General features: G+C 45.5%; 1 protein-coding gene and 1 long non-coding RNA gene across 2 annotated transcripts; both read right to left on the reverse strand.

Moving 5' to 3' along the window:
• Positions 1-64066: 64066 nt before the first annotated feature.
• Positions 64067-225276, reverse strand: RBMX2 (RNA binding motif protein X-linked 2). Its single transcript, XM_078688357.1, has 6 exons — positions 225153-225276; positions 191251-191366; positions 168658-168709; positions 136821-136950; positions 78525-78702; positions 64067-65575 (listed from the first exon to the last, which is right to left on the reverse strand). The coding sequence occupies exons 1-6, from the start codon at positions 225155-225157 to the stop codon at positions 64818-64820; spliced, it is 1239 nt and encodes a 412-aa protein (XP_078544483.1). The 5' UTR covers positions 225158-225276; the 3' UTR covers positions 64067-64817.
• Positions 203648-221716, reverse strand: LOC144829320 (uncharacterized). The gene is made up of 4 exons (XR_013610633.1): positions 221585-221716; positions 204110-204206; positions 203942-204009; positions 203648-203853 (listed from the first exon to the last, which is right to left on the reverse strand). It is a non-coding gene; the product is annotated as an uncharacterized LOC144829320 (long non-coding RNA).
• Positions 225277-288358: the final 63082 nt, after the last annotated feature.

Raw genomic sequence — 288358 nt, forward strand, 5'->3', positions numbered from 1 at the left:
CTTTGTATAAAACCTATGCTGAGACAAGGGGTAGTGCTGCTACAATGGGGGATGCTTCAATGTAAGTATCTCATGTGCTTGACTCAATTGTGCGATGGGGGGGATGTTGCTCTGTTTACTTTGATGATTTCCATGTTGGACGGAGAGACTGCTCCGGACAGTCACGTCAGGGGGGAGGAGGGATAAGTCTTGTTCTATGTTCAGATGCCAAGTAACACTCAAGATATGATATCTCCTGGTGATGTAACTAAATGTTATATATTTAATACGTACATTTGTCATTGCTCTACTACAAGATACAGTCTCTTGCTTTGTACTACGTGCAAAATTCAATAAAGTTATTAAAACATTTTTTTAAAGATTTCTCCTTCTATGTCTTCTAGCTGTTTCCGCTTTTCTTTTTTATGGCCAGCAATCAAAGAAACCCCTTGGCCTCTAACTACCATATTGACGGCATCCCATAAGACCTGGGCCAATTCTACTGATCTCTCGTTTTCTTCAAAATAACAGGTTGTCGCCTTTTGCAGACCAGCTCTGATTAGCGGTACTTTCAGGTACCATGTATTTAGTGATACCAAAGGGGATGATGGACGGAGCGCTGGAGCAAATCAAACACTCACCCCCAATCAACTGATCTGGGTTTAATCCATCATCATTCTTTAGTTCACTTCACCCCGCCAGTTCAGACATGGCCATATGCAAATCAGTCTGACCCTGTGCCTCATGGGAACAGTCCAGCCCGAACAGCAAACCCATGTCTTCCCTGGACCGGAAACAAGCATCCTGGGACCAGTTTGTGGGTAGTCAGCCGTCATCAGCCAGGCTAGCTTGAATCCAGTGGCAAAGTGAGCAAGGGACCCACGTCTGGGCATACCCTGCCAACTTAGTGCGAACAAAGCAATACCAAAGGGGATGATGGACGGAGCGCTGGAGCTAATCAAACACTCACCCCCAGTCAACAGATCTGGGTTTAATCCATCACCATTCTTTAGCTCACTCCACCACGCCAGTTCAGACATGGCCATATGCAAATCAGTCTGACCCTGTGCCTCGTGGGAACAGTCCAGCCCGAACTGCCAAGCCATGTCTCCCCTCGACCGGAACCAAGCATCCTGGGACCGGTTTCTGGCTAATCAGCCGCATCGGCCCGGCTAGCTTGAATCCAGTGGTAAAGTGAGCAAGGGACCCAAGGATGTTTGTTTCTGATTAATATGCAGTCCCATAGAAACGTATTTATCCAACATAACATTTGCCTCTTTCCCCTCCCTGCCTCCATGCATCGTGGACTTAAAACTGCCCACCCCCCCAACTTGCAGAGCGCCTGTGTACCCTACCCCTCACCTCCTAGTGTCAGGGAGCGTGTCTCAACCAGCCAACCACCCATTGCGCCCCACCCCTGTACCTGTAAAAACATTTTACCACACAGCAACATTTAAATTAGGATCCAGTAGGCCCTCCCATTAGTTCTTCACAGAGTCAACCACTCTGTGTCTTGAAGCACAATAGCCGGGCTTCTCCATTTTTGAGAGTGTTGTGACGTATGCAGATAATAAGCCACAATAGGGTCTAACCTTCGCACTTCCATCCAAGGCATTGTCCAACATCACATGAGGCACTCAGACCCCAGTTCTTGGCAAGTTTCAACTGATGTAAATGAAAGTCTTACGGCGGCAGGGAGTCTGGGGATCCCTCTGCAGCAGAAGCTTCCTCCCGACTCTGTTGCAGTTCCTGGTATCGCTTCTCCCTATTTCATCTCTGTTGGCCTGCATCTATTCCCAGGTTGTCGCCAGCAATCCAGCCATTCCCAGGTTTCCGCAGGGAAGTCAAAGAACCACTACTTTCCCTCTGCTATGACACGCAGTCTGGCCGGACACAGCATTGCGTATTTTAGTTCTTTTTCATGGAGTACCCTCTTAACCTCAAGAAAGGAGCAACAGAGCATTTGGACCTTGATTGTAAAGTCCGGGTAGAATGTGACTGTGGCATTGTCATATTTTAATGGGGAGTTGGAGGGGTGGAGCGGGCAGTTTGTAATATTACTTCTCTGTCTCTATAGTTGAAAATCCTTGGCAACATTTTACATGGGGGCAACCCCGGCCACGGTGGGCCCGTTCCACCGAGAAGTAGTTGGAAAGACTGCAGGGCTGTAAATGTTTCATGATGAGGTCCTCAACAAACAGGTCCATGGCTGGGCCTTCCGCCTGCTCCGGAACCCCCAAGATTCTAACGTTATTGTTGCATGCACGCCCTTAGAAATCTTCCAGTTTAGCCTCCGTGGTTGTGGATGTGGTCTGGAGTTCTTTCACGTGAGTTTCAAGTGCCCTGGTAGAGGATTGGAGGATAGTATGGAGTCTTCGGTGGCTTTTACACGGTCACCCTAGTTACGAATGTCTGTGTGCATTAATGCCACTTCCGAAGCGACTGTGTCAATCATGTTTTCCAAAGCAAACCTGACTCCTTGAATGGCCTCCATTATGTCTTATAGCGTGAGGGCCCCCTCCTCTGCCATTGATTTTTGCCGCAGATTGCCTCCCCCCTCTGTTTTTTTGATGCATCACTGTGGGCCCCTTGTGACTTGACATCGCGGTTGATCATATCTTACCTGTCTCCAATAATATGTGTTCTAGGACCCCCGTACACTATTACTGATTTCATGGTCCCCTAGGGCCTTTGTCTCTGGAGCGTTTTGTCTAACCCCAACGTTAGTGTGCACATGTGAAAGCTAGCCTAAGCAATTGGTAAACAGGCATCCTTATACGGTGTCCATGACTTGGGGCCTGCTTATTGTATAGCTGAGAAAAAGGATGTCTTCCCTTTCCTAGATGTCAAAGTTCCAGGCTGGAGTGCTTTTGTAGAACCTCATACGGAAAGGAAAGGGTCAGGGGAGATTCCCTCTCCCCTCACCATATTGGGGTTTTATCCCTCTCTGGTCACCACGATCGTGGCCTCACCTCCTCTTTTCCCCCTGTGGTCTGGCTGCTGGCTCCTTGCTTCCGTGTCCATCATGCGCCGCTGTGGTCCGCAGCGCTGCCCTACGGCTATGTCGGCCGCACCCACCACCAGCATCTCCGTGCTGCTCACTTTTCGATTGCGGACGGAATCAGCTGCAATTTTCAGCACATAGGCTGCCGCCCACCACGTCTCAGAGGGTCGGGCCGCCGTCTTCCTTGACTACATTTGGGATCCTAAGTCCGGAGCCCCGTGCCGACTGCCACCGCAGCAGTCACCTTGGTGCTACGATGTGCAGGGTAGCTTCTCGCAGTTCTGGTCAGGCACCCATGGGATCACCGTAGGGCCCACCTCTTCTTGCCAGGCTGCGCTTCCACCGTCACAGGCCGTCTCTTAGAAGCAGACTGATGCAGGAGTCAGGAACGCCGCCAAACTGCTCAGTTTGGCTAAGGGGCTCCCCAGCACTCCTTATTGTGTGGCATTCAGAGGATGAAGTTGATATATGGCGGTTTATGACAGGTGTCTGCCGGAGCTCGTTCAAGGTGCAGCCAACTTGATCTGCTGCAGGACACGCTCCCAACCACTGCAAGGTTTTAATTTTGTTTGATAAAAGGGAACCATCACCTATTTTCACCCTTTTTTTTTTTTAAGTTTGAGTTTATTGAAGATTAAAGAAAAAACATGAACAGAAGCAAGAGTGAAAAAACAGACAAATGATAACTCATTAAAACTGTACAATAATAATAAAGAATAATAAAGTTGTATATGTTAAATAGAAGAAAGAAAATAATGAATATGTCAAAATTATGAACATGAAATGACAAAGCAAGCATAATAAATTACAAAAAAAAGAAGCATAGCATATGAAATCAATACATGGTAAAAATATCCATAAAGGAAACATTAGCAATTAATAGTGAGAAAAAGGCAATGGGAGAATTAAGGCGGTTTACGTACTTCAACAGAATGGACATCATGAGTGTTGGCCGATGGGGCAGATGAGGAGAGATAAGTTACTAGAGGGAGCCAGAGAAGATCCCTTTTAATCGCTAGGGAAACGGGAGATACATAATTAGTGTTGAGTCGGTGATGAAAACATACCGCATTCCACCAAGAACGAAAAGAAACATTAGTGGCTTTTTTCCAATTGGAGGTAATGTGGTGAAAAGCAATAGCTATTAAAAGATCAATGAGAGGGTAATGTTGGGGAGATTGGGGAAGAGCAGGAGATAAAGAGCCTAAACAGATGTGTGTGAAAGAAAAAGGAATCTGAAATTGGAACATTCTCCGGATTTGAAACCAGACTAGTTTCCAAAATCGGAGAATAGGAGGACATTCAAAAAGCATATGCTTCAAGTCAGCACATGGACAGGGATACGACCAGCATGTAGAAGGGGTATCAGGGGAAAAGGCTGACAAAACAGAAGGAGTAAAGAGAGTACGATTATAAATAAAATATAAAGTTTGGGTTGTATTGGCAGCTCTAGAGGTTTTATGAATTTTAGACCAAATTCTTTCCCATAAAACAATTGACCATTCTATTGAGAAATCATGTTCCCAAGCTAATTCAGTTTTAGATTTAGATCTGTCAATAGATAATTGAGTAGAATTATAAAGAAATGATGCGGAAGGAGAAGAATCAAGTGCCAGAGAGATGGGGAGACAGGCGTTTGGAATAGGGTTAGAGGCCGGTAAGGATTTAAGATGGGACGTAAGAATAGGAAGAAGCGTGTTATATTGTGTGTGGGAACTGGGTGGTAAGGAGAAAAGAGATTGAAGAATTGGAAAAGAAAGGGGAAGATCATGAGAGAGAAGTTGAGAGATCCAATGCCAACCGTGGGAATGCCAAGTTTTCCAAAAGAAGGAGCGGTTACGGATTTTGAGCTGTTTATTATACCAAATTGGTTGTTCATGTGTAGAAGAGATAGAGGGATAAGAAGAAGATAAATAAGGAAGAAGAAGGTTACGCGAATGAGAAATGATAGGATTGCGAAAACGGGTCAGGGAAGATGTAAAAGCTATAATTTCATGGAAGTCAAAAGGAGAGATAAAGGAGGATTCGATCTTTATCCAAAGAGGGGGATAGAAAGGAAGATCAGAGGAAAGCCAGCGTGCTGATTGTTTGAGAGAAAAAGCACGGTGATATGCCTTGAAGTCAGGAAAGCGAACTCCAGATTGAGATTTATCCTTCCTTAAAGAAGCGAGGGCGATGCGAGAATGCCTGCCATTCCACAGGAACTTTAGTAAAATGGAGTCAATCCACTTAAAATAATAATCAGGGATGTGGATAGGAATCATAGAAATAGTGTATAATAGGAGAGGAGAGAGCATCATTTTGATAGAATTTAAACGACCCCACCAGGAGAGAAAAAGTGTATTCCAACAGGTGATGGCATTGTCCAGTTTCTTGGAAATATAATCAAAGTTTATTTTCAAAGTGTCAGATAAAAGAGGGGCAAACCATACTCCCAAATATTTAATTTTGGACGGCTGCCACGAGAAACCAGAATGATCAAAAAGATGTTTTTGGCATATTGGATTTAAAGGGAGAATTTCACACTTATCTACATTAAGGCGATAGCCTGATACAGCGGAGAAAGAGGAAACTTGTTGAAGAAAAGAAGGAAGAGAAGAGATTGGATCTGAACAATAAAAAAGAATGTCATCGGCGTAAACCGAAAGTTTAACTTGTTGGGAATTGAAGTGGAAACCAGAAATAGAGTTATCCTGACGAATTTTAGTAAGAAAAGGCTCCAGGGCTAGAACAAATAATAGAGGGAAAGAGGGCAACCTTGTCGGACACCTCTTTGAAGGTTGAAATAATCTGAAACTGTACCATTAACAAAAATCGATGCTTGAGGGCCAGAATAGAGTAAACAGATAAAAGAGAGAAATTTGGGCGGAAATCCTGCCCAAGAGAGAGCCTGAAACATAAAATCCCAACTAATCCTGTCAAAAGCTTTTTCAGCGTCTAAAGATATAGCAGCTAAGGAAAGATCTAGAGAGGGGGCCTTACTAAGAATGTCAAAAAAGACTCAGGAGTTATCAGAGGATAAGCGGCCCTTAACAAAACCAGATTGTTCAGGGCCAAGTAAGTCAGGCAGTAGAGGATCCATGCGAAGTGCCAGAATCTTTGCCAAGATTTTGTAATCGGTATTAACCAAAGAGATGGGTCGATAATGTTTACAGAGAGAGTGATCCTTGTCATCCTTGGGAATCAAGCAAATTAAGGCTTGCTGAAAGGAACCGCTCGAAAGACCAGAGTCAAGAAATGATTGAAACAGTAGTAAAAGTTTTGGTAGAAGAAGAGAGGCGAAATGGTTGTAGAATTCAATAGTAAACCCATCTGGGCCAGGGGCTTTACCATGACGCAGTTTCGAGACGGCCTGAGAAATCTCTGACAACGAGATATCGGCGTTCAAAGAATCAAAATCTACATGAGGTGAAGGAGGAGGAGGAATAGAATGGAAGTAGGAAAGAAGATCAGTTGAGGTAGGGACTGATTCCGGAGTGTAGAGATTTTTGTAAAAAGTCACAAATTCATTAAGAATATCATTATCTTTAAATAAAGAATCACCAGTCGAGGATTTAATCAGTTCAATTTTTGTTCTTTCCAAATTTTTAAATAATTAGCAAGCAACTTCCCCATTTTATTTTGACCGCCATAATAACGTGAATTACATTCCAAAAGTAAATTTGAAGCAGCATCAGTGGTGAATTTATTAAAAGAAATTTTGGCATCAATAAGATCTTTAAGGGAGGATTCGGTATTCGAGGAATGGAAGGCAAGTTCCAATTGTTTGATTTGAGTGAGTAATTGAGCAGATTTAGCTTCATTACGTTTTTTCTTTTGCGAGACAAAGTTAATGATAAAACCTCTAGAAGCCGCCTTGAATGAGTCCCAAATCATGACATAAGAGGAATCAGGAGTGTGATTAAGTAAAAAGAATTCAGATGCAAACTTAGTAAATTCTGTGCAGAAAATGGGGTCAAGGAGCAAAGAAGTATTGAACCTCCATCTACCAGAGTGAGGAGAAAAGGGAATGAGGTCAATATCAACAAGTAAAGGAGCGTGATCTTAAATCAAGATGGAACCAATGTTAGAGTGAATGGCGTGTTGAGTCAAGGATTTGCTAAGGAACAAGTAATCAATGCGGGATTGGGAGTTATGAGAGGGGGAATAAAACTGTACTCTCTAGGTCAGGGTTACATAATCTCCATATATCTACTAATGCATTGTTGTGAATAGTTTTGGAAAATTGGGAGTGCATCTTAGAAGGTGAGAATTTAACTTTGGAGTTACGGTCAAGGACAGAGTCAATGATTTGATTGCAATCACACCAAAAATATTATAATCATCTGTTAGAGTAGTCAATTTATCTGACATAGAAGGCCAAAAAAGCTTATCAACACCCGTAGGAGCATAGACATTAAAAATCACAATAGGTATTTTATCAATAAGTAACTTAACAATTATCCAACGGCCAGTAGTATCACATTCTTGAGAAATTACAGAACGTTTAACTTTTTGTGAAACAAAATCAAAACACCATTTTTTTTATCATCAGTGTGAGAAAAAAAAACATGGCCCACCCAACAACGTTTAACTTTTAAAGCATCAGCCTCTGAGAGGTGAGATTCCTGAATAAGGGCAACATCAGTCTTAAGTCTGGCAAGATGTGACAATACCCGTTGCCTCTTAATTGGGTTATTTAATCCTTTAACATTCCAGGTAGTAACACGGAATTAAAAACTGCGAGAAAATATGAAACAATAACATGCTTACTGAGTCTAACTGAGAGGAAATGTAAAGCGATAACTTGTTTACTGAATGTATAGAGAAAGAGATAAGAAAGAATAAAAAATAGAAGTAGAGAGAGGAGTCAAGAGCAATATAGGCGAAGAAAAGGGAGAAAGAAAGAAAAGAAGGAAAGGTCAATGATGAAATAGAAAAATAATAGAAAGAGATAGAGAACATAAAGACAGTACAAGTCCAAAACAGACGACTGAAAAACATACTTACGGGTACAAACGTGGAAACAGGGGTGATGGCGCCAAAAGACGACGGCGACAACAGCGAGAGCAGCAACCAAACCGAGTAGTAGAAAAGACAGTATAGAGGACCGATGGGACAACATCAGGGTAGGATGATGTAGGGGAAATCTGTAAAAAGGGGGTAGAAAAATATAATATAAGAACATACAATGAAGAAAGAGCAATAAATTAAGGCATGACTGAACACAGGATAATAAGAAAGGGTAAGACAACAATCAAAAGGGAAGACAACAAAAATGAGTCAGGGTAAACATGACTAGAGTGTCGTCAAGTCCAATCAGGTGACTCTGGAAGTGTCCATGACGTCTGCTCCATGGCGACGAAGGAATTCTTGCAGAATAGCAGGATCTTCATATGTAGTGGTTTACTCCTTGTAGGTAACTTTGAAAAGACACGGGTGAAGGAGACCGTATCTAGCGTTTAGAGCTCTCAATTGTGGACGCAAATCAAGGAATTTCTTCTGACGGTCGGCAGTGGTCTTAGCAACATCTTGAGACAAATAAAGACGATGACCCTCCCAGATAATTTGTTTCTTGAGCTTAGCGGCGGAGAGAACCTGTAGGAGATCTGTGTATTGTAGAAACAGCATGATGACCCCACGAGGTTTAGAGGACACTTTAGGACCAAGACGGTGGGCTCTCTGTATGTTGATAGAGATAAGGCAGGTGCATCCAAAATTTTTGGGAGGAAAGACTGAAAAAAGGCAGTAGGATTAGAACCCTCTGAAAGTTCAAGAAGGCCGTAAAGGCGTAGGTTATTCCTACGATTTCTGTTTTCCAAATCCTCCGTTTGCTTTTTAAGTTGAAGAATTTCAGTTTCCATGGATGATATACGAGAACATGAAGTTTGTACGGATTCAGATGATTGTTCAAGTATTAGGACATGAGAGTCCAAAGATGACCATTTATCATGCATAGCTTGTAAGGTTTTAGTCGTTGTTTCCATAAACGGTTTGAGAGCTCGTAACTCCTCTAAGATAAGTGTCATAGAAGAGGAGGATGAGGTATTGTCTGGGGAGGGAGGATCCTTCTTGAGGCGTTTAGAAGATGCTGAAGTTGTCGGTAGTTTACTACCATTGTGAGATTTAGAAATTGCGCCTGGATGCATCTCAATCTTGGACCCCACGCCTTCCTCCATATCCTGTGAGGGAGAGTCAGAGTCTGAGCAAGTAGGTGTCTTGGTAACAGTAGAGAGTTTTAAATTACGAAGTTTCCCCATGTATGATTGCATAGAATCGAGGGTAAGCAAAGCGTTGGTCACCAAAAATCAAAAATTGAGAGAAAAGATAGTTAAACCTGCAGAGAAAATGGAAAAGCCACCAAAATGATGGAAAAATTGGATGTGGCTATGTGATGTATTCCTATAGGTTCTGTATCGATCCCCCTATTCCTGACCCTATTCTGGTTAACAAACTAACAAGTTAACTAGCAGCCATCCCATGAGGCAGAAAACCCCCATGATGCAGGAACCGTTATCTGATAAAGCCACACTACGGCACAGGAGCGTGTTATCTGATTAGGTCATAACGCTTGCCATCTAATTAGACAAGCGATATTCCTCCAGCCCCTGATAAGGCATACGGAGTTCTCAAAACAAATCAAACCTATGACACCTTGGGAAAAACCCTGCGGCCATTGTTTTGATTTCACCGAGAACTTCAGCAAAAGAATGTGCTAACGACCTGGTCGTATGACATCCTTATTGACGTATCTATGTCCATCCTTACGTCAATCTCGGCACCTTAAAGGTATAAATATTACCGATATTGCCATATGCAAAGACACGCGGTGGTGACGAGGACGGAGCAGCCAGACTTGCCGAAGCCCAGAGCAGAGCAGACCCCGCTGGCGCAGACCCGCCTTCCTGACGCGCTGAGAACGAGAAGCCGTTTTTCTCCTGCCGAGAAATCCAGCTCCGGCGCTTCCGGGTAGCCCTCGCAGGCAACCTGGAATATCGAGACCAGAGACGAGAGATACCATCCCTCATCCATCCTAGATTCCAGGTACAGAACTGAATAACCCCTCGCAGAGAATTCTTTAGTCATTCACTTGGCAAAACAAACTTAACTTAAACTGTAACTTTCTATTCCCGCCCACGCATTAGACTTAGGTCAGGTACACGGGGTAGGCGTAGTTAGAAACACCAGTTGAGTACAATTAGTCAAATGTATATGTGTATGTAATATATCTTATTCATTTTAAACCTTCATATGGCCTAGAAACCATATCAATGTTTTTACAGTATTATTTTATACTTCTGCTTTTAATGTATGCACTTTACTTAACCATAAGTATTGCAATAATATCGATCCATTTCTCTTGTACGAGAAAAGAGACTGATCAATAAATAACATCTTTTATTGAACACGCCCGTCCCTTCCTTTTCTCTACAATCTGATGAGACTAAGAATGCACGTACTGACTGAGTAAAATAAATTGCCTTTTGTTTTCACACGACTCTCGAGATACACTCTTGATTAGGGGAGAGCAAAGTTGTCATGTTCTATGGTTGTCAGAAACTAAATCCCTTCTTGTCTATCCAGGGAGGTTCAACTCCTCCTTGCCTACTCGAGAAAGTTTCTAGTGAACTCTGAGCTAGCTGGCAAACCCAAAACTTTAAGTCTAATATCGACAGTAGTAGACCTAGTTAACGTCTGGTCTAAGCCTATACTATTGAAGGTATTATTCCAATGCGCAGAGCCTATTGGGATAATAGGAACTACACTACATGGCGCCCAACGCGTTTGGAAGGGCGATAAAATTAACGTAAGACATTTAGAGTAACTCAGTCGTGCTTTCTCACTCAGACCCCTTTTCCCATAATACTCCAAAGACGTCTGGAGTGAGTGAAAGGTAATATCCGCCAAACCTCGCAGGAGGAAACTCCTATGTATGGTACTTGGTCTAGTCAACGTTGAAGGATAAACCGTTCCAAAATATTGTGCATCTAATCTTTGTTTCCATAAGAAACCTGATCTGCAAACAAACAAAATAACCTTCTGGACAGTACAATGTCAGACAGTGAAGGAGAAAGAGAGGCAGTTAGATTAGCAACTGAACTCGCAGCAGCTGATGCTGCACTGCTAGACGCAGACCAGGATATAATACTCATCCCGGTCATTAAGAGGAAATCTATAACTTTAAAACTTATAGAAAATGGACTGACACCTAGAGGTGGTACAGTCATATTCGTAATTGAGGCACACGAATATCGGCAGACAGAGGTATGCTATTCATGGATACATTTTCCAGCAGCAAATGCTGTAACAAAGTACTTCCACTATTACAAAGTAGAGGAACCTCCTGGAGAGTACACTCCTTTCGAGGAGGTGGAAGTACCACTTAAATTTCAAGAGCATTTGCTCTTATTTAATGGCGCCCTAAAACACAATAATCACATCACCAGGCTCGGTCCTTTAGGTAGACCAGGAGCAACGTGGCCGGTCCTAGCCGGATACACACCACATCCAGACATCAATGGGATGTCTGCAGCAGAGCTGTTAACACAGTTGAAACAATTAATAAAATTACATAGACAATTAGTCCAATATGTGATGCGGACTTCAACAATTCAACCAGCAATTAAAATTCCACAGCTGACCCCTCACCAGGGGAACACAAATAAAATTACACCACAGAACATACAATCCTGCCTAGGTAAAGTACCAGCTAAACGGGAACAAATACCATTCTGGTTAGCACAAAAAATCACCCAAATAGAGGCGGTGTTTCCAGACACCACCCCGTTAGAAAAACACAGGATTCTGACTATCTGTCTTCCAATGGGAATCGCACCACACATTGAGGACTGTGACACTTGGGGTACAGTCTTTGCTTCCATCTACACAAAAACGCACGGTGTTCCATCCATTTCGGTAATACCAGATGTGCTAAAACAAATTCAAGACGAATATGGTCCAGAGCCCGCTTTAACTCTTGGTATGAAATTACTAAAAGACTTCAAGCAGGTCTCGGCTATATTATTAGCCAACATAAAGGGAGAAGCAGCAAACGTGGCGATCCGCCAGAGGTTAAAGGAGACAGATATAGCAGACCAACCAGCTGAAATAGCCAGAATCATAGAAAAATCCTATGAGGAACTAGGTAGAGATAGTTTAGGTGGAATACCAGTAAAACCACAACTGATTGAAAGTCCTGAAAAAATATTTTTTAATAATAATTCAACATCACAAAAAAAGAGCTGGGATGGAAACAAACAATCCAATCCTAAAGAAAAGAAATTCCAGTCCAGAGGAAGGTCTCCTCGGCGGAGAGAAAAATCTCCGAACCAAAGACACAGGTCACCCCAAAGTGACCCCTCTGGGAAAAGATATAACCTTAGAAATAGGGATAATATAAAGAAGCCTGATAGATATCAAGACATTGATACACGTCCCTCTCAATCTTTTCAGACTTCCTCGCAGAAATCGGAAAGAAGAGGACGATCAGAACAAAGAGAAGAGCACACCAAGTCCAAAGACAAGGAACCTGCTCAGCTAAAAAAGAAATTACAATTTCCAAAAAAGAAGGTAGCTAGTATCAAGGTAGTCAACAGTGCCGAGAATACTGAGGACACAACTGAAAAACGGAGAATGGGCTCAGACAATGCTAGACAGCGCAGCAGAAGTGAGCATAGCTCGCAAAGTCCTTATGAATCATCTGGAGACAGTGGACACGAATGAATATCTTCAAGTGGAAACTGCAGACACAAGAGTTAGCAAACCTTACAAAATATATGAAATAACTTTACGTATAGAGGGGGATAAGACTAGAAAAATAAGGGGACTATTTTGGGATAATCTCTCCAAGGGCTATGACATCCTTCTAGCTGAAAAAGACTGGCCACCAGAGTTTGTCAGGGAGTGCCCTCATGGCGAAGAAATAATTATGCCTGCCTTCTCAAATCACATCCCAATTCATAAAAAATACACACTTGCTAGAAAGTGGGCAGTAGCCCTAGCTCCTGCTTTATATAAAAATCACGTAGGATGGGATGAGGACTCTCCTCCTCACAAAATCCAGTTAAAATCACAACCTACTGCACAGAGGCAGTACCCAATTAAGCAAGAAGCTAAAAAACAGGTAAAAGAAATCCTAGATCAGCTAGAATACCAGGGGGTGATTGAAACTTGCACCTCACAAATGAACAACCCTTAGTTTCCGGTCTCCAAACCAGATAATTCATATCGTCTAGTTTTGGATTACCGACACCTTAACTCATGTTGCAAAACGTTTGCAGTACAAAACTCGCATAGTGCTGCACTAATGAATAACATAGTGCGCAAAAAATACAAAACAACATTAGACATCTCTAATGGATTCTTTTGTCAAAACATAGCACCAGAGAGCAGATATTTGTCTGCATTCTCAATAAATGGCACTCAAAAACAATTCTGTCGGTTAGCCCAGGGGTACAAGAACAGCCCGGGAGTATTCTCAGCGAGAGTAACAGAATTACTACAAACATATGACGACGAAGCATTATCATATGTCGACGACATATACTTAACAGATGATGACTTGGAGACTCACTTGAAGAGAGTGAACACCATAATACTTGGGTTCGCAGCAGAGGGTTACAAATTCAACTTTAAAAAATCCAGAATTGCCCATCTGACAGTCCTGTTCTTAGGATATGAATTATCAAGTGAAGGCAAAAGCCTGGCTGACAATTTCCTAGAGAAATGTGCCGTACTCCAAGCACCTAGAACACTAAAAAACCTACAGTCAATTCTAGGCTTCCTAAATTTCGGAAGAACATACATTGCAAATTACGCAGAAAGGGTCAAACCCCTTTATGATCTAATAAAACCAGATTTTAAAAGAACCAATTGGACTCAAATACACACAGAAATTCTGAGATCCTTACAAACAGACATGTTAATTAAAACAAAATTAGAAACACGTGATAACACACGCAATCTTGTGATTCGAGTCATCCCAGGAAGATGCGGATTCACATACCTGACCTCTAATGAGGGAGAAAAGGTACCAATTGCATTCAAATCACACTTGTACACAGAAGCTGAACAGAAATTCAGCATTAAGGAAAACATTGTTCATGCAGTTCAAACCGCAATGGCTAGAGAAAAAGATCAAGCGGACGGTAGACATATCACAGTCAGAACAGCAGAATCGGCCTTTGAGGCATTAACAACCCCGGGTAATTTACCAACAACAACATTGAATCCGGAATGGATACAATGGGTGAATTCAATTACAACGGACAAAGTATACTACTACTTTGATCCAGAACTAAAGGAATTGAAAAATCTAGAATATGAAAGAACATTCCCTCTGCCTATCGACATTCTGCCCTTACGACAATACGCTTGTGTAATCTATACAGACGGACATGCTCAACCCTCCGTTTGGGGAGAACAAGCATACAACCCCACATGTGAGATTACAAAAGAAGTGTGGCGCGGAGGTAAACTAAGACCTCTATTAACAAAAACACACTCAGTAGAAACTAATTCAGAACAACAGACTGAAATAATAGCATTGAAAATGGCGCTAGATAATGCGGATCGCGAATTCCCGACACTTATAGTGTCCGATTCGTATTACTGCGTCAAATCATATAACAAGGATTTGCAGACATGGATTCAAAACGGTTACAAAGATGACACAGATGCAACAATAAAGCAGAAACTGCTCTGGGAACAAATAGCTCTTTTACAAAAAGAACTACCAAAGACTCACGTGACACACTCACTGAGTCATCAGCGTGATGGCGTTCACGTTGCAGGGAATTCATTGGCTGAAACAGCCACAGCGGAAGCATCTAAATCGGCTTCCGTAGCTCGAAAAAAGCGTACAGTGAAGTATATTGACGGTGAAACAGTGCTGGCAGTGAAAACGTCATCAAAAGGCGACTCCTCAGCGCTACCGATCAACTATCCACTCAATTATACATACATAATCGATGCAAACTCCGTCCCTTTTGCTCGAATCCCTGGAGTGGGGGATAGAGTGATTCCAAACATGGACAGGAGAAACTTGTTAATCGCAGACGCACATATGGGCGAGGGTCTCAGACACCTCAAACTAAAAGATTCTCTGGAAGAATTACAATCAAGGTACTGGTGGCCAGGCATGAGCCTGCATCACACCATGTTTGTAAAAAAGTGCCCCAACTGCAACAGGAATCGCAGTGGTGAGAGAAACGGTGTAATACCGTGTCGTGTCACTCCAGAAAAAATCAACAGTAAAAAGCAAGGCTTGCGATTAACATATACAGGCTAGTTTCCACTTATAATGTAGATCACCAGCACTCGGCTGACGTCTGGACTGTTATACAAAGATTTGCGAGTCTAAATGGCATATACGCTAAGAGCATGCTACGTTTGACCATTGTTTCACTCTAGCCCTCCAGCCTGAGGGGAAACATGGCCAAATGAGCATAGCACAGCGGGAATCTTCTCACTTCCTTCCTGAGGGATACGGGATGGTGTAAAGAAAAAACCAAGGCATAAAGCAATCTATAACGGAAAGGATATTAGGTTTGGGAGCTGGGTGGGTCAAACATCTAATAAGTGTCCAACGTAGTCTAAATAACCTGCCAAGAAATTCTCTGAAGGGATTCAGTCCGTACGAATTATTATTTGGAACTAGGATGTTAATCTCTGACCTTGACAGTCAGACTTCAGTGGTAAAGGAAAAAAGCTTTGATATCAAAGATCGTTTGGCTATTTTACAGGACTTAAACGAAACAAGAAAAGACCTGAGCAACATAAAGTTGAAACAAAAGCCAACAACCACTGAAGAACCACCACCTGTCCCAGCAAGACCTGTCTGGATTCCAAAAGTCGGGGATCTAGTCAGAGAAAAGATCGCGGTAAAGAAGGAATTTGGGCCTTCTTACAGAAAAGCAGTTCCTGTCTTGTCTATCAACGGGACAAGATCAGTTGTACTACCGCCGCTTGCTGGTAAAAAGGAGAACCGAGTTGTATCCATCGACCTGGTAAAACCACAATCATGTGGCCGATAACAAACAGTAGGCCAAGTGGACTCCCCATGAGTAGCAGAACACCAAGGTTTGCTACCAGTACAGAGGTCCTAACAAAGAGGCTAATCACATTCGAAACGCCTACAGAAGAACAACAAGGACTATGCAACAATGCAATGGAACTTAGACCTCTGAACACCCAAATAAAAACATTTAGCAGAGACACACCAACCTATAATGAAGTAACAAATGATTATGCAAGAAACAGTAATCCTGAAACAATTGGAACAATAGACAGAACTGCATCCGGCTACTTCATAAACTTCGATGATTCCTCTGAAGGCTTCACTGAATCAAAAACACAGCCATCATCAAAAACCTTTATAGATAAAGCTAAAGAACTTTTGAAACAACTGAAAGAAACATATCTGATTTCTCCATGGATTGAATTTTGGGTGGGTTTTGGTGCATTTATCCTCATACTGTGGCTCATCATGATACTAACATTGGGACGCTTCATTGAGGGAAAATATGCTAAAATGGACACAGCAAGTCAGAAAATCAACTTGATCCTCAAACCACACACATCTTCACACGTCGAGAAAAGAGAACTTTCTTCAGTCAACTTCACAGCCAATCCTATACCGGGTGGGGTAGCATGGGACAACACTGACTACGAAATCTATGGTCCGGTTGAAATCCTGAAATATCCACACCAAATTAAAATCTCATTGAGTGACTTCGTAAAACCAAGCACATTTGCTGATGATTGGGACTTTGAAAGTATAAACAATATGATGTCTGACTTAGTGATGTCTGCTAAATTTACCAAACATGATTATTTGCAGGGTTCGACAAATTATGATAGTATGTACTGTTATAACCACTATGGTAACCATTTTCTACATAGATCTGCACAACCTAGAAATGTTTTAAATTATAATCAATGGGAACATTGTGCAACCCCTCCAAAAGGAAGCTCAAGAACCGTTTACGACAAATATTCATACTTTTCAGGGTTTAACATAAGTAATGCTGAAACATTTTATTTCAAATTGTCAAATAAGACAGGGACAAAGACCATGATAACCAACACAAAATTGATATATTCAGACTCTTTCTTTGAACAAATGAATACTTTTGGTTTTGATTATTGGGACAAAAATGTTGAATTGAAAAGTGTTTGGGGCACAAAAGAATGGCAAGTACAGGGTATAGAATCTTTGTTTAGAGCCTGCATGATCCCAGAACAAATTATATTTTTAAATGACACTGTTCAACAAACTACCTGTCTTGGCTTGGCCAAAATCAAAGATTTAAACAAACCGTCTATTCCAAAACCAACATTGAACATCAATAGCTCCACAGACGAAGAGATAGACGTAAATTATGTATTAAACCAAAACAGAACACATCCTGATTGGAAACAGTGGTTGATCTGGCCCACAGATACTAATAACTGTCAAGACAGATTCCTGAACAAAACACAGGGGTTCAAAATGACCAGGCCAGACCCTAGATATTCCCAAAGACAACACCCAGGAATAATAACCACCTACAGTGTGGGCAAATTATGCCTTCAATGGCTACAGACTTCCACACTGGCAGAAATTAAGCAACACCTAACTTTACTTACTGATGGTGCTGACTTGCGTGATTTCATTATCGGACCGCGCAAACAGCGTCAGAAACGTTTCATAGCAGCCTCTGTATATGCAGCATACAACGAGGCCTGGAAGGTTACTCAAATTGAGACAGCAGAAAGAATACGGGAAATTGACCGTATTAATTTGGAAAAATCACTTTCTGTAGTGGACAATGGGTTAATGACTCTGTCCTCCAGAATTTTTTCTCTGGACAGCATTGTGTCTTCAGCAATCGACATAATATCGCAAGACTTACTGTTGTTACAACACGGTCAATCTCAATTGCGTTCTATAGTACAGCTTGGCTGGACGTTACAAAATCTGCGTTCAGGCTATGTGCCTTGGCGTTTAATCAACACAACGTCACTTTTCAATATCTTTAACCTTACTGATAAACAAATCAGTATGGCCCAGAAGGGTGCTGATTATACAATCCTGAGCATTGAAAAACTCGAAAGATTACCAGTGACAATGTCAGAACGACCTGTCAGTGAATGGATAATACATGGGATAATTAATATTCCAATCTCAACCTTCAGGTTTCAATACTGCCAGAAATATATACAGGCTGGCATGTACGAAAAATTGGGAAAAGGGTACATTAAAACAACATGGAACCTGCCCTATTCACATGCATGTGTCAGTAATAAAGGACAGAAAGTGTTTCTTAGTGGCGATAATTGTGCGATGTCACTAAGCGGTACACTTCTGTGTAACGGAATTAGTTTGCATGGAGCCTGTGAAGGGAACTCAAATAACCTTTCATGTCACCAGCTAGCACACCTGCTACAGAGATAGAACCATTCTTTCAAAGACTCTATAATGGGAGTTACATTCTAATTGTAGACCGCAGATGCTGTAGTCTTATGCCCGGGACTCCTTATCTCGTAACTACGACTGCGAAGGTCAAGTGCTGTGGACGCTTATTGTTCCCCAGCTCCTTTCCAGACAGGAAGGCAAGGGCATGGCCCAACTTGAAAATTACTTATATTCGAATAGATACTTTAAGCAGAATGAAAACAGTGCTTCTTCAGACGCCGACAAGGCTCAGGTCATCAAAAGAAACGTATGATCTCCTAGTCGCAAGGACGACTGCAGAGATACATTCATTGTTATCGACTAATTCCCCCATACATTTCGCAGAAATCCTGAATGAAATCTTAAATATTTCTGATACCAGTGGAGTCTCAAAAGTATTTAAGACAGTATTTTCGATGGCATTAACACCATTCAAAGCCATACTGGGTATTTTTCCAGATTTCGTCCATTCGATTTTTGGCGGATTTCCCCTCATTTTAGGACTAATTGCAGGAATCCTATTCTTAGTCCTTATATTTCGTTATGGCAAACCATGTCACAGACAAAACACCTGCGACAAGGGAAGAAACAATCCTAGCCATTGGATACCGGGACCGGATATCAAAAATCCTGGGACTATCCCGGCTTAGAGACCTGAACATGACTTGGTTTCTATCATTTCGACCAATGTGGCAACGATGTGTTTTACCTGTATTAAGGTGCCTGCTATGCGGAGAAGAATGCGTGTTAGACACCTGTCTGACGCTACAATCGGATGCGCCAATGGATGCAGAAACATTGTTGAGTCCAACAAAGGCTCATGCTTTGTGCTGCCCTCAACGGCTACCAATCCTGATGACGGCATTCGTGGAAGCTTCACCACTACGATTAAGGGGTATTGAGGTTCAAAATGAAAGCAGCATCGATCAGGTACGACCTTCTGTCAGCAATCCAAATCGGAATGTCAACGGAGACAATCATGCGCACGAATGCATGGTTACACCTATTTCCGAGTTAGTGGAACTCTCCCAGGAAGCTGTTGACAACTTTTTCGAGAGTCTAAATGATATGATGTTCTCACCAGAGCAGAAATAGAGACTTTTGAGCAAGCTCGTACACGGCGTTCCCTGAATTTGACCTTCAACTAGAAAAGCAAAATACCATGAAAAATTTTCCCTCCAGTTCACGGACAGCAATTTTTTTCAACAGCCCCAAAATATTTTTGCATATTTTTCGGGACACTATCTTCTGCTTAAAGTAAGAACTATTCTTAGAGAACTAAGATTTCTACTTTTAGATAGCTTATAGACATTAGCTGCCCGCTGGTATGTTCATAATTATTTTATTCTGTGATGGAATGGTCTCGAAACTTTTTTTCTGTATTAAGAGCCATTTCATGTGTAAATTCTCATATACCATTTAGCAATAATGTATACAAATGCGTGATTACTTTAGCATTATTTCACAGCTTGAGTGCATACAATACATGTAAATGCTTTTTTTTTCCGTATATTTGATAATTTCAAAATGCATTTATGTATTTTGGGGTGGTACGGTATACACGATACTCTACAGTATGTTTTACTATGCATAGATTAGTAAATATGTCCATAGTTAGCGTGGAGTGGGTGTGATGTATTCCTATAGGTTCTGTATCGATCCCCCTATTCCTGACCCTATTCTGGTTAACAAACTAACAAGTTAACTAGCAGCCATCCCATGAGGCAGAAAACCCCCATGATGCAGGAACCGTTATCTGATAAAGCCACACTACGGCACAGGAGCGTGTTATCTGATTAGGTCATAACGCTTGCCATCTAATTAGACAAGCGATATTCCTCCAGCCCCTGATAAGGCATACGGAGTTCTCAAAACAAATCAAACCTATGACACCTTGGGAAAAACCCTGCGGCCATTGTTTTGATTTCACCAAGAACTTCAGCAAAAGAATGTGCTAACGACCTGGTCGTATGACATCCTTATTGACGTATCTATGTCCATCCTTACGTCAATCTCGGCACCTTAAAGGTATAAATATTACCGATATTGCCCTATGCAAAGACACGCGGTGGTGACGAGGACGGAGCAGCCAGACTTGCCGAAGCCCAGAGCAGAGCAGACCCCGCTGGCGCAGCCCCGCCTTCCTGACGCGCTGAGAACGAGAAGCCGTTTTTCTCCTGCCGAGAAATCCAGCTCCGGCGCTTCCGGGTAGCCCTCGCAGGCAACCTGGAATATCGAGACCAGAGACGAGAGATACCATCCCTCATCCATCCTAGATTCCAGGTACAGAACTGAATAACCCCTCGCAGAGAATTCTTTAGTCATTCACTTGGCAAAACAAACTTAACTTAAACTGTAACTTTCTATTCCCGCCCACCCATTAGACTTAGGTCAGGTACACGGGGTAGGCGTAGTTAGAAACACCAGTTGAGTACGATTAGTCAAATGTATATGTGTATGTAATATATCTTATTCATTTTAAACCTTCATATGGCCTAGAAACCATATCAATGTTTTTACAGTATTATTTTATACTTCTGCTTTTAATGTATGCACTTTACTTAACCATAAGTATTGCAATATCGATCCATTTCTCTTGTACGAGAAAAGAGACTGATCAATAAATAACATCTTTTATTGAACACGCCCGTCTCTTCCTTTTCTCTACAATCTGATGAGACTAAGAATGCACGTACTGACTGAGTAAAATAAATTGCCTTTTGTTTTCACACGACTCTCGAGATACACTCTTGATTAGGGGAGAGCAAAGTTGTCATGTTCTATGGTTGTCAGAAACTAAATCCCTTCTTGTCTATCCAGGGAGGTTCAACTCCTCCTTGCCTACTCGAGAAAGTTTCTAGTGAACTCTGAGCTAGCTGGCAAACCCAAAACTTTAAGTCTAATATCGACAGTAGTAGACCTAGTTAACGTCTGGTCTAGGCCTATACTATTGAAGGTATTATTCCAATGCGCAGAGCCTATTGGGATAATAGGAACTACACTACAGCTAAAAAGTCATTGAAGTGAAATAGAGAGGTTAGAGTTAACATCCACATTGCAGGAGAGAAACAGGAGAGTAGATATGGCATCGTAGTGCGTTAATAAAGAAAAGTGCGCAAACTCCAGGAGACAAAATGGCGGCTGGAATGCAAAAGGCCGGGGCACAGTTGTAAAAAACAACAGAAATGCTGGAAAAACTATAATAAATTAGGGCGCTGGGCTCACCTCATCTTAAATAGGTAAATTGGGCAAATCCGTGATGCAGAATGCGCATGATAACTGGAGACAACGCTTCACTGGCAGAGTTGCGCTACCACTTAAACAAAATGGCGGTCGGAATGTAAAAAGACCGAGGCACAACCATGGAAGCAACAGAAATGCTGGGAAACTGCAAAAAATGAGGGTGCTGGGCTCACCTCATCTTAAATGTAGAAGTCAGGCAGTTCAGTAGCGTAGAAAGCGCAGGAGAGCTGGAAATAGCGCTTCATGTGGAGAATCACGCTGCCTCTTAATCAAAATGGCGGCTGGAATGCAAAAATCAGAGGCGCAGCCATGAAAGCAACAGAAAAGCTGAAAAAACTGCAATGAAAAAGGGCTTGGGCTCACCTCAACTTAAATACAGAAAATGGCCAGTTCTGTGATGCTGAGTGCAAGCGGAGACCGGAGGTAGCGCTTAATAGGCAGAGTCGCATACTTCTTGACCAAGATGGCGGCCGGGACTCAGGAGGCCGAGTCGCGGCCGAGCAGATGCTGAGGAAGCAGCAAAACTGAAGTATAGAGAGAGCGCTGGGCTCACCTCAACCTGAAAGACATTAGGCAGCGTTTCCTGCTCGAAAGCTGCCAGTGGAGCCTCTAAAAGCCAACGGGAGACGGAGGTCGGCGCCGGAGCCTCGCCGTCACGCTGCCATCTCAGGCGATGCCTAAGCCACGACCCCCTATTTTCACCCTTACCCACGTATCAGAGTATAACATCTGGAGACAAGAAGGAATGCTTAGTTTAGCCAGCTTTTGCCAAAGAAGATAGCGCTGAATGCAAGATCAAAGGAAATTTTGGAACTGGGTTAACAAGGCCAGCAAAACCACCAAACCGCCTACCGCAACTAACATCTCCCCCGCGGACTGGGAAATCTATGTTAAAAAGCTCTACACAGTACCACACGACCAAACCATTAACAGCCCGGCCTTTCTTGACCATCCAGTCAATCATGACGAAGCCACCATCCCCGTCAATACACTAACGGACGATATAACTGGAATAATAAAGAAAATGCGCTCGGGTGGTGCCCCTGGTCCCAACGGAATTCCGACCCAAGTATTTAAGACCTCTGCTGGAAAATGGGCCCGGATTCTGACACCCCTCTTCAAGGCTGGAATACTGGGTGGCCCCATCCCGATGTCTTGGCAAGGATCGCTTCTTGTTCCCTTTCATAAGAAAGGATCACGTTCTGACCCCGATAACTATCGGATGATAGCTCTTCTAGACGTGGACGGGAAGGCATATGCCAGCACTCTCTTAACTGCACTCACTACGTGGGTGGAAACCAACAACCTAGTTCCTTTTACTCAAACCGGTTTCCAAAGAGGCTGCCACATTGAAGGCAACCTGATATGTCTTGCTCATCTGATGGAATCCACCCTAGCCGTAAAAGATAAAACCTTACATCTTGGTTTTATCGACTTTCGAAAAGCCTTTGACAGCGTAAGTCGGCCAAAACTATGGGCAAAACTAGCAAGATGGGGTATTCCATAATCGCTACTGAAAGCATAAATCGCTTTACATACTGACACCTGGGTCAAAGTGCGAGTTACATCGAGCTGGTCGACCTCCAATAAAATATATACCACCAGAGGTTTAAAGCAAGGGTGTACCCTTGCACCAATGCTTTTCAACCTGTACCTCGCGGACCTCCCTGAATGGCTGTCATGCACTCGTTCTTTCCCTCCACGAATAGAGTCAAGAAAGATCCAAACTCTTCAATATGCAGATGACACCATCCTGTTAGATCAAACTCAGATTGGTCTTCAGAGACTGTTCGACTCCCTCGCTCAGTACTGCAAAATGAACACGCTTGAGATAAACGTGACGAAAACTAAAGCAATGATAATATCATCTGGAAAACCCAAAAAGTCTACGTGGTTCATCGAAGGGAAAAGACTGGAATCTGTCACCGCCTATAAGTATCTGGGGGTGTGGATTGACCACAAAGGGAGACCCTCAGTGCATACTACCGAAATGCAGGCCATTGCCCGAAGCCTGGAATGGGCCTTTATAAGAACAAAAAGTGCTCTTCACTCCCAAAATCTAGTACCATTAATAAAACTGATTGCCGCAAAACTACTCCCCACTATCTCGTTTGGTGCAATAATATTCAAGGACAAAATGAATAATTGGTTGGACAGAGCACGATCTTCCTGTTACCGTAGGGTTTTCCGGTTGCCAAATTCTACTGCCCATGCCCAAATCCGGAAAGAATTTTCATTGTTTTCCCAGAGGTGGATAATGAGTGCACGCTAGCCCTCACTCTCTAAAGAGCTGTCATGACGTCATGTCTAGAATCCCTCCAAGCAAAGGACATATGGTCATCCCCGTTGCCCATTGCAGCGAAAACAAAACTTCTAACCAAACAAGCAAAAAGTCTTTCAAGCGCCTTCGACGAGCAACGAGTCGCCCAGCTCTTTCATGGCCCCTGGGTCTCTAAATTATACACCCCGAAAATTCTCCCGTCGTATCTGGCAGCTTCTACGAAAGTGCATATAAAACTTCAATTGATGCGATTTCGTTTTGGTTTAATCCCGCTGATGGCATACAAGTTTGGCCAGGGGTACAGGAAAGGGGCATCATCTCAATGCCGCTTTTGCAAACAGGAAGAGGAAAACCTTATCCACATACTGTGCATTTGCCAAAAACGTCGAGCCCAAAGAAACTTCTGGTTGCGTCCCCTTTGGCTTCTTCTCAACATCAGGACCTGCCAGGAAGCTCTAGAGGCCTGCATGAGAGGAGACTCTCCGCAGTTGGCGGCTCGTTTTGTTAAGTTTATTGTAGAAATTAATTCCCCAAAACTTGCTTTAGACCCAGCATGAGTTCCTTTCCTGGTGACATTACTGCACGTTTTTCTTTTTTTTTATATTTACATATTTTTTTTATTGTTTTGTGCACCCTTTTACTCTTAATGTGTAACGTCTATTTCAGTGCATGTACATTGCAATGATTTTAATTAATTGTGCAATAAAAACTTTTACTTTTACTAGCGCTGAATGCAATTGAATGCAGATTTAAAGTCTATGAAACAAAAGTAGATTGGTTGCATTACTGAAAGTGCTAAGATGTTAGTTGAAGTGCATGACCCTTGGACAAACCTGGATTAGTTGAAGGAACAATCTGCGTCTCCTTTGCCCATTGTAATAATTCATTCAAAAGGATCCTTGCAAAAAGTTTTGCCTCAGTATCTTGTAGCGTGATAAGGCTATAATTTTCCGGTTGCTACCAATCTCCTCCTTTAAAAATAGATGTTATTATAGAACCTTTACAGAAGTCAGATAGAGTCTCTGACTGAAGAATGTTGTTAAAACGTTCAATAGGTACCCAGCCCACAAAAATGAATCGGCCTTATGGGATTCCATTTGGGGCAGGTGCCCCTTCTTGTCTACTGTTTTTAATAAGATTGCATACTTGCACTTCCGAAATTTTAATCCTGTGGTCACCTGTATCTATCTGATCCATTAAGGTGTTACCTCCTATCCTAGACAGATTCTGTTAAAGTTGAAGTTTCCACTGGGGTCCAGTCAAACAATTAATCTTTCTCCAAAAAGCCCTTGAGTTTTTTCCTTTACTGATGTACAGAAATTTTGGCCCAAAGGGTTTGCTTTGTTTTTGACTTTTCTTCCCAAAGTATCCTCCATTAATCTTTATTTATCATCTCCGCTTTAGTTTAAAGTTCTGTTGCGATTCCTCTTCAAAATACGACATGATGCTGATGTTTTAATCCAATTTAGATTCTGTAACTGAGCTTTAAATTGCTGGTCAGTGGATTTAGTTTTTGAGGCGTAGACATTTAATAATTGTTCTGTAAATTTAGTCCACTGCACCGCCGGTGACCAAGACTCAACTGAAAAACAGTTTTTAATGAATGAATGAGGCCATAAGATTGATGGAATCTTTTGTTCCTTCCAACCAGCACAATCTCGCCCAAAAAGCGCTTCAACACCCCATAAGGGGAAACAAGCGCTATATAAATGCAAACCTTTTTTCCCCTCTTCTATCCCTCTGCTGTCCTTCTGATTCAAAATTACTGACTAACCTATCCACCACTCAAATTACTTTCATATTTCACTATATTAATTAAACACTAATCCTTTATGGGTTCCAGAGTAGCGTGCTACTCGCTAAAAAAGCACTTTGACGCCTTGTCAGGGGTGCTAAGCGTGATCTAAATGCTATTACAATATTACAATACAATACAATACAATTCGTTGTTTCTATCTTTCCCAGGAAGGATGCTACCTTTTGATGGTACTCATGCTGGACATGGATCTCAATAATTTGTTGATCGTGGTCACTCTAACCTGTTTTTATTAATCACAAATGAGGTTATTAATTGAAATAAAGGTAAAGTTACTGCTGTAAAGTCATTTCTTGAATGCAAACCATCAGCCTGATAGGTCCATGCAGGTGGATTGTCTTTTTTGTACCTTCCGTTCAAAACCCTTAGGCCAATGAATTCAAGATCTTTTGCTAAATCCACTCCGCGTGGCTCATTACTTTCAAGAATACTACATTGATTAGGGATTGCCCATACGTAATCTTATTGTATTCTGTTTTCCTCTCAGTTAAATGGCCACAGAAAATTCATATTAAAATCCCCCGATTATCATAATTTCCAAAGATGATCCCTCTTGAATTAGTTCTGATAGAATAGTTGTTAGTTTAAGGGACATAGACTTCCTTGCGTTTGAGCCCGGATGTATATAAATATTAATTAGAATAAGTGAACTACTGGTATTTTAATGCCAAATCCTCAATTTAATTATTAGGATGCTAATGTCTTCTGTGACTACCTGTTCACTTTCAAGCTTTAGTCCAATTGCTATAATGGTCACCATGCCCTCCCTTGGGCGGCCATATCTCATTGCTTTAATAGTTGGTTTAAAGTAGCCAGTGAATCCTTCCATCATGAATGGCTGGGTTGCCCATGTTTCTTGTAATAATATAATATAGAAATTTCTAAAGAAGGTATTCATATTTGTGTTAACTTTAAGGTTTCCTGTAGGTGATCTACAGTTTATTTCTGACGATTCTGTGATTTATTCCGTCAGGGACAAGAGTCATTGCGTAAGGTGCTGTTAACCAGCCTAAATTAGGTTACTAACTGGGGATGCACAGCTGGAATTCTCTCTTCATGGGGTTGGGATTTCTTTCTACAGCAAACCTCAGTTCCTCTCTCTACCTTTGATGCAGAGTTCCGAGTGATTCATCTTGACCCATCAGAACTGCCCGAATGGACAAGTGCCCACCTTAGAGATATAGCTAAGCTGTTAGGAAACTAGTGTGCAAACACGTTTTTAACCTGTGAGAAATCTCAGTGGGCATAAAGTAATTGAGAAATGTATATGTAACTGTGTTTTGTGTAAAATGGCAGTCACAGGTCCACACAAATTTCAGAAGTTTTATTCTGGCGACTGCTATGATCAGTGCACTAGCTCTACAGCACATGTGCCATTAAAGAAATATAGCTCAGTGGGTTAAGGCGTCTGCCATAGAGATCATCTGTAATCCACGGGACACAATATCCAGTCCTTAAAGTGCCGTCCGCTGTAACTTTGAATTTGCAAGTGACACAGTCTAATATTACAGCGGCAAATAACTTTGGGGCGCATATGCTACATAAACAGTTACCACTCACATGGCCCTCCTGGGGAAAGATCATATTACTTGGAAGTGTCCTCTGCTCCAGGCTTTCTACACCACAAGCAATGTCTGTCCTTCATTCAGAACTCGATGTTCAGCACCGATCTTAAGTTCACAGCCCCACAAAAGACTGTTATTTGCTGAGAAAAACAAGCAATAACTAGTCTAAACCTAAGTCAGCGGCATGACCCATGACTAATTCAGACCCCAGCGTTCATACAGCACCAAATTTCTTGGATTCACCCTGGGAAATCAACCTCAGTTTCAAGGACACTGACAAGGAATTAAGGACAGCCTACTACCATCAGACTGTAGGCAATAATGTGCAAAAAAGAAAAATGGCAGACGCAGGCCTTCTCTATCAATGCACCTGTGATCTGCAACAACATTCTTGTGTCTATCAGGGCCTCACAAACCTTGCTCAGAAATGAGCTAAAGACATACCTCTTCAGAGAGCACTACATCAATATGCAGTAGCAGTTCACTTCGCTGAGAACCCCATGTCCATCCAATCAGTCGTTGACACTGCTTGGGCTCCACAGTCGATATGATAGGATTACATTTATGATTATAATACCTTTATTGGCTTCATCCCAATGGTTTTCAGGGAGAAAAATTGATGTACTTCCGAGGCCAGGCTTACATCCCCCCCCACCACCTGACAAAAAAAAGTAGCATAACGGGGAGTCGCAGCCAATAGGTCATAGGAGCTATGGGTCGAAAAAGCTTGTGAACCACTGACATAAGGGTAAAATAGAAAAAGAACTACAGTACCCATAAATACATTGGAAATGAATCACATGTCCAGTGAGTGCTAAAGTCCATACATCAATCATGTTCATGGGAACCGTATCAACAATAGCAGTGCGGGTGATAGAGACCCTGCAATTATGACACCCCAAAATTGACCACAATCAGGACTCCCACAATTCAATCAATCAGAGACAGTATTAAACCTTAATTTCATGAGGCCATGTACCCCCAAGGTAAGGCACCTCAAAACCAGAAAATACATTCATGTAAGTAAAAGGGCCCACTCAATAACTGAGTTCTATTACCAAATTCAGAAAATTACAGTGATACAGAGTCAATACCATAAAGTCTCTTGGCAAAAGGGGTAATGCAGAGAGATACAGAATAAAAAATTAGTCTAAGTCCAAAGTGGGCAAGAAAACCAAGAGGAAAACGAACAGCACCCCTCACAGCATCCAAATCTTCCATAAAATCTTCTGGCTCACCCACAGAATTGAGGGTCTTTATACATTATTTTTGCATATTAATGTCGCTTGGATATGAATTTACCTTAAAAAATGAGAAGACAGGCGTCGATGGACAAAACAGTAACAAGTTGGTTTAATAAAATGCAGCAGCTGGGAGAGTATCGACAGAGTCGCGTCTGAGGAAAATCTCTCAATGTACAGAAGGTTTGACCAACAATATATACAGTTTGTGAGGTACAATAAACCGATCTTACATTCTTAGAAAAGCATCTTAGTCATAAACAACAAGTAGAGCCATCTGAAAAATGCAACATAGGTGACTCTCGACCTCAGGGAGACCTAGTGTGGGCCAGTATGTATGTGCCCAAATGTCCAGCGTGGGGAGCGTGTGATCTCTACATCTGGTGTGCATGCTCTATCCTGATTGACTGAGTGTTCCTAGCTTAATGTGGCATCTGACTTTGCTATATTTTGGGAACATGTGCCTTTGGCTGAACAAGTTTTATTGGGGCCAATTTCCTCTGACCTGTTTGTGGTGTAAGTGCCTATCTCTGGGATTGATCAGAGTTTTCGCTGAGTGCGCGTTTGACTTTGGGCTATGTGTAATCCCACCTGTGACCTGTCAAACGGTAGGCTTGTGTTTGGGTTGCAGGGCCTGTCTGACCACGTATCTCTGACTTGGGGTTGATGGGGAGGTCACCTCGGGTGAATCCAACATAAATGACACAAGTCCGTTATAACGGATCCAACTAATATGGTAGTCATTGATATCATTTTTACCGACATCCTCAGTATTGTGCGTACAGTTGTCATAGTGTATATAGATAATGTCTTTACTGATATTGCCATTGTTATGCATGCAGTTAGTGGCACACATTGACATTGTTTCAACTGGTATTGACATTGTTATTTGTTCACAGTTTATGGCATACATTGACATTGTTTCTACTGGTATTGACATTGTTATGCGGGTCCAGTTTCTGGCATACATTGACATTATTTCTACTGGTATGGACATTGTTATGTGGGCACACTTTATGGCCTACAGTGACATTATTTCTTCTGGTATGGACATTGTTATGCGGGCACAGTTTATAGTGTACATCGAAATTGCATTTATTGGTATTGCCGTTGTCAGGCCTGCATATATCATGGTGTGTAACATTGTAGTGCCCAACTGGCTCAGTGATTTGCTTCCACCTCCTCAGTCTCTCAGGCATTCGGGCCCTCCACACACCAGGCCAGGACCAAGTAAAACGTGTCCGGCACTGCAGGAGAGAAGTGGCCTCTTTGTAGTGCCCGACTGCCACTGAGATTCCCCCACCGCCTCCTCAGTGCCTCAGGCACTCTGGGGCTCGTAGTCCGGCCCTTCACACACCAGGACAATGGCAGGAAAAACTTGTCCATGATGTCATAAATTATATCATAGAATAGGTCATGAGTGATGCCATTTGTATTGTATTGTAGTTAACATTGCATTTATATAGGGCTTACTACCCCTGACGAGGCATTGAATAATTCTTTTTGGCCAGTAGCATGCTACTCTGGTACCCAAGAAGGATTAGTGTTGAATTAGTATAGTGAAGTATGAAAGTAATTTGAGTGGTGGATAGGTTAGTCAGTTATTTGGATTCAGAAGGATAGAAGAGGAGAAAAGGTCTGTACTTATATAGCGCTTGTTACCCCTGATAGGGTGTTGAAGCGTTTTAAAAAAAATAATAATTACAAGTAGCACACTACTCTGGAACTATAAAGGACTAGTGGTGCATTCGTATAGTGAAATATGAAAGTAATTTAAGTGGTGGATATTAGTCAGTTATTTGGATTGAGAAGGTTAGCAGAGGGGAAAAAGGTTTGCATTTATATGGCGCTTGTGACCCCTAATGGGGTGTTAAAGCACTTTCTTGGTGAGTAGCACGCTACTCCGGAACCCATAAGGATTAGTGGTGAATTAGTATAGTAAAACATGAAAGTAATTTTAGGTGGTGGATATTAATCAGTTATTTGGATTGAGAAGGATAGCAGAGGGATAGAGAAGTGAAAAAGTTTTGCATTTATATAGCGCTTGTTACCCTTGTTGGGGTGTTAAAGTGCTTTTTTGGCAAGTAGCAGGCTACTCCGGAACCCATTAAAGGATCACTGTTGAATTAGTATAGTGAAATATGAAAGTAATTTGAGTGGTGGATGATATCTCAGTTGGTTATTTGGATTGAGAAGGGTAGCAGAATGGTAGAAGAGGGAAAAAGGTTTGTGTATATATATATATATATAGCTAGATCGCTTAAGGATATGCTAGTGAAGAGTCATCTTGATGTTACACAGCAAAGATCTAATACGTTGAGAGAGATGAAGGGTTTTTTCCGCGCAGTAGATGCAAGGCTTGCACACAGAGTAAAAGGGTCCTAAACTATATTGTACCAGACACAGGCATGATGAAGGTTATCTCTAAATTTTTAACATGCAGCACAACATACGCGGTATAATGCCTAGTTTGTCCATGCGGCCTAAAATACATTGGCAGCACGATTCATCAATTAAAGATTAGAATTTTAGAACATCAGAGGGCAATAGAAAAGGCAGATCCCGCATACCCTGTGGAACGCCACTTTCCAGAGTTTCATTGCAAGGACAGAACCAAACTACAATATTTTGGCTTGGATTCGGTTCCAGTGAACCGACGTGGAGAAGATAGACTTCGCACTCTTAGACGCCTTGAGTCGAGGTACATTATTGATCTCTCAACGAAGCATCCCAGAGGACTGAACTGTGGGGAGGAATTAGGGGTGCATCTAGGTAAATGATGATAACAACAGGATAAGAAAAGTAGTATGTGATGAAATCTTAACTAAATGAATTGTGAAGATTAGGAAAAGCAGATCACTGCTGCTAACTCAAACCTTTGCCATTTTTGGAAAATTGACTTTGCACTTTATAATTATCATTTTTGAATGACTATGCTTGTTTATTAACATTGAAAGATATAGTGTTGACTAAGTGTATTTTCAAGTGACTATCATGATCTTTATTTATTTAATTTGTAGTTTCGCTAAAGAGTTGTAAATAGCATGAATTTCAAATATATAGTGGCAGTCTGTAATGACATCTAGGAAAGGGGACATCTGCCGATACACGGCTAGATGTGGTTGTGCCTGTGGACCGCAACATGACTAAATTTATGCAAACATTATGCGGAATACTTAAGCGCATCTAAGGACTGGGATTGGGACTCGCAGCTACAGAGAGCTCATAGGCTTCCTTTCTTTCAAAGAGAAAAGACCAACAAGTTTCCACGTCCTCTTCTGATCTATTTTGGGAACTATCTACTGAGGCAGGCGGTCTCACTAAAAGCGGGACCAAATACCCGGGTCACAGTTGAAAACATCACCTTTTTTGTTAGATCTGATCTAAGCAAAAATACGATGGATAGAAGGTGGAAGCTCCGCGAGATGATTGACTCTTTTAAATCTATCGGTTGTGAGGTCTACTTACAAGAGCCTGCTCGTCTCAAAGTTATTAAGGCCGGCCGATCTTACTTCTTTACTGATTTAAAAGAAGCAGAGACTACACTCTCTAAGTTTAGCCTATGATTAAGCCTATGACTAAGTAATATACATAAAAAGAGAGAGGGAAGGGAAAGAGGGTGAGGAATAATGTCTAGGTATATTGGATATAGCAGAGGGCACTGAAGTGGACCCTACTAGATACATCGAATATCAGCTGAACTATGATACAAGTTAGGTCTCTACTATATCACCGGTTCCTAATAGCGGTATTCTGATAATTTTTTTTTCTATCATTGTTCCTCATTCTTTTTTTTTTTTCTTCCTCTTTTTGCTCTCTCCTTTATTCTCTTCTTCTTTTTTCTTTCTCGTGGCAGGGGTTTCGGTCGAAGCCTTTCCGCTGCTGCTCTTAAGAGTTGCCTTTTCTAGCGGCAGTAAGGTTAGTGGGGTGTTCTCCCCAATTGTACTAGGGAGGGTGGGTGGGGAATTGGTTTGAGTGGAGTTAAAAAAGAGGGAAAAAATAATCATTGCTCGAGACTTAATTTGGAAGCAAAGACAAAATACAATCACTACTTTATATAATGATTTAAAAACAGAGGGATATAAATCACTGTGCTATTGTTTTTTTTCAGAAAATGTTTTTCTTTAGATGTTTAAGTTGGAAGGTAGCCGGCCTTAATAGTAAAAATAAACGTAGATTGGTTCAGGAAGAGCTTAATTTGTATAAACCCCATCTTGCGTTGCTTACAGAACCTCATATTGGTGTAAAAGATAAAAAACTGCTTGGTCAATTGGGGTATGATCTTATCACTTGTTCAACTTTGGGCGCTTCCATACGGGGGGTCGCTATAATGAAGTGTAAACATTTGAATTTAGAAATTACACGGACAACGGCTGACTCAAAGGGAAGATGGGCTATCATTCAAGCCGAACTGGAGCATTCTAAATATGTATTTTGTGTGGTTTACGGCCCTAATATTGATGATCCAACTATGTATGATAGATTAACCATGGAGTTATTAGATTGGGAAGGCGAACTACTCATTATGGGCAATTTTAATTGTGTGATGAACTATCATTTAGATACTACCCGACGTCATGCACTAACACGGATGTGTAAAGTTAGAGCAGCGATACTAGAACTAAGTCGCATACATAATCTGAAAGATGTTTGGCGTACTATACACCCTAATGTAGCCGGCTTTACATATTATTCAGCAGCTTATAAATTATGTTCCCGAATTGATATGGCTTGGGCTGCAGAGAGAATCACGAATAATTGTACAATAGAGCTATGTCCCAGAGTGACGTCTGATCATAACCCTATACTGATCGAAATCAATATACCGACTAAAAAACAAGAGCTCAGACAATTCACTTTCCCGAGATACCTCTTTTCAGATACAATTTTAACTGCCCAGCTTAAGCAACACATTACTGAATTTGTACTGATTAATTTAAACTCTGTGGCAGTAATACACGTTTGGGATGCTTGTAAAGCTAGCATTAGGGGCTTCGTACAACAATACGTCTTACGGATAAACTCAGAAAGGCGGAAAGAGATTAAAACATTGACTTCTAATCTTATATCTTTGGAAAACCAGCTAATACAAGCTTTGCAGCAAGAAACGCCTAATGCCGATCAGATAAAGATGGATTTGATCAATTTGAAGCTTGTTACTAAAAAGATTTTGATTGAAAGACAGTCAGAAACTGCATCAGTATCATCTTTCACAGTACGAAAGTGGGGACAAAATAGGAAAATTATTAGCATATAAAGTTGCTGACAAGAAAGCGAAGACTATGATCAAAGCTATAAAAGATGACAATGCGGTCTGTCACACTCAATCCAATGATATATTAAATCAGTTTGTTAACTATTACACTAGGCTCAAAACACCTGAGAACTCCCCTTCTAGCGATCTTATTTTATCTTACATTAATAAAAATCTGGCCAATCAAAATGACGGTGAAAGGTTCAATCAATTGGAGGACGATATCTCTATTATGGAGATAAGATCAGCAATAGCTTCTCTTCTGTCCGGTTAAGCAGCCGGGGAAGACCTAATCCCAATCGAACTATATAAAATATGTTCACAGGAATTAGCTTCCCTTTTTAGTTTAGTTATCAAATCCATTAGGGAAACAGGGAAAGCGCCAGCTTCATGGAATAAGGCTAAAATAGTATTTTTTCTAAAAAAACAGAAACCAGCCAACGATTGTGGGTCCTATAGGCCCATTTCTTTGATAAACACTGATGCTAAGGCTTTTGCCAAAATATTGGCCACTCGGCTAGCCCCCCACATGCCAGAGCTGGTTAACATCCAACAGCATGGGTTTGTCACAGGGAGAGACACAACGGCCCACGTCAATATGGCTATCACAGCCTTCGATGTAGCTTCTACAGAGCTCTCCCCACTCGGTATGGTAATGCTCGACGCGGAAAAAGCGTTCGACCGAGTGGGGTAGGATTATCTGTGGGCCGTTCTTAGGGCATTCGGTTTTCAAAGTAACTACATTGGCTGGATCAGATCCCCGTACGACCAACCTACAGCTAAGATAAGTTATGCAGGGATGGACTCTACCAAATTTCAGATAGCAAGAGGAACCCGGCAGGGGTGTCCTCTTTCACCCCTGCTGTTCGCTCTTTCTTTAGAACCATTTTAAAATGCACTTTTGACTCAAACGAACATTAGTCCTTTTCAATTTGGCAGACATGCTCTAAAAATAACCGCATACGCGGATGATATAGCCATCTTCACAACTGATGTAGTTAAATCACTACCCCTGATCATTAGAAACTCGGAAGAATTTGGGAATGTCTTGGGGTATAAATTAAATTTAAACAAGACGCAAATTATAGCCAACTATAAAACATTGACCCCAGTCCCTGGCATCTGTACCAACGCTACGTACCTTGGAATAAAAATGTCAGCTTATCTTGGAGACTTAATTGCTCTTAACTACAGTCCACTTCTGAAAGAAGTGGCACTGTCTTTTAAAAAGTGGCACAAGATCCCACTGAGCCTTGTCGGCCGGATTAATTTAATTAAAATGAAAATTGTCCCCAAATTTCTTTACTTATTTAGATGCATTCCCCTTCGACTTAGCAGTGTTTTTTTCAAAAGACTTGATGGGTTATGTAGCAGCTACATATGGGGCTATAAGAAAGCCCGCAGATCTATCCAATCATTGAAACTCTCCACTGAAGCTCCCTGACTTTAAATTATATTTTTTCGCTACTTTTTTTTCTCGTCTCCGAAGCTTGCTCACCACTAAACTACCTCAACCTTTTTTCTATGAGTTCATGTTAGGCTCTGATAGCAGCCATTTTCTATTAAGGGTCCATGATCCCAATTTTTTCAAACGTGTTAAATTTAAGACCGCTAGAGTAATTATCGCCATTTGGAACACCATTATGAATTATGGGAAATTTTCTTTCTTTCATTCAGACTTACCTTTATGGGACAACCCAGGCCTCCCCAGAATTTTCTCAGATGGGGCAGGTACTTCCTGGGCTAGATGTGGGGTTCGTACATTAGGAGACCTTTTCGGACACGAGGGCTTTTTAGATTTTACGTCATTAAAAACTATATATAAATTGGATGATGCCATGTACTTTAAATACATACAAATGAAAGACTTTCTAGTGAGAAAAATGAAAATTAAAGAAGCTAGCCAATCAGAAATTTTAAATTGTTTGTATTCTAACAAAACTAAATCAATTATTAGCGAGGGGTACGCATGTCTAATAAATTTAAAAATGGACGACTGTAGCAAACTCGCTATTAAATGGACCAATAGGATGGGTATAAACATAACACCAAACCAAATTTCGGGTTCACTACATCAAATCAATCAGGTGGTCCAGTCCTCTAGCTTAAGACTACAGCACTATAGAACTATTTGCCAACTTTACTATACGCCGCAGAGAAAATCTAACTGGGCAGGCAACAATGATGTCAGCAGCCATACGAAGTGTCCTAAATGTGACTTACACGCTGCCGATTTAGTGCATATGTTTTTTTCATGCCCGTCTTTGACTGAATTTTGGGAAAAAATAGAAGACATACTCTCCCATAAAGAAATAACTAGTCCGAAATTCACTGCACAGCTGGCTTTACTCGATTTGCAGGATACAAGTAACATATTCAAAGACCTCATTACTATCTTAATTGCCTGTGCACGACTGGTTATAGTTAGGGCATGGATCTCTCCTCATCCCCCGCACATTTCGGAATGGTGGGCTTTAAGCAAGGAGATACAGTTGATGGAACTTTCACTAGCAAAACTAAGGGGACCTCAATCTTTAAGGAAAAGAGAGAAAATAACGAGACCTTTCGTGTAACATTATTGTTTGGGTAATGCTGGCTACAATCATTATTTATTCTTTTTTTTTTTTCTCGAAAAAATCATTTGTTTTTTCAAGTGTTCCTCTGTATCATTGACTATTGTATAAGATTTTAACGCTTTATGAATTTCTTGTCTTTTTTCTTATTTTTCTTATGTATGTCTCTCTTGCAATGATCAATACAAATATTCAATAAAAAAAGTAATTTAAAAAATACAATAGCTAGAAATAATTATTATGAAAAATGTAGTAAATTAGTATAAAAAAATAAATATAACAATTAATACATCTAAAAATTGACATTTACAAAACCTATGAAATTCACTGAAAAAAACATAGGTTTTAGGCATGTTATAGTTAGGAATTAGCATTTAAAAAACTTTGCAAATTCACTGAAAAAAACATAGGTTTCACACGTTATAGTTAGGAATTAGCATTTAAAAAACCTTAGAAATTCACTGAAAAAACCATTGGTTTCACAAATGTTATAGTTAGGAATTAGCATTTAAAAAACCTCAGACATTCACTGAAAAAACCATAGGTTTCACACATGTTATAGTTAGCTGGACATTTCACTCATACAAAACCATGAAATTCCCCCATTATAGTTAGTTCAGCTAACTATAACTCGCGCGCCCCCAATCCACTGCTGATGACGTCACATATTACATCACTCATGACATGGTCAGTGACATCACTCATGACATCACTGATGACATCTCAAATGACATCATCCTTGTGAAAGAGTGGCAGACCTCCTCTCACCCTAATATAACCTTTGATACACACATTGAAAAATAGAAATTACAATTTTCAAAACAATGCACATACCAATACCATACAATATAGTGCTTGTTACCCCTGATGGGGTGTTGAAGCGCTTTTTCGGCGAGTAGCATGCTACTCCGGAACGCATATAGGATTAGTAGTGAATTAGTATGGTGAAATATGAAAGTAATTTGAGTGGTGGATATTAGTCCGTTATTTGGATTGAGAAGAATAGGGGGGTTAGAAGAGGGAAAAGGGGTTGCATTTATATAGTACTTGTTACCCCTGATGGGGGTGTTGAAGCGCTTTTTCAGCGAGTAGTACGCTACTCGGAACCCATAAAGGATTAGTGGTGAATTAGTATAGTGAAATATGAAATTTGATAAGTGGACATGTTAGACTGTTACTTGATTGAAAATGATAGTGTAGGGATAGAAGAGTGAAGTATTTAGAGATTTTTTTCTTTTGGACGTCATAGCAATAGTGGGAGGCTTAGGATGAGTAAAAAGGGATGTGGAGGGAAAGAGTCAGAGGAAGAGTTTAGAAAGGTTTGTTTTGGAAGATCAGTATAGTAAAAAAGGTGTCAGAAGGTGCAAGGAGGGGTAGAGTAGGGGAGATTCTAGAAAGGGCTATATTGGGGGTCATAAGTGGTATGGGGTTTGAGATGAATGAGAGAGTGGATGTAGAGTATATATTGATAGAGGTATTGGGTGAGGAATAGGGTAGTGCATTGGAAAGAGTAGTAGAAAGAGGTTGGAGATGAGTCACAGAGTTGAGGTAGAAGATACATTGAGAGAGATATAGGGTGAGAAATAGGGTAGTGCATTGGATATGCTGAATTAGAAGAAATTAATAAATATATAGATCAATAAGTTAATGGAAAGTTTATAGGTGCATAAAGGAAGTAAGTATATGTAGATTAAAGATATTGATAGAGATATAGGGTGGAAAATAGGGCAGTGCATTTTTAGGAATGTAATAAATACATAGATCCAGGTACATGGAAGGTATATAGATGTATAAAGGAAGTAAGTATAAGTAGATTGAAGATGCATTCAATACATTCTGTTTTTCAAATGTATTTATGTATTCCTTTTTTTCTTAAACATAATTATTCGGCATGTTTATACAAAGCAATACACATTTATATGTACATATCAATAGCACAAATAAATGCTTATATACAGAGGGATATGGTGTATATTTCTGTTTGCGTTTGGTGCTTATGGGGGGGAAGAGCCAATTCTTGAGTAGTTTTCTGAAGATAATGTGGTTATCGGTGAATCTTATGTTGGGGGAAAGAGTTCCATATTTTGGCTGCTTGAACAGAGAAGGATGTGCCACCCATGGTTTTTTTCTTGTATCTTGGGATTTTGAGGTGAGGTGCCACTCTAGAGTGGAGGTTCATATGATGAATGTGTTTGGTGATGATTTTATTCCTGATAAAGAGTGGTCCCATTCCATGCATCGCTTTGTGGGTGATAGAAAGCACCTTGAACGTGGATCTTCTGGCAACCCATAACCAATGCAGGGCTTTTAAGGTAGGGGAGATGTGGTCTCCCGGTTTGATATGTAAGAGCAATCTGGCAACTGAGTTCTGAATCCGTTGTAGTCTTTTCATACTCATTAAAGTGAACCGTGGTAGAGGCTATTGGCGTAATTGAGTTAACAGAGAAAGGGAGATGGTAGCTTGGACCGTGTGTGGAAATCCCAAATGGGGGAAGATTTGTTGCAGAGTTTTTATAGTAAGAAAGCTCGATCTTGTAAGTTTGTCCACTTGGGCATTCATCAACAGCTTGGAGTCCATGGTCATTCTGAGGTTTCTTACAAGGTGACCAAGCATATGCACTAGTCAAATGGGCAAGGGGTACTACATCCCTACTAACATATTTATACAGCTTAGGAAGAAGTACTAACCTTCCCCCGGCGACACACACGCGGTCCTAAATTCTGGCATTTAACACTTCACCGGATGAAATGGGGGGGCAAATTGACAGAACAGACCCCACTCTTTAGTATGGAACCCTGCTGTTACAGGTTGCCTCGCTATTGGCATTCCAGAAATTGGATCTCATCGGAATGTCCATTCTACGGGATGTCATGCAAGGCATGGTTCTTTTCAAGATCTCCAGAGGGAATTCCAACAGCATTGCAACCAATTCTACAGGCATCTTCAGCTCCACCATGCATTGAGCCCTTACATAATATTGGACCGCCTTGAACTTAATACATTAGAGGGCAAACTTGGCATAGGGGACATGGAGGACCACAAAGTTGCAAAAATCTACCTGCCACTCATATCTAACCAACCAGACAAGTTCGGTACCCTTCACACAGCTTGGGAAGCTGATGCGGGGGGGTTGGAAAACGAGGACCGGACAGTGATTTTAGGCTCCCCACGAGCTGCGGCTATTGCAGCCCAGCTTAGTTTGATTCAGTTCAAATACAATCACAGGGTCTACCTCATGGGTCATCATCTCTGGCATATGGAAATGATCACTTCTGTGATGTGTCTCTGCTGTAATGCAGGCAAAAGCACGTTGATTCATACTGTAGGTAGTTGTTTATCGCTAGACAAATTTTGGCAGGGGGGGGGTTCACGTAGCTTGTTGCTGTCTTGCCCTGGCAGATCCCACAAAATCCAAGGCTGGTCCTTATCCTCCTTACTGAGGATGTGGGCGGAAATAGATATAAATTGTCCCTACTCTGCTTGGACCAGACACTATCCAAACACGATATTGCTAGATGATGGAAGGGATGTGACCACCCCTGAGCGTCTCCTCGCCCTGAGCCCCCCTACTCCTCAATCACTGATGGGATGGAAAAAGGACATAGAGTTTTGCCTGGGTCTGAAAATAGTGTATGAGGCAAGGGCCTGCCCCCCAAAAAACCCCATCATATGGCAGAAATGGGCGACTTACAGAGCCGCCACCGGTCCATCAGATACATCAATTTCCAAACCAATTTTGTTTTACTCTGCATCACAGATGTGGGATGCAGGGGGAGCGGGTTGGGCTTAACCTTTATTTTTCCCTCTTCTGTTTATTATTGTGCTCCCTATATTATTTGCTTACTGTATTTTTTTGTACAAGTATTTATCACTTAGGCCATGTTGGCAGTGTTGAAATTCTCGTCTGCAAACAAATAAAACATGTTTTAAAAAAAAAGATGCTGCAGCACACTGAATATCTGGAAGATGTTGGAATTGCTCTTTATGGTGTCTGGTATAACATACACAGGTATTTATGAGTAGATCAGGCTGAGGTTATAAGCAGTGCACGGTGGAGTGCAAGTTATAGTTAGCTCTGCTTACTATAACTGATTAATTTCTGTGTTTTTTGTTTTAGTTCAAACGGTAATGCTGTCATTAACAAATTCAGCTTCCTCTGAACATTACTTTAACCTTTGCTCTGTTCAGAAAACATGCACATGCACACACACACACACACACGTATTATTAAGGTAAGAACTATTTATATTTATTTAAAAAAGTGAGGCACACTATTAGTCACTCCTCTATTATCAATCAAAAATAATTAAGTCTTTATTGTTACATTTTAGTTCAATCCAGTTACAGCTAGCAATTAATAAATAGCAACACTGCGTCATGCATCAATTTATCCATTATTTTCATGCTTATTAATTTTCATCAAACAAAAATTCACATATGTAAAGGTTAGAAGATTACAAATCTTTCGTAGTTCTAGCATATTTCAAAATCAAAACACAGTATACTTTTGCGGTGTATGGTAGGAGGATTATTTACCAGATCACATACTTTGCCCCTAAATGTCATCCATATTTATTCAATTCTTTCCTTGATTGTTATTGTCCTTTTTTGTATCAACAAGGTTTGTCCTGGATTAATTATAAGGCCTCTTCAGGACATAAACAGACCTCAATGAAAATGTAAAGTTAAATTAAGGGTCAATGAGACTTTATATCTGCTTAGCTGGGTGTTTTTAGCATGTAGTGCTGTCAAAATTATCTCCGGCATTTTGGAGATTATCAGTGTAGTGAGGCCAAAAGATTGAATCCCCACATAGGACAGTAACATTATATTTAAGAGTTTGTATTTTTCTATTACGCATTTGCCGTTCTCGAGGCTTGCGGTTTTTCTTATTTATCCTTTTTAGGGCTCGCCTGGCGTTGCAGCGCGAAGCGCTGCCGCCAGCGAGCCTTATTGTCGTTGTGAAGGCCTCCCCAAGTGGTACAGACCGGTGCACGACCAGACACCGGTCTGTGAACGCGTGAGCTGCAGGGAACGCCAATGTGCACGCTCACGGCGTCACGCTCTTGCCCTCCCGCGTCTCTTGCAAGGCGCGCTCCAGGCCGACTTGTCTATTCCTTGAGGGTGTAATGCAGAGTGGGTCTGCCTACATAATATTGCAGCCTTCACGCAGCCCCATGCAAACTCCTAAGTAACGATAAAGGTATCTTACTTATAGGTATACTTCTCATAGGTTCTTCCTGGGTGTCCCTCGTTTTATGGCTCCCTGTATCCTTGGTGTTGGGCGGGGTTGACGCCCGCAGTCTTCGGACCGGTATCTGTGCTAGTAGTACCAATCTCTACATAAAGTGCATCCTGCTATAGACACTGCTGCTCTCCCCAGGTGTTCTCTCCTTCACTGTTCGGACCCCGTCGGGCAACCAGGGGCAGTGCCCCACTAACCAGCACCAAAACCCCTCTCTCCTCTTAACGTGAATTTAGTCCTACTTCCTGCAAAAAAGCTGAACCTGTCGTCCCACCCTGGTCTTGCTCGGTATCTGCTACAGCTCTCTGACCCCCCAGAAGCTTACTTCCGCAGCTGCCGGGCACCTCGGGATGCGATCCTACTGCTGTCAATGGCTACGACATCTACACTGGCATCCCTTCGGTAATTTCCGTAGAACGACGGCGATGAAGACGGAAGAGCCTTTGGGAATCTCCGGATATTTTATGCGAGATACGCAGCGGCCACCTTAGAATGGGAACGAGTGTTGTCACTACTACAACATGAGACGGGTCAACCTTCCGATCTTGTGACACACCTTCGATGAGGGGGAACGATATTCGTTGGTGCATCAAGTCAGTGTCAATCTACAAAGGACATCCCATAGCACCTGGAAATCGCATTTTAGTTGAATCATTCTACAGAGCACGCTGCTGCGTTTTACCGGCACTTCAGTCAAAAACAACTGAAAGATACACAAAGCTATTTACTTGTACTATCTTTAGAGTTCCACGGGAAAATTATGGGGCGGGGAGTGAATATGTGGCACTGCGGTCCTGCTCAAATACAGATCTAAACCATAACACCAGTACTGAAGCAGATTCTATTTTATTTAGCGCACTGCACCTCACATGTAGCACATAACGGGACCAATGCACATCTAAAGATTAACTACGTGTTTCATCAGTTACAAATATGCAATTGAGTCTTGTCACCATTTGGAAAACATATTTTTACTTACGACTGTCGCTGTGCTCTCTCTAGCTCGTGATAAGATCATGTAAAGAGGTGACATTCCGCTATGGCCGCCACTGTAACTATGCGAAACCGAGGCTGCCTGCAACCAACATTCCCGGAAGTGCGCGTTACCATGACTACAGTGGACGCCGAGAGATGGCGTTAGTGGTGGAATGCAGGGCTCCGGATTGTCTCCGATGGAGTTGCGAGGATGTGGCGGCCTGGATCGAGCGTTGTGGTTTCCCACAGTATCAGGTAAAGGGGCGGAAGCGTAGCACCGACAGGGTTCACATTAGCGACTTTGATTATAGTCAAATCAAATCTTTATTTCCTCAGATAGTTAAAACCATTACAATTATAAAATTCAAGAACAAGCATGTACAATGCAATAGGTCTCGCATTATTAAAGTTTGAGCTATTGGCCTTGTAAATGACAATGCCTTTTATTCCTTTGTATCGGTGCGTAAACAAGCACTTTGTACTTATAGTCCATGCTTTTGAGAAGCAAGTCTGGCAGTCTCTTTTACTGCCAGCCTTGCTCATCATAAGCAAGGACTATACGTTCAAAGTGCGTGTTGATGCACCGATTGCAAGTTTTAAAAACAAATGAATAAAAGGCATTGTCATTTACAATGCCAATAGCTCAAACCTTAATAATGCGAGAACTATTGCACTGTAAATGCGTGTTATATTTAGAATGAATACACTTGACTAACCTTTTCAGTGCATTTGTAGAATTAGACTGATTGGATGAGAATGGATATGCTTGCCAGTAATACATTAACATCCTCTTTGGGATAGCTCTCTGTGCCAGGTCAGCTAATGAATCCAGTTCACTTAGAATAACAGTTTTTTGAATGTTTATTGGGCTAAGGTGCAATCAATCAGTGACAATGTGGTCAAGATCTGAGTTTATATAAGGGTTGGTTCTATGTAGCAATTACTACTCGAAAACGCTGATGGCAGGGTGAACCTTTTATCTTGACAGAGACAGCTAGATACTATGATGCGAAGGTGGAAAGGATAGACGCTGGGAAATTACATAGTCTTTAGAGGGTAGCGCATCACCTTTATCAGATAAACCATATGGACATGAAATATTCCGAAAGGCTAAAACATGATTAGTGTGACTATTAGATGATTATATGAAAAGCCCGTTCTGGAGAAGTCTCTGGGAACATAGTATTTGGAAATTCAACCCATGAACTTTGGTGCTTGTAGTAATAAGGAAATGATGACTGACAATTCATCACCGTACTAGTTCGAGAAGAGAGATATTTATTATAAGCGCAGAAAAAGCGGCTTAGTTCACCGCGAAACACGTGTTGGCTGAAGTTTGCTATGGCTGGAGTTAGCTATGGATGGAGCTATCTAGAAGGGTAGTCCATGGAATAATTGTGTTGTAACAGATTAGTGTGTTATTTGCGTGCCTTCATATGTTAATTGTATATGGCTACAAAACGGATTCTAATAAAATTAACTATAAAAGACAATTCAACTACATAAGTATACTATTGAGTTTTTATGTAATTGAGCGCCACCTATCAAACATTAATATTGATCTTGAGTATATGGGCCAGCTGGCATTTGCATGTTGCTGCTTCCGCAGGGCCATGCCATCTTATTGCCTAAATATACTAACTTGTATTAGGAACATATCTTCATGCTGCTCAATCCTTTGGGGCAACACTCTGGAGGTAAAGTCAATTTCCTGGTCCTCTTCAGTTGCATAGCAACACCAGGCAAGTGCAGGTTCAGCAGCAGTCCCTAGAGAACACCAAAAGCATCAGGCAGATTATGGGCACCTGAGCGATTTCCCCAGCCTTCCCACACAACCTCGGCTTGAACCCACTGCACTCCCAGTTTCAAGTGAAGCTTGAACATACTGCACAAAGGAAAAAGTATAAAGTTTCGAACAACAGAAGATGGCATTAATTCCTTAAAATTCACTAGTGAAGATATTGTAGTGAGTGAAAATCCATGTCACCCTTGAAGGGTTACTGAAGCACACAGACCCGAGAACAGAGGTTCTTTTGAAATATCAATATCCAAGTGAAATTAATATATCTGTATTTGGGATTAGAACAGTGTCTTTTCTACAACTGGCCTGAACTAGGAGAATCAGAGGAAACAAACATCTGGAAACCATTTAGATCACATGCTCCAGGAAGCAAGGCGAAACAATTAGTGATACACATAAATCCGGAAAACAAGATCTACCAACCTTCACAGAACTATCAAATACGAAACCTGGCAAATGTTCGATTTGGACACTATCAGCATTAGGTACTAGCAGCCTGCAGGTTATAAAGTCTTGATGCCCTCCAATACATCTCGAGGTGCACAAAGGCAAGCAGCTCAACAGTGATGCAAATTCTTTAGCTAGGAATAGCCAGAGCCTGAAGCAAGATGCAAATCCTCAAAATCTACCAAGCATTTGCTGTCAGTTATCTCTTCTGAGGCACCAGAAAGATTCAGAGTGGCTGTTTGTGCATGCCATATTTGTTAAAGTCACAATGTATCTGTCTGAACCCTGCGGGCATGGCCCTCGAGGCAATCATGGCAGACACACAATAACTGGCCTTCCTTCCCAGAGCTCTCGTAATCTGGCTTAATCTGTCGCATCCACCTAAAACTGCATTGCGGGAGAGGCAGAATGCGTCAGAGGACTCCTGAAATGGTTGGCGAGCCCAGGCAGGAATTGAGCATCAGCAGGACAGCGGTCCCTAATGGGAAGGTTCAGTGCCCAGGGTGCTGTGTTGCGGAGGCTTGCACAAGCCAAGTGAGGGAGCTGGCACCGCCAGTGGGAACTCTGCTGCTTGCTTGTCAAGTCAGCAAGGGTGGCCGCAGTGTGCATGCCTGGTGACCTGGAAGTGCAGCCAGAGAGAGGACTATGACAGCAATTGGAGCTCTGCAGGCGAGGCAGTGGCTGGGTGGCGGCCTCGGCCCTGTTTACCTACGGAGTTACCCTGGAGTGTCTGGGCTGTGCATCAATGTACTGATGACCTCAGGGGGGCTGTGAGAGGAGGACCTGGGAGGACAAGCCGGGAGAATTCTGACCTCCGTAGCAGACCTTTGGCCGCCATTAGGTCTCTTGTGATTGCTGGGAGTATTGGAACCAGCCAAGGATGGCCTTGTGTTCCACTCGTTGGAACCCCTCTGACATTGGATTTACCAGCAGTGAGAGAGGGATGAGGCACTAAATGGAACCCAAATCGACTACAGGCTAACCTCCATTCAACATCTAAGTATCACAGCTGGAGATTCTTGACCAATGAGCCCCTTCCCCTCTTTGACAAAGCACCCCACACAGGACCCCCTCTTCCTTGACCCCCAGCACCTCCTGGGTATGTGCACAGGCTTTGCCTCAAGATTGACATCGCAACTTGATCGGGATGGAGGTCTGAGGTCGCTACAACAAGTCTCCTGATTATCTATGTAGGGAGATATCTGATCATAATTCACAGATGTCCCGCCTAGATTTGGTGACTTCAGGCATTTGAGCTGGAGTATCCAGCTTTTCGAGACACCTTTGCATGCCAAATACAGCACTGGTTTATGAACGATGATGGTACAACATCCTCCCCAACAGTTGAATGGGAGGTGTTCAAAGTAGTTGTCCAAAGCCACCGTATACGCAATAGTGAGCAGGCACAAAACTCTAGGAAGCGACTTGCCCAGGTGAAAAAGTCTTGTATTAGGATCCAAAGGCAACTAGTGGACAATTCAGACCTGAGTAAAGTACATGAAGAAGCTGCCCTCATAGAAAAATGTACATGCATGAACTATGTTGCCTACAATGCTTGCACTCACTCAGAAGGCTGTAGATCTGGTAGTCTGTTGGCGTGGATAGTAAATAATGAACCCAGCCATGCACCCATAACATCCCTTGTATTTTTCCAACAAGATATTCATGAGATATTTTAGGAATTCCATCGCAGGCTCTATGAGGTAATTGCCCGAGTTGTCGAGAGGTAATTTATTCAAAGATCTGGTCCTGCCTAGAATGTCCCCAGAACTAAGAGACAAAGTAGATGGCCCCATAACAGGCCAAGACATACAGAAAGTTTTGAGGAAGTTGACATCTTGCAAAACCCTGGGCAAAGAGGGCTTCTAATAGAATTTTATAAGATTTTCGTGGTCACTCTGGCACCCAAAATCACTGTCATAGAAGAGGCGGCAATGGCATGATGGAAGGTTGCCCCCATCCCATCGGAAGCGTCATTGGTTTTGATACCTAAACCAGAGCTTCCACCCACAGCCCCGATCTCATGCAAGCCAATTACTACATTGAACTCTAACTACCAGATCCTTAGTTCTGGCTGGCTGCATGCATCATGCACTCCCGCTCTTCCTTCATGCGGACAAAAATGGTTTTGTCCCAGGGAGAAACACTTCCCAAAATATAAGGAAATTGTAAAAAATTATGGAGACAGCCCTGTAAATGTGTCCTCGCATCGCCAACCTGGGCCTCAAACCAGCTAAGGCTTTTGATTTCCTGGCATGAGACTACCACTTCAAGATGCTGGCCAATTCAGGTTTGGGAACGCACCTTGTGGTTTATCAGACTACTCTACACAGACCTCACACCTAGGAACTGGTAGAGCAAGCTCATTTCATCCTCCTTGAAGGTGAGCATGAGGACCAGACAAGGTTGCCCCCCTCTACTCCGGACGATCGGGACTGGAGTAGGGATATTGGGGTTAAATCCAGGTGTGATGCGATCACTCTTGCATAGTACACACAGCAATTTGCTAAATATTTAACAGGTGGACCCCCTATCCTCCACAGTACCCTTACTCAGCCTCCCCAAACAGCAGGGATGCTGTACCATGAAGAACCTACTCCATGGGAGCCGGCCTGCATTAAAACTATAGATAACCTCTTCCAAGACGGCCAACTCTTTATCCTTTCATATGCTCAGGGATCAATTTGTTCTTCAAGGAAAACACTTCCTCATACAAGGTTTTCTGCTCCACATCTTTCGGGCCAAATGGTCCGCTGTGAATACAGAGTCGGGCACAAGCCCTCTTATCCAAAACTTATATGTGACGAGATTGTGGTAAGAAATACAATAGTTGATTATACCAATCCCTTCAGGGCTGCACTCAAGTTTTGTTACAGCCCTTATGAGACTCATGGGAATCAGAAATGCCCATGATAAAAAAAATAGGCCAGATCACTAAAATACCAGCGCATTGTCTTGGGTATGGGCAAATTTAAATCAATACAGTTTAATATTTTGCACATACCTCTCCCATGCAAATCCTATCCAGCTCTAATGTCTGACGCACACACTGTGGTGCCCAGTTGGGGGGGATTGCCCATTCCTGGCAACATATTGCTCAGAAGTAACAGAACAGCTGGCTGACATCATTGAATTGCCTGCCCTAAGCTCATGGATGCTTGCGCTTTGAAAATATATAGGAGGACTAAGAAGCACAAGTGCTCCGTTTCCTAGCTTGCACTATTACGGGCGGTCACCATGAGATAGAGGTTAACTCTCCCCCTTCATTGATGGCCTGGCGCCAGGACACAATGAAATGGGCGTAATCAGAGAGGAAAAGGCCAAAGGCCTGCTTGTATGTCCAATTGCTTAGGTGCCCAGGGTCGACAATCTGCTGCCAAAGGCCTCACCTGAGTACCTGATCAGCAGCATGGACACAGTTGGTTTGCTTGTCTAGAGGATCATGAATGATTCAGAAAAGGGGGTGGTGATCAACAGAGTGTCTGAATTAAGCAGACCACTCTTACCCAGTCCAAAGATCAGGGCTTGATCCATCACCGTTATTTAGCTCACTGCCCCATCCCAGCTCAGAACCTGGCTATATGCAAATTAGTCTGTCCCTGGCCCAGTGCATCATGGGAACAGGGCAGACCAAACTACCAAGCCAATTCTTCACCAGAAAGGAGACAAGCTTCCGGGGACCGGTTTCTGGCATTTCAGCCGTCGTCGGCCCGGCTTGCTTGAATCCTGATGGAGCAGTGAGCAAGGGACTCATGTCTGAGTATACCCTGCCACACCTATAGTGGCCAAAAACGATTCAGAAAAGGGGGTTGTGATGAACAGAGTGTCTGAATTAAGCAGACCACTCTTACCCAGTCCAAAGATCAGGGCTTGATCCATCACCGTTATTTAGCTCACTGCCCCATCCCAGCTCAGAACCTGGCTATATGCAAATTAGTCTGTCCCTGGCCCAGTGCATCATGGGAACAGGGCAGACCAAACTACCAAGCCAATTCTTCACCAGAAAGGAGACAAGCTTCCGGGGACCGGTTTCTGGCATTTCAGCCGTCGTCGGCCCGGCTTGCTTGAATCCTGATGGAGCAGTGAGCAAGGGACTCATGTCTGAGTATACCCTGCCACACCTATAGTGGCCAAAAACGATTCAGAAAAGGGGGTGGTGATGAACAGAGTGTCTGAATTAAGCAGACCACTCTTACCCAGTCCAAAGATCAGGGCTTGATCCATCACCGTTATTTAGCTCACTGCCCCATCCCAGCTCAGAACCTGGCTATATGCAAATGAGTCTGTCCCTGGCCCAGTGCATCATGGGAACAGGGCAGACCAAACTACCAAGCCAATTCTTCACCAGAAAGGAGACAAGCTTCCGGGGACCGGTTTAGAGGATCATGAATGGCAGAGGAGCTGTTGTCTCTGCTCTCAAGTTTGTGAGGCCCCCTTTCTCCATTGCGTTGACAGTCCTTACATCCTCTCTCTTTATTTTTAAATGATCCCCTGGGAGAACCCTATGAATCTTAGATCCCTGACTTTACATGCGACAGAAACGCTTCACAACTCCCATACTACTGGCTCTCCTCATAGGGCATGATTTATTATTTCACCTACCTCTGGCTCCATTAATTTGTTGTATATTCTTTGGTCCAAGTAGGTCCGTTGACTTAAAAAGGGCATTCTTTCGCCTCTAATGTTCATAGCCAATCTAGATCGAGGCTATTAATTAACATTTATCACTTGCCTAGAATCATTCTAAGACACAAAAAGCCAAGAGAGGAAATGTTATATGTAAATGTCCTACCTTGTATTTTCATGAAAGTTGTTTAACAAAAATTACAATAAAAAAGTTTTTTAAAAACCAAAAAATAATTCGTGGTTGGTGGTCAAAGAATTGCAGCTTTCTGCTTAATCCCACCTCACGAAATGTAAAATGAAAGCCATTTTGTTGTAGCTGGAAATTAGAAGCATAGATCATGGCTCTTTGAAAAATGCAAAAAAGGGCATTTTTTCAAATATATCGCAAATTACCACCAACTTGAAGTTGGTGGTAATTTGCGGTTCCTTATGGCCAAATTGCACTATTTCTGGGCCTCTTACATTGCATTTATGGAATCACAATTTGCGATTCCTTATTTTGCGAGGCTGTTTTCCATTCATACATCTTCTTCCTCTCCTGAACTGTAGCGCACACCAATGTTGCCATCACTCTTCTGACCGGTACCCAGCGGGAATCATCTCGAGGGGGGGGGGGGGGGGGAGTGTGGGAGGGCTCAATTTTTGCCCAGTCCATACTCAAGGTTCCTTTCAAAATAGGTCTTCAGCAACTTTCGCATCGACTCTCTTCTCAGTGAGGCAAATAACAGTCCGGTCTCCAGAGGGACGCTTCACGCAGTCAGTTAAAATCACTCTCAATTAGTTGAACTTTTACCGCGTTTGAATTTTCTTTAACCGGCGCATGCATGCTTTTGTTGTCAGCTGTTGCAATTAATGACCAATGCTACTTGAAAAATCTAAGAAGCTCCCACCTTACTCTTCCCTAAAAAGCTGCAGAGCGCACTGGTGGCTCCGGTGTGTGGCCTGTTGTGTCGAAGAGGTCCCACTCCCGCAGGGTACAGAAGCATGCAAGGGCAAGATGACGTTCATACTGACAACATTAGCATAACAACTATTATTTGAACTGCACACTAAAGCATCATAGAAACAGATAACGAAACTGAAGACCGTGGAAAGGAAAGATGGGCACATTCCTATTTTTGGCCAGAGCACAAATGGTGCCCCTTAGGGTCGGCGCCTGGTGCGACAGCACCGGTCGCACCGCCCTAAAGCCGGCTCTGCTGGCTCTCATTCTTGTAACATATGTATCACCATCCTCATTTGCGATTCTCAAATAGCGATTTTTTAGAAATTGCTATTTGAGAATTGCAAAAAGGGATGTATGTAAAAAAAAAATTTTTTTTTTTAGCGATTTCTTTATATTCCCTAATTGCGATTAGCAAATTGCTAATCGCAATTAAGGAATACTTTCCCATTCATTATTCTCAATTTGCGAGTCGCAATTTGAGAATAACTTCAAGGGTGCAAGGGTGTCATAAAGACACCCTGATGCACCCCTAAAACTTACATGTGTGCGCATATGGCGGCACCTTTACAAATGACAAAAAGTGCATTTGTGAAAGAAATCGCAATCGGTGGTAATTTGCGATTTCTTAATGAGAAATCGCACAACTTAGGTGCTTCATACAATTTGCGATTCCTTAAATGCTGACGCAAAATTAAGGAATCGCAAATTGTGCGATTCTTTAATTTTGCGATGCGATTTTAATCATACATCGCATTTTCCGAATTTTTAGTCGCACTGCTGCTTTTTTGCGAATCGCAGCGTTTGCGACTAAAAAAACGGATGATACATATGCCCCCAAGTACCCATTTTTTAGCACCAGGCAGAGCCGTCCACAGCTTACTCAGGGGAGGTGCTGTGGGCTACAGACCTGGTAACACAATAAACAACACTTAAAACATTACTGTCCGGTCAGTGCTTTTTTCCTAGAAAGGAAAATTACTTTATTGCACACAGACACTACTAAATACTACACATAAATTTACAAGTATACAGAATCACAGGTGAGTCTCGAAACCAATGGGGATGCACACTAAAGAAAGGTCCCGCAGATCATGTAAAATACCTCAATGTACCACACACCCCCTTGGCTGGAGGCACCTCTAATGATGTGCACACCAACAATCTCAAAAGTTAACCACAATAACTCTCTTATGAGCTTAACCCGGTATAGTGGGTGCAGTTAATAAGGCTTATTTGCTTTGTCAGGGTGTTACCACAATCATTAAAGGCGGAATGATAAGGTCAATCGTCAATGCAATCAATATTAAATCATTTTCAGATACTATCTGCTTTCAATTGCATTTAATAGTATGTGCAACAATTCACTGTTAATACTGTTGTTGTCAACAAGGACATCAGTGTTCAATACTGTGCAGCGTGGGAGTGCTTCTATGTGCAGAGCAACCACAGGACCTAAAACCAAGATTCTTGCCCCCCACAGGCATAAGACTAAAGGTTACACCTCCAGCAGTGCTTGAAATCCCAAGACACCTGCCCCCATGTCATGAATTCAAAGAACCTGGGAACTCCAGTTGGGGTCTGACGCACTCCTGGAAGGCCGCCAAGAGCCAAATTACCTCTTCTAGAGGTATCCCTGCCTCCTAAAGCACCACGCAAATAGTGCCTTTTTGGGGTGTGACTTTACATCAGTTGAGCCAGGAGCAGCCATCGCTTCTCGGCTTTTACTTTACTTTTTATCAAAGCACTCTGGAACAGCTTATATATATTTTTTAAACACGGGTGCACCAACCCCAAGCAGATCACCACTACCTTCACATTGAGGACTGCGAGGGGGCCCCATAGGCCATGCGGACCTAGCTGCTCCCCATGCTTAGTACAGCTCCTGTTTTAACCAGCACCGCAGCTGGCCTTCTCGCTTCTCTACTGCCTGCGTCACTCCACTTTTGACCTATCCCTCCCACACAGCATCTTAGGCCCACATTAACTTCTGCTTTATGATATTTTGTGCAGGAGAATATGACAACGAGTTCTAGCTTTTTAAACAAGATGGAACATTTTCTAATTTGGAATTTTTGACCAAGCTATCTTACAGGAGGAATGTGATGTTCGTCAAATGTTATTCTAATGCATCCAGTATAAATTTTGAGCATTCCAATTTCTGTCTAGGAGAGTAAACCTTTGAGCACATAGAAGGAAAGGGCAGTGAATCCGCCACAGTATTCATAAAAAGAATGTCACTGACAGTTCTACTGAAAACGAAAATACTCAGGTACCAAACTTTCAAAGGAGAAAAACATTCACTTTTCTTTCCTAAAGGTGTAAATAGCATCGGAGGGAAAATAGGAACTTTTATGCCACTTTCTTAGAATGTGAAGGAGGTAATCCAGTCTTTTCACATGGCAGGCTGCAGAGTTTATGTGGGTTAATGTGGCTGATAAGCCTAATCTTACTTTAACAGCTATCAGACTATCCAGTGCTCCATCTTTTATTTCAGTTACAGAAAAATGCTCATTGGTAATAAACAAGGTTACTGGAAAGCAAATCATTATGTGAGCCACTTGATTTCACTGTTTTAACCACTTTTTCCCCAACATCCATCCCTACAGGAAGTAACACTACTGTATTTCCCATCTGAGCGTCAAGATACCCGTAGGGTGAAAGGTTTGCGCTATATAAGAAATGAATACATACATACATAAATCTGCACAGAAAGTGACATCACTAGTCTTCCCATCTGCCCAGGAAGTGACCACTGGTTTCCCGCCAAAACTGTCTTTAAAAGAAGACGCCAATCGGGAGGGCTTAATTTGCCATCATCGATCAGCACAGGAAGTCACACCATAACATTTCCCATTATCCATCTGCACAGGTAGTGACATCACTGTATTTAACCATCATCCATCTGCACTGGAAGTGAAATTACTTCCTGTTTTCTACCTAAATCAATCATTTATTCAGAACATTCCATCCCATGGGTGTCCCCTGTAAAGGGCGGACACTGACAAGGGCATCACCTTTTTGGGCCCATTAGGGCCAGACCCCAGTTCCACTGAAACTTACAAGGTAAAATATAATAATGTGCTGCACCTAGCACAAAATACTGGCAATCTCCACAATCATAGCTAGATGTACGCGACCCAGATACTTACACACCCTCAAACTACAAAACATTCTAATTCATGATCAAGGCCCGCTCTGCGGCACTCCATGCACCAGACATCACAAGCTTGGCGCCCTCTTCATCACAGAAACAGGGGTCGCACATACTAGATGTCCTTGTTCCCACAAGCTACAGCATCTACCATGTGGAATGCACACATAAGAAAGAAGGAAGGCTCACTGTTATTCAGAAAGCCCCTTGGTCTTGCATCCTACGCAAGCACGTATCACTCAATTCCATGGAGATGCTGACAAGCCATTTCCCTCTCTCACTTCAATCTCATCTACTGGCCTTCCAGACGGAACAAGGACTTCATTAATGAACTCTCAGATCTCCTCACCACCTCGTCCATTCGACATGCCCATACCTCCAACTTAGGCGACTTGAACCTCCCAGACAATATAAACTTTAAAAGAAACAGAACTCCAGGGGACCTCTTGATACTAAAGTCCCTCCTCCATTCAGCATACAGACATCTCATCACATCAGTCAAAGCAAAAATGTATACCAAAATCATCAACAAAGCAACCAGCTGAAGCAGAACGCTACTCAAAACAATCAAGCATTGTATCAATCCCCTGCCGGACCCACCTATTACTAGGGTGACCAGGCGTCCCCGTTTTGCCAGGACGGTCCCCATTTTTAACCAGCTGTCCCAGTATATTTCAAGAAATGTAGCTCATGTCCCCGTTTTTCAAGAGGGTCGACTGAAAACGGTGGGAGGTGTTTTTTATGGTGTACAAAGCAGGGATAGTTAGCAATTGTTTCAAGAAAGCAATTTAAATTTACAGGCAAGCTACTGGGTTTAATGCATGTTCTTACTGCCTGTTCTGTAAAAGTGTAGTCCTTCTTCTATTTTTGTGAAATGTCCAGTTTTTTGGCTTTAAAATTCTGGTCACTCTACCTATTACTTCACACAAACGTGTACTGCCAGCAACCTCTTCTTCTGTGAAAAAATACAGATGGTCTGACAGTACATAGACGAAAATAAGACTGCTTCAATTTTTATGCCAACCCCTACCAGTACAAATAAGCGGTGTTCAGCCTTCAGAACCCGATCTCTCCCAGATCTCGCTGTCATAACAACTCCCTCAAAGCAAGTTCTTATGAAGATGATGTCGTACCATTGTCCTCTGTCGAAGCTCTCTCTGGATATGCTCTATTAGCCCTCTTTTCCATTGTCAATGACTTAAGGCTTCTTCCCAGACGCTCTCAAGACAGGCCAGATTCGCCCACTCTTAAAGAAACTAACACTAGATTCTGATGACCTCACCAACTACTTGCACATCACTCGCTGTAGTGAGGGCTGGGCCTTGTTACTCACATTGCTATATTAGCATAGTCTTATTAGAAGTTTAAACGCCATTTTTCCTTTTTGCTGCTTTTGCACGTGACACTGCATACAACTGTTGTTCTAAGTTATGCTGCGTGAAATGTTTCACATGAGAATGGCTTGTTTTCAGCATCCCTACACTTACATCGTGTCTCTAGTCTGCACACTGAGTGCTAAAGCCTCCAACGTTATCATAACAAGGTAGCTGTTGTTCAGACTGATCGGCTCACGTTTTAGCCATAACATATATGAAGCTGCAAGCCAACGTGATTCAGGCACCTTTAATAATGCACTGTAAGCATGATTTCAGACACTTGGAAGAAGCCAGTTTTTCCAGAGAGACAGAGAGCTTTTGCAGATCCTGATGTGATTCACACCTTCTGATCTTAGAGGCATGGGGTCCCCCAAACAAGCCTAATAGACCTGCTATATTTTATATAACATAGTTCCTAGCTATTTTGTTTTATGAAATTGTAACAATGCTGATCATATTATTTCTAATCACATGTCTGCTTATGTTAGCAAAAATACTGCATCTTAGAGCACGTCGTTAAAATAAATATTTTAACCTTTACGTGTCTCTTTTTACTCCTGTTGTGGACTGGTATGAGAGTATAACGAAAGAGTGTTCTTGCTTCCCACCATTCCGGAGTATAACTGTTGGAAGTAAGAGCTTACTGAAGAACCAGGACACGAATGGAAGAAGTACTCTTTATTGGTCATCCAACTCTCCTCACTGAAGAGCACCTCAACATTCCACAGTAAGCTTCACAGTGGGAGGACCCACACGGGTCAGTGAGAAGGGGTGTACGGAACATACCAACTAGGTTCTAACACATCTCCCTTCCTCATATTGAGTTTCCACTATGCATGCCAAAGAGATAAGACTTTACAAAGACTAGTAGGTTCCCCAGGGGGAACAACAGGAAACATGTACAGAAAAGGTTATGGCAGCACTTTAACAATATTGTCACAACTCCACCATTGACCATTTTCAAACTGAACAACATTTTTTAACACTTTGACAATCTTGCTGGGGGCATGGAACTTGCTGTCGTCAGTTCCCAACTTGGTGTTCTTTCTGGCCTGCGCCATGTCCCCCACTTCCCACCTTTGCAACTTCACACCATGTTTCTTGTCATACCATTGTTTGTATTCAGATTGATGTTGTATGACCTTCTCTCCTGCTTCCTCCCTGTCCACATTCCTGATTTCCCCCCCATTCAACCAACAGGGGTTAAACTTGGTACTTGGCTCCCTCCCGCGTAAAGACACAAAAGGAGAGATCCCAGTAATTCTATTGGGCGAGGTGTGGTAAGCCCACAAACATTCCCTCAAACAATCCTCAACGTCACTACCATTTATGGTGGCCAGCCGGATATTTTCCTTGATAACCCTATTTGCCCTCTCCACCATGCCATTGGCCTTAGGGCAATAGAGCGCTGTGGTCTCATGTTTGATGCCGGACATTTCCAGAAATTTCTGCATTTCCTCGGAAGTGAATTGTACCCCATTGTCAGTAACTAAAGTGGAGGGGATACCCTCTACACAAAACACCTCCTTTAGGAATTGAATCACTGCTTTGGTGTTAATAGTATGTACAAATTTTTGCTTCACCCAGTGGGAGGTATAATCTATCAGAACCAACATGAATCTCTTTTGCACCCCAAGGTTTTGCATGGGTCCGATGATGTCTAATGCTAGTTTATTCCATGGCTTGGTTGGAACCTCCACTGGAGACAAAGGCGACTTGTGTACTACTTTTGTCTTGTCGCTTCTGGCACATGCTCCACACTCTTTTACAGTTTCTTCCGTCATGTTGTCCATTTTAGGAAACCAAAAGTTCGTTCTCAATCTTCCTTTCGTGGCACTGCGCCCAAGGTGACCTTCGTGCGCCAGGTCTATCACTCTTTTCCGTAATCCCTTTGGTGGAATTACCCTGTTGTTGCGGTAAACCTTCCCATTGATGACGCTCAATTCATTCCGTACTTCCCAGAATCCTTCCAGTTCTGCTTCAACATCTCTCTTGTTTATGGGCCATCCTTTTTTTAACCGCTCCACTAGAACTTTAAGTTCACTGTCTTCCTTCATATTCTCTTCCCACTCTTTCTCCGTGATGGCAGGAAAATCCATCATCATTATGGGGCTGTCCAAAACTTCCTCAGGTCCTTCCTCCTCCGGTAGTGGTGACCTCGACAGGAAGTCGGCAATTACGTTTTCCTTGCCCGGTACATGCTCAATTCTGAAGTTATAATGTTCAAGTCCCAAGATCCACCTGCTAATGCGTGGGGTGCAATTCTCTAAACCCATCACAGAGAACACATACATGAGGGGCTTGTGATCCGTCTGTATCGTAAACCTTATTCCCCATAGAAAGAACTTGAAGTGCCGGACCGCCCAAAAACACGCCAGGGCTTCTCTTTCTATTACAGAGTAATTTTTCTCTGGTGGGGTAAGGCTCCTGGACGCATAGGCAATTACTTTTTCTTCCCCTCCATCCTTCTGGATTAGGGTGGCCCCCAAACCGTAGTTCGATGCATCCGTTGCCAGGATGGTCCTCTTGGTTGGATCAAACGTTCCTAGTGCAGGTGAGTTGATTAGATCTTTTTTTAGAGTGTTAGCAACAGCTTCCAGCTCCTCACTCCACACAAATTCTTTGTCCTTTTTTAACATCTCTCTCATGGGCTCACACTTGGTTGCAAAATTTCCCACATACTTTGACATGTACTCCATGAGTCCCAAAAAGGATTTGAGTTCTTCTTTGTTGCGCGGACCAGGCGCTTCCTTCACTGCGCGGATCAAACTCCCTTTTGGCCTGAATCCCTGTTCTGTGATGGAATGGCCCAAGTACTCAACTTGCTTCACCTTGATTCTGCACTTTTCCTTTTTTACCGTTAGGCCTGCATCCATGAGTCTTCCGAAGACCTTCCTGAGTACCTTGTCATGACTTTCTGAGTCTTTTCCGTACACCAAAATGTCATCTTGGAAGCACATGGTGCATTCCACTCCCTCGAGGATCTTCTGCATGACTCTCTGAAAAATGGCCGCCGCAGACGCAAGGCCAAACGGCATTCTTTTGAACATAAAGCCTCTAAAAGGCGTAATAAACGCAGTGAGGGGCCTTGAGTCTGGGTGCAATTCGATCTGGTGGTACGCCATGGATAGATCTATTACGCTAAAATTTTTTGCGGGACCCATCGTGCTCAGCATCTCGTTTATGACTGGCAAAGGGTGTCTCTCCACCCAGATGCAGTCGTTTAAACTGCGCAAATCCACACAGAGGCGGATGCCATCACCACTGGACTTGGCCGCGAGAACAATTGGGGCCACCCACTCAGAGCATTCGACCGGTTGTATAATGTCCAAATCACACAACTTGCGCAGTTCATTTTCTAAAGGCTCCTTCAGTTTGAGGGGCACTGTGCGCAGCCCGTGCACTATTGGTTTGGCATTTTGTTTTAGCTTGATCCTATGTTGGAAATTGTGCAAGCATCCTAGTTCTTCTTTGAACAGCTGGTTGAATTCCTCACAGATTTTATTACTCCCCAGGAACTTCTCCGTAAGCAACACCTGTTCTGCACTATTGGGATCCAGTATAATCCCCAACTCCTTTTGATTGACCCATCCCAAAAGATTTGAACCAGACTTGTCCACATAAATAGTTCCATGTGTTTTCCTATCTTTGAATTGTAACTGCACCACCTTCATCCCCAGTAGGGGTATACTGCCCCTATTGTATCCTGCAGGAGAGATATCAGGATTCTTTAGATCGCTAATCTTATTTTCCCCCATGGACTCATAGTCATCTTTATTTATCAAGGTGAACGGAGAACAAGAATCAGCAAACATTTCAATGCGCTCATCGTCAATTAGTACTTCACATTTTGGATATATGGAATTTACAGTGTCATCAACATCTTTAACCTGTAAAATAAGCTTTTCCATTTTTTGTTCAATGCATTTCACTTCTCTATTGACACCTCTTTCAGTTCCTCTTTCATTCTCCCTAGGATGTAATTCGCCATCGCGGCACACCCTGGCAAAATGCCCCCTTCTATTACATTTCTTGCAGGTGACATATCTGGCTGGGCATTGGAAAAAGGTGGCAAAATGGTTGTTACTGCCACAACGGTAGCACTTCGGACCTTTCTCTCTGTGCTCTACTTTGGTACTAGCATTTTCCCTAAATTTCATCTTGTATACCTCTACTCTCTCTTCTGCATCATATATGGAGGCTACTAACTCTCCCTCAGGTTTCATTTCTTTGACACATCTTGCGGTATGTTCCACTGACTTCGCTATCTCAACAGCTTCTTTTAGCCCTGGATTCTTGGCTAACAGTTTCTCCTGAATACGTGGATTATTTGTACATCTTACCAATTGGTCTCGTATTAAGGAGTCAGTGAGGTCCCCAAATTCGCAAAGCTGAGTCAAACCCCACAGTACTGCAATATAATTTTGTACAGACTCCTGCTTCCCCTGACATCTCTTAAAGAACTTATGGCGCTCCAGGACCACATTTATTCTGTCCCCAAAATGCTTCTCTAACTTTTCCATGGTCTGCACAAATACATCCACCTCCCCCACAGCATTCTCATCACGCTCTGGTACAGGTAAATTCTCATATACGCCCTTGCACACCCAAATTGTGTAACAAAATGTGCTGTTTCCTTATGGAATTAAACCTCTGTCCCCCAATCGCTATTAGATAGGACTCAAAAAGCTTCACCCATTCCTTCCAAGTTATTTCAGGTTCCCCAATGTCATTTAGGAAGGGCGGGGGTTGGTTCATGCTTGCTGCTGCCATCGTGGATTGCAATGGAGGGAAAAATGTACCTAGGAAATAAAATAACCCCAGAATGCACAAAACTTGACACAAGCACACTTCACCTTCCTCAAAATTCACTGTCCCTCATAGAATATGGCCACACAATAACAATTAACCGCTGCGGTAGAAAAGCAAGGTAGTATGTTTGGGCGAATACACCAACCGATATAGTACAAGAACAGAGTCCCCTTTGTTGTAAATGGCACCCAAACAGTCAAACAATGAGCATCGTAGTGTGGAGTACCAACAGTCAGACGCCTCACACACAGTGCGCAGCTCTTACTACTGTTCTTTTCCTTTGATGACCCCTTTCACCGCCGGCTATGTGGAGATCCTTGACGAAATATTTCCTAGTGACCAACTGCTTCGCATAAATTATAAAGATGAAACTGGATCTGGTAGCAGACGCTGGTTTCCGGCCCTTTGCTCCTGTAGCGCCGGCACTGTTTTCCCCGGCGGAACCAGGCACACGGACAACCCCTCAGAACACTATCTGAGGAAAACACGCATGCGCCGGTAGGAGACTCTGCCAGGCCACCGGATGAAATCTGCCTCAGGGACGCTGACAAGGGAGGCGGGCTAAACTACTGAGGCACCGCCGTGCACAGACACTGCTCTTCAAGCACGATCCCTCACACACGATACGGAATCGGCCACAGGGAAACCGACGGAAAATGCCGGCACCAGCATGCGAGGCGCTGCTCAGTCAAACACCGCTATCTGGCACAGTTCCTCTCAGAGTAAACACGGACTGAGATGCAAGTCTAGAGAGCGACCAAGTCAAGAATGGATTACTTCAGCGTGAACCCCTGCAACAGCGCCGTACCAGTCACCACAGATAGACTACCGCTGACAGTTTGCCTACAGAAAGGTACGTGAAATTTCCAGGGGATGACCCGCAAAGGTGCACACTGGAGTGGGAAGGCTTCTTAAAAGGCACAACAATCCGCTCTTTAGAGTCTCTCCTTCACTTAAACTGCACCTTAGGGTAAACACCAAACTGCTCTTTAGTCTCTCCTTTTCCCTCAGAACTTTCTCGTGAAGGTCAGCTTACTTTTAGTCAGGTCCAAAAACGATCCTTACACTTGCTCATCCTTGAACGCCCGACTCGAAATGGTCCTTACACCAAAATCCTATTAATCTTCTTTGTGTGTAGAGAGAGCACGCAAAGGGGAGATGACCATAAACTGCCCCCTGCGCAGTTCCGTCGCCAGTGTTGGAAGTAAGAGCTTACTGAAGAACCAGGACACGAATGGAAGAAGTACTCTTTATTGGTCATCTAACTCTCCTCACTGAAGAGCACCTCAACATTCCACAGTAAGCTTCACAGTGGGAGGACCCACACGGGTCAGTGAGAAGGGGTGTACGGAACATACCAACTAGGTTCTAACAATAACCTAAGTAGCATGTTCTGGGTTGTCTAATCATTGGTTCCTTTGCTATAGGACGAAGGGCTATTGTGACACTGATGCTAGCTGGTTAGGGTTTCTAGGCACTAAGGTGAGTTTTTTGGTACACCACAATTCACTGAGGTCCTGGGTCTCTGTGCACAGTTCTGTGTGGGAGCAGAATCCCTACGACATCGCCTACCATTAATTTGCAAGATCATTGAAAAAGCAGTCTATCTTCAGCTCTAAGGCTACATCAGTGCTAAGCATCTTCTGTGTGTCTACCAGTCTGGCTTCAGATCATGCTGCAGCACGGAAACCGGTAACGTACACATTATAGATGATACCCTTTTAACCACAGTTGAAGATGACCCCTGCCTCCTGATATTGCTAGACATCTCAGCTGACTTCAACAGTCAACCAACCCACTCTCATACGTGCCCTTGAGTCTCGAATGGGATTCAGTGCCAATGTCCTTCGCTGGTTCTCCTCCTCCCTTTCCAACTGACACCAGTTTGTTCAGATGAGCATGTACAGTTCACAAAAGATCCCCATCTCCTGTGGAGTCTCCCAGGGATCCATAACGTCTCTGGGGCTCTACTCGCAGATAACAGCATCAAGATTCATCAATATGCCGATGATTTACAACTCTACCTGAAAGTCTCCTCCTCTTCACACATCCAATGCCTCAAAAACTGTTTGTACATCATCCAGACCTGGATGTCCAGCACCTACCTGAACCTCGACCCAACCAAGACAGAATTCCTTTTATTTTTCAAGAACAATAAACAAGATATAGTACAAACCTTGCTCAATGACATGAACCGTGACAGCCTTGTGCCCCAACCATCACCGAATGCCAACTCACTTGGATTCACCATAGACCACTACCTACCCCTCAAGGAGTACATTGCCGAAAAAAACAAGGACGGCTTCCTATCTGCTTTGAAAGTCAAACCATTTCTTCCAGTAAGCAACTTCAGAACTGCTGTATGGATGTTGGTAATGCTTTACTCCATGGCCTACCAGAGGTGTAACTGGCACCTTGTAGGGGCATCATACATGCTGCAGCACCTCTCATCCACGGCCTTATGAAATAATATACCAGCACCTCCATCCTTCTCCATTGGCTCTCTTTGCTGCCCTGCACCATCTTTAAAATCAGCGGCATCATTTACAAAGCTATTGCGACCAGCATTCCCGCTTATATTACAGATAAGCTCCCCAAGCTCTCAGGTAGATCTCAGAACAACCGCAGCCAGGACACAAAATGACTGTAGAATAAGAAGTGTAAAAAAATAAAGAAAGATGGTAGGCCTTTTTGTGCACACGGGATCTGGAACAACATCCCAGTATCTATAATAGACCTCCTCAGCTGCTCTAATGTGGGAAAGAGGTAAAGATTCACCTTTTTAAAGAACACTATCCTAAACCCAGATACATGACCTCTTACTCGTTGACTTTATGCTTATCTTTCACCATGTACAGCTCTCAACTGCCTCTTGGCTAGTTGCTCCCTATAGATGTACCATATAAATGCATATATACATACACATTGTGCTTATGCACATACTTTCAGACATGTATGCTTACCACACCATTTATCATTGTGCGGTATCAAAAAATACTGGTTAAATGAGGCAAAACAGTCATGCTCAATCAACAATTGCCAAAGGGATGGAGCATCTAGTCAGATGTTCTCACTGTTAAAGTCAGTTAGAGTCTGGTACAGTGAACATACATATGTGATTAATGAAATTACAGAATGAATTTAAAGAAATGAATAAATAAATTTAAAAAACAGACTTACACCAAGTGGTTTATTTATGAATTAATAAGATTTCCAAGAAAAACAAACTCTTAAATTAATATTCCCTGTGTGAAATATATCTATCAGTGATCTCAATGGATTTGAAATGTGCATGCCCTAGAATGTTTTTCCCGCATATCTCAGTTTTGTGGGTTTAATGTGAAAGGGTGGGAGATTAAAAGGGCTTTGTGTTTATTAAGTGGCTATTATTGTTAATTATAATGAAAAAACAATGCTGAACAAACTTTCAGTTACAAACAAGACTTAGTGGGTTTTTTGCCGCTTCCCACTCGTTCTAAGAATTGTACTGCACCAAAAATTAAATGTACAACATTTGACCATTTTTTTTTAATTGAATAAGAGCTTTTGTATGCAGAATTATATGACATGCCTTCTAGTTATCTTCACTGGTGAATGTCAACGGTTGAGTGTTGTGCAGGGCATATTCACGGAAGGCAAATGTAGGAGTGCATTTTAATTAAGGAATATTTTTCCAGAATAAAAAAAAATGTTCATATACCGGTTATACTTTGAAAGAAATGCCAAAGCAATTAAAGTGTAAAAAAGGTTAATGGAACCGTGGAGATCTACATTTACTACTAAGAGAATGTAAAACCCTAAAGAGTAAACACAGGTTGGATGCATTATTTTGTTTCAAAGGGAGAGCTCCATCACTCAAGTAAGAGTATCTGTGACCAGGTATTATAAATAGATTTCTCAATAACAACTAGCAAAAGTTGTTAGACAAGCAACCCTTTTGTACCAGATATGGCTGATCACGAGTGGTTAATAGCTGTCCTCTTCACTTTTTGTCACTTAACTGCAAATAATATTAGACAACAACTAGCACCAATGCAGAGTGAAATGAAAGCAGAATGATCATGCCGTGTTATGTGTATTTCTAGAGTGGATTTCTACAATTTGTAAGATTCTGTAGAGCCTTAGGAAGCTGAGTGCGTCAAGGATTATTGTACCAAAAGAGTACCCTAAAAGGGTAATTTCGTGATTTAGGGCAATACGAGAATCAACAATGGAACAAAACAACTCGATGTGAGCTCTGAATATCAATTTTTTTCCAGGAGTGCCAAATTCTATAAGCATTAACTATTGAGAAAAGACACCTAGAACAACTGGGCATAAAAAAATATTTTTTTAATAGTTCAAAAACAAGTTGTAAGACATTACATCTTCAAATGTACTCCTCGAGCTATGGACACAAAGGGAATTCCCACCAATAGCAGAAAGCATCTCGGTTCATCATCAATGGTTTTGTAACAACCCATGCCAGGAAGAGAAATATCCTAACAGCCCAAAGTTAGGGGGATACACGTGCTATCACAGTGTCATTCAGGTAAAGCTGTTACGGAGGTGTGGGTGCTGGGTCTGGCACTTCCAAACACCTTGGTCAGAACGTAAGATAACATTTGTCCTTAGAAACAAGAACATGAGTCTGCATTCTATATGTCCAAACAGTAATTCTTCAGTGTTCGTTGTAGCCATATTTAATCAATCATCAGGTGTCTATCGGTATTGGATTGAGATGATTTCATCAAACCGCATTGGTCATCCTTCTAGAAACAGCAAATAATGCTCTAAAGGTTCCTGCAGTGAGACAAAGCTTTTCCAAAATGTAATTGACCGAAACGAGTAAAAATAGATGTTATTTAGAATCATAAAATTTCCTAGCAAGTCAACCCAAAACACAGTTGAATGCTGGGGAAACTCTCTCGACTGTATACACCATATCATTGCACAACATAGCTACCTACCACTTTGACTGTAATATTCAGGTATGATGGTCAAGTATCTCACATTCTTGGAAACAGCGAATCTACTTGGAAACATTAATGAGCTCCTGATGATCAGCATCTTTTGATTGCACTAACTCAATGTCCTTTGCTGCTGCTATGCCGATCCCAACCCCTATTCTCAGATCGCTCTCTGTGTTGGTTATATGCAGAACTCTCTGAATAGGAGCCAGGGCCATCTCGACGGTTGGTATGTGACTCATATTGACTCTCGTATCGTTTAGAGCTCTCCCTATAGGAGTCTTTGGACTTGCCAGGCCTGGAGCCTTTGTCATCCTGTCTGTCCTCTCTCCTACTTCGGTCATCCTGTCTGTCCTCTCTCCTACTTCGGTCATCCTGTCTGTCGTCTCTCCTACTTCGGTCATCCTGTCTGTCCTCTCTCCTACTTCGGTCATCCTGTCTATCATCTCTCCGCTCTCTTTCACTCTGTCTCTCATCCCACCTGTAAGTGTCCGCATTCATTTCATTTTTTTCTGTCCTGTAATCATAACGATTTTTATCACCTCTCTGGTCCTTTAACCTGTCATCCTTCGGGTGCTCTCTGCTGGAGTCCCTGTCATGACTTCTTTCATTTCCTCTGAAGGTGCCTCGGAACTCCTGAGCCTCCCCTGAGAGTTTCTTGACATCTTTGCTTCCCTTTGCTTCTTCCCTGTGGGGGAGTGACTCCTGAGATGCAGCGGCGTATTTACTGTATCCTGGATCTTCTTTTTCCTTTTTAATTTTAGCCTCTGGAGGAGAGATTCTCTCTCTCAAATGAGTTTGCTTCCCATCTAAAGCTGTTTTTTCTCGCTTCAGTTTCTTTTTTTCTTTCTTCTTCTTACGCTTTTCCTTCTTATCTATAACACAAACATAATGTGGAATATTATTAAACTGTATCAGTCATTGCAGTTTCAGCTCAAAAGCATAACATTTCTTAATAATGAACAGGTATGGATAAATATCACCAATCTTGAGCCACAATTATAGGTCAACTAATTCCCTTTCTTTTGTGCATTCAAGTACTATTAATTCTCAAGTAAACTCACTGACGACATGAAAAGCTTCCGGACTGGGCAGGCTTCACAAAATTGTAGACATTGTACAGTACATTAATGACTGGAAAACAGTCGAATTTAGGTTCAGAGCTCTTAATTGATAATGTACAAAATCAGAATTTGAATAACTGTTTGACCCTGTATACCAATATATGATCAATGAAAATCATCATCCAAATGTGGTGTATTTCCCTTGCTGTAAGTACATACTTGAGGGAAGAAATGTGAATATTTCAAGGAAAGGGGCAGGGGATGTCCATCAGGAATGTGGTTAATGAACATACCGTCTTAACTTTGTGGGTATTCGCAAACATTCTTGGTGGCTTTTCACATCCAGTATGTCATGCAACTTTTTTTTTTTACAACAAATTTTATTGAATTTTGACATTCAATGGGGTGTGCGCCCCCCAACAAGCAATATGCAAACAGCAATGATCATAGGTATACAAGTCGCTGCCGAGGGTATCCTTTGAGGATTTATAAAACATACAAACCAACAACTACCGCCCCCGCCAACCCCCACCCCTGCACCGCCCTACCTGCTTGAAACACTAAACAGGCATATACACATATGATCGCATCTCTGCGCCGGCTAATCCGCAAATTAGAGTGGAAAGTCATGTTATGGTGAGTCTGTCTATGAGATCTTGATTCGTGGATGTGGGAAAGATAGAAAGGTCAATGCCCCGGTACTTGGCCCATGCAGCCCAGATCTTTCTGTGTTTCTGCGGGCAACCCCTGGCCTGAAACACTGCCACTTCGGCAGACATACATTTATCCAATGCGGATTTCCTGACCGTCAAACCGGGGAGGAGAACAGGACTTCCATTGTTGGGCTATGTCGCGCTTGGCCAGTGTGAGTCTCAGAAAAAGTAGGTGTCTTTTGTATATGTTCCCCCTATGTCATCAGTACTGTGAAGGAGGGTTAGGCGAGGATCAGCTGGGAGGTCCCACCCCAGTACCCGCCCCAGGCAGGACAGTACTCCTGACCAAAAATGTTGTAACGCCGTGCAGCCCCAGACCGTGTGTAAAAAGGATCCGTCATCTGACTGCCATCTGAGGCATGTGGGGGATGGAATAGCCCCCATCTTCCAGAGACGGAGGCGGGTGTAGTACACCCGATGCAGGTATTTGAACTGGATCAGTCTATATCTAGATGACACTGCTGAACCCCTAGGACTGGCAAGAGCCTCGGTCCAGTCGTTATCAGAAAGGGTCCGTACATCCTCCTCCCACGCTGCTGTCATGCAACTTTAGGGCTGTATAGTCTTCCCAAATCAGTGACTGACCAAAATGCAAAAAAGGCACGCAGACGTTGACTGTGCAAACACCAAACAGTAGAACAAACTTGGAGAAATAGTCCCAAATTGACTTGGTTGACAAAGCACAGAGAAACATGGCAGCAATGGGGAAATTATACTTGAATTCATTGTAATAAGTTACACAGTGGTGACTGAAACAGCAACATTACAAGCAAGGAGAGAAGGCTGGTAGAATGCTGGTATTCCAACAGAGAAGCCAGCTGACCATTTCAGCGATCCCCGATACACAGGACCATCTTCTTACCTACCCTGAAGTTATCACAGAAGTCTCTGTATCACTTTTAGAAGACTCTGTTTATCCTGACCCCAAGGGATGTGTCCACACTCAGAAAGATTTTGGAGGCAATAACACACCTGCACTAAATGAGGAAGGATGAGTCTTGTTGGGTGGTGAAATCGCACTTGAAGAAACCAATAAGGGCACTTCAGAATTTCCCACTTGCAAATGTCCTAGAGAGATTAGTTTTCTAGGTGAATGCTACAAATCATGTAAAACCCAGATTGCTGTATGCTGCCTTTAAGGAGACGGATGGTACTGGAATGTTAGGACCCATTTCCATCAAGGCCGTAATAATACTCATTCCCAAGGCGGGAAAAGATCTTCTGGATTCCAGAAGCTACAGACCTATCCCACTCAATAAAAAAATTTTTAACACCTTGACAAACATACTGGCATCCAGGGTTAGAAAGGGCATTCACTATCTTCTTCTGAGCGATTGTCCAGAAACCATTTAATGTCTCCAGCATACTTACTATGGGATACCAGAGACCTTCAAGAAATATATTCAACAATCACCTTTTATCTAGACACAGAAAAAGCATCTGATAGAGTAGAGTCAGGATACCCATTTCATATTATGGATAGATATGCTTAGGCCATGCTTTTATTTACAAGGTCAAGTAGCTAATCCACTCACCATAAGCTCTGATAAATTGTAGATGGTTTCTGATCTGCCTTATACAACTCAAATGTTTTAAAAGGAGCTCTCCTCCCTCCTATTTCATTTAGCTTTAGAGCCCTTAGCAATAGCCATCTCGAGCCTTGGGACCAACTAAGGGAGCCCTCTATTAATAGGTCCTCATTAAGTCTTTTTGCATTAAGAGGACATCCATATGACATTGTTCAACCTAAGTACAACCCCTCATGCACTAATTTAATATCATTACTGCCTTCTTTATCCCAATTGCCAGTGTGCAAAATAAATTGGTAAAATGCAAAGCTATGCCTCTAGCATTCTAATAATACCACCAGAGTCAGTACTGCCAAATTTTCAATGAAATAGGTACACAAGGCTTACGATATTGGGTATATTATTCAATAGAGATCTTTAGGGCATGGCAGAGGACAATATCCTCCAACTAGAGATTAAGACACAGACTTTGAGAAATGGTCTCAACGTAAGCTTTTCTTTATGGAGCACAGTGCAACCGTAAACATGTGAGTGGTCCCTAGATTAAACTACATACTAGGAATGGTACCCATGACCTTCTGCCTTGGGTATCAACAGAATTCATACTGGACACAGAATGCAATCTGGATGCACTCTAATCGTTGGCCACCTACGTCTCTGACCATCAATATAATAGTGTTCTGTATGCTACAGACATGTATACACACTGCATAAAGTACTTACAGCAGGCCCATGAATTCATATATCAACCCTCTTGTGGTATAAGGTATAAGTGAATGTGAGAGCCCCCCTCCCCCCCCCAATAAATTGGTAAACATGGAAGTCAACCATCAGGACCTGGTTAGGTCTTGCTACAGAAGGGACTCCTTAACGTCTTTTGTTGGATTGGAGACTCATTTTATTTTTAGTCTAAGAAAAGTTTAGAAATACTGTCAATACTGCTTAAGAAAATGATATGACAGCGTCCCTGAAAACATGCACCTAACTCCAGTGAGAAACTGCATAGAGAAAAGGCGAAATACAAATGGGTAATATCAAGCCTGTAAGGTCTGTTGACTTATCATCTCTACTCCACCCACAAAATGCCAAGCTCTAAAGTCTTCAGGAAAGATACATTACAACCTAAATTAGTGACCCGAGGACTGGAGACTACTGCTAGCCTCACACAATAAACGGCTGTGTGATCAAGACTGGAATTGCCTTATTTTAAAATATTTTATAATTAGTATCTGACCCCCATATGTTTAGACATATATGCAGTCATATTAGACCTTTCTGAACTGAGATATGGACAAACATGTTAGCCACTGTCGGTGTCACATTGGATCCCTTTGAATTGTTTGGCAATATTGTATGATATTGCTGAATGTATAATACCCACTAATCACAGATAAGGATGAGTGGCTGCCTTACTAACTAGAACAAAATGTTGCATATTGCAACACTGGAGGAACCCCACAGTGCAAACACATAAGTGGATGAAAGAACGAGCAATGGTCGCAGACAGTGAACACATGATATGCAAAATGAATGACCAGAAATCCTTCTTTGAACTCACATTTAAGACCTTAATCTAAATTGCTTCTAGCACACGCACACACAAACACATGTCTGGATTTGGCACTGGAATGCAATGGGACTACAATATGATATTATTTGAATACTAAATATGAAGGAATAAAACTTGATGAGCGGACACTGTATTTTAGAAAGTTATGGTGTATCATTTAATGTATACAATCTAGGGGTCATAATAGTACAAGTAACTGAGAATGTGTGCCGCATTCTGAAATGGACAAAACTGTGAGATTAAGATGTGGAAGAATGTAGTTGGAAGAGAAAATGTAATTTATGCCTTATATCTGCTGAACATTTAGCTCTGCTTATCGCACGTTTACCTTCGATTTGTTGAAAAAGCAATAAAAGATAACTGCAAAAAAAAAAAAAAAGTTATTCAGTGACATAATAGAAGCTGGCTCCACACGACACACATTAAGTGAGCTGAAAACAGGAACCCAAACATTCCACTCAGATTCAGGAAGACACACTCCGAGTCGGCCATAGGGCAGGCTGATTTCATATACAGGGTGATCTCAAGTATCATATATTTAACAAAGCTGGCTTATCCAAACGTGAAGCACAGAGGTCTTTGATACTTGGACAAGCAAGATGAGCAAAAGCCTTTGAACGTGGACACCATGCCTGCTTCTGTTTTAGGGAAGATGGAGCCTTGATGCCCTTGGGCTAAGTTGCGCGGTATAAGATTCCCTTCATTCATTCATTCATTCATTCATTCAGCCATGGGATTTGATGGTTACCAGACATACATTCATGGTATTAGTTGCCAATTCCCTATGCCGAAGGAAGCCCATTTGGTCAAACTGGAGGCTGAGGTGGGCTTCAGGGATTACACAAAAGTAGTCTCCCTATATAATGAAGGCACAAAAGATGTAGGAAGCCTAATTACCAGCAAGACAGCAGAAGGGGTATTAAATGCTTGAGCCACTTCCACATGTTCTCTTAGACTACATTATTCTCCCTTTGAATTTCAGAGGCAGCTGCTATTTGTTTAGGTAGTTGTGGGAGCCTTAAAGTCTGGTCAGCCATGTCTGAAATTGCCATGGACACCCTGATGATTTTCGACAGATAATTCAGTAAAGCACAACACTGTGGAAACAGCTACAGAGTTATATCTATTAGAGTGGATACTGCTGCATACCAGTGCCAGCTGGACCTTCCAGAACAATAGTTAGAAATTGTGAAACACCAACTGAAAGTGGGACAAAAATTCTGGAATGCTTAGCAGAAACCAGGGTATCCAGAAGACAGGGCAGGGAGAACAAAATGTGCTGTACAAAGCCCCCAAAAAACCTTGAATATTCAGTCTTGAAGTTTTTGGAAGCATTTAAACTGGAGGTATTACAACCAGACTTCTCCCCGCCCTCGGAATGGCAGCTGGGCCACACGTCTGATCCAGACGTCTTAAAATGTATGGCATGCCGAGACCAATCACTGTCTTCTTTGTCCGAAACCAACAATCATCTTGTTGGTAAAAAAGCACAATGGTCCTTTTCTGCAAAATTTGTGTAGACGTCTCACAAGGAACTAACGTAAATGTAAGAAGTTATTCGCTCTCTAGGCTACAGAGGGGAGATGGCAGGTATGACTTGCCGGAGCCAGCCACAATGCTGCTCACGAGCAATGGCACGAACAAAGAATTCCTCACTCCAAAGGATGTCAGGAGGTTTCTAAATTTCTTGATGATTTAGCCATGGATACTTCTGGTCTGCTGTTGGCCAATAATGGATTCATATGAAGCATCTGGCATTGACCAGCCAGAGACACAATCAGGTGGATTAACTGGGAAGAGAAAGACATCAATCCGTCACAAGAAGATAGGCGAATAGAGAGAGAGGCTGATGCCTCTGCACCGAGAAAGAGACAAATTCAGGCTGCTCCTTAAACCCTGACACTGGTGGCTTTGTACCGTAATGCAAAGCTTCACATTATATCTCCTGCCTTCAAACGCAAACGTACTGGTGGCTGCAGATTTGCGGTTCTTGCATCTCCCCTTTGGAACACCTTCCCCATTGAGATCAGATTATGCCCAGACCTCTTGTCTTTTAGGAAAGCCATGAAAACATGGCTTTTTAAACAAGCTTATCACTGATGGACTTCCCCTCCCGCCATCAGGATTTGTTCTCTGTCTACTCTAGCGCCAGGAAACCAACCGGTGGCAGTGCGCTCAATAAATACTTTTAACATAACATAAACATAACATATAACAAGCATTTGCAATGCAATAGGTCTCGCATTAGGAAAGTTTGAGCTATTGGTATTGTAACTGACAATTTTTTTATTTATGTTTTGTTTTTGAAAATAGCGAAATTAATAGCTTTGTCATTTACAATGCCAATAGGTATAACTTTCGCAAATGTGACACCTATAGCATTTGTAATGCAATATGTGTTGTATTTACGTGACTTACATGTATTGATAATACAAATAACAATGGCTTTTAATTTTTTTAAAATAATTAATACTTAAATAAAAGTTATTGTAATTTATAATGGCAATAGCTTAAAGTTTTGTAAATAACGTTTGTGAAGATTATGTTCAGTGTATTTTATTGTGACGAAAATCCAAGAACAGCTATGCTATGCTATGTTTTGTTGTGTTTTGCTATGCTATGCTATGTTTTGCTAGGCTTTGCAATGCTATGTTTTGTTATGTATGTTATGTTTTGTTGTGTTTTGTTATGCTATGCTATGTTTTGTTCTACTATGCTATGTTTTGTTATGCTATGCTTTAGTTTATGTTTTGTTATGTTATGTTTAGGTCTGCTATCTTTTGTTCTGCTTTGTTATGCTATGCTATCTTTTGTTCTACTATTCTATGTTTTGCTATGCTTTGTTATGCTATGCTTTGTTTTGTTATGCTATGTTTTGTTATGCTATGCTAGGCTTTGTTGTGTTTTGCTATGCTATGTTTTGTTTTGTTATGCTATGTTTTGTTTTGTTATGCTATGTTTTGTTTTGCTATCCTATCCTATGCTTTGTTTTGTTATGCTATGCTATGTTTTGTTTATGCTATGTGTGTGTGTGTGTGTGTGAGTGAGGGGGGTGAGGGTGGGTGAGGGTGTGTGAGGGCGGGTGAGGGTGTGTGAGGGTGAGGGGGTGTAAGGGTGAGGGGGTGTGAGGCTTCTGAGGGTGAGGGGGTGTGAGGGTGAGAGGGGGTGAGGGTGAGGGGGTGTGAGGGTGAGGAGGTGTGAGGGTGAGTGAGGGTGTGTGAGGGTGGGTGTGTGGGTGTGTGAGGGTGAGAGGGTGGGTGAGGGTGTGTGAGGGTGAGGGTGTGTGAGGGGGTGAGGGTGTGGGAGGCTGAGGGGGTGTGAGGGTGCGTGAGAGTGAGGGTGCGTGAGGGTGAGGGTGTGTGAGGGTGTGGGTGTGTGAGGGTGTGTGGGTGTGAGAGGGTGTGTGGGGGTGTGAGGGTGAGGGGGTGTGAGGGTGAGGGGGTGTGAGGGTGAGGGGGTGTGAGGGTGAGGGGGTCTGAGGGGGTGTGTGAGGGTGTGTGGGGGTGAGGGGGGTGTGGGTGGGTGTGAGGGTGAGAGTGGGTGAGAGGGTGAGTGAGGGTGAGAGGGTGAGTGAGGGTGAAAGGGTGTGTGAGGGTGAAAGGGTGTGTGAGGGTGAGAGGGTGGGTGAGGGTGGGTGAGAGGGTGGGTGAGGGTGGGGAAGAGGGTGAGTGAGGGTGAGGGGGTGTGCGGGTGTGTGAAGGTGAGGGGTGTGAGGGTGAGGGTGTGAGGGAGGGTGAGGGGATGTGAGGGTGAGGGGGTGTGAGGGTGGGAGGGGGTGGGAGGCTGAGGGGGTGTGAGGGTGCGTGAGAGTGAGGGTGCGTGAGGGTGAGGGTGTGTGAGGGTGTGGGTGTGTGAGGGTGTGTGGGTGTGAGAGGGTGTGTGGGGGTGTGAGGGTGAGGGGGTGTGAGGGTGAGGGGGTGTGAGGGTGAGGGGGTGTGAGGGTGAGGGGGTCTGAGGGGGTGTGTGAGGGTGTGTGGGGGTGAGGGGGGTGTGGGTGGGTGTGAGGGTGAGAGTGGGTGAGAGGGTGAGTGAGGGTGAGAGGGTGAGTGAGGGTGAAAGGGTGTGTGAGGGTGAAAGGGTGTGTGAGGGTGAGAGGGTGGGTGAGGGTGGGTGAGAGGGTGGGTGAGGGTGGGGAAGAGGGTGAGTGAGGGTGAGGGGGTGTGCGGGTGTGTGAAGGTGAGGGGTGTGAGGGTGAGGGTGTGAGGGAGGGTGAGGGGATGTGAGGGTGAGGGGGTGTGAGGGTGGGAGGGGGTGTGAGGGTGGGAGGGGGTGAGAGGGTGGGAGGGGGTGAGAGGGTGGGAGGGGGTGAGAGGGTGTGCGAGGGTGAGAGGGTGTGCGAGGGTGAGAGGGTGTGTGAGGGTGAGAGGGTGGGTGAGGTTGAGAGGGTGAGTGAGGGTGTGTGAGGGTGAGGATGAGGGGGTGTGAGGGTGATGGGGTGTGAGGGTGAGGAGGTGTGTGATGGTGAGGAGGTGGGTGAGGGGGTGTGAGGGTGTGTGGGGGTGCGGTGAGTGAGGGTAAGAGGGTTGTGGGGGTGAGAGGGTGTGTGAGGGTGTGTGAGGGTGAGGAGGTGGGTGAGGGTGAGGGGGTGTGAGGGTGTGTGGGGGTGCGGGTGAGTGAGGGTAAGAGGGTTGTGGGGGTGAGAGGGTGTGTGAGGGTGAGTGAGGGTGTGTGAGGGTGTGAGGGTGTGTGAGGAGGTGTGAGGGTCCGAAGTAAATGGTGGCAGGGCAGACATCATAAGAAGAGACTGCATGGTGATTGCGTTGGTCAGTTTCAGAATCAGGAGGGGCAGAGTCAGCACAGTCTGCGAGGGATCAACGTGTCTAGAGGCAAAGCATAGCGGAAGTAGCATTGCAGCTAGCAAGTCAAGTGTTTTCAAGCTGAGTGTTCCTAGAGAGATGGCAACACAGCAACAGCATTTGAGGAGCAAGGCTACTGTAAACAAGCACGGTAGGCTTTCACTTTCATCCAGAAAAGAAAACGAGAAAGGTGCAGAAAACGCCGAACAAAACACGGCTTCCCCGCGAAATGGATGAAAAAAAAACCAAGCTCTCGGCATTGCTGTGGCGGGGGAGCGAGAGCGCATTCCTTTTGAAGTTTGATGCCAAGGCTCAGACAAATGGTGGTGTGCGATGTGCACGCGGGGGGGAGGGGGTTGTGGGCGGGGGAGCGGCAGCCTTTGAAGTCTGATGCCGAGGCACAGACAAATGGTGGTGTGACTCGTGGCTGGCTCTGTGCACGCGCTTAGCTCACATGAACTGTACGCGATCCGCAGTTTGGTAGACTTTTTGAACCGCTTACTATAAATCTCGCCGATTTCTCCCTGCGGGATATAATACGCGAGACCTAACCGATTTATCCCTGCGGAATATAATAGGGGAATAGGCGAGAACGAAAAAGTAAAAGACTTACATATTTAGCACTGGAACAACAATATTGCACTGCAACAAGAAACTCAACTGATCATTGTAAAATCTGGCAATATGAGAAAGGGCTTGATTGGGAAGTTAGTTTTCACCTGTAACACATCAGCTATAATTTCTCCGGATCTAGACACACCACCACCTACCAAGGGGGGTGAGTTTGCTATCCACATTTTTTATAAAATCCATCCCCTTACATACTCGTAGAAACTGAGAGACTTGTGGATTGTTTATTTTATCTAAATCAAGGACAAAGCTGGAAGGTGGGGAGTGTATATTTATCAAACAGTAGCATAGTGGAGTTCTTGACCTGCTTGTCGACAGTCTCATCAACTTTGGAAAATCTAAGGTCCTGGGGAAACCAGAATATCACAGTAGCTCTTGTGTTGGAGAGGTCAAGCAGACCTAATTTTAGTAATACAGGGATAGAGGGGTTCTTCGGAATGTGATGCTGGCCCATGCCATGATAGAAACTTGAGCATACTTTAGCACCAAGAGAGGGACTACACTTTCATCTCTTGTATCTGAAGCATGTGCATAGTTTCCCACACCACTTTGTCCAATGTCCTCTTTTGTGCCATTTTGCAGAGCGGTGTCCCTGATCATGCTTCGTTACACTGGATTGTGGACTCTTAGTTCTTCCAAGAAGCTGTGGAATTAATGTTTGAAAGCACAGGCAACCTGAAGGGAAGCAGGGCTTGTAATTGCACCTAAGCTGACTTTTGTCTGCCAATGGTCAGTGGACATAGTACAAGTTTTATAGGAAGCAGAGCAGGTGGCGATACATTGGGAGATAATGAAGGATTCTGCTATATGGAGCAAGCAGAGTAGGGATCAGAAAGTGGCCCTGGAAGCAAGGGTGAGAAAATCCACAACTGGGTATAACTTCGTCGGTGCCCATTCTGAAGGAACTGCTTAGTGCAAGATATTACCTTAATGCCTTTTTCAAGACACAAGTTGAGAATGTGGTAACGAAGATCAGATAGGGGATTAGTAATATGGGGTGTTGGAACTGTAACTGTGCCAGAGGGTGGCTTCCAATGATTTACCCACAATTTGGGGTGTGAATGATACATTACTCTCTCACCCGTGGATATCACTAAAGATTTTGCATAACACTTTGCCCATCTCTATGACTCGGCTCACACAAACACTGGGGGTGCGTAAATTAGATTTTTGAAGAGGGTCACTCCGTCCACTGTTGATGTTGGCACGAGGAATGTCTTGCAGTCAGGTATCACAGAGAAGGAAACTCAAATAGTCAACAAAGATTTGTCTGCTGGGAAATATCCAGGTGCGGACTGGTTCTTCAGTATATTTTATAAAATCAACTAACATAAAATTGCTTAAGTGTTATCTGGGTGTTTAAAGATGTGGAATCCAAAGGGTGACCACACCCTCAATTCAACAGAGCTATTATACATTGCTGCTTAAATCTAAGAACAATGTTGCTATTGAATGTAAGTGTCAGAATTCTGGGCAAAAAATTGGCAGACAGGAAATCCTTATGATCTTATTGGAGTCTTTCGGGGATTCTAGGATGCAGAAGGGTGCTGTGCCGATGGGACGCATGCGTTTTTTCCCCAGAGGTATTTCTGTCTTTCTTTAGGACAGGTTTGGAGGGGTATGGGCATGTCCTACGGTGTGAGGAGTGTTGTTTTCATTGATGCTCGTGTTCTTAGCCTTTTAAAACGTTTCCTTCCCTGTTTAGAACACTTTAAGATCTAAATCTATATTTATATTTCTGGATGGGGACTATGATATGAATATTGGTTTTCTTCATTGTACATTACAGGTATCATGAATGCCTGAATACTTATTTCTGAGTTCTGTGCGTTAACAGTAATTATGACTCCATTATAACAATTTGTTTAAAAAAAACATATCCAAAGTCCGGTTTGACAGTATCGGACCTAGTCTACTAGGCTGTGGTGGCACCTCAGATCAACAACAGTGAACTGCTTGCAAAGTATGTGGTTTACTGAATACAGCAGCACGTTCCTGGGCAACGGTATGCGTAGTAAGAACACATCACAAGGAGGTCCTAGAAAATAACTATAATCACCTTCTGCTTCAGTTCCAAGAAGTATTGGAAATCCTGGGGTTCAAAGGTTAGGAAAATATTAGTTTATCTATGTATCAAAGTGAACTATTGTATATACAAGCAGAAATGGAACACATGGGAAAACTGCAAGTTAAATTTATGAGGGATAGATCTGACAAATGTTCTGACAGGATTCACATTCCTTGGAACACTTCCCCTGCTTAAGAGGTCGCTATTATGTTCCTTACATTTTATCCCTGGTGTTTCTTTATTACTTCCTCATACCTCTAATGTGCAACCCAACTTTTTGATGATGAATGTGTCCTCAATGATTCACATCTGGACTGTAGTTTTTAGATCTCACGTACCAGAAAGCGTTTAGCTCTTTATAGACAAAAGTCTCTTTTGGATCTTTCTAAAAACATACAGTGGGCTTAGCTAATTGCTTACCACTAGTTTATTTAATCGTCATTCATATGCTAGATTCGTTTTCGGTGGCTTACATTCCTCCTGTGTTTTTCCCGTCCTCTTTACCATGCTTTTGAACGGCTGACTTGTGTCCTTCCACTGCTCACATTTAGGGAACAATTTTTGTTAATCACTGCATGAGATTGCACATGTTTTCTTATTCTCTTGTTTGCTGCCCCTCCACCCCCAAATACCTGCCCCCCAACTGCTTTCCTTTCACCAGCTCTTCCTCTGCACCTCTACCCCTTGCGGTCCTTGAAACAAATACTTTTTTCCCCCCCAAGGGCCCAGCAACAGCAATTTGCTGCTGGGTCTCAGCAAGAGCTTTTGCACATCTCTGTTGCTCCGGCTCTACTATGCTTACCCCAAATCTGGGCTTCCATTGTTTACCCAGCCCCTCGCAGTCATTTAATTTTTATTTTAGATAGTCTGGAGGTCCAGAGAGCTGCAAATTGCTGCTGAGTGCTCAACTAGGCGAAAATCACTTTTGCATACATAACATTTCATTTTTCTTACCAATATAAGTGGATTCTGCTATGTTAGATCAGTAAATTTGAAAAAGGAAATCCCCCCCCCATCATTCTGTAGACGTGTGCTCCCGCGGTGACGCATCTGCGTGCAGTTGACATAATGCAGGAGTGTGCCTAAAGAATGACATGACTAGCAACAGTGGTCGTCATCGCATCTCTGTTTGCCAATGCTGCACAACAGCTGCAAAAACATTGTGATGTAAAACACCAGCAAACACCACTGACCTAGGCAAAACGTTAACAAGATGAGACTTATTGGCTTTGCCAGGATGTTTATTTGCTTCAATTACCTAATGCGTTTCATATCTATAATTTTAAAGGGAAAGTCCAGGTTTGGATACATCCTGCTATGAAAATGGAACTCGTTTGTGACTTTATCAAAGGTCAATTGCTAAAACAATTATATGTGCAGTTAAACCATCAGTGACAACTGTGGAGCTCCATCAACAGGTCTTAGTTTGAATGAGCTAAGACTGTCACACTAACCTTTATGTTTCTTCGCTGGAGCCTCATCCTCAGATGGTGATTCTGAAGAGGAAGGTGGTGGAGTTTTTAAACCACAACCTTGCTCTCTCAGTGTCTTTGTCACATCATCAATGTCGTCTGTGTCCTTTGGGGGCCGATAATTTGCCACATGGTCCACACGAATTGTCCTTCCTTTTATCTGTCAGAAGAGATTTTTAGATTATTACACAACACCAAAAAAGATTAATAATCAGCCTCTAACTTGGGTAGACTTTATAGATGGTACTTGCAACGGTCAACTCGTGTTACAAAAACAAACGTGGTTCTTCTTGTAATCCGTACACAGGGTCAATTTTTTAAGTAAGCAACAACAAAAAATGATAAACTTTATTAAAAACTCATTGAACAAATACTGCATTATTATGTTCAACATTTAAACTGAACCAATTGTTTACTGGTTTTTAATTTCAGTTAGTGGCATTTCTATTATGTGTGTTTTTTATCAGGGTGTTTGCACAGTGGAAGTAGCATGGGTGCGTTGTTACACCACAAAGCAACAGGATAATCCTATAACATCTAAAGCGTGAATAACAGCCATAGCCCCAATTGCCCATCCCCACATTCAGACCATAAGCTCGAGCAACTACCATAGACGCACAGCCGAAACAGATGCATGATCTGAAGGCCAGCTTTGTGCCATGCCCCTACACACTATCAGGTTTACTGCTCTGGCATTCTCTACAATTCACAACCCATGGCTTCCACCCATTCAAAAACAAACATTGGCAAAAGCCAATAGATCTCTCTTTTGCAAGAGTTAGAGTTACTAGCGTTGTAAATAGACAATGTCTTTTACCCATGTGTTATGGAGTGGATGTAAGTCGTGTGGAGTGGAATTATGTGGGTTGGATTGCAATTGTTAGTTGTGGAATTGTGTGGTGTGGAGTGGATTTACTGAGTGGCATTATGTGGCATGGTGTGCATTGGAATTATGTGGATAATAATTAGGTAGTATTGAGTGTAATGGGACTGTGTGTCATGGAGTGGAATTGTGTGGAATGGTATTGTGTTTTGATGTATGGTATTTAGTGGAGTTTAAGTGTGTGGTGTGCTGTTGAATGTTATAGGATGATGTGGATTCATGTGATGTGGATTGGCTGTATGTGGTGTACTGTGTAAGTGCTTTGAGGTGAATGAATTATGTGGTGTGGAATGAAAAATTTGTGGAGTTGAAAAATTTGTGGAGTTGAATCGTATGGCATAAAACTGTGGCATTGAGTGGAATAAGGCTGATTAGAATTATATGGCATGGTCTGCAGTGTGTCTCTGTGGATTGTTGCTATGTGACAGTGGTTTTATGTGGGGTGTATTTATGTGGTATTGAGTAGAGAGTAATTATGTGGAGTTGAATCATGTTGCGTGTAGTGGTATTATGTGGAGTGTAATTATGCTGAGTGGTGTTGAATTGTGTGGCGGTGAATTGTGTGATGTGGAATTGTGTGTTGTAGCGTGTCACACTAAACATCCAGGTATGCTACACTGAATTGGAAGCTTTGGATCAATCTAGAGAAAAATAGATAATAAGCAATCTCTAAGAATTAAAAAAAAAAAAAAAGATCTGTCTGTTCTCTAAAACAAACAGGTTAGCTTTCCCATGGCATCAAGGCTCGTGAGATATGGTGTATTTATTTGGAACTCCTAATCTTTTATTATCAAAAATATTTAGGTAAACAAGGCATTTTCCAATATTAATTATTCCTTCATAAAATGAGATTTCTTTTTTGCTTGTTCTTTATAATGAAACATAAACATCATTCCCAAATAATGAGTATATATAATTTTATGTTGTTGGGCGAGCTGAACATTGGGCGTTTTTCGGTTAAATGATGTCCTCCGCCAGTCTTAAATAACAGTTGTTTGGGAGAAAGAATCAAGTATTCAGAGCGGCTGACTTTGAAACTAGGGAACTGGGTTCAAGTCTCAGCATGCTCTCCCCGTGCCAACACACCCTAGAAAATAGGCAGAAACATGCCGATTTTAAAAATGTAAATACCTAATATTACTACAGCAATACTTGCTAAATTACATTTGGCTAAAAGTAAGACTTCGATTGTTTTGAAAACTAATAGGAAAGTACTTTTTAAATTACAAATTCAAATCTCTGTATGTTGGAATGGACACGTGGCCTGGTGCAGGCGTGTCACAAGACAGTGTACTTCAAACTGCAGCACCCCTCCCAGGCTGTACACTCCTGATCACACCAGCATTCCAGAAGAGTGCGACGTATTCAAGTCCTGATTACATTGGCATATTATAGGTGTGTCCTCCACTTATGACAGGAAACATTTATCGTATCCTTCAGAGATACTCACAACCTGCGAACAGATCTGAAAACAGCCACATGACAGTCACAAAATATGAAGCTAGCCAACTTCGAAAAACAACCCATCATCAACGCGTGCAAGGGACCATGTACAGAAGAAAATGTTTACAGGAGTCCAGGTGTGCAAAAAAGAATCCATGTGACCTGGAAATTGGACAGCAACATCATCCAAATTTGGCCCAGGTAGGCTGGGTTCACACCAGACTTTCAGGATAACCACCAAAGACGTAAATAACAGGCATTAAGATTCAGTGCATGTGCAGCTATGTTAATTTTACGTTCCTAAAATCTGGCATGGAGGTGGCCTTCTTGGACCTACGTTGGTCACCCCGCTTTGTAAGAAATCATTACCAACTTGACATCAGAACATGCTGATGCACTTTAGATGGTATGAAAATCATATAAATTAAACAAAGCCCAATGTGCGCATACAGTTCCAGTTAAAACGGAACAAAAGCGAACATTACGTAAACACGGTCTGGGCTGAAAACAACTAAAAAAAGTGTGTGCACGGAGTCCCAGTTAAAATGGATCAAAAGCAAAGATTCCCAAAACAATGGCTAGGCTGAAAGCAACAAAAATAGTAACACACTAAACATATGTGAACATACCGTTGGATGAATCACGTTTACATCAACAGAGGCAAAAATACCATTGGATTAAGTGTGGTTGTTTCACCTCCCCTTAAACACAACATTCCAAAAAGCTGAAGCAAGGCAAACTAAAAAATAGTCCAGCGAAAGTAAGTTGAATGCCCAGAGGAGGAATAAGACATGCAACGGGGAAGGTCGCCATGGGTGTGAACAAAACAACAAAAAGAGGGATAAAATTGACCGATTCACCACAGAAAAGAACAGGATTTAGAAAGACACAAGAAGGAACAAATGAAAAGCGATGGGCATGCCAAAAGCCTATACAGTAGATACAGCAAGTCTCGAAGACAGCACATTCGCTGCCTAGGCGAGACCTAAAAAAAGAAACAGATCCTACGAACGATGTCTCCACAGACTATGGCAGGCAAAGGAACAGTTACACAAATATTGATTGTTTACTACAGTTTGGCAGTAACTGATTGGCTGTCTAAGTTAGGTGTGGGCATGTTCACAGAGGGTTAGAGGCTTCACATTGATCCCACAATGATTATTATGAAGGAAGATGAAGCCACGAATACATATTTATACAAGCACAGGAGAAGTTAAACAAATGAATATTAATATTACACACCTTGATAGCCGAAATGCAGATGTAAGAAGCTAATTATATAATGACTATCAGCATCATAAAACCATGGCTTCTTTATTTGACTTTCTTCTACTTAAAACTTTGATGAACAGATTTGGGAAAAAGTACCCTGAAAATATAAAACACAAGGAACCTAGTTTCTGATTCAAGACAGCAGCTGAGTTGTGCAGTCCTTCATGATCACCAAACGTTACTTTTTTAACTCTCTGTGACAGCACGAACGTCTTACTGTCTTGAAGAGCTTTTCAGCTCAAATTGTCATGAGTGGCAGATGCACGTGACGAATTCAGAAAGGTCTACAGAGTTAATAACTCTAAAAAATATTTTTTTGTTCTATTGAATATATCAAAAACGTGTTTTTCTTTTTATTTACTTTAACAAACAATGTATATATCTTAGATCAACCATCAATCATGGACCAATACACTATATGGCAGAACAGGCAGTTTTACACATGTCAACGGGGGCAGGCGCACAGCAGCAACTCACAAGTTAGTGCTGAACAATCAAATGATTTAGCAATATTTTACATGAGTTTTCAATCTGGCGTTTCTAACAAGCTATTACCTTGTGGTATAATGTGCCCACTAGCCCTAATGATACATAAGTCATATGTATCGATATTATGAACTCAAGTCCAACTACTCCCAGGTCGTATTTAGCATTCAGACTCTTTGAAAAGCTATGTCAAAATACATCTAATGATACACACAGAGTAAGGTAAATGAATGGTATCTCTCATACATTGTATTATATTGTATTGTAATTGCATTTGTATAGCGCTTACTACCCCTGACGAAGCATCAAAGCGCTTTTTCGGCGAGTAGCACCCTACTCCGGGACCCATAGAGGATTAGTGTTGAATTAATATAGTGAAACATGCACGTAAATTTAACATGGTGGATAGGTTAGTCAGTTATTTGGATTTGGAAAGATAGCAGAAGGATAGAAAAGGAAAACAAAAGGTTTGTATTTATATAGCACTTGATACCCCTGATGGGGTGTTGAAGAACGCTACTCCGGAAACCCATAAAGGATTAGTGCTGAATTAGTATGTTGAAATATGAAAGTAATTTGAGTGGTGGATATTAGTCAGTTATTTGGAGTGAGCAGGGTAGCGGAGGGATAAAAGGGAAGAAAGGTTTGCATTCATGTAGCACCTGTTACCCCTGATGGGTGTTGAAGAGCTTTTCTGGCGAGTAGGACGCTACTCTGGAACCCATAAAGGATTAGTGTTGAAAATTAGTACAGTGAAGTATGGAGTCATTTCAATGGTGGATATGTTATTCAGTTGTTTGGATAGAGAAGGGTAGGTTGCGGGATAGAAGAGGGAAAGAGGTTTGTATTTATATAGCGCTTGCTATCCTTTGATGGGGTTTTGAGGCACTTCATTGGCGAGTAGCACACTACTCTGGAACCCATAAAGGATTCGTGGTGAATTAGTATAATGGAATATGGAAATTGAGAAGTGAACATGTTAGTCTGTAATTTGATTGAAAAGGATATTGGAGGGACATAAGAGTGAGATTTTTTTCTTTTTTAGGTCATAGCAGTAGGAGGAAGTTCTTGGATATGTAAAAAGGGGTTTTTGAGGGGAAGAGTCAGAGTGGAAGAGTTTATAAAGGTTTGTTTTAGGGGTTCGGTATAGTAAAAGAGGTGTTAGATGATGCAAGGAGGGGTAGAGGAAGATAGAGTCTAGAAAGAGTTATATTGGGGATCAAAGTAGTAGTATGGGGTTTGGGATAAATGAGAGAGTGGATGTAGAGGATATATTGATAGATGTATAGGGTGACCGATAGGGTAGTACATTGGAAAGAGTAGTAGAAAGAAGTTTGAGATGAGTCAGAAGGTTGGGCCAGAGGATATATTGAGAGAAGTATAGACTGAGAAATAGGGTAGGGCATTTGAAATGCTAAGTTAGAAGAAAGTGATACATATATAGATCCATAAGTACATTGAAAGTATATAGATGCATAGAGGAGTTAAGTATACATAGATTCAAGATATTGATAGAAGTACAGGATGAGAAATAGGGTAGTGCATTGGATATGTTTATTCAAGAGAAAGGTAACAGACACACAGATCCAAGTACATGGAAGGTACATAGATGCACAATGGAAGTAAGTATACATGCAGACCAAAGATGATTTTTATTTATTTATTTACAACATAATTATTCCACATGTTTATACAAAGCAATACCAAAGATAGGTACATATCTATAGTGAAAATAAATGCTTATATATAGAGGAATATGCTGCAAATTTCTGTTTGCTTATGGTGCTTATGTGGGGAAGAGACAATTCTTGAGTAGTTTCCTGAAGATAAGGTGGTTGTCGGTGGATCTTATGTTGGGGGTAAAGATTTCCATAGTTTGGCTGCTTGAACAGAGAAGGATGTGTCACCCATGTTTTTTCTTGTATTTTTGGATTTTGAGGCGAGATGCCCCTTTAGAGCATACGTTCCTTTGTTGAATGTGTTTGGTGATTTTATTCCTGATGAATAGTGGTCCCATTTCATGTATTGCTCTGTGGGTGATCCAAAATAGCTTGAATGTGGATCTTCTGGCAACCAGTACCCAAAGCAGGGCTTTCAAGGCAGGTGAGATGTGGTCTCGCGGTTTGATATGCAAGAGTAGTCTGGCAGCCGAGTTCAGAATCCGTTGTAGTCTTTTCCAATACCTCCTGGTCTAGCCAGCGCTATATAAAACTCTTTAAATAATTAAATAAATAAATAAATAAATGGTTGTTAAAAGTGATCAGTGGTAGAGGCTATTGGTGTAATTGAGTTTGGACAGAACAAGGGAGGTGGTAGCTTGGACCTTGTGTGGAAATCCCAAATGAGGGAAAATTTGTTGCAGCGTTTTTATAGTGACAAAGCTTGATCTTGCTAGTTTTCCCACTTGGGCATTCATCAACATCTTGGAGTCCATGGTCATTCCGAGGTTTCTTACTTTCTTCGATACTTTAGGTGGGGATCTTAGTTCATCAGGCCAGGCGGCAAGCGGGTCGTAATGTTTCCAATCGCCACACATGAGTATTTCCGTTTTTGAAGCATGCAATTTGAGATGGCTCCAAGTCATCCACTGATCCACGGCTTTGAGACAACGGAAAATTGGGGATTTTCCAATGTCTTTGGGGCAATCCAGTTGAAGGAGTATTTGCGTGTCATCTGCATAGTTATAGCATGTGAGGTGAAATTGATTGATCAGTACCAGTAATGACTTCATGTAGATGTTGAAAAGCATGGGCGAGATGATAGACCTTGAGGGACCGCTGCTTTTGTGGAGTATGGTTTTGACGAGAAAGTTGGGGTATGGATGACATTAGTTCTGTTTATGGCTTAAGGGTGAATAAGGATATTGGGTGATAAGGGTATTTTTAGGGGTCTGGGGTGGATAGGGGCATATTGGGCCGGTAAAGGTATTTTTTATGGTTTAGGGTAAGCAGGGGCATAGGGTGATAAGGGAAAATAGTAAAAGGAGTTTTGCGTTGGTTTCCCCCAATAAAAAAATATATTTATTTTAAAAAACTCAGCTGAAGCTGCAGAAAAAAATAAATATAATATATATATCTCTCCAGACCCGTTACACTGCAGCACAAATTGATCAGAGACCACAGCTTGCGCGGTACGTACTCAATATCTTTTTATTTCAGTCTTCTATCCGTCACCAGTTGGATGTTTCAACAATGAATAATATTTCAAGATTGCAAAATTTGAACAGCGAACTAAGGGCCAGATGTAGGTAATTCTATTTTACCGATTCATAAATACCGAATTTTACCGATTCGGTATTTATGAATCGGTAAAATAGAAGGAGGAAGATTTAGGTAAAATCGGTAATTGAATTACCAATTCTGTAAAAATTCGGTATTGCCCATTGACTCCTATGGGCCTTGAAGCCCATAGGAATCAATGCGCAATACCGAATCGGTATTTACCGATTCGGTAAATACCGAATCCAGCAAGGGTGCAGGGGGTGTCACTTTGACACCCTCTAGCACCCCGAATACAGGCATGTGTGCCATGTGGCACACAGACATGCCCTAAGGGCATGTCTGTCTGTCACATGGCATAGGTGTGCATGCACACCTGGATTCGGTATTTTACCACCCAATTGGATTGGGTGGTAAAATACTGAATCTGAAAGGCCTTTGGGACTCAGAAGAGTCCCACCTACATCTGCAAGTTACCGAATCGGTAAAAATGGCCCCCTACATGCCAATTCCTAAATACCGGTCGGTAACGGCCGAAATCGGCCATTACCGACCGGTATTTGGGCTCCTACATCTGGCCCTAACTCCCCAAGCTGAGGGAATTAGCGCACAATCAATCAATCAATCATGACATTTGTATAGCGCACTACTCACCTGGAAGGGTCTCAAGGTGCTTGGGGGAAGGGGTCCGCTACTGCTCGAACAGCCAGGTCTTGAGTTGTCTCCTGAAGGCGAGATGGTCCTGGGTCAGCCGAAGGTGGATGGGGAGGGAGTTCCATGTCTTGGCCGCCAGGTAGGAGAAGGATCTGCCTCCGGCGGTGGCTCTTTGGATGCGTGGTACGGCGGCGAGGTCGAGGCTAGTAGATCGTAGCTGGCGGGTGGGTGTGTAGAAGGTCAGGCGGTCGTTGAGGTACTTGGGGCCCAGGTCGTGGAGAGACTTGTGTGCGTGGGTGAGGAGCCTGAACGTGATCCTCTTGCTGACGGGGAGCCAGTGTAGGTCCCTCAGGTGGCCGGAGATGTGGCTGCGTCGGGGGATGTCCAGGATGATTCGGGCGGAGGCGTTCTGGATGCGTTGGAGTCTTTTCTGTAGCTTGGCTGTGGTTCTGGCGTAGAGGGTGTTTCCGTCGAGTGCCTGAGTGACCGTCTTCCTGGTTTCGGTCGGGATCCATCGGAAGATCTTGCGGAGCATGCGAAGGGTGTGAAAGCATGATGAGGAGACGGCGTGGACTTGTCTGGTCATCGAGAGGGAGGAGTCCAGGGTGAAGCCCAGGTTGCGTGCGTGGTCTGTTGGTTTGGGAGTGGTGCCCAGGGCGGGAGGCCACCAGGAGTCGTCCCAGGCGGAGGGCGATGGTCCCAGGATGAGGACTTCCGTCTTGTCTGAGTTCAGTTTCAGGCGGCTGTTCTTCATCCATTCGGCGACGTCTTTCATACCTTCGTGTAGGCTAGTTCTGGCGGTGTCGGGGTCTCTGGTGAGGGAGAGGATCAGCTGGGTGTCGTCGGCGTAGGAGATGATGTTGAGGTTGTGTTGGCGTGCGATGGCTGCAAGAGGTCTCATGTAGACGTTGAAGATGGTGGGGCTGAGTGATGATCCTTGCGGAACGCCGCAGATGACTTCGGTGGCCTCGGAACGAAACGGGGGGAGGCGGACTCTCTGTGTTCTTCCGGCGAGGAACGAGATGATCCACTCCAGTGCCTTCTCTTGGATGCCGATGTTGCTGAGGCGTTGTACTAGGGTGCGGTGGCAGACAGTGTCGAACGCTGCAGAGAGTTCCAGGAGGATGAGTGCCGCTGTTTCCCTGTTGTCGAGCAGGGCTCGGATGTCGTCGGTGGTTGCGATGAGGGCGGTCTCGGTGCTGTGGTTGGCTCTGAAACCGGACTGCGAGGGGTCAAGGGATCCGTTCGTCTCGACACACACACCTACACACAAACCCACACCCCCACACAAACCCACACCCCCACACAAACCCACACACACACACACACCACACACACACCACACACACACACCACACACACAGACACCTCTTTACTTACTGGTGTGGTAAAGGCATGTGTTGTAATGCTGTACTTTCATATGGGCATCATGCCTTCAGTCCACCTTTCATATCCTACTACTGGCTACCTCTCTGGTATTCTTCATAATCATGTCAGTTGAGAAGTCACCCCGGATTTAGCAGAGAAGACTGTTCCTAGGTCTGGTGAGTGGTAATGTCTTTCTACCATGAAAAGTATCAGTTAATAAGGAGAATGCAGCTATGTCCTAGTAAGTGAGTTGGCAATGTTGTTTCAAAGGATGCTAGGGTCATGTTCTTGTGTACAACTCGTTCCTGTGGTGATGCCAAGCATTGCTCCGCTTAATTGACCTTCTTTGTGGTGAGAAAAGATGAACCAACTTACTATGTTGAATTCTGCTTCAGAACGAAGGAGAACAGTTATTTAATTTTGGTCCTGCAGAAGCGGATTGTTTGCGGCCCGTTTGTGTTCGAAAGCACTGAGATTCCCATCACCACGGTTTCCTCAGAGTATGGCTGATGCCCAATTACACTCTTTGAATGGATGGTGATCAAATTGGACAATGAAAAAAGAAGAGGTGCAAAATGCCTCACTTAGGGCTTCGCCCTCTTATTCAAATCCTACTTTAGAAACACAATAAATGAGTACCAGGATCCAACACATTCTCCCATGGGTGCTGCAGTTTTGAATTCTTTCATGAAAAATTATATTACAAAGTGTAGACTGAAAACAAGCATCTATGAAAACGTTAGAGCCAAAATGTAGGCGTATTTAAAGTAAAGCCTGGTGGTATGAAATAATTTTAAGGTTCTGAATCTGTGAAAAATCTTTGCTAACAATCCTGTGTACATATTCAGTAATACAATGATGGAAAGACAGTAGATTTTAATTTTAAACATTGTGATCTGAAATCAAAATATTTGGCTATACTGTGAGCAGGTGCTTGAGACAAATTATGAAATTGAGAAAATGTGTGCGGTCAAGATAGAACGACGAGACGCTCTTTTTAGGTCCAGACAGTGGAGTTTCTCCTCTTCCTTAGATGGGTGTGGAGATGCGTAGAAGGTGGGCAAGGTGAAATATTGGCACACATGAATTGGTGTTACCACTTTCAGCAGGAGAGGCGCCCTAGTGCAAAGCACCAGTTTGTCCCAGATAAACTGAAAATAATGGATGCTTGAAAGATAAAGCATGAAGCTCGCTCACCATCCAGACAGATGTGATTGCCACGAGGAAGGCTGCTTTAATTGTGAGCAGCTGGAGAGAACAATTGTAAAGAAGCTTGAAAGGAGCACATATCAAGAACGTGAGGACCAAATAATGGTCACACTGAGGAATAATGAAAGGAGAAAGGGTAAGCATACGTACAACGCCCTTAAAAAATCTATTTACAATAGGGGACTTAAATAAAGAGGGCAGTTAGGCATCTGCAAGAAGGCAGACAGAGCAGAAAGATAACCCTTCTAAGTGCCCAAAGCAGAGCCCTGCTGGGAAAGGGTAAGGATAAAAAGTAAAATATCAGCAAGGGAGGCAAAAAGTGGGTCAATAGACTGTACTGTACAATATGATGCAAATCGCTGCCAATGGCTGGCATATAAAGTCTTGGTGGAGGGACACCTGGCTGCCAGAATAACATTGCAGACTTCTGGAGGAAGGTCGAAAGCTATCAACTGCCGCCGGTCAATCTCCATTCAAGGAGGACATTTGACCAGTTAGGTTGGAAGACCCTCCCTGGCTGCTGCGACAGAAGATCCTCCATAAGGGGCAGCCTGATCAGAGGATGGACACATGTTCAGAAGCGCGGGATACCAGACTCTCGGTGCCCAGTCTGAAACCATAAGGATAACTTGGACCCGGTCATTCCTGATCTTCTTGAGAACCATCAACCTGCACTGTCACTTGCACCGTGACCTGTCAGAAACGCCACAGCACCGCCTTACTGCGCACCGCAGCCCTGATCTCACCGACACCACTGGATGACCATCACGAGCCGCTACTAAGAAGGGGGACCTCCGGCTTAATAGAGGCAGGTTTACAGGGGAACAACAGAAGCATCAAGAGCAAAAAAACTACCTGCCCCAACTCATGACACTAGGCCCCAGAGCGGGTTCCTTAAATACACACACTGTCGCCGGAGCAAATCAAGTGCAGAGAGAGTCAGTCACACCAATTTATACAAAAACATAATTATTTTATTATTTTTTAACACATATTTCAAAAAAGTTGTATGCTTGGCATAATACTAAACAATGCATCAGACATAAATAACAAAATACTCCAATATATCAAGTCCCACACTCCTGTTTCATACTGCACATTCAATCCTTCACATATTCCCAAGGCTCGTCACACATACCCATACCTCAATCACACAATTCACAACAACTTCAGAGATAAAAGAAATGAAGAAACGCCACAAGATGGTCCTGAGACAGAATGGTACAAATCATCATGGTTATTGGGAAAGGGATTGATATAGTCCAGCTACCCCCTCACGAACAACGCCAACACGCTTTTCTGTGTGTTGCCCTAGCCGGAGCTACACCTTCATCAGGGTGAAAAAGGAACAAAAAATGGAGGGAGGGACAAGATACCTGTATACATGAACAAGAGAAAATAAATACACATTTTCACGGTAATGACTAGACTTTTTTCAAGTAATGAGAAATATACTTCATGATAAGATGCATACTGAATATGCTCTGGGAACACCATAATATAATAAATAACAATAGAAATCACAACTGGAATAGCACATTACACATGGCTCATAGTCAGTAACATAAGGCAACACATTTTACACAAAAATCAGTCACATCTACACTTGCGTTCAACACAGTAACAAGAAAGATATCTACAACACCAGCGAGGGAAAAAATGGGTAAGAAACCAGGAGCAAGAAGGGTAGCCCAAGTGTCATGATTCAGAAACAGGACTAAAGAACTGAGAAGCACAAGGCAAATGACAATCCATCACCAGTCCACTATGTGAAACAGAAGAGGGGGCTTAGTGGAACGAAGTTTCAAATCGCCTACCAATCCAATGTAATCCACCAATGCCGGATGCAAGGTAGAAGGCACTGGACAGTGGGCTTCAATGGCTTTGAAACGATCGCTCCGTTCTAAGGCACAAGAATACATTTAAAGAAAAAATAACTAGGAATTACCGTCAGGGACAGCCCCAGATGTATATCCAGACAAGACCTCATCAGTACTGGAAAACATAAAAGGCATCCCGATCTTTAACCTCTCCAAAACCAACATGGACCCCAGAACGGTGGGATTATTATCTCGAGGTTTATCCTTTGTCCCCTCTACCAATGTTGATAAATTTGAGTTTCTGAAAGATTTACATCTTTTCTTCCGTAAAATCAGATTAAAAAAGGTTTTTCTGTACTAGGCCTTCTTTGGAAATCCTAGATAATGGCTCAGGCCTGAAGCCCCCATCTGATTTTACTCCCACTTTAGATGCTGTCGGACCTGAGGTGGGCATGTTCGAAAAAGCAGTCACCCTGAAAGTTGAAAAGATCATCAAATATGTGCCGATACCTCGGGGGAATCTACCTAAAGATGTCAGCGAGATAGTCAGACGGCTGTCACTACCGGCCCGCACAGACGCGTTCTGCCAGAACCAAAGTTACTGTTTACAGTCTGCTGACAATAATGCCAGTACGCATCGACGTGGCCGGCAGGCCGGAACTGTTGGATTCTGCTGTTTTCAGCACTGTTGTAGCATTGGACGGAGCTACCGACTTCAAGTAACTGCATTTTTAAAGTTATACTTGCAAAGTGCCTATTTTTGATTACTGTATGTTGGTCTTTTATCGTTTTGGTTTTGTTTGCAAAGATAAATATTGGTTATTTTTCTAAAACTGGTGAGGTGTCCTTTTGTAGTGTTTTCACTGTATTACTGTTGGTTATGTGCAAATGCTTCACACAATGCCTCTGAGATAAGCCTGACTGCTCGTGCCAAGCTTCCAAGCGGGTGAGCAGGGGTTATTTCAGTAGTGTATCCCCCTTATCCTGACTAGAAGGAAGGGTCCCTATTTCGACAAAGGTGCAAACCTTTGCCAACTAGAGACCCCTATTTCTAACAATGACCAATAATGGAATTTACTTCTTAATCTTGAATCCGTAGCTTGAATGAAGACTTGAAAACCTATTTTTTTTACTTCTTTGTTGTTTTTACCTCATTAGGCATAAGCTAAATTTTATCATCAGAATGATGTCTGAAAAAAACAGCCCAGAGTCTGAGTGTTTGGCGTTTTGTTGGAGAGGGAGAGTATGAGCTGTGTGTCGATGGCATATGATAGGACATTGCCGGCGTGGATGAAACTGGCAAGAATGGTCATGAATGCATTAAACTTGGGGAGGGGCGGGTGTCTAAATAATGATCATTGTGGGACTCCACTGAGGAGTTTGGGGGCGTCCTAGCAGAAGGGGGCCAGAGCAAAGTTTGTCAGGAAGGAGCAGATCCAAAGAGATGCAGGTCCTTGGATGTCAGCTTCGTGTAGTTGTTGGTTAAGGAGGGGGTGGGAGACCGAGTCAAAGCTGCGGAGAGATCCCGTAGCATAAGGGCCACAATGTCACCTCTGTCCATAATCATGCAGATGACGTCTGCTGCACTGCAGCGATGAGGGCCATTTCTCTGCTGTGGTTGGGGATGAATTTGGATTGAGTGGTGTCAAGGAGGTGGGTGGGAAGGCGGTGAGTGGCTAGACGTTTGTTGATTATCTTGTGCAAGACCTTAGCTAAGTGAGATGGCAGGGAGATGTACTGAAAGTTAGCATTTTTGGGCCTTCTAAGGGTTTCTTGAGAAAGGGGAGCACTGTGGAATGTTTCCAGGCATCTGGGTAGGTGGCTGTAGAGGTAGAGTCGTTCTGGATCGGGGTGAGTGCAGCACTAAATTGGGGTCAAGTCATTTGATTAAGACATTGTGATGGCAGGGGTCAAAGGAGACTTTGGAGTGGATATACTGTGGAAAAGTAAATTTTGCCATGTTGTATGTTCCTACGTGTTCCCCATATTATGCTATATGTGCATGATCGATATGCATGTATCCCCCTATGATCGATTAAAGACGCAATCATAGTTGTGTCCAACTCTAGTATGCCAGTTTCCAGTTCTCGTGAGAGCAACGAGTATTAGGCCTATGTTGCCACGTTTTACAGTGTGCACGTTAATTCAGTAAAATGTCCCCGTTTCTAGGCCTCAAAAGGGCCCGGACACCAGATTCAAGCTCCTGTTTTCTGAACCCTCTCCGAGGAGCGATGCAGCCCCCACCTGCATCCCTGACCTTTCGCTTACTTCCTGCCGCACAGTGCCCGGCCTGGCTCTGCCTGCCTGTCTGCCAAGAGTATGTTATGCTTCTAGTTATCAGTCCAGCCCTCCTTTTTTGCATTCCTAAGCTACTGAATCGTATCAATAGTTTCAGCCAGAGTCTAGCCTTTCTGTCTCCATGTAAGAGAAATACTGTATTAATATTCATAGAATATTCCTAGCACACGCAATACATGTAGAATAATGCATGCTCCAGTCTTAGTGTCAAGTAGCCTTTACCCTGATAACTTTTGGATTCTATCAACATGTACTCCAAACACCAGATACCAGATATGATATAGGTACATGTCGTCCTGACACCGCAGACTTTAGTCTCCTCTTCTAGTGCAGAAGTCATAGCCCCCAGTTCTCCCTGGTAACACGTCATTGCCCGTTTGCGCGCACCACTAGGTTAAAGGTCCCAGCTGCTCGAGTAGCTCCCTCCATGTTTCCGCCCCATTCATGACACTTCTGTGACGTTCACACCACATGTCTATGTATACGCCCTGTACACGCCTTCTTCCTCCACCCATTTCACTCTTATCTTTCTCGACTGCTACGAGTTACGCCTACTGCTACGCCTACTGTATTGAATGTAATGTAATTGTTTTGGTATATATATTGTATACTGTTAATGTGATGAATCCCATTCCCATTGTCCAATTGCTCATGCCATCCCTGCCATTTTCCCTGCCCCCGGCAGCTGCCTTCTTGTCTTCCTTCCTATTTTATTTCAGGCTGTCCCGTTCCAGTCCCTTCCTTTTTGCCTGAATAAAATCCTTCTGACTCGGATACATCGGATCCTGCCTCTTATTTATTGAGCTATCTGTTCTAGTTATATCTTGTCAAAAATAGTACCGGTAATTAATTATTTATTTACCACATAATGGCGCCCGAATAGGGACTTGCCCTTTCCCCACGCGCCGGCGAAGCCACGCAGGCCCCCTGACCCTCTGCAGCCGTGACGGAACCATACCGTGCACGTGCAGATATTTCTGCTTCAAGTATCCCTCAGGCCCACGGAGGAGACGGAGGTTGCGGTCCAGCATCCAGACGAGGCGGTGAGGAATGCGGCGAGTCCCGACCAGAGCCCAAGCCGAGAGTGCAAGGTCCGAAGTATCTGGAGGCCCACCTGTAACCGAAGTTTCCGAAGTTTCCGAAGTTCGTAGTCCGACGCCGTAGTGGTCCAGTCCAGTCCGAGGCCTTCCAGTTTCTGCTTTCCCGGTGAGTACCGTCACAGGGGGGTATCTAGACAGGAGCATTAATTTGCTCCTGGTCCGATGGGTTTGGGTACACAGATCCAGCACGAAGTATCCACCTAGGTGGGTACGGGTCTAGACGTGTCTCTTTATGAGACGGGTATGTTCTGTACTGTTTTAGCAGTGCATCCAGTATTTCTAGTAAGTCCAGTTTTCAAGAAATTCATGTGTTCTGTTTTCAGTGTATCAGGTAGTATTTCTGTTCGAACTGTTATTCATATATTTTTATGTCGTGGTATGAAAGTTTTGTTTGCTGTGTTACTACTGTGATTATTGTGTATTGTATTTCAAGTGTATTCCCGTAATGCCTCTGTTTTCCAAGTTACGTCAGTTAAAAACCAGAAAAGGGTTGCTTGAAGAAGCAGTCCCTGTCCCTCCTAGGGACAGTCCAGGACATTTTATGTATCACAAGCATGGCTTAGATGCCATAATATATCTAGACTTATGGTCTGATTACACCAAAGATCTCGAAGAGAAATATAGATGGCCTGTATCAGGTACATGGGATGCCGAGTGCATCATGCGAGTAGAAGAAGCATTATGGAAAAAGAAAGCCAGACAGTCCCAGAAAGATGCCATCGAGTTATGGCGCAAAGAATCTCATAAAAAAAACGAAAAAGAATTCCGAAAAACAGAATTAAGTAGAGAATCCGCAGAGAAAGCCCAAGAAAGGGAATTAATCGAAGAAGGTAAACGAGTTAGAGCAGAACAGTCCGACAGACAGAGAAATGCCCTTATTAAGGGTATGTATCCTCTTCTTGCTGAGGGCTTGCCAAAAGCAACCCCGGAAGCATCCTGTAATTTTCCACCGCCATTAGTCCCGATTAAGCTACGTCATAAACCGACCGCAGCTGATATTTTTCTTTCGTCCTATTTGGACGACACAGTCCCAGAATATGCAAATCCTGTCCCGCCTGCTCCCGTAAATAATGTAATTCCTGTTCCTCCAGCCGCTGGTCCCGTGGGTCCAGATAATGTTACAGCACCCCCGGCCCAGCCCATAGTACATGTACCCGCTTTGCCAGTCACTCTACCAGCCCGTACAGTATTCCCAGACGATTCTAGTTTAGGAGCCGCGGGGGGAGGTTCTCCTCGTACCCCGCCTCAACCAAGACGTATGACGCTACATGAACTAGCGTTACAGCGTACGCCAAAAGTGACTACATACGCAGATCTCAAGCGAAACCTTACCGAATGTCGATATGATCCAGTTCCAGGCGATGATCACATGGTCATATATTCATTACGTTTAAGACGGGTTGCCAGCTATTTGGACACCCTGCCCGATATGAAAGAACATCTAGACAGAATATATCGTTTTATCCGTACAGGAGTGAATCCAGAAAGCATTCACGAAGCCATGGTTCAAAGAAAAGTCGAGACTCAGCTCATGATTTTAAAGTTTCTGATTAACTGTTTAATAAGAGAACAAGATTATCCTGATAAAGACAAGGAAGAAATGAAGGTCCTGACCAGGTGGAGTGACAATATAGCAGAGGGAAAACACAAGACACAAAATAGTATAGAGAGTATGTACAGGAAAATATGTAAAGAAATTGTAAGTATACATGAGAAAGAGAGAGTAAGTAGAGCAACCGAGAAAGAGAATGACTCTTCCAGTGAAGAGGTAGACAGCGAGAATCCCGACAGAATAGCGTATGTAGGTAGAACTAGACTTTCCGACCGATATTCATGCCTAGACTACAAGAAAGTTTTTCCCTCTCCAGCACCAGAACAGTGTTCTCTGGAACAAGTATTCCAGGCTACCGATCATATTCTGAAATCTCGAATAGGTTATAGCGAGCTCAGTACCATGCATGAACAAGAATTAGCCCGATCAGCAGTCCGGTGGACTACTGATTCTACCACTTTTCCTGACGAAATAGTGGCTCAAACGTTTCTGAAACTGCCCCCAGCCGAACAGCGACTGGTGGGTATGTATATGATCCAGCACCTCATCACACTGTATGAGGATCAGCATTCCGATCCAGGTCCTCTACATGATGTATTAAACGAGTTACTCCAGTACAGATGGAAAGGTCTAGGTACCGATTTAATTAGTGTCATTCTAGAACAGCGCCACAAATACCGAACGTTCCTGAATCCACATTTTGTTCACGTCTCACCCCCAGAAAGTAAATCATTCTACATAGACAGACAGAATCCGTTACGAGAAGTACATCCAGTCAAGAAAGAAGGTGGTGGTCTAGAACGAGTATTTGTTTACACCCCCATCACGAAAATGGAACTCTTAGAGATGAAGAAACTAATTCCCTGTCATGATAAAGATCCAGCAGGGTTCCACCGTGAATTAAAAGACATGCTCCGTATGGGAGAATACACGTATCCAGATATCATTAAAATGTTAAAGGTCCTGTTGCCTGCGGGCATATATGAAAAACTCAAAGAAAAAGAATGGGAGGTGGGAGAGAAAAAGATAGATTGGACAGCTCTAGAAGCTGAAGATAATACACGAGTACCAGGTACCGGTCTTGGGGATAAAGCTAAAGAATTGCCCGAGTTATTAATACAAGTTTTGCCAAGATTACTAGCCACGAAAAAGGAAGACTGGGATGCCATCTCAGCCTGTAAACAGAAACAAGACGAAGATACTAGTGATTTCTATTCTAGATTTGAGAAATGTTTTATTATTAATAGTGGTCTGAAAACAAGTAGTGAATCATACCCTCATCTTTTTGTCACGAAACTAGTAGAGAATTCAAGTCCACAAGTTAAAAATCGAGTACTGAAAGTCGAAAGTACCTGGCAAGCTAATACTCCGTCACAGATGTTACAAATGCTCCAGTACCACCAGAACAGAATCAGGGAAGAACAAGAACACGAAAGGAGACGTATGAAAGACACGAAAATGAAAGTATTAGTTGCACAATCTGTTCCCCAAGACAGTCAGAAGAGGGGTACGAATCAAGCCAGTCATCCTGCAGTTCCCGTTAAAGGGACCTGCAATTATTGTAAACAGCCAGGTCATTTCATAAGTGAGTGTGCAGTTCTGAAACACAACATAGCTACTGGTAAGACTAAAGAAAGACCACGTCCGCCTAGACAAGAACAAGTTTCACAGACTTCCCAGCCACCACAGAATGCACAACAGACAGTTACAGTACCGCAGCCTATAGCTGCAACACAACACGTTACACAGCAGATGTATCAGTATGCACAGTCCGAGTATCCAGATTATCAGCCGTATTCATGAAACAGCCTAGAGAGGGAGGTAGGCTTGCCTCTCATCGAGATACCTGTAGATCAAGAGGGTCCCTATGTACACAGTCAAGTATTGGGGAAAGACAGAAAGTTTCTGATTGATACAGGGGCAAGTAGGACTACTATCAGTCATGACGAGGTTCCAGGGGCTCCGCTCTCAGGCTCTAGAAATGTATCCCTTGGATTTTCAGGAAAGCCTATTGTTAATGAAATATCGAAACCAGTTACTCTAGAAGTTGGTCCATTGTCCCGAACTACAGATTTGTTACTAACGAAATCTTGTCCAGAAAATTTGTTAGGCATTAAAACATTAAAGGAATTAGGAGCAGTAATTTGTTGTTCCCCAGAGGGGGTTCGTCTGTTTTTGAGAGACTTTAAGGGTCATTATGTATTACGTGATTTTGATCCAAGATTATTGAATGTACCACAGCATTTATGGGCGCAAGGTCCAACTGATGTAGGTTGTATGCATATCACACCCCATCGTGTGACTCTGAAACAAGGTGTGGTATTACCACGAATCCGACAGTACAAATTGCCACCTGAGGCTGTAGCAGCCTTATCTAAAATTATTGACGAGCTTATTGCTCAAGGAGTGGTTGTAGAAACTGACTCCAATGTATGTAATTCTCCTATCATTCCAATTCTGAAACGTACTGATCCAAACGCACCTCCAGTTTATCGATTAGTGATTGACCTTCGAGAACTTAATAAATGTATCATACCCCAGTACCCAGTGGTTCCCGATATTTCTTCCCTATTGACAGCCATTGATTCTGAAGCCACATTCTTTACAGTTATCGATCTCAAGAACGCATTTTCCAGTGTCCCCATTCATCCAGACAGCCAGTACCTTTTCGTTTTTTGTTTAAATGGAAGGAGCTATAAATTTACACGAGCTCCTCAAGGTTTCACAGAAAGTCCTAGTATTTACAGTCAAGCACTTAAGAGACAACTAGACAATATTCACATGCCAGCTGACACTGCCCTGCTCCAGTATGTTGATGATCTACTGATCACAGCCCGTTCTGAACGTGACTGCGAACGTGCGTCACTTACAGTCCTGTATTTTCTGGCCGAGATGGGGCACAAGGTGTCCCCTTCCAAATTACAATTCTGTGTCCAGCAAGTGGTCTACTTGGGACACTTACTGTCCAAGAGGGGTAGGCAGTTGACACCTGACCGTATCCAGTTAATAGCATGTCTTCCACAGCCCAAGACTCAGAAGGAGGTACGAGCTTTTATCGGCCTCACTTCTTATTGCAGACAATGGATTCCTCAGTATGCATTTCTAGCCAAGCCATTGATACAGTTAACGACACAGGAGGCAGCCGTATCGTCTGTCCTCCCTTGGACCCAGGAACATACACTTGTCTTTAATGAATTAAAGAAAGCTTTATGTCAAGCACCTGTTCTAGCAACACCGAACTATAGTAAGCCTTTTACACTTTTTGTTACTGAACGTGATGGTACTGCATTATCTGTTCTCACACAAGATCAAGCAGGACAATACAAGCCCTGTGCTTATTTTTCTAGCACATTAGATCCAGTGGCCCAGGCTCTCCCTGCGTGCCTCAAGTTAGTTGCAGCCACAGCACTAGCTATCAGACAGAGTGATTCCATAGTATTAGGACACTCCCTGACAGTACAAGTCCCACACTCGTGGAAGTTCTTTTAAACCGAACCCAGATTCAGCACTTGACGATTGCACGTTTAACAGGTTATGAACTGACACTGTTCCAGCCACACATAGAAATCAGACGCTGCAACATTTTAAATCCAGCTACACTGTTACCGTCAGTTACTTCAAATCCTGCCACACATGACTGTGTGGAAGTTGTTAACACTATGACAAAGCCAAGACAAGATTTGACAGATATTGCATTACCTGATCCCGACCTGACACTTTATGTGGATGGTTCGTGTATGAGAACAAGTACAGGAGAACTAGTAGCCGCGTATGCAGTGACTACTGACACCGAAGTTATAGAAACACACCGTATTGACACCCTGTCCGCTCAAGCAGCAGAGCTAGTCGCTCTGACCCAAGCCTGCATACGTGCCAAGAACCTGAAAGTAAATATATACACAGATTCACGTTACGCATTCGGAGTCGTACACGACTTTGGAGTGCTCTGGCAAGAGAGAGGTTTCATGACTTCTCATGGAACCAAGATCCAGCATGGTCTCCTCATTCAAGCCCTGTTAGATGCAATACATTTACCGACAGCTATCGCTATCATGAAGTGCAAAGCACATACGAAAGTCACTGACATCATTTCCCAAGGTAACGATCTAGCAGATCGAACAGCCAAGCTTACAGCTCAGATTCCAGACATTCCAGTTAACACAACACTGACACACATTCCAGAACAGACTACTTGTATGACAGTTAAGGACCCTACACAAGATGTCATAGATATACAGTCACATGCTACTCCCGATGAAATCAAGAAATGGTCCGAACAAGGAGGGGTCCAGACAGATCAAGGATGGTTGACAAAGGGAAAAGCCACATGGTTTCTCCCTGACTCTATGGTTCAAGTCATTATTAATACCGCACATAGTCCAGCACATTTAGGAGAAAAAGCTATGTTAGACAGCATCCAGAACCTTTGGTTCAACAAGCATTTACGAGCAGCAGCCAAGCAGAAAGTCCGTACCTGTATGATATGTTGTCAGTTCAATCCAGGTAAAAGTGTCCCGGTGGAACAAGGTGGATTCCAACCTCCTGACCACCCTTTTGAAGTCCTCCAAATGGATTATATTCAGATGGAGCGATGTCGAGGTTTCAAGTATGTCCTTGTAGTTGTATGTGCTTTGTCCAGGTGGACAGAAGCATATCCAGTCCCAGATTACACAGCTACGACCACTGCCAGGCAGTTGGTTCGTGAGTATTTTCCCCGCTACGGATTACCTAGGGTCGTGTATTCAGATAACGGCCAGCCATTCTCATCCGAGCTCATGAAACAAGTTTCCCTTCTGTTAGGGTACCAGTGGAAGTTCCATTGTGTACGCCATCCTGAAGCAGCCGGTCTCGTAGAGAGACATAATCAGACTCTGAAAATCCGAATTGCTAAAGTATGTAGAGAAAAAGGTGTAGACTGGCTAGTAGCTCTGCCAGTTGCTCTGTTTTACATGAGAATGGTTGCACATTCCAGATCAGGTCTGTCCCCGTACGAGGTCGTATTCGGCCGCCCTCCAAATATGTGGGGTAGACCTATGCCCCGAAAGATTACAGATGTTTCCAGTAATATGCTGACAGATTACCTAGCTTCCTTGATGTCTGCACTACAATCTTGTCGTTCACAGGTTGCCGCTACATTCCCAGACAACACTGAGGTGAAACCGCATGAGGTCGTTCCAGGTGATATGGTCTTCGTAAGGAACTTTGATTGTTCAAGTCCGCTGGAGCCCCGATGGAAGGAGCCCCGTCTTGTCCTCCTCACCACCAGGACCGCCGTCAAGCTCAAGGGCCGGAAGGGGTGGGTCCACACCAGCCATATTAAGAAGTTTCATGGACTTAAGCCAAGGACATTTTTCAAAGACTGCCCTATTCTTAAGGACTGCCTAAAAACAGACTCTGAACCGAAACTTCCTCTGTTAGAGAAAACTCCGCAGCAGGAGTATAAACAAAAACTGAGGTCTAGTAAGATAAGTCAGCCAGTTTAATTGTCTAAGTCCCTCTCGGGTGAAACGGTTAGACAGGTTCCTGACATGTATGAGACAGACCCACACAGTGAGAGAGTTAGTCAAAACTCTAAAAGATGTATTATCATTCTATTCTTTTTATTGTTTCTAAGTCTAATGATTACATGCACAAGTTATGCTTTACATTTATGTTTTCCGATGTCACATGTACATATGTTTTCTAATGCTACAGTAGAGCACACATTTAGTGATCTGCCTCCTCACGAGTTATCCTATCGTCTTGCTATGCGTAACAATACCTTTACCCGAATGTTGCATTATTCACACCAGACCAGCAATGCCACTAATTGTTGGGTGTGTGGTCGACTCCCCCCTTTCCAGACACCGAAGGGAGTTCTGCCACTCTTTCCCTATCCGTTTTCACATAATGGTTCGTGTGGAGCATGGTCCACGTTAACGTCATCCTCAACTGATATGTCCCTTCTTAATCGAACATGTTTCCCAGACAAGCAAGGTCTTTCCCCTAGAACAGGGTTAGATCTAGAAAATGAAGTGTACGATTTAGGTAATTATTCCTCGAATTTCATGGTTCTGAATGTTCAGTCCGATACTACTCCAGATTTGCCTGCTATTTCAGTACTACCAGTCAAAGGCGAATTATGTGTCAGAAAGAATGGTTCCGCACATGTAGGACATAGTGATTGTACTACTATGGTCGAGTATAGTGACAGTGGGAAATCTATTTTCAAAGCCTCACGTCATTCTTATTTTGTTTGTGGTCAGACCGCATATGTTCGTCTGCCCCTCGATTGGGATGGAACATGTTACATTGCCTTCCTACTGCCACCAGTTTTTCTAGCCCCATCCGATTATCACAGAAACACACATCTAGTACACATTAGACATAAAAGGGAGATCGAGTCCCCAATTGTCGATCAAACTGAAACTGCTTTAGAACAGTACACAGACTTCAATAGAGGTTTCTTTTTCTTCATTGGACCTATCCAGAATAGTAAGTTAATACGTAGGTTAACCAGAACCCTTGAAGCAGTAGTGAATGAGACTACTTCCGCTCTAGGTAACTTAACAGAAGAACAATCTGCTATGAGATTTGTCGTGCTCCAAAATCGTCTCGTTCTTGACGTCATACTGGCCGATAGAGGAGGAGCATGTAGAGTAATCGGATCTAGTTGCTGCATTTTCATTCCTAATAACGCGCCGTCTGTTTATTCAGCTATAACCAGACTTCATAAAATTGCCCATCAGTTACACCAGAATCCAGGCACCTGGACATGGTCCGGTTGGCTCTGGAGTATCATACCTGCCTGGGGATGGAAAGTATTGTCATTCCTAGGTATAGCAGTAATGATCATATTCAGTTGCTGCCTCTGTTTACAATGTGGCCCTGCGATTTGCGGCATGTGTGCTACCTCTTGTATTCCTAGTCCTAGGTCCCGTTCCAAGACAATTCGAGACGAGCAAATGATGCTATATGAAATGATAGATGGTATCATGAATATTGATGTTTCCTGATGGAAACGTAGGGCACAAGGAGGGAATGTGGAAAAGTAAATTTTGCCATGTTGTATGTGCCTACGTGTTCCCCATATTATGCTATATGTGCATGATCGATATGCATGTATCCCCCTATGATCGATTAAAGACGCAATCATAGTTGTGTCCAACTCTAGTATGCCAGTTTCCAGTTCTCGTGAGAGCAACGAGTATTAGGCCTATGTTGCCACGTTTTACAGTGTGCACGTTAATTCAGTAAAATGTCCCCGTTTCTAGGCCTCAAAAGGGCCCGGACACCAGATTCAAGCTCCTGTTTTCTGAACCCTCTCCGAGGAGCGATGCAGCCCCCACCTGCATCCCTGACCTTTCACTTACTTCCTGCTGCACAGTGCCCGGCCTGGCTCTGCCTGCCTGTCTGCCAAGAGTATGTTATGCTTCTAGTTATCAGTCCAGCCCTCCTTTTTTGCATTCCTAAGCTACTGAATCGTATCAATAGTTTCAGCCAGGGTCTAGCCTTTCTGTCTCCATGTAAGAGAAATACTGTATTAATATTCATAGAATATTCCTAGCACACGCAATACATGTAGAATAATGCATGCTCCAGTCTTAGTGTCAAGTAGCCTTTACCCTGATAACTTTTGGATTCTATCAACATGTACTCCAAACACCAGATACCAGATATGATATAGGTACATGTCGTCCTGACACCGCAGACTTTAGTCTCCTCTTCTAGTGCAGAAGTCATAGCCCCCAGTTCTCCCTGGTAACACGTCATTGCCCGTTTGCGCGCACCACTAGGTTAAAGGTCCCAGCTGCTCGAGTAGCCCCCTCCATGTTTCCGCCCCATTCATGACACTTCTGTGACGTTCACACCACATGTCTATGTATACGCCCTGTACACGCCTTCTTCCTCCACCCATTTCACTCTTATCTTTCTCGACTGCTACGAGTTACGCCTACTGCTACGCCTACTGTATTGAATGTAATGTAATTGTTTTGGTATATATATTGTATACTGTTAATGTGATGAATCCCATTCCCATTGTCCAATTGCTCATGCCATCCCTGCCATTTTCCCTGCCCCCGGCAGCTGCCTTCTTGTCTTCCTTCCTATTTTATTTCAGGCTGTCCCGTTCCAGTCCCTTCCTTTTTGCCTGAATAAAATCCTTCTGACTCGGATACATCGGATCCTGCCTCTTATTTATTGAGCTATCTGTTCTAGTTATATCTTGTCAAAAATAGTACCGGTAATTAATTATTTATTTACCACAATACTGCAAGGTTAAAGAGGTTTCCTCCACAGTGAAGGTGGGTCAGGCAGTGAGTGTGGTCCCCTGGGTGTAGGGGGGTGGGCAACAGAGTTGCCAGGGTCCTGTTGGGCCTCAAAGTTGCTGTAGATGCTGGTGATTTTGAGGCTGAATAATATGGACAGCTTGTTGCAGAGGTCTGGGAAGTGGGTGCTGGGGAGGTGAAAGTTTTCATGATAGCAACTATTTAATTTGTGCTGTTGGTGCTACTTTCAATGCTGAGCATTTGTTGGCTCTGATTTGCTTAAGGTAGCATCTGAGGGTGGATTTGTATGTGTTGTTGTGGCTTTATGTCTATCTTTGCACAAGTTACTTGCAGTTGGCCTTCTGATCTCTTCTGTGTACCAGCTGGGGTGCAGTATGCTTCTTGTGGCTTTTCGGAATTGAGAGGAGTGAAGGTGTCTGCACAGTTGGCGATCTAAGTGTTGAAGTTGGAGATTAAGTTTGGGAGGCCCATTGATGTGTCAAGGCTGGTGGTAAAGGAGTTCAGCAGGCTAGGTAGCTTCTAGGCTCTTGTTCCAGTCTTGCCGTGAGGTTCTGATGGAGGTGATTCTGTGGCACTGTGGGATGAATAGGCCAAAGTTGACGAGGGCATGGTCATACCATGTTGGATTGGTGTGGGCTTGTCTACAGTAATTCCACTAAAACTTGTTAAGACGGGGTACAGTAGGTGTTCCGTTGGCATGAATGGGGCTGTGGTTGGACAATTCCTCAAAGAGGGAGGTCGGATTGGGATCTGTGAGGTCTTCCATGTGGAAGTTCAGATAGCTGAGGAAGGCAATGGAGTTGAGGAGCAGTAAGGTGACGAAATCTATCAAAATTGGTGTGTGGCCCTGGGGACAATGGATGAGAGTATCACTTAGGGTGTAGTTGGTGCTGATGAGAAGTTTAACGATCAGTTGGCTCCATGCTGCAGGAGGTGCTTTCTAAGGTGTTCAAGCAATGGATGGCTTATTTGTAGGTGATGGCAATATTATGTTTGAGTCTATGTGCTTTGTCCGGTCTGGTGATCTTGTGTTCAGGGGTGATTACTACAGTGATGCCGAGCACCAACAAGGGGGACAGCCAGGTTTCGGTCAGGTAGAGCACATCCAGTAAGTGGTCGTGTAGCAGGTCCCTAATCTCAGTGGTGTGTATGGTGAGGGATCAGGTATTGAGGAGTATGCAGGATAGTGAGGGTGCAAGTAAACTGGCGGATGGTGCAGGAAAATGCACCTTCCATGCTGTGTGGTGTGGCAGCAGCACTAGCAGAGGCGTCCTAAACTGGCGGATGGTGCAGGAAAATGCACCTTCCATGCTAGCAGAGGCGTCCTGGGTTCACAGCATGGAGGGTCGCAGTGGGGTATTAGTGGGTGGGAGGAGACAGAGGGGTTATGGTTCTGGGCACAGGTGAAGTGCAGACGGGCTTACCTTTGGTGCGCCTTTGCCGTGCTAGTGGTGTGCCTGCTGTGCATCTGCTTTGCAACCACCGATAAGTAGAGGTGGGGGGAGAAGAGCAGTGGGCAGTCTGGAAGAGGGGTCGGGCAGTGGGAGGCAGGAGAGCATGTCGGGCAAAGAGGGGAAGGCTGCAGAGGCGAGAGTGCCAGAAGAGGTAAGGAGCAAGGGGGAGTAGACAAAAGAGGAGGAAAAGCAGGTATGTAGAAAAGGGGAAGAAACAGAGGAACAGGATCGAAGAAAGCAAGAGACTGTAAGAATGGAAAACAGTGGCAAAAAGAGTGTAATAAGCAGAAACAAGTAGTGGCAAAATAGAGAATAAACTCCACAAATTAAATCAAAAGAAAGCAAACTGAAGCAGAAAGAGCACAACCAGCAGAAAAAAACTGTGGCAAAAGAGCGATAAATGCCACAAGCAAAAGAAAGCAAACAGAGGCAAAAAGGTAAACCGGTTAAAGAGAGTGGAAGCAAGTGAAAAGGTGAAGCATTAGCAAGAGGGTGCAGAGAAAAAAAGAGATAAAGACAGCAGGAGAACAGGGATGGGAGCCTCTGACTGCACCAGAGCACGGTTCACAAGGGGCAAACCTGGCAAGAGACCAAATGCTGAAACCCTCCCAAAAAACACTGAAATACGTCAGTCATAGTTTGGTCATCTAACTTTAACTTCATACTACATCTCTCATGACATATTACCCAACCCAGCATGTACACTCATTCCCCACCCACCATTCCCCTTTTTTAGGTCTCGCCCTGGAACCGGGACGGAGACTTATAGTCGGCTGATGCCGGGGAATGAGGGACACAAAACTGGCACGATTTTTAGCAGTCGGATTTGGCTGCGCGAACGCGCACGTTCCGTCCTGCGCCGCCCTCCCAACCTACTGCGCATGCGCCGCCCTCCCAGCCTACCGCGCATGCATGCATGCACACAGACACAGACACACACACACACACACACACGTCGCAGACAGACACTCGCTCACACACACACCCCCTCCCCCACAGTCACACACACGCACTCCAAGACACATACACACACGCACGCACACACATACACACACATACACAGGCCGCCCCCCCCCCCCGCGCCTACATGCTCCTCTCCCTCCGCCCGCCCGCCGCTCAGCAACGCACTCACCGGCTTCCTCTCCTCAGCTGCAAGGCCCGGCAGCAGGACTCTTCTTCCCTCCTTCGGCACCGGGGCGCAGGGTAGGCTCCTGCCTGCTCCGGTGCTCCCTGCTCCCAACACGGCTCCAATCGCGGCTCTTCCGTGGGAGGCGGGGTAGGCTCCCGCCCTCCTACTTCCTGTTTCCGGGTGTCGCGCCGGCCTGCCTGACTTCCTGGTCGCAGGCCGGCAGAGTAACGAGGATGTTTTGCGGTATGTATTTATTTATTTAATTATGCATTTTTATATAGCGCAGACTTTACCCGAAGGCGGTATTTATTTATTTATGTATTTATGCATTTTTATATAGCGTGGACTTTACCCGAAGGCGGTATTTCTTTATTCATGTATTTATGCATTTTTATATAGCGCGGACTTTACCCGAAGGCGGTAATGCTTGCCTTAGCGTAATGGTGTTCCTTCTTAATTTATTGGTGGTGTCCCTGTTAGAATTATTCCCACTTTTAGTCTAGCAATGCTTGGCATGATGTTGGCATCTTTGGCATTATTGAGCCCATCCCTGGTATAATGGGACCACAACGTATTGTGGGCATTCTTGACCCAATTGTGCTTCTCTTCACCAGCGGTGATGGTCATCCCTGGCATGCGATGGGTGTTCATGGAATTGGATGTTGATATGTAGACATGTAAAGCCAGACTCTGTCCATGGGGCAGTAATATTCATGAGTACTTGATGACATGGAGATCAAAGATACAACTAAAACTGAAAAGCCATTATTTTGAGAGACTGTCATATTTGTTTTTGGGAATCAGAAATATTTATTAAAATGAAATGCTTGTAATAACAAGCCAATGCATGATTACCAGCTGTGATCGTGTTTTCAAAATGTTTGTAAAGTTGATATTAAAGTGATAATTCATGCTAATTTCTGTAGTCTTATTTACATCTTGTTTACAATTATACTATACTACTAATGTATGTTTACTAGCCATAACTGTACTGTTATATGTTACATTTTAATTACAGTGTTTGCCTTTTACAATCATTTTCTTACAAACTACCTCGTAAAACAAAAATATTTATGGCTAAAATATTTTGCACGGTTTGCACAATATATTTTTCTTACATTTGTTTTGGGGTGGAAGGGGGCACAGTGCTCATTTGTAACTTGAAAAGGAAAATGCTACTTACCAGTATGCATCTGTTCTTGGCATGTAGGGCTGCTGACATTCATATCTTAGCATAGATCGCCGCCTAGTGTTGGGTCCGGATGTTTGCACCTTGTTGTCTTGGAAGAGTCTTCGAAGTATCACGAGATAGGTGACTCCTCCCCTGGACCACAGTGCGCATGGGCATCTTCTCCATCCTCAGCTTGTTTTTCGCCATTGTGGCAAAGATGGAGTGTAGAAAAGTAAAAGATGACCATGTAGATGTATATTAAGAATGTTGGAGAAGTGTGGCTCAATGGTTAGAGCGGCGGACCCTGATGCAGAGGTCTGGCCCGGGACCAGGGCTCAATTCCCGCCTCGGCGGGTCTTGGGCTCAATTTCCTCGGACCTGCTAATTCTCGCCTCATGCCTATTCTAATCATGGGTCCCACTCTGCAACTCTGGGCAATAGCTTGCTTAATCTCCACAACGGCCCCAACAGCGCTGGGATGCCTGGCTTCACCTTGGGGGTGCCCAGGAGTGGGCATTTCACAGGGAAAAGCGAAGAAGGGTCCCACAGCGGTATGCGTACAGCGGCAAGACGCCTCAGGGTATAAGTGCGCTATACAAGTACGAATTCATTTCATTTCATTTCATTTCAAGAATGTAACCGTGCAGCTGTGACAGGCACCGGGGAGGAGGGTTGGTGATATGAATGTCAGCAGCCCTACATGCCAAGAACATATGCATACTGGTAAGTAGCATTTTCCGTTCGAGGCATGTGGGCTGCTGAATTCATTATTATTATTATTAGGGAGTTTTATAAAGCGCCTGGTTTACGCCCAAGGCGTGTCCCCGCGCTGTGGTAAGTAGGGTGACCGTGTAACAACCCAACAGTAGTTAGCGTCTGAACAGATGGGTCTTAAGTTTTCGCCTAAACAGGGTTTCCGAGAACTCCATGCGTAGTCCTATCGGCAGGTCATTCCACCGCTTAGCGGCCAGGCATCTGAATGATCTACCCCCCATGCGTGTTTTCTTTATTTTGGGGATTTTCAGAAGACCTGTACATGACGATCGCAAGCTCCTGGTGGGCTCATACCAGGTAACCAGACTTTGTAATGGGGCAGGGGCTTTTCCTCTCAGAATACGGTGGCATGTGGTCAAAGCCTTGAATTCCACCCTGCTTCTAACCGGAAGCCAGTGCAACTCCTGGAGCGCTGCCCTGGAGGGAGATCTTCTAGGAAGCCTCAAAACAAGGCGAGCGGTAGCATTCTGCAACACCTGGAGGCGGTTTAGAACCTTTTCCGTTGCCCCCAGATACAACAGATTGCTGTAGTCCATGCGAGATGTGACTAACGCATGCACCAGCGTCCGGCGAGCAGTAGTGGGTAGGAACTCCAAGATCTTCCTCATGGTTTTTAAAATGCCGAAGCATGTCCCCACCACTCGACTGACCTGGGAGTCAAAAGCAAGATCATCATCTAGCCACACACCCAGGTCCTTTGCTTCGTGACATGGGACAGGTACCTCTCCCAGGCAGGATGGCCACCATGCTGACGACCAGACAGGTGGACCCCCCCCCCACCACGAGCACCTCGGTCTTGCTGCCATTGAGTTTTAGGCAGTTGGCGGACATCCAGGCTGCCAGTTCTTGCATGCAGACTCTGAACTTGTCCGCCATTAGACCAGGTGCACGTGAGAGGGATACCACCAGCTGAGTGTCGTCAGCATAGGACACAAGACGTAGTCCGTGGCCTTCAACAATGGTCGCCAGCGGGGAGACAAAGATTGAACAGGGTAGGGCTCAGGGACGAGCCCTGCGGCACGCCCTGGCCCAACCCGATCTCCCTGGAGTAACACTCTCCCTGGCGAACTTGGAAACACCTGCCTGTCAAGAAGGACCGGATCCATCTAAGCGCAGTTCCTGAGACCCCTCCATCATTCAGACACTGTAGCAAGGTGGAATGAGCTACAGTGTCGAATGCTGCGCTTAGGTCCAAGAGGATCAGGGCCATGGTTTGGCCCTCATCCACTCCCTGCCGCAGAGCCTCTACTGCCATGAGCAATGCTGACTCCGTCGAATGTCGGGGACGGAAGCCAAATTGCGAATCATGGAGTAGAGAAGCTTCCTCTACAAAACCCATCAGCTGGAGGTTTACAATTTTTTCGGCAATCTTCGCCATATATGGTAAGAGGGAGATAGGGCGAAGATTGTCTAGCCTATCATAGCTAACATTGGGCTTCTTTCTAAGGGGGAGAACCACCGCTCGTTTCCAGGCATCCGGGACAGTGTAAGTCTCGAACGAGAGGTCCATAAGACGGCGGATATGAGGCTCCAAGACATGCAGACTGCCCATCAGGCGTCCAGGAGTAGTAGGATCACGGGGAGAGCCTGATTTAATTGACCCACAGATCTGAACGAGTTTTTCAGTGGGTGGGGTTACGAATGTCGCTAGCACCCGTCGTTCACCTCTTGCCTTGGGTGCCTCTACCACCTCGGGGTCCATGTCAGCCCTACTGGGGAAGGTTGAATATATAGTGGCGACTTTATTGGCAAAGAACTCCGCTACTCGGTTGCAATGGTCAACTGTGCAGAGTTCCTCTGGGACTGCTGCAGGCTTTCCCACTGAGAGGGATTTGTATATTAAAAACAATTCTTTCGAGGAATTTTCTGCTTCCCCGATCCTAGTGCCATAATAAATTTTTTTGGCCTTTTTGATTAGACCATGGTAATTTCGCCTACTAGAAACATAGTCCAATCTGGCTTGTGTGGCGAAATCTATTCTCCAGCGCCTTTCTGCCCGCTTGCACTTAGATTTGGCCATACGGACTTCTTCATTAAACCAAGGTGCATTTTTCAATGCGCGTCCCCCTGTTTTAATCTGGGCAAGCGGGGCTACTTGGTCCAGGGCGACTAAAATGCGTTGGTCTAAACTATTATTAACAGTTTCCACATCCGTTCCCCCTAATTCATCCCCCACCGTAAGAGCATCATTGAACCTGGCAAGTGAAAAATTGGCCCATCTCCGTCCAGGACGGTGAAGTGCTACCTTTTCTGAAACTTTAGCTCCCGGAATAGAGATCGAAAAGGGCGTCAGGTGGTGATCAGACCATGGGATGGGTACGGCGGCTAGAGCTTTCACTTGCCCCCAGTTGGCGAAAATAGGGTCCAGCAGGTGGCCCCGCTGATGGGTAGGGGATTCACCAACCAGCTCAAGCTGAAGGGCCCTCAGCTCCTTGCGAAGGTCCCCTGCCCCCTTATCCGTGGGATCATCCAAGTGTATATTGAGGTCACCCAGCACCAAAAACTTATCTGAGCGTAAGGCTGCCTCTGTAGCACTTTCGATCAGAATTTGTGTAAATCTGGTTGAGGGGCCCGGTGGCCTATATATCAAGAGGCCCTTAACAGTGTATCCCCCGTTGACTTGGATGGAGAACGCGCCCGCCTCACTATCTATAATCTCAATCTGCTCCAGAAGGCAACATAAGCCCTCCCTTACAACAATGGCTATTCCTCCACCTCTGCCTTTGGGTCTATCTAGCCGTACTAGGGTATAGCCCTCCGGGATGGCTTCCAGGACCTCTGGGGCGGAGTCGCAGTCCAGCCATGTCTCGGTGAGAAAGACTAGGTCCCATTGTTGTTCTCTAAGGAGATCAAAGATATCTAGGCGATGCTTACGTAACGACCGAACATTCAACAAACCGCAGATCAATTTGCGGTGTTCTCTAATAGTGTGTATGGACAGGTCGAACTTGAACTGGCAGTGGCTACACCCCGTGTTCTTTTCCACACTCATGCCATGTAGACACAAATTACTGGCACACATCTTGCGGTAGGATAGCAAGTCCGCTCTACTCCAATGAATGTGTCCTGTAGGAAGGGCAGGGAGCATGGCCCTGGACCGAGTCCGGCCGCGGACGGGCGCAGACGGGCTTGACTTGAGCGCGACTTCGGCGCGCCTACGTCGCGCCCGCTGCGCTCGTCCGCTGCGCTGCCGAGGGTGCATCCGCCTTTTATGCCCCCCAGCGAGTGCCTCAGGAGCACTAGACCGCTGACCGGTCTCCCCGCTCACCGGAAGTAGCCGTCTCGACCTTCCTCGCCCTCCGCACAATCAGTGTTAATCACCGCGTCGGACCGAGGCGGGAAGGAGGGGAGAGATCAGCCCAGGTGTCGGTTTCTGCAGGTAGGCCAGCAACTAACGTGGCACAGAGTTAAAACTTAAGTCCGGGAAGCCTAGATCGCTATCCCGTCAAGCAAGTGCAATTTGCAGTTTCCAAAGATTAAAAGCGCATTAAAAGCTGCCTCAGCGCCGAGCACAGTGGCTGCAGACACTGCCACTGCCTACTCACCACCACGCCACCACCAATTCATATCTTAGCATTGACTGTATAGCAGTTTCTCCTCTAGCGGTGGTCACCTGTACCAGCTGCAGTGGTTTCAAAAAGAGTTTTAAGGACAGCCTGGCCTACAGCAGCTTGTTGCTTAGCTTGCACGTCAACACAGTAGTGTTTAGTGAAAGTGTGTATGGTAGACCATGTAGCTACCCTACATATGTCTTCTAAGGGAATATTTCCTAGGAAAGCCATGGATGCCCCCATTTTGCGCATTGAGTGAGCTCTTAGGGGAACTGTTAAAGTACGCTTTGCTTTTTGATAGCATATTTAAATGCATTTAACGATCCATCTGGCTATTCCTGTCTTGGAAATGGGATTACCTTTATGTTGTGGTGAAAAGGCAACAAATAGTTGCTTTGTCTTTCTGAATGATTTTGTTCTGTCAACGTAATATAGCAGTGCTCTTTTAACGTCTAGTGTGTGTAGAGCTCTTTCAGCTACTGATTGCAGGTTTTGAAAGAAAACTGGCAATTCTATGGACTGATTGATGTGAAAAGTGGAGATAACCTTTGGCATAAATTTAGGGTTTGTACGGAGTACTACCTTATTGTGGTGTATTTGCATGAAAGGTTCTTGAATGGTTAGCGCCTGTAACTCGCTCACTCGCCTGAGGGAGGTGATGGCAATTAAAAAAGCCACCTTTCATGTTAAGAATTGCAATTCACATGAATGAAGTGGTTCGAAGGGAGGTCCCATGAGTCTGGTAAGTACTATGTTGAGGTTCCAGACTGGAGAAGGTGGATGCTTTGGAGGGATAATTATTTTAAGTCCTTCCATAAACGCTTTGATAGGTGGTATTCTAAACAGGGAGACATGTTGTCTGTTTTGAAGATATGCTGCTATAGCAGCAAGATTTAGCCTTATGGATGAGTATGCTAGGTTACATCTCAGAAGGTGTAGCAGATAACAAATTAAGTTTTGGATAGAGGCATCTAATGGATTGATTTGATTATTATTACAATAAATTACAAATATTTTCCATTTAGCTGTGTAGCATGCCCTGGTAGTGGGATGCCTTGCTTCCTTGATAATGTTCACGTAGTCGGGAGGCAAGTTAAGATATCCGAATTCTAGGACTTCAGGAGCCAGATCGCTAGGTTCATCTGATTGGGATCTGGGTGTTTGATTTCTCCATGGTTCTGTGTTAGTAATTGTGGCGAAAGGCGCAGCTTTTGGTGGGGGACTACAGAGAGTTCCAGCAGTGTCGTGTACCATGGCTGTCTTGCCCATATGGGAGCAACCAGGATCATTGTGAGTGACTGTTGCCTTAGTTTGCGTGCCACTAATAGAATCAGTGGGTTGGTGGAAAAGCGTACGCAATTCTGCCTGATCAGTTCATCCATATCGCATTGCCTTGTGACAACGGATGTGGGAACCTGGCGGCAAAGGACGGGCATTTTGAGTTTTCGTTTGTGGCAAACAGATCTATTTCTGGATGTCCCCACTCTTGGAAGAATGGTTGAAGAACTTGAGGGTGAATCTCCCATTCGTGTACTTGTTGACTGTGTCTGCTCAGTAGATCTGCTATCTGATTGTCTATTCCTGGGAGGTGTTCTGCCAGGAGATAAATGTTTTGTGGAATAGCCCACTTCCATATGCTCTGTGCTAGGTGAGATAGCTGCAGAGTGTGTCCCCCCTGTTTTTGGATGTAGTACATGGCTGTCATGTTATCCGTCCGGATTAAAACAGCCTTGTTGTACAAGTATTTCTGAAAGGCTTTCATTGCTAGAAATACTGCTAGTAGATCTAAGTGGTTGATATGTAGTGTCTTTTGTTTGACTGTCCAGAGACCTTGGACTGTGTATTGAAGGAGATGGGCTCCCCAACCTATTAGTGATGCGTCCGCTGTTAATACTACTTGTGGAACTGGCTCTTGGAACAGTCGCCCCTTGGAAAGGTTTTGTGGATTCCACCACTGCAGAGAGCTGTAAGTGCGACTGTCTACCAACACTAGGTCTTTTAGTTGTCCTTGGGCCTGATTCCACTGCCGGGCTAGGCATTCTTGTAGGGGACGCATGCGAAGGCGAGAATGAGGGACGATGAATATGCAGGAGGCCATCATGCCTATAAGCTGCATGAACACTCGAGCTGGCAGGAAGTGTTGTGGCTGAAATTTTTGAATGAGAGATTGTATGTTGGCTATCCTGGCTGGATTTGGATATGCTTTCCCCACTGAGGTATCTACTGTCGCTCCCAGATATTGTTGTATGTGGGAGGGTTGCAGATGTGATTTTAGGTAATTTATGGAAAACCCTAGACTGTGCAGTAGCTGGATTGTCTGTGAGGTATGGCTTGGCACACTATGCGTATGAGTTGGCTTTTATGAGCCAATCGTCGAGGTAGGGGAACACATGGATGTGTTGCCGTCTGAGGTGTGCTGCTACTACTGCTAGGCATTTTGTGAAAACCCTTGGTGCTGTAGTTACCCCGAAGGGGAGAACTTTGAATTGATAGTGTTGACCCTCTATTGTGAACCTGAGGTATCTCCTGTCAGCTGGATTTATGGGGATGTGAAAGTAAGCATCCTTTAAATCTAGTGTGGCGAAGAAGTCGTCTTGCTGGAGCAGTGGGAGCACTTGTTGTAAAGTGATCATATGGAAGTGCTCTGAGAGTATGTATTGGTTCAGAGGTCTTAGGTCCAATATTGGTCTGAGGGATCCGTCTTTCTTGGGGATGAGAAAGTATAGAGAATATACTCCTGTCCCTTGATGTTGAAGTGGGACTGGCTCTATGGCACCCTTTTCTAGCATGGAGAGCACCTTTTGTTGTAACAGCATGGTGTGTTCTTTGGACATTGGACGGTGTTTGGACGGTATGTTGGGTGGAGTAGAAATGAGTTCCAGGCAGTAACCATACTGGATAATTTGTCTCACCCACCTGTCTGTGGGGATAGAGTTCCACATTGGTAGGAATTGTGTTATTCTACCTCCGACTGGTGTTAAATGGTATGGAGGGAGTGTGAACAAGTCACTGTTTAGTGGCGGTGGAGGCTCTGGTGTTGTTACCACCACGTCCCTCTGCCCTTGTTATTGTTCCCTCTATAACCTCCTCTATTGGAGCCTTTATTAAAGGTGCCTTGTGTGGTGCTTTTGAATGATGAGGAAGTTTGGGATGTGTTACCTCTGCCTGATCCTCGAAAGGAGGAGCGACGAAAGGAGCCCCTAGATTGTTGGAACTGAAGTGCACCCATGGACTTAGCAGTTTCAGTATCTTTTTTCAGCTTCTCTAAGATGGTATCTACCGCAGGGCCAAACAAGAAATCTTGGTTAATGGGTTGATTAAGTATTGTTGATTGCACTTCATTCTTAAAACCCGAAATGCGGAGCCAGGCATGCCGGCGTAGTAATACGCTATTATTGTCGGATCTAGCGGCTGTATCAGCTGCATCTAGGGCACATTTTATGGATGGATTAGTGATAAATTTCCCTTCCTGTATTAGGTCATTTGCTTTTGCCTTATACGGTTCTGGTAGGTGTTGTAATAATCCCTCCAGTTGGTCGTAGTGCGCTCTGTCGTAACGTGCTAGGAGTGCTTGGGTATTGGCACTTCTCCAGGTATTTGCTGCCTGGGAGGCCACTCTTTTACCTGAGGCTTCTAAGATTTTTGACTCCTTGTCAGGAGGGGGAGCATCACCCATTGTTTGTGAATTCGCCCGTTTCCTAGCATTAGAGACGACTAGTGAGTCTAATGGTAGCTGAGACCTAATGTAAGAAGGGTCTGCAGGGGCTGGTTTATATATTTTTTCAATCCTTGGATTGAGGACATGCGCTCTGGCTGGGTCTTTAAATATGTCTGGCGCGTGTTTTAGTACTCCTTTTAGCATAGGGAGTATACGTACACTCTTCTCTGATGTTGGGAAGGTGTCAAATAGGAAATCTTCCTCTATAGGGTCAGTGTGCATGTGTACGCCATGATACTGAGCTGCCTGTCCACTAGCTGGTTAAAGACGGCAGTGTCGTCAGTAGGGGATGGCTTTGTGGGGTATGGAGCGGAATCAGGTATGGGTGTTGGATCATATGGGTCATTGTGGTCACTCCATGTGTCATCCTGGTTTCCCTGATCGTCAGGTTGTATAAAGTCATCCTGAGGATCTTCCCCCATGTCTTCTATTTCATCATAATCTAGGGGTGTAGGAGAATATGGAACATAAGGCATGTTAGGTGTGAAAGGAGGAGGTGTAAAAAGGTCTTGAAGGAGATGTTCCAAAGTTCTTTTTCTTAGGAGGAACAGGAGAAGGGGTTTCAGTGTCCAATCTTCTTTTGTTCTTATTGTAAACTGGTATATGTCCTGTATAAGGGTCTATATACAGTCTGTGTTGTTGTGGGCTCACTGGATCTGGATGAAAAAGTTCTTCCTCAACTGTCCGTGGCTTTGGCGCCGAGGTTTTGTGATCGGTCGCTTGTTTGTGTTTATTCTTTGATTTGTGGTGAGTCTCGGGCTCGAGGACTCTTTGGTGTGGAGCTTTCTTCGGCTCGACGGGCTTTGTCGGCTCGACTGCTCTTTTCGACTCGACAGACTTTTTTGGCTCGAGGACTTTCTTTGGTTCGACAGCCTTTTTTCGCGGCTTTGCAGCGTCTTTAGGGTCGACGACCTTTTTCGGCTCGGCGACCTTCTTCGGGACGACGGCTTTCTTTGGTTCGCCGGTCTTTTTCGGCTCAAGGACCTTTTCCGGTTAGATGGGCTTTTTCAGCTTGACCGTAGTCTTGGGCTCGGCGGCCTTGTTCGGCTCGACAGGCTTTGTCGGCACAATGGCTTTTTTCGGCTCAATGGCAGTTTTTGGGTCGACTGCCTTCTTCTGGTCGACGCCCTTTTTGGGATCGACGACCTTTTTCGGGTCGACGGTCTTCTTCGGATTGATTACTTTTTTGGGGAAATGTCTTCCTCGGTCCCGGAAGGCTTGGGTGTGGTCTTCGGAGCCGAGCCGGAAGGCAGGGCTTCTGAAGCAGTATGTCTGTCTCGGCTAAGGTTTTTAGGCGATGCTTTGACCGGAGCCTTGTCTGGAGGTGTAAGCAGAGGAGGGGTTTTGGTACTCACGGCTTGATCTGGTCATCGGAGTCCGACTGGTCCTCCACGGTGACTATCTCGAGGTAGGAGTCCGCCGCTTCTGGGAGTTCATGTTTGTCATCGAAGATGTTTTCCGGTTCAGGTGCCTGTCGCTGCATCTCTTGTTGAGCAGCTCTTCGGTTCCGGATAGTTTGCTTCGATGGAAACTGAGCACAAGCTGGATAGTTTTCCTCGTTGCGCTCCGGAGATAGGCACCTGTTGCATACTGTATGCTTATCGCTATGTGGAAATTTGGATCCACATTGTGTGCATCTTTTGAACGAGGTCCTTTCCATCGGCAGGAGGCCCAAGTGACGTAGAAAAGGCCCAATGGCCCGCGTCGACGACCGGAGAGAGATGGAAAGTGTTGTTGAGTCGAGGGATACCGAGCGGAAACAATACCGATGAAAGTAGAAGGTTTTTGGCCTTAGAAAGTTGGAAAACTTCGGTCTCGAAGTTGGAGTTGTCGAAGTGCATCCGAACCCAATGGCGGAGAAAAACAATCTGAGGATGGAGAAGATGCCCATGCGCACTGTAGTCCAGGGGAGGAGTCACCTATCTCGTGATACTTCAAAGACTCTTCCAAGACAACAAGGTGCAAACATCCGGACCCAACACTAGGCGATCTATGCTAAGATATGAATTCAGCAGCCCACATGCCTCGAACATGTTGTTCTTTAAATTTAAAGAATGACTTCATCAAAGTAATTCAGGTGTGCCTTGTGCTGGACCTTTAGAAGGTCTTTGACACCCTGGCATGTCAATACCTGTTCGCGGTTCTGCGGCGGGTGGGGGTTACCCCCCACCTCGTGTCACTCATCAAACTACTGTACACAGGCCTCGTAACCAGGTAGACATAGGTTGACATATATTGACCCCCCTCCAAGTGACCCGCGTGATGCACCAGGGATATCCATAGTCCCCCCTCCTATTTGCTCTCGCACTGGGACTGCTAGCAATTAGACTACGAGAGGGAGGCGAACACTTGGGGATACCACTGCAGAGTCGTACTCACAGTGTATCACTGTATGGAGACTACCTTCTTATCTATGTTCGAGACATCACTATGGACCTTACTCCACTCTGGGCCGTGCTGGATAAGTTCGGGAGGGCAACGGGACTAAACGTGAACTGGGAAAAGTCGACTATATCACACCTGAGTGATCTCCTGGAGGGTAACCATTACAGAGCCCTCAGAGTCATTAAAGCCCAGATTAACTTCTGGCGTACACTCCCTCTAACCCCCATAGGGAAAGTAGCCATATCGAAGATGGTGGTGATACCTCGCCTCCTTTACTACTTTACGAATGTCCCGGTGATCCCCCAGCAAGTTTTCTTCCAGGAATTAAACTCCCTGCTGCTGGCACTGATCTTGAGGAGAGGACGCCGCAGGGTAGCCCTGGCGACTCAGCAACTCCTGCGTGATAGGCTTCGAAGGACGGGGCGCCCAAACCGGTCTATTTACTCACAGCGCAATTACAATGGCTATCTCGCTGGACAGCGGGACGTCAATTAGAAGAGACAGACACGCAGTTAGGACCCCTAACGATCTCTATGATACACAGACTTCTGCTCCTGGGCACTAAACCGAATCCAGCCCATCCCATCAAGGTGAGAGTAGCGAGATCCTGCATGCTTCGACTGAACCGCCTCTCCCGTACCACGCCATTATACTCCCCACTATTACCCCTGGCAGGTCTCCCCAATAGATGCGACCATTACACTTCCCGGGACGTACAGGTTTGGACAGAATATGCACTAACTAACAGAAGTAGAGTAATTGTTCACAGAGGGCCAACTAGCCTCCTTTGAGAGTCCCCCAGGACAATTCCTCCTACACTGGCAGCTCATCTCCGACTGTAGGAAAACATGGACCCTGACAGACGGAGAACCACAGATACACCCCACTCTACACACAATAATAAACATAGGCGCGGGACTGCACCTAATTACATGAATATACAAATCCATCATAACACTCACGGCGAACACAGCTAACGAGGCTCCGAGAAATGGGAAGATTAATTTGGCTGCGTCCTCCATGACAAAGAATGGCTCACAGCCCTAAAACTTATTTGGAAAACGGTCTTGCACTGGGCATAGTGCTAAATACTCAGTTGTGCAGCAGCCATACCATAGATTTCTAGATACTCATATACTCAATACTACTGTATTTACAAAAATATATATTTTTTATTTCTTTTTCATTTTACTTTTTAAGACTAATGTCAGATATGATAAAAAACACATACATACATATAATCAATGATCATTTACTTAAAAAATCCATCATAAATCTTTTTCTATATACATATAACCACGGAAATGACAGTGAGGCGTGGCCTACTTGTAAGGTAACAATAGCTTAAATTCAGACAAATAGATAATCACAGTTGTTTCCACCACTGCACCCAGCAGATGCCTCGCCGCAGCTCAGGCAAGATCACCGAGGACCAGCTAACCGGCGCCCTCATCCAGAACCCACCCGCAGACCCAACCGACCCAGACGCCGCAGCCCCAGAAAATGGATCAACGACTGTGCCAACACTCTTGCCCCGCTCAAGAAACCCCCGAACACCCACACCAGCAAGAGAGCCAGCTGGTTCACCAAAGACCTCCAGGCCTCCAAGCGAACCTGCAGAAAACTAGAAAAAAAACTGGACCCGCGACAGAACACCGGAAAGCTACACAGCCCACAGGAACGCCACCCGCCTACACCACCAACTCATCAGATCTGCCAAAACGACCGCCTTCAGAGACCACCTAGACAACAACGCACACAACAGCAAAGAGCTCTTCAGCATCGTGAAGGAACTCTCCAACCCCAGCTCCACCACCAACGACATCCCACCGTCACAAGACCTGTGCGACTCACTGGCCACCTTCTTCCATCGCAAGATCACAGACATCCACGACACCTTCGACGCCGTCACCACCCCGACAACAGCCCACACCTCCGTTCCACGACCACCACCCGCACCAACCGCCTGCGTGCCTGGACCAACACCATCTAGATCATGAACACCGTCCACTCCGGATCCCCGGAAGACCCCTGCCCACACTACATCTACAACAAAGCCAGCAGCACCATAGCACCCCACCTCCGGAAATCCATCAACATCTCCTTCGAGACAGCGACCTTCCCGGAGAGCTGGAAGCACGCAGAGATCCAACGCCTTACAAAAGAAACCCAAGGCGGATCCCAAGGACCTCAAGAACTTCCGACCCATCTCCCTGCTCCCGTTACCGGCGAAGGTCATCGAAAAGGCTGTCAACATACAACTGACCAGCTTCCTCGAAGAGAACATCATCCTGGACCCATCACAGTCAGGGTTCCGCAGCAACCACAGCACCGAAACTGCCCTCATTGCTGCCACCGACTACATCAGGAACATGCTCGACAACGGAGAAACCGCGGCCCTCATCCTCCTAGACCTGTCAGCCGCTTTCAACACAGTCTGCCACCGCACACTAAGAGCACGCCTCCACAATGCAGGAATCCAAGAGAAGGCCCTGGACTGGACCACCTCCTTCCTCTCTGGGAGAACCCAGAGCGTCCGCCTCCCCCCCTTCTGCTCCGAAGCCACCAAGATCATCTGCGGCGTACCCCAAGGCTCATCTCTCAGCCCAACGTTGTTCAACATCTAAATGGCACCACTCGTCCATGTCGCCCAACAGCACGACCTAAACATCATCTCCTACGCCAACGACACCAAGCTGATCCTCTCGCTCACCAAGGACCCCCACACTGCCAAAACCAATCTCCACGAAGGAATGAAGGCCATCGCAGACTGGATGAGGAACAGCCGACTGAAGCTGAACCCGGACAAGACGGAGGTCCTCATCCTCGGCTCCACCCCCTCGACCTGGGACGACTCCTGGTGGCCGACGGCACTAGGAGCACCCCCTACACCCACCAACCATGCACGAAACCTAGGAGTCATCCTCGACTCCACACTCTCCTTGACAAAGCAGGTCAATGCCGTCTCCTCCTCCTGCTTCAACACCCTCCACATGCTTCGCAGGTTCTTCAAGTGGATCCCCACCGAAACGAGAAGGACGGTCACCCAGGCCCTCGTCAGCAGCAGACTGGACTACGGCAACGCACTCTACGCAGGAGCCTCGGCCAAACTCCTGAAACGACTCCAACGCATGCAGAACGCCTCAGCACGCCTGATCCTCGACATCTCCCGCTGCAGCCACATCACACCCCACCTGAAAGACCTGCACTGGCTCCCCATCAACAAGAGGATTACCTTCAAGCTCCTCACCCACGCACACAAGGCACTCCACAACACCGGACCAGCGTACCTCAACAGACGACTCAGCCTCTACACCCCCGCCCGCCAGCTCTGCTCCGCCGACCACGCCCTCGCCACCGTCCCCCGCATCCGACGAATGACCGGCGGCAGCTGATCATTCCCCCACCTCGCCGCCAAGACGTGGAACACCCTCCCCATCCGCCTATGGCAGACTGAAGACCTTCTAACGTTCAGGAGACACCTCAAGACCTGGCTCTTCGAACAGTAGCAGCACCCCCCCCCCCCAGCGCCTTGAGACCCTCACGGGTAAGCAGCGCACTTTAAAAATGCAATGATTGATTGATTGATATCTATAAATAATATTCAATATAATTCAATCAATTGGTGATTGTCGCACATCTTGTCTGCACTTATTATATAAAAAACAACACTGGTTACAGATCGTTATTGCCACCAACGCGTTTTGGGTTTAAACCTTCCTCTGGGCGTTCACACCAGTGGTATACAGAATGGTATAGTTTATCTTTTCTTTTCTCTATGGATCTTCTATCTGTTTAGTTAAAGCACTCGACTTGATCAGGGCACTTGACGTCCATACATATGTATAGTTATTTAAAAAAGCTGAATAATATCAAAAATTGCGATATAGATGTCTAAATTCCAGCACCATGGTTCTTATAAGACTGGGATTAAAGGTTCATTGATGCGAATCATATGTCACGTAGCTTATCGATATGTCCAAGTCCGTTTACACTTAAGAAAGATTACTCCATGGCGGTTCGAATAACTATTTTCACTAATGAATTGCTGGGTGTAATATAGAGACTCTTTGTACTACTAAGCTTGATACAATCAATGGCAGGATATAATGAAGCCTTACTGCTTTAACATGATGTCGTGCAGCCTCCCAACCACATATCGGAGCGGACTAAAACACCATAAGAAAGTATCGCGCAACCAGCGCTTCAAAAATATGCAATTTAACATACTGCATCGGGCGTATCTCACCCCTGCGCGGCTTCAGCATTTTTACCCTGCAGTGCAATTTGAGTGCCACCGCTGGGCCGGCCCAGCGCTATACTCGTTCATATGCTCTGGGCATGTCCCACGTTGCAGCCCTACTGGTCAAAAGTACACACCACGATTCAAACCATCACCGGCCTAACACACCTAAATACATAGGAGGCTTGCGCTCTGGGAATATTTAAACGTCAGAAAAAGAAAAAGATAAAAACACGATTCGCATTGCTGGCCATGCTTTTAGCGAAACGCAGCATCACAATGGACTGGCAATTTCCTACAGGCCCCCCGTTCAAAGCATGGTGAGGAGCGATCATAAAATGGGGCGCGGCAGAAGAAGAAGCGATCAGACTAGAGGAGACGAGGGGAACACGCCGCAACCCTATCTCCAAGGAATGGGCAGCTCTCCTAATTGAATTCAAAGAGGTACATAGGAAACCCACGATAGCCCCGACAGCCACCCAGACGTCACAGAGTCCCGCAACTCCCCACACCCCAAGCACAAATGCTGGAGAAGGGACGTCCCTCCCCTCACCCGCACACAGCACACACACGCCTCGTTGAAGGAGCGACCCCTGATGGCGCCTAGACTGCTAAAGAACACTAGAAGTCGCAGCCCTGCACCCCATCCCTGATCCTACCCCCCAAGTTAACACCTCCCCGAGTTGGTTCTATAAAAATAACACTTGCACTCTACCCCCAACTGCAGCGGAGTTTCTCTGATGAGATCCTAACAATCAAGAGCACCACAACAGATTCAATACATATAAATACACTTATGCCACGTTTGGCAGGCAGCACACAACCAAACACTCAATACACCCAATTGATCACCATACTGGAAGTGTAATGTAATTGATGGTTGGACGGAAAACTGCAAATGTTGTTGTCAATGCATGTATACTCTGTCTGCATCAGAAAAACTCAATAAAAAGGTTTACAAACAAATCAATGAGGTCATTCAGCATGTCACGTACAATTAACTCACACAGCAGTTTTAAGTATCTATAGATGGCAATGAGATACATTTTGGTAGGTACTGAGTTATGGACACAGAAAATGATTAACTACTGGGTGTTAGACCTGTCAGCCCTTTGGGTGGTCCCTCCCTATTTTTCTTCCTTTTTGCCTTCTATTTTTGTGTACACTACGTTTTCTTTGGTGTTGACCATAGGTCTCTGGGCGCCCCATTGTTACTAATTAATATTGAGGCGCAGGTGCTCCTTTAAAATAGAGGAAGAGTAGGAGCTCCTTTACAAAATGGTGGCGTGCCAACTGTCAAGATTTACCTCACAGCTTGGGGCCGTAGGGTGACATGAGGGGTTCCAGAACCTTCTGGTCCACTCTAGACACTCTGGGCCCAGGCTATATAAGATAGAAAGTTGGGCGGCCATTTTGAGGAGTTAGGTGTTGTTGAAGAAAGAGGTCAGCTGGAGTCCAGGCTGTGGAGTGAGGAGGTTGGCACGCTGTGGGAGGGGTTGCCTGCTTTCAGAGGCTGCTACTCCTCTTTGTGATGCTACCCCTAGCCCATTGATCTGACCCCGCAAGGACTTTGTCATTTGAAGCCACGATACCACCAATACCCCAAGTGTGGACTGAGGGAACTGGACCAGGCTGGTGAGGGTGAGTGTCGCTGCCTTCCGTAAGGGGCTGTAACCGTGGTGAAAAAGACCCTTATGATAATTGTCACCCCACGCCCAGCACGACCCGTCACTTAGCTACCTTGCGGTGACCCGCCTGAGCCTGTCATATTGTGCCTCCGGACTAACCTGTATTCCCCGCAGTATTGTGGCTTCGCCGCCGTAGTACTAGCGGATCTCCTGTGGTGGGAGCGTGGATCTAGCGGATTGGTGCCGGCAGCGTCCCTGACAACTGGTTCCGCATGATCTAGCGGAAGGGTCAGAGGGGAGCCCGGGGCCTTGAGGAACGTTATCTTCCCCGCCGAGGAGACTGTGGGAGAGGTCCAGCGCTGACAGGGTGTGCGCGGCATTGTTGAGGCAGTTGCCAGGCAGCGGAGGCCGGAATAAAGTCCTGCCCTGAAGTTGACAGGAAGGAGCGGGCGGGATTGAAGGAGGCGCGCCCTGCCTTGAGGGAGGAGCCGCGGCAGAGGCGCAGCTGGTCTCCGGCGAGAAACTTCACTTCCGTGAGGGCTCCGAGGGAGTTGCACAGATATAGGAGGAAGAATTGTCGTGGGGGCGCGCCCTGTCTCAGGTGAAGATTTCGACACCGGGGGCTTGCTCCTAGTGATTGTGAGGGGGCCAAACTGGTGAAGCCTTGACCCCCTTCCCTTGGCCATCGATCGGACAGTGCACAAGAACTTGCCAGGCACAAGTAAGCAGAGAGCTAAGCCAGGGGAAAAGGGAGGGGGAAAGAGCGATTCCAAAGTTAATTGCTGACCCACATGAGAGGTGTATCTTTCCCATGAGAACTGCGGCTAACCAGGAATCCGAGCCTTGTCGCGAAATCTTCAGGTGATGTACTTATCCCATGAGAACTGTGGCTGTCCAGGAATCAGAGCATTGCCGAGTAATTGTCCAGTGGCAGGGTTACTTTCCAAACTTAATGTGTACTCATGCTTGATTTAATGCAGGAATCCTATTGCTCTGCTAAAGCTAAAGTATGCTCTGACTGTATTAAATGAAACCCTTTCGTATTGATTCTATGCATGAATAGCTTAATGTAAACTATTGCCTTGTCCATTTGTAGGAACTGATCTGCATGACAATTGATATAACTAAAGGATTGAATCAAACTAAAGAGGCGTCTTGCTGATTTGCCTCTAGGCCTTCCTCTAAACACTTCCAGTAATTAAATGAGTGTTGGCCTGAAATGAATACACATTTTAAACTGCTGTCAGTGATGTAAATGAGTAAGTTGCACTAGTGTGACAGGAACTAATGCAATAACCTGTATTTCAGGAGACAGGAAATCTAATGATGAAACATTTAAAATGATGATATGTTATTGCTGTCACAACTGAAGTCAAATTTAGAGGAAAGATAAAGCTTTTCTATTTTTTTTTAAAGACGGTGTGGTGACATTTTTAAGTAGAGGTGCGCTGAGTTGCTGTGGTGAGTGTGACGCAAGTACAACACGATTGCCTTGGAGTTAGGCCTTCCCACTTTGTGCCAGGCTACCCTAGGTGGACCGGTATTCCCGGGTCCAACACTGGGAAACTCAGCTAAGTGCAGCAAAAGGATAATGCCACTTACCCAGTAAGCATCTGTTCTTGGCATGTAGAGCATTAGATTCACATGCTTTACGTACTCCTGCCATCTAGTGTTGGGTCTGGATGTTTTCAAGTTGATTTTGTTTGAAGAAGTCTTTCCAGCCACGAGGTAGGGGACTCCTCCTTTCGGCGACAGTGCGCATGGGCATCAACTCCACAGCTTGATTGTTTTCCCGCAGAGATTGAGAATGGAGTTAGTATTGGTATAATTGAGATGTCCATGCATATGAATGTGAATTAAGAACTACAACAACTACAGGAGACCAGGGAGGGGGTGGGTGCATGGGAATCTACAGCTCTACATGCCAAGAACAGATGCTTACTGGGTAAGTAACATTATCCATTCAAGGCATGTGAGCTGTATATCACATGCTTTGAATAGACTCTATAGCAGTAAACTCCCAAAGCTGTGTCTGATCTGTAACAGTTGTAGTTATTTGAAATAGAGTTTTAAGCACTACTTTTGCCTGTTGTCCTGCTAACACATCTACACAATAGCGTTTGGTGAATGTGGGCGGTTTAGATCATGTTGCTGCCTTACAAATATCAGCTAAGGGAATATTTCCCAAGAAGGCCATATTTTCCAAGAAGGCTATATTGCTAGTAGAGTGTGCTCTAGGGGTTACTAACAAAGTTCTCTTAGATTTAACATTACATGTTTTGATACATTTTACAATCCATATTGCAATACCAGACTTAGATATAGGATTGCCCTTGTTTGGTGGGGAAAAGGAACAAATAGTCGCTTTGTTTTCCTAAAATCTTTGTTACTTGCTATGTAGTAAAGTATAGCACGTCTAACATCAACTGATTGATATGAAAAGCAGAAACTACTTGTAGGGAGAAATTTAGGATTGGTGCGAAGAACCACTCTATCTTTGTGAAGTTGAAAGAAAGACGCTTATATAGTTAATGCTTGAAGTTCACCAACTCTCCTTAGTGAGGTTATCGCTATGAGGAAAGCAACTTTCCATGATAGGAATTGTAACTGACATTTGTGCACTGGTTCAAAAGGTGGACCCATTAGCTTTGTAAGGACTATGTTTAAGTTTCACTCTGGAGCAGGGGAATTCTTGGTGATATCACCCTTTTTAAGCCTTCCATGAAGGCTTTAATCACTGGTACTTTGAACAGAGATAAGTGTTGTCTATTTTGCAAGTATGCAGCTACGGCTGCTAGATGTAAACAAATGGATGTGTAAGCTAGTCCACATTGCTGTAAATGCAACAGATACCAATGAAGTTCTGTACAGAAACATCGAGGGGATTGTTACAATAGACAACAAACTGTTTCCATTTTTGCTGCATAACAAGCTCTAGTAGTAGGTTTTCTAACTTCTTTGAGAATATTCATAGAGTCTGGTGGCAGTTATAAATAACTAAACTCTATGACGCCAGGAGCCAAGTCACTAGGTTGAGTTCTCTGGGATTTGGATGTCTGAAATCTCAATGGCTATGAGTGAGGAGACAGGGTGCGAGAAGTAGCTTTTGATGTGGAATCACTGAGAGTTCTAACAGGGTGGTGTACCAAGGTTGACAAGCAAATGTGGGGGCTACTAAGATAAGTGTCAGGGACATTTCTCTGAGCTTCCGAACCAGTAATGGAATTAATGGGAGAGGCGGAAAAGCATAAGCAAATATCCCTGACCAATTAATCGATACAGCACTGCCCTTGGATGCTGGGTGTGGATGCAAAGCTTGGGCATTTTGCGTTGTGTACTGTGGCAAACAGATCTATCTGTGGAAAACCTCATTTTTGAAAGTAGGGAAGAAGAACTTGGGGGTAAAGTTCTCACTCGTGTACTTGCTGCCTGTGTCTGCTGAGCAGATCTGCAATCTGTTTGTCTGCTCCTGGAAGGTGTTCTGCTAGGAGATAGATTTCGTGGTGAATCACCCAATTCCAAATGCTTTGTGCAAGGCGCGACAGTTGGAGAGAGTGAGTCACTCCCTGTTTCTGTAGGTAGTACATTGCTGTCATGTTGTCTGAGTGAACTACGACAGTCTTACCTACAAGTTGGGTGAGAAAAGCTTTGAGTGCTAGGAACACTGCTAGAAGTTCCAGGTAGTTGATGTGGAAACTTTTGGGATTGTCCAACCACAGTCCCTGTTCTGTATAATGTTGAAGATGGGCACCCCAACCTGTTAACAATGCGTTTGTTGTCAGTATAGTCTGTGGAATCGGGTCTATGAAAGGCAGCCCTTTTGCTAAGTTTTTTTTTTAAACTCTTTTTATTGATAAAGCTCAAGGTCTCCTACAATGTACAGCAGTGATCAGTAGCAATATATAAAAACATCAGTACATATATCTGGAATAGACACCCTTTTGCTAAGTTTTGAGAGTGCCATCAATGCAGAGAGCGATGAGTGTCACTCTCTACCAACACTAGTTCGGTTAATAGTCCCTGTGACTGATTCCACTAAATGCACTAGACATTCTTGCAGAGGACGCATGTGAAGCCTTGCATGAGGTACAATTGCAATGCAGGATGCCATAATTCTCAGCAGTTGCATGAAGACTCTGGCGGGTAATGATTGGTTGCAACTGTAATAGTGTGGCCTGAATATTGTGAGTTCTGGCTACATTGGGAGAGGCTAAAGCTTTGAGGGAAGCTCCCAGATAAGACTGCACTTGCGCCGGACACAGGTGAGACTTTTGTGCATTTATTGTAAAACCTAACTGGTGAAGTAGGTGTACTGTTGTCTGAATGTGTAGTATACAGTTCTGGTAAGTGCCCGCTTTGACAAGATAGTCGTCCAGGTAAGGGAAGACATGTATAAATTGTCATCTGAGATGAGCAGCTACTACGGCAAGACATTTGTTGAACACTCTGGGGGATGTGGTGACTGTTGTAAAATAACTACAAATATCCATACAAATTCATGATTAGATATTTCACATGAGGCCTGGAGCTCAAAAGGGCTTCCTATCTGACCTTGACTGGACAAGCTTCAACAAGCTATTCTGTACCCCCTTACAGGTCACCTTGCTTGTCTTGACTACATGATATGCAAGTGTTACACAGTGCAGAGCCTGCCTTTCTGGTCTGCCCATATCTGGATGTTTTGCATGGTTCAGATATTGCACATCCATGTCAGCCATATTTGGCTTGGTGCCGTGTTCTAGTTCCGCTGACATGGCATTACTTTAGGTATACAGCACCTAGAAACGTGTCACTCTGGGAAGAAGCGGTCTGAGAGCCCCTAAGGTGGCAGATCTGACTTCTTCCTGGCTAATTAGCAATGATTCAAACTGCCTTTCCATCTCTGTTTGCAGACTGATAGACACTGATTACAGAGCAGGGTATGCTATAGCAATAGCTGAAGTGCAGCTCTGCCACTTGGAACATCTACCCAATAAGCTGAGCTGTATGCTGTGACAAATGCATGAATACTAGTCAAGGGTAAACTGTTAACATTTAAACTGACTCACATTATGCTTTGCAGTTCTTATTTGTGGCCAGCTGTGGAAGAACCACGGATGCATAACAGAAGCAGGGCGCCTTATTAAAAATGTTCCTTTAGTAAGGATCTTATTTACAGCAATACTATTATACAAAACAATAGCGGTAATAAAATGTGAAGCCTACACAGGAGCTGATACTAAGTTAGCCAAAGGTGATGCCATTGTGGACACAGCATTAAATGAAAGCATGTTACAGCCAGTGCAGATGGGACTAATGAATAAAGCATTCCAAAAATACAGCTTATTCAGAGACAATTGTTGTAAGCTAATGTAAAGGAAGCACAATGGTCTCCAACAACAGATGAACATAGAGGGAGGATTGATGATGGATGTGAGCTGAATAATGAAGAGAGTATGGGCCTACCAGGATGAGATTCCTGTGTCCCCACGCAGTATGTTCCTTTCCCTTACAAGACTGGAGCAGGGACCGTCTGATATTGCACAATGGATTTAAATATTTGCTGGTGTGGGTGGATATGTCTTCAAAATGAAAGGAGGTGTATCCACAGGGAAGAATAATGCAGCAACTGAGGCGCAGTACTTCAGTAAAGCCATCTCACCAAGGCTAGGGACCCACCAGGGCATAAATAGCGATAAAAGGAGATCACTTAGTGACTACGTTTATGCTGAAGAGGTTGTTTTGTGAATAAAGTATAACATGCATATCCCATACCACCCTCCAACTTGAGGCCAGAAGGAGTAAATGAGCGCCAAAATCAAAATAAATAATAGATTATTAGTAAAAGCAACTGATGGAACAGGCCATTTATGTACTGCCTGCAATGTGGCAAAGACTTCTAAAGTGATTATGGATACACGGTCATTGATATAAAAATAAAAGCTGTTTCTTTTAGTTCTAGGTGGACTGGACCACAGACGGTGAACCATAGCCATGAATGGATTGAAGGCAGAAGATACAAGGCAGCGCCCCAATGCCTGAGAGGACAGTACTAGAAAGTGATAACCATCTGTCAACAGAGGACCTGAGCAACACAGCAGTCAAGAAGAGGACAGACCAGACCATTTCCACGATCCATGAGGGCCCATCATTAAGTGTCAGAGGGACACAACATAGAAATCTACTGATGCTGTTGAGTGAAGTACACATAATGGTCTGCACCTGCACCTGCAGAAATATAGACTGAAGAGGACAACGCAGGGCAGGTCCGTGAAACTGCCCCTGAACAAGACTGCTGCGGACCAGGAGGAGAAGCAGATGACCGCTCACTGCGTGCCATTAAATTACTGACACTTGCTGAAAGTGCCCAGGAACTGAGTGACTAAAGATACACAATAGCACTATGCATTGCACAGAGAAAAATATTTGTTGGACACTTACTGCCAGTATCACAACAGCCTGCTGATATAATATTGATCTCATCAAGATGTATCAATGTGACAATACATGCATTGTATGCAAACACTGAGTGATGCCATGCAAAGATAGCATATGTAACTAACGTTTCCTTCATATATACATATATATATTTTGGTTTTACACTAATGTTGGATAGGTCTATCCAAAAGGAATGATTGTTATAAAATGTATATAAATATCCATACAAATTCATGTGTACGCACTTTAAAAGCTATCATGATTAGATATTTCACATGAGGCCTGGAGCTCAAAAGGGCTTCCTATCTGACCTTGACTGGACAAGCTTAAACAAGCTATTCTGTACCCCCTTACAGGTCACCTTGCTTGTCTGGACTACATGATATGCAAGCGTTACACAGTGCAGAGCCTGCCCTTCTGGTCTGCCCATATCTGGCTGTTTTGTATGGTGCAGACATTGCACATCCATGTCAGCCATATTTGGCTTGGTGCCTTATTCTAGTTCCGCTGACATGGCATTACTTTAGGTATATGGCACCTAGAAACTTGTCACTCTGGGAAGAAGCGGTCTGAGAGCCCCTAAGGTGTCAGATCTGACTTCTTCCTTGCTAATTAGCAATGATGCATACTTTTTATACCATTAAATACATTTCCTGCTATGTCTGGTGAGTTTCCTTCATTTGCTTCTGGGAGGGTGCCAGTATTTCCCCATCTGGGGTATTCGCGATGTGCGGGATGAATTAGAATATGAAAGAAGGCGTCCTTTAGATCTAGAGTAGACAAAGTCGCCCTGCCTCAAGAGATGAAGTACTTTTTGAAGAGTTACCATGTGAAAGTGCTCCGACAATATTTGTTTAACTCTCTGAGATCTAGAATAGGTCTCAAGGAACCGTCCTTTTTGGGAATGAGGAAGTAAAGGGAATAAACCTCTGACCCTTGGTACTGAAGTGGGACTGATTCTATAGCCCCTGTGAGTAATAAAGATTGCACTTCTTGTTGAAGCAAGTCCTGGTGGTCTGGTGATATTTTGTGAGATTGAGGAGGATTGTTGATAAGCTCCAGGCCCTACTCATATTGGATAATTCCAAGAACCCATTTGTCTGTTGTTATTGATTCCCAAATGGGGAGAAAGTCTTCAAGTCTTCCTCCCACAGGTCTGGTGTAGTTGGAGGGAAGTGTAGGGAATTCATTTTTTGCTTGAGGAAGGGGCAGTGCGAGGTGTGTTGTTTTTACCTCTACCCCTGGAGACGTTTCCCCTATAACATCCTCTGTAAAATCCTCTTGTAAAAGAGGATTGGGAATGGCCTTTGTGAAAGAAAGTGTCCTGGTCAGTGCCTGTGTACTTGGACCCTCCCCTATAAAAAGAGCACCGAAAGGAACCTCTATTTGAGGGAGACTGAAGCGCTCCCATCAATTTTGCTACATTGGTATCCTTTTTCAGTTTTTCTAGCCACTTCAGGGCCAAAAAGATGTTTTTATCAAAGGGTATAACCAGGATGGATTGTTGGACTTCAGGTTTGAACCCTGATATGCTCAACCATGTTTGTCATCGTAGTAAGATGCTAGCATTTACTTCTCTAGCTGCGGTGTCAGCTGCATTTATAGCGCATCTGATAGAGGCATTCGAAATTAGTTTGCCATCATGGACTAAATTCTGAGCCTTTACCTTATGTTCCTCTGGAAGAAACTGAAGTAATTGTTCCATTTCGTCCCAGTGGGCTCTATCGTATCTTGCTAGCAAGCCCTGCATTTTAGCTATACTCCATTGGTTAGCTTCTTGCGCAACCACCCGTTTACCCGAAGGATCGATCAGCTTAGATTCTTTATCTGGGGGAGGGGCATCCCCAGATGCTTGAGAGTTAGTCCTCTTTCTCGCATTTTCTACCACTAAAGAGTCAAGCAGTAAATGACCCTTAATAAATATAGGATCTGTAGGGACACATATATATTTTGTATCTACTCTAGGAGTAAGGATTCTGGCACAGACAGGATCTTTGAAAATATCATCTGTGTGCCTTAACATACACTTGAGCATAGGTAGTGTCTGACTGGACTTATGGGATCTTAGTGTGTCAAAGAGAAAATCTTCCTCTGAAGACTCTTTATGTAGCTCAACCCCAAGGTATTCCTCTGCTCTAGCAATAAGCTGTTGGTAAGACTGATAGTCATCAGGTGGAGATGGCTTGGCAGGATAAAGATCTGGGTCTGTGTCCTGTGGGGGATCAGTCGTGTAGTCTGTCCAAGGATCTGGTAATTGTACATCGTCAGTGTCACCTGTGTGAAAATGAGGTAGAGGAGACTGACTCAGTGTAATTTGTAATGGATCAAGCTGTGGTGGAGAGGGAAGAGGAGGAGGAGAAGGAAGTGTGTGGAAAAGATTAGTCCCCACACGTTTTTTCTTGAGAGGAATTGTGCATGGGCTATAGTCATCAGAAAGCTTGTGCTCAGGGTAAATATATAACTTTTTCTGTTTTGGATCCAGTTTAGGAGTTATGTTTGGATCCGGTTGGGTTGTAGGCAAGTCTTTGCTTTTTGGCACCGAAGCTTTAGGAGTTGAGCTGGAATGTCCTTTCGGTGCTGAGGGTTTCAACTCAGACGGATGTTTCTTGATTTTCGGTGTCAAAGTTTTCGGTTTGGAACCCATCTTGGATTTCAAGCTGGCAGATTTTGGCTCGGAAATGGGCTTTGGCTGACTCGGTACTGAGCCGGGAGGCTTTTCAGAGAGTTTTGGTGCCGAGCCATGAGGCGGATCGTTGGAAACCTCTTCTCAGTGCCGAACTTGGCTTTGAGGCAGAAGTGGTGCCAAAGCCTTAGATTTCGCAGGGATGGTGGGAGGGGGGGAGAAGGTGTCTTCGGTACTCACGTCCCCTTGTCCCTGCGGCACATCATCGTCCTCAAGGTCGATCTGTAAGTCTGATCTGAAGTCCGACACAGCTGAAGCCATCTTCTCCTCTGCCGCTGATACCTCTTCTTGTTCGGAGTCTTCGCCGAAAAGGTCCGGTGTGACATCCAACCATTGTCGCTGCATCTCTCGACGTCGAGCCCGACGATCACGGAGAGTTTTCTTTGACCTAAAGGATCAGCATGTGTTGCAGTCTTGCTCTTTGTGCTTGGTGGACAAGCACAAAGACACACTGGATGAGAGTCTGTGAGTGGATATTTCGCGTGGCAAAGGGGACAGAATTTAAATGGAGTCCGTTCCATCGACGAGTAGCCGAACGGACGCGGATGGGCCTGAAGGCCGCTAGGAGATCTTCCGGTCGAAATGTCAAAGTTTCTTGCAATTCGAATTGAGCCACGGAAAGAGAAAATGCGTTTGAAAACAATAACGTTGAGGTAGGGAAAGGACGCACCGAGGGGGAACCCAAGGATTGATTCCAAAGCGGAGCGAAACAATACCTGTCCGAACCTGATGGCGGGAAAAAACAATCTAACAATGGAGTAGATGCTCATGAGCACTATCACCGAAAGCAGGAGTCATCTACCTTGTAACTAGAAAGACTTCTTCAAACAAAAACAACTTGCAAACATCCAGACCCAACACTAGATGGCAGGAGTATGATCTACAGCTCACATGCTTCGAACAGAAAGGAATAAAAAAATATGTTTTTTCGGGGACCCCAGAAGGATGGAGAGTCAACTAGTGATCACAATAAGTTCATCTTTTATGTGGTAAAGATGGCATTCAAAGGATGCACGGGTTGTGGATTTCCACTATTACATTCAAAGGGTACAAATGGCTGAAAGATTTAGAAAAAGGGAGATTCTCACTTAGAATGGAGTATAATAAAGGTAAGCATGTCACTCAATGGGCTTTTTAATAAATGATCAATTTGAGAATTTTTACTTATCATATCATTTTAATAAATAAAGGAAAATAAGGAGTCTGGTGATCTCTTAAGCCAGAACGGATCTTGACAGTTTTGAAACCTTCTGGAGTGAACAGCAAATAAGCTAATAATTGTTGTGTACGGTTAAAAAATGCCCTGGTTGCATTCAATTGATAAGACACAAATCAGGAAAACTAAGGAAATGTTGAGGACTGCATTAATTTGCTTTCCAAGGACCCACAGTGCCTCCAATCTCTAATGGCTCCTTATCAAGTAAGTAAGGGTTTTTTCTTGGTTGTCTGTTTTTTGTATGCATTGTCAGTTACTGAACTCACACTTTGCTTCATCTTTATAGGTCTAACACAGACTGCTTTAGATGTCCCTTAGAGATGATCGAATTCATAATACAAATGAGCCCCTCTCCTCAGCTATTTGTTGATGTGACATTCCATTTTGATCAGCTTACATTCATCCACCACTGGTTTACTGTAACAAGTAGAATTGAAGTCTGCCGTAGTTTATGTGCACCAGGATACAACAATGTCAATGGTAGACTAGGTGTTTGAGTCCATATACGGCAGAAGATGCGTTTGCTTCCTTTATACTATGTAGATGGGGTGATTACTGGTGCAGAATTTCCATGCAGAGTCCATTCTTTGAGTCACCTGATACCCTATATATAGTGATTAGATTCTTCACATTCCATGGTGCAGCAAGTCTGATGATCCAACATTGGTGGAGTCAGTCCATTCATTATCAGGTGCTCTAGATGTAGGATGTATACATGTTGAAGGAAAATGGTGGGGGCAGCAAAGAAGGTGGCTGGCTACATTCTCCATACACTTTTTGGGGGCTGTCTGGGTAGGGAGCTAATGTGCACAAGCAGCAACATGACGGGAGGACTATACGAATGCAATGGCCTGCTGCAGGCATCTAAGCAGCACAACAGGGAGTAGCACTCCCAACACCAAGCTTCCCCGATGGGGCCCTCCACCAGAGGAGTACTTATTCTAGAAGGACATGCTATCTTTGCAGCAGAGCCTGCCAAAGAGTGGGTACATGTGTAAAAGCAGAAAGACACACAAAATGGAACAGCTGAATGTTGCTTGAAGGATGGAAGTGTATCTATCTCCTGGATAACCTTTCACATTGAGCTGCTCACAGACAGGCAGCATTAAGCAGCTAACAGGCTGTCATGGGAAGCTTCTAGCTGTGGGAGGTCGCCTGGCAATACCAGGCAATAACAATAAATCAGTGGAGTCATCCTTCCTTAGCATAGCTATTTCACTCTTTGTTTTCCAAGTGTCCCAATTTCAGATCCGAAGAGGCACAACATAAATAACAATGCCTGGCATAAAGGGATTAACAAAGGTATAGAAGACAATGTGGTTTGCACAGAAAAATATAATATGGCAAATTGGGGGGAAGTCTGAGTCTCCACGCTAAGCTACTTAATCACTATACAGATCACCCTCCTCACTTGTATGGTAGAGGTTTTTCCACTGCAAGCACTATACGTGTGTGTTTGTGTGGTGGTGAAAGATAGGCTGCTGATGCGTTTCCTTTGGGTATGGGTTCATGTATATAGTGGTGGGAGCTAAGTAGGAATGCTTGCAAGATGTGTTTTGCAGTGCTGGTGTACTTATGCCTATTTGTGGATAGGGTGTGTCATTGTTAGATACATGCCCTACTGTACTTTGGGTGCAGGTCCATGTGTGGGAGGAACTGTGGTTAAATGAAGAGTCGGCAAGTGAATGAGGATAATAGCTAAGTGTGTCAATTTGTCTACTCATCCAACAACACACACGGACATTCACACGCCCATCTATACTCTTATCTTTCAGACTGTTCGTCTACTCACCTACTGATATATCTATCCACTCGCCTATCTAACAATCCACTCCATGCATGCATGCATGCATGCACCTACTCATCTACCTATTCATACCATTCAAACATCTAAATACAATCACACACACACAACTTGCACACCAATAAACAAATATACACTATAATTTAGACAGTAGGCCAATTAACATATCAAACAAGAATACAGCCAATTCATGTAACAGTGAATGAAAATTATAAAGAAAAAATATGAGCTGAGGGTCTGTCAAATTGAGTATTAGGACCCAGTTATAGGAACACATTTGTGGTAGCATTGCTGGCTTCACTGTTTATTCTTGGAATGAAAACGGTATGCAAACAAAGCAGTTGGTACCACAACTCGCACCTTCCAACCACAATGGCATTTTCTCAAGATTCGAAAAGGTTGTGGAACGTGGTACCCCTTAGACAGAAAAGCCAAAAATCAATAAACAAATCCCATCAAATCATACAAGTCGATGTGAGAACACCAGATTGACTGAAAATGCAATATGTTACATTACTCGTGCCGTACCCACCTTTATCCCATTAAAATTGTCCACAGCAAGAATAGTACTCCTTTGATCTTCATAGCAAATGAAGCAAAATCCTTTGGATTTCCCAGTCTTCTGATCGCGCACAAGATTAATGTTTACTATTTCTCCATACCTAATTAAAAAAAAAAAAAAAGAAAAACAATGTATTTAAACTTGGATGCTAAGGCACTCTTAGACTTTTACTCTAATTTCTATTGAAATCAATGGAAACTCCATGACGAGTTACCTTTGTCATTAGCATCCAAGTGGTTAATGTTCACACTGATCATCTGCAGAGGTATCATATCCAATGCTAAGCAGACAATCTAGATTTCATCAATTTACTGGACCTTTTCATCTAATTTTAGTGTCACAAAACACCCCAATTTAACCTTCGTGTAATACAAGAGTCAGAGTGTCAATTAATGTATGCGAGTTTGGGAAAAATTACTAACTACACTAAAAAAGAAAATAATAGTATAGAAATGAAACCACCATTCTAGGTCATACTTTAGCAACCTACTATAGAGGTTGTACTTGATTAATATGTATGCCTGAACAAAGTACAAAGTGCTTTAAGATTCAACAACCAAAGCTCTTAACCCCTACACAAGTTGCATGAAAGAGGATTTAAAAAATAATTGCATGCTTTGAAACGTTTGAGCTTACCTAGTAAGCATCCAAGATTAAAGAGTCCTATAGACCAGAGCAATCAACCTTCCATCCCTGTACTTCAGCAAATTATTTTTGGCATGGTACACTTTTCCTTTGTAAACCAATATATTTCTTGTGTTGTGGCTTTGTTACCTATACCTTCAACATTATTTGGCTGATTATTAGAGTCCCTGGTCTTGTGCCATTTTACCTTGGGAAGGGATCTGAACGTTTCTGTGAATAAACAGAAGTTAGAGTTGCGAAAAACAGAATTAAATGTGCTAAATTCTATGATTATCGCTGCTAACTGGGATGTCTGACTTGCTTCTTAACATCCAAAAACATAATTCATGGAAAATCCAGGAAGATAAAAATTTGAGAACATTCATGAAGCAGAACAATGAGGATGGGCGGTTGGAAGTTTCACAATGAAACAGAGGGGATAGGTAGAAAGCTTACCACTAGAAATCGCTCAATCAGCATTCCAGTCAATAATATTTTTGTATAAGTCTTTTTTACTGATTTTAAACAAAGCCATAAACAATACAAGGCAACGTAATAGCAAGGGACAAGCACAGATATCGTAACTAAATTTGAGGTATGGATCCCTCACCACCACAGTCCAAGTGAAGAGAATCACAACAGGAAATAAGCTGTACACAGGCAATATGAGGTCCATTCCCCCATGTTTTCGTATTCTTTTTTACACAACCTCTCCATTTGAATATCTCCTTTTCGGAGTTGCAACAGAAGTTCATGTTTCTCTGCCAGGTAGGCGGTTGGCGACTGCCAGAGCTGAGCAATGTCCCATTTGGCCACGAGGTATCCAATACCGGCAAATAACCTATGGCATGTAGTGTCAAGCCAGCCAGCCATTATCCCAAGAAGTGCCACTCTAGGGACCAACTCTGCCACTACCTGCACCGTGCACGTGATCTGCACATGAACTGAGATCCAATAGGCCTGTATGGTCGGGCAAGACAATATAGCGTGATAGAAGGACCCAGCAGAGTCGCTGCAGCGTGTGCAGGCAGGTGAGCTTGAGCACCCCATCTTCCAGAGCCAGTACTGTAGTATATACTGAGTAAAAATAGGAGAACTGGATGAGCGGGAAATTAGCGGGTATGGTGAACATGTGCTAGCCATCTTTGCGTCACACCAATCATCATCATCCAGTCCATCATTTTTGCATACAACTTTCCATACAAAGTTCAGCTTCATGCCTAAGACTTAATCTTGAACCAATAGGAACATTTCATCCCCAGCTCGACAGCTCTCGCTACAAAGAAAAATAAGCAACTCCAGGCCAATTCTGGAATTGTTGGGCCTCATCACTGAGATGCAGATTGAGTATGGTGTCTGAGGACAGCTCAGGACCTTAATTCAGATTGGCATCTCTGGTAATAACCTATGGTTCAGAGAGGTGGGGTAGATAAACACACCTACACAGCTTTGCACGCTAAGTGGAAAATATGTAAATTTTTGAATGTGCACTTAACTACCTCTAAACATATAGTAGAATGCTTGTCTGTAACTGTTATTAAAAGACCTACCACAGTGCTTACTTCAACTCCTCGCTAAATGAGCAACATACGTTTATTTACTGTTATTTTTGCACATTTGTTTATTCAAAACATTATTGCTTCCATTGTTGAAGCTACGACTAAATAAATAAAAACTAAATCATTACTACCCCTGATGATGGAAGGCATCTAATCACTGTGAAAATATCTGTAAATTTGAGGCAGACTGCAGATTATGGCTTATAATTCTCTAAGCAGGTAGACAAATGTCTTAAGAGGGTCTGGTACAACACTTAGAGGGAGAGGAGTGGGTGAAATTAGGAAAAAATAGGACCCACCCGACTCTCAAACGAAAATCATTTTGATCCCACTGCCACAGTAGAGGATAATTACAAAACATATTATAAATCACATAACTGACATCGTGGACCAGCTAATCCCGGTAAAAAAGCTTAAAAATAGGAGTAAAAATACAGCCCCCTGGTACAACGAAGAACTGAAACAACTATGTTTGATTTGTAAAAAAACTGAGAAGAAATGGAGGAAGAAGTACCTAGAGTCAGATAAGAAAGAACTGAGACTAGCGCAGGTTAAGTATAAGGAGCTTATCCTCAAGTCCAAAGCAGAATTCTATGCTAACTCCATTATACAAGCGCCCAATAGTACTAAGGCTCTTTTTAAGATCGTTAAGGACCTCTCTACTCCGACGTGTATGAGTGACAAAGTGGTGGCATCACAGAAACTTTGCGATGAGATCTTATCTTATTTTAAAGACAAAATTGTCAGTGATCTCCATCCCTACACTATTGGTGATCAGGATATTCGCGTACAGAGGGTGGATGAGGATTTGCGGCTGACCACCTCTCTGGATGGTTTTCAAATCCTTACCGATACCTCTTTTAAACAACTTGGCTCACAGTGTGTCCTCGGGCTCTCCTCTTGATCCTCTTCCACACAAAATCTGGAAGACATTCGGTCAAGACACCTTGCCTTGTCTGCGACAGATCTGTAATCAATCTTTGGAAGAAGGCATGATCCCGGAGTGCTGGAAGCAAGCTACGGTGACACCTTTGATTAAGAAGCCCTCACTGGACCCGACAACTCCAGCAAGCTTTAGACCTATTTCCCTCCTGCCATATCCAAATAAAATCTTGGAAAAGGCAGTAGGCAGGACTTTATCTTGCTATTTAGAGGATAATCAACTGCTGCACAGGGACCAATTCGGGTTCCGCCATGCCACGGGACCGAGACGGCGTTGGCAACTATACTGGACAATCTACGCATGTGAGCCGACAACGGGTATGCTACTGTTTTAGTGCTTCTCGACATGTCGGCTGCATTAGACACGGTTAACCATTCAATACTGGTGGAGAGACTGGGGAAGACGAGGTGAAGGGACGGGCTCTGCAGTGGCTACAGTCCTATCTATCGGGGAGACAGCAGGTGGTAACCATGGCACCGTTCACCTCCAGCAAATCCCTGGTAATTTATGGGGTACCACAGGGATCTGCGATTAGCCCTATTCTTTTTAATATCTATCTGCAGCCCCTGTTCCCCATCATTAAATCATTTGGAGTTGACCTAGTCAACTACGCTGACGATACTCAACTGGCGTTTTCCTTGGAAGGAAACACGCAGTATCCATGGACACGTTCCAGGAGTGTATGCGTCAGACTGCTGGCTGGCTGGGGAGAAACTCTCTGCAATTTAATGGTGGGAAAACTGAGGTGGGGTATTGCTCTTCTGTTAAGATGTCTAAGCATATACCACTGGAGTTTAGGCTCACCCCTGAAGAAGAACCTTTGGCCCCTGTCAACACGGTGCATAATCTGGGGTTTTAATGGACGATAATCTCCAAATGGAGTCGCAGGCAAATAAAACTGCCAGCGTGTGCTTCTCCTTGATATTTCCACTGTTACCAAAGCACTCACGCTCCCTTGTAGTGAGAAGCACAGTGCTAAGCAGGCTGGATTACTGCAACTCCCTGTACTTGGGAGCACCTCAATACATCTTTCAGGGGTTGCAGAGAGTCCAGTCTGCAGCAGCGAAGCTGGTGCTAAATAGGCAACACAGGTCCTCCACTACCGTGGCCTTGAGAGACCTACATTGGCTGCCGATCAAGAAAACGGTCCACTTTAAATCGCTCTGTATGGTGCACAGAGCGGTACATGATCGGGGCCCAGTTCCACTGCAGGAAAAATGTACTTGGCACCTCCCCAAGAGGCAGCTCCGCTCCTCTGGTGCATATTTGATGATGATTCCTAGATCCAAGCGTTCTAGGATGGGGTGGGGAGGGCCTTTAGTGTGGCTGCTGCACACCTATGGAACGAACTACCACAGAGTGTCAGACAAAGTGACTCTCTGACTGAGTTCAGAAAGAGTCTGAAAACTTGGCTCTTTCCCAAGGACTGATGTCTCTTTTTCCTGATACTTTGGCCCGCTTGCATGGTGGTTATTTTTTTAACGAAGCGCCAGGATACCCGTAGGGTGGCAGTTTGCGCTATATAAGAAATTATTACAATTACAATTACTTGAGATTAAGGTAGACCAATGGGGCCACCTGTACGCCTACTGCAATTTTCTTCTTAACCTGCAGTCATCCTTTGGGAGATTTCAAAGGATTCTCCAGAGGAGTGAAAAGATAGTATTGTACTGTAACTAAGATCTGGGAAGGGAAAAGACCCTTTCAACATCTATGTGGAAGACAGGTTCACATAAAGGAACAATGTAATGGATAATTAAAATGCTGTGGGATTGAAGGACTCCACAAGCGTGCTTGGAATCCTCCTCTGTTTTGGAAAGAGAACCCCATGCCTGTTTCTACTTTTATTATCATCTCAGTGAATCAGGAGGATGTTCAGGTGAGTCTCGGACTGTTTGGCCTGGGGGAAGAGGGCACTGGAAGGAGGGAACCATAGTTCCTTCCATGAAACATCCACCCATCTTGAGATGCTCCTTCAGAGCCTAGGTAATACTATAGGAAACAATACAACAAATGAGAGAAGGTGCTTTGAGCGGCAGAAACAACTTTCAGTCTGTCTCTGATCAAGTCACTGAGTTGAGCCGCAAACAAAGTAGTTCCAGTAAAAGTAAACTATGTCAGAAAACCAAATGTTTTCTGACAGAAGTTTTCCCTCCTAAAACAGATTCAACCACAGAAATTCAGAGACCATTGAAGGATACACCCAACAAAAGTCTTCTTGTAGTTCACAAGTCTCGGAGAAGACATACAGCATTAGGTATAAAAAAAAGCACTATGTTAGAAAACTCTAAAACCACGTATTTGGTCTCATTTCCCTTGTGAGAATTACTCGCCTGGGGCACAAGGATGTGTTTTTGTGGGTAGGATGCCATCAGCAATAGAGGTCCGCCGCAAGTGATCGTCTATGATGAGCTTGTGTATCCAAGTGCATCTTACTGTGACATTTTGAGCAAAGCAGCTTTTCAAAGCAGTCATGGTTTTGAGGCTGGAAGACAGCGAAGACCAAGGTCGAAACTGCTGAATTGCATCACAGGTTGCAAGCAGAAACGCCCAGGAACCCTGCATCTCTTTACCTACTGAGAGAAAACTGGTTATGGTCTCTTGGGTTTGGAGGATGAAAGTACACTTTGCTACTGGTAATATGGTTTCCTAGTTCAGTGTAATTTCTGAGAACTGTAATAAAGTTGGTTATAAAGAAATAGTGGAAGCAAATGGGAGAACAGACAGATGACGCTGAACACGTATAACTCCAGCAACCCTCTGGCAGACTTGCATTACTATGTCCTAGTTAAAAGGTGGTGGTGGTTGAAAATTAAAGCAATAGGAGTTGGGTTACAAGTTCTCATTACTCTCCCACTTGTCAACTGTTATGCAGCAGGTGCTTGAATGAAGTCAGCAAAGTACTTGAAGGTTAATAAGGTAAAGGAGTCAACAAAACCAGCACCATGGTCCCCAGATTCCGGCCCATTGAATCCACTTTGTGTAGTAGGAGAGGGAGTAAGTGCAGAGAAGACCAATGCTAAAACGCGCCCTAGAAAACAGAGGCAGTAGCTACATCTACCAATCTACTCAAAGTTCTCCGCGAATTTGAGGACGAACTCCCTGGTCAATGTTTAAGAATGGGACAATCTGTTGCCACTTATATATCATATTCAGCGATGCATCACACAAAAGTCAGAGTCATTTGGAAGAGCCACGAGATACTTGTGAACCCATGATTAATCCATGGAAGATCGCTGCTGCATTAGTCCTCTCAGCTATAGAATGGACCCTCCTAGGCAAGAGCCTGGAGAAACCAACTCATACAAAGAAAGACCTCAAAGGATGAGCCTGCAATGCGGGTGGAAGAGAAAAAAGCATCTTGTACAAAGCCTTTTGAGGAAGAGAAACTAAATCAGGTGGGTTGCTGATCTAACAGCTAGCCCTACCTACCTTGGGCTCCTTTACAGATGAGGAAAGTGAAATAACTGTAGAAACACATTCCCATTAATGTGGAACGTATGCAATACCCAGACAAGTTTAAGTCTCAGTCCTCATTTGACACTGTCTACCTTCTGATCGCTGTATTTGCCATAGGGCTTCAAATGTACTTCAATGATGAGGCCCAACAAGGCTGAAAGCAGTCCGAGGTTGATTTTGTTCCCTTTCAGAGGGAATTGTCCTTGCATTTCGGACTGGAGTGTTTCTACAATGGCAGGACAAAGGCTGATTTAAATTAGGCTGACTCCTTTATGTCGTGGCACAGTGATCAAAAGCATGATGGATTGGAAGACAAACAGAGTGGTTACTAGTGATGGTAATTAATCAAAGACTCAACTCATCTTTTTTCTGTGTTTTTTAAGTACTATGACTTGAACAACTACAAAGGCCATTATGAATTGAGGCTTAAGTGGATGGGCTGTTACAGCCAAGGGTAGGATGCAGATGTGATATAGCAGATTAACTGTAAATATAGGACTACAGATTTCACAGGTTATGGAAGACCAAAAAGAGAAGACGAGAAATACACTCGAAGGATACTGAGGCTGGTCTGATGGAGCGCAACAACATTATGTGGGTTGACCAATAGTATTAGTGGGCTTGGAACAAATGTAGTAAATGAAAGTTCCCCCTGGGAAATACAGCTCAGTAACAATCAACAACATCAGAACTCTGAGAAAATACGGTCTGCTTCAAGTTTCTTTACTAGGATTTGTCACTGTGCATTTAACTAACAGGGAACACAAATCATTTAACCATATATTTTTCTATACCTTGGGAAGGAGGCAACAAGAGTTCATGTTTCAGGACCAGTGTACACAGTCCTACGCCAGAAGTGGCGGAAATATTTGTTCATCATTTAAGACATAAGAACCACTAATAAGTCTACAAAGTCTTGGAAGTCAGTCTCATTGCGCTGTACAATGCCACTGCGACATCTGATAGTAGACAAGATGCTCTGGACTGTCTCTTGCTGATTTACAAATTAGTGCCAATGAACAACTGTGTGGCAACAGATAGGAAATGTGAACTGACTAGAGGATGTTCAACAGACAGGGCTTGCTAGGGTGTAGGGACAATGGTGATTTCTTACCTAATATGCATGAGGGGATTTGACATGAGACAGGAGGATCGAAGTTCGGATTGGCTGGCTGCCTGGAAATTCTGGCCCAGTCTTCCAGACTGCAAATTCTTATCTCAAATGGGATGTTAATTTTTGGGCAACTCCTTCACATTATCAGTGCTTATTGGCAGACGCTGGCGAAACGATTGGTTAAGCTGCTATAACATAACAATCCATGTAACTTTTGTGACACCTCATGAAGGAAGGATCATATATTTGCACTTAATCTCTTTATGGCTTTGTTTGACTGCTAAATTCATGGATTCATTTATGGAGCATACAATTAATTGAAAGCTGATAAAACACATTAGGAGCACTCAAGGTGTACATTACATTGCGGTTTAGCCATATTTTGGACCCTATTGTCATGTTTTATGGATATTTTATTACTATAAAGATACCTAAGGGTCTATTGGTCTGTTTGGGATTACACAAAACACTATCAGACGCAGTGTAAACCAATGAGACCACTTAAAAACATTTAATAGATGGCGAGATACCAGGGAAATAGTATATAGTAGTACCGATACACAAAAAAAGGCTACAACCCGAGGAAATGACAACAAGTAAGGGGGCTGAATTCCCTTTTAACACCAAAATTGGCTATCCTTCACAACACAACTAGAATTAAAGGTCTCATTAAATACTGGAGAGGGTAGCTAGTCATGGCCGGATCAGTCGCAAAACTGTGCATACTATGACGATAGAAGTCTAATCGCTCCCCAGACAAAAAGTACTGGAACAAAGAGAGTGGGCGTCATGCCAGACAAGCAGAAACATATATACACGTAGGAAGCAATTAACAAAGGTCAAGTTACATGTGAGAAAATCCATGCAAGTAAATGTATTTTTACACTTTGTAGAAAATATACTACTTTTGGATATTCACAATTTACAAGTGACAATTTATTACAGAGCGCAGACTTACATGACCCCTCCCCCTAAAACCAGGGGGTGGAAGCTAAGGTATGAGTGAAAAGTTACTACCAGCAACTTTTCACACGTAGATGGTGCTCTACTTAGTAGAAGAAGAGATCTCCTTACAGTAAAGTAAATGGAAAAGTAAAAAGATTTATTGAATTAAAAAAAAATATAAAAAATAATTTATATTAAATTATAGATTTAAATTAATCTATATATTTATTTTAAAAAGAGAACTAAAAAAACACTAACGCATAAACCTAATTTTGAAAGATTTAAATATATTACATTATTTGAAAGATTTATTTTGAAAAAAGAGACAATGTAACTTTCTTATATTTGTTATGTATCGAAAATAATAAACTATATGTATATAATTAATTTACATCAACAAAAAAATAGCTACATGTATTTTAAAATTAAAATAGTTATTAAAAAATAGTTTACAAAATATAATTTATAATTATATCTTATAACATTAAATAAAATATGAATTTTTAAAAAGTAGAAATCAATTAATATATTTACAATGATTTTCTATGGGATTATATCTTAAATCCCAACCTTAATCATTTTCCATGGGAGGGTCTTGCAGTACTGGTGGCTGACCATGTGTGGTACTGGACTCATTTCACGTCTGAGATGGAGTGCATTTACGAATGTATTTGGTCTGTTTTGCCTGACGTATCTTTAGAAGTGCCATTTGTGAATAGGAATAGGCTTACTCTTTTGTGGGTGGGTGCACGACCTAAACCCATGCCTAGCTCTCCCTTAACCCTTCCTTACTCTTCCCAATCTCCTCATATTTATTAGTAATTTTGCCCCATTTTCCATTTGCCATTTGACTACAAAAACGTATCTGAATGAAAATTCTGCACTCTAGGCAGAGATCTTCACACAGAAAAGATGGGGGGTGGAGGTTGCCGCATACAGGTTAGTGAGAAGCATTTGCAGTCCATCAGCATCAGTATCAATTTACATCAGTAGTACAGCAAAACTTATTACAGAATGGAGTTTGTAATTAGGCCCCTTAATGACCAAATTAGATAGTAGGTGGACGTGGGAATCAGTAATACTGGGAAGGTAATACTCAAAGAGCACACAGAAGACAAAGCCAGACATAAGCAAGATCGATAGTTGATGTAAATGGTAGGAGAAGGAGGCTCATGATATGTGAACTATATATTATGGAAGTATTACGAGGTACCTCGATGTGTAATTTAGAAAGGGAAATCCTACATATGCTCTTTTGATGGTCTATGTAATCATAGATATGAATAGGATACCACATATGTAATAATGCAATGGAATAGAGTTATAAAACATGTAATAAACATTTCTGAGAAAACATAATAATTTGCTATGTTAGAAAATAAATACATGAAGTTGAAATAGGGTCCAGGAATGGCTATAGGTGATTCTACCAGCAACAATACAGGGACAACTGCATCAGGGTGTGGTAGATTCCGGGCTAGGCTTGGGGGTCCATCAGGACAAAAGAGATCATTAACCTGAGGAACTGTGGCTGGTGGCCTCTGTTTTGAGATTGATGGATTCTGTCATAAGATGAAGAGACCTGCTTCGCTTCAACCGTGTCCTCAAATGCCTACTAGTTTCTGGATTAGAACCAAATGTATTTTTTTTATGGTTACTGGGCAGATATTTATAGAATTAACAGTATAGAAATACTTCCCTACATTCATAGTAAATCACATCTGTCCCATAGTTGCTATCTTCAAGCGTTAATTTAAAAGGATGAGATAGTGTCTAGAATGAAAAATGTCCTAGCTAACTTAACAGAAAGTTTCAATTCTATTAAGGTCCCGGAGGCGAGGATTATGCCTTCTTTCTTCACTTTATTCCATTAGCAGCAAGAAGGTAAACAAAGACTACGTTTCCCATGAACCATAGGGAAAAAGTAGGCAAAACCAACAACTAATCAAAACAGAGTCCATGTCCAATCAGGGGCAACCAGCCCTATATAGTCCTCTGTCAGTAACCATTCCTCCTCTTTCTGAGCGGGACAACAGCTGTCCCACACTCTTCAGACATCTTGCTTCTGGGCATCCGAGCCTGAAACAACAGGGCTGCATTACACTTTGCACCGGAAAGAAATGCAGAACTGCAAGCAAGGTACAGCATATCATCAAAACATCAAGAACATGAAAACACACTACTTACTTCAATACGGGGAGGGGTCTCCTCCAGGAGCAATGGGCGGGATAATCCTCGCCTCCGAGTCCTTAATAGAATTGAAACTTTCCGTTACGTTAGCTAGGAAAATGTGCATTCTATGTCAGGACTGGAGGCCAGGATTATGCTTGTTTAAAGCTTGCCCACAACCAGTTGAGCCATATTAAGAACTGGTTTGAAATAGAACCTCTTAAAGGTAGAGTCCGAAGACCAATCTGCCGCATTAAGGATATCCTCCAGGCGGGCACCCAAGCCAAAGGCTTTCGACGCCATTGCCCCGCGGGCGGAATGAGCGCCAAACAGTTGCAAATTGATACCAGCCTCCTGCATCACCCACCGAACCCATCTGGCAATGGTGGGCGAGGAAACCGCTTTAAAGGTCTTCCTTAGGGAAATCAGAAGCTGACGTTCCCCAGGAGGACGGAAGTCTTCCGTCATCTCTTCATAGGCCTTAAGGCATCTGACCACGCACAACTTAGGAGAGTCAGGAAAAGCTGGGTAAGAAATAACCCTGGTATGGCATTTATTGCGTCGTTGAAGAGTAAAGGTAACACCCTCAGGGGAGAAAATCCGTCCCGAAATGTCCAAAGCCCGGACATCCGAGACACGTCTACACGACACCATACAAAGCAGCATGGCTAACTTCGCAGACAACTCTTTCCGCGACAGGAACCGGTTAGGTTGCCATGAAAGAAAAAGGTTCAGGACCTGATTAACGTCCCAGAGGGCGGATTAACGAGGCTCCGGGGGTAAAGACAATCGTATGCCACGTAACAGCTTACACACCAGGGGATGTTCCCCCACCGGAGTACCACTCACAGGGACGTGACCAGACGAAATCACTGATCGAAAGGAATTTATAGAGCGGTAAGGCAGGCCATCAGAGGCCAGTTGCGCCAAAAAATTCACCACGGCAACCATGTCGGCGACCAGGGGATCGTAACCCCGTCGCATACACTAACGGGACCATCTGCCCCATGCGGACCGGTATCGCTTAACCGTACTGTCCGCCCAAGCCTTGGAGATGCGTTCCTTAGCCTCTCTCGAAAGGCCCGGGGTTTCCCATCTACCCCGGAAATCCGCCACGCCATGAGAAACAGAGACCCCGCTAATATCAGCGGGTGAGGGTCCCCCTCGGGATTCGAGAGGAGTGGGAAACTGGGGGAGTAGGATTGGAAAATCCCAGGAAAGTTCCAGCAGAACTGGAAACCACACTTGCGACCTCCATAGAGGGGAGATCAGGACTACATCTGCCCCCTGCCGGCGGATCTGAGCCGAGCAGCGTGTGATCATTGCGAAGGGAGGAAACGCAAATCCCCTCTTCAGGCGCCAATTCTGGAGGAACGCATCCGTGGCCGCCACCAGGGGATCCGGTCTCCAACTGAAAAACCCGGGGAACCCGGTGGTCTAGACGGGAGGCAGAGAGGTCTGCCGAGAACGGACCCCAGTGGTCGTTCAGGGCGGAAAAAATGGATCGATCCAGCCTCCACAGGCTGGAATCACGGAAATGACGAGATTGAAAGTCTGCCTCCAAATTCTCTCGGCCCGGGAGGTACTCGGCCGTGACCGAGATCTGGCTGTCCAGGAAATATTGCCAAAGCTCGCCGCCAGGTCCGAGAAGGCCTTGGATCTGGTCCCGCCCAGGTGATTCAAATACCGAACTGCTGAGAAGTTGTCCATCTTCAGGAGTACACAAGACTGGACAGAGTCTCTGGTCTAACACCGCACAGCGAAGGAGCCGGATAAAAGCTCCAGACAGTTTATATGTAACTTCTGTTCTGCTGGAGACCACAATCCTCCTGTGGACAAATCGCCGCAGCGGGCGCCCCAGCCCAGTCTGCTGGCGTCGGACTCGATCACTAGATCCGGGGTAGAACCAAAGATCGCTCGCCCGTTCCAGGCATCCATGTGGTCCACCTACCACCGAATCTCGGCCGTCACCTCGGGTGTCAGATTCACCTTGTGGGAATAGGTGAACCCCTTCCGTAGGAAGTACGCCTTCAGGCGCTGGAGAGCCCTGTAGTGAAGAGGGCCCGGAAAGATAGCCTGGATGGAGGCCGACAAGAGACCCACCACCCGCGCTATCTGACGGAGAGACACTTGGCTCTTGGCCAGCATGCGACGCAACTCGTGACGGATCTTGGAGATCTTCCTTGCCGGAAGACTGAGAGTGGAGGACGTTGAGTCGATGACGAACCCCAAAAAGGTAAGGGACTGGGTCGGCTGTAAGAGAGATTTCTCTTTGTTGATCACAAACCCAAGATCTTGGAGGAGAGCCACTGACATCTGAAGCTGCGCTCCAAGGCGTTGCAGACAGGAGGCCATTAACAGGAGGTCGTCCAGATAAATGATCATCCTGACCCCCCTGGCTCTCAGAAACTCTACCGCCGGCTTGAGGACCTTGGTAAAACACCATGGTGCCGACAAGAGGCCGAACGGAAGGGAGGTGAACTCGTAAACGCGGCCTCTCCACAGAAACTGTAGGAACTTGCTGTTGACCGGGGCCTCTATGGTTACCCTGCTGGTTACCGCGACCGGCAGAGCGGCCCCTGCCTCTACCGGCCCCATGAAAAACATGGGGAAACACCTTGCGAATCGTGGACTGGGCCCTGTCCAGGGACGTGAAAGTGTTCTAGAACTTGCCGAGCTCTCGGACGAAAGGCTCGCCAGAGAGGCCCCATGAGCCACCGCTCCGGCCTCAGAGTCTGCTAAGTCGCCTAATTTGGGGTCGACCTTTATCAGGAGTGACCTACGACGCTCTGTAGAGAGCGCGCAATTGGCATTGCCCAAGAAGACAATGACCCGTTGAGCCCAGTTGGACAAAACCTCCGGAGAAATAGAAGAGCCCAATTCTTTGGCCTCCTCGGCCATGTCCAAGACCTTTGTAGCCGGGCCGAGGACATCCAGGAGCTTGTCCTGGCAAGCTTGCCAGGACCTGTCAATCCCTTTCTTCGGGTCGCGAATGAACTGCTGCAGAAAGGTATGCATCCTGGGGTTGATCTCAGGTGTGAGGGATACCTTGCCCTCCAAGGACGGGCGGGGGCACTCTACCCTCAGGCAATTCCAGGCCTCCTTCTCCAAAGGACGACGGATGTGCTCTGCCACGTAAGCAGCCACTTTGTCCCCCGGAGCCCACTCCGATGAGCGGGGGTGAACGATATCGTTCGGGTCCAGCATATCCGAAAGGACCAGAGGTGGAGCCGAGGAAGGCCCCGGAATAGAGGTGTTGGGTCGGGGATGCCTGTGGGGAAAACCGCAGCGGGTTGAGGTGGAGGAGCGGGAAGCGCAGCCGTCTGGCCAGCTCGGCTATCCAAGAAGGCTTGGCGTAAGCGCTCGAAAGCATCCGCGTACACTCCCGGGGTCCGGGGGAGCTTGGCTGGAGGGGGTGTCCCTGAAACTGTAGTCGGGGGAGTCACGGGGGCAGAGGGCCCAATGCGCTGTTCTAAACGCCAAAACTCATCAGCAATCTGACGGGAAAGTCTATCTTCGAGGGGGGGCATTGCTTGACCGACAGCCTGGTAAATGGAAGAATCCACAGCATCATAAAATGCGTCCCCCCGGGGCATCCCTGCAAGGGGGTCCTCCTCCTTGGGGAATTCATCGTAATACTCCATAACTCCGCGCCAACTATGGGGAGCTGACCGTGAAACAGGCTCTGCCTCTGATGAGGACTGTAACGTAAAGCAGCAGGTAGTGCTGACACTCTGCGCGGCACCACACAGGCCTCTGTTGAGACCCAAGAAATAATAAGCTGGGTGGCAGCTTCAGGTTTGGGCGGCAAAGGCACCGCAATCGGGGAAAGGCCAGAGCCCCAGGGGACACACTTGCTGGCAATTAATCCACAACACACCCCCGTGCCAGAGGGGCGCTCACCGGTCTGGGCCTGTCCCCTTTGGAAGCCTAGTACAAGACCTCGTGTTGTTTATAGAACTCGAAGCGTCAGTAACAAAATACAGACCCCGCCACCGTTTAACTTAATTCCCAGGTGGCGGAGCGCTCAGCCAAGAAACGCGGGGGAAACGGCAAATAACCCGATTCCCGCCGCTACAGACCAACGGCGTCTGACTCAGACCGGGCCCTCAGCAACATGACGCGCGCGTGACGTATGAAGCAACAGAAGGGACAAACGTCGCACCGCGCACCCGCCGACCTCCACGCCCTCTAGCGGCAGGAGGTCCGCCGAAGCCAAGCCATCATCCGCGCCGCGTAGGGCTGAGGAAACCTCAACTCCGCGGCAGCGACGAACACGCGAAAGCGTCTGCACGAACCCCCAGGGGGGGAAACAATCACCCGCGACGCCTCCTAAGGAAGCGATCGTAATCTCAAGCCAAATAAACACAGCACGAATGCTGAACACCGCAAAAAACAGCACGCCACACAGCGCTAGATCAACAAGCACAGCAATAGCGCTACCATTAAGTCAGGAAACGAAATAAAAGCAATCACAAGAATAGAAAGCACTAGACAGTAGAAGAACTGAAGAGTACTTATCTTTGCTGCAGAGCAGCGAAGAAAGAGGAGGAATGGTTACTGACAGAGGACTATATTGGGCTGGTTGCCCCTGATTGGACATGGACTCTGTTTTGATTGGTTGTTGTTTTTGCCTACTTTTTCTCTATCGTTCATGGGAAACGTAGTCTTTGTTTACCTTCTTGCTGCTAATGGAATAAAGTGAAGAAAGAAGGCATAATCCTCGCCTCCAGTCCTGACATAGAATTAAAAACATGAAGTGGAGGTCTAGAATTATGTAACAACCATCCAGACGCTTATTTATTTATTTATTTATTCAAAGTTTTATATAGCGCGAACAAGATCCTTACAGATATCAGACCGCTTCACAATGACAGGGTAGGGGCAGTAGGAATGAACAGAGATAATGGAAGCAGTATAATAGTCACTGACATGGTAGGATAATAATAACATACATAAAACATATCAATATACAAACAGGTAAACAAGTAATATAAGACGGCACCAGTCATTGATCCCACTACAGAGGTGTTCAGGTACACCTTGGGTGTGTGGATGGCTTATACCAATGACTTAGTGTAGAGAGAACACTGAGTGGGGGGCATCGGGAGAGTGAATCAGTAAACCAAAGTGTATCATATATTGGTCGGTATTAAGAGAGTAGCGTAGTAATGTCCCCCATCAAGTAGAAGTATAGTGCCAAAGGACAAGGTGAACAGAGATACAGAGCAATGCAGAGTCTCTGATCCAGCACCTATAAGGTTCAGGAGATCTTGGCCAGAAGGATGGTTTTCACCTCTTTCTTGAAGAGTGCAGTGGAGGAGATAAGCCTGGTTTCAGGAGGGAGCGCATTCCAGATCCTGGGTGCCATTCCTGAGAAGGAGCGCTTGTATGTTTTCTCTTTCCGGAATCTACGAGGTTTCAGGAGTAGATTTTTTGTACTTCTATTGGATCTCGAACCTCCTGATATAGACAACTTTTGAGCGAGGTAGTTGGGTGCATTGTGGTGCACGGCCGCGTGTGTCATAACTGCAATTTTTAGCTGTATTCTAGCTTCAAAAGGCAGCCATTTTAGAGACTTTAAGTCTGGGGATATATGCGAGTGTTTTCTTGAGCCAGTAATGAGTCTCGCGGCAGCGTTCAGGGAGGCTCTTAAGGGTGCTGTTGTGGATAGCGGGAGTCCGCTGAGGGCCACAATTCCGTAGTCTATTCGAGGGATGACTAGAGCTTGTACAGCAGTTTGGAAGTCTTCGGCAGGGAGGAAAGGTTTAATTTTCCTCAGTGTGTTGATTTGGAAATTAGCTCCTTTTGTGGCTTTGCTAACGTGCTGCTGCATGTTGAGCTTGGCGTCGAGTGTGATGCCTAGGGATTTCGCCGAATCCACGATGGTAGGTTGGACATTGAGTGCTGTTAGATTATTGAGCCAGGTTTGGGTGGTGGAAATTTTCGCCGGGGGTGAGATGAGTAGGAACTCAGTTTTCAGAGCATTTAGTTTGAGGTGATTATCGGCCAGCCAGGATTGAGTGTGGAGTTCAGATGTTTGATATCTTCCGGGGATTGTAGCTTTAGGTAAAGTTGTGTGTCGTCGGCGTACATATGGAATTGGACATTGGAAGCTTGGAGCAAGGTGGCGAGCGGTTCCATGACGAGGTTGAACAGTGTGGGGGAGAGGGAGGATCCTTGTGGGACACCTAGATCTGCAGGCACAGGTGTAGATAGCACATTGTCGATCTTGAACTTCTGAGACTGGTTGTGAAGGAAGGATGAAAACCATTTGACAACAGTTCCCGATAGACCCATTCTAGTGCTTAGCAGCTCCAGCAAGTTCTCATGTTTGACCGTGTCAAATGCTGAAGAGAGGTCAAGAAGGATGAGGAGGCAGGACTCATTGCGATCAAGAATTTGGAGGGCGTCATCAATTATGTGTGTCATAGCTGTTTCCGTGCTATGTTTCGCTCGGAAGCCTGATTGATGAGGGTTGAGGAGGTCAAATTGATCAATGTGTTTTGTTAGTTGGAGTTGGACACATTTCTCCAGCAGTTTGGCCAGGGTGGGGATGTTGGTGATGGGTCGGTAATTGTTTAGGTCAGACGGATCAGCTGTAGGTTTCTTGAGTATAGGCGTGACTTGCCCCACCTTGAGGGAGTCTGGAATTAGGCCTTGTTGTAGGGAGCTATTGATGATTTTGGTCCAGAGAGGGAGGAGCAAGGGGATGAAGTCTTTTACAGCATTAGCAGGTAGGGGGTCTGTGAGGTGATTAGAGGGCTTCAAGGTGCAGAGCAGTTTGTGTATTGCTTCTTCCGAGTAGGTATCGAATTACAGCCAGGATGCCTTGTTTTTAGGTTGATTGTTAGACATTCTGGTGTGGTTGGGGAATCGGCTTACATCCATGATGAGGCCATTTCTTATGTTGTCAGACTTTAGCTTAAAGAAAGCAGAGAAGGCTTCACAGTGTGGGGTGTCGCTTGTTGTGCTGTTTGATTGTAAGGGTTGTGTCTTTGTTTGGGTCTTGATTAGTTCGAACAGCTTTCTTGGCTTATATACTGGGTGTAGAGTCCAAGATTTGCTGTTGTTTACAAAACCAGACCAGTTTGAAAAAAATATGGACTTCAAGTAACATGTTTATGAGACTGGCTCCAAGTAAAAGAAGGAAGGCCATAAAGCAAGACAAATGGCTTTGATGAGGACTGATTGAATTTTACATACACCAACCGGCTAAACCTCTTGAATTTAATCTTTTGAATAGTGCCTAACTAAACACTAGCTTTTAGCTTCTTCTAAAATAAAAAACAGTCAAAGATGGGGAAAGCCATATGTCAAAGCTTGTGAAAAAAACAATTCCCCAAAAGAGAGAGGGGTGATACTTGAACAACAGAAGCATATTTTCACTTATGTTTCTTTTGCTCCACCAAGATGTGTAGAACCCCTTCAAGTACTTCGAAAACATTGATCTTGGCATCTAGAAGATGTAACATGGTTGATGTCGTATTCTGTGAAGCCAGAAAACCTGTAGCTGACTTTTACTTTGTATTTCAATACGACAATCCTACGAAGGTTTGTGGAATCTTTAGTTATAAAAATAGTGTTAGACCTGGCATCATTGGCATGAGTCTCTCCTCCATTTTTTCTGTTTGCCTCCTCTGTTTACGATATTTTTGCTGGTATATGCTTTGGGCACTGTGCCACTGCTGATCAGTGCCACAGTGCAAGTGCTCCCTATGTGAAATTGCTGTATTGATTGACTTCCATGTTTGGCTTATTTGGTTTACAGTCAGTCCCTAGTAGAGTGCACCAGGAGTGCCAGGGCTTGTAAATACAAATGCTGCTAGTGGGCTTGCAGCACGTGTTGTGCCACCCACAAGAGCGGCCTAGTAAAAGTATGTCTGAAGGTCTACCATTGCTAGACCACGTGCAGTCTGACTGTCACGAGGACTGCGCAAGTACACCTACTTGCCAGTCCCTAAACCTTCCCTTCACTTCATGTTAGTCACCCCTATGGTAGGCCCACAGGCAGGGTGCATTGTAAGCATAAGGTAGGACAAGCCTGACAAGGTTGGCATGTCCTAATAGTGAATTACAGCCATAGTCGTTTTTCACTATTGTAAGGTAACCTGCTCTCCATCAGTTAGAATGGGCTGCCAGGATTATTAATGCTATAATCCTAGCGGGCTCGGGGAGCATGGTGCAATGTCGAGTTTGGTATCCCTGAACTCAGGGTTTAATAACGCATCCGTTTGTGTGGATGGTTTTTGGACTCTGTGTTTGAAAATAGCACTTTTAGAAAGTAGCTATTTTCTTGTCTAACTGTCTACCGGTCTCTGCTGGTTCTGGTGTGCGTGTGACAGGAGCTGGGTGGCTCCAGAGAGTCTGAATGAGTCAGTGTGGGATGAGTGGGGCATTTGCATTGAGAGTAGGGGAAGAGTAGCTCTTGATAGCCTGCCCTGCCTGATACAATGTTGGCTCCGCCCCCCTGCCAGGCGACTGATGACTCTGTGCTTGCCTGGGACTTTCCTGGCCCGCCTCCTGCCGGGCAGCTGATGGCCCTGCCCCTGCCAGTGACAATGCTGGCTCCGCTCCTGCTGAGCGGCTGAGGACTCTGCCCTGCCCAGTGAATAGGCCAGGTGCTTCGGCCTGGCAACACCCACAACAAACCCAGGATGGGGGGAATTTCCCCTGCATGGACAAAGGGATCAAAGCCAAAAAGGGGTATAAGAGAAGGACCCCTGAACCAAGAATTTAGATCACTTCTGACAAGGAAACCTGAACCAAGGACAAGAAGCCTGCTGATCTAAGGACTGCCTACCCCTTCTGCCAGAGTGCTGTTTGTTGGGGGAATCCTGCATTGCTTCTTTATTTTTGCCAAGGAACCAGGAGAGAGGAACTTTGTGTGTACTCTCACTCTTTGCTGAGAAAATCTCCAAGGGCTGGAAGAGTGCCAGTCTCCTGTTGAAGTCACAGGGCTAAAGGACTTCATCTGCTTAAAGTGCTATTTGCTGGGGTTTGTGAACCCAGCACCTCTGAAAGAATCCAGCAATCTCGACGCCGACGGACGCCGCCGAATCCAGCTCGACATCGTGAGTAACGGCTCCAGTGTCCCGCTTCCTCGACGCCGGCCGCCGGGCCCGATCGACGCCAGCAGCAACGCCAATGAGTAGTGAGTTCGGCTCCAGCTCCAAGTGACCCCGTGTCTGCACCGCTGCTGATCGCATCGACTTCGAGCCCTCTCGACGCCGTGAGCGCTGCTCACTCTTGCAACATCGACATCGACGACGTCGTATCCTGCTTCATCCCGTGAGCGCTGCTCCCGCCTGACTTCGGTCGACGCCGCTGCAGATCGCCCCGACTCCGAGGCCCGATCGACGCCGAAGACGCGACGCCGGACATCTCGACGCCGCTGATCATCGAGTGCTTCACTTTTCCAAGGTACTGTGTTGTTGGGGTCTGTGCGACTCCGGGCTCGACGTAGCGCTCCTCGCGGTCGACGCCGAACCTTTGGATTAACTTTGCCTCGACGTCGTGTGACTCCCGTGTGGGTTACATTGTTGCCAAGAACTGTGTTTTAGAGAAGAAGAGTTGCTTTTGATACTAAAGACTTTGTGCTAAGAAGAAACCGTGCTTGAACTATTATTTTTCCTTCCAAGAGTATTTATTGAGACTGTGGTATATTTTTGTCGTTATTTGGTCTTGTGCTAAGCCTTATATAAAAATACTTATTTTTATAATACTACTGTGTCGTGTCCATTTGTAGTGTATTCACTTTATTACTGTATGTGGTCATAAATGCTTAACGCACTGCCTCTGAGATAAGCCTGTCTGCTTTGCCAAGCTACCAAGGGGGTGAGCAGGGGTTATCTAAGTGTGTGATCTCCTTGCCCTGACTAGAAAAGGTGTGTCCCTATTTGTCAGAAGTGTATACCTCTGCCAACTAGAGACAGCCGCTTCTAACATTGGTGGCAGCGGTGGGATATTGAACTTTGCATTTATGACCCATGTGCAGTGATTAGTGTGCGCTACATAGTGAAAGCAGACCATAGCGCAGCCACAATCTGTTTTGGTTGGATATTCTATTTTTGTTCTCCAATTTCCTGAAGCTTGATTTTTGAAACTGCCAGTTTTGACCATGAGTGACGCCGGAGTCACTGCCCCTGTTGTTGCTGTTGTGGAGGAATTTGATAGGAGTAAGATAAATGATTATTCCTTAAAGGAGCTGAAACACTTTTGCAAACAATTGAAAGTCCCTACTTCAGGCCTCTCCAAGAAAGCAGAATATTTCAAAGCATTGGAAGCCTGGTTAGAGGCCAGAAATCCCTCTGATCCGGTGGTGGTACCGACAGAGGAAGGGGAGGAGGAAGTGCCCGTGACTGGGCCTGTATCCCCTCCTGGCAGCAGTGTTTCCTCCAAAGGTCTTTCCCCTGAAGAAAGAGAAGAAAGGGCGAAGGAGCGAGCCTACAACGTGGAAATGGCAAAACTTAAGATAAATGGGCAGTTGGAGATAGAGAATGCAAGAGGCAGGAGAGAAGCTGATTTGGAGATCAAAAGATTAGAGTTTGAAAGAGAGAAGTTAGCTTTTGAGCGTGAGAGAATGGTGAGGGACATGGAGCTCAAAGCTAAGGAGTTAGAATTGAATCCCTCTGGTGGCAGCGTCCCATCTGTGCCTGCAGAAAGTAGGTTTTATTTTCCCAAGGATGTGATCAAAGATTTTCAGAAGAATGAGGATATTGGTCAGTGGTTTAAAGCATATGAGTTAGCATTGTTGGCCCACCGGGTCCCTGAGAAGGATTGGGGAGCGGGGTTGTGGGGTCGCTTTGTGAATGAGGGAAGAGATACCCTGTTAGACATGCCTGTTGAGAATAGGACGTCTTATGCTCATATGAAAGATGCTTTAATGTTAAGGTATGGCCTAACCCCAGAAAAGTACAGACAGGCCTTTAGAGAATGTAAGAAGTTGCCTGGTACCACGTGGGTGGAGTATGTGTCATATTTTTGCAGAGCCATGGATGGTTGGGTAAAGGGCAGCAAAGTGGAAAGTTATGATGCTCTTTATGATTTGTTTGCTTGGGAGCACTTGTCTAATAACTGTTTTCCAGAGCTGCGCCAGCACCTTATTGATAGCAAGATATCTAACCCTAGAAAACTTGCTGAAGAGGCGGACCGCTGGGTCAGTACCAGGGTCCACAAGGGTCCAGTGGGAGACTCAGCCAAAGGTGGGCAGGGTCCCCAGCAGAAGAGTGGGGGGGACAAGGGTAAACAGAAGGAGTCCCAGAAAGGGCCCCAAAGTAATCCCCAAGGGAACCAAGGGAAAGGTTCCCAGCCTCCCCCTGTGAAGAAATCAGAGGCCCCGCCAGGTAAACCTGGTCATAGGGGCCCCCTGACCTGCTTCGTTTGTAAGCAGGTAGGACACCGTTTTTATGACCCTCAGTGTCCCTTGAAGAAGTCTGGTGCACTACCCAGTGCACCACCCCGTCAGTTGGCTAGTGTAGCTCTGGGAGGGGAGGAGATGGTTGCCCATGGTGGGGAGGGTCCCGCGGAGATGTCCCTGGTCTCTCTAGGAGACATGGAATTGGTCCCTCCACCCCCTCTGCCTAGTAACACTAAGAAATATAGGCAGTGGGTGACCATTAATGGCCATAGAGTGGAAGCTCTCAGAGACACCGGAGCGAGTGTGACAGCTGTCAAGTGTCACTTGGTGTCCAGAGAGCAGGTTGTTCCCCACGCATTCTACCCTGTGATAGCTGCTGACAACTCCCAGAAAGAGTGTGAGGTAGCTCAAGTTTCCTTTGAATGGGGGGGAGTTTCAGGTACTCTTCAAGTTGCTGTAAGGCCCGCCATGCCTGTTGATTGTCTCTTGGGCAATGATTTAGAAGACTCCCCTTGGGCTAAGGTGGAGAGGGAGACACATTTGAAAATGTTGGGTGTGCCAGAGTGGGTGTGTGCAACCACTCGATCCATGACAGCAAGTAAGGGTGTTGATGGGGTTCTGGAGCCTGAAAGTATGGCCCAGGACCCAGCTGTGAAGAGAAGAGGCAGGGGGCGCGGGAAACCGTCCCCCGTAGTTCCCGTGGTCCAGGAGGAGGCAGACCTCGAGGGGGATGCCCTGGAACCCACAGGTGAACAAGTTGCCGAACTGGGAGACCTGCCCGAGCTGACCCATTGGCAGCAGGATGGTGGTCCCTCCAGGGAGGAATTCTGTGCAGAACAGAAAGTGTGCCCTTCTCTTGTGGGTATGAGGCAGCAGGCCTCAGCCCAAACCTCAGGTGATCAGTCAGGGTCACATTTTGTGTACTGGGAGAACGACCTCCTGTATAGCGAGCCTAAGGCTGCTGAGCCTGGGTCAGCCCGTGTGCTGGTGGTACCCCAGCGCTTCAGAGCCTTCCTACTGGGTTTGGCTCATGACGTTCCTTTAGCTGGACATCTGGGGCAGGACAAGACCTATGACAGGCTTGTCACCCATTTCTATTGGCCTCAGATGCGAAGGGATGTAGACATCCAGTGCAAGACCTGTCAGACTTGCCAGGCAAGTGGGAAAAGCGGGCGGAAGCAGAAGGCTCCCCTCCAACCTTTTCCCGTGGTCAGTACCCCCTTTGACCGGGTGGGGATTGACATTGTTGGGCCACTGGACCCCAAGACAGCCCTGGGCAACAGGTTCATCCTGGTCTTGGTGGACCATGCCACACGGTACCCGGAAGCCATCCCTCTCAGAACAGTGACTGCCCCCGTGGTGGGACGGGCACTGATGGGTGTTTTCTCCCGAATGGGGTTCCCCAGAGAGGTGGTGTCAGACCGGGGCACCAACTTCATTTCCAACTATATGAAGTCTCTGTGGAAGGAGTGTGGGGTAACTTATAAGTTCACCACTCCTTACCACCCTCAAGGTAATGGGTTGGTTGAAAGATTCAACCGTACCCTTAAAGGCATGATTATGGGTCTTGAAGAACCAATGAGGCGTAAATGGGACGTCCTCTTGCCATGCCTGTTGTTTGCTTACCGTGAGGTGCCACAGAAGTCTCTAGGGTTCAGCCCCTTTGAGCTTTTGTATGGTCACCCGGTAAGAGGACCTTTAAGTCTGGTCAAAGAAGGCTGGGAGCAATCTCCCAGGAAACCTCCCCAGGATGTATACAGTTACATGCTGGCCTTTAGGAACCAGACTAGGCGCTTCAGGGATCTTGCTCAGGCAAATCTGGAGGCCAGCCAGGAGGAGATGAAGTGGTGGTACGACCAGAGGGCCACTCTGGTAGAGCTTCAGCCTGGACAGAAAGTTTGGGTCATGTCCCCTGTGGAACCTTGTGCGCTCAAGGACAGGTGGACTGGACCATTTGAGGTTGTGGAGAAGAAGAGCGATGTCACCTACCTGGTGGATTTAAAGTCTCCCAGGAACCCCTTGCGGGTCCTGCATGTCAACCGTTTGAAGCCCCACTTAGAAAGGTCCGAAGTGGGCATGCTCCTAGCTACAGATGCTGGAATGGAGGAGGAGAGTGAGCCTCTTCCTGACCTCCTGTATGCAAAAGAGCAAGATGGGTCAGTGGATGGTGTTGTCCTCTCTGACACACTGACCCCTGAACAGCAGCAGGATTGTCGCCATTTGTTGGGGCAATTCCCTGATCTGTTCTCCTTGATTCCTGGTGTTACTCAGTGGTGTGTCCATGATGTAGACACCGGGGACAGCACTCCTGTCAAGCACAAGGCTTACAGAGTGACTGACAAGGTCAGGGCATACATCAAGGAGGAGGTCTCCAAGATGTTTGCCCTAGGGGTGGTTGAGTCCTCTAGCAGTCCTTGGGCCAGCCCCGTGGTCTTGGTTCCAAAGGCTGCAGCGCCTGGTGCTTCACCGGAACTTCGGTTCTGTGTGGATTACCGAGGACTCAATTCAGTCACCAAGACTGACGCGCACCCCATCCCCAGAGCTGATGAGCTCATCGATCGGTTAGGGGCTGCCCAGTACCTTAGTACGTTTGATCTAACGTCTGGGTACTGGCAGATCGCCTTGACCGATGGGGCAAAAGAGAGGTCAGCATTCTCCACACCAGATGGGCACTACCAGTTCCGGGTTATGCCCTTTGGGATGAAGAATGCCCCTGCCACCTTCCAGAGGTTGGTCAACCAGGTCTTGGCTGGGCTGGAGGATTTCAGTGCCGCCTACCTGGACGACATCGCAGTGTTCAGCGCCAGCTGGGAAGAACACTTGTGCCACCTCCAGGAAGTGTTGTTGGCCCTGCGCAGAGCAGGCCTCACAATCAAAGCCAGTAAGTGCCAGATTGGGCAGGGTTCAGTGGTGTACTTGGGGCACCAAGTAGGGAGCGGCAAGGTGGCCCCCCTGCAACCCAAGATTGATACCATCCTGGCGTGGGCACCGCCCAAAACCCAGACTCAGGTGAGAGCCTTCCTGGGTCTCATGGGTTACTACAGGAGGTTTGTCAAGGATTATGGTAACATTGTGCACCCCTTGAGTTCGCTGACTTCCAGGAAGCAGCCACGACTCGTGAACTGGACTGACGCCTGTCAGACGGCCTTTGACACCCTGAAAACTGCAATGTGCACAGCACCCATACTCCAGGCACCCGACTTTTCTAAAGAATTTGTTGTTCAGACGGACGCTTCAGAGCATGGCGTGGGAGCTGTTCTAGCTCAGGTGAATGAAGAGGGCCGAGACTTACCTGTAGCCTTCATCAGCAGGAGGTTACTTCCCAGGGAACAGAGGTGGAGTGCGATAGAAAGAGAAGCATTTGCTGTGGTCTGGGCACTGAAAAAGCTGAGACCCTACCTGTTTGGGACTCACTTCCGGGTGCAGACAGACCACAGGCCCCTCAGATGGTTGATGCAGATGAGGGGTGAGAATCCAAAGCTGTTGAGGTGGTCCATTTCCCTACAGGGGATGGACTTCACGGTGGAACACCGCCCTGGCACAGATCACGCCAATGCTGATGGTCTGTCCAGATTTTTCCGCCTTAGTGATGAGGACTCCCTAGGGTAAGGGTAGTTCTCCCCACATTTCAGCTGGAGGGGACACGTGTTAGACCTGGCATCATTGGCATGAGTCTCTCCTCCATTTTTTCTGTTTGCCTCCTCTGTTTACGATATTTTTGCTGGTATATGCTTTGGGCACTGTGCCACTGCTGATCAGTGCCACAGTGCAAGTGCTCCCTATGTGAAATTGCTGTATTGATTGACTTCCATGTTTGGCTTATTTGGTTTACAGTCAGTCCCTAGTAGAGTGCACCAGGAGTGCCAGGGCTTGTAAATACAAATGCTGCTAGTGGGCTTGCAGCACGTGTTGTGCCACCCACAAGAGCGGCCTAGTAAAAGTATGTCTGAAGGTCTACCATTGCTAGACCACGTGCAGTCTGACTGTCACGAGGACTGCGCAAGTACACCTACTTGCCAGTCCCTAAACCTTCCCTTCACTTCATGTTAGTCACCCCTATGGTAGGCCCACAGGCAGGGTGCATTGTAAGCATAAGGTAGGACAAGCCTGACAAGGTTGGCATGTCCTAATAGTGAATTACAGCCATAGTCGTTTTTCACTATTGTAAGGTAACCTGCTCTCCATCAGTTAGAATGGGCTGCCAGGATTATTAATGCTATAATCCTAGCGGGCTCGGGGAGCATGGTGCAATGTCGAGTTTGGTATCCCTGAACTCAGGGTTTAATAACGCATCCGTTTGTGTGGATGGTTTTTGGACTCTGTGTTTGAAAATAGCACTTTTAGAAAGTAGCTATTTTCTTGTCTAACTGTCTACCGGTCTCTGCTGGTTCTGGTGTGCGTGTGACAGGAGCTGGGTGGCTCCAGAGAGTCTGAATGAGTCAGTGTGGGATGAGTGGGGCATTTGCATTGAGAGTAGGGGAAGAGTAGCTCTTGATAGCCTGCCCTGCCTGATACAATGTTGGCTCCGCCCCCCTGCCAGGCGACTGATGACTCTGTGCTTGCCTGGGACTTTCCTGGCCCGCCTCCTGCCGGGCAGCTGATGGCCCTGCCCCTGCCAGTGACAATGCTGGCTCCGCTCCTGCTGAGCGGCTGAGGACTCTGCCCTGCCCAGTGAATAGGCCAGGTGCTTCGGCCTGGCAACACCCACAACAAACCCAGGATGGGGGGAATTTCCCCTGCATGGACAAAGGGATCAAAGCCAAAAAGGGGTATAAGAGAAGGACCCCTGAACCAAGAATTTAGATCACTTCTGACAAGGAAACCTGAACCAAGGACAAGAAGCCTGCTGATCTAAGGACTGCCTACCCCTTCTGCCAGAGTGCTGTTTGTTGGGGGAATCCTGCATTGCTTCTTTATTTTTGCCAAGGAACCAGGAGAGAGGAACTTTGTGTGTACTCTCACTCTTTGCTGAGAAAATCTCCAAGGGCTGGAAGAGTGCCAGTCTCCTGTTGAAGTCACAGGGCTAAAGGACTTCATCTGCTTAAAGTGCTATTTGCTGGGGTTTGTGAACCCAGCACCTCTGAAAGAATCCAGCAATCTCGACGCCGACGGACGCCGCCGAATCCAGCTCGACATCGTGAGTAACGGCTCCAGTGTCCCGCTTCCTCGACGCCGGCCGCCGGGCCCGATCGACGCCAGCAGCAACGCCAATGAGTAGTGAGTTCGGCTCCAGCTCCAAGTGACCCCGTGTCTGCACCGCTGCTGATCGCATCGACTTCGAGCCCTCTCGACGCCGTGAGCGCTGCTCACTCTTGCAACATCGACATCGACGACGTCGTATCCTGCTTCATCCCGTGAGCGCTGCTCCCGCCTGACTTCGGTCGACGCCGCTGCAGATCGCCCCGACTCCGAGGCCCGATCGACGCCGAAGACGCGACGCCGGACATCTCGACGCCGCTGATCATCGAGTGCTTCACTTTTCCAAGGTACTGTGTTGTTGGGGTCTGTGCGACTCCGGGCTCGACGTAGCGCTCCTCGCGGTCGACGCCGAACCTTTGGATTAACTTTGCCTCGACGTCGTGTGACTCCCGTGTGGGTTACATTGTTGCCAAGAACTGTGTTTTAGAGAAGAAGAGTTGCTTTTGATACTAAAGACTTTGTGCTAAGAAGAAACCGTGCTTGAACTATTATTTTTCCTTCCAAGAGTATTTATTGAGACTGTGGTATATTTTTGTCGTTATTTGGTCTTGTGCTAAGCCTTATATAAAAATACTTATTTTTATAATACTACTGTGTCGTGTCCATTTGTAGTGTATTCACTTTATTACTGTATGTGGTCATAAATGCTTAACGCACTGCCTCTGAGATAAGCCTGTCTGCTTTGCCAAGCTACCAAGGGGGTGAGCAGGGGTTATCTAAGTGTGTGATCTCCTTGCCCTGACTAGAAAAGGTGTGTCCCTATTTGTCAGAAGTGTATACCTCTGCCAACTAGAGACAGCCGCTTCTAACAAATAGCTACTTTATTGTCAGCGCCAATGTTTTCCTTGCCCTTAACCGTAACGAAGAAAAGAGAACCATGGTTTATAGGAGATCTACTAATTTCTCTTACACCTCAGATGTGAGGTTGTGTGAATGCAGCCATGCTTGCATCCAAATAAAATACATAGAGCCTTATACCTGGTTACTGCATGCACATGGGCGAAGGCAAATTTTAGCTTTGCTTAGCAATCAGTTTGGTTCCCACTTCTCTATGGAAAATGTACCCAGATGACCTTACTGAATCCTTCATCTCCTCCCATCTCAAATATTACTGTTAAGACCACACCCAAGTTCAAATTGTAAATGTGGAGATTAACTATGGCAAATACGTTTGTCAGTGAAATCCAGATACTTCCCCTTGAAGGGTGAGGAGTAGAGTTTGAAGAGGCATAGTCAACGCCCTTGTTAAGGAAAGCAAACCCCATAAAAATGGTTTACCAGTCACTCACGCATTCATATCAGTCAGGGCTCTGATTTTCTGATTGATAACTTTTGAAGGGATCTTATTATTCCATAAAGAAGAATACACTTTTAGCAAGTGTTCCTATAGCGAGTCTGTGTGCAGGAGTCTTTCAATCGCACCGGCTCTGCACTCAGCAGATTCTATAACAGATTGTGAGCGCAGTGCAAGTGCCACCTGCCTGCTTGGCACTGCTCCCATCCAGTGCTGATGAAGAGAGCTCCAATGTTACTAAGACTTAGAAGAACGAACAACAGACATTTTCCAGCTACTTTGTGTGGGCTTGCAACACTTTTTCACCTTTGAACACCAGCACTTTATGCCCGATTTGAAGAGGTGTTCTCATGCTCCTGTAATCCCACACAAAGACATAAGGCAAACTCACCATCTATCTTATTTCACTTGCTAAGAAGGCCACCCAAATTTCTTTTTTGTAACTTTGGAGCTCCAGTGGCAAAGAAAACGAAATGCAACAAGAAAGCTTTGGTCATTGAATCGTAGGCACTCACACTCACAAAGGAAGACGTGGGAGCCCTACCACGAAAGGAGATCTGCAACAATAAAGCTAAAGTATCTTTAAATTAAGGACAAACTTTCAAACAAATTGGTTGCATCGATAAACACTTGGTGGTAGCGGAAAAAAACTGGACGCTCTAGAGACATCTACACATTATTCCTATTGTCATCGCCCAAGAACGTTAAAAATGATAAAGTAGCAGACCAGAATTTAATTAGATAGGAGGTAATCCAAGGACTATGTGATGATCCTTTTCTCTAAAACTTTCAAAAATATTTTTCCCCACAGGACAGTGATCTATAGGGACAGTGATCTATATATAGTCTTCAGAAGAACTTATGATGACAGCAGGGCAAACTGGAAACATTTAATAATACCACTTCACACAAGCACCGATTTGAAGTAACTTTGAGAACATTCTTCGGAGCATCTGGCATTGATCTTTATTTTTGCTGCCAAAACTAGTCATCGACTTTATCCGAAAGAGATGGCATACAATACTTGGGAGCTACTGCATGGTTCCAGCCACAGTGAACTATGAATTTTCATTAGTTTTTGAGCATTAGGGTGAAGATATTGTCATAGTTTACTCCTTCTTCTCCAGCCTTTGGACTTAAGAATTCCAAACGATGACAGCAATTTTGACTGTCTGCACCAAAAGTATAGGGGCCAACGCGACCTGAATCCTCACAAGTTAAGATTGCTTACCGACATGAACATGTTCCTATAGGCATGCGATATGAAATATGCATGAAGTCTGTTTAAAATTACGGTCTCAGTGTTGCTCGGATCACAATTTGCGGACCTTGTAAGGTGAAATAACATTAGAAATCTCTCACCTTAGCAGCCTTGCCAGTATCAACATGAACTTCCTTCCTAGTCTTCTCTATGTGTTGTAAGGTGTCTCTCTATTGATCCACATGAGATTACCTGTTGGACTAGGACTAACCTAATGAGTGTACCATGACAATATAAGAAATCTAGACTATCTAAGTTAACCTTGCATGCCTTGCCCACTATACAAGACCTTGCTCCCATATTGTACTGGCTTCAAATAATTTGTGATAGCTAATGGAGCACTACTGAACAGGACATTTGAGTGGCCTGAACCCATGCAACGATCTGTGGATCCAAATAACAGTAATTGCTGTTCTTTAATTCTCTTTTCAAGTCGGCCTCCAATTCTGGGACACAGCTGGTTAGGAATTTAGTATCTCTAGATACCCAGGGTCATTTACACTAGTATTTCTCCTTCTCAAACTGACTCCTTGTTCGGAGGTTCACAAAATGACATACACAGATAATTTCCCACAAATTGTACAATGATGGGCTATCTAAAATGTTCAGACCATGCAAGAGGGTCTTCAAAGTAAGGGACGTGAATAGGCTCCAAGGTATACAATTTACACATTGGATTAACGGCCTGAAATTCAAACAAGGAAAGGCCAGGCATCTCAAGGAAACAAAACAACTGCTGTCACTGGCTATACTAGAAATGTTATTTCAAACATGCTCAGATCACCTTGTGACAATAAATGCTGGGGGATGAAGAGAGCTCCAATGTTACTAAGACTTGAAAGAACGCACAACAGACATTTCCAGCTACTTTGTGCGGGCTCGCTTCACTTTTTCACTTTTGTACACCAGCACTTTATGCCTGATTTGTAGAGGTGTTCTCATGCTCCTGTAATATCACACAAAGAGATAAGGCAAACTCACCATCTACCTTCTTTCACTAGATAAGAAGGCCACCAAATAAAAAATAAAAAATCTTTGCAGCTCCAGCACCGGAAAGTTTCAGAGGCAACAAGAAAGCTTTGGTCACTGAATCACAAGCACTCAAACTCACAAACGAAGAAGTGAAAAGGAAATGAACAGAGACATGAAGAAGAACATAGGGACCTGGATGACTAAGTTCTCACAGAGTTACAACCATGGGAGAATGTATCTGGTGGTCCCCTTTATGATAGAGAAGTTGTGATGAACTGGGGGCAATGAGCCACGTGTGGTGGTATTCCCTTATTATAGCTATTTGGGAAAGAAATAATTCCCCTTATCCAACACTTTACAATGTTCAATTCCATATGAGCCACTGATTCACCTCCTGAGTGACATGGACTAGAAAAAAATTTCCTTTCTCCACTCCAACAGTGATGTACCCTTCACCCTCCTGCTGTCTGACTGCCTGCTCTTGGAAAAACTCAACACTTACTTCTGCTAAGCAGTGGTGGAACAAAATTGAGAACATATGTACTATGAAAACAATCTCATTTATTCCAAACTATCAAAAAAAAAATGATGGAATTTTTGTTAAATGATTGATTATGGTTAAGTTCTTCATTTAAGCATCATCAACAATTACTAGCATATGTATCCTCCTTTAGATATAGGGAACTGCGTTTTTCCTAGCCCTGTGTGTCCCGTGGATACCAATGCACTGGCCAGACTCTCTAGTGAACTCACATTTTCATTTTACAGATAACCTGCATGGATGTGAGTTACTGAGAGTTTTCCAAATGTTTTTTCCATTACCTTACCTAATGGGTGCTCCACTTTATTAATTTGATATTAACGTAACTCTAAATAGCTGTAAAGAATACATAATGACATTTCACTTACTGTGAAAAAACGCAAATGATATCTCCTTCAGTCAATTCATATGACAATCCTCCTGTGGAATAAAGCAAAGATGACAAAGTTACTCCATCTGACAGGTTTAGCAGTCCATCACAGTCCAACCGCAAACATTTCAGCACAATTGCATATTTTAGCAATATTACAAAATAGGTAATTAGCGTGTAAATATGCACAGACACACGTCTCCCTGTAAAGCGAAACACAGTTACCTAATTACAATGTGTCTTTTGCAACAGTGTACCCAGGTCACCCACATTTCTTCAGTCTTTCTACATTTGAAAAAAGGAAGTTGATGAGGTTTTTAAACAAGCATTGAAAATGCAATAGGTCTCGCAATAGAAGAGTTTAACATTTTTCGTTTTGCAAATGGATGAGTGGCGTTGCGTGGATGAGTGGCGTTGCGTGGATGAGTGGCGTTGCGTGGATGAGTGGCGTTGCGTGGATGAGTGGCGTTGTTTGTGTGAGTGGCGTTGTTTGTGTGAGTGGCGTTGCGTGTGTGAGTGGCGTTGCGTGTGTGAGTGGCGTTGCGTGTGTGAGTGGCGTTGCGTGTGTGAGTGGCGCTGTTGTTTGAGTGGCGCTGTTGTTTCAGTGGCGTTGCGTGTGTGAGTGGCGTTGCATGTGTGAGTGGCGTTGCGTGGTTGAGTGGCGTTGCGTTGTTGAGTGGCGTTGCATGTGTGAGTGGTGTTGCGTGAATGAGTGGCGTTGCCTGTGTGAGTGGCGTTGCGTGTGTGAGTGGCGTTGCGTGTGTGAGTGGCGTTGCGTGGCTGAGTGGCGTTGCGTGGGTGAGTGGCATTGCGTGGGTGAGTGGCATTGCGTGGGTGAGTGGCGTTGCGTGGGTGAGTGGCGTTGCGTGTGTGAGTGGCGTTGCGTGTGTGAGTGGCGTTGCGTGGTTGAGTGGCGTTGCGTGGTTGAGTGGCGTTGCGTGGTTGAGTGGCGTTGCGTGTGTGAGTGGCGTTGCGTGTGTGAGTGGCGTTGCGTGTGTGAGTGGCGTTGCGTGGCTGAGTGGCGTTGCGTGTGTGAGTGGCGTTGCGTGGCTGAGTGGCGTTGCGTGGGTGAGTGGCGTTGCGTGGGTGAGTGGCGTTGCGTGGGTGAGTGGCGTTGCGTGGGTGAGTGGCGTTGCGTGGGTGAGTGGCGTTGCGTGGGTGAGTGGCGTTGTGTGTGTGAGTGGCGTTGTGTGTGTGAGTGGCATTGCGTGGTTGAGTCTCTCGTCTTCATAAACATTGGACAGAGTAGCGGATTGCCTCGTTGACAAAGGCCACATAAATTAGACAAACGGAAATCCAGGTAAGCACACACTGACACGGGAACTGAACAGAAAAAGACAAGCATGCACATGCATTAAAGGACATACACACAAGCCTATGAAAACACATACAATGCTAAACTAAAGCACTAGTTAGTCAGATGAGACGTTATGCAAACCTTCTTTACACAGTAATCCCGCACCAAAATTAAATAGCAGGGCTAGATTTTCCTAGAGGTTAGAGAAGCTATGTGGCCTTTAATTGAGATAGATGGCCGCGTATGACAACTCCATGTTTGTTCTGGAGTGGTTTATTGTCCCAGGAGAGCCGCAGAGTCTCATGTGAAGCAGAGGGTTGAGGAGTGTCCGCATTTTGGCAGCCCCTTTATAACAAGCATGAGATGGGACCCGAAAACACTGGAATGAGAAGGGGCTGAAAGGAGCTAGTGACAGAGTTCAACTGGAGGAGAGGTGGGCAAAAACAATGAAAAGGTGGACAAGGGAGGAGAGAAGGAAAGGTGACAGAGAACTGCTGGAGGAGCAAAGAGGAGAAAAGAAATGCGACACGGCGGGCGGGGAGGGGGCGGAGCGGGTAAAAAAAACAAGTGGGAGGGAATAGCTCTCGGCATTGCTGGGTGGGCGGGGGAGCAGGAGTCTGTGGTGTGAGAGACAAATGTTGGTGTGTGAGGCTGCCTTTCAAGTCGGGTGGGGGAGAAGGTAGTCTAAATGCGACAAATGGTAGTCTGGTGCGAGGCGGGGGAGGGGGAGCAGGGTAGCAAGCGGGAGTGGGAGAAATAAGTAGGGTCGGGGAGTTTGTTCGCATATTTGCAAAGGAAACTGCAATAATATATTTTCAGTAGTTTAATGTGAAAACAAAAATGGAGAAGAGAGAACAGAAATCATAGTTAGCTGCCCTATGGAAACAGATGGGCTTTCAGGTTGCATCAGAACACTGATAAACTACTTTCCTCGTGAAGAACAGAAGGGAGTTCATTCCATAATTTGGGGGTCCAAGAAGAATAAGTCACGACCTCTTACTCTAGTCCTGAGAATTTCAAGGAATAGATGAAAATTCTGAGCAGGTAAGCGTAATAATGCACACAGAAGAGTAGATCTGAAGTTTGTCTGGAATGTAATTCGGTCTAGTGCCATAGAAAGCTCGATGAGAGAATCAGAGGCCTTTAAATACAAACAGCAGCTAAAGCGGAAGCCAATGTAAGCAAGAAAAGACGTGCAGATGCTGGAGAATAACAAGGAAGTTTAAGCAGAAAGGCTGTTGTGCTCTGCGCAATTTGAAACTGTTTTACAACATAAGGAAGAGCACCCAAGTAAAGAGTTGCCATAGTCCAGGCCACGTGATAAACTAAGTGCGTTGACCACTGTTTTCTGACAGCTGAGAGGAAGGAGATGACGGTTTTCGGAGGACCTGAACACAATAACAAGAATGGCAAAGAACAAATAAAGCAAAAAATAAAACTGACCCGACCAAGCTAAGATTTATGGAGGTAAATCTTTCGCGTCGTCAGTGATGAGTGAGGGAGGCGAGGGAGGGAGGAGAAATACGAGACGGCCTGCTGGCCGTGAGACGTGTGAAGCAGGGGGCGGGGGGAGCGGCGATGGCTCAACAAGCTGTGATTATGGGCAAATCACTCAATCTCCGGAGAGAGAAAAAAAATAAACTCGTCTTTCTGTAATGTAACTGGTGCTCAGGTAAAGCGCCCCAATACCTTCGAGTCAGTTTCACGCTATATAAAAGGTCCCCAAAAAAGTCACATATTCTTATAATTCTTCAATGTCTTCTTTTCATCAAGTAACCTAAAGTCAAAAACTGCTTTTACGCCGACATCAATACAGCATTTCCACTACACTTCGAGTGCTGTTTACGGCGCTATTCCAGGTGTCGTTAAATCAAGCGGCAGCTATGGGAATATAAAACTACAGGCGATTAGAGCAGTCTCAAGCATTTGAAGCAGGATGCTTTAAAGTCAGCGGAGTTCACTTTTGCGTCTCTATGTACTTGCCCAGATCATTGTACTGGGGTGAATGTATGACATTGTTCTACATTCTGTCCATCAACTGTGTTTCTTGCTCTAAAAAGACCAGGGGCTGAGCAAAAGTAAAATTACGCCGGTGTAATTTGGAAAAAATTGTAAAACTATACCATGTTGAGTAATTATGCAGCAGTTCGCTACAAAATTATATCACAGGAACAACATGAACAAACAGAACGCAAGCAGCTGTTCGCACCAAATTTATTTTTTCATCTTTTTTGTGCAAAATGTGTTCTTTCGCCAGAATTGACACCGGGATGCATTATGCAATAAAATAAAGCACAAAATAAAAGATCTGCATTTTGTGTAATCACGTATGGCTTTCTCAAAGTTTCGATTTCGAAACAAATATTCGGAATTGAATTAGTCCACTGACTACCATTAAAGTGGTTGATTTTGTAACAAGTGAAAGCACTGCCATTGCTAGAGTGAAGGCTAGCATACGAAGTGGGGAGAGGAAGGGCTCCTAATGGGAAGTGGAGACGGGGAGAAATTGAGAAGAAAGCTGAGCAGGGAGGGTGTTATTGCGGCTATCTGCTTGCCCGAGGGGAGGAGAAATGCCGTCCTGAGGCAGAGCACACGCTGAGAACGCTACATTAAACAAGACGGAGGGATTAAACAAGACGGAGGGAGAGAAGGGGAGGGGGGAGGAGAAATGCGACACGGCGGGCAGGGGAGGGGGCGGAGCGGGGAGAGGGTGTTAAAGCAGCCGGCTGAGGGAACTGATGTGCACGAGCTTTTAAGCTCAATGCGCATGCGCATTGAGCTTGAATTTCACGGGCAATGCAAGGAATCGCCACGATTCCTTGCAAGTTGGTTAAAGACTGTTTAAGCCCCAATAGTCTCGCAAGCTCGATGCGCATGCGCATCGACAGGCGAGACCTAAAAACACAATAAACTATCAAGAAAAAATGAAATTTTATTGATGGCAGAGACATTTAGTGAGTCAATTATCTTAAAGTACAACATCAATCACATTAAAGATTCATGCTTCCCATCCCCAAGAAGTGGATAATATATGTATAGCTACATCTTGGAAGTGATTCACAAGAACATATTGGCTAGATTTTCAAACTTCATTTTGTAGTACTTAAAGAAGTACTAAAATAGTATTACTTACTACAATATCTAGTTCGAAAACATAGGCCAGGGACCTCCTCCTCTCCTATCTTTTCTGTCCAGAGGCCTCTGTCATATATGTGAAGATCTCCACACATGTAAGTATATGTTTTTTGTAGTACATGTGGGCGAGAAAAGGGGGGAGCAGTGGAACTGGGAAATCAGGAATACTTACTACTAAATGGGAGTGGTTAATTTAAATTTAAGGAGAGGCTTGGGATGAACGATAATACAAAACATACCCACAAAGGAATAAGACTATTGTAATCCACCAAATACACTTCTAAAGTTACTTCAGCCCTAAAGGTGTCAAAACAGGAGTAGCAGTACCCAAACCATGCCTTGGAGTATGTCGAGCACCACACACTACCAATCACTGGTACTGCACCACGCCTGGAAATCAATGGCTGCACTGAATTAAAATAAAACTGCAGGAACTAAACTGCATTAATTTGAGTAGTTCCACATTTGATATTGACATACATATTTAAGTGATAAAGATTATATTTTTTGCAATTAATAATAAACTTAAATCTAAAAAATAAAATAAACTTAAAAAAGAAAACTTTTAAAAATGTATTGAATATAAAACTTTCAAACACGGTTACTAAATATTTATTTTTTAAATGTTAGAGGGTGAGTATTTTTTTTCAATTGTTTAGAAGATATTTATAATTATAATGACTAGATTTAAATGATTTTACTACACATTTAATTTGACAGTGATGGGCTGTTAAATTACACTATACATTAAAATATTTGTACTTATTTTCATTTTTTCTTTTAAAAAACCTTTATTACATTTCCCTATTCCTTCCATTGGTAGATCGCTTTGACCCTGGCAGAGGTCTCTGCCCTGGTGGTGGACTTGTTCGCCAAATAAGCAGAACGAAAAATATAGTAAAAGTTGCAACTTTAGGGTTCCAGATACAATTGTAGGAGGTTCCACTCCCTCGTTGTAAGAGGTGAAAACATGTAAGTCTGCACCTATGGTGTAGATATCCACTCAGAAATTGTAACTAGCAATAAAGTGAAGTGTTACACATGGGTGTAGTAGTAACTATAGCCATGAGTAAATATACATGTGTATAATTACCTTTGTGAATCAGGCCAAACATATCATTCAAACTTTTAAGCACAAAGTCTACATAATGTTGAGCAGTTCTTGACCCACACTGGTAGCATTTTAATGGTAAACCTATGCTTTATAAACCACTGAAAGTTGCTTCAAAATTAAGCTATTATGCTTTCTTTAAAGCTTTTAGGAGACCAATCCCAGGTATTTTGATTTTATATCTCCTAGCAATATAATGTGGTATCCTGGATAAACAGTCAAATAATAATCAAATAATGAACATTAATTAACAATATCAAGTTTTACACATCTTAGCTACTGCAATTTTATGCTGATCGTTCAACAGAAAATCACAATCTTTGATTTAACTCTGTTAACTCTCAAATGTTAGACAGTACAGTAACGCTGTAATACGTTTCTAGAAAGTTATAAACCAGGTGAAATCAAGCGGAGTAGAGTGGTATAGAATTCTACCGGGAGTCCATCGGATCCTGGCGACTTATTACATGCTAAATCCTTCAGGGCCCCTCTGATTCATTCACAATAAAAGGTGCTGAAAGGTATTTTCTATCTGCATACTAACACTCTGGAAAGACACGCCTGATGCAGGAACTCTAGGAGCTGTGTGGGGTCGGGAGTAGGGTGTGCCGAGTATAAGTCCACATAGTAGTCCCGAAAGGCAGTGCTAATCTCAAGCTGCTGGTTCCAGTCGGAGTATGCACCTCCAGTACTGGTGTGGGGAAGAGGTTTGAACATATCATACGCACCAATAGCGTACCCGATCGGTCAGCCTCGGCATGGACCTTCAGCATATATTGGCGATAGTCTACCACTGAAGCCGTTCTAAGAGTTCTGTTTATAGTACTGTGAGAAAGTGGCTCTATATATTCTGGACTAGAAGGAAGTACAGTGTGGATAGAGTCCACTAACCCCAGAGGTATAACAGAGGTTAAAGTCAGAACTGACCTTACTCTCCAAAGTGGTAGCTTGGTCGAGCAGTAAGGCAGTACCAGAGGACAGTGTAAAGCACTTGTTGTACACACTCAGTCAGCAGAAGGTTTCAAACACTCAAAGACTGAACTCCAGGCCAACTGTTTTTATATCCACAGATATAGTTGTTTTATTTTTAGAACTAACAGTTATCTAAATATACTTTTCAAGCTACGACTACTCTCATGTAAATACGTTGTAGAGGAGCAATAAGTTTGTACACACAATAATTACAGGATAGCTAATCAGCAATACAGTTCTGAAACACACTCTAGCATTGGGCTCAATGGGTTTTTCATAGGAAAGTACAGTTGATTACTTTATGGATTACTTTGGTAGTTCCAGGACTAGATCTTAGATGGTCTAAGCTGAAACCAGATTAGCAAAAACGATTTAGTTACTGTGGTGAATTTTCCCGAATATAAAGCCGTTTTAAAAGTTCACACTTAGAAACTTTTCAAGGTGATTCTGACAATGTTATCCAATTGAAGGAAATTCAGGTTACAGGTAAAGTACGATCGCGTTACTTTTGTAACCCAGCACTAGTCTCCTAGGGCCAGCACTGGGGGCTTAACTCAAAACAGGTAGGTAATTGCGTTTCAGTATTTCATACGATTTTTAAAGAATATTTGAAGTTTTCAAAAGTAGGCACTTAGAAGAAATTTCATAGAAAAGCAGACAATGGGTTCCTATGGAGAAAATACAGGGTATTAGTAAACCCGCTAGGGATTAATTTCGCGGTTCAGTACTGGGCTGAAAGGTACAGTACTGGCTTCTCTCCTGATCACAGGTGAGTATTTTCAAATTCGAACTTTGGCTGATTTTATAGGAATATTTTCAGTTTTCAAAACTTCACACTTAGAACATTTTGGAGTCAAAATGGGTCAATGTTATCCAATGGCAGGTAAGTGAATTACCGGTTTCCAGGTGAGTACTTGGTTGGTGAAGTTAGGGTTCTGGGTGTAGACTCAGGGGTCCCCCAGGGTCAGGTGAGTACAGTTAGTTCAGTCCCAGCGGCACAGGGGCAGCCGGGTGCAGAGGTAGGTAGGCCCAATGTTATCCAACGAGGGAAAGGGGGCCTTCGGTTGGTGGCTGCTGGCTGGCAGGCCACGCGGCTCTGGGAGCTGGGCTCCTGGTCACTTGCTCTGGGCAAGGGGGGAAGTAGGATAGGGCAAAGAGGTCACAGCCAGCGGCACTCGGGCGGTTGGGTGCAGGATGCTTTTGAGCCATCGGGCGCTCAATGTTATCCAATGAGGACCTTGAAAGAGGAACAAAGGCTGCAGGCTCGGGGACGATGGCTCTCCAGGGACGACCAGCACTTCGAGAGGTAAGATGGGTGCAAGATGGCCGCCGGGTAGGAGCTCCTCGTAAGAGCTCCAAGTGCTTGGGATACCTTTGGTGGTTTTACCCCTGTTAGCACCCAGCAGCATCTTCACCGCTTCGAGCAACGCAACTCACAAGTAACGGGATTTGAACAAGTAACTGGATTTGCACAAGTAACTGGATTTTAACAGCTCCTACCTGCTGAGGTTTCCAGACCTGCCCGGAGGCGGTGAGCTGCATAGGAGAAGACGACGAGTCACCTCCACCTTCGAGTCGAGCAGTGGCAGTCCGACGGAGGGGTCCGACCCGTCTGATTTCACTGCCGTGAGCACCGGACCCCCTGATAGTGGACCCGGACCTGGATTCCTGCTGCCGCCACCCGAGAGACAGTCAGACTACAAGAGGCGCTGGACAGGTGACTAACACCCACTGAGGAGTAGTCCTGCCCGCTCTGCATCCGCCGACGGTGTCCCGCTCCCGCTGAGAGTGCTCTCCCTGTCCTGCCCGGTGAGATGTTTGACTGTCGGGTCACACCGGAGATGAGCCCCGCGCACCACGGCGTCCCCAGATGAAGTGGGCACCCTGCTGCTAAGTGCCGTCCCGCGAGTGGGCTGCCTGCCGGTTCGCACCAGGTGTGAGTCCCGCGCACAACGGCGACTCCAGAGAAAGTGTAGCACCCTGCTGCCAAGACGTCGTCCTGCACCTCTGCAATCACCGCTCACATCGGAACTGCTCACCCTGTCCTACCCGCCTACCCTACCTCCCTTACGCTTGGATCTCCCTCGGCTCCCCCGTTCTCGACGGTCTGGAGACCACCGGGATTGCCCGCCGGCTGGAGCAGCATTCACCGAAGGGCATTGAGGAGGAGGCTCGGTGGTCGAGGCGCTGCGGCTAAGGCTGCGGCTCACTACCGTGCGGTCCGTGGTCTGCTGGGGAACGCAGCAGGGCGGAGAGAGGGCGAGGAGGACCGGGGGGCGCGGCGGAGGCGCTGGAGGACTGATCCCGGAACCGGAGCATCGGGTCCCGGTCTGCGCGGCTCGTGGCTGGGGCGCACCTGGCCCCTCTCCCATCGCGCCGGCTGCACGGTAGGAGCTGTGGAGGTGGGGTGCAGTGGGGCGGCCGCTCAGCGGCGTTTGGGCTGCGGTGCTGGCGGGAGAGTGGGGCGGCGGGTCGACGGCTCCACACGAAGCACTGCACGCACGTAAAGAAGATGCCTAATAGCCGCCCCCCCCCCCCAGCCCCCTCCCACCCCCAGGGAATGCCCAGGATTTGCTTTGTTTAAATGGAAAGAATACTGACATTGCGAACATAGGCTATTACCCACTAATGGAGTGACTATTTCTGACTCAACTCGCCACTGCACAAATCGACTTTCTGCTTCAGATGTGAACAGTTTCAGGGCAGCCTAACTACGGTGATGTCCTGAAGGTATTTGCATGCATTCTGTCATTTTCATCTCGAGCATGCCGGCCCTGCACTCCCTGCCCTGAATGCTGAATCCTATAAAGTTTATCTGCCTGCAAACTTTCTTCACAACATGGCGGGCTTCTCACTCCTCTCACTCTCCATTCCTAAAATGGCGGGGGCCATATACCAGAGCCATAAATCACCTCCACTGCCCACCAGATGACCATGAGGCTACATACCAACGTGGTCACAGGTCAACAAAACAGATAAGACTTTCTCCTCGCCTCCAAATAACAGGGAAGCTAATCTCTCTCCTCCCACCTAACAACACAGAAGATGGACTCTCTCTAAGGCACACCAACAACAGAGAAAGGACTATTACTCCTGTTTCCAATTATGCCACTCTGGCGGCCATCTTTGACTAGTACCTCATTGGGGTGGCCATCTTAGCCTAGTCATCCCTACCAACTGCTCATACGTAAGTCCTCCTTTTTAGATAGCAAATCTGAGATAAGACTCCCCTTGGTACGCAGGACCCTGAGCCAGCCGGAATTGAATGTGAAACTGCTCTGCCCTGCTATCAAAACAGTAACAACTAAAAGAGGACTAATGACTTCATCCTCCCTACTTGGGGGCCATTTTTAAACTACTCTTGCCTCTCTTTGGCGGCCATCATGGACTAGTCCTTCTGACTATTACTTACTATCGGTACCAAAGACTCCACATAGCTCTGTATTTAAATCTTTGTGTTCTTATGGGTCTGTCTTTTATCGCGGTATTTTATTACTATTGTATTTTACACTTTATATAACCTGGTGCTCTTGATATGCTTAAGTATCTGCCTTTTACTGCAGTATTATCTTACTATTGGTATCCTACATCTTATGTAACATATACCCATCTTCACTTTTACTCACCGACAGTGCACTGATTGCTACCTCATATTCGAGTGTCTTATTTGTTACTGCATTAATTTGTTGGTACATATATTGGATTCAGTAATTCATTAGCAATTTAGCTTTTTTACTGTATATGCGGTAAGCTACACCTACCTCACCTTTATCCCTATCATTCATTGTTCGCTACCTCATTTATTTGTTGGTCCTTCCGATGTAAGCCACTTCACGATGTTGCACTGATTATTATTATTACTACCTCATTCACTTCGTTCAGTCATGTAAGCTGCACCTAGCCACTTTCTACACCTAGACTACACTGCTGTTACCTCGTACATTCTGATAGGTAAATTTGATTCCACCTAACCGGTTCTACCGCTCATATTTTGTACATGGTGTAAGCTGACTACTACCACGCATATAGGATACATTAGGTAAGCTGCACCTACGCACTGTTGGTTCCTGGATTGCACTGACTTCTACCTCTTATACTTTTGGTCACTCACTAGTGTCATTCCTTGCCTGTAACTAGTGGCTGAAAGTTTTTATTGTCGTCCTATCTCCTACACCCAACATCACAGCCTTTCTATAATGGAGCTTAACGGCAAGCACACTTTTAGAATTAACTACCCTTCCACACTCACCAAAAAAGCCACTAAACGTTTTAAACATAACTTCCTGAGGTCGCACCCTGAAACACCCTTTGCCGACACCTACTTCTCACCGGGCAATGGAGCCCTGAATACTGATTTCATCTTCCACACCTCACGCAGAGCCCAATGGAGAAAAGTGTTCCTATCCCTACTCACCGTCTCCACCACCAGGAAAACAACTCATGGCCTAACTCTCTCTATCACACCTTCCCACCTCTTCCCTGGCAGGACTACCATTACTATCTACAATAACGGGACTGTCCTAATTCAAGCCACTGACAAGAACCTGGAACTACTAGACAACCTGTTCCCCAAGTTCAAAGAGCACCTTTCCAAGCTGCGGACCCCCACCCAGAACTCCACCAGCACTATCATCCCTGACGTCGCAGCCCCCACATACAACACCTCTACTCCCAGCCCCCCGGTAAATGGCCCACCTGCTGTCAACTCCCCACACTCCCCAAGGACAGTCACAAATCTCTCCACCTCATATACTAGCCGCCCCTCGTACATGACCCCTCTTATCCCCACTCATACCCCCTCCATCCCTCTCCCCCCTGACATAACAACTCCCACCCGCAACACGCCACCATCTGAACACACCACCGCTCGGATCACCCTCCCTCCCATCCCCCCCACGGCAGACCCCTCTCCCTCCCCAGCCCCCTCCCCACTGCCACCCACAAGTCTCTCACACCTGACACAACAACTCTCTCCCACAACACGCCACCATCTGAACACACCACCATTCGGAGTTTATCCACCCCCCCATCCCATCCCCCCCACAGCGGACACCTCTCCCTCCCCAGCTCCCTCCCCACTCCCACCCACGACACTCTCACCCTTCCAACTAAAGATACAGAACATACCGCCTCCCTTACCCTAGCATCCCCCTCTCCCCCACCTCCTACTCTCAGCCCTCACTACCCTCCTGTCTCCCCCACTGTCTTCAGCCTTCACTCACTCTTCTACTCTCCGGCACCGTCTCCCACTGACGTCACTACCTATGCATCCCACCCACCGCCTACTTCACCCACACCCCTCGCCCACAAACACGCCCACACTTTGAATGCCATCCCACTCATTAGCACAGCAGAACCTTCCAACAACGCTAGTATATCCCCCCCCCGCGATACCCTGCTCGCTTTCCAGCTCACTACTCAACCATTCACCAATGGCTCTCACCACCAACCCCATCCCCAATGCACCTCCTGACCTGACTTTATCCACCCTCCAACAAGTCAAAGAGGATATTCTACAAATCAAAAAAGATGTCCACGCAATCAAAGACCTTCTCTCCTCACAGCCCAGTCTACCTCCCACCATCCCTCTACCCCACAAACGACGCACCCTCCCTACATGCCCTCGCCCCCAACGACACTCGCGCTGGCCGACTATCCCCGTTCGCAATAACTCCCACCGCCCCCGTCGTGTCCTCAACCCATTGTCGGACCGCGACCTATGCTCTCTCCTACGCTCTTATGGCCCAGGTCCGGTAAAACACATAGCCAACACACACATCCCCATACCCACAATTCTTACAAACCCTCTGAGGCTCCCAACACTCAACAACAGAGGTTCCGTCCCTAACAACCTAAGAAAAGTTCCCCTCACACTAGAAAGCTCGACCACCCTTCTCTCTCCCAAACTCAAATGCATCCTACTCAACTGCAGATCGGCCCAGAGACACTCCTCGGACATCGCTGATCTCGTCTCAGCTATGGATCTGGACCTAGCCATTCTAACGCTTACTGAAGCCTCTACCCCGATTATGGACATACTAGTCCCCCCCAATTATCACATCATTAGGCTGGACAGATCTCCTGGCAAGACGGGCGGGGGAATTGCATGCATTTTTAGGAGCAACCTCTCCGTCACTAAAGTCACCTCTCCCTCCCTTTCCTCCTGTGAACTCCTCTGCCTCGACATCACCAGCGAGGGCAAACAAGTTTGTGCTCTACATCTCATCTATCACCCGCCTGGTGACAATCTCATATTCACCCAACAACTCATGGACATGATCACTTCCAATGCCGGTCGGCAGACCACCCAAGTCTACCTGGGTGACTTCAATCTCCACTGGAACGATCAGAAAGACACAGTGGTGAATAGTCTCAAAACTTTCCTTAATGCGCTTGACCTCACCCAAATATGCGATAGACCAACACACGACAAAGGCTCGATACTTGATCTCATCATTGCCAAAGAGAACTCTACACAACTGGAGGCGATTCGACCCTGCGACTGGTCAGATCACCACATTATCACCTTCTTTATCAATGAAAAAGTTAAGCTTAACCCGGCTCAACCAATCAAATACAAAACATGGAAAAGGGACATGAAGAATCTTAACGCCTCTACCCTCCCTCCCCACATCGGCAATCTCCTCCTTCCCCCTTCAGGTGCCTCGGATGTTCAATCACTGACCGACCACTACCTTGACTCTATGAACACAATAGTCAATGAAGTCGCCCCACTGAAACTGAAGAGAGTCTCCACCAAAATTTCTAACCCCTGGTATGATGAGAGACTCAATGACGACAGGCGTACTATGCGAATGGCAGAGCGCACCTGGAGATCGGACCCTTCAGCACTGCACCTCAAAAGGCTTAAGAACAAGAGAAATGCCTACTTCAGGAAAATAAAGCGCACTAAGTCAGACTTCTTTAGCCTCCAGTTGGACCAAGCAAAAAACAGGCCAAGAAAGCTGTTCGAACTAATCAAGACCCAAACAAAGACACAACCCTTACAATCAAACAGCACAACAAGCGACACCCCACACTGTGAAGCCTTCTCTGCTTTCTTCAAGCTAAAGACTGACAACATAAGAAATGACCTCATCATGGATGTAAGCCGATTCCCCAACCACACCAGAATGGCTAACACTCAACCTAAAAACAAGGCATCTTGGCTGTACTTCGATACCTACTCGGAAGAAGCAGTACACAAACTGCTCTGCACCTTGAAGCCCTCTAATCACCTCACAGACCCTCTACCTGCTAATGCTGTAAAAGACTTCATCCCCTTGCTCCTCCCTCTCTGGACCAAAATCATCAACAGCTCCTTGCAACAAGGCCTCATTCCAGACTCCCTCAAGGTGGGGCAAGTCACGCCTATACTCAAGAAACCTACAGCTGGTCCGTCTGACCTAAACAATTACCTGCCCATCACCAATATCCCCACCCTGGCCAAACTGCTGGAGAAATGTGTCCAACTCCAACTAACAAAACACATTGACCAATTTGACCTCCTCAACCCTCATCAATCAGGCTTCCGAGCGAAACATAGCACGGAAACAGCTATGACTCACATAATTGATGACGCCCTCCAAATTCTTGATCGCAATGAGTCCTGCCTCCTCATCCTTCTTGACCTCTCGTCAGCTTTTGACACGGTCAAACATGAGAACTTGCTGGAGCTGCTAAGCACTAGAATGGGTCTTTCGGGAACTGTTCTCAAATGGTTCTCGTCCTTCCTTCACAACCGGTCTCAGAAGTTCAAGATCGACAATGTGCTATCTACACCTGTGCCTGCAGATCTAGGTGTTCCACAAGGATCCTCCCTCTCCCCCACACTGTTCAACCTCGTCATGGAACCGCTCGCCACCTTGCTCCAAGCCTCCAATGTCCAATTCCATATGTACGCCGACGACACACAACTTTACCTAAAGCTACAATCCCCGGAAGATATCAAACATCTGAATTCCACGCTTATTAACACTCAATCTTGGCTGGCCGATAATCACCTCAAACTAAATGCTCTGAAAACTGAGTTCCTACTCATCTCACCCCCGGCGAAAATTGCCACCACCCAAACCTGGCTCAATAACCTAACAGCACTCAATGTCCAACCTACCATCGTGGATTCGGCGAAATCCCTAGGCATCACACTCGACGCCAAGCTCAACATGCAGCAGCACGTTAGCAAAGCCACAAAAGCAGCTAATTTCCAAATCAACACACTGAGGAAAATTAAACCCTTCCTCCCTGCCGAAGACTTCCAAACTGCTGTACAAGCTTTAGTCATCCCTCGAATAGACTACGGAATTGTGGCCCTCAGCGGACTCCCGCTATCCACAACAGCACCCTTAAGAGCCTCCCTGAACGCTGCCGCGAGACTCATTACTGGATCAAGAAAACATTCGCATATATCCCCAGACTTAAAATCTCTAAAATGGCTGCCTTTTGAAGCCAGAATACAGCTAAAAATTGCAGTTATGACACACGCGGCCGTGTACCACAATGCACCCAACTACCTTGCTCAAAAGCTGTCTATATCAGGAGGTTCGAGATCCAATAGAAGTACAAAAAATCTACTCCTGAAACCTCGTAGATTCCGGAAAGAGAAAACATACAAGCGCTCCTTCTCAGGGATGGCACCCAGGATCTGGAATGCGCTCCCTCCTGAAACCAGGCTTATCTCCTCCACTGCACTCTTCAAGAAAGAGGTGAAAACCATCCTTCAAGATCTCCTGAACCTTATAGGTGCTGAATCAGAGACTCTGCATTGCTTTGTAGCACTGTTCACCTAGTCCTTTGGCACTATACTTCTACTTGATGGGGACACTACTACGCTACTCCCTTACTACCGACCAATATATGATACACGTGGGTCTACTGGTTCACTCTCCCGTTGCCCCCACTCAGTGTTCTCTCTATACTAAAACATTGGTATAAGCCATCCACACACCCAATGTGTACCTGAACACCTCTGTAGTGGGTTCAATGACTTGTGCCGTCTTATATTACTTGTTTACCTGATTGTATATTGATATGCTTTATATATGTTATTATTATCCTACCATGTTAATGACCTTTATACTGCTCCCATTACCTCTGTTTCATTCCCCTACCCTGTCTTTGTGAAGCGCTCTGATATCTGTAAGGATCTTGTTCGCGCTATATAAAACTTTGAATAAATAAATAAATAAATAAATGGGATGATAAAGCACAGGTAGGTACCCCAAAGGGAGGCACAGGGGGGGCGCGGGGCGCCGGGTGCAGGGGTGTCTTTGGGGGTCGTAATAGCTTACCCTCGGTTGGGGTGGCACCTGGTTCTGAGTCTGCAGGCGTCGGCTGGTTCATCGAGGAGGGTCTTTGGGCACTGGACTTCGGGTCCCAGTCGCCGGGGGGACGTCCTCGTGGTCTTGGTTCGGGTTGGCCCGGACCGGGCTCGGCTGGTGCAGAGTGGGCTGGTCCGGAGCTTCCTGGTGAGCACCAGGTGGGGTGTTGCAGCAGAGCCTCTGCTGATGGGAGTCCCTATCTTCGAGAGGGTCAAGGCAGGCAGGTCCTCTGGGTGTCCCAGGGTTGCTGTCCGTGGAGGTCGCCGGGATTAGGCAGGAGCAGGTTCCAGGATCAACAGGCCGGTAGGGCTGGGGCAAAGTCAGTTGTTGTTGTCCTGTTGTTAGCAGCTGCGCGGCGGGTCTTCTTCTTCTTCTTGATCTTCTTTTGATATCGGGATCTGAGGAAGGAAGGTTCAGGGAGCCCCTAAATACTAAATTTAGGGGCGTTACAGGTATGGCAAGGGCAGGGACCAATGGGTCCCTGTCCTGGGGTGAGGACACCCCCTAGCCTGCTCATCTCCTGTGGGAGGGGGGCAGGAGCCTAGCTGGGATTGGGCAGGGCGCCTCATCTACAAGATGGCCGGAGCCCCGGGTCGTGCTTCATCTCGCCTCCTCCACCAGAGGGGTGGGGTTGGCAAAGGTTGGCACACCCTCCTTCCTGAATTAGTTTTTCCCGCCAGAGTGGGGGTAGAATGGGTGGGGGACCAGTTGCTGGGTACAGCAAATGGTCTGGAGAAGCTCTCAGAGGCGGTATGCCTTTGAAGCTTCCCCCTGTCCATCCTGGGGGAGGAGACACATCACCTTGCCCAGGATGTGCATTGTTACAGGCCCAGGAGAGCAGGGGGCTCTCCACCCAGGGGTCCAGCAACATGTTTGCTGTGTGGCAGCCTCTGCAGCCAGTCAGCCAGCCCAGATGTGGATTGTAGGTTCGAGTTTTGGAGGGCATCTCTAAGATGCCCTCTCGTGCATTTTACATTAAATCCCAAACTGGCATCAGTGCGGGTTTAATGTGCTGAGAAGTTTGGTACCAAACTTGTCAGTCTTCAGTGTAGCCATTATGGTGCTGTGGAGTTCGTAATGACAACCTCCCAGCACCATATACTCTTAAATGGCATCACTGCACTTATCGTGTCCAGGAATGGCCCTGGGTACTGTAGGGGCACAGGGCTCATGCCCTTGTACCCTCACCTCTGGCATAGGGCACCCAGCTAGAGGGGTGACTGAAGTATGCCAGGGCAGTGGGTTCTGTGGGCATGGCACACAGGGATGTGTGCCATGTCGACTCTTGTTTTAGTTCTGTACTTAGGCACTCAGCCTGCAAAGGCAGGGTGTGGGTGCCAGGGTTCAGGGCCCTGAGGGTGGCACAATAAGTGCTGCAGCCCTCAGGGGTCTCCTCTGGTCACCATGCCCTGGGTACCTAGGTTACCATTTTACTGGGGGCTGACAGGTGGCCAGGGGTGCCAATTGGGTATTTTGTTTCAGCATAGCTTTTCTTTTTAGGGAAGGAACACAGGCCCTGGGTACCTGATTGGCAGGGACCCAGGGCACACTCAGTCAAGCACATCAGCAGTTCCGAAAAAAGTGGGTGCATACCAAGGCAAGAAAGATGGCACTTTCTCACAAGTACCCTGGCCTCCTGTCAGCAAGGTGCTGCATCAGTATTGTCCGACACAGGCCACTTGAGGGGCCCCAGTGAGTCTTCTATCTCTCGGAGCTCTCAGAGAATAGCCCTCCTGGTTCTTACGACGGATTGATTGACATGCCCCCAATTACTACTTTAAATGCTACCCATTCTATAATGGGTTGAAGAGGCAGTCCCAGTGTTAGTTGCAAAATATGTGTCAACTGCGGTCACCAGGGTGTTGAGGAAATTCCAACAACTTAGGCTGTAGCCGCCAAGTAGGTATTAGAGCTGGTAGTCGCCCCCATGTTAGAGAAATCTCCAGGGGATTGTGATCCAATATGGTCTTGCCTAAATAAGTGGCATGGATTATGCGAAACTAAAGGTGTGTTGGACGTAGAAAGCACTCTAATCTTGTATGCAGGACATGTGGGTATGAATAAAAGGAATATTCTCTCATACCTTTATTCCAACCCCTCTACACATCAATTCCCAGCCATCTACCCATTGTTGTAGGAGTCAGCCTTGACGGGCCGGTGCAGTACCGGGCAGTAAAGGAGTGTGATCAGTCAAGCGTAATATCCATTATGTCATTAAAAGCCCCTCCCAGTACCCAAGAGTATGGTGCCCAATCTGCCAGTATCGCAGACAAAGTGTGTATAAAAGGTGACAATCTGTATTGGCGCATATATGCAGCCAAGTAGTATCATGTCCCCATCATAGTATGCCTCACCAAACCATAGCAACCCTGTGTATTCATCCTTGAGCCATGGAGCCCAAAAGGCACACCAGCACGAACCCAAATTGCTGCCTCCATGAATAGGGAGAGTAGAAAGTGCAGAGTAGTGGGCCTCGCCATCGTTAGTGTAATTTGAAGGTCTCCATGGTTTCCAGGAGAAAGGTAATATGGGCTTGGCGCCGGTGTAGGTAGGCTAATATCCTATGCCTTTTTTGCATGGATCCCATACCCTGTACGTTCCAGGTTACTAGATTATAATGTTTGGTCACTGATGACAACTGTGAGACCGTGACCATAAACCTACCCTCAGGCCCAGCATGCTCTCAATCAATCTTCTCCCCCAAATGATAAAGATGACACAAACAAACTGCCAATATTCATTCCAGCGATTGGGGGTTGTTCAACCAAACCTGTGGGAAACAAATTAACAATACAAAGAACCAAGTGATCTAGGGCCATCCGGCCTCCTGGGCTCCGAACAAGCACCAAGTAATGATAGGTAATAGTACAGTGCCAATGCTTGTTGCTTAACACAGTACGTCAGAAAGGACAAAGCAACAGTGACAGTGGGCAACATTCAGTTTCAACCTTTGTGGACGAAAGGTCATCGAAAGTCTAGGATGTATGTAGAATGAGGTGGAGTACAATAACTATGTATGTCTACATAGCATTTCTAAAGATCTTCAATTATTCCTAGGTCTCTTACATAATTCATCAGCAGTCAGTGGAGTAACTCCTGTGAACAGCGCTATACTTCCTGATGTATCGGAGACAGAGGCACTATTTCGGGAGCAGCTGGAGCTGATGAGGGGGTGCAGTGTCCTCAGGGTAGTCGCCGATCGCAGAGCCATCAGCTGTCACTCCGGTACCTGTTGTGGGAAGGGGGTTCCACAGGCGACTCAGTCCTACGAATAGTAAAGTCGCTCCATCTCCTCTTGACCCTGCGTTTTGCCCTCAATGACGCTACAATCGGTTGTTCTCACTCTTGGAAATCAGGGAAGTGATGGTCTAGCCAGTCCAGGGCCTGTTCTGGGGTATCAAAAAAATTAACCTGTTGGTTTAGTAGCACATAAGTTTAGCTGGGAAGAGGAGGGCATAGTTGAGGTCTGCAACTCGAAGCCACCTTTTGGCTTCTTGGAAGCAGACCCCGTCAACGCTGGACAGTAATAGTATAATCCGGGAAAAGAGAGACTCTCACGTTGTCCACCAAAATGGGTGCTCGGTCTCTGGCCACTTGCAATAAGACATCTCAATCTCGATAATTAAGGATATTGGCCACAAATGGTCTTGAGGGAGCACCAGGGATGGGTTGATTGGTAAGGACCTTATGGGCCCTCTCGACTATAAACATGTCCAAGAGCCCTGTAGGAGCCACTGCGGTCCAAACCCATTCCTGCATGAACTGGGTTCCGCGCATTCCCTTTGTGCCTTTGGAAATCCGATAACGTGAATATAATTCACGCGAGCCCTCCCCTCCACATCCTCCGCTTTGTCCTGTAGGATATCCACTTGACGCTGCAGCTGGGACACGGTTGTATAGCTAGTCGGTAAAAAAGGCCTTGTCGTTTTTCTCCTAGTGCGCCACATATTTGCCAGTTATTGATCCTTGTACCCTAGGGTACAGGCAAAGGAGATCCTAGGTGGTGAGCAAGGGAGGTCGCCGGGGTGAGGATGGCGGAGACACACCCAGTCATCAGGGGAGACGGTCTAGCTCAGATAACTGCAGCCAGGGGTTAACGGACCACCGGGGGTCCTAACCAGTCTTGAGCGCCTCCACCAAAGAGAACCAGAGGGTCACACCACCAGCCAATCAGGTCAACCGTTTACATAAACTGATGGGGGGGCACTCCACGGTGTCCACCAGCAGCCCGCCAATGACTGGGCCTCGGTGTATACCTAGCCGGTGTCTACCCCCAGCAAGGCCTGCTCCTACACCGTATCCCACTGAGCACGTCCAGGCAACTGTGCAGTGGCCTGTGTACTCACACAGAGGGCCTCACTCAGTCCATGCACTCCTGCTCTGCAGGTATTCACAAGCATAGGGCTGTGAGTCTGGTTCACCCCAGCCTGTGATACAGGGGTACCCCATCACATCCTAATCCATGCGGGACAAGTTCTGGGTTTGTGTAGCGCTGTCAGAATGTCATGCAAGGGGCCGTCCTTGTGCCCAGCCCCAACAGCCAGCACAGCTGCAGCAGCCCTCTCTGGGGGGCACTTTGTTATGCCTTATCGTAGGATAGTCTAGGCCTCTCTGGGGGTCAGGAGTATGCAGAATGGAAGAAAATGTTCACCTGGACTGGGCGCCCTCAGGTAACTCAGTCAGCCCTCGTACACGGCAGCCGCTGTGCTAGGAGGCAGACACCTTCTTACTCAGGCCACCAGGCGCACAAACACTCCCGCTTCTGCCATTGTCCTCAACCAGCAGTAGGGACAAAGGTGACCAACAATTATAGTAGCTTTGAGTTTTTTGGGTAAGATTTATTAGCTTTCCTATACAGCAGTGCCAAAACCAAGCCACACCAAGATTCAGGAACGAATATTGTATTGTGAACTACCTTAATGACAGGTAACAAAATTAAAGACATCAGTGAGGCAAGTACATGCATTTGCCAACCATTGGCCTACATTACACTTATCAAGCTAGTCAGACCAATATAAAAGCCCTTACAAACCTCTCCGGTAATCTGCACACAGAATGTCAACTTTTTGAGAGGAATCTCACGCATTCTAGCCAGCAGAAATTACCCATGCTGAATTTATCAATCTCACCCCTATTAGAATGTATCTTGTCGGTTACCAATCCACTAAACTTACTATCTTACAGCTTGAGTGCTTCGATCATCGCTCTTTCTCTGCCTAAGTACAGCGATGGTGTCAGGAGGGGCAAGAAATGCGTGATTAAGCATTTTAGTGTGGTGATGCAGAATTTTAAATACTGCAGTTCAGGAAGTCCTCCCAAAAACATCTTTATAATATATCGTATTGAAGGCTATACTCCTCAACTGGCCAGAGCTGGGGTGATGAGGTCATGTTATTAGCAGACAGAAAGCCTGCTTAAGATCCCTCTAGTAAATGGTTGGATGAATACAAATTTGTTGTTGGTCATTTACAATTGCAATGTAGTCAGCTGGGGTTTGTCAGGATAGACATTAGTAAGGTTTTAATGAAAAGAATAGGAAATAAATCCATACATATTGAGGGTTGCCTAAAACGTTTGGATTATGGCAATATCACACAATAATCCCTCAAGCAGTGACACGTATTCCTTCTTTCAACAGAATGGATTAGCTTTTGACATGGGGGTTCAAATGTTTTTGATAAGATGTTATTGGACTGAACCATTACTATAGTTACATCTGCGATATGTATCACACATATTTTCGTTGAGATTTCTCTATGTGGGTGTAAGAGCTCTTTTAGCTCTGGCTAATCATGTGAAATGCAAGATATCTAAAAGCACTAAGGTAGGAAATGCAGTTAAGAACTAACAAGACCAGTGTAAACCACCACTTATTCAATTTGGACAAGGGCACACAACCAAGAAATATAGCGACCAAATAGTAAATCAATATTTGCTCCCCTACCACAAAACTTTCTATAACAAATGTTAAGTGTAAATATAAGACAATAACACTAGTACCTGAATATAACTGATCATCTCAGGCCCATTTTCCTGTGCATCTCTTTTTCACTCCCTTCGAATGTCGCTTCTCCCTCAAACATCTCTTCACTTAACTGCGTAGCCTCTCCCTTTAGATGGATTACATTGATATTCCTGACAGGGGCCACCTTCCCTTTTCTTTCAAGTGTCTTCAGGGTCTCTGTCTGGAATCCCCTTGAGATCACCAATGTCTCTTCCTTAAGCTGTTACAACCATTACAGTTAGAAGCCTTTTGGTTAACCTGTCCCTACCCCTAAAGACCAACTGCGAATCCTATGTCTGTGCAACAGAACACTTTTTTTCACCACTTCATGTATTGGAAATTCCAAGGTAATAGGGACAAGGAAAACACAAGAATGATCAAAGTGGATAAAAACAGATAGAACTTTAATCACTTATGGTATGTTTTGCTTTTCGCTCTTATTAGCACAGCATAAGACAATCTGGTATCACTATCTAATAAGGATGTGTTTTTAATGTAATTGTGTGGTATCATTGCATATTTTCCTAATTGTACCCAACGACAACCATACAAGTGTGCACTCTCGATAAGTCACTGACAGGACCAGCATCATTCCATTATATGAGGTCATTCTCTTTATTCATACAGTTCATTCATGTATTGCTATCTAGAACTTAAGTTTGTCTTATGAAACAGTAACAAAAGGAACATTTAACCCGAATTTCCAGTCATGTTAGGCACGGGTAAAACTAAAAAAAAAAATCAATACTAACCTAAAAAGATCCAAGCACTGTCTTTATACTCCGCATGCCAGGAGACTTTCTCTTGCACTCCGAGTTCAGCTTCCCTTTCGTTCAGTTCATTAATCAACTTCACCTTTGTTAAGGGACTAGGGCGAAAAAAATGGTAACAATGTAAAAACAGCTCAGAAGAAATCATTACAGGTGACGTCATCCTCATGGGTGCATTTACAAGTGCAGGTGATTCTGTTAGCACTTGTACAAACAACAAGTAATCCAAAGAGCTAATTTAGCAAAAAACGGGCAGAAAAGCAAAGGGGACTGGCACATCAAGTCTACTGCTGGCAACTCAGACTCATGATAACACAATCATTGGCTAAGCTAGTACTTCTGCCTTTTGGCTTTGTTAATTTGTCAATGTTTGTTCGGTTTCTTGTGGCTTTTGTAAAACTGTAATGTTTGGGCAGCTGGTGGGCCCTAGCCAATACAAAAAATATTGGTTAAAAGCAAGTATTTTGTTTGGTCTTAAAAACCACACATTGCCATAATAGTTTGTGGCACTAAACGGAACTAATTTGTGTGTGTATGCGTTCTTTTTGAATGAGCAGAAGGCCGCCGCTCACAGTGAAGTTAACAATGGGTAAAATGGGCTGGCCCATTGCTCCATGCTGCAGAGGACAGAAGAGAAATGTAAATGATGTAACAGTAGGTCAATGGAAGAGGAGGGCCGGTTGAAAACCCCTACAAATAAATATTTATATAGAGGTTTAATAAAATTAAAACAAAAAGGTTTGTTTGAGAACTGGCAGTGGTCCCTTGGATACTGCCTTCTCCTCAACAAACTTTTATTAAGCCACAAAGGTGAAGGGATACTATGGAGAACATTTCCCTTTTGCGAATGGCTTACTACCCCAACTCGGGAGTTGTAAACTTCCTATGTTTTACAACCAGATTTCAGTCACAAAACATTAATATATCTCCTAAAAAAATGCTATATTGAAGGGACAGCTACAAGTCAAACCTTACAAATAATGATTCCTTTTGGAGTACCTGTTTTGGGAGTCAACAATAATTTACCCTCTCCTAAAATGGGATTCCTGCATATTACAAAAATATGTTATGGTCACAAACAGTCACAATTGCTGTTTGGGATAGTAAAAATGTTTAGTTCCTCAGGCCTAAATTACCTCTGCTATACCTGCTACTATAGACCTTATTAATCACATGGAGCACAAGCTGAACACATTTAAGTGTGAAGAAGTTATCCTAAAAGAAAATACTATCTTCATGGAGAGTAGAATGAAAGAAATTGCTGACAGAGGCATGATGCTTGGTCATAAGGTGGGTACAATAGCTGGTGGACAACCTGAGTAAAAAGACTGCAGGGCAAAATGCCGAGGGAATTGTGTGAGGCGGTAGCAACTCTGATTTCTGGACCTAAAATAGGGATGGAGAATGAAGACTCAAGGTAATAAGTTGATCCAAAGGTTTCCAAAATTGTTGAAATTGAGCAGTTGGAACAAAGCATCAATACTCAGCTGCTTGTGCAGTGGTAAGGGGTGAAATGAAGGATGGAATCTCAAAACTTTTTCGCAGTTAAATCTGTGATCGCACTGTACAGCTGGTTGAGCTGAAAGCTCTAAATCTGCCATTAGAAAATATGGATCCAGAATTCCCCACACTTATAGTGTGTTATTCGTAGTATTGTGTCCAGTCTTAGAATTTGCATTTACACTAATGGCGCCAGAATGGATTCAGAGAATCTAAAGAGTATTTTATCAAGCACAAGTTGCTTTGGGGAAAGGTGGCAAATCTCAAAGCAAGTTTGCCATGGGCTCATTTTATCCACAAATTGAGCTAACATGTAGGAACACACATTACAGGTAATTAATTGGCTGATGAAGATGCAAAGGCAGCGGTGCAAACTGCTGTCCTCGCTGCAATAAATCATTCCCATACAAGGGTAAATGAATACATCCCGGTGGCTTCTTGCTGTTGCACCCCATGCCAAAGTCATATCCAGCAAAATACTCCTACCTATTGATTGAGCAAAACATTCCATTTACTTGTATTCCCGGAGTGGGGGATAGAGTAATTCCAAATTCAGATCGCAGACCAGAGTTGATCATGGCAGCTCATGAAGGGTTAGCCTCTTCCCATGCAGGTATGGCGGCTACAGTTTCACTGCTACAGCAGAGTGACTGGCAGCCAGGGCTATATAAACAGACTAAAGACTATGACCTTGACTGTGACGTTTGTCAACAAATAATGGTTTCTACAACAGCACACCCACCACAGACACCAATATTGATTTCTAACAAGCCTTTCTAGACCACAATGGACTGTTAAATAGTGATGGTTCCTTTAAATACATACTGTTATTATGTGCCATATGAGAGATATGTTCTCTCGCAATGTAAGCTTTTTCTTTGCTTCGGTCTTGCAGCAATAAAACAGAATTAAACATAAATCCATTCTGTCAGTAGTGAATTCATGTTCTTGATTCATATGCCTACCTACGAGGAGTCCTAGACTTGAAGGAGTCCACCTGCCCCTAAATCTTTTTCCTCCAATTCCATTCTCAATCTACCTCAAACACTAAAAGAACAAATAATAAAAGAATACGGAACCTGCCCAGCCCAGTTCTCCTCTGACAGGACAATCAATCTTTGGACTATGCCGACATCCACTGTACTAGAGCTCCAACTAGTGACCAAATCATAAATTACTACCTACTTAACCCCCTCCATGCTCATGACGAGCTCAGCTCGTCATGCAGTACAGTGCTCCTGTGCTCATGACGAGCTGAGCTTGTCATGACCACACCCAGTTCTATTAGGGCCCAGCACAGGAGAGGAATCTCTCAAGCAGCGATGGGGTTAAACCTAGGAGCCACTGAACTATAGACTTCCCTCTTCTTCTGGCTGGCCCACTGTCACCCCATTGCCCCCTATTTTAGAGTCTTCCTCTGCCCGATGCATAGCATTCGGACAACCCTGTGGATAACCGCTAATAAAGAACCTCTACTAAAGGCTCCCTCCACATGACCCCCTTAGCGAGGAAGATGACAAGAAATACACAATACCGCTCGACTGTCACAGAAACCACCCCACCCCTGCACATTTCAACAACCTGAAATCCCACAGCCTACATTCCTTTTCATCACATATCCCCCAAACTCTCAACCATCGCCAACAAAATCTTTAAGAACAGATTACTGAATCAACGCCCTGAAAAATTCATAGCAGACCTCTACCATAACACCTCCAATTTACACTGCCCGCCAGGCTAAATGAAGAAATAACCTAGCAAGCCACCTACAAGTTACTAATGCCACCAACATCCCCTACGGCCAAACATTGCTGATCTCCAACTCACCTGCCTTAAAAGGTAATGCCACCACAACATTATACAGAAATGGCAAAGTCATGGTCCAAGCCAAAGACATCAACTTGTGCCTATTTGAACACATCTTCCTTAGGCTACGCAACTTCATTTCTAGTCCCTCCAACTATCCAACCCCTACTCAACCCGCTTCCCAGAACTCAAAGCAAGGAATAGCACTCACAAAACTTACCAGAAGCTCACACTCACTGCACACCTCAGACCTACACTCCACCCTTACGCCATGCACCCCCACACCCTCTACCCCAATTCCTCACGACTCCAACTCCTCCCTCAAGTCACAGTTCTCTATTTCCTCCCTCATCCCACAGAATACACTAACCCTGAATTACCCACCCCAACATATGCTTAACCGAAACCAAAACCACAGCCGTAAATGCACAAGGACACGTGCTAAACGTACAGTCCACAGTCCGCTTAATGGAAGACAATTGTGGCACCACAACAAGCAGGTCAACTATCCCACGACCCCCCAACCCCGACCAACACCTCAAGCTAACCTGCTCCCCACTTTCCCCTCTCTTTCTACCCTTGAACCTAGTGTTGGCGGACAAATTAACCGAATGTCTAACATGTGGAAAAACAACTTGAGTCTCTCATACCACAGAACCCTGTGCCCACTATTTCCATAACGGAAAGCCTAGCCCACCTTCAAAGCCAACTCAACATAATTAGTCAGGGCATAAACAAAATCCTTATCAACACCAAAACCTCCACTATCCCCACCCAACACTCGCAACTCTCCTCTCACAAAAACATCAATGAGCCCTCTCAGCTACCCAGTTTCCAACCAAACAGCTGGAGCACCACCCCTCTTAACAACCAACATCAAAGGCCAAAAAGAGCGAGCCCTTAGATGTCCTTGAGAGAGGCAATGAATCTAGTCACAAGATACAACCTTAGAACAGACTAGTCCTCCCCGAACTGGAACATCCAGTTGATCACCAGAATTAGCAGAGACATCAACACACTGAGGCTCCCACCTCCCAAAGTCACACCACCAGCTGCAAGGTAAACTGAATGCTAGAAAACTGTAGATCAGCAATCAAACATGCAACAGAGTTGGCTGTTGGCATACTGAACTCTGACATTGCGTTCGTCACCGAAACGTGGTTCAATGAATCATCCTATCCAATCCTTGACCTCCTAGTCCCCCCAGGTTTCTCCATCAATAAAAAGGACAGATTAGACCATTGTGACGGTGGCATAGCCATCGTACAGAAGAATAGTATCAAAATGGCTGAAACTAAAACCTTCTCTTAATCAACATTCGAATACCTCAGCACTAACCTAACACAAAAAGACAACAAAGTAACAAAATGCCATCTCATCTACCACCCACCAGGAAACAGGCCTATGTTCGGGGAACAACTGTCTGACCTACTAATACACTGCTCCCTCCCTGACTTCTGCAACATTATCCTAGGTGACTTCAACCTCCACTTAAATAATGAAAAGGACGCATGAATACAGTCATTAAATGAACTCCTACTCAGCAAAGATCTTACCCAACACTGAAAGGAACAAACCCACAACAAAGGCTCTACCTTAGATGCTATCATAGCCAAACACGAAATAATAAGCATCAACAACATTTTCCCAATCGACTGGTCAGACCACTACATCATTCTGTTTGACATTAACCAAGGTACAGCGTCACCAAACCGAGCTCGGATTACCCACCAATGGCACAGAAACCAGAATCCTATCCCTCTCTCTGACCTGAAAGAAAAAATATCATCCCAACTCACGCCCACCACCGACAACCTCAATACGGATGAGCTCACTACCCTCTACAACTCGACGATGAAAACTACCCTGGACCAACTAGCCCCTCTGAAACACAAATGGGTCAGAGATACTCAGTCAAGATCCTGGTTCAACAAAGATCTCAACTCCGAAAGAAGACAAGAGCCGCTGAAAGACTCTGGCGAGCAAACCCATCCACAACCAACCTATTTCAGCACAGAAGAGAGCGCAGAAACTACAAAAACACATCCTCAAACAGAAAGCCACCTTCTCCCAGAGTGCCATAGACAAATCTAAAAAACGCCCCAGAGAACTCTTCAACACCATCCGACAACAAACCTCCAAGCCTGCCAAAGAAAATCTCCTTGCCTCAAAACTACAGTGTGACAACCTGGTCAAATTCTTCAATGAAAAAATCACCAATATCGAGGTCTGCCTAGATTATCACCCACAGACTCAACACCAGCAACTCTTCACCCAAAACGGAGATAAACTCAACCCTAGTTCACTCCACAATCCCCAAAACTGAGACTCCACCACCATTAACCACCAATAAAATTCAATACCCAAAACTCACTTCTAAATCCAAAAGTTGGAAGGATTTTAAACCTCGCACAGAAGAGAACATCTCCATGGTGATTGCCAAATCCAAACCCTTCTTCCTCTAAGCAGACCCACTACCTGCTTCCCTGGCTAAAAGCCTCAACCTCACCTTTACCCTCTATGGACCATGATTATTAACAGCTCCTTGAACAACGGGCGGATGCCCGACTGCCTTAAACAAGGCCAAGTCACCCCCCCTGCTAAAAAAAAAACAAAGCAGACCCAAGCGATCCCAAGAACTTTAGACCCTTCACCAACCTTTCATTCCTAGCAAAAATTTGCGAGAAATGTGTTCTCTCCCAACTCAACCAACACCTGGACTCCAACAACCTACTCTACTCAAACCAGTCAGATTTCATGAAGGGATGCAGCACTAAAACAGCTATACTGAATATCAGATGGCATTCACAACTACTTTGAATGAAATAGAAGCTGCCTGCTCGTCCTCCTAGACCTATCTGCTGATTTTGATACAGTTCACCACGAGTTACTTTTGGATGCCCTACAAAAGCACATCAGAGTTGGTGGTGCTGTTCTGAAATGGTTCTCTTCATTTCTACATAGCCGATCCCAACTCATAAAAATCAAAAAATCGATGTCCGACATCTCACCCATAACCTGAGGTGTGCCGGAAGGCTCAGTCATTTCTCCTAAACTGTACATGGAACTACTCACTACCATTCTAAAACAAGCAGATATCTCCAGTTATCTCTTTGCCAATGACACCCAGCTCTACCTAGAAATATCCTCTCTTAACTACATTCACCAACTCAACATCGTACTCTTAAAAGTACAAAACTGGCTGTCACACAACCACCTCAAATTCAACCAAGAAATTTTTTTAATTCTTGTCTTCTCCAATCACGACCACCCCCACAGATCCAAGAATAGATAAATAACCTGGACTCCCTAATCTGGAAGCTTACTCTAGGTGACTCAGCTAAATCACTGGGGATCTCTCTGGACTCAAGACTAAACAGGAGCTCTCACATAAGCTCCACTGCTAAGGGTGCTTTCTACAGCTTAAAACTCCTCAGCAAAATTAAGCCTTTCCTACCTCCTAATGACCTACAAAATCGCAACACATGCTCTAGTTATGTCCAGGCTAGACTATGGAAATGCCACACACACTGTAGCAGCCAAAATGGACATAGCCCCCATGAGAGCCACCCTAAACACAGCAGAAAGAATGGTCACAGGAGCCAAGAAACCAGACCACATCACCCTTGCGCTGCAAAACTTGAAGTGGCTACCAATCGAAGCAGGTTGCTGTTTAAAAACGGCCTGTCTCACCTGTAAAGCCCTACACACTGGCAAACCAGATTACCTTGCAGCCAAACTCACTAAAGCAGGACAATCAAGAAACCTAAGAAACTCCAACACGCTCCTTCTCATCCTCCCTAAAAGACAAACAAAAAGCCCTTTCCTGCTCTTCCTCAGACAACGTCCCTGAAATCTGGAATTCTCTCCCAATACATATGAGAACTAACCCTTCCTTCAAGAACTTCAAGAGACAACTAAAATAATTTGTCCTCAACTGACACCTCTAAGCCTCTGGACAATAGTTGCTTCATGTCACCTTGTAATCCCCTCCTAATGATGGTTACCACTGCCGTAAAGCTTCTCTTACATCTGATTCTCAACTCCTCTGATCGAACTTCTATACACTGCCTGAACACGTCTAGCCACGAAACTGAACTTTTGCTACAGAAAATGTAATTGATAACTATCTAGTATCTATGTTTAATAGTTGTCTGTGACTGTTTATGATTCTGTCGTGTATGTTGCTGTAAAGTGCTCTGTTACCTCTCAGGTCGTGTCAACGCTATATAAAACTCCTAAAATAAATAAAAATAAAATAAAAAATAAAGTATTTGTATGGCCACAGCGATCGGCTGATGCTCAAATGGTTATGAAAGATCTGCAAGTCTTCATGGGGACAAATGCATAGCTGCTGCGTTACATTCAGACCAAGGCCCAGAGTTTGCCTCCAAGGCTTACCAGGATACCGTGGGACTCGGTGTAGCTGTGCACTATTCCTCCCCCTATCATCCTGCGGGAACTGCAACAGTGGAGAGGAAAAACTGTGTCCTTAACAGCTAGAGTATTAGGTTCCAGTTGTAGTTATATCCACCACCGGTATGGGGTCAGAGAGCTTTAAACAATATGCCTAGAAGATTCTTGGGTGGTAGGACTCCCAATCAAATCCTGTTTGGAGTCCAGATGTGGGTTCCGGACCTCGACAATCCTAGCACAGTGGCGGAAGAGACACCTTTTATTATCAATGAATGTTTGGCTATCTTACAGGATCTGGGAGAGTTCTGGGAGGAGCAATCGAATGAGCTTGAGAAAAACTCTGCCACTGGAACAGTGAAGGTGCAACCAGCAAATACTGACTGGACTCCAAAGATCGGACTCTAGTCTGAGATACGATTGTGGACAAGGAGGAGTTCTGCTCATCTTACAGAGCACTGGTGCCGGTCCTGGCAAGTGACGATACCAGAACTGTACTTTTACCGCCCCTTGTTGGTGGCTAAAACAAACGATTTGTGTTGCTTGACCTGGTCAAACCACACCATGTGGCCAGTCCTGCACAGTAAGACACGAGGGTTCCTTGGTAGTACCTGTCTCCTCTCACTACCATACAAGAAATGCCTTTACAAGCGTTAACCAATGCAGTGGCTTTTGTTCTGACACTGACGTTTTTTGCTACTTCGGGTTACATCTACAGACACCATACAAACATCGTAGGCGAATTGGCCATTTTCAACACCACAAGTCAACAACAAAGTTGTTTATTTTGATCCACCGTTAGAGTTAACTACAAGTTACACACTGCCCGTGAGGTCCCTGTTTTTGCACAGACTGCCTCTGACTATTTTGCCGACATAGATGGAATTTGTGCATTTAACATTTGGCTCAAAAGGGCATATTTTGTTCCACCCTGGATTTACATTTGGGTTTGCATTTTGTTGCTTTTCCCTTTCATCTGGATAAGTTTTGTGACAGTATTCTTTTTGCTTTTAAACGGACATTATCTCCCAGAAATCTCTGTAATTGAACTGGTAGCGGAAGAATTGAAGCCTCATTCTTCATCACACACAGTGCTAAGAGACCTGTCCTTGGTGAACATTTCAGCAGTTCTGGTAATTGATATAATTGTTTGGGATAAGGTACCATTTTACATTTTTAGCCCTACAGAAACTTTACAGATACCATATGTATTGAAAATATCGCTCAATGAAGTTATCACTCCTGGCAGCATCGCTGATTATTGGGATATTAATACTTCAAGATCTATGCTCTCTGTGGTGGAATATTATACTGTATTTGAGAGTGAAGATATGTATAGTGATACATCTAATTATGATGAAATGTTTTGATACCATCACTAAGTGCACCACTGTTTACAAAGAGCTGGTACTCCACGTTCTGTATTTAATTATACACATGAGAACATTGCCTACACCACCTTTGGATAGTTAAAAAAACATACTCATAGAAGTTTGCATATTTTTCTAGTAACAGCCCCGTAGACAAAAAGTCTTATTATTACAAACTTCTCCCTTTACAGCCAAGAAAAATGTATGGACTGAAACAAAATTAATTTATTCAACTATATTGGTTTAAAATCTGTTTGGGGAATTAAAGACTGACAAGTTCAAGGCAACGGGATACTAATGTTTGTCACACACTTTTTTTAACAGAACAAAGGGTTTTAAAATAATCAGGCCAAACCTGCAGAAACAACACTCAGGTTGGTAAAACGTACAGCATGAGAACGTTTTTCCTTCAATGGTTATGTCATTCCACATCAGACGAGATGAAAGAATACTTATCTCTCCTTTAAGATGACATGTATTTACAGGATGTCTTGTTAGTTCCTAGAAAGCCACATCATGAACGCTTTCTTTATGCCGTGTGCAACGAGTTGAGGAAGGTGTCAGTGCAGAAAGCTGCTGAGCTGATCGTGAGGATGACAGAGAGAATTTAGAAAAGGCTCAAGCAGTAGTTGACAATCGTATGACTTTTTTATCCACTAGAATTTATTCTGAGTAACATTATGTCATCTGCCATTAGCATCATACAGAGTGACATCCTTCTTACAGCATTGACAAAGTCAGCTTAGATCTATCATGCTATTAAGCCTGACTTTACAAATTCTGAGGAAAGGTCCTTTGTCCTGGAAGTTTACTTGAATGTAACTGACTTTAGGTCCTGTTTAAAACATTTTTAGGTGGGTAGGTATGAAGCGTTAGGGGAGAGATTTGAACATATGACATGGGTCTTACCTTTCTATTACAGGTGTAGAATTAGAGACACTGAAGTTTGATCTGCAAGCTCTTCTTCTGAAATTCAATCGCTACTACGCACTAAGCTCCCCGAACAGTTCGGAGAATTTGTGCACCGCATATTTAAGGTCTGAAAAACTGCGAGAGTAGTAAAATATTTTAAAGTGGAGTGATGTCTTGGAATGCAACTGGTCCAATCTACTGATGTTGAATTGTTGATGGATCCCATGAGAATCCATTTGCAAAGATGTCCTGTGCAATTGCCGTTGCAGCAAAATGCATATTATGAGCCTTCTCTGGATGCCTCTGCTCCTAGATTTTCGGATCCTGGCTCGTCCACTGCGGATGCACTACTGGCAGTCATACCTTCAACGGCTGCTGATTGGGTTGGATACGAACCATGTTTGTTTTTTGGGCCTTGGGACTGGGGTGCTAACGGAAACATTGACTGCAGAAGCTGGAAACAACATGGTTTCTACTGACTCTCTGAACATTTAAACATTCATGCAGTTTCGAGACCATTATAATTCGGCAACTTTTCAATACTATTTAAAAAATGTTATGCAGATATTAATTGCGTATTTTTTAACTTGGCCTTTAATGCAATTTGGCTTTCCTTATACTTTTATTATTAAAGTGAAAAATCTTTCAGATTTTTAGGTTTCGGAAGCAATTTAAACTTTGATTTTAGTATACATTATGCTTATTATGAAGCTTTTTAGTCACCTTACAGACAAGGAGTGGGTGTGGGGAGGTTAATAGGCCCTATGCATAAACACTTCCATTGTACTTCTCCCACTTCCCAGATCTGGCCTCTTAATTGTCATCCCTTTATGAGCACCTTGACTAAGGACCTGCAGAAATGGGTATGCTTACCTCTAAACACTATGGGACGGGTGGCCTTATTTAAGATGATGTGCCTCCAATGCTTATTATACGTCCTTGCGAACTTCCCTCACCCACTCCCTCGAAAATGGATCCAAGCGCTGACATCGAAGACCACCACAATCTTTTGGGCAGGGGGTCATAACAGTGTAGCCTTCGTCTCTGCTAAGAAATTTCCATATGAGGGGGGCCTGGTTAAGACAGATCTATATGGGGTTTACCTTAGCGCACAAATTGAAACAGGGCTCAATAAATCCACTCTGCATTGTTGAGCAAGATTTATTCAGGATGAGCTATTTTTAGGGACAAGAAATGAAATTCCTCTTACTTCAGGGAAGATAAACTGACTTTTGAACTCGGTCTCTCAAAGCAGAGCAAATGTGACAAGTTAACAAGATTTAAAGGCATCTTTATTGCTCACAAAGTGAAAGCGCAATACAAATGCCATTAAATCTTATTATCTTGTCACAGTTGCTGGCTTTTGGAGACTGAGGTCAAAAGTCAGCTTATCTTATTACATTTATTTTTCTTTCTGTGGCTTAAGTTAGAGGATTTTGTTAAGTGAACTGTCTGACAATTGAACTCTGCAAAGCATATTAAATGAAAGGCTGCAAGAGGTCAGGAATTTTTCTAACACAACACTGAAATAGCTAAGTGAACCTTTCAAATATATTTCACTAGGTATAATTATGTGGTGAAAAAAATATTTTAATAGGATCAAAACAAATTAGAACACTTTACTTGGTGATGTGCAATTTTTGTTACACACTTCTATTGAAACCCAATTTACAAAAATGGTTTATGCGCTATTATCAGTAAAACTACATGTTAGTACACGTTTTGTGGCCATTTCAATGGAAAATATGCTATATGTAAATGACAATGCACTACCACATCATGATTTGGTAATATATTTATGAAAAGTGAGTTTTTAAACATGTACTGAAAAATTAATAGTTTTTTTGTACAGCAGAAATAGCGAACTTGCATATTTGAAGGTGCTCTCATGTTATAATAAAGAAAAATGATGAGTTTTAACGGGGTAGACCCTAAAAACTATCTGACCTGGGTCAGTTAAGCAGGTACGTAAAAAGTGGTCAGAGTCTATTGCTTTTGAGAACATCAAATGTCACAAGTAAACACGTTTGTGTAACATATTACAAAAAGCCCATAGGTATAGTGCATATTTATTTCAGCACATAGTAGAAATAGGGTATTCAGTGTTAATATGTATCAAAAAATGATACGGTCAAACAGCCATATATACAAGCATATCAATTAGTTCATTGACTCACATAAATTTACAAACAAAAAATGGAAAACAATTCATTGATAGTTCCTCATGTGGATAGCTTGTAGTTATCAAGGATCATCGCATAATGAAAACATGGTAATAATTCAACGCGCTCATAGTGATGTAGAAAAGGGAGTAGTTGGAGAGGATGGGTGTGATGGGATACAGGTGGGGACTGGGTAAAGGTGTTGTGACCATAAAACAATCGCAGTGAAAATCAGTGTAGCCTTTACAGTCTGATTTAGATCAAGTAGTTCCGTATATCTCTTTTACATAGGATCCGTGTTATTCCATGAATCTTTCCTATGTGTAGAGGAATGATGTGATCTGGTCTACGTTTCGACCCCGATGGTAAGGGTTATTGGGAACCTCATGATGGGGTCTTCATCAGGACAAGGACAGGAGCGCCTATAAATAATATAATTGTAGTGAATATAGCAAACTGTTGGCAAAGGTCATAGGTACACTAGGGCTGAGCTAACAATAAAAAACTTACTTTACGTCTAGCCATCCGGTGGCTATTAGGATAGGACCAACATCGGTTCCTATGAGGTATAGAGAAGTCTGCAAATAATTAGAGGGATTGGTGTTACACTGGGGTGTGTTGGGACGCCATGTCTGCGTACAATCAGGTGAATACAATCAGGAAAAAGGGGGCACTTACTGGGTCAAGGAAGCTTTCCAGTCGCTGATTGTGATCTTTACACTTTAGTCTTAAACGTCCTGGGGGTGCGCCAATAAGTCACACGTCCCTGGTAGTTCTAGAAAGTGAGATTGATAATGTTAGAGGGTCTGTTGGTATGTATTGCCGCGTGTAAAACTTGCACGGAAGGATCTGAAGTGGCTCTAAATACGAGGGAGGGGAACAGGACTGGCTGTTGTGTGGAGCGTGTCATAATGTTGAATGCCCACATGCGTGCCAAAGTTCAAAAATGCCGATCAAATCTGAGGCAGGCGGTTGGGGAAGGTACGCCCTATGTATTAATTGACTTTGGGTCGAGACATGCTCTAAATAAGAGAGAAGGAATCATAAGTGGCTGTTATGTAGATTGAAACATAACGTAAATTCGTGCCAATGGACAAAAAAACGCTCCGGACAAACTTTTAGCCTAGGAGTGGTAAAATTACGCTGTGCGCGTTGATTTATTGTCGGTCGGGCCGACTTCAACGTTTAACAATGGGGAGAAAGGAGGTCGACATAGTCAGGGCGCTCATCTTACCTGGCACTTCACTGAAGAGTTTGTCTACACATCCTGCACGATCGGCTGTCAGACCGTTACTGGAACACCTCGCGGTGCAGCCGCTGGATACTCTCCGGAGGCTCGTCCTGGGCCCACCAATCAGGGAAGAGTTATCCTGCTAGGCTAAGGGAGTGTGACCAAATGGGGTGGCCTGGGCCCGCCCGAGGGGGAAGATGATCCCAGGGAGTGTGGCAAAATATAGTGTGCCGATGCCACCGAAGGACAAGCTAATTGGTCTAAGTTTTGTTCTTGGTCAGTACCATTTGGTTAATGAAGGGAAAATAACTATTGCTGCCTAGAGTGGTGCATAACAACACCGGTCAAGCTGGCAGGGCAAGACGCTCTTATTATGCCTATACATTTCACAACAGGTCATGTAAGCATAATACGGACAATGAGGGCAAAAAATTACAATATGGTTAACTATCGTTCCTGTGCATCTTATCGATCAAAACGGCCAAGGATGCATCTCAATGTGATTGTATATGTTATAATGTCAAACAACTTCATAATATTCACATACAGAACGAAGGTGTATCTCATTAAGTCTATTGATGCATGTACAATACCCTAAAGGGAACAAAGGGTGAGCGTATAGATTTGACAAAGGACCTCATAGTTGTTGCACAGCGTCCCTGTATTAATAAGGTTAACTTGTATTAATAAAAATAAAAGCTGTGAGATGCATGTACAATACCCTAAAGGGAACAAAGGGTGAGCGTATAGATTTTACACACGACCTCATGTTTATTGCACAGTGTCCCTGAATTAATGAGGTTCACTTGTATTCATAAAAGCTGTGAGATGTTACGGTTTAGTCAGGGTTAATCAAAGCCATCTGGGCAAATGTGGCATCCAATTCATTCAGTCCATTTTGGACGGAGTCCAAGGATTGCATCCACTTGCATTCTCTTATGTTCATGATCGAGTTTAAATCTCCACCCCGTGGTCCCAGTGTGATTTTCTCAATCACTACCCACTTCAGGGATTCAGGTGTGTGGGTACTGGCCAGAAAATGCTCAACCAAGGGCGCCCCTGCTGTTTGGCATCTTATTCTACTGCAATGTTGCAATACACGGTTCTTTATTTTTTGTTTGGTTTGACCAATGTAGATGGATCCACACGGGCAAAAGATGGCATAGATGACTCCAGTGCTGTTGCAGTTTGTGAATGATTTCAGGGTAATGGTCAGATTGTTGTGCGTGATTGTCTTAGTTTCTAGACACATTGCGCAGGCTTTGCAATTTCTGCATTTGTAGTTCCCAAGTGTGACTGGTAGATTCCACATTGTTTGGATGGTGGGGATCGATGGATTGTCCAGCATTGAGCGTACTACGTAGTCTCTGACGCTTTTGGCTTTTTTTAAAGCGTGCATAGGCGGATTCGGCATTTCAATTGTATCAGACACAATGTTCCAATGTTTGTTGATTGACTTCCGTATTTCATTGCTTTTGCTGCAGTAGGTCGTGACACAGATCATCCTATCATCCGCAGTTTTTCGAATTTTTGGTACTAGCAGTGTGTCTCTATCGCTGAACCATGCCCTCTTGCGTGCCCTTTTCACCAGCCTTTTAGGGTAGCCTTGTTCCAGCAGCCGGGAGATGAGTTCATCCGATTCAGTGAAATAGTCCTCCTTCAAGGTACAGTTCCTCCGGATCCGGAGGAACTGACCGAAGGGTAAGTTATCACGTAGTGCCCGAGTGTGGTGACTAGAATATCGCAACAGCGTATTTCGCTCAGTGGGTTTTCTGTACAATGTAGTGAACAGGATTCCATCACGTTCTTTTATGCTGATGTCTAGAAAGTCGATTGAAGCATTGCTGCAGTTGGCAGTGAATTTGATGTCGTGTGATTGCGTGTTGAGCCATTCAGTGAAAGAGTCAAGCTCATGTTGTTGTCCTGTCCATATGATAAGGATATCATCTATGTATCGACGATACTCAGAGATGTTGTTACGGTAAGGATTCTGGGGGGAGAGAATGCAATGCTGTTCATAGTCAGTCATGTAGAGGATCGCCAGGTCCGGGGCAAAGGCTGCCCCCATGGCCACCCCTTTGCTTTGCATAAAGAAGTTATTTTGGAATACAAAGAAGTTTTTTGTCATTGCGATCTCTAATAGGTCGACTAAAAATTCTGTAGGAACCTCAGCTGGTTGGGGTCTTGATTCCAGAGATCTCCGTATTGTTGTCAATGCTGGTCCTTGGGGGATACTTGTGTATAGTGACACAATGTCCATTGTTACAAGCAATTGATTATCTTTATCAAAAGGTCGTTGGTCCATCAGATTAATCACCTGCATGGTATCCCTCAAATAGGTGGGTGTTCCTTCAGCCAGTGGTTTTAAAAATACATCCACATATTTACAAAGTGGCTCCAGAAGAGATCCGCAACCGGATATGATGGGTCGTCCAGGCGGTTTTGTGGGGTTCTTATGGACCTTGGGTAGGACGTAGATGGTGGGGATGCGTGGTTGATTTACATTAAGATATAAACACTCTTTCTCAGTCAGAAAGCCTGCCTCCTTTCCTTTCTCCGTGATGGCGGCGATTTGGTGTCTGATCTCCTTCGTCGGGTTGGTAGCTATCGGCCGATAACTCACCCCATCTCTCAGTTGGGAGTATATCTCCTGCGTGTAGTCATCTACGTCCATAATGACTATTGCTCCTCCCTTATCTGCCGGCTTGATGACCAGAGTTTTGTTGTTCTTCAATCTTTCCAGGGCGGTACGTTCATTCTTTGTAATGTTGTGTTTCACATAGGCTCTTTTTCCACAGGTCTTGAGCACGTCCTTTAATACCAAACTCTCGTAAGTAAGAATACGATGATTGATCATCGCGGTGTGGGGCGTGAAGGTTGAAGGTGGCCGTAGGTTAGTAAATGCTCTTGTCATGTTTGGATTTTTATGTAGAAAAAAGTTTCTAAGTGGAATCAAGCGGAAGAATTTGGCTAGTTCGGTTTTAATGTTGAACAGGTTAACGTGAGATGTTGGGACGAATGATAGGCCCTTACTGAGGATCTTTATTTCATCTTCAGAAAGTGTTTGTTTAGATAGATTCATGATAGGGAAAAGGCGGCTCCAAACAAAATATTTGCCTAGGATCACACAATTTGAGACCAGTTCACGGGTCAAGTACAGTACAGTTAGGTCGAGTAGATTATTAAAGTTCCTAAATCTGCAGGTCTAGTAACATTTTTTCGAACCCTGCACAATGATTAATTATTGATTTTCTGGGGGTTGAGACGACGCCGGCTATCGGATAGAACTCCATCCCCTGGATCTGGACAGTCTTCTCAGCTTACTCAATGGTGCACCGATACCTCACTCTCTTCCGACTGTACCCGGGCGACCCTACCTTGCTGGAGAGCAGCTCTACCTTTTATTAATTGGGACCGTAGGCTCACTGGGATGACACCATTGTGGCAGGGTACATGGCTGTGTCACGTGTTGGGCCTCCAGGGCTTTACACATTGGGCCTGGATAGGAATAACCTATCTAGAGGATGTTAGAAATGGTATTGCTGTTGTTCCAGGATTTCCAGGTGCTTTACCAGCTTTCCTACACACACCTTTACTGCTAACTCCAATTGCGTCATGTCCTGCTTGTCCACATCCCTGCGGGTTCCCAGATCCCCGAATACAACCCCATCTAAGCTAAATTAACTGTGGGAAACTAGGCAAAGGGGTCCTTTCCAAAATCTACGGCTCCTTAATGGTAAATGCACCAGATCAGTTCCTGTTCTTACGTCAGAAATGGGAGTTGTGCGTAGGAGAACTTGACGATGGTGACTGGCGAGGCCTGCATGGCCCCTAGAGAACTGGCACTCTTGTTACGCCTCTATATGGTTCAACTTAATTATCTCCACATGACGTATCTGAGCCCCCAGCGATTGCAACGTGCCGGTCCAGCCACGCAGGCCAGATGTGCAAGATGTTCATTATCCAAAGCTGACTTTTTCCACATGGTTTGGTCCTGTCCTTCTTTTGGAGAGATAGGCGCGAGCTTTCTGCGGTCCTTCAGTCGGATTGACCCTGGTCCTAGGACAGTCCTGTTGGGTCTCTTTGAGGAATAAGACTGGAGAGAACCTTTATCGGGTGCCCAAAATATATAGCTCCCATACCAGGTAGTCGCCAGAAACCCCCCTCATTGGAAGGGTGGGGTAGGGTGGTGGACTGGTGTGTCCGTCAGGAAAAGACAATCTACTAGGCGTGGGGATGCCCCTGAAAGCATGATAAGAGATGGAGCGGGTGGTGGAGGCATCATGGGTTGAATGTGTAATGATAATGTAGTTACTATGTCTATATATCTAATGATTATTGATGTAGTCCTGTACAATTGTTTGTGGAAAATGGCAAAATCTGAGAAAACAAATAAAATGTGGTGATAAAAAAAAAAATCATAAACATCATGGCACTTCTAAGAACCGCATAATTCAGTAGGCAAGTGTATGTGTAATGATGAATGCGCAAAATCACTTTTTTATAAGCCGAGAGGTGGGAAACAACAGAGTGGGCGCAGAAGGAGCGGGATTTTTGACATCAGCTGGCACCCACATTCAAAATGAGCTGTATGTTTCAAATTTGATAAATGCCACAGGACATTTCCGTGGTGAAGTGTGTTGCACACAAGAGCAGAAATGATTTTGCCACTAGAGGCAACCATTATGCAGGCAAATGTGCCTGATACCGCGCTCTTGAGTTCAGAACCTTCCATTTAGATGAGCCATGTAATGCAGAGGAGGTCTGTATCCAACATGTTACTGAACACTGTACATGCTTTAAATGAGTTGAGGGAACTGCAACATAGCACCCCAGAGTTAGAGACAGCTAAATGGGACAGGGTGGGATGTGTGAGGGATGCTAGTGACATTTGGGTATCCAGCACGGGAAAACCAGCTCTCCCCGATTCCCCCCTACCCGTGATGGTGCAACACATGCACTTCCCAACTCACGTGGGCCGAGATATAATGGTGTCTACCTTCTGATCATAATGGTACAATACTCGTTTCAGATCAATGCAGAGAATTTTTGTCAACACTGTGTTGCCTGCCAAAAGCAGAATGTGGGCAAGAGTGTTGCTGTGGCCATGAGTCACAATAGAAAGTCTGATGGTCCCTTCAACCCACTCCAAATTGATTTTGTGAAGAAGCCCCAATGTAAACAATTGAGATACATCCTCATCATTGTGCATCTGTTCTCATGATCGGTTGAGGCATATCCTACTCAGGGATGTGACAGCATGACAGTCAGCAAACTATTGCTGCGGGAATTGATACCATGATTCGGGATAGCAGTTCATCTTGATTAGAATCAAGGAACTCACTTCAAGTGTGAGAAAATGCAGTTGCTGTGTGCAGCTTTAGGGATTGACCAGAAATGTCACTGTACCTACAAGCCAGAGGCATCGAGTATTGTTGAAAGATTGAATGGGACGATCAAAGTTAAACTGGCTAAAGCCTGTACTTCTACATCACTCAAATGGCCAGACGCACTTCCTTTGGTACGAATGAGCGTTCAAAGTACCCCTTGTAAGAGAACCGGATTGTCACCTCATGTGGTACTGATGGGGAGAACTGTGCAAAATGCCTTTTGTTACTTCAGCTGCTCTTGTGATTATCACAGATGACCTGGCCCTCATGTCCAGCATGGGATTGTCTGATGTGGTGCGCTCTACCTCTCACAAGGTTGATGCCACTTCTCCAGGGATCCAAGGATCTCCAGGGCACGACCTGAACCCCGAAGATTGGATCCACGTCAAGAAACACATCAATAAGTCCTGTTTGAAGGAGTGGAGGAGAGGGCCCTACCAGGTGATCCTGGTCACCGACACTGCGGTCAAGTGTGCTGGTCTGCCGAACTGGATACAGGTTTCCCATACCAAGGCACGAAGAGGAATGAGCAGAGAAAACATCCTTTAATTACTTGGCTCACCCCAGGTTTGAGGGGTATGAGGCTTCAGAAGAAGAGGAAGACAAGGCTGAGGGTCTATGGTCTCCAACGGACGAGTACCACTCAGAGCAAGTGGATGATGAGTGCTGTTGTCTTAGCCCACACTGTGATACTGACAACTGGATTGAGAATTAGCATCCACCGGGACAGCAGACATTTTTGGAAGACTGAAACTAACATGCGGCAGCAAGCCTTGCAAGGAATAGATTATTTACAACAAGGGGTGGTGAGGGACAGAGTCTCTGAATTAAGCAGAATACTCTCACCCAGTCAAGAGATCAGGGCTAGATCCAACACCGTTTTTTAGCTCATTGTACCATCCCAGTTTCAGAACCTGGCTGTATGCAAATTAGTCTGTTCCTGTCCCAGTGCATGATGGGAACAGGGCAAACCAAACTACAAAAGCCAATTCTTACACTTGTTGTAAATTATTTGCAAGGAATAGAGGCAGGGATAGGGCAAGGAAGCGCCACCTCAGAGAGCAAGTCCGCCTCATCTGAGCCAGAGATCTCTAGTAATTCGAGGGGTCGAGGCCAAGCTGAAGACAGCTGTCTAAGAAACAAAGCCACCAGAAACAGACTATTGATGTCAACGGAAAGACCAGCGACGATTAGGGGAGACAATGAGCTAAACAAAGCAGGTTGATCAGATTGACATTGTGGATGAAAGCCTGGACTTGATCAGTACCAAGCTACCCAAGCGAGACAGAAGCATCAATAGGAAATATGCAGATCCAGACCGGACTATACCTTGCAAAAATCAAGTTTGACTCTGTAGACTGCTTGACTGACACGGACTAGCCTCCCTGAGACAAAAGATACCACAATGGGACACTATTCACACTGACTATTCACAACCATTGGAAAGACAGAGAGGGAAACGGTCAGATGAATATAACTCCTTTAGGCCTCCAGTTGATGCAAAATAAAAATCCCGGTAGCGTTTGAGATAGGGTAGAGACGATAAGATAATACCTAGAGAACTAACCGCTCTACTTAAGATTTTCTTGTTCTGATTTAGGTTAGCATGGGGCAGCAATGCTGCTAAATTTTGCTTGTAAACTTTGCAGTTGCCATTTCTGCTTATTGCTTGGATGACTGTTGGATGTCTAAAGTTAGACCTTCCCCACTTAAAAGTAAAGTGTCTCACATTCACCAGCATGAGAGTGTGTATAAACACAATGTATATTATCAGATGTTAGCTGAATGAGTGAAAATAGTAGAGATTGTTTTGTTTATTTTTATATTCCGGCTTCTGCTGTGAGGGAGCAGCATACTTTCATTTACCTCTGTCCTACTCATTCTCCTGTTCAGTTTTCCTAAATCTTTTATATCACCAAGATTCCATGAAACTGTTTTATTCTGATATCGATGGTCCATTAGAAGATGTGCTCATTGTCAGTGGTGAAAATTTGTATTTGTGGGCTTACTAAACATGTTTCTCACTCTTAGAAAACGTTTAAATCAAGGGATCAGCGTGAGTAGAGTATTGGATGAAATGATTAACCTGTTACTAACACCAGTACTACTAAGCAAAGCATGCATGATGTAACTTGAAAAGTTAACCAAGATGAAAGGGTATTTATAGAGTAATTAAATTATAGGATAAGGATAGATGAAGAAAGAGGAGAAGGGGGACCAGTGCAGAACACATCATTGGGAAAGGTGAAGTGACTCTAAAGAAAGCACCCCCTAGATTAAACGTTGGTGACGTAAGAAGGGATCTTTATGCATCATACGACAGCCAGACAGAAACAAGCCTGTGGAGCAGAGGTCTTCAAACTGTGGGGTGCGCCCCCCTAGCGGGGATTGTTTGGGTTCCCGGGGGGGGGGGGCACAAATCCTCTGCAAATGCATGTAAATGAAGATGGCCTGGAAGTGCGGCGATCTTTATTTGCCGCATTTCCAGGCTGTCTTTATTTATTCTGAGTACAGTGAGGGCAAGGGTCAGTAATTGTGCTGGTAGCGTCAAGGAGGTTGCTTAAAAAGAAATCTGGTGAGCACGAGGCACAGCGCATGCAGCGCGCGGCACTTATCAAGTCATCACCGATGACTCTGAGGCGCACAGATTTTATCGCGGGCTTGTGCGGTGGTTCAGTGAAAGCCTCTGCCCTGGAAACACCGTAATGCATACCATTGTATGCATTGTATTTCTAGTTGAGGACCATATAGGAGTGACTGCTCTTGCAAGCTGTTGGGACAGAATGTTGAGCTGTGTCAGTCAAGCTATGAATACAGAAATGTGACATACAGAAGCCCCTCGATACAGGGTTCAGGCACCACTCAAACAGCAAAACAGCTCAAATGGGGATGATCACTGGCGTCATTTGTATACAGAGAGGAGCCACATGCAAGCGGGCGCAGCTGCCTGGGAGTTTCTGTCAGGTGTTCGCATTTCATACACACGAGAATCGATGTAAGTAAGTGTTTCGCGTTTTCACAGTGAAGGTCTGGCATTTGTAAAGCTATTGGTGTCATAAATTGTAATGTTTGTTATTTACTTTAGGGTCCGTTGTGGTGTGATTGTTTAAGGAAAAAAGTGCATGTGATTCTATATTATTAGAATTAGTTGGGGTGTTAAGGAGTTGGGGGTGTATGGCTATGAAGACAGGAAGAGAAGGAAGGTGGACAGAGGTTTAGGTGGAAAAAGACGAGGTGAACATGCTATGGATGGAAAAGGCAAATAGAAAAATGCAAGAGGTTATGGAAATTAAAAATGGTAGACGGTTGGTAGGTATGACAGCTGTACACTAGGAGAGCAACAGGGGAATAAATGAGCGAATGTGGGGAAAATGAAGATAGATTTCCATGCAGCACACTCCTGTACATGTGTGTTTCTCAAAAGGAACAACAACGAGAAATCATCTTTAGTAGTCTGGTTCAGCGAGGGGTTATGAGAGTGTTCAGAAATGTCGAGGCGCTCTACAGGTAGTGGTCAATGGGTAGTTCGAGAAGTTGGTGGTTGGTGCTACTTGATCTGAGATAACCCTTGTCTCAGAAAAAAGAAGGGGAGGGGGCCTCACCCTTCTGTATATATAAATGCAATGTCAAGCGCACACAACCTGAAGAGTCACGGGTTTACCCAGGTGTTGACGAAACACGTGTTGGCTGGTTTTTCTTGTGAAACAAATACTTATATTGAATGAATAAACACCTTACAAGTCAAAGACATTGGAGTTGGATCCTATCCTTTTCATTACATGACTACCTAACTTAATTGCTAAACACTGATGCAGGTTGTGTGCGCTTGACATTGCATTTATCTTTAGTAGTCTACTGGCCTTTTAATGGCCCCATGTTGTTAGTTTCAATGTCCCCATGTTGTTAGTTTGTTTGTTAACACCTTGACTGCTTGAGCTATCCCTCTGCTGTGCTGGGCCATAATGTAAATGGGTGTGGTCATGACGAGCTCAGCTCGTCATGAGCACCCTAGAGGTATACCTCATGACGAGCTGAGCTCGTCATGAGCACCGAAGGGGTTAAAGTTGCAGACGTCAAAAGATGTTGTTTTCTTTTCCTTGTTTATTATGTTCAGTGAATCGGGTGTTTCATGTGTCTGTTATTGTGCACTAAGGAAATTGATACATTTTCTCAAAAACACATATGGTGGATATATTTGTGACTCATTGTGGACAGCATTAATTGCATGTGGCGGTTAATTAGGTCTTTGAGTATTTGAATTTTTTTTCTGAATGGTACCTGGTACCATTGTTTTGTTAGGGTACCAGTACTTACTGAGGCACAAGTATTGTAAATATGGTTTATTTACCTCTGTGATTGATTGTTTGCCGGTGGGAGGGTGCCTGCCTGCCCCACTGAATTATAGCCATGTCCCTCCCGCTCCCCCAATCTATACATAAGGTTTTGAAGGGGAGCCCGACCTCAAAACATTTTGCTTAAGGGAGGCTCAGAGCAAAAACGTTTGAAGACCTCTGCTGTAGAGAAACTAGGATGGAGCATATGCAAGCACAACTATTTAGTTATAGGGAAAACCCTTTCATATCTATATGCAAGTATAAATGAGATCTATTATATATGTGGTAAGTCAGCTTACTTCCAGCTACCACATAACTGGATAGGTAGTTGATATGCAACATTCGTTTTTCCAAGGATTTATCATACTAATGAGTTAGACTTCCCTCTTGAGCAATACATAAGGAGGAGTAAACATAGTTTTAAACCGATTCTTAGTGATATCTTTGGACCCTTCATACCATCTATAGGAGTGGCATTGAACGATGTAAAGATTAGAAAGTTATCCATTTTAGTTGACTGGTTCACCACTAATACGGCAGGTAGCTTACCCAGGAGAGCTAAGTTTATACAAAATCGCCTTGCGCTGGATGGGATCTTTGCAAAGGATGGCGGAGTTTGCAAAGTAATTCACTCTTGGGAATGTTGCATCTACATACCGCGTGCAGATAAGCAGTTTGACATCTATATTACTATCATCACGAATATAACGCATGAACTAGCTGAGCTGGAAGAGTCAGGTGCCTGATAAGGGTTAAGGATCTATATCTGGGTTCACTGGAAAGTGATTTGCTAAGATAGGGGATGGCTTGGTAGTGTACGTGGAGGAATTCTGAAACTGCTTCTAACACCTTTTGCTTATATATTAATTAGCATTGCATGTGTGCTTATTTCCTTGAAGTTCTGCAGCAGTATTTCATCGCGAAATGCTATAGATTGTGGGTACAAGAAGCTGTCAGCAACTAGAGGAAGAAAGAGGCTTGAATTAAAGGTTGAAGAAATGCAAAGTGAACTTTACGACACTTTGAAGGACCTTGGTGAATTAAAAAGGAAGAACCCGAAGTTAATGAATGATGTTCTGTGATAAAGAATTGAAATTATGATTTAGAAATCATCAGAGGGGAGGCTGTGAGAGCTGGTTTCCTGCATATTAACACATCACAAATAGGGCTTACACTAACCTAGGTCGTGGTTACACTGTCCTCCATCTTGCACCAACGTAATCAACTGTCACGTGTTGACTGTTGCTGTTCTTCACGTTGTAAATAAAGGATTGAGTAACTTATAGAGAATGTTCTCTCACACTAATACTCACACTACTAAACAGAAAATGTTCCCAGAGACTTTTTCCCACGGTACTTACCCAAGGACATTTCAACTGTTCCAGGCTATTGCAATACAATGTGATATGATGTGATATAGTTTTGTAGAGCGCTCGAATGCCGAGGCGTCTTGGCGCTAAAATGTGTTAATTGTAAACTGTGAGAATGCCTGTATACCCAATGCATTACTACCATGGGAGAAACTTTGAATTTATTCTGTAATAAATTGATTCTTCTCACTCATTCCCTATTTGTGCTTATCCTGAGAACCATGTTCTTGTGTACAAATGTATGAATGTCTTGGTATAATGGCCGATAAAAGGAGGTGGAGGTTTCTAGGTGGAAAAGACCTGCCCCCCCTCCCCCCACTTTAGAATGCAAACCTTTGACAGATTTAACTTAGAACTATACTGAGTCTTCTGTACTTAAGATGTATATGCTTTGCTGCTGGATATACTTGTGGCATATTTTTTGTAAACTGACTATTCTTTATATACAGCTTTGAAACAACAACCCTTCTCTGTCATTATCACAAGAATGTTTGTCACCTGCTACTGAGCTTAATCAATTGATTTAACACAAGTGACGGCTCCAGTCGGGAAGTATTACAATCCATATCAGGACTCCACCGCTCACCGCCCTAGACACAGGAGAGCCCCCGAGTTGGATTTTAGATTACGTTTGCACACCGACACCACAAAGAATCACTGTAATATATTTTTAAACTCTAGAATAGTTAGCAAAAGCTAGGTAAGCTAAATGTTGCTTGTATCGTGTAGTTATAAGTATTTGCACAGAGGTTTCTCTAAGAATAGAGCTAGGCAGAATTAGGTCTAAGTTTACAGGCCTTGAGAAATCTACTAACCTACTCGCTATGGAGAGTCAGATTTCATCAGGGCGTGCTGACAAATAACAGATACTCTGTTCACTCAAAAAATGTGAATGAGCCATAAAGATGTTTTTAAATCTTGCTTTTATCTTGTCACATTTGCTCTGCATTCAGAGACAGAGATCAAAACTCAATTTCTCTCCTTACATTTACTTTTTTCTTTCTCTGACTGCGAAGTCACAAGATTTTATAAAGTGAGCTGTATGACAATCGTGCTGTGCAATGTGTGTGAAATGAAATGTTGTAAGATGTCAGGCTTTCTTTCTAACACAGTATTTAAATAGCTAATAACTGAACTGCACAAACATCTCAAAATATATTTCAGTAGTTATGAAAGCACATTTTCGTTATTCTGTGTGGTGAAAAAAAGACTTTTATAGGATGAAAGAAAATCAGAACACTTTACTTGGTAATGTACAAATTATAACATTTTTGGCTGAAACCCAATTAACAACAGTGTGTATGCGCTATATATTTTTATCAGCAAAACAGCATGTTAGTAGGAACGTTTGTAGCAATTTCAACGAAAAATGTGCTGTCTGTAAATGTCAGTGCAGTACACCATGCTTTACTAATATATTTATTAAAAGTGAGTTCTTTCAACATAGGCTAAGAAATATTCCTGCCCCCGCCCTGATGACAATGCTATTAGTGAACTGAGAGGCAGGTTAGGGATCATGTGTACCCTATATATGGGCCAGATGGAGCATTTTTGTCTATTAAATAAAAAAAAAGTATTTTTGTACAACAGAAATGCTGAACTCGGATATTTGAAGATGCTCTCATATAAGATGATGAAGAAAAAGGCAGCTACATAAAATACAAAATTTGCCTAGGATCACACAATTTGATACCCGTTTCCGGGTCCAGTACATTACAGTTAGGTCAAGTAGATTATTCAAGTTACTAAACCTGCAAGTCTAGTAACGTTTTTATGATTTTCCGAGGCCTGAGTGTAGATCTTCCAATATTTACCTCCAAAACTGCATTAGCTGGTACCCAGCTCTGCACTTGCCTGATAATGAGGATGCCGAAAGTGGCCCACATACAAAACAGGCCATGGCCAGCGTCCTTACCATGACTAGTGGAAGCTTTCTGTGTGCAGCTATTGATCCTTTTAAGGCCTGCTGTTTGCTGCCTCAACCAGAGTCACAGACCCCAAAGCTCAGTCCAATCGCTCTTACAAATTGTGACAGCAGAAACACCCAGAATCAACTGCCACTCCAAGGACGCAACCATCGCCACATGGGCAAACAACTTTGACTGTTAACCCACAAGAAAGGAAAGAGAGGGATAAACAACCACAGAATGAGAAAAGTGTTCTGTGAACTTCACACACACTCATAATTTGTATGCAACCTAGATTCCTTTAATAAATGTTTGCCATAATTATTAAATATGCAATTCGAGTTTGCTTTTATTCTAGTCAAAGGATAAAACATCAAAATTATTTTTATTGTTTTTAAACAGAAGAATACAAATATTATAATACATAATTAGGGAGAGAACATTCCAAAATAAGAAAGAGAAATAGCAAAGTACTAAACTCTAACAAAGACAAACAGTCTTGTTCTTGTACAGTGCATCCAAGCAAAGTACACAACGTGTATGATGCACACAGCTTCATAAACAGGCATACTGACCCATACATCTACATGCTTGGATGTTCACACAGTTAAGGCACTAATTAATCCAGACGAGCAACCAAAATAGCTTGCACAATACATGTAAAAAAACAGAATATGAGCCCACACTTGATAGAGTCCACACTTGATAGAAGTCCTGGCACATCACGTATAAAAGATTAATTCTGAATTTCGCTTGTGCGTCACACGGCAGGCATCTGCAACGGTTTATTGAGAGGGTCTTGCGGAGGGCGCCATTCCATAGGGAGTTACCGGTCTGGATACTGGCCCCTTTCGTGGCCATGGAGAAACACATGTCTTTCCACTCTTGGCAGGAAGGTGGATGCGGGGTTCTAGATGATCTCTACCCCAACGAGTCCTTCCTGACTCATGAGCAGGCAGAGGAAGCCTTCGGCCTTGGGAGAGGGCAATACCTGCACTATCGGGGACTTCAGGATGTAATGAAGGTTACCTGGCCTCAGTGCCCTGACGCACCACCAATGACCAACACCTTAGACATTCTTCTTTCCTGTGGCAGGGGGCGTAAACTGATCTCTCTGCTGTATAAAGCTATGAAACAGGACTCCACCCCACCGGTGCCGCCGTCCTGGGTGGCATGGGAGGCGGATCTCGGTACTGCGCTGGAACAGGGGCAGCGGAAGCGTATAGGTTCCCTCACGCGCAAGGTATCGTGCAATGCATGGTTCAAATTAATACACTTTAACTTCCTACAGTGCACCTACCTGACCCCTGTCTCGTTGAAGCGCATCTCTGGAGACAGGGGAGAAAGCTGCCCCAGATGTAGTGCAGAGGGAGCGGGCTTCTTGCACTTAGCCTGGGACTGCCCTTTGCTCAGAAGTTTCTGGGTGGGGGTGGTAGATCGTATAGTCGCCACTGCAGGCCTTCAGATAGCAAGTAACCCCTTGCATTGTTTACTGGCGTTAGTCCCCAAACCCAAGAAAAGTAAGCTCTCCTATAAACTTTTACAATTGATGTTGGGGCTTGCCAGGCGCAGGGTGGTGATCACTTGGATGGGACAGAGGGCTCCAGAGGTGCCCACCTGGCTTAAAGATGTTAGAGAGTGGTCCCTGGCAGGGGAAACTCACATGCAACTTACTCGGAGAGACGAGAAACTGCAGGGCGATTTACTCGCCTGGCGAGTCATGTGTGCCTCGGGACTGACGGAGAGGGGGCGGTCTTCCCAGAGCGAGTCTGATGGTGCAGGTGGCGAGATGTGTTCGCCAGTGGGGTCGGGATCTGATGGTGAGGGAGGGGGGGCCACTAGAGTTATCTATCACCGGGAGTTGTGCTGTGCTTGGCTGCTTCCTCACAATGTTATTTATTTACCTGCTAGTCTGTTGTTCCTCATGTGTACGTACCTCTTTGGATGATACCTACGTTCCTAAGTGCCATAATGAGGTTGTCCAACTGTGTACATGCGTTGTAGCGATGCCAATTGGGTGTGTTTTTGTATATGTTACATAAACTGAAAAATAAAGTTTAAAAAAAAAAAATCTGAATTCTGCATGGGAAATGGACTTGTTTTAGGAGTGTCTAAAAGTAAAAGTAACGTTAAACATTCCAAGAATATTGAGGCAACAGCCCAGCTGCTCTAGAGGTGCACATTCATGAAACAATGCAATGCTGAACCATTACAAGTACTTATGACACAAATTAAAATTCTCTATCAAGACTAGAATGCGTTGACCGATAAAAGTAATGAGACTGCTAAAGCTCAGCCCCCCTAGAACCGCAGACTCAGTAAGTGAAATATTCTGAACTACAACAGCAGAGCAAAGACAGAGATGGAGAACAGGCTGCTTCAGCATAGCCCCATGACACGCCTTCAAATAATTGAGGCTTGTTGATTTGACTGTGCAGAGTCAGATAATCCAGCTGTTAACTGTATACAAAATGGCACAAATTGTTTGCTAATGGTGCCTAATGTCATCCTTGATGAACACTCTAGAATCTCGTACCTGCTGCCTGGCTTATTAATTATTCGCTATTATTAAATGTACTTGTGTGGCGAATACTACAAATTGAATGTCCTATGTGCTCGCAGTATGATCTAACGCACATTAACAATGTGCCAAAGATCACAAAATGTAGTCATGGGATGGGCATTAGGCTTCCCTTCCAGACCACCTCCTACACTCCCCCCAACGATATTTAAGGTTGTAATATTTTTAAATACAGTTTTCTTGTAATAGGTTTATTTATGAGTTGGTCATATAAAGGCTCCTCTTGTGCATGTTGGTATTCAACTTTGTGTACATGAAAATACTTATGGGAAGCGGTTAGACTGGGATGCAGCCGAGTAATTACCGGTAGCTGAGATTAATTAAAACATTCCATGCATTACTTTTTTGTAAACTTTGGTGTGTAGCCATAAGTGGGACAGATATACCCAGATTTAGATCCCGTGCACACTGTCACTGGAACCAAGCAATACCTGGCTGATGAGCTCAAAGGGTTTCTTGCCCACTAACAGTATGGCAACTTCATACAAGATAAAACGCAGGAAGAAGGCAGCACCCCCGGAGTTACGCCCACTTCCCCTCTAGATGGTTAGCATTTACACAGGTTACACTCACAGTGTTATAAGCAGGGCTTTAGGTGGGCCGGGTCCTGCCGTTGCTGAGCATTGGCAGTTTTAAAAACAGGGCATCTAAACAGGTCTGTATCACACTCTCTTTTCAAGCCCTGGTCTGTTTGTGCTATAACCTGGCAATACAGACTAGTGAGGGTAAGCTTAACAGAGATGGTTCATGCATTGTTATGTGAGACACACCTAATACTCCCCTCATGAATCTGGAATCTGAAAAGTAGTTATAAAAGTAGGGATATTGTTTTAAAGGCACACTGGCCCGCTGTGCCTCCTTTCTCTGTTGGAATCCAGCAGCATGGCTAGTCACTTTGAACCCTCCTGCAGCTGGCTGCCCTGCGTGAGTTTCTGTTGACCCGATCTCTTGCAAAAACATAACATTGACCTTTGCTTTGCTGCTGGATGTGTTGGTGTTAGAAACCAAAGGGACATATGTAAAACCTTGCCTGGTTTATTGTTCATGAGAAATTTTGTATGAGATCTAATTCTATATTAAAAATAATAAAATGTCCTAGTTATGCTAAGCAATGTAAAGAGGCACTTTTTTTAATGTAACAATTTCCACATTACGGTCACAATGCAGACCTAACAGATCCCAATAACTACCGGCCAATCACCAACATCATGTCCTTAGCGAAATTGCTCGAGAAATGCGTTCAAACTCAGCTCTGCGACCACATCGAGAAATTTCAGCTCCTAGATCATCACCATTCAGGCTTTAGAGCAGGTCATAGCACTGAAACAGCACTAACTCACATTGTTGATGATGCCTTGAGAGCTCTTGACCAAGATACGCCCTGTCTGCTTATTCTTCTGGACTTGTCCTCTGCTTTTGACACTATTAAACATGATAACCCGATTAATCTTCTTCAGTATAGGATGGGGTTATCTGGTCCTGTCCTACATTGGTTCTCCTCTTTCCTGCATAACCGGCCACAAAGAATCAAAGTCAACTAATCTTTGGCTGCCAGCACTGTGGTCTCAATTGGGCTGCCTCAAGTATCTGTACTCTCGCCCACGCTCTTTAACCTATTCATGGAGCCTCTAACTACCATTCTGAACGATTCAAACATTCAATACCACATGTACGCGGATGACACTCAACTGTATCTGAAGATCTCTTCTCCAGATGACTTGAAAACTCTTAATGGAGTGCTTCAAAAACTCAACAATGGCTAACACATAACCATATGCTACTTAATTCCCTCAAAACAGAATTTCTCCTGCCCTGCATATGGTGGACTCTGCACGCTCTTAAGGTGTCACCCTAGACACATTTCTAAACATGCAAGGCCCCATCAGTGCCACCGTTAAGAGTGCCAATCATCAGCTCAACACTCTTAGGAAAATCAAACCCTTCCTACCTCTCAAGAATCTCCAGTCAGCAGTCCAGTCCTTAGTTATCTCACGAGTAGAATACGGTCTGGTGACCCTAGCGGGGCTTCCTAAATGTAGGTTAGCGCCTTTAAGAGCTACTCTGAATGCCTCGGCCAGACTTATTACAGGCACCAGAAAGCATGATCATATAACACCTGACTTAATCCAGCTTAATTGGCTTCCCATTGAAGCAAGGATCAGTTTTAAGATAGCCTGCCTGACACATAAAGCTATACACTTCAATAGCCCCGTTTACCTGGCAAAAAAACTCGAGCTCTCAGGATCCAGACGAAACTTAAGAAGCTCCAATACCCTACTACTCAAACCACCGAAGTTCAACAAAATAGAACTTACAATCGCACCTTTCAGGGCTGGCTCCAAGAATTTGGAATACCCTCCCAATGGAGATCAGAGCCAACCCCTCGACTGCTTCATTAAAAAAACAGGTAAAATGGCTACTGTTGGAAGAACTTCATCAGCAGAGACTTCCCTTTTGTGCTTGACAATCATTTTTACGTTATGGGTCGAAACATATGCTTGACAATTATTTTCACTTTGTGTTTGAAATATGTGCTGAATAATCTTTTTTACTTGAGGTTTAAATCGTATCTCGTCGCTCTTTGAAAGTAGTTTGATGCTGAAAATGCTCGGCCCATCTATGTTTCCTCAGCAATAACCTCTATGACCATTGCCAGACACTTCCCCTCGCTCCATGAAGTTATGCTCGACAATTATTTTCACTTAGGTTTGAAATATGTGCTGGACAATCATTTTTCCTGGGATTTAAACTGTATGTCGTCGCTCTCTGGATGTAGTTCGACGATTAAACTGTACGAACCATCCAGTTGGGCTTCTACATGTTGTTCACTTGCTACCGCTTCCTCCCCTAGCACCCACAGTTATTCTTATGCCTCAGGTTCTTCTCATGCTGCTTTATTGTACTGTACTTACACTGTCTCTTCACCTCAACATCAGTTTTCTCTTTGTACAAGGCTCTAATACCCATCTGGGTCTTATTCGCGCTTTATAAAACTTTTCAAATAAATAATAAACAACATAGGTTAGGAGAAAAGTATTACGCAGTAACTCCTCTAACTGAGTCAGGGCTGGTTTCATTGTGTTTATGTATGTAGTCTGTGATGATCAAGTCAGGCCAAGGAATCATCCACAGGACAGACACTGCATGTAATGTAATACTTTCACGACCCAGCATTTCCCCTTTTGTTGCGCCTTTCCATCCTCCTGCGCACCGGATATTGCTGGATCAAAAATGAGAGTGCAGTTTAGCTTTTGGCTGATACGCAGCTGTTAAAATCTAAACCGCCAAATTTACCCATAAGAAAACAAGTTATGCAGGAAGGGCATGAGCTAGGACTTTATTGTAATCCACATGGCACTTAGGAGAGACTTGTCTGAAGGTATTGTCAACATGTCATGTTTATTTAGTCGTTGACTGGAACTGCCATTGCTCAAAGGCGGGCTGGTAAGCATAGAGCATAGGTAATTGCGGGGGCGAAAAGTTTGGTGTGACCGAGGGCCCTATTAATGCAAGCAGGGTTGAGGAAGGGGTGGAGTTGGGGTAGGCTCGTAAAGTGGGTGTCCAGGAGAAGCGAAGCATATACATCTTAGTGACTGAACTGAATTGCACAATATGGAACTGGACAACCTGGGGTGTAGGGCACCCTGGGTACTTTCTTTAACTAAAATGAACCTTTAAATAAATGCTTGCTGTTTATTTTTTTTTTTTTAATGTAATGTTAGTGCTGATCCAGCCTAGGGGGTCGCATGTAAAGGTCAGGAGTGCCGCAAGCAGCCCCCACGCCGTACTTTGAGTATCACTGGCTCAGAGCATGTCAGACACCGCCACCACCACACACTCAACAATGAGATGGAGGTTTGCTTTCCAACACACAGCACACTGATGCGTTCCGACCATTTATAGCAAATGCACATGATTTTTAGTTGATATAAGAATTTAAGGCATAGCATAGTTGGCTAAGCTTCCTCTGTGATACTCCTTGCCTTCTGCATTCATGTCCAGGTACAATGTGTACTCGGTATCTGCTTTGGTAAGGATAAGAACTGTGCAGGACACATTATAATTAAAACATATTTTTTAACAGAATTGCATCTCTTTAAAAGGCTGCCATGCTACAGCCATTTAACTCTGTAGCCTGAGCTATTCTTTGCCTCCACATCGTTCTCGCTGCCACCACTTGTTGACTAAGGAGCACAGCTTCCATTGGTGCAGTGGCACTGGGGGGCCATAGTCCTGAGGGGCCCACAGAGCCTTTACTATTAATGAATTTCACAGTTCAAAGAGCAACCTGGGAACCCATGTCCTTCCTTACAGTAGGGCTGGACACACTGCCTACAACACTATTGTTTAAAACGTGCTAATGTGTGTCTCTTGTCTGGATAAACACAGATCGCATGTAACTTTTTACTATTTTGTTATCCTTTGTTGAATGTGAATTTATGAATTACTTAAGCACACAACTCTAGTTCCCATGATTTAAGCCGAGCCTCTACTTGTGTTGACCACGCTCCTTCAACAGGTTTACCACGCCCCTTTTAGAGGTGCCCAGTTTTTTCATCCCACTTAAAACACTGATTCTACGTACAATGATTCACTGCAAGTAATACAACTGTGGCAAAAGGCTGGTCGGGCAAGTATCTATCTAATGAAAACGCACAGAGTAATGGCTACAATTTAGCGCTCTGTGCAAAAAGCGAGATGGCAGAACAGGGAATAAAACTACAGGGTCCCAACGACAAAGATAGTCAGTTCAGAGTAACTGAACGCAGCGTCCGTGATAAGGGTTCGCCGCTGCCTTCGTCGGGTACAAATTGTGGTGGCCTCTTCCATTGCTGTACGGAGAGGAGCCACTCAGTACCCTAAGTATCCCTTGTCCGCTGCCCTACCACAAGCTTTAAACACACTTACTTCATTACAGAAAGCAAGCAAGTCGCTGATCTTCTATTACCACTTCCTGATCAACCCGGAACCGGAAATATTTTTTTTTCCTTAGCAATAACAACTAGAACACCTGAAGTGTTTTGCTCCCGACGCCGCCATGTTTAGACTGTTGACGGTATCGAAACCGCTTAGGTAGAGGCTGCAAAAGGCGCGATGTGCCCTACTGGCATGTAAAACTTAATTGTTCTGCCTAACCGTGACCAGGCTGCTTCGGCGACCAGTGCCTAAAGCAGTGTATCGCTGAACGGCTGTACTAAAATGGTTTTGCAGCGCTTGTGTTCTCAGTTTGAGAGGCACCAAACAATTAGAACTCTAAACAAACGAAACATTTCCACCGTGCTTTCTTTATCATACACTCCAACGACCAGGATCAAGAACAAATGGTTTAATTAACGTGAACTTCGAGCTTGACCTTTTAATCTTTGTATTAGAGTTGAAGATGGCTCATACTTATCCGTACTGGATTTAGAAGAAGCATCTGCAAGGTCTCGCATTTATTCGAGTTTGAGTTATTGGCATTGTAAATGACAATGCCTTTTATTTATGTTTTGGTTTTAAAACAAATAAAAGGCATTGTCATTCACAATGCCAATAGCTTAAACTCTTGCAAATGCGAGAGACTTTTTGCATTCTAAATGCTTGTTTAAAAGTGTGTGTTTGGTGGGGGGAGGGGTTGCAAACAGATGTAGCAGAAGGAACACAGACGGGGAGGGTGAGGGAAGCAAAACTGAGGGCGTGGAGAGACAAAAGTGATGGCGCGGTGGGAGAAGGGGCACAGAGGGCATAGGGAAGCAAACGATCAAGGCAACATGGCGGGCAGGGTAAGAAATTGCAATTGAGCGAAAGCAACATTAAGCTGGGGGTGAAAGCACACCCTTTACGGATAATCTGAGCCGAGGAGCAAAGCATAGGGAGCTGCTACTTTGGAACTGGAGAACTGCTCAATAAAGCGCTCCAATACCGTCCGCTCGGGTTCGTGCTTGTGGTTTCGGGAGAGTGTGTCCAAAGAGACATTTGCAGCCAAATAGTTTCTTTCTTTTTTGGATCCATTTCACAGAGCTACAAATTGAGAAAAGAGGGCAAGAGCCTTTTGTTGAAGTTATGGTTTTTAGCAAGTGAACTGAGGAGCAAACCTAAAACATATTTATCATTTTTTACCTCCCTAAAGGCATTGCTGGCGTGGCCAAGATGGCGACGGAGTGAGAAGTCCTTTCTCGAGCTCCTGCCCGCCGACCACTGCAATAGCTTCGTATTGCACTTTGGAGAGCGGAGCGGTGTGGATTTTATAACCGGAGCCGTGAACTGCCCTGCTCTGCCAATGAGAGGACTGGCGACGGTCCGAGAGCTGTGGAAACGGCTCAGACGATCAAGCAGAGCGGCGACCTCCACTAGTCCGGCCGAGGCCTATCAATAGGGGCGGTCCCTAGTCGGGACCTCCGAGGCCTGCTCTCACCATCGCGGCATCGGCCGGCCCTGGCCGCCGAGAGGTGGAAATCCCTGCACCCGCGACAGCGCCACGGCACGCACGGTGACCGACAGCCCAGAGACGAAGGGGTGAGTGCAGATCGTCAGCGGTGCTGCGGCCCCGGGGGCAGGGCCCTCCCTCACGGAACCCTGCTGCCGCCATTTGTACGACACCTGGTGGGACTTACAAAACAGGAGCTCCCAGTGACTGTCCCGGCCTGAGGCGGATCCGGAGCCTGAAGCGCGTCTCCCTCCGGGACCGGGGGTACAGAGCGGACACCACTTGCCTGGGGTGCCAGCGGGGCCTATCTAAACAAGCGGGCCGCCGCGGGAGGAAACAGCTGTCGGGCCTCACCCACAGACCCGGGAAACATCGAGGCATTGTCCGGCCCATCTAGCGGACCTCCGCGCCCGGGTGCCTGCCGCATTGGAGTCGGGCCCCCTTGTGCGGCAGCCGGAGGTAGCCCCGGGACCCAGCAGCAGACCTGCGGAGGCGCATAGTGGGGGCCCAGTGAACCACCGAAATCCCGCAAACCCAAGGAGGCGCCTGGTGTGAGAGCCGGGCCCAGCGCAATCTCGGCGGCGGTGGCGTGGTGTGAGTGACGACGCTGCTTGGTCCATCGCAAGCGCAGACACACACATCCACCGGGGCATTCAGTAGAGACCCCCGCCACATCGGGCCACTACCCATAAGCCCAGAAGAAGGGAGAGACGCGGGGACCCCAACACGTGGAGGCCATTGGCCTTGAGAGATCTGGTTCGCCTGCTGCGCCCTGACGACCCCCCCTGGAGGTGAGCACTGCAGCACCTGCGCTCATTGCCCTGGTGTTGCGTTGGGGGCCGCTGGCCTGGACTGTGGGAGAGATCGCAGGGAGCACAGAACTGGGAGCCGCTGGCGCGAGACATGAGTTGCGTAGTCCTGTGAAGACTGGTACCAGGCTTGGCGACTCACCCAAATCAGCGCAGAGGGGACCTCCTTCTCCGGCCTACTCACCGGTCGGAGTACCTTGCCCTGCCCCACAGTCGGCCCCTTGGGAGCACACACCTGAGTTCCGGCCCTACGACGCGGTCGACTGCTGAGACCGGGTAGCATGACCAAAGCTAGGAACGCTAAGCCGAAGATCCTTAAAGATACGTTCGGGCGCTCACTCTCCAATCCTGGCATGGCGTACCCGGGCGCGGGGTCGGCGATGGGCCATAACCCCTCAGCATCGGGAGATGAGCCTATAACAAAGGCCTTTCTTGAGTCCCTTTTCCTCACGCTCAGAGAGGACATACAGTCGGTGAAGACAGAGTTTGCTGCTGAGGCCAAGGAGCTGCGCCGCGACATGGACGGAATGGGGGAAAGGTTGGCCTCCCTGGAGGAGAGGCATGACACCGCAGTCTCCAACCAGACCACGTTGCAACAGGAAATGCTTTGGATCCAGGACCAAAATATCGATTTACAGATGCAATTAGAGGACTTGGAGAACCACTCCAGGCGGCATAACATCCGGATCCGGGGAGCCAAGCTCACAGATGAAACCCGCGATGACTTCACGTTCACCCAGGGCCTCTTTCGCTTCATACTAGGGTTGGCGCAGGACTCAGCTTTGGTTCTAGACATGGCGCACAGAGTAGGACCTCCCCGAACTCCTAATGCTCCGCCTGCGGACATACTGGTCTGCGTACAGGATTTTAAGACTAAAGAAGCCATCCTTGCAAAGGCCTGGTCCCTCCATCCAATTTCCTATCAAGGTCACTCACCGGTCTTATACCAAGACTTAGCCTTGATGACATTGCAGAGACGACGCCAATTTCGCCCGGTTACGGAACATTTGCGACAGCAGGGAATCCCATACTCATGGGGCCACCCCTTTCGCCTAATTTTTCAGCACAGCGGGAGGCTCCACCCGATTCGCTCTTTCACGGAGGCTTGTCGCATCGTGGGCCTTGCTGACCCCCGGAGGATGACGACGCTCACAGCACCTCTTCTAATCCGGAGACCTCCCCATCGGGTTGGCAGCGCCAGAGAAGGCGGGGTCCGCCCAAGTCCGAGATTGTTAAGAACCAGCAAGAGGCCCTATCAGCTGCCGCCATGGCCTTGGCCGGGGAAGACTCGACAGCCAAATGACTGCCGCCCATCCATTAATTACATTACTCTCTGTTTAAGTGGTCTGCGGACGGCGGGGGGTGGGTTGTCGCAGCCGTTTAGTCTGGAACTGTGACATCTACCCCCATGAAACTTCACCGAGCACCCAAGGGTGTCGGACTATTTTTGTTTCTTGGGCTGTTGTTTGTGCCCCCCGTTGGGTATGGTTTTTTGGGGTTTTCTGTTTTTGGCTTTTTGAGCTGCCTCTTCCCCTTCGACCTTGCTTTTGTTTGTGGGGCGGGTACTTCTTGTCCACATAGTCCTGTTCCTTACCGCTGCACCTGCCTTAGAGACCGCGCTGCCCCCTTATCCCCACTTCATATTTATGCATTACCTACCAGGTACCCATCTAGGTCCTTACCTCCCATGGCTATATAATGCTGCGTAGCACTTAAAATCCTGACCCTGAATGTTCGTGGTCTGAACAACCCTATTAAGAGACGGGCCTTCCTCAACTACCTGACGCAGTCCACAGCGGACATTTGCCTATTGCAGGAGACTCATTTACTACACAAAGACCACCACAGGATGAAATCTCGGGCCTTCCCCACATAACTCTTCTCCTCACACTCCACTAAAACTGCAGGGTGGCCATCCTTGTTTACCAGTCCTTCCAGGGCAAAGTGATCCAGAAAGTGGCTGAGATCAAAGGTCGTTTACTTACATACCAATTCCAGGTTGCTGGGATGTCCGTCATAGTTGGCTCGGTATATGCCCCAAATGACGGCCACAACAAATTCTTGCACGACGCACTCATAGCAGCCACAGCGAACTCTGAACGAGTCTTGCTCCTGGGGGGAGACCTGAATCTGGTGTTCGACAACCTCACTGATTACTCCTGCCAGAGCGCTAGCCAAGTGGGGGCCCTTTCCCGATCAAACTTGGGGCAGCTCCGGGACCTGGGTCTTGCAGATATGTGGCAGCAATTCCACCCTCAGAGCCGTGCTTTCACTTACTATTCGGGGGCCCACCAGACATACGCCAGACTCGATTATTTCCTATGCTCTTCCCCTTTGATGTCGTTAGCTACCGATGCTGACATTCTTCCTGCGTCGCTGTCTGACCATTCCCCCGTCATGGCTTCTTTCCTCCTCCCCCACACATAGCTACCGCAGCAACACTGGCGGCTTTGCGATTCTCTTTTGCACCAGAACACTATCACAGACCGCATGAAGACGACTATCTTACACTTTCTCGCTACCAATGCTAATCAGGACACGACACTAGCGACACAGTGGCTCGCGCTTAAAGCTGTGTTAAGAGGTGAATTCATTGCGATCTCCTCTGCTATTAACAAAGAACGGGCCCAAAAACGGGCCGAGCTCACGAAACGCGTTGCAGAGCTGGAACAGACGCACCAGCGCACGGGGGCTGCGAGAGCTTGGCGCCAGCTGTGCACAGAACGAAAGCAGCTAGCTGCTTTAGACGAGGATAAAGCTGAATATGCTGCTTTACGCCTTCGGCACTCCTATTATACAGGAGGGGACAGATGCGGCCGGCTGTTGGCTCACAAGCTGCGGGAAGTTCGACAGAGGCAGGGAGTCCAAGCTATATGCCTGCGAGGGGGGGACCTCGCCTCTGACGATGCCACTATAGAAGATTCCTTCCGTGACTTTTACGCCACGCTTTATTCGGGTGACTCCCTTGACTCACAGCGCAGTCTTGAATACCTGGAGGCGGCACAGCTTCCGTCCCTGAACCTGGCGCAGGCTGCCATGGATCGAGTTATTGTGCTGGAGGAGGTCATCGCTGCTATCTCACACCTCCAGTTAGGGAAATCACCTGGCCCAGATGGGTATTTTGCGGCCTTTTACAAAACCTTTTGTAGCCAAGTGGCCCCTCTGTTACGTGACCTCTTTAATTCCTTTGCCCAGCCCAGTACTATACCGGCGGAAATGTTAGAAGCCTCGATCACGGTCATCCGGAAACCCGGGAAGGACACCACTAGCTGCAGTGCTTATTGGCCGATTTCCCTTTTAAACATAGATTTTAAGCTTTATAGTAGAATCCTTGCGACACGACTCGGACCCTATATGCTCCAATTGGTGGAACTGGACCAAGCGGGCTTTATCTCCCAGCGCCAAAGGAGCGATAATACAAAAAGGGTCCTACACCTCATAGAGCTGGCCTCTCGGGTGCGACCAGAGTGCATGCTCCTGGCGATAGATGTGGAAAAGGCCTTCAATAGGGTCCACTGGCCCTATCTAGAGCAGGTCTTGCGCGGGTTTGGATTTGGGGATATCCTATGTAACCGCATTCTAAATTGCTACCACTTGCCCCAAGCTACAGTACGAGTTAATGGCCAGACCTCCTCCCGCTTCCGCATAGAGAGAGGCACCCGACAGGGTTGTCCTCTCTCTCCCATTCTCTTTGCGCTATACATGGAGCCCCTCGCGTGGAGAATTCGGAACCACCCTCGCATCACAGCGATCAAGTTTGGAGTGGACATTCATAATATTAGCCTCTATGCAGATGACATACTGCTGTCTCTTTCCGACCCCGCCCAGTCCATGAGAGCACTCTTTGTGGAATTACAGGTCTTCGCGCAGGCCTCAGGCTTCAAGGTCAACACAGACAAATCGGTCACCCTCACCATCTCTTTATCAGCACCAACACTGGCCTACTTGCAGGAGGAGCACCCTATTCAGTGGTCTGCCACCTCAGTTCCATACCTAGGTGTCCTCTTAGGTCCAACCATACCAGACAAGGTCGCGGCTAACTACGAACGACTGCGGATCTCGATCCGGAGGGAGCTGGGCAGATGGAAGCACTTGCCCTTCTCGTGGCTGGGGAAGATAGCAGCGGTCAAAATGACGCTCCTTCCCAAGATCCTCTACCTCTTTCAGACGCTCCCCCTGCGTCCCCCGGCGGGATGGATCCAACAAACACAGTCTGAACTGTCGCAATTTATTTGGCAGGGACGTAAGCCACGATTCAAACACGCGGTGGCTGTTCTCCCTCCGGAGCAGGGCAGGGTTGGTGTCCCAGATTTGCAGCTCTACTTTAACGCGGTGAAACTCCGCTACTTAGTGGAGTGGCAACGTCTAGAGTCCGAAAAACATTGGTTGTTCCAGGACTAAGCGGTTGCAGGTATGCCATTGCAGGGAATCCCCTTCCTTCGGAAGCACAGACCTCCCAACCTCTATGCTTCCTATATCACAAGCACCACTCTGGAGACCTGGGACCGCACTGCCACCGCTTGCGAGCTGACATCGTTTTCCTCTCCTCTAACCCCTCTCTTTGACAACCCCGATTTCATGCTAGGGTTGGATCCCAAGGTTTTCGCGGATTGGCGCCCTTCCCCCTGTCGGGCCCTGGGTCATTTATTCGACCTCCAGGGCATCCTATCATTCCCGCAGATACGGGAGGATTATGGCATCCCAGAGAAAGGCAGAATGAGCTATTTACAGCTTAGACACTGGGCACTCCAACCACATATTAGACCGGGCGCGCAGCGCCTCCTGACTTCCAATGAGAAATGGTTGATCACTCGCCCTTCGGACAAAAAATTAATATCCGACTTATACAAACACTTGCTCGCGGCCTCTACCTACACTTAAAACGCTGGAAGGGCAAGGTGGGAGCGGTAGTTGTGTAGATCCCTTTCCCATAAAGAGTGGACTGGAATTTATTATAGAGCCCGACACTCGGCATACCATACAGGCCTCACAGAATCAATGACCAAGGTGGCCAGCTATTGGTATTACACGCCAGAGCGTCTCCATTGTGTTGACCCCCACACTAGCGATAGATGCTGGAGGGGGTGTGGGGAGCTGGATAGCCTAGAGCACCTGTTGTGGAGTTGAGATCGCATCCAACCATACTGGACCGCAATCCTCGATGAAATAGACTCCCATCTGGACACACAGCTTCCCCGCTTTCCAGCGTACATACTCTTAGGCTTACCCAACCCACTGATGTATCCCTTGAAGTCCAGGAGAGGCCGCCTGATAGCTATTGCCCTGGGGGCCGCCACTCAGAACATCCTTGCACACTGGCGCTCTATACAAGCGCCGCCACACTCTGGTTGGCTACAGAGGCTCTGGAGGGTCCTGTTTCCTTATGTTATTCGAAAACCAATAAAGAGATTTAAACCATAAAGGCATTGCTGAGTTGCCCCTTTCTGTCTCCCATGGCCCCTGAAGAGCTCCCCGTTTGCTACAAGTTAAATAAACAAGCGGTGGTCACAACTGTGCATGAGAGACCCTCTTGCCCTCTTGCAGTAAGAGAAACTCATTAAAGAAAATAGTGTTTACAGACTAAAGAAGACGTACTGTGTAACAACCGAAGTAAAAGGGCCAGTCCTCATGGGAGGTTATAAATGAAGATAAGGCAGTACTAAGGAGGGACTAGCAAGTCTAATAACGAATAGGAAGCCAGCATTTACAACAGACAATGACACAAGCCACTGACAAATATGGGCGGAGAGTGGGCGGGGCTTCAAGTACATACTCCAATACAGCATAGCTCGCAGAGCAGCGCATGCGCTGCCAAGGCTCGACTTAAAAACTTTACTCCGTAAACTCATAAATTGGGGTGGAAACAAAAGGGGTATGTGGTCAAAATGGGCGTGGTCATGAAAAGCAGTTGGGCAGGCAACTTATACATTTTATACAACAATGGCTGCCTGATGTGACTGGAACCCCCTTCATTCCAGCACTGGCACTTGCTCATAAATCGGACTGCAAATTTTTTGTTCTGAAAATATGTTTAATGGAATGGAGGTAGCAAATTGCGTAACATAGAACTGATGGGATAATTGGCTGTATTTTTTTTGTTATTGACCCGTGGTGGCATTAAAGTTTTGGTGGGCATTGAAAAGATCATTCCAGTTGTCTTTTTTCATAGCTGCCTACATTTGAAATACTGTAAGCATGGGCAAAGCCCAATAGTTCTGTCTTTAATGTGCTAATACTGTGTACTGTGTACTGTGTACTGTGTACTGTGTTGAAGTAAGAGAATTCACATGAAGACAGGTAATAAGTTCCAAGTGGTTGCTTTATTATGTTCCAGTTATAAATGAAGTAAGATGGTAAATAAGATGGGAAGTAAGATGGTAATATAGCCCCACCAAGAGCAGCCTCCCTGCTGCTCAGCCTGCAATCTTGCAACTGAGACTCTCACCAAGACCAAGCACTCAAACATTCCTTGACATCATTCTACAGTCATTCAGGCTGAACAGAAGAGAGAATATCAATGTAAAGAAAGAAGGGAAGAAAATACGCTATAACATATCCTCTTTCTTTACATCAACAAAAGAAATGTACTGAAGAAAGAAACAATGAATGAAAAAAGTAAAAGATGTAAATTCAACAATTGAAAGAAAATGAAACAGGGTAAAAGATAGCAAGAAGTACTGTACTAAACACAAAAATACAATGGCATGAAAATACAATAATATAATTGTTGTAAATTGTAATGACGAAGTCACACAGGATGTCAACTCAGTAAAGGAGTTTATTCAGGTAGAGCGCAGAAAGACCCGACCAACAGGACCGGGATCCAACGGGCAATAATCACCGTTAGAATAGAACACTGGCCACGTAATGTAAGCGGGCAGCTCGAGCGCAGCACGAGATGCACGCTGGGGACAGGGGAAAATATAACACATCTCCTTTCCTTAAACAGTGGAAAGGGAAGGCACCTTAAAGTAAATTAAGCAAAAACACAGCAGAACACAAAATGAAGATATTGCTTATAACACGTAGTTTTCAGTTTAAGAACACAAAAGAAACAATTAAGCCATGACCATGTAAATAGCATTGTAAATGGCACTGCTCAGAACATAAGCTTTTCAAGTAACATAACGCTATGTAACCCCACACCCTTCCTTGGATGAGCAAAATTTACACAAAATCTTTTAAGTAAGCAGGAGCAACTCTTTTGCGAATTGGTCTGCAAGCCTCTTCAGCAATAACCTTTTTGGTGACAGGCACATGAGTGGTTGGCTTGGCCCTTTTCTGGTAAAGCGCTACCCGGCGCAAATTCCAAGTTTGCCCATTCTGCAGCCTAACGTAATTACCAGCCACAGACTTCACCTGGTAAGGTCCTCTAAACTTGTTAAACATACTCTGATTCCCGCCAGGTTTTACCTTTACCAAATCCCCTTCAGCAATGTTAGTGGGGGCACAATTCCTTGACTTACAGTGACTATCTTTCTCTACTTTCCCATGTAGCCAAGTGGGAATCAATTTCGTACCCGCAGGCCTCCCTCTCATGAGTTCAAAAGGTGTAATAGACATGTTACTATGAACAGTTGTACGGTATGCCCACAACATTTCTTTAATCTCCTTCTGCACAGACCGACCAGCGGCCAAGGCAAGTTGCATAGTGCCTTTTACAAGTCTGTTCACCCTCTCGCACAATCCGTTCCCTTGAGGGTTGTAGAGTGACGTGCGCAGGTGCTTTAAACCCAAAAACACAAAATAGTTCTCCATGATTGCCGAGGTAAGTTGTGTGCCATTGTCTGTTAAAACTACCGAAGAGATCCCTTCACGCCTAAATATCTCATCTAGAACCTTAACCGTGGATTCAGCAGTGATGCTCTTCATAAAGGCAACCTCCACCCACCTTGAAGTCGAGTCCACTAACACCAAAGCAAACCTCTCTGAATCCAGCAGGTCATGAAAAGGTCCTATGAAGTCAACACAGACCTTCTGCCACGCACCATCGTCCGAGACGATCTGTCCCGTGGTACCCTTATTGGCACGGACCTGTAGCCTCTTTTCCGACTCTTTGCATGACTGACATTGCTCAACCCAACTCTTCACCTGTACATCAACTCCCGGCCACCAAAAGTCAGCCTTAACCCGTTTGCCAGTAAGGGTCTGTCCTAGGTGGCCCTCATGCGCCAAAGCAATGATACGGGGTCTAAGGGAAGCAGGTGGTATGTATTTCTCACCCCGCACAAGGATGAACTCAGTCAGTAAAGAAATTTCATCCTGTAACTGTACGTAAGGCCTGAGGGCGGGTGAGACCGTACTTTGCCTAGATACACCCTCCTTGCACATCCTGATCAAACTTTCCATCACAAGATCCTTTTTCATTTCCTGCATCCATTCTGCCTTGGATATGGAAGAAGGTAAGTCACTCTCTAGGTCATCTAAAAACGCAACCACACTCTCAGTCACCAACTCTCTAGGTAGTACCTTAGTGTCAGGCAACCTCGATAAGCAATCAGCAACACTGTTGCACCAACCAGGTAGATATTCCACATTGCACGTAAACTCTTGGACGCTGACAGCTAACCTCGCTAATCGCTCTGAGCAATTCCTAATACCCCCAGGGGCCAAAACTTTCAAGAGTGGCTTGTGGTCCGTTCTGAGTGTGAATGTGATCCCCCACAGATACACACGGAAGTACCGAGTGGCCCAAGCAGCCGCCAATGCTTCACGCTCTATGACCGAGTAGTTCCTTTCAGTCTCAGTCAAGGAACGCGAAGCAAACGCAACAGTGTTCTGTCTACCATTACCTTTTTGTGTAAGGACAGCTCCGATCCCAACCGAACTTGCGTCTACAGTGAGAATGGTGTGAAATGACTGTACAAAACTTGAGAGAATGTTAGCATCCACAATATTTTGTTTGATTATTAAAAAGGCGTTCTTTTGGTCAGCTCCCCATGTAAAACCTTTTCCTTTTCTCATGATGGCACGCAAGGGTTCTACTTTTTCTGCAAAATTTTTAACAAATTTAGCATAGTACTCTACCATGCCCATGAAGGATCTTAGCTTGTCTTTGTCATCAGGTTCAGCCACATTGCATATTGCGCTTACTAGATCCTTCTTTGGCTGAATCCCAAGGCCAGACACATGATACCCCAAATAGTCTACCTCCCCAACAGCAAAAACACATTTCTCCTTACGCAAGGTCATACCAGCCCTTGAAAGAGCAGTGAGAACTTTGTCAAGAATGGCATTGTGATCATTAACGTCTAAACCATAAATCAGGATATCGTCCTGAAAAAATACCACTCTTTTAATGTCTTTCAGGACGTCAGTGATGATTCTTTGAAATGCGCTTGCCGCAGAGCAAAGGCCGAAGGGAAGTCTTTTGAATTGGTATGTTCCTTCCGGGGTGATGAACGATGTAAACTGCTTTGAGTCCGGGTGAAGTTTCACCTGGTGGTATGCACTGCGAAGATCCAACTTCGAAAAAACCTTGCCTCCACCCAAACTTAGAACAATTTCATTTATATTGGGGAGTGGAAAGTTGTCCATTATCACAGCCTTGTTTAGACTTCGCATGTCCACACAGAAACGCAAAGAATTGTCCGGTTTCTGTGTGATAACTACAGGACTTAACCATTGTGTGGCCTCCACAGGTTCTATTGTGTTATCATCCAATAGCTGTTTGATAATCTTTCTGACCTCATCTCTGGCGGACAAAGGTATTTTCCTCGCAGTGTGTTTTACAGGTGCAACACACCTCTTTGTTTTGATAATATGCTGATAGCCAACAGCTTCCCCCAATTTCTCACTGAAAATGCTCTCATGCCTTTTAAGAATAGCCTCTAAGTCTCCATGAACACTATTACACTCATTGTCACTATCTATACACAGCACAGGTGGGTCTGCTCTCGGGTTCACCCTTATGTTTAACTCGTACTGATGTAACCATCCCAATATAGCAGGGCCGTGTGGTGATACATAAACCTTCCCTCGGGTAATTCTTCCTTTAAACTTAATGGTGGCCTCAAAGAACCCAAGGACACCGATGCTCACCCCTTGATAACCTCTCAAGGTGATGTCGGATTTGACAAGAGTCGACTCTTTACAAGAGGAGTTAAACAAACTCTTTGGAATAATTGTGTATAATGACCCAGTATCCACCATCAAATTTATTACACACCCATTTAATTCAAATTCTGCTTTTGGGCGAGACAAAATAACACCTTCCATCAATTCCTGGCTCCCAGCAGAAATCATCATTACCTCCGCCTCATCATCAGTGGTTTCACTCTCCACTATGGCAATCTTTTTTGAACTATTTGTTCTACACATGCGTGCATAATGTCCTTTCTTTCCACACTTCAAACAATCTCTGGACAAAGCTGTACAATTTTTTGAGTCAGCCAAGTGAAAAGGGCTACCACACCTGTTGCATAAGCGCGTGACCTGTCTGAATTTGTTTGGTTGCCCACCCTTATTAAACGAGGTTGTAGCCTTCCCCCCTCTATTTGTCTGTCTCCCTTGTAGTAGGTTAATGCTCTCTGAACTATCTGTTTGCAGGACTGCAACATCTTGCCCGCTGGCATGCCCATGTTGTATTCTTTTAAGCTCCTTCATACATCTGTCGCTCTCTTCAGCAACCTTTGCTATTGTAATTGCCTCTGTGAGAGTGGGGTTCTTAGCTGCCCACAGCTTTTCTTGTGTTTTTTTGCTAAGACACTGCACAATTAACTGATCACGGATCATTTCATCCTGAATATTGCCAAATTGGCACTTCACGGAAAGCTCCCTCAACCTAGACACGAATTCATCAATTGTCTCATTTTCTCTTTGGGGAGCAGTGTAAAACTTATGTCTGCGCATTACAACATTTTCTTGTTTTGCAAATCTAGTGTACAATCTAAACAAAGCATCCTTATATACATCATCAATATCTAAGGGGGGGTTCGGTAAATATTTGAAAATTCTTTGCCCCTCCTTCCCTAAGGCACCCAGTAACAAAGCCTTTTTCCTGATGGCAGAAAACTTTGTGCCATCTAGGGCTATGATGTAATTTTCAAATGCTTCACACCAATCATCCCATTCCATGGATGGCTCACCTGGGGCACTCAAGAAAGGGACGGGGGCTTGGATGGTATTACTTACATTCATGGCTAAACTCAGGTTACAGCAAGATAAACAATTTACACACTAAATGGTAGATGTTACCCCCATATAAGTGTGTGTGCCACTGCAGTTTTGATTGGTAATGTGTATGACACACTGTGTTTTAAAGTGAGTGTGTCACTGTTGTCTGGATTTCATGCGATCTTTCGTATAAGTGTGTGTGTCACTGTTGTTTCAACCCGCAAATATATGACACACTGTATTTTAAAGTGAGTGTGTCACTGTTGTCTGTATTTTGCAAATGTCGTTTCAAATAGTTGTCTGTGCTGGTTCTAAATGCACTTCACCGCGAGTGCGCTATCCTTTCCAGTTAGCCAAAGTACTCCACTTCTTTGTGCTGGTTTTAAATGCACTTCATCTCGAGTGCGCTATCTTTTTTAATTTGTTATAAGTGCTCCACCTCCTTGAGCGCGTTGCCCTTTTAATTGGTCCCAGTGGTGGGGCTCACCAATGCTGCCTTTCGCTTCAGCAAGTGATTTCCCTTTTAACCACGACGACACTGGGGCGCTGTTGCTTGCGTTGACGGGCTAAGAGCTTAAAGTTACTGCCCCGTCACGCTTCACCCAAAGCTGTATTCTTCCCCGGTGAGTTATTTTTTCACATACCTTCAAATGAGGCTTACGTTATTTTCAACACTTTGAGCGATCTCTCTCACTGGATCGCGGGGATTCTCCTTCGGTCGGGTCTTCCGCTATTTTCCTTCCTTAACATGGATGTCCGTCGTCGGTTGTCTCTCCCGTCTTCGTCCTCGATCACAAGTCGCCAAAATGTTGTAAATTTTAATGACGAAGTCACACAGGATGTCAACTCAGTAAAGGAGTTTATTCAGGTAGAGCGCAGAAAGACCCGACCAACAGGACCGGGATCCAACGGGCAATAATCACCGTTAGAATAGAACACTGGCCACGTAATGTAAGCGGGCAGCTCGAGCGCAGCACGAGATGCACGCTGGGGACAGGGGAAAATATAACAATAATGACAAGAACTTGCAGTAATACAATGGCATGAAAATTGCCTAAACGCAATAATACAATGGCATGAAAATACAATAATATATTGACATGAAATTGCTGTTATACAATGGCAACAAATGATAAGAAATTGCAGTATTACAATGGCATGAAAATTGACAGACACCAAATGAATAGAACACAAGCACACCATCTCCTTTTCTCACAAAGAAAAGGCACAACCTAGAAAACAAAACGAAAGCCATAAAATACGCACACCTAAAGGGACAAACAGTTTCAGCCAAAGTATGAAGTAAACCAAAAGTAGAAACGTAAGGCTGTGCTGAAAAGCACACTGCACACAAAATAGAATGTATGCCCTGAAATACTACTAAAAGCAACATTGGCACAAAAGCAAATTCATAAACCAAGAAGCAAGCACACAAAACCGAAAGGAAAACTAGGAAGCATGGTAAGCAAAACACGTACAACACTCATACGCATGACGTCTCAGACACCCCTACAATCAGTGGATCCCATCACCGGCAACACAAAATAGATGTAGACAAGGATAAGCAATGAAGCAAACAGCGAACCAGCACTGAAAACTTGACAAGACCAAATCACGGAACATAGAAAAGTAAGTACATAGCAAATAGTAAGTAGTTAACCCAATGACACAAACAAACTGCTCTGTCTCAAGCATACACACTAAGCAACAAGCACTGTGATACTGAAGTACACAGCAGCCCCACACAATTAAGGAACCGCAGACTGTAACTGGGATACACTCACCCACCAAAACCGCAGAAAAATGTACTGGGATACGGTCACCCACCAAAACAGCAGAAAATGTACTGGGATAAACACACCCAGCAAAACAGCAGAAAAAACGTTCTGGATACACTCACCCACCAAAAGAGCAGAAAATGCACTGGGGTGCACTCACCCACAAAAACAGAATAACAAGCTTTTGCAATGCAATAGGTCTCGCAATTGCCAGATTTTGACCAATTACAATGCCATTTATTTGTGTTTAAAAAACATCTGCAATAGTAAGGCATTGTCATTTACGATACCAATAGGTCAAAGTTTCTGAAATGCGAGACCTATTGCATTGCAAATGCTTTTTGTTGGGGGGGTTGTTATGATTGGGAGGAGGTTTAAATATGGAAGTGGATATGTTGATTAATTGTATAAGCGATGTGGTCGTTTTGATATTATGTATTTAATTGTGAAATTCAGCTGCATATCTGTCATGATCATTCCGCTCGATGGTGTGATCTGTGCAGAGGGAGGGAGGGAGAGAGAGAGAAAAAAATCCAAGGCAAGACCTCACTTAATTAAAATGGTTTTACTAATCTGGCCTCCTCAACCAGAGCAGTGTTGGAACTCCATCCAGCTCACATTAAGACTATAATTTTCTGACGCTCTACCTTTCCAATCCGATTTTTTAAAGCAGAATTTAATCTTTTTGCACTCTGCCGATACCTCATTCAATTTGTATAGACCAGTTTTGTGATTGCTAGTCTTATAATGAAGTGGTATGCGCTGGATGCCTCGTGGTCCAAATACAAAGACTGAGTGATCTAGTAGATCAAAGCGTGTGTGTTTTTCCAATCCTAATGTGAAAACTTCCTGACTATATGTCTTTTACTTTAATACTTCCATTAATCCTTCATGATCAATGCACTCAACAACACATTCAGGGACTGGTGCTCCTCATGGCACAACTTGCAGTCACTCCTAACCGAGTAGGACAAGACAATACCAATAGCGTCTTACACATAACACTATCGATCTTCTACCCTCCAGGACTGCCACTTGGCACTAACCTCCGCCAGTGGGACAAGCATCCTTCCATACATGTCTCCCTCCACCCTTTGAGTATGCAGCCCCACCAACGATCTCTACCACACTGCACTGTAGTATTGAGTCCACTCAATAAATATATAAATTAGTTTATTAATAGGAAAAGCACAGGAGCAGGGTAGGGTACAACCTACACAGGACTTCTTCCCCAGCAACTGTCAGTACAGAGGCTGGAAGAGAATCCTGTGACCACAAGGAATATTACAGTAAAATAATTCTAAGCATAACATTAAAGGGCCAACACAACATGCACCCTTTCCTGTATGTCTCAGTTCCGCCTCAACTCATGCAGGGCTCCCTTACTAATATTGTGCATGCATTTAAATAGAATACACTGTAATTGGTGCGATTCCCTCACCTCGTGCCTTGCGTACATCGCGGCCCGAGGCAGCAACACCGTAGAGCCACATCGCTGGCAATGCATGCCCTTACTGTTCTTGCCATCCGCAGACACCAGTTCAGCCTCCATGTCTGCTGCTCAGCCTGCAATCTTCCATCTGACACTCTCACCAAGACCAAGCACTCAAACATTCTGTGACATCATTCTACATTCTACAGTTATTCAGGCTGAACAAAAGGGAGAATATCAATGTAAAGAAAGAAGGGAAGAAATCGCGATATAACATACTGCCACCTCATGAATTATGCGGCATATTCACCTGTTCCCTGGCACCACACTGTGACATCACAATAAGAAACTGATTTCAGACTTTGAGCTCTGAAACCCGATACACTATAATGGCACAATAACAACCTAATGTCAGACTGTGACATAGTATCGAAAACCTGATCTGAACCTTTCTTATCACTTTATTAACAAAATTACAGGCGGTATGATTACTACAGGGCCCGGATGTCAGGCTGTGGCATTGCAGCAGTAATTTGGCATCCTACCATGACATCACCATAAAAAATGACAACCGACTTTGACCTTATACCAGGACCCTGACAGACATTGACATCACTATAGGAAACTGGCGTCAGACTGTGACTCGGTGGCTGGTATCAAATATTGGCATCACTACAGAAACAAGGCACCAGACTTTGACATCCTTCCAGCCACCTATCATCACACCATAATACCACCCTCAAAACCAGACCTTAGACTGTGACAACATTCTAGGAACGTTCATTCTGAAAATTTTTCGGCTGTACATCACTTCAAGAATCATTTTCCAGACGTCTGACATTCGGTCAGAAGCCCAAGGTCAAACTACCAGATTACTAGAAAGCTACACAAACTATTACAATATTGGGAAATAAACAGACTATTGTTACACCCGAAATTGATGTAAGTACATCATAAGGGTCCAGATTTTGACATACCTTCAGCAATTAACACCAGACTCTGATTTCATGCCTAGTATCTGGCATTAGAAATGTACACTAGAACAGAAAAATTGATTACTCAACTGTGACATCACAGAAACTGACTTTAGTCCTGCAGTAATGAAGGTCAGAGGTTTCATGTAGTCCTACTTAGTGCATATTGTGTTGTATTGGCATTTCTATAGGCCTTTTCTACCCATTACGAGGCCCAGGGCACTTTTGAGTGATTGAATATTACCTAGCACTAGTTGTTCTGCATGGCTGAGAAAGTGTTTGTTTTTAGTGGGATTAGGGTGTTTGAGTGCCTGTACCTGGGTGATCTGGGTCCTTTGGATTTAAGAAGAGAGTAGGAGGCCCTAATGTGTGTTGGCAGGTCGTTTCATGACTTGGGTGCGGGGAATGAGAAGGCTAGGCCCGCGTTCTTCTTTGCAGTTACACGGGTGTGTGCGAGGGAGAGTTAGGCTGAGCATAGGAATCTGGTGGGTTGGTGAAAGAGGAAGGCGGCACTTAAGGTATGCTTGTCCTATGTTGTGAAATGCCTTGCATGTATGTGTTAGGAATTTGAATTGACAGCATTTGTGTATCAGCAGCAAGTAGAGTTCTCTGATTTGTAGCGTCATGTGTATACCACGTGGGAGACCCTGGATGAATTCGGCTGCAGCATTCTGGACGGTATGAAGTTGGTGGAGGAGGTGGCTGGAGAATCTGGCATAGAGTGTATTGCTGTAGTCTTGTCTGCTAGTAACGGGGCTTGAGTGACTGTACGCCTGGTGTTCAAAATAATCCATTTGAAGATTTTCCTGAGGATGCATAGCATGTGAAAGCAGGAGGAACTGACTGCGTTCCCCAGTGAGTCTATGTTGACTTTGTTGTCTAGTATGATTCCCAGGTTTCTTGCATGGTTAGAGGATACAGGGGTTGGACCAAGCTCTGACGGCCACCAGGTGGAGTTCCAGGGGTAGTTCATGTTTCTAAAAATCAACTCATCCGTCTTGTCCGAGTTGGGTTTCAGGCAGTTGGTTTTCATCCATTCTGTTACGCAGATCATGCATTTGGTGAAGTTGGATCTGGTCGTAGAAGCCTTGTCAGACATGGAGAGGTTCAGCTGTGTAGGAAATGATGGAGATGCCATCAGATTTGATGATGTAATCGAGTGGTGAGATGTAAATGTTGACCAGAGTGAGGCTGAAAGATGATCGTTGAGAAACTCCGCAGATCATGTCCTTGGGCTTTGATGTGCAGGGTGGGAGTCTGATTCTCTGTGTTCTTCCTATGAGGAAAGGACATATCAATTCAAGGCCTGGACATTGGATGCCTGTTGCATGAAGTCTTTTGATGAGGTAGGTGTGTGATAGGGTGTTGAATGCAGCAGAAAGGTCTGTCCAGCAGTATGAGGGAAGCTGTTTTGCCTCAGTCCAGTAAGGTGCGGATCTCATGTGACATTGATTGCTGTCTCTGTGATATGGGTGCTTTGAAAGCCGGATTGACTGTGGTCGAGAAGTATGTGGAGTTTCTGTTAAAGTGCCTTTTCTTGGCTTATTCTAACTAGGTCTCAGCTTGGCTCAACGCCTTCTTGTTCAAAATTGATGTCTCATCCTGCATATTCACTCTTTGTTATTTCAGATGCATGTATTCATGCATGTCATGTTTATTTCCAAATGACGTTGCTCTCAATAGAATCTCTCTAGAATTGGCTCAGTAATATTACAACCTTCAAGGTTTCTTCTGCCTGCTTTCTGTGTTGCACTCATTCTCAAACTTTCCCTGCTGTTTTGTAACTAGTTTATTCTACCATCTCCAGATGCCATTAGAATAGAGGGTGCTGAATCAACATTCATGTAGTGGGATAGGGCTTAGGTGGTAAGACAGCATAGTGCTCTAATTTTATATGGTCTCATTTGCTAAAATGTTATTTCTTTTGCTGACACCATGATGAATCTCTATTGTGTTCTATGAGAAGATTTCCTATATAAACCTTCCAATTTGGGGATGAGCCAGAGACCTTTCTGATGCTACTAGGGATGCTCTTTGATTACTTACTGATTTTGCTGCTCATTTGGGACTTAGACTATTTCTTCATTTTGCCCATATTCTGGATTGCCCTAATGCAGAGAAACTTAATGGCAATGATTTTATGCATCTGCATTTTACAATCTTTATATGGTCTTTTTGAATTTTTGTAATACATCTCTTTATATTTTCAAATTCCACTAGAACTCACATATTGACTCTATCCTTTCTTATTTGACTGTATTACTGTTTTGTACCTTATCTTGGGACATGTTGCCTAATGAAATCAAGGTTTAATACCATCTCGATCCACTCCGTGGGTGTGTTGTTGAGGTGTCTTTTGGGGTGTAAGATTTTACTACCACAGCAAGGAACTCTTCAGCACTGTCAAGGAGTTCCCCTGCCCGTCAGCCACAGAGAACACAATCCGCCCTACCGAGGAGCTTTTTGACACCATGGCAAACTACTTCCACAACAAGATATCCACCATCTACAGCAACTTCGAAAACCAACTCTGACCTCTGCAACCTCCTCGCAGCAATGTACACCACCCACCAACACCCACCCAACTCATGGAATCTACTCACCACACAGAACACTTCTTTCATCATGAACACCATCCACTTCAGAACACCCCCGGACCCCTGACCATGGAAAACCCCTCCACCACTAAAAGCAACTTCCGCAATGCCATGACAAGTGTTGCCAAATGGATGATGAAAAACTGCCTGAAACTCAATATGGACACAGTAGAAGAGCTGGTCTTTGGGAATAACACCTCCTTGTGTGATAACACCTGGTGGCCCGCAGAACTCGGACCCACACTGAGAGACCACTCCCACAACCTCAGCATCATCCTGGACAGAAAACTCACCATGAAACACTAGAGAAAATGCAGTCTCCTCAGCCTGCTACCATACCCTCTGCATGCTCCAAAAAATCTTCAGATGGATCCCTGTCAACACCCAAAAACTGTCACTCTAGCCCTTGTCATCAGGCCGCTGGACTACGGAAATATGCTCTACGCTGGAATCACCACCCATCTCCTCAAGAGACTCCAGATGATACAGAACTCAGTTGACAGACTCATTCTCCCCAAACAGACCCACATAACCCCCACCTTAGGATCCTCCACTGGATCCCGTCAAGAAGAGATGCCAGTTCAAGATGTTAACACACGCCTGCAAGGCCCTCCAGGACCAGAGTCCAGCCTACATCAACCACCGCCTGATCTTTCACAAACCTTCAAGACACCTCTGCTCAGCTGCCCTCACCCTTGCTAACAGTCTCTGCATTCGCCATAGTTACAGTGGAGGTCGTTCCTTCTCTTACCTTACCGCCAAGTGCTGGAATGACTTATCCCTCCACCTACGAACAACTCCCTCTCTCACTGAATTCAGAAGGGGACTCAGGACCTGGCTTTTTGACTGAGACCAGTGAGATCTCAGCACCTGGATACCCCTAGGGGTGAATAGCCGCGCTCTATTAGTACTGTTTGATTGATAAGATTTTAGGGGTCCCCTGCACCCACACAAGTTTGGTAGCAGAGGATAGTTGCAAGATATGGGGTGTTTTTAAAGACTCATTTTGCCCAGTTTTTCTGGCTTGCTTTCTGTCTACATTCATGAAACCACTGTGGAGTTTTAACTTTTGGGTTATTTGCTGAGTTCTCGTCAAACAACTGCTGCTGTTCCCGAGCAAAAGGATTGTAAGTATTAATAGGGTAAAGTGATTCATGAGTGTGTTCACTGTACAAGAGATATATTCTGGGAGTTGTAGTCAGGAGTGTGATTTGTGTTGAGTGATGTATTGTTATGCTGCATGTGATGGGTCGGTATGCGATGTTCATTCTTGGTTCAGTTGGTGGTTTTATTTCTGTTATTTGATGTATGTGTCATATTTGTGGTTTATGCTGAAAAGAATTTTGGTTTATGATATGGTGAGTGGTAAATGGATTAGTCAAAATCCAAGACCTGAAGATATTGTTGTTGAACTTAACTGCAAGTTGGTAGTGTGTTTGTGAGACACATCACACAGATAGTATTTTCCTTATAGTAACTAGTTTTCCTTTTTTGAGTTTTGCATGACTAATTAGGTTGGTGTTATTTGCTTTTCAGTGCACATGAGTGAATACGCTAATCAGAGGTGGATTGCCTTTGGACAGGAGTCTGATTTGGTAGGAGTGCTGTGAAGGTACTGATTTTGTTCATATTGATTGCAAGATTGTTACTGTCTAACCTGATGTTCTCCTTTTTAATTTAAGCGGGCAAGATTTATTTTCTATTGGGTGTATTCAGTGAGAAAAAGACTGTGTATTTTGTTCCATTCACGGAAAAAGCTGCACTCTTGTTGGTTAGTCAGCTGAGGTGTTGCACTGGGATTGTTGGGATGTCACCACAGAGTCATCATGTAATTGGTTGGTTGCTGTCAAAACCGTGCTGTGATTGGTTGACCTTTCGCATAACTGCAGTGAGATTGGTTGTTGTTCGTTTCTTCATTTTGTGCTGTTTTTGGATTATTTCAAGTGAGAATAATGGGTGGGTTTTTTTGGGGTTTTTTTGTGTCCTCATACGCCAGTAAAGATATTTTCGGTATTTATTATACAGAGAATCTTTATGGAAGCTCTTTTTGCAGACACCCAATATACGACTTACGGTACCACAATGTCAATAGTCAGCTCAGTGTTACACTTTACCAGACCCTTGGACTGATCTTGGGGTGATTCATTCCGCAAAAAGGCATAATCATTGGACATAGTTGGTTTATAGCCCTTCAAGCCAATTAATACAAGGGGTCCAAAAATGCTTCCTTCTCTTCCATATCACTTTATCTAAACTAAGAGTGTGCCTAATTGCCCTGACCCAGTCTAGATATGTTGGTGCGTTGGTATTCACCCACAATTTACATATTTCCCTACGAGCTAGAATAATTAAGTACAAAAATAACTTATTACTGTCTTGAGATACTTCCTCATAATAGGAGGGAATTCCAAAAAATACTTGTTGTGTACTAACCTGTATTTCATACCCAAAAAGGGCTTTCATACCATCTAGTACTTCAAACCAAAATTGTAATAGTGCGGGACAATTAATAAACATATGGAGATCATCTGCTTTTTCCAAATGGCACTTTGGGCAGCAGGGCGTGGGCCCTTTGAAATTTTAGCAATCCTGGCCGGAGACCAGTAAACCCTATGGAGAGAAAACAAGTGATTCCGCTTTAAATTGGCAGGTGAGACCTTCAGGTGTAATAGATCAAAGGATACTTGCCATAGGTTCTGCATATCGACATCCGAGATTTGTTCGCCCCATAGATGTTCTGGAAGGTTGAAGTCTCCATCCTCTCTGTTAGACCTGTCTGCTTCTGGGAAGACTCTAACCATCATGATTTATTTTTGTCCCCCTTAGCCTCCCAGAGTTTCTATTTTTATTTTTACATATGTCCATCAGGGAATTTTTTAATGCTGTCAGGGGGCTAGGTGTTCCTTGGCGATGACGCCATTTTTCCCTCATAACCTGTGAGGCCTAGTCAGCCCCCTTGAAAATCTAGGGATCTCCAGAAACCTAAGATGGTGTCCACCAACTGCCATAACGGACACTACTGGAGGACAGGTCCATAGGATAACATTAGGGAACTTTCTAGAATTGACTAGAGACTTCTGCAGGTCTCAGGCCACCCTATATAAGGCCAGTGACCAGCAGCCATTTGGTGCTGATCCAAGTGTGGAGGAGTGAGGCAGTGGTGAGAGGAGGTGGACGCACTGGGAGCAGCTAGTTTGTCTTTGAGGCAGACAGTCACTACAGAGAGACGTTCCCCCTTCAACCTCTGACCAATCCCTCCCCAAACATCAACTGCTGAGAATCAGAATAAGCTACGTGTGAAGGAAGACCCTTCTAAGACTGAGCCCCAACGAATCCTGACAGGTCGCTCTGAGTAGAGGGTTTCCCTAATTGCCAATGCCCAGCGCTGCACCTACCAGCGTGGGGGAACAGCTGTGAGCCCCGTGACGTGGCTGGAGTTCCTTGTCGTGCCCTGGTGAAGTCGTGGGTCTGTGGAGCCATAAACCTCCTGAGGAGCGAGGGCGCTGCTGGAGAACATCCTTCCCCTGGAGCCGGTGAGGGAAGTGACTGAGGGAGAGCAGCGGCGCTGCTCCGATCGTCTGCGGGACCCCGGGGGCACCGGCCGCGTCAATATCACCCCAAGGCTTGGAGAGTGCAGAGGCGCTTCCGCGCATGCCCGGAGCACGTCCGCTCCTGAAGGCAAGAGGGGTAGCGTAACCGAGCAGGTCCAGGCGAGTAGCGTCCTTCCTGTGAGCGGCCGCCGGAGGAGGCGGGAGAAGAGCGAGCGCTTCCGCGCATGCCCGGTGAGGAAGTGTTTGGCCTGAGGAGAGGCGCCGAGGGAGCGTCTCCGGATCGTCGAGTGGACCGCCGCGCAGAGGGCGTTGCTTGAGGACATCCTTCCCGGTGAGGAGCAGAAAGGAGGCCAAAGCGTGGCTTCGTCTTTACCCTCCCCGCTCGAGTGTCACGGAAAGAAGCTGACGCGAGCAGGAAGGGGGGATTTGTGATCATCGTCATTCCACCGCCCCAGCCCCGAGCAAGCAGCTGGCTCGGCGGGAGGAAGAGACAGTGAGATCTTGAAACCAGAGGGAGCCTTAAGGCAGCGGTGACGCGTGGGGACTGGGACAACATCGTCCCCACGCTAAAGTAAGGAGTAGGGAATAGGGGCCCCTGGGAAGTTCTGAGAACTGGGGGTAACTTTGCTCTGATTAATAATCTCAGCTGTGGAAAGGAGGAATAAGAGCATATTACAGAATTTAAAGTCAATTAAGGCTGAGGTCTAGTTTTATATATCAGGGTATTTTCAGAATTGAATGCAGAGTGGTGATGCTGGAGACTGATGCAATGTCTTATTGAAAATAGCTACTGAAACAGGCTAATATCACTGCAAGTGGCACACTGAATCTCTAATGTGAATTTACCCTTCTGTAACCAGTGATTAAAGGAGTAGACTGGTAGAGTTAACTATAAGCAATTTCCAAATGCAATGTACCTTTGATTCTTATTTACTGACTAGGAAAAGTATTAGATGTCACTTGAGAGCTATGAGAAAAGTGTAAATTATTTGTGTACTGCTTATATTTAAAACAAGAACCAGAAAGTATATTATTTTTTATAAAAGGTACTGGTATTTTCCTAAGTTTGGTGTTGTGTCTTTTATTTTAGTGGTTCATCACTGAGTTACTGTGAGTGGGTCTTGTAAGCACTTAACCAACACCTTGAGTTTAGCTGTAACCACTACTGTGCCAGGCTACCATATGTAGGCTTGGGTAATCTAGGTCCAACATAATTGGTGTTTCAGCGGTGGGATCACGGATTTGTGCTTACACTCACTTAGTAGTAACGCAGTGCCAACCACGGGACCCCACCTGGAGTTTTCTCCCTGCGGCCCTCCTAATTTATATTTTTGATTTTTCTAAATTTACTTCTGGTGGTGGGTGGAGGTTAACCTCAGGTCACTTCGTGGTTTTCTCCTGTGAGTAATTTTATACCATGGCAAAGCTGGAGGTGAATCTTAAAGAGCTGGAAGCCAATACTGTGGCCCAACTCAGGGATTGGTGTCAGCAGAACGGGGTATTTTTTAATAAAGGTGCCAAGAAAGGAGAGTTGCTGACAAGCATAAGGGCATGGTTAGAAGCTCGTCTAAGGGAGGAACCAGAAACGGAAGTGGGTGATGGGGACACTGTTACTGAGGCTGCATTGCTGAACCAAATGGGGAGAGGGAATCTTCTGACAGGTCCCAGGCTACCTTCAAGGGCAAGCAGCAGCGTTTCAGACAGGGGCTTAACCGAAGCCGAGCTGGAAGATAGGAGGGAGGAGAGGAGGTTGAAAATAGAACTAGCCAGGATGGACATGGAAAGGGAGGATAGGAGGTTGGCGCATGAGCGAACCATCAAAGAGATGGATTTACAAGCCCTAAACCGAGGATCCCCCAAATCAGAGAATGGTGGCAGCGATACCCAGACCAACATCAAAGAACCTAGACCGTACCTACCAAAAGATATTATGGCTTGTTATGTACCCAGTGACGACATTGCTAAGTGGCTAGCCGCCTACGAGGTCTCGCTAAGGGCCCATGGGATTCTGGAAGTCCACTGGGGAGGTGGGTTATACAAATACATGCCCCCCACTGGCAGGGATACTTTGTTGGCTCTTGACCAGAGTGAACAGACCTACTATCCGGCTATGAAATCAGCGCTGCTCAAGAAGTTTGGGTTGACCCCTGAGAAATATAGGCAAAAGTTCCGGGGCAGCTACAAGCTGGGCACGCAAAACTGGGTAGATTTCTTAGACTACTCCAGGAAGGCCCTGGAGGGTTGGGTAAGAGGCAGCGAAGTAGGAGACTATGAGGGACTATATGACCTCATACTCAAGGAACACCTACTCGAGAAGTGTCTTCCCGAACTAAGACAGCATCTGGTGGACAGCAAGCTGACCAGCCCCAGGAAGCTTGCTGAGGAGGCGGACATCTGGGTTAGTACCCGGGTGTCGACTAAGGGGACTGGAGGGAATTCCCAGAAGCAAGGACAGGGCGCCCCCCAGAGGAAAGAGGGAGGGGAAACTAAGAGGGAGTTCTCAAAAGGGCCACAAAATACTTCGCAAGGAAGGGGCAGAGGATTCATCCCCAAGAGTAACCCCCCTCGCAACCCTACCCCTGGCCAAAGCCAGCAGCCAAGGGTTTTTCATTGTTTTGAGTGTGGTGGTGTGGGACACTATAAAGGAGATGTGAGATGCCCAAAAAGACCACCCCCTCCCACTGGAGGAAAAGCCCCGGGAATCACTAGTGTAGTGCTCGGGGAGGAGATACCTTTGGTTAATGGAGGGGAGCGGGCGGGTGTCACCTTAGTGTCCCTGGGAGATAAGGAGATGGTTCCCAAGACCCAGCTGCCCTCTAATACTACTAAGTATGAGCAGTGGGTCACCATCAATGGCCGTAGAGGGGAGGCTCTGAGAGACACAGGAGCCAGCATGACTATGGTAAGGAGTCAGCTGGTGTCTCCAGAGCAGGTCATCCCAGATGTACTCCATCCCGCCGTAATGGCTGACGGCAGATTGGGCCACTACCCTGTGGCTGAGGTTCCCTTTGAGTGGGGAGGGGTTGCAGGTCCACTTCGAGTTGCCGTAAGCCCTGCCGTGCCTGTTGACTGCCTGTTAGGGAATGATATGGAGCACAATGCTTGGAGGAGGGTGGAGTACCAGACTCACTCTGAGATGCTGGGACTCCCTGACTGGACTTGTGTCAGCACAAGGTCCGCGACTGCCCGAAGGGGGAGTTCATTGACGCTGGAGCCTGGAACAATGGCCCAGCCGGCTGCCAGAGAGGAGAAGGACAGGAGGCCGGAGGACCCTGCCTCGACATCTCCACCTCGTGAGACAGCTGGACCACCTGCGGAGGTGGATCTGGAGTCCACCGGGGAGAATGTTGCTTCCCTGGAAAACCTACCCATCCCAACTGAATGGCATGTGGAGGGAGGTCCTTCCCGGGAAGAGTTCTGCAAAGCTCAGAAAGAGTGTCCTACTCTCGAGGGGCTGCGGCAACAGGCCAACGCCCAGGCAGCGGGAAACATTGAAGGGAGCTACCAGATTTACTGGGAGGATGGACTCCTCTACAGTGAACCCAAGGCACCTGGCCACGGTTCAGCCAGAGCCTTGGTGGTCCCTCAATGCTTTAGAGCCTTTCTACTGGAACTGGCTCATGAGATACCATTGGCAGGACACCTAGGACAGGACAAGACCTTTGCCCGGCTTGTCCCCCATTTCTACTGGCCTCGAATGAAAGTGGCGTCGGATACATATTGTCGGACGTGTGTGTCTTGCCAAGCCAGTGGGAAAACTGGGGTGAAGCTAAAAGCTCCCCTGGAACCACTACCTGTCGTTAGCACCCCCTTTGAGAGGGTGGGCATCGACATTGTAGGGCCATTGGATCCACCAACTTCAGCTGGACACCGGTTCATACTGGTTTTGGTGGATCATGCCACCCGGTACCCAGAGGCAATACCTCTGAGGACCATCACTGCACCTGCAGTGGCAAGGGCCCTGATGGGGATCTTCACCAGAGTGGGTTTCCCCAAGGAGGTCATTTCCGACAGGGGGACTAACTTCCTTTCAGCATACATGCGGGCCATGTGGAAGGAGTGCGGCGTTACCTATCGGTTTACCACTCCCTATCACCCACAAACCAATGGTCTTGTGGAAAGGTTTAACAAAACCTTGAAAGGTATGATACGGAGTCTACCTGAGAGCCTACGGAGGAAATGGGACATCCTCCTACCCTGTCTCTTGTTTTCCTACAGGGAAGTGCCACAGAAGGGAGTGGGCTTCAGCCCCTTCGAACTTTTGTACGGGCACCCTGTAAGGGGACCTCTCAGCCTGGTGAAAGACGGATGGGAACAGACTCCCAGGAAGCTTCCCCAGGACGTGGTGAGCTACATGCTGGCCTTCCGGAGCCAAATGGCTAAGTTGTGGAAGCAGGCTTCAGACAACTTGGAGGCCAGCCAAGCAGTTATGAAAGAGTGGTATGACCACAACGCTCACCCAGTGGAACTGGAGCCTGGACAGAAAGTGTGGGTAATGGAACCTGGAGAGCTAAATGCCCTCCAGGACCGTTGGACAGGCCCCTTTGAGGTTTTGGAGAGAAAGGGGAAGTCTACCTATTTGGTGGATCTTAAGACCCCGAGGCAGCCCCTCAGGGTGCTGCATGCCAATCGTCTCAAGCCACATCATGAGAGGCCCGAGGTTGTCTTAATGCTGGTGACCGATGGAGCAGAGGAAGAAGAAAGTGAACCTCTCCCTGATCTTCTCTCGTACAAAGAAAAAGATGGATCAGTGGAGGGAGTGATTCTCTCGCCATCCCTGACTTCTGAACAGCAAAGTGATTGCCGCCAGATCCTGGAGCAATTTTCTCCCCTGTTCTCCCTTGTCCCAGGTAGGACCCACCTGTGTACCCATGACGTGGACACAGGAGACAGCCCACCTGTGAAATCTAAAATCTACCGGCTGTCGGACAAGGTGAAGGCCAACATCAAAAGTGAAGTCGCCAAGATGCTGGAGCTAGGGGTGATTGAACCTTCTGGTAGCCCTTGGTCTAGCCCGGTGGTTTTGGTACCAAAAGCTGCCCCACCAGGCACCACACCTGAATTGAGATTCTGTGTGGACTACCGAGGCTTGAACTCAGTGACTAAAACTGATGCACATCCTATCCCACGGGCGGATGAGCTTATTGACCGACTGGGAGCTGCTCAATACTTAAGTACCTTTGACCTAACTTCAGGGTACTGGCAGATTTCCCTTACCGAGGAGGCGAAGGAAAGGTCAGCCTTCTCTACACCTGAGGGACACTACCAATTTCGTGTGATGCCCTTTGGGCTCAAGAATGCCCCTGCCACTTTTCAGCGGCTGGTGAACAGGGTCCTTTCGGGAATGGAAGCTTTTTCTGCTGCATACCTGGACGACATTGCTGTCTTCAGTAGCAGCTGGGAGGACCATTTGCAGCACCTGCAAGCTGTTCTTCATGCCCTGCAACAGGCTGGCTTGACCATCAAGGCCAGCAAGTGTCAGATCGGACAAGGGTCGGTGGTGTACCTAGGTCACTTGGTGGGCAGAGGGACGGTGCAGCCCCTCCAGGCAAAGATTGAGACCATCATCGCCTGGGAGCCCCCCAAGACTCAAACAGAGGTCCGAGCCTTCCTGGGCCTCACTGGATACTACCGTTGCTTCGTGAAGGGGTATGGCACTATTGTGGCACCCCTCACTGAACTTACTTCCAAGAAGCAACCCCGACGGGTAGTCTGGATTGAGGCTTGCCAGCGAGCCTTCATGACCTTGAAACAAGCATTGTGTTCCGCTCCCATTCTCAAGGCCCCTGATTTTGCTAGAGAATTCATTGTCCAAACAGATGCGTCAGAACATGGCATTGGGGCAGTGTTATCGCAGCTAAATGATGAGGGCTTGGATCAACCCGTGGTCTTCCTGTCCAGGAGACTACTCCCCAGGGAAAGGAGGTGGAGTACAATTGAGAGAGAAGCCTTTGCGGTGGTTTGGGCTCTGAAGAAGCTGCGACCCTACCTGTTTGGTTCGCACTTCCTAGTTCAGACTGACCATCGCCCCCTTCGTTGGCTGATGCAAATGAAGGGGGAGAATCCCAAGTTGCTAAGGTGGTCCATCTCCCTACAGGGAATGGACTTTAGGGTGGAACACCGACCTGGGGCAGACCATGCCAACGCAGACGGTCTATCCAGGTATTTCCGCCTTAGTGATGAGGACTCCCAAGGGGTTGGGTAGTTCTCCCCACTTTCAGCTGGGGGGGACGCGTGTTAGACCTGTCTGCTTCTGGGAAGACTCTAACCATCATGATTTATTTTTGTCCCCCTTAGCCTCCCAGAGTTTCTATTTTTATTTTTACATATGTCCATCAGGGAATTTTTTAATGCTGTCAGGGGGCTAGGTGTTCCTTGGCGATGACGCCATTTTTCCCTCATAACCTGTGAGGCCTAGTCAGCCCCCTTGAATATCTAGGGATCTCCAGAAACCTAAGATGGTGTCCACCAACTGCCATAACGGACACTACTGGAGGACAGGTCCATAGGATAACATTAGGGAACTTTCTAGAATTGACTAGAGACTTCTGCAGGTCTCAGGCCACCCTATATAAGGCCAGTGACCAGCAGCCATTTGTTGCTGATCCAAGTGTGGAGGAGTGAGGCAGTGGTGAGAGGAGGTGGACGCACTGGGAGCAGCTAGTTTGTCTTTGAGGCAGACAGTCACTACAGAGAGACGTTCCCCCTTCAACCTCTGACCAATCCCTCCCCAAACATCAGCTGCTGAGAATCAGAATAAGCTACGTGTGAAGGAAGACCCTTCTAAGACTGAGCCCCAACGAATCCTGACAGGTCGCTCTGAGTAGAGGGTTTCCCTAATTGCCAATGCCCAGCGCTGCACCTACCAGCGTGGGGGAACAGCTGTGAGCCCCGTGACGTGGCTGGAGTTCCTTGTCGTGCCCTGGTGAAGTCGTGGGTCTGTGGAGCCATAAACCTCCTGAGGAGCGAGGGCGCTGCTGGAGAACATCCTTCCCCTGGAGCCGGTGAGGTAAGTGACTGAGGGAGAGCAGCGGCGCTGCTCCGATCGTCTGCGGGACCCCGGGGGCACCGGCCGCGTCAATATCACCCCAAGGCTTGGAGAGTGCAGAGGCGCTTCCGCGCATGCCCGGAGCACGTCCGCTCCTGAAGGCAAGAGGGGTAGCGTAACCGAGCAGGTCCAGGCGAGTAGCGTCCTTCCTGTGAGCGGCCGCCGGAGGAGGCGGGAGAAGAGCGAGCGCTTCCGCGCATGCCCGGTGAGGAAGTGTTTGGCCTGAGGAGAGGCGCCGAGGGAGCGTCTCCGGATCGTCGAGTGGACCGCCGCGCAGAGGGCGTTGCTTGAGGACATCCTTCCCGGTGAGGAGCAGAAAGGAGGCCAAAGCGTGGCTTCGTCTTTACCCTCCCCGCTCGAGTGTCACGGAAAGAAGCTGACGCGAGCAGGAAGGGGGGATTTGTGATCATCGTCATTCCACCGCCCCAGCCCCGAGCAAGCAGCTGGCTCGGCGGGAGGAAGAGACAGTGAGATCTTGAAACCAGAGGGAGCCTTAAGGCAGCGGTGACGCGTGGGGACTGGGACAACATCGTCCCCACGCTAAAGTAAGGAGTAGGGAATAGGGGCCCCTGGGAAGTTCTGAGAACTGGGGGTAACTTTGCTCTGATTAATAATCTCAGCTGTGGAAAGGAGGAATAAGAGCATATTACAGAATTTAAAGTCAATTAAGGCTGAGGTCTAGTTTTATATATCAGGGTATTTTCAGAATTGAATGCAGAGTGGTGATGCTGGAGACTGATGCAATGTCTTATTGAAAATAGCTACTGAAACAGGCTAATATCACTGCAAGTGGCACACTGAATCTCTAATGTGAATTTACCCTTCTGTAACCAGTGATTAAAGGAGTAGACTGGTAGAGTTAACTATAAGCAATTTCCAAATGCAATGTACCTTTGATTCTTATTTACTGACTAGGAAAAGTATTAGATGTCACTTGAGAGCTATGAGAAAAGTGTAAATTATTTGTGTACTGCTTATATTTAAAACAAGAACCAGAAAGTATATTATTTTTTATAAAAGGTACTGGTATTTTCCTAAGTTTGGTGTTGTGTCTTTTATTTTAGTGGTTCATCACTGAGTTACTGTGAGTGGGTCTTGTAAGCACTTAACCAACGCCTTGAGTTTAGCTGTAACCACTACTGTGCCAGGCTACCATATGTAGGCTTGGGTAATCTAGGTCCAACACTCTCCTTCAAGTATTGTCCAGTAAAGAATTGATGTTTTAAGCGGTCTTGCTTTCTTCATTAATAGTTCATCCAAAATAGATTTGGCACCTTTATCCTCTGTAACAGCCTGGTCCCAGCTTTTTATTTGCAAGTACTTGAATTTGGATAGATTTTTATCTGTGAGAACTGAAATGTCTTCCCAACTCAAAAGATTACCTTCAGGCAGCAACTGGCCCCATGATCTGATATTTGCGCTCTGGAGAGGTAAGGATAATAGATCTTTAGTCCATTCTGGAGAGCCAGGAGAATCCCAGATTGGTGCTAGGTCGGCGTGATATGGGATGTTCAGCTTTTTCCTAACTCTGGCCCACACATATGCCATATCTCTAAGAACCTTTAGACGCACTTTTTTTTAAAATCGCATATCACCAAACTTGAACATAAATGCATGAGACCCTCCCTGGATCTCAGATAGCATATTTTGAAACATAAAGTCTGTTTCTGTCCCCCCTAAAGTATCAAATAGGCTAATTCCAGCTTTCAGTAATAGGGTCCAGGCATACACTCTCAAGTCAGGTGCACACAGTTCACCTTTGCCTTTTTTCCTTCGTAGCTTTTTCCAAGAGATTCTTATGCCTTTTGAGGCCCAGATAAACGAATTCCATTTAGCTTGTATTTTAGTTAGTCTAGCTTCTTTAAAGATAAGTAGAATGTTCTGGAATATATACATTATTTTGGGTAGCAACATCATTTTTACTATATTGATCCTACCGATTAAAGTCAGAGGGAGAAGTGACCATTTTTTTAGAGATTCCGCCATTTCTTTATCGATCTTTTCAAGGTTTTTTTCTGCTAATTGGTTTATATCCTGTGTAATTTGAATTCCCAGATATCTCATTTGATTTTTCAGAATTGGGATATGATTAATCTGGGGTATGTTCCAACACATGCACTCTGATTTAGTTTGATTAATTAAATATCCAGAGACTTCACCAAATTGCTCTGCGGCTTTATAAATAAGTGGAATTGATTTGATAGGGTCAGTGGTGTATAACATCAAATCGTCCGCATAAAGGGCAACTTTCTTCACCCAGTTTTTATATTTAAAGGGTAGAATATCCTGATCTTGTCTGATCTTTTCTGCGAATGATTCCATATATAAATCATATAATAAAGGTGATAACGGGCACCCTTGTCTTGTCCCCCTTTGGATTTTTATAGGAGAGAATAAGCTGCCATTTATTAGTAATCTAGCCATCGGAGCTTGGAAAAATGCTGCTATTGTGCCACAGAAGTTTTTTCCCAAGTTAACCTTAGCTACTACTTTGGCCAGGAATTCCCAATTAACGCGGTCGAAAGCCTTTGAGGCATCCAAAGTAATAACCGCTAATGGGATTTTGTATTGAGAAGCGAGATCTATTGCTCCCACCAATGCTTGAATGAGCTCTTGTATAGAGCGACCTCTGATAAAACCCTTCTGATCTAAGTGTAGAAGTTTAGATGTGCAGCCGTTCAATCTTTTCGCTAGTATGTTTGCCATAAGCTTATAGTCAGTGTTAAGAAGAGAGATAGGCCTGTATGAATCACATTGATGTGCTCTCTTCATTGGTTTTAGGATGAGAACCACTATGGCATCGTTCCAAGAAACAGGGATGTTGCAGCCTTCCTCGAATATACCAGAAAATAGCCTTTTCAGAACGGGTATAATTGCTGGAGCTAGTACTTTATAAATCTCTGATGGTAACCCGTCAGGGCCTGGAGCCTTACTTTTCTTGGAAGAATCTATCGCCGCTGCTATTTCAGTGGAACTAATCTCTCTATTAAGATTACGGGAGGATTGATCATCTAAGACTTGAACCTGGTATTGGTCGAGCCATGAATATATTGATTGATATTGAGGGAATAAATCTTCTCTATATACTTCGTCGAAATGATGGAAAAAAGCCTGCTCAATATCTATTCTGTTATCAGAGATCTCTTCCGTGTTTGTAGTCTGTACTTCCTTTATGGAGTTCTTTTCAATATCTTTTTTAGTTTTCCAGGCTAAGAGTTTTCCACTGGCCTCTCCGTATTCGAAATGTGCTAGTGAGCTAGCCTGCCAACGCTTCCTCAGCCTTCCATCTAATACCTGGTCTAGTTCTAATTTACAGTTTAACAGATCTTTTTTATTGTTGTTCTCTTCGTCTGGGGAGCTAGGGACTAGCGCTGCTTGTTCTAGGGCCTTTATTCTTGCTTCGATCTGTGTAATTTGCGCCCTATATGCTTGATGTTTTGCAGTCTGATATGCTAGTAATCGCCCTCTCAGAAAAGCTTTATACGTATCCCAGACAATTGGGAGGGTGGCTGTATCTAAATTATAAGTAAAGAACTCATTTGTTTCCTTGATCAAATTATTCGTTACCTCTTCATCCAAAAGAATGCTTCTATCTATAGTCCATCTCTTAACCAACTGGGATCCTGACAGCTTTAAGGTTAGTGTGACCCCTGAATGATCGGAAATATGCGCAGGGAGGTGTTTTATCTCCTTAACTTGTTGGACTAAGTTGTCTGTGATTAGAAAAAAATATAATCTCGATTTATGACGCAGTTTCTTATTATGGAATGTGAATTCTCTTTTTATACCATTTTTTTGTCGCCAGATATCTTTCCAACCAAATTGAGCTATCGCATTGGCTAATATCGCCCTAGTTTTAGGATTATGAGAGAACCTAGTAGCCAATGTTTTATCCAGCTTTGGATCAATTACAAGATTAAAGTCCCCTGCAAGAATAATTGGATCCTCGAAATCTAGAAGTTCAACTAAAAGGTCTTTCAAAGGGAGAGGGTCATCTGAATTAGGACCATAATATCCTACAATCGTAAATTTATGTGAATGTTGTTTTATCTTTGCTATAGCCCATCTTCCCTTTTTATCACACCTAGACTGGATCAAATGTATCTCTGAATTAGATTTAATCAATATAGCAACCCCTTTAGTGGAGGTCTGTTGTGAAGAAGTTATCACCTTTTTTCATGAAAATATCTCTTAGTTCTTGTTCAGTAGAGTGAGTCTCTTGTAAAATGAATATATTTTCAGGTGCATCCTTTAAGTACTGAAGGATTCTCTCCCTTCTATGTTTGACTCGTAACCCATTTACATTCCATGATAGAATCTTGATGTATGATGCTGTTGCTACCCTACCTTGCGCTATTTGTCTTGACAGTGGTAAAAGCAAAAAAAGTTAGAATCTGGCGACTTGGACATTTTTTTTGTTTTTTCCCCCCAATACTCCCCACCCAGTGCTCCCACCTCCTCCCCCCCCTCTAAACCTCTCGTTCTCCCCTGGAGAACCCCCCTCCTTTTCTTGGCCTATCTTGGCCATTGAGACTCCTTGTACGGGCGTATCGTGTGTTAAGTTGTGAGTGGTGAATTTTTTTTTTTTAATAATGTGTAGGTAAGTACAACTAAAAAAAAAAAATGAAGAGAGGTTTGCTGATAAAGATAGAGGATACCTCAGATACCTCGTTTTGAGTCTTTAGTAATTTGAATGTTTATTAGCTTATTCTCTCTGGCTATCATCTGTAAGTAATTGAAGGTATTCCTCTGCCTCATCTAACCTTTTTAGAACTTTCATTTTATTTTTATACATCACTTTCAGTGATGCAGGAAATTTGAGCTGAGCAGTAGCGCCTAGTTGTTTAAAGGGTTCTAGCAGTTTACCAAGCTCCCATTGCCTAGATGCTGTAATGGAGGAGACATCAGATCTGATCTGGTAAGAAAATCCCTCTGACACAAGCTCACTGGTTCTTAAGGCTCTATTAGGGATCTCCTCTTTTAAAGTGTAAGTCAGAAAATACACCAGGATCTTCCTAGGTCTACTTTTATTCGGGTTCAGCCTAAATGGATCCCTGTGAACTCGCTGGATATCTTTTATTATTTCTTCTTCTGACACCTCCAACTCGATAGTTTGCTTAATCAGCCTAGCCACGAACTCCTTAATATTGCCCGCATCTGCCCCTTCTGGAACTTTCAGAAGGCGCAGATTATTTCGTCTCTGCGCATTTTCTAGGGACTCCATTTTTTCCTGGAGTCCTTGCTCCCTTTGTCTGAGATCCTCAAGCTTCTTATTATGTTGAGTGGCAAGCTTTTTTAAATCTACGACTGAGGACTCCAGTTCAGAAGTTCTGGTGGCTAATGCATCAAATTTCTCTTTTAACTCCTGCTGATTGGTTAGTGTGGCTTCAAAACCGCTTTTTACCTCATAGCTCAGAGCTTTTAGCATGGATATAACTGACTGATCCATATTTTCTGTGTTCACTGGAGCCGTGAATACGTCATGCTCGCTGCTTATGTTTGTTGTTTGAGCGAATTGAGCTGATACTACCCCCTCTAAATAAGGTTCAGGAACCTTATCCTCAGTATGTGTGTGATATTGTCTAGTATTTTCAGCTACCCCTATAGTTTGTTCCGGCACCGGTTCCATATCTAGACCTTCTAAGAGTTGATATCTGTTGGAAGTCGGGACGCCTTTTATAGATGCCTCATCCAAGACCACGTCGGACGGTTTAAGTTCCAAAACTGTTGGTACAGTTTTAAAATATGCCTTCAAAGACGGAGGTGGCTTTAACTTTTGCTCTTCAGCTGTCTTCTGTGGTTTTAAGTTTTTTTTCCCCGCTCTCTTTAAGGTTTTTGCCTTAGTTTTAGCTAACAACGGGGAATCTGTTGACTCATTTAACATATGTTGTTTCCCTCCCCTGCTTCTGAGGGTATATCCCAAATCCTGGGAACCTGATGACTGTTTTCCTGACATATACAAATCAAAGTTTGAGGGCACTGTGGAAGCTGAAGAGGGTACTTTAATGAAAATCTTACCCAGCCCATTGCTTTGTGGGATTGGTAGTTATAATTTAGTGTTTTCAATACTTCCAATGCTTTGGTATCTATAGCCAGCTCTTCTTCCCTTCTTCAACTCGTGTGCCGCATATTCCCACCGCGTCAATCCTTGTTTTAGAAACATAAGCGGATCCTACCTTTTGAGATGCATGAAAAGATCTGTTCAAGAAAAGGAGCAGCTGTGCAGATATTCCTCCAGACTCCCCAAACTCCCCTGACTGCCTCAATTGCTTCAATTGCCAGTCAGGGAGTAACCCCCCGCAACACACAGCTCCCCGATACACAGCTGATCGGTCCTGCTTTGTAACACAATTTAATTTCCACCGGTATTGCCAGTCTTCTCTCTGTGACTCTCCGTGATCGACTCGCACTACAGAGCCCTCACCTTCTTCCGCCTTCCGCTGACTTCGGTACCGGTGCGTGTTTCGCTGAATCCATCGGCGCCTGCTTCCCGTCCACTAAATGCCACTGCAAAGCCGTTACAGAAGTCGTACCCCTGTTAATCCGCGGCTCCGGCCACATAGCAGTTCGTCTCCTTCGTTGCTCAAGTTCGATCACGCTACTCCTGTACTTTCGCGGCAGCCGCTCAGCGTTTGGTATTCACGCTGCCTCCACTCTCACCACTGCTTCCGTGCTGCCTAACGCCCGGACCTCCCGAGTCTCCCGACTAGCCACGCCTGCTAGCCGCCATGTTCTCCTTTTGATAATGGGTGTTGTATTGTAAAAGCCTAAAGCTCCTAGGATACCGGCTACTGGGGGACAGAAGTTTCCTGCAGAGGGCTCACCTGCACAAAAAATGTTAACGGATGCTGGGCTCTATAGGTGTACATGGATTCAAGATTGGTATGAATAAAGTTCTGGTGAAAAGGACTTTCAGTTTTATTTAGAGGGCACTTTTAACATTATGAAGCTAGATTTCTTGAGAAAGACAATGAATGAGAGGAAGACACTTCCTAGAGCCACCTAGTTTGAGGCACTTAACAAACAGGATTTGATGGCCAAAGAAAAAGGGAGAAGGAAAATGAAAAAAGAGTATAAGGGTTCACTGAAGTGGTAGCTAGAAAACAAATGTGATAATCAGAATAGAATTTGGAGAGAGAATCTGATAGAACAGTTAGACGGTTTCCTGCAATAGTTAATGCAAAAGCTGACAGAAGAAAGCTGATGAGGGTGACAGACAGAAACCAGACAAAGAAAAATATTCAGTTAAAGATGTTAACTTTTTAAATGATCTTTTGAATTTGAGATCTCCTGTTTACACAAAAGCACAAGTGATCTCTACCCTAGTACCTGACATGGGTGCATCGGGTGAAGCAAGTACGAGAGTACATGTACTGACAGTATTTGCAGTGACACGCACAAGTACAACATTGAGTGCAGGAGTTTTCTGGTAAGAGCGGCTAAACTCTGGAATAGCCTACCTCTTTCAATTAAAAACAGCCCGAATCTTACCTCTTTCAGGAAATCTCTAAAGACCTGGCTATTCCGAGCAGATCTCTAACACGCCCGCTCCCATCCTGACCCGACCTTTTAGCTGTAAGCGCCAAGACGCCCCCGGGCATTCGTTGCACTTTATAAATTTAAAAATCAATCAATCAGGTGTTCCGCCTGAGAGTACATTAACAACTAGGCAAAGCTATCCTTGTACTAGTAGCAGTGTTTCTACTGCTGGAATTCTATTGCTGTTGCTGCTGTACCCGCTACTTTACATATTGCTGTTCCTGCCTCTCCTGAACTAACTGTACTTCCTAAAGAGATTAACTTAAAGATTGTATTTGGAGAAATTTAAAGGGAGCAGTTAATTTAAATAGACTAATGTCATATAACATAGATGAAATTAGATATTCCATTAGAGAAGCAGCAAGGTGTGTGAATAAGCACATAGTAAACTGGAGGAAGTAGCGGATAAATATAAGGCCGACATAAGCAGAACAAGGCATTTACAGAGAAATTATAAAATGGATTTAAGTGAAAAAGAGATAAACGAAATGGGCTTAGTGACTGCGAGAGCTCACATTAAAGCTTCACTTGTGAAAACTAAGGACTGTAGAGGATAAAAGAAATACAGAGAAAAGTGGAAAAACTACTAAAAAGAAAAGTTTGGAGATGGAGAAGAAAGCAAAGGTGGTCTTTAGTGATTAAGGACCAGAGACTGTGTCAACATTTCCTTTAAGAGAAGTACATGAAGGGAATTATGTTAATGTTCTTTGGACTTGGGGTGATCTTTATGACCTTGCGACAAATTTTCCAAAATTGAGAGAGGAACCTGACAAGTCATGTAAGGAAGTTCATAGACTGGTGACAATTTCTAAAATACTTTGGATACATTTATATACATTATTTGTGATTGTTGTTCCTACTGATTTATGGGCAGAGTACAAGGCTGCTTGGCTTACTAAGGAACCAGCTACAGTTGTACCTAACAGTGCTCCAGCTTAGGTGGTTGCTGATAAGTACAGAGCGATGAAGCAGCATTTGAAAAAAAAAGTGCTAGAAAAAGGAAGTGAACAAGTCAAAAATAATAAGAGCTAAATAAGAGGTCAGTGAATGCTTATTATGAGAGACTTATACAGATTTGTAGCAAGTATAGCAGAGTTGAAGAGCCAGAGAAGGAAGGTTCCTATTGGCTTTTGTTTTGGGTTTGTGTATGCAGCTTAGTTGTTATATTCAACAGAGTGTAATGTGCTGGCAGACCAAGACTATTGACGAGGGGTGTGGCCAACCACAGAGAGTCACATTCTAACGCAGCTCCGCCCTTCCTTTGCCTAATCCCCTAAAAACCTGTACAATTATATGAGTACATCAAGCGATTGTTAGAAATGGCGGCTCTGGGGGGCGGAGCTTGCTCGCGACCAAGATGGCCACTTGAGCCTTTAGCTCTGCAACATCGTCCAACCACCTGGTAAAGATCCGACAGCATTGCTCCCTAATATCGGGCGCTTTGGAGAGGTTAAGATCCCGGGATACGCTGGGCGAGCGGAGGCGGTTCTCCGGTACGTCCCCACCTGAAAACAACAAACATCTGGAGCCTGGATGTGCCCGCCTCTGCAGGCCTCGGATCCCCGGGCTAGAGTCGGCTGCGGCGTGGGTGACGCCTGAGGTGCTGGCATCGCTGCGGCGGTCTGGGAGGATCAAAACACTGGTCGCACACGTGTGCCTCTGCACATCGTGATATGCCAAGGCCTGGACCTAGTGGTGGCGTGTGGCAGCTTGTACCGCCTCCTGGAGCTATCTGTGATGGATCAGAGGGCTGGCGCGGGCGGAGGCACGGACCAGGATGCCTGCCGCGGTGAGTGGGATCAACTCTGCGGTATTTTGACCCGCCATGTGGGTGGCACGGCTCGATGGCCTCCCGCTCTGAGGCCTGTGCGTAGTCGCTTTGGATGTCTGGGAGACCGCCGCCTTCACGGTCCCGGCACCCGCCATCTTGCTCCCGCAGAGCGGGTGCACTTCGCCCAGCCACAGGCATACCAGAGGTAAAGGAGGACAGTGCTCACCACACATAGAATGGGGGACCTCGAGGCAGCACATTGATTGCCAGGTGAGCACGGGTCGGATTGGTGGTTGCCGCGGGCTTGTGGCGGTGAGGGGTCCCTGCAACAACTGAATCCCCCTGGTGAGCCCTGCAGATACTTGGTGAGAGTGGACTTGTGAGTCTCAAGCAGCTGGAGTGGACGTGGATATAGGCTGGTTGTAGCGCCCCTCTGCAATTGTACCCTAACTTCGTGGGTGATCTCCTTCTTATGCGCTCCTGTGGTGTTCTATGGGGCGGAGTGGCAGAGCTGGGGGCCGAAAGTGAAGCGGCAGTGTCTAGGCCGGTTGATGTCCGAGCCCTGCACTGACCGTGTATACTTGGATGCAGTTTATTGCTTGCTGGCTTGCACCCAAAGGGATGACTCTGGCGACACGAGCCGACACCTGTGAGCAAGTCTATAGTGCCTCTTGGATTGGGGTATTTCCCATTGTGACGCTGGGAAGTGGTACAGGACTGTAGCGGCTTGGAGAACCTCACAGATATTCCTGTGGTGTAGTGTCCTGGGCTGCGGTGCTGAGGAGTGACGGAGTTCTGCCAGGTGCTCCCTCCTGGTAGCAAAATGGGCAGAGTAGCCAGGACACAGCCCAAACTCTCTTTTGAGCAGAAGCGGTCAAAATCTCATGATGCCTCTTTGGATGACGCAACAAGGATGCAGGATCCCGCGTCTGACGACCCTGGCTCCGACATCCGGAGCATGCTCTTGGCCATGGAGAAGAGCCTACAAAGCAGCATCACCTCCCTGGGTACGAAAATGGACGCTCTCTCCGATAGGATGGATAGAATGGTTGAGCGTTTAGATAAGCGTGCGGAACGGCTGGACATGTCCGAACAGAGGCTCATGGAGGTAGAGGAAGCGCATACCACGCTTGATACTGCACACAAGCAGCTTGGTAGAGTTTTGCGTGTCCTACAAGATAAAAAGGAGGACTTAGAAGTGCGCTCCCGTCGCTGTAACCTCAGAATCACTGGCCTGCCGGAGACCACACGGACCGGCAATATGGAACAATTCATTGAGAGACTGTTGGTCACGCTACTGGGAGAAGGGGTCTTCTCCACTATGTTTGTGGTGGAGAGAGCGCATCGCACCCTGGGGCCACCGCGACCGATTATTGCAAAACTGCTCAACTAGCGAGACAGAGACACTGCCCTGAGAATAGCGAGAGCCAAGCAGTCACTGACCTACGAGGCATCCGAGATATCGCTATTTCCGGACTTCACAATCCATGTACAGGAGGCGCGTCGACAGGTCATCCCTATGAAGAAACAGCTACGTGATTTGGGCATGGACTACGCCATGTTGTATCCTGCTAAGCTTCGGGTCAACAGACAAGGCAGTTCCCACATCTTTACAGACCCAAAGGCACTACAAAAGGCTCTTAAAGGTTGGCTCAAAGAACAGCGCCACAGCCCGGACCGGCAACTACTTAACGAGGCGGCAGGGGGTTCTCTGGACGACCAGGACTAGCTGTGGTGGACTGCGGCACACTGTTAAGTATGACTTTGGGGCTTGATGGTGGGAGAGGGGAGGTGGCTCCTTCGGTCTCCTGGGCTCTGCTGTTCGGGGCCCATGGTGGCAGGCCCACAGTGTTTAGCTGGGGGTCATTGCGGGTTAGGCTCAGGCCATTCGTCAGTCTTTGGACTGGGGGTGCTACCTGATATGTTGTTCCTGATTGTCTGGGGAAGTCATTTGGTGAGATGCACAGGCGGGGAACGCATAGTGTCAACTCTGGTCTTCTTGATGCGGGCTGTCCTGGAGTCTTGAATCACTGGGTACCAGACTAAGGGTTGAAAGCGCTATAGTATTGTTCTATGTGAGTGCAGAGATCTGTGGCCATTGGGACCGCAATGCTGTGTATCTGTTTGGGACGATGTGTGGGGAACATGGCAAGTTCATGTTCATATTGTCTCTCCTTGCAAAGTAGAGCAAAATCTGCCCACGAGTGCAACACACGAGGGTGGTTATTTTTGACTTGGGGGGTTGGTGGGAGTGGATTGGTTGTTTTTGAGGGATGCTTCGTGACCAAGTTGGGGGTGGTCTGTCATGGGTTGGGGGAGGAAGGGGAGAGGGGACAGTATCATTGTTGTTGTTTAATGTCTCATATTGGTCTCTACATGGTGTGCATGATCACTATGGGCTGCTTAGGTCAGGTTGTATAATAGTCAGCATTATTGTAGATGGTGGGAACTAGTTTGGCTCCTGCGCTGAAGACGCTAGACTCCCTTCGCGCGTTCACGTGGAATGTCCGGGGGCTTAATGACCACCGTAAACTGCACAAGGTATTGAACTACTTAAAAAGGCAGAACATTGATGTAGCTTTGGTTCAGGAGACACACCTCCCACTGCATAGCGCAATTTTGCGCAGTAGAGGACTGGTGGATCATGTCAACGTCTCGGGCTTCACTACGCATGCCCGGGGGTACTGACGTGGATCACCCTAAATCTTCTTATACATTGGTACAATTAGACTCAGACAGGAATGGCCGATACATCATTTCCAGATGTCAGGGGAGGGGCGTTGACTTAATCATAGTGAATGTCTATGGCTCTAAATATGACTGCCCGGAGTTCTATACAACGCTTGCGGGTGCGACAACTAGATTCCCGGAGGCACGTTTTTTCTGTGGTGGGGACTTTAATTTGGTCAGAAACCCAAATTTGGATAGGTATGGGGGCCCGATGAGGAGGCCCACGGCAGTGGCTATGGTGAGCATGGACCTTTGCGATGTATGGCGCACACGACACCCGGATAAGGGAGGTTACACGCATTACTCTGCCTATCATAATTTGCATACTCGCACAGATTACTGGTTGGTCTCTTCTCCGCTCATGGAGCACATTCGGGAATGCTCAATACTTCCACGTACTCTATCGGACCATTCTCCACTGTTACTGGTTCTTACTATGCCTAGGAAGACGATTCCGCCATTCACTTGGCGTTTTCCCCCTTATTCATTATTGGACCCTCTTTTTAAAGAAGATCTAGCGGAAGCCATAGAAACCTTTTTCCCTATTAATGTGGGGTCAGTGGGCAGTTTCCAAGTAGTGTGGGAAACATTTAAAGTTTATATCCGAGGCGTGACCATGGCCAAGCACTCAGGGGTTCTCTGCTCAATTCGTAATAGACTATCTGCTCTGGAAAGGGAATAGGGCGCATTGGAACAGCGTCAGATAGCGAGTTCAGATGAAGCTATCACGCAGGAAATAAAAGACCGGTTGGGGGAATATCATGTAGCTGCAGACAGCGAACTGAAACATCTAGGCAAATATGCAATAGCGCATACCTATGGGGAGGGTGACAGGCCCGGCTGGGTTCTGGCGCAGGTATTAAAGGCGAATCGCGGCAGGATGCTAATTACTGAGCTTAAATCAGAGGTGGGAGAGCTGCTATCTGAGGAAGCGGATATAGCAGATAGGTTTAAACATTATTACGGGGAATTATATACTTCCCAGTCTTCCGGTACGGAGGAACAAATATTTGACTATCTTGAGCATATCAAATTACCATTCTTTACAAACACTCACTGTTAGAACCGGGGGTCTCTAGTTGGCAGAGGTAAGTACCTTAGCCCAAGTAGGGACCCTTGCTTCTAGTCAGGGTGAAGGAATGACCCTCTGAGATAACCCCTGCTCACCCTCTAGGTAGCATGGCGCGAGCAGTCTAGGCTAAACAGAGGCAATGTGGATAACATTTGCACTTAACACAACAATAATCCCCAATCCACCACAAACTGAGACCACACAGGTAAGTATATTTTATAAAAATATATAACTTTATCTAGTTTCAGCAATGTAAATGAGGCAGTTGCACGATAATCACTTGGTTATAAAAATGGTGCACTTAATCTTTATGGTGGTACGTAGTTTCAGGAAGTTCTTATGTAAAACAATGTCTCAAGCCTCCTTAATCAGCAGGTAAAAATATTGCCACTGATTTATAATTAATTTGCTCTCAAAACGAGCAGTAACCACAATGCCCCCTTGTGACTCCACCTCGGGGCTCCAAGCGCTGTCAATGCGCTTCTGCGCGAGGCTCGGGGACTCTTTCCTCCCCCAGGTGCAGCCTCGCGCCTTCCTGGGACTCAGGCGCCCCAGGCCGTGCAGATGGCACGCGTCCCCGCCCCGGCCGGTCCCCTGTCCTCTCCCGCCCGCTCTCGACAATCCAACGAGCGGCGGGGGAGGCGGTGCTGCTCACCTTGTGGGGGGACGGCTGGCCAGGGGTGCGGGACGCCTCGGATTCCCTCGGCGAGGGCAGGTCACTTCTTCCCGGGCCCGGCGGTGCTCGCGGTGATTACTCGGCTCCTCCAGCCGCCTCAGCTAAGACAGCCAATCCCGTCGCGGCTCCTCAGACGAGCCCCTCTACATGCGAGGCCGCCACCCAATGGCAGCGCGGCCTCGCTGATGACGCTGCGCCCCAGCCACCAATCACGGCACGATCCCGCTGATGACGCCGCGCCGCACGGGCCAATCTCGTCGCGGCGTTAAAGAGGGGGCTCGGCTCCCTCCACCAATGGGAGCGCGGCGGCTTCGTTCTTCGCCGCGGCAGCTCCTGGACCTCGAAGCAAGTTACGGGGGGGGGGTTCCTGGCCCCGGGCCGCGGTGGTGATTTGGCGGCAAAGAGTTTTCGGGGCCGCAGATCACGGTCAGCCGGATTCTCCACCAGTAGATCAACAGGCGGAATGTAGGATGCAGAAAACAACTCCGGGTCCCTCCTCACACCCTGAATCTGTGCCGAAGAGCACAGCGATCGATCCTCACGGCTGGCAAGTAATAATCACACGTTGGAGCGGGCCACAAGCACGATCTCTCAGCAGTCTTGGGCAAAGCTTTAGGAACCTTTAACCCTGGGTTCCCAACAGGAGGCCAGCTCTTCTCAGGCCCTTGGAGATTCAAGTTGCAGACACAGCACACAGCAGAGTCTTGGCAGTTTTCAAGCAGGCAGGGTCACAGCACACAGCAAAGTCCCTTTCTCCTCCTCAGCTTCCAGTTAGACAGCAGAACAGGTCAGCCCTTAGAGCACACAGCAAGGCAGTCTTCCTTTAGTTCCCCAGCCGTCCTCCTTCCAGCGGAGGTTCCTTCTTGATTGTAGAATTTCAGAATCTAAACTTCTGTAGTCAGGGGTCCTTTCCTTATACCCCTCAATGTCTTTGAAGTCCTTTGAAGTCTTTGTGCAAGGGGGCCCTGGGTCCAGTCTAAACCAGTTCTCGGGGTTGCGGAGTACTGAGGTGTCTCTGGTTTTCTTTTTCCTGTCAGCTTCAGGGTCAGAGGTGTCAGTTGACTGGCAGGAGGGAGCTAGCATGGGGGAGGCAGGCCGGCACAGCCCAGCACTTATCAGGCGTTTCTTCCTCCCACCTCCCAGGCAGGCAGATGTGCCCTTTCATCCCCGGGCTGGCTCCGACCCTCTCCTCTGGGGGCTCTGCAACCCCCCTGTCACATCCAGACCAGACAGGCATTCCACAAACCCAGGCACACAGAAAGGTTTAGACAAGAGAACAGCCACTTTCTAAAAGTGCTATTCTCCAACACAGGATTTAAAAACACCCTTCACTAAAAGATGTGTCATTAAATTCTGAGTTCAGGGATATCTTTCACTTATGTCCCATCTTGTTCCTATGGGAAGATAGGCGGGTATCACATGGGCCCAGCCTCCTCCATGTTACTCTATGGAGCAAGATAGCCTTACAGCAGTGAGCACATAAAATGGCTGCAGCCACTACCAGAGCATGTGACCTGCACTAGTACATGCTCTACCTTATCCATACACTGCACCCTGCCCAGGGGGGTACCTTGAGCCTTCCATAGGGGTGACTGAGGTGCACAAACAGGGAAGGGTTAGGCCCAGCCAGTGGAGACACTGGCCAGGGGGACAGGGCAGTCCACTGACTGCACACAGGCCCTGCGCTGGCAGGCCTGAGTCCTTTTTAGGGCTACTCATGTGGGTGGCGCAATCTGCGCTGCAGGCCCACTAGTAGCATCTGTCATCACCAGCCCTGGCACACACAGTGCACTTTACTAGGGACTCCATGGTGATACAAATATGCCAATCAGGTATATTCAATTAATATGGCAATTTACAGAGGGAGCACTTACACTCTGACACTGATCAGCAGTGGCAGAGTGTCCAAAGCATCTAAATCAGCAAAAACGAAATCCAGCACAGCATCAAAACACATGAGTCAGAGGCAAAAAGATGGGGGAAGAATCACGCCAAAGGTGTCAGGTCTGACACGTGTCCCCTCCAGCTGAAAGTGGGGAGAACTACCCAACCTCTTGGGAGTCCTCATCACTAAGGCGGAAGAATCTGGACAGACCGTCAGCATTGGCGTGTTCTGTACCAGGGCGGTGCTCCACCGTAAAGTCCATCCCCTGTAGGGAAATGGACCACCTCAACAGTTTTGGATTTTCACCCCTCATCTGCATTAACCATCTGAGGGGCCTGTGGTCAGTTTGGACACGGAAGTGAGTCCCAAACAGGTAGGGCCTCAGCTTCTTCAGAGCCCAGACCACAGCGAAAGCTTCTCTTTCAATGGCACTCCATTTCTGTTCCCTGGGGATTAGCCTCCGGCTAATGAAAGCCACTGGTTGATCTCCTCCCTCCTCATTGATCTGTGAGAGTACTGCTCCCACGCCTTGCTCTGAAGCGTCAGTTTGCACAATGAACTCACTAAAAAAGTCAGGTGCCTTAAGCACCGGTGCTGTGCACATGGCAGTTTTGAGGGTGTCAAAAGCAGTTTGACAGGCCTCAGTCCAATTCACTTTCCTGGGCTGATTCTTAAATGTCAGCTCTGTCAAAGGGGCCACAATGGTGCCATAACCTTTGACAAACCGTCTGTAATACCCGGTGAGACCTAAAAAGGCTCTCACCTCAGTCTGAGTCTTGGGGGGCTCCCAAGCCAGAATGGTATCAATCTTCGCCTGTAGGGGCGCCACCTGGCCGCTCCCCACCTGGTGTCCCAAGTACACCACAGATCCCTGCCCTATCTGGCATTTACTGGCCTTGATAGTGAGGCCTGCCTTCTGCAGAGCCTTCAACACTTCAGTGAGGTGTTGCAGGTGTTCCTCCCAAGTGGAGCTGAACACAGCAATGTCATCCAGGTAGGCTGCACTGAATTGCTCCAGCCCCGCCAGTACCTGGTTGACCAATCTCTGAAATGTGGCAGGTGCATTTTTCAACCCAAAGGGCATGACACGGAACTGGAAGTGCCCCTCTGGTGTGGAAAATGCTGACCTCTCCTTTGCCCCGTCAGTTAGGGCAATCTGCCAGTACCCTGAAGTCAAATCAAAAGTACTTAGGTACTGGGCAGCTCCCAACCGATCCACCAGCTCATCAGCTCTGGGGATGGGATGCGCGTCAGTCTTGGTGACCGCATTGAGCCCACGGTAGTCCACGCAGAACCGAAGTTCTGGGGTGCCACCGGGGGTAGCAGCTTTCTTAGGCACTAAGACCACTGGGCTAGCCCAGGGGCTGCTGGAGGGCTCAATAACCCCTAGCGTCAACATCTTGGAAACTTCTTCCTTGATGCTGGCTCTGACCTTGTCAGCCACTCTGTAAAATTTCTGTTTCACAGGCAGACTGTCTCCAGTGTCCACATCGTGGACGCACCACTTGGTGACACCTGGGGTCAGGTAGAACAGGGGGGCGAACTGACCCAACACTTGGCGACAGTCCTCCTGCTGTTCTGGAGTCAGGGTGGGGGAGAGGACCACACCATCCACTGACCCATCTTGCTCCTTGACTGCCAGGAGGTCAGGGAGAGGATCACTATCCTCCTCCCCTCCAGCATCTGTAGCCATAAGCATAGTCACTTCAGTCCTCTCAAAGTGGGGTTTGAGGCGGTTCACATGTAGCACTCTCAGGGGCTGCCTGGGAGTCTTCAGGTTAACCAAATAGGTAACCTCGCTCTTGCGCTCCACCACCTCATATGGCCCAGACCACTTGTCACGGAGCGCACAAGGCTCCACTGGCGCCATCACCCACACTTTCTGACCAGGGTGGAACTCAACCAGTGAAGTGTTCTGGTCATACCACCTCTTCATTTCCTCCTGGCTAGCCTCCAAGTTCTCTTGAGCGAGCTTCCTGAAGCGCTTGGTCTGGTTGCGAATGGCCAGCACATAGCTGAACACATCCTGAGGGGTTTTCCCACGGGATTTCTCCCACCCCTCCTTCACCAGAGTCAGAGGCCCTCTGACAGGGTGGCCATACAGCAACTCAAAGGGACTGAACCCTAATGATTTCTGAGTCACCTCCCTGTAGGCAAACAACAGGCATGGTAACAAGACGTCCCATTTCCGCCTCATGGGCTCTTCCAGGCCCATAATCATGCCCTTCAATGTGCGGTTGAATCTCTCAACCAGCCCATTTCCTTGAGGGTGGTAAGGAGTGGTGAATTTGTATGTCACCCCACACTCACTCCACAGGGACTTCATATACCTTGAAATGAAGTTTGTCCCTCTGTCTGAGACCACCTCCCTGGGAAATCCCACACAGGAAAAGATCCCCATCAGGGCACGGCCCACCACTGGGGCGGTGACTGTCCGGAGCGGGATGGCTTCCGGGTACCGAGTGGCATGGTCCACCAAGACCAGGATAAACCTGTTGCCTAGTGCTGTCTTGGGATCCAGGGGCCCCACGATGTCAATGCCCACCCGCTCAAAAGGGGTGCTCACCACGGGAAAGGGTTGGAGGGGGGCCACGCGCTTCCCTCCGCTCTTGCCACTGGCCTGACAAGTCTGGCAAGATTTACAAAAGGCAGAGACGTGCGTCTTCATCTGGGGCCAGTAGAAATGGGTGACAAGCCTGTGATAGGTCTTGTCTTGCCCCAGATGTCCTGGGAGAGGCACGTCATGAGCCAGACCCAGTAGGAAGTTCCTGAAGCGCTCCGGTACTACCAACACACGGGCTGCACCGGGCTCAGCGAACTTAGGCTCACTATAAAGTAAGTCATCCTCCCAGTAGATCAAATGCTCCTTGGACCCCAGGCCTGCTGCCTGGTCTGCAGCCTGCTGCCGCACACCAATGAGAGAAGGGCACTCCTTCTGAGCCTGGCAGAATTCCTCCCTGGAGGGACCACCCTCTTGCTGCCACTGGGACAGTCAGGCAATTCCCCTAGTTCGGCCACCTGCTCCCCTGTAGGTTCCAGGGCATCCCCCTCAGGGTCTGCTTCCTCCTGGACCGTGGGAACAGTGGGGGTTGGTTTCCCGCGCCCTCTACCCCTTCCTCTCTTGGCAGGTCCCTGGGCCATTGTTCCAGGCTCCAGCTCTGCTAGACCGCCCTCTCTGGCTGTCATTGCACGGGTGGACACACAGATCCACGCAGGCAAACCCAACATCTCCAAGTGAGTCCGGTGCTCCACCTCTTTCCATGGGGAGCTCTCCAGGTCATTACCTAATAGACAATCTACAGGCAAGGCATCACTTACAACAATTTCCAAAATACCGGAGACTCCTCCCCATTCAAATGGAACCTTTGCCAACTTGCAGTAGCGCACTGAACTGTCAGATGACACCACAGGCCGGAGTACCTTGGGAACAATTTGCTCTTCAGTCACCCACCGACACCTGACAGATGTCACGCTGGCCCCTGTGTCTCTCAGAGCCTCCACCTCCTGTCCATTGATGGTCACCTTCTGCCCGTATTTCTTAGTGTTTTGGGGCGGCAAAGTTTTCGGGGCCATCTCTTGGTCTCCTAGAGAGACAAGGGTCATCAATGCTAACCCCTTCTCCCCACTAGAAATCAAATCCCCTCCCAAAGCTACACTGGCTAACGCCGGAGCTGGAGCTGTAGCTGGAGCACCAGTGGTGCTGATTTCTTCTTTGGACATTTGGGGGCAATGTGCCCCACCTCCCTACATGAATAGCAAGTAAGTGGGGCCCTTCTGTCCTGCGTGCCCTTAGGGGGCCAGGACTTCTTAGGCTGGGGGGGTTGAGACACCTTCTCCTGGGAACCATTTTGGGGCCCTTCAGAAGACTCCTTGTGATTACCCATGTCCCCCCCACTCTTCTGCTGGGGACCCTGTCCACCTTTGGCTGGGGTACTTACCACCCCCTTGTGGATCCTGGTGCTAGTCCACCGGTCCGCCTCTTTAGCAAGCTCACTGGGATCAGTTAACTCGCTATCCAACAGATGCTGGCACAGCTCTGGGACACATAAACTACTTAAGTGTTCCCTACTAATCAAGTGACACAACCCCACATAATCAGTAACTTTGCTGCCCTTTATCCAACCTTCCAGTGCACGCGTGTACATACTCACACACTCCACCCAAGTACTTGAATCAAGCTTCTTGAAGTTCCTAAACTTCTGGCGGTACTGTTCTGCAGTAAGCCCATACCTGAGGCACAAAGCCTCCTTCATTGCGTGGTAGGATAAAGCATCCTCTGCTTCTAAGGGTGCCAAAACATCCCTCCCAGAGGCCTCAAAATGCTTCCACAATCCTGCCCCCCAATTCTTCTCAGGCACTTCATTCAACTTTAAGGCAAGTTCATACACTCTGAACCACGCATAAATATCCTCACCCCTCTGATAATTCTGTACCAGATCCTTTGGTATGTATACCTTACCCGCCAGTACCGGTTGTGCGCTGCCACCATTAGAACTGGACACCCTCTCTTTAAATTTGATGTCCAACTCCTTCATGCTCCTCTCATGAGCCAATTGGAGTTTCCTCTCCTCCAAAGCGAGAGCGGTTCTTCTCTCCTCCGCCTCTGCTTGCGCTTTGAGCTTAAAAAGCTCAATCTCATGGGCCCTAGCTCTCTGATTCTCCTCTATTTCCTCTGGAGAAATAACCCTACCGGAGTGGTTACTGCCGGGCCTAGGCGCTGGCCTCACCACTGGCAATTCACTGGACAAAAAAACATTCTCCTGTGTGCCACCCTCTCCAGTAGTAGCTTCTGGCTCACCATGTTTGGCCTCCCACCAGGCCCTCAGAGCTTTCCTTAGCTCTTCCTTGTTTGCGCTGCTCCTTACTGAGCATTCAAGCCGTTTGCAGAATTTTCTCAGTTGCTCCTTTTTATAGATGAACAACTCCTGGATTTCAAATTCCACTTCCACTTCTGCACTCACGCTTGGCACTTTCTGAGACATGATGCTTCCTAACCTTTTCAACTAAAAAGATTTCACCAAAAAAAGAAAAAATCTTGTGCAACCTGTTCTGCTAAACTAGACTAGTGATGTACAAGAAATCACTGCAGGTCAAGTGCAATTATTAGTTCAAAATCCGCACCGCTGTCCAACAATGTTAGAACCGGGGGTCTCTAGTTGGCAGAGGTAAGTACCTTAGCCCAAGTAGGGACCCTTGCTTCTAGTCAGGGTGAAGGAATGACCCTCTGAGATAACCCCTGCTCACCCTCTAGGTAGCATGGCGCGAGCAGTCTAGGCTAAACAGAGGCAATGTGGATAACATTTGCACTTAACACAACAATAATCCCCAATCCACCACAAACTGAGACCACACAGGTAAGTATATTTTATAAAAATATATAACTTTATCTAGTTTCAGCAATGTAAATGAGGCAGTTGCACGATAATCACTTGGTTATAAAAATGGTGCACTTAATCTTTATGGTGGTACGTAGTTTCAGGAAGTTCTTATGTAAAACAATGTCTCAAGTCTCCTTAATCAGCAGGTAAAAATATTGCCACTGATTTATAATTAATTTGCTCTCAAAACGAGCAGTAACCACAATGCCCCCTTGTGACTCCACCTCGGGGCTCCAAGCGCTGTCAATGCGCTTCTGCGCGAGGCTCGGGGACTCTTTCCTCCCCCAGGTGCAGCCTCACGCCTTCCTGGGACTCAGGCGCCCCAGGCCGTGCAGATGGCACGCGTCCCCGCCCCGGCCGGTCCCCTGTCCTCTCCCGCCCGCTCTCGACAATCCAACGAGTGGCGGGGGAGGCGGTGCTGCTCACCTTGTGGGGGGACGGCTGGCCAGGGGTGTGGGACGCCTCGGATTCCCTCGGCGAGGGCAGGTCACTTCTTTCCGGGCCCGGCGGTGATCGCGGTGATTACTCGGCTCCTCCAGCCGCCTCAGCTAAGGCAGCCAATCCCGTCGCGGCTCCTCAGACGAGCCCCTCTACACGCGAGGCCGCCACCCAATGGCAGCGCGGCCTTGCTGATGACGCTGCGCCCCAGCCACCAATCACGGCACGATCCCGCTGATGACGCCGCGCCGCACGGGCCAATCCCGTCGCGGCGTTAGTGAGGGGGCACGGCTCCCTCCACCAATGGGAGCGCGGCGGCTTCGTTCTTCGTCGCGGCAGCTCCTGGACCTCGAAGCAAGTTACGGGGGAGGTTCCTGGCCCCGGGCCGCGGTGGTGATTTGGCGGCAAAGAGTTTTTGGGGCCGCAGATCACGGTCAGCCGGATTCTCCACCAGTAGATCAACAGGGGGAATGTAGGACGCAGAAAACAACTCCGGGTCCCTCCTCACACCCTGAATCTGTGCCAAAGAGCACAGCGATCGATCCTCACGGCTGGCAAGTAATAATCACACGTTGGAGCGGGCCACAAGCACGATCTCTCAGCAGTCTTGGGCAAAGCTTTAGGAACCTTTAACCCTGGTTTCCCAACAGGAGGCCAGCTCTTCTCAGGCCCTTGGAGATTCAAGTTGCAGACACAGCACACAGCAGAGTCTTGGCAGTTTCAAGCAGGCAGGGTCACAGCACACAGCAAAGTCCCTTTCTCCTCCTCAGCTTCCAGTTAGACAGCAGAACAGGTCAGCCCTTAGAGCACACAGCAAGGCAGTCTTCCTTTAGTTCCCCAGCCGTCCTCCTTCCAGCGGAGGTTCCTTCTTGATTGTAGAATTTCAGAATCTAAACTTCTGTAGTCAGGGGTCCTTTCCTTATACCCCTCAATGTCTTTGAAGTCCTTTGAAGTCTTTGTGCAAGGGGGCCTTGGGTCCAGTCTAAACCAGTTCTCGGGGTTGCGGAGTACTGAGGTGTCTCTGGTTTTCTTCTTCCTGTCAGCTTCAGGGTCAGAGGTGTCAGTTGACCGGCAGGAGGGAGCTAGCATGGGGGAGGCAGGCCGGCACAGCCCAGCACTTATCAGGCGTTTCTTCCTCCCACCTCCCAGGCAGGCAGATGTGCCCTTTCATCCCCGGGCTGGCTCCGACCCTCTCCTCTGGGGGCTCTGCAACCCCCCTGTCACATCCAGACCAGACAGGCATTCCACAAACCCAGGCACACAGAAAGGTTTAGACAAGAGAACAGCCACTTTCTAAAAGTGCTATTCTCCAACACAGGATTTAAAAACACCCTTCACTAAAAGATGTGTCATTAAATTCTGAGTTCAGGGATATCTTTCACTTATGTCCCATCTTGTTCCTATGGGAAGATAGGCGGGTATCACATGGGCCCAGCCTCCTCCATGTTACTCTATGGAGCAAGATAGCCTTACAGCAGTGAGCACATAAAATGGCTGCAGCCACTACCAGAGCATGTGACCTGCACTAGTACATGCTCTACCTTATCCATACACTGCACCCTGCCCAGGGGGGTACCTTGAGCCTTCCATAGGGGTGACTGAGGTGCACAGACAGGGAAGGGTTAGGCCCAGCCAGTGGAGACACTGGCTTGGGGGACAGGGCAGTCCACTGACTGCACACAGGCCCTGCGCTGGCAGGCCTGAGTCCTTTTTAGGGCTACTCATGTGGGTGGCGCAATCTGCGCTGCAGGCCCACTAGTAGCATCTGTCATCACCAGCCCTGGCACACACAGTGCACTTTACTAGGGACTCCGTGGTGATACAAATATGCCAATCAGGTATATTCAATTAATATGGCAATTTACAGAGGGAGCACTTACACTCTGACACTGATCAGCAGTGGCAGAGTGTCCAAAGCATCTAAATCAGCAAAAACGAAATCCAGCACAGCATCAAAACACATGAGTCAGAGGCAAAAAGATGGGGGAAGAATCACGCCAAAGGTGTCAAGTCTAACACTCACCATGAGTTCCTCATGCAACACATAGGAAAAGACGAAATCTTATTGGCCCTGTCCGGTATGAGGGCAACTAGTGCCCCAGGAACGGACGGCCTAACCGTTGGGTTATATGAGGCCTTTATAGATTTATTACTTCCACACCTCCCCACACTTTTCGATGACATGTGTGTATCGGGCACAATGCCACCAACAAAGAGGGAGGCGGTGATTGTCGCCATCCCTAAACCAGACAAGCCGCTAGATGAGTGTGGGTCTTATCGCCCACTCTCTCTGCTCAATGTAGACACCAAGCTATTTGCAAAGGTGCTTGCTAATCGTCTTTCCCCTCTGTCGCCGGTATTGGTGGCTCCTGAGCAGGCGGGGTTCGTGCCCGATAGGAAACTAACCTATAACCTCCGCACTATATTCGGAACTATCCAACTTTTAGGCAGGACACTAAGGCTGTTGCGGTCTTCCTCGACATGGAGAAGACCTTTGACTCCGTTGAATGGCCCTTCATGCATCATGTTTTATATAGGATGGGGCTAGGCCCTGTCTTCCTTCAATTGATCGGGATCCTGTATGACTCACCCAAGGCGCGAATAAAAATAGGTAACTTAGTGACGGATTCCATCGCTATATCTCGAGGGACGAGACAAGGCTGCCCTTTATTCCCCGTTTTATATGCCCTGGTCGCAGAGCCGCTGGCGTGCGCACTAAGGGAATATCATAGTCAAGTGGGTATAAGTTTCCCGACTTTTATGATAGTAGTGTCCACCTATGCGGACGATACATTGTTGTACGTTCATGATCCAGAGAACACTCTATCCACTGTCCTCAGAGAGGTCGTGCATGTTAGAATATTGTCGGGTCTGCGAGTCAATTGGCCTAATCCATAATTTTCCCACCCACCCTAGTCACAACAACGACGCGTTTTGAGCCAGGCTTCCCATTACACTGGACCACTGATGCGATTCGCTACCTGGGCATACATCTCCATATAGACTCGGAGATTGTGTTTAGGGAAAGATACGGTACTGCGGTCAGTCGATTGGAAGATGACGTAGACGCCTGGATCAAGCTACCGCTGTCACTGCTTGGTAGAGTCTCTATCATGAAGATGGTTATTTTGCCCCGTTTTCTGTTCCTATTCACAAATATTCTGATAGTATTACCTACCTCATTTTTTCACAGAGTTACTATGCTATTAATAAAACTAGCCTTGGTGGGAAAGCAGGCGAGGGTGCGAAGGCATAACTCTCCCATATCATATGTGGGGGCTGGGCACACCAGATTTGAATTTGTATTACAGAGCAGCGCAAGGCGCTCAAGCTTATTACTGGATGCATGGTTCGCCGGACATCCTGTTTCTCCGCATAGAGAAACTCTTAGCTGACCTGCTCTCCCTACCAGCCACGATATTTGAACCCTCTGACCGCAGGACGGGGATTCTGGACTCCATTAATTCAACACGACACACTTGGCATACTTTACTGCAACTACAGGCAGGGGCTCAGATATACTGTCTGGTTATGCCCCTGGAGTGGATCCTTTGGTTGGCTCCATGTAGGGATAAAGGGGTTGTTCGTGCATTGAAGCTATTGAATGTACTAATTGCGGGAGACCTCTTACAAGATGGTAAAGTTAAGAATTGGGAAGACGTGGAGGGCTCGGCCACCGCCAGCACACAGCTGCAGAGATTTCAGTTCCACAGAGTGCGGAGGGCTCTATGGGAGGTACTGGGGGAGGATATGCAGGAACCGCCTGAGATGCTGGAATTGTCCTACATCATTAAAGCTAAGTCGGGTTGCAAGGTGGTCTCTAGCAGTTACAAATTGGCAATGTCTTACAGAGTGAATCAATAATGAAAGCCAAACTAGCCTGGCAACGTGATTTACAACTGGAAATCGATGATTCTATGTGGTCATATTGTTGTACCAATACACAGCGTATATCATTACACGGCAGACATAGATTGAACAGAGCATATTACACCCAGAGAGACTATTCAGATACAGTATTTTAGAGATGAGGGGTAAGCGGTCCTGATCCCTTACTCGCCGTTTAATGAGCAAAAGATTCGCTTTTTTGATTCTTGTCCTTGACAGGGAAAACACCCCTAACCCCCTAAAAGATACAAGGTTCAACCAGATTGTCTGGGTAAAAATGGTTTCATGAGTTTTTCCCTGAAAAAATTCCGATCATGCACTGTTTTTTGTGGTGTGAGTTGTTTATGAACGTACTGTCACTCTATCTAACAGAGTGAGTAAAGAGACAGCCAACATGTGTTTCACCACTTTACATAGCCATCTGGCCTGGGGCTTCATGATTGCTACTCGATACTACGACCTGGACCGGCATTATGCCTTTACTTAGAGAAACCTAGGTCCTAACTAGACCAAACGACAAGATCCCAACCACACTTTATCAACCGCCCGGAGGAAGCCCCAGGCCAGATGGCAATGTAAAGGGGTGAACACGTGTTGGCTGTCTCTTTACTCAGACTATTCAGATACAGACTGAAGGAAAGCCCGGCTTGTGACAGGTGCCACGCACACACCGCAGATTTTATCCACCTGGATTGGCATTGCCCGGAGGTGCACCGATATTGGGAATCGATCTTTCTGGAACTGGGGAGGGTGGTTGACAAGGAACTCTCCCCGGATCCGGCTCTGGCCCTCCTGTGATATTCTAAAAAGCTACCGAAGGCAATCCGCAGACTGGTAGACATGGGTCTCCTTCTAGCGAAACAACGGGTTGCAATGTGCTGGTTGAAAGGTCCTGTATCCACATTGACGCAATGGTCACACAACATGCTTTACTGCAGCACACAAACTGAGAACTTCAGAAAATTACTCCCCCCCAGGAGCACACCCAAGAACTTCTGGGAATTATATACTACTTATCTGCTTACCAAAGGCGTGGGCCCGGAAGTAGCAGCCCCCGCCACTCCTGGCGATAATATTCCCACATCTGGCACTTGATTATCTGATTACAGTATACTCTGCGTGACACTCCCCTGAGCGCCTCGCCAAGGGGGTTTGGGGGGGGGGGGGGGTTTGGGCCCATGAACGCCTGGCAGGTTGCATGGGAGGGAGGTCTGGTCTAGCATCAATTGATTAGTGTTGGACCTGGCCCTTTTGGCAGGTTCACCCCAAAACTTTTTGCTTTTTCCTAGCCTGTTTCTGTGACCTGGTGTGGATGATTTTAGGCCTCTGCGCACTTTTTCACTGTGGTACAGTGTAAAGCGTGTGTGCTCTCTGTGTATGTGTGGTGAGTGACCTGCCCTCCCATAGGAATGAATGGGGCATGTGTATGCCCATGGTAGTTCCTGATGTCTGGGGAGTGCAGGGTCGAGTTTGATATGTGTGAACTCGTGAGATTGAATGCTGCGAAATGGTGTATGCGGCATGATTGTGTCTAGTCTAGAAGTGCCACTTTGAGAAGTTGGCATATTTGTGTAATTTGTGCCTGGCGTGTGATTGGCTGGTGAGCCTGGCCCAGAGTGCCTGGGCCTGCTTGTGGATTGACTGTCTGGTTTGAGTGTGACAGGGGCTGCAGAGCCCCCAGGAGGTTGTCTGAGTCAGCCCGTGGATGAAAGGCAGCATCTGCTGCCAGGGAAGTGGGTGGAGATCGCACCTGATAGTGAGTGAGGCTGTACCTGCCTGCCACAATGCTGGCTCCACCCCCCCGCTGGACGACTGTCACCTCTGTCCCTGATACTGACAGGACTTCCCTATAACCAGTTCTAGCTGGTTCTCACACTGCCTGCACAAAGACTTCAAAGACTTTTCTGTGTATAAGAAGGGGCTGTGTCCCCTTCCAATTTGTTCTTGTTTCTAACTTGAATCTGCCAGGGGCGTGCTGCTGCTGGGGCTCAGGGGAATCCCTGAGCCCTGCCCAGCCCCATGACACCTGATGGACTTTTTCTGCTGGGGGCTATGCTGCTCCCTCCCTTACTCCTGGACTGCTGAGGTCCTGGACTGCTGAAGGACTTCTTATTTGCTTTATTGTTGCCTTTAGCGCTGGGAGCGCTTCATCCCTGCACTAAGCGCCTGGGAGCGCTTTCATTTCCACTGGGACCTTGTTGGACCTCTAGCGCTGGGTAGCGCTGTTATTTTTGTCTATTTAATTAATTTACGGGTGCCACCCCGTTTTTATTTAATTATTTGGAGCCGGAGCCCACCCGGCTTTTGATTCCCCTTCACCGCCGCTGCCCGGGGCTGGAGATTGCCGAGAACCGAAGGAGCGGAGCCCTGATTGGTCGAAACGGACGAGCCCCCTCAGCAAATGCCGCGCTGTGATTGGCGGGCCGCGGGAGGCTCGCCCTGAAGGCCGCGCTGTGGTTGGTGCAGCGCTGGAGGCTACATCGACTAGCCGCGCTGGGATTGGCCAGCGCCCGATGATGCAGGAAGAAGATGGCGGCCGTTGCGGGGCTCTCGGGACCGAGAGGGAGCCCCGAGAGGAGAAGCGTGGCCTGCTGCTGGGGCTCCCGTGTGCTGAGGGAGCCCCGAGTGAGGAAAGCGCGAGCAAGTGAAGGCCCGGTCCCGAGATGGGGGACCGGGTGTAGAGCGGAGCCGGGCGTTCGTAAAGGCGGGGCTCCCAGGAGGAGAGTGAGCCCCGCCGAAGAGAGATGTCTGCCGGACGGCCCGCCTGCACCGAGGAGCCACTGGTGAGTGATGCAGAAGAGAAGGGAGGGGCGCCGGGACACATTGTCGGTGTCCGCCCCCCCCCAGTAGCGCGATCTCGCGCTTGTTGTCAGTAGGAAGCCACGAGGGCTTCAAGGGCGGCCCCGGTTGGCAGTGGGTCGCCCCAACGTGGAAGGAGAGCCTGAGAGAGGCTCTGGGGGCATGCTTTGTTCGCTGTAGCCCCGAGAGGCTCTCGCCCCTACATTTGATTTACGAGCCCAGCGAGGCTCGAGGGGCCATTGTTTGTAGAGCCTGCGGGCTCCAACGGCCCTATCTAGTTTCAGAGCCTGTGGGGCTCCAACGTTTGGGACATGTGCGATGTCCAGAGCCTGTGTGGCTCCAACGGTCTGCGCAGTGTGACAGAGCCTGTATGGCTCCAGCAGTGGGCGCGGTGTGCACCAAAGGGTCAGTGAGGGCCCGGCCACAGTTTCGCTAAATGTCCCAGCTGCCCAGCAATTAGTGGGCAGCTGCACCGTTTAGGTTTTGGGATGTTCCCAGGTGCCCAGCAAGTAGTGGGCACCTGCACCGTTTAGGCCCCTGACATTGAGACACAGGGCGTCTTAGCCCCAACAAGGCCAGTTGGCCTAGGGACTGCCACAGGTGGTGGCTTATGTAAGTTTTGCGCAATGGTAGGGTTATTGCACCTCTGAATGTGTTTTCTTGCATCATGTGTTATTCCTGCACCTCTGAATGTTTTTAGACATCATGTGATTTTTGCGCTATTGTATTGTTATGGTACCTCTGAATGTATTGTTATTGGTATTTGGTGTGATGATCTTTAGCGCCGGGATGCTCTTCGGAGCAGCTGAGCGCTCTATAAAACAAACAGTAACATAACATAACATCATGTGCTTTGTTCTTAACCCCCTGCTGAATGTGTAGGTTTATGCATCATGTGTTTCCCTTTACTACTCCTCTGAATGTATATTTGTGCATCATGGGTAATGTGTTCTTTCCTAGACCCCTACATGCTGTGTGATACTTAGGTGGTTGTTCTTTTTAGTACAGGTGGTCCTAGTGAGGTCCTGGTCCCCTGCGTGACATTCTCCTAAGGTGTTTAGGGTTGCGTAGGTGGTACTTACCTGTTCCCAGTATTTACTGGATGTGATTTACAACTGTTATTTTGTTTTATATCTTATTTTCTAAGTTCTAAAGTGCTATTTCTAACAGTGTTGATTCTGACAGTGGCCCATGTGGCCCTGTCCTGTACATAATCCCTTATGAATGTTGCCCGTGCCCGTTGGCACAATGTACATGTGTGATTTCTATCTGATGTGTTTTGACATTACAAAAGTTATTTTAATATAACCTTGTGTGGAGTTCCTTTTGTGGTGTGCCTAGGATGTTGTTGCTGTTGTGTGCTGGCGCAAATGCTTTACACATTACCTCCGAGTTTAGCCTTACTGCTCATGCCAAGCTACCAAGGGGGTGAGCAGGGGTTATCTTGGCGTGTGACTTCCTTGCCCTGACTAGAATGGTGGTTTCTGCCTGGCTTTGGCGTCAGCCTTAGCCTACCAGAAATAGCCAATTCTAACATTGTTGGTCACCGGTGCGGATTTGGACTTGTGTTTGCGCAGTGCCACAGCGACAGCTGGCTACATTACAAAACTCTGCATTTTTCAGATAGTCACATGTTTGGGATTATTGTTTTTGATTTTGTTTTTCCTCAAGAGTGTCATTTTCAGATGGTGTTCCTGCGCTTTATGTTTAGTGGCAGATGAGAGAAAATAACAGGGCGGGACGCCAGTAGAGGGGGAGGTTCCGATAGATTAGGAATCCCTTGCTGGGTCCAGTGTCCAATCCCTGTTCCTGTTCCTGTGTGGGTAGATGGAAGAGAGGGGAATGTGGAGGAGAAATGGCTTGCTTGGGAGGGTAGTTATCCCCTGAGTGTAGCGTGTGTGTCTGGATTCCCCAGTATGGTAGGATTCAGTGGTGGCAGCTTAAAAGTGTCCAGTGTGTGAAGTCCCATTCCCAGTTCCCAGAGTATGGTGCCTGGTGCTCAGTAAGAGGGGTACAGGTTGAGAGTCAGGGGAAGTTAGGAACTGTCTCACCAGTCTGGAGGGGGAGTGCATGGATGAGTGGTGTGTTGAACTGGAGGAGTTGGTGTGAGTTTTTTTTTAAGGGGCTTGCACAGGAGGTGTACCTCTGGTGGTGTGCAGGAGGTCCTGCAGAGGCACTGGATGAGAAGGTGGATGTCTGGCAGTGTGCTAGATCTCTTGCAGAGGCATTAGGGAGTGATTCTAAAAGTAGTGGCTTGTGTATCTGATGATCCTGTGTAGGTGAAGAGGTTCATGTGTAGCCCAGCTAGGTCCCAGTAGAATGGTAGGGGTGTAGGGGCTCACGTCCTGTCTCAGTGGAGGCGGAGTGAGTGTGGGACGGTGTGTCCCACGTTGGCCCGAAACCCTATCTCAGGGCCTGGAGGGTTCCCTAAGGGAGCGCCAGGTCAGGAGCCTAGGCTGTACTTACAGGTCATTTGAGGAGGATCTTCCTGTGTCTAGAGGACGGGGAGTGTCTGTAACCAGAACTCCGGCGGTCCTGGTGTTGGGTAGTACCGCTCCTAAGTGGAGGGTGCAGAACTCTGGAAGCGGGTGCAGAGGGACGGTGGACTTCTGACCCCGGTGCAACCTGAGAGTTTAGATCCCAAGTTGGGAGATTAGGAAACTTCCAGGTCAAGAGGAATCTCTACCAAAGTGGATCAGCTGAAGAGATTGAGGGGGCTGCCCTTGCTGTGTGTTCTGGGGCTCACCTGCAGTTTGTTGTTTCCACTAAGGTAGAGGAAAGGGGACTTTGCTGTGTGCTGTGTCCCCCCACCTACTTGAAGAGGGACTGTGCTGTGTGCTTTGTACCTCAGAAGTGAAATAGTTTCCAGGTGGTAGACCAGTGATGGAGTAAGGTCCTGACCTGGTAGGAGAATTGTGTTCTGGTGATGCTTCCCTGTGAGGGTGCGGAAACCCAGAAGTAGAGGTAGGGTGGGGCATTCTTGCCCGTGACCTCTGGTCAGCCTGAGGGTGTGGACCCTAGGTTGTTGGATCAGTGGTAGTTGTAGCTACCCTGAGAGGGAGAGTGGAGAGTGGCTATTGTGTGCCAGGGGTTACTGCCCCCCACTCTCTGGTTTGGACAGGACCTGTGATATTTGGATGGCCTAGGGCCTGGTCCTGGCTGTGGATGACTAGTGTGTACCAGTGGGGTACCCTAGTTGTGCCAGAGAGCTTTCGTTGAGGGAAATCTATGTAGGTTCAGAGTGGCGAAAAACTGGAAGGTGTCCCTGCCTTGCGGGCCTGTGTCCGTGTTTTGTCGCCCAAAGCAAGGAAGCCAATCAGTGGAGTGATTGGTCTACCCTGCGTTTTGGCTGGTAGGGGGTTGTGGTGGACCTGGCCCTTTTGGCAGGTTCACCCCGAAACTTTTTGCTTTTTCCTAGCCTGTTTCTGTGACCTGGTGTGGATGATTTTAGGCCTCTGCGCACTTTTTCACTGTGGTACAGTGTAAAGTGCGTGTGCTCTCTGTGTATGTGTGGTGAGTGACCTGCCCTCCCATAGGAATGAATGGGGAATGTGTATGCCCATGGTAGTTCCTGATGTGTGGGGAGTGCAGGGTCGAGTTTGATATGTGTGAACTCGTGAGATTGAATGCTGCGAAATGGTGTATGCGGCATGATTGTGTCTAGTCTAGAAGTGCCACTTTGAGAAGTTGGCATATTTGTGTAATTTGTGCCTGGCGTGTGATTGGCTGGTGAGCCTGGCCCAGAGTGCCTGGGCCTGCTTTTGGATTGACTGTCTGGTTTGAGTGTGACAGGGGCTGCAGAGCCCCCAGGAGGTTGTCTGAGTCAGCCTGTGGATGAAAGGCAGCATCTGCTGCCAGGGAAGTGGGTGGAGATCGCACCTGATAGTGAGTGAGGCTGTGCCTGCCTGCCACAATGCTGGCTCCACCCCCCCGCTGGGCGACTGTCACCTCTGTCCCTGATACTGACAGGACTTCCCTATAACCAGTTCTAGCTGGTTCTCACACTGCCTGCACAAAGACTTCAAAGACTTTTCTGTGTATAAGAAGGGGCTGTGTCCCCTTCCAATTTGTTCTTGTTTCTTACTTGAATCTGCCAGGGGCGTGCTGCTGCTGGGGCTCAGGGGAATCCCTGAGCCCTGCCCAGCCCCTGGATACCTGATGGACTTTTTCTGCTGGGGGCTATGCTGCTCCCTCCCTTACTCCTGGACTGCTGAGGTCCTGGACTGCT

The sequence above is a fragment of the Lissotriton helveticus genome, chromosome 4_1 (assembly GCF_964261635.1).
Source record: "Lissotriton helveticus chromosome 4_1, aLisHel1.1, whole genome shotgun sequence".
In the NCBI taxonomy this organism is placed as follows: Eukaryota; Metazoa; Chordata; class Amphibia; order Caudata; family Salamandridae; genus Lissotriton; species Lissotriton helveticus.

Coding starts and splice junctions, on each gene's coding strand:
- RBMX2 (XM_078688357.1), bottom strand. Junction 136,951..168,657: donor ATCATTTGCGTTTTTTCACA/GTAAGTGAAATG, acceptor TTTTTTAATTAG/GTATGGAGAAATAGTAAACA. Junction 65,576..78,524: donor TCCAGCGAAGAAACATAAAG/GTTAGTGTGACA, acceptor TTTGTGTTATAG/ATAAGAAGGAAAAGCGTAAG.